Source organism: Vidua chalybeata, chromosome 1, assembly GCF_026979565.1.
Source record: "Vidua chalybeata isolate OUT-0048 chromosome 1, bVidCha1 merged haplotype, whole genome shotgun sequence".
Taxonomy (NCBI): Eukaryota; Metazoa; Chordata; class Aves; order Passeriformes; family Viduidae; genus Vidua; species Vidua chalybeata.
In genome coordinates this window covers 36,658,142-36,942,914 of record NC_071530.1, presented here as the reverse complement: position 1 = coordinate 36,942,914, position 284,773 = coordinate 36,658,142, and the positions used below count along the sequence as shown (strand labels likewise).

At 36.2% G+C, this 284,773-nt stretch overlaps 1 protein-coding gene across 1 annotated transcript; it reads right to left on the bottom strand.

The window, feature by feature from the left end:
* Positions 1 to 72,323: 72,323 nt before the first annotated feature.
* Positions 72,324 to 244,569, bottom strand: KCNH8 (potassium voltage-gated channel subfamily H member 8). Its single transcript, XM_053945924.1, has 16 exons — positions 244,494 to 244,569; positions 187,862 to 188,095; positions 173,994 to 174,125; positions 161,864 to 161,991; positions 159,719 to 159,959; positions 144,856 to 145,013; positions 139,683 to 139,890; positions 117,396 to 117,593; positions 112,534 to 112,733; positions 110,582 to 110,831; positions 105,930 to 106,144; positions 91,842 to 91,880; positions 89,799 to 90,154; positions 85,783 to 85,889; positions 84,611 to 84,687; positions 72,324 to 73,856 (listed from the first exon to the last, which is right to left on the bottom strand). Exons 1-16 carry the CDS (start codon positions 244,567 to 244,569, stop codon positions 73,146 to 73,148), a joined length of 3,330 nt encoding a protein of 1,109 aa, XP_053801899.1. The 3' UTR covers positions 72,324 to 73,145.
* Between the last annotated feature and the right edge of the window lie 40,204 nt (positions 244,570 to 284,773).

Here is a 284,773-nt window from a genome sequence, read left to right as displayed (position 1 = left end):
CTTTGTGTTTCCAACAGATGGGAGCAGGTATGATGTTTTTGGAATGACTTACACAGCCTAATTAGTTGATGTTTGCCGTTAGGATGCATTTCTTTGGACAGTAGTTATTTGCATTTGACAGTCTGTCACAGAGCACCATCTGCCTGCGTGGCTTCACCTTGGTGGATGGCCAGAGTGCTTTTCTAGCAGCTAGGTACAGGTTTAGGCATGCCAGAGAAACACTAAATACTATAATGGTTAAGTAGTTCCAATAGGGTCTTTATTTCTTTACTACTCTTTAATATCCTACTAATTTTGAAGATGTCATCATAGATTACGCAAACCTGTAGGAAAGATTTTGGAATCTTTGATCAGGACTAATTTGCAAGGGGAAAGGTGATTAAAACAGTCGCCACTGTGCTCTGATTTTCAAGACAGCAAGGTGACAGCAAGACAGGTGCTTGCTGATTTCCGCCAGATGTGTGTGGCTTCTCTGAGGCCTGGAGGATGTAGAGAACTGGGTCCACATTCTTAGTTCCAGATGGGGAAATTTATATTCCTGGGTGCACAGGTATGCACAGCTGTATTCTGAGATTATACAGAGATGAGATGTTAAATTCTGTAATAAAACTATTCTGAATTCTGCGTGTTTTCAAAACACACTGTATTCTGCATGTTTTCAAAGCTAGCTTCCCATTCCAGGGCCTAGATGTAGATGAAAATGGCAAAACTAAGACTTAATGTGAAAGAAAAGAGGACCTGGGCACCACTGACAGGTTTTAGTCATTGCTTTTGTGAAGGCTCTCTTCCTCTAGCAATAAGAGTCATATGTTCTGTATTCTAAAAAAAAAAATATACTGTGTATGGTGTATATTCACTAGATAAGGTTCTACCACACAATCAGATCAAAAGTAGACAGAGGAGCTTAAGAACATTTACTTCTAGAAACAGCTTTCCTATAAGCCTTGACATTTTCTGCAGATTCTAGGAACTGCAGGATTTTCTAGAATTCTTCTAGTTCTAGCAGACCTGGGTGAAATCTGGGGTGGAACAATGGACTGAAATAAGAGTGAAGGGTTTTCAAGTGGTACTAGTTAATCACAGGGTGGTTTGTTTTTTTTTTTGGGGGGGGGGGGGGTTAATTTTTTTTTTTATTGTTAAGTAGTTTTCAACAGATTTTAAAGACAGACATACAGAATCCCAAATGACTGCTTTACCAGTGCATGACAAAATTTAGAGCTTTTTGCTTGTGAGCAATGAATATGAGAATGTAATGCATATCTGCACAGGACAACCCAGGGGTTCTATCTAGCCCAATGTGCCAACTGACAGTGGTCAAAAACATTTTTATGGAGAAGTAGCCCATCAGGGCAAATATTTCAATGTTTGTTCCAAGCAGTCTCACAATGCTCCAACTACTTGAGCCTGAAGTGGTTGAAAGGAAGGAAGAACTTTTCTGAGAAACATTATTAACATTCAAAGATCTTAAACATGTTTCTCTTAGTGAACTTGCCCAGTGCACCCTTGAAACTTTGGGATGCTCTAGCTTCTGCAACATCTTTTGTCATGGATTTCCATAGCTTTAGAAATACAATGAACAGAAAACCCAGCTCCTTTGCTTAATTTAAACCTTCTTTCCAATGTCTTAATATGATGTAAGAAGATCATGGTATTTGAAGAAACAACAAACAAATCAATTTCCAAATGCTGTCAGTGATACAGACATTTATAAACCTTTGTCACATCCTTCCTAAGTCCAGACTGGGGACTGCTTGCTTACCTGTTGCCTGCATAGAAATTATTCCTAAGTCTTCTTTTGACAGGTTATCTTTTTCTGAGATGTTTCTGATTCTGCAGCACATTTTATGAGGTACCGTGAACATGGATTTAAAAGTGGCACACAGGAGCTTTCTCTCTGTGCTCTCAGTTGATTTCCCCCAGTAACAGTAGTAGGAATAACTACTGTATTTCAAACATGGAAGCAGGGGCAGTTTCAATGGAGTGCAATGATTTTGCGCTGAGTCAGAAGTCATTGCTGAGGGCAACAACCATGTAATATATTGTTGTATGCTTACTGCAAAGATAGTTCCCCATGACCTGCTTTTCTCTTATGTACTGAGTCAAGTAGATTTGATTCCAGGTTGCGTGCTGCTTGGAGAACAGAATTTGGTTCCCTTTATACACCTGGACAGTCTACGTGTTTTCTTTCATAAAATGCTTTGGAGGTGTAGGTTGGAAGATGAAACCTAAAATTAAATGGCTTTTCTTTAATAAATGCTCTGTTGTTGTCCAGTTGCAGCGGGAATATAGACCAGTGCTATATCTGTATTTCTTGGTCTTATTCTAGTAGATATCAATAACAAAATCACTCATACAGTGTTTTGCTCAAAGGACAGTCCAGCTGAAAGCCAAATGTAAATGAATTCCAGACTTCTGATGTTTCAATAAGAATGTCTTTTGAAGTCCTTATTTGCACCAGGTTTAGAATGGAAAGCCTTACAACAAATTTTTGAGAGAAAAAACAAGCTGGTGATTAATTACCTCATTTGAACTGGGCTTAAATTGCAGTTAAAATAGTAACATGATGAATAGGGATGTAGGATTGGAGGGTTTTTTGTTGGTTTGTTTTGGTATTTTTTTTTTAAAGTCTTCTTTTGTCCTTATTCTACAGGTGGGGAAACAAAGACTCGTATTACCATTTTTTTTGAGAAGTGCTAAATGCATTTGTAGCTGTGCAGCCATCTACTAAAGACAGTAGGCAATTGTCTCTGTGTACATGCAGGCATATAATTGTCTGTCACAGACCTGGTTTCCTTTTCTAATTTAATCACACAGGTGTCTAAGTCAAGCCTTGTTAAACCATGGTAAACCCTTATTAAACCACCATCATCAATGATTAATACATCCTTGCTTAAGAGAGCCCACAGTTCGCCTCTCAAGTTGCTTTGATGTGAAACCTAATGCCAGTAGCAGAGATAAGATTGAGACCAAAAGCTTAGATATCCTGCCAAGTATTTATCTTTTGAATAATAGCTGTTGTTCTTAAAATTGTGTTTGTTTGGGTTGGTTTTTTTGTTGTTTTGTTATTTTGTGTTGCTGGAAACAATATCAGTTGCCTGAGTATGTTGTCACAGAAAGTGCTGGTACTTTGCTACTGACTCATTTTTTGCTTCATTTCCTAACATTTATTGTGTTTGTCAGCTTTTCTGTTCAGGCAATTTATTTTGGGCTTGTGAGATTGACATAGCTGGAACACATAGCCTAATAGTGTTTGCAGGTGGTCAGAGATGTGCTAACAATGTTCCAGTGTCATGATTACTGGTCTTATTATTTGAGAACAAAAAGAACTGAGAGATTACTCAATAAAATTCTGCATAATAAACATTTGTTCGTAAAACTAGGCATGGTTCAGATGAGTGATGAGTGCTTCCCTTTCCACTGCTGCTTCATTGGAGAATTAGGGAAGCAGATTGCTATCCTGGAAAGAGCTTTGCATGAAATTAAGATTTTCTGGCCCTGGGGCTTGAAAGATGTCAAGTGTCATGTCCAATTCTCCCTCCGGTTAACAGTTAACAGAATTGGTAGGGAAAACTGACTCTGTTTGGAATGAAAGGAAAAGAAATTAATGTTTTGTATGCTGTTACACAGTTTTTCTGGGTTATTTCTTTCTTAAATGCAAAACCAAATCAACCAATCAAAAAAGAATGTAGGGGGAAAGAGTGTCTCCTTTTAAATTTTGTTCCACTGAACAAGTAGAAAAAAAACACAATAAGAAAAAAAAATAGGAGAATATTGGGAAATTGGAAATGAGTAACATATGAAAAGGCACATTTTTCTTTTTAAGAAAGGTGTGCATCAAAAGGAGTTTGCTTGGGGTTTTTTTTTTTTGTAAGAAGAACAAAATATGAAAAGACTTTTCAGTCATCTCCATCAATTTCTGCCAAAGAGCCTACGTGGAAGAAAGCTGTGATTCCCTAAAGGGAAAGTCCTGAAAGGACATTGAGCCTTGAAATATAGCAAGGGGTTTGAGAGAAAAACATATTGTAGCTGTCTGTAGAGTGGAAGTTGTTCTGCAATATTAAAGGATGTTTTGAAACATTGAGAGGAATGTTGTGTATTGGATTGTATGACAGCAGTGTGCCAGTACAGTGTGTTCCTGATTCTTTATTTTGAATCACTCTATAAATATAAAAATAAATCACCATTCTTCCCTAAGTCGTAAGTCATGCAATAGAAGTACAGTACTTTATTATTCTCTTTAATTTCCTTGGAAACAGTAGGATTATTGATAATTATCACTTTATTGAGTGACTGCTGTTGAGGTGATGTAGAAAATATACTTGCCTAAATATTTTGTAGTCTTTCATACAAGTGGGAGGATATGTTGTATTTCTTCAAATCCATTTTCCTGTCAGAATTGAGAGCTGCAACCACTGCATTTCTGACAAGCAACCCGTTTGTTTGAATTTCTAGATGTCATTCACATCTTTAATTCCAGGATTCCAAGTTAGTAATTCTGGAATGGTGAGTCACACAAAATGTTTTTACTCAGAGTTTAAGAATATATTTCATTTTAAACATAAATATTATGGTAATTGAGATATGTATTTGTGAGATAGGATTATTGGTGATATTAAGCACAGGATCCCTCTGTCTTTCTTCTTAACTGCAGACAATCTATTGAAGCTCCAACTTTCCTAAAGGTTCCTTCACATGAAACAGAAGGAAAGATGCGCAGTTTCATGGCAGTTGAATTTCTCAAATATTTTTCTCACTATTCAAAGACTAAGAGGAGATTTAGAATCTCTTTGAATTAAGCACATGAGCTTGGTGTATGTTTGGGGCTGTTCAGCTTCTCTTCTCAGAAGAGAAGGCTCCAGGGAGACCTCAGAGCAGCCTCCCAGTACTTAACAGGGGCCTACAACAGCTGGAGAGGGACTTTTTACAAGAGCATGGTATAAAAGGACAAGGGGTGGTAGCTATAAACTGAAAGAGGGCAGGTTTGGATCAGATATTGGGAGGAAATTCTTTACTCTGAGGATGTTGAGGCACTGGAACAAGTTGTTTTGCAAAGCTGTGGATTCCCCATCACTGGGAGTGTTCGAGGCCAGGCTGGTCTAGTCGATGGTGTCCCAGCCCATGGCAGGGGGGTTGGAACTGGATGGTCTTTAAGGTCTCTTCCAAGCCAAACCATGTTTCTATGATGTTTCTGGACTCAGCACTTGATTTACCTTCCTCAGTCCCTAGACGTCATTTGTGCCTTCCATTTCCATGTAGATTTTATTATCATGTGGAAGAGAGTATTTTTCCTTAAAATTATTTGTGAGTTTGATCTACGACTTTATTAAAAAAAAAAAAAAAAAAAAAAAGAAGCTTGTCTTGTAGCACGATGCTGCCTCAGCATGTGTGCTCTTAGTGACTGATGCGATTTAAATCTATTTACTTATTCTCGATGGCAGTGAAAAGAGCGGGGGGAAATCCTTGTCCTTGATGCCATTCAGCAGTTTAACTCGGTTGCGGCGGTAGCGGCTGTGCCAGCGGCAGGCGGCGCTCCAGGATTTCCAGAGCCGCGGCCGGGGAGCGCCGGACCCGCGGGGATGTGGGGCTGCTGCCCGACGAGAGGAATCGCCTAACGCTGTGTTTTCCAAAGCCAGCACCGTCAGACAGTGTTTTCCTCATTCTGTCGAAGGCCAGAGTAAATGTCGCCCCTTCCTCCGCTTTGAATTCTAAGTGGGGGAGAGTAATTTGGGGATGTTTAATGTTGCGTGTTCACTCGGGTCTGCGTAACCTTCCCTGGGAGAAATGCAATTCACTAATCCTGGAGAATTGTGATATGTAAATAAATATCTTGCCGTACTTCCTCCCCTACCATACATCTGTGTAAGTAATCATGGTGGTTTTTGTAGTATAAATATGACTGGATTTCAACATAACAGATTTATACAGGTAGAAGATTTTCAGGCAAGTTCAATAAGTATTAAACTAACACACAGATTTCCAGAATATTTTTGTCTGTTAGGTTAGCTTAGCTACTCTCTGCAGCAGACTTTGTTCATTGCTCAGAGATCCTCAGGAAACATCACATTTTGTCACTGATGCAAGCAACAAGGAAAGTTATATAAAAATCTGTAAATACATACTTTAATATCAATGAAATATATAAGTTATGTGAAAAGTTATTATTCCTTTAATGGTAAGATTTTTATTTGACAAATATAGCAGCCACAGTGAATAGAAATTAAAGTGGGAAAAAGGAAAACAGCAGAAAAGATTCCTCAAAAGCAACTGCAGGTTTTATGACAGTATTGCAATAGCAATTTACAATAGCCTAATAAATATGGAAAAAGATTCATTAGTAAGTGCATGTATTAGGGGAATACTTATGTCTTCAGTGTTAATATACAGGGTTTGATCAATCAAAAGACAAAAAAAAAGTGTTGTTTTTTTTTTGTTATTTGTTAAGCATTGATGATGTAAAATACTGCTGGACTAAAATGATGGAAAAATTTCTTTTAAAAAAAATCACTATTTCTATTTTATTAGTGATGTGACTGGTAACAAACATATTTTGAACTAAGCATTTGGCTTTGTAATGCTAAACATGGTGTTTTCAGTAGTGAATCATTCACTCTGTTGCTTGAACACACATTGATAATTTATATTTTTTATATTTAATATATTTTTTATATTTAATATTTTCTCAATGCTAAGCTTACTTCATGGTAAAATATACTTCAATTTGAACAGTAATAGGTTCACGCCAAACACCTGGCCCCAGGAACTGTTGCAGAGCATGGGATCAGAACTGGGAAATGCCACATCTCCAGCTCTTGAAATTGAACTATATTAAAACCTATCAGTCTTTCTCTGTAGAAAGCAAAATGAAACCAAAACAAATTGAGCTGAAAATCAATGAAATTGTTCCTGTATTGAACAAATCTTGAGAGAGTACAATTTTTTTTCTCTTAAATCCTCATCTCACACTCCTTTTTCCAACAAACACCCAAACTCTAAGCCAAAAGATATCTTTCTGTAAGGTTACAGAGAGATGGAGAAAGAAAACCCATCCGAGTTTAACAGGAGTTCTTTTACAAAGGGATTTTTTAAGTACTGGAGATTTAACCTGCTTTCAATTTTTTTTTTTTTTTTCTGGGACTACTTGAATTACTTTTAAGAAGTCTGGTATTTGAAATGATAGGCTACCAATGTTTTATAAAACTAAAGGCCATTAAAATCCCTTGTTACTCACAGAGTAACAAGACATGCTGTCACGCATAGGCAGGAGACACTACAAGCAAAGCAATATGTCTTAATATTACTTCATCTATAATCTTCCAGTGATTCTTACTCTAACTTTGTTAAAGGGATCCTGAATTTAAATTCTGCTTTTAAAGAAGTGAATATAAAGCAATAATAAAATTATGACACTTTTGTCTAATTACAGAGGAATTGAACCAACATTGCAATTCTCTACTTGTGTATTACATTTCCTGATTAATGTAGGGAAAAAATCAACTCCTAGTCCTGATGTTGTCAGGTTGCCTGATATTTTAATTTTTTTCCTTAAAGGTTGGTGAAAATTCTAAAATTTCAGCTGAAAGAGCAAACACAGCTGTAAGTGTATTTGGACTAAGTTTGAATCTACCCTTAGGGTTGAATGGCAATCATGCTTTGCTTGCAAAAGCATATCCTCTTCAGTGCCATCCAGCAAAGCAAAACATTGCCAGCAAAACTTTGTGGCCCTTGCAGAGAAGTCTCCATGTTAGCAGGAGCTCTTGCCGCTGGCAGTGCTGCAGAAAGTGACGATAGTGACACACAAGCTGCTGACAGGCTGACACTGTGTATTAGTCTGTGGACAAATGGTTCATGGTCACACCACGGTACAAGTCACTCCAGCCACGTTTCATCCTTTGTTCGATGTGTGAGCTTGTACATGGAAGTGATTTGATTAAGGGTTATGTACCTGCCCACTGCTTTCTTAAGGTTGCTGAAAATTCAGGTGCCCTCCTAAGTATAACTGATTAGGTTAAATGGAAACTTCTCTTGGAACTAGCAAAATGATGCCTTTTACTAATATTTGCTGTTAAGTATTTGCTGCCGAGGCTGTCATCTTTAACAGATCTTAGACTCCCAAACTGATGCTAAATTTTGGTTCTTCCCTTTTTCTGTAAACTCCTGATTCCTGACATCTATCCCAAAGCTATGGTCTCAGGATGAAGACTTGTCTTTACATGTCTTCCCTCTCAAACTACTCTTGTCCTTTCATTTTGCTTTCTCTCCTGGGAGCACAAATTTAACAACTTACTAAGGACTTTTCTTCTTGCTTCCTTAAGCCTGTCTTGCATCATAGTCCTTTATATGGCCCTTGGAAAGCATTCTAAAGCCTCTCTTCCCTACTTACTGTGGCTTTTGGACAAAACATGATGAAGATGAATAAAATATGTTGAAATTTTGGGATTAAATACTTATAATGAAGTAATTAAGTAGCTGAGCTCATGCTTTTGTAGAGATTGCTGGAGTGACCAATGCCTCTTTGTCTTGAGGGTGAACTGTAGGACATATGAGACCCTCATTTGTGAAAAATGTGTCTGCTTTGTCTAATACTTGAATGTATATTTTGTATGTGTTATGACAGACAATAGAAAGTGAATGTCAAGCATCTCTGCCCAAGAAAATGAGGGAGAAAATGATTATTTTTCAAAATAATTTGTGGTAAGTTTCGCCAAAGAAAAAAATGACAAAAACAGAAAGAAACCTCAGAAAGTCAGTGAAAGCTATTGGATTTCTTTGGTTGTTTGTTTCATCTCCATTGAAATGCTTTTAAGCAACATTTGCTATTGAGATCTCTGCATGTCACTTCCTTTAGGTATTAACTACCCAGGCACATCAAGCACCATCAACAGATGCAGTGGACTAAGATTAGTATTAATTCACAGATGTAAATATTGTAAATGTTGAGACTGATAAGAAGCTATTTCCATTTTAATTTCTTTAATACTCGTTGTGTTTTACATGTGGCTGCTACAATGCTTTTTTATTTGTTATTTTCCAATCAACTTTTTCCAATTTTTTTTTTAGAAATCCATAGTAAATAAACTTATGGGCTAGCTGCAATACTTAATGCTGTGTCCAGCCACCTCTTTTTTTATTGTATTCATCTTATTTACTTTCACTGTTCTTCAGAACAACATGCTTTTATTCAAATACAACATGTTTTTATACTTGAATTATTCATTCACCAAATCCCTAGATAAGTTTAAATTATCAGGAAGTCTGTGTTAGTATGATTTCTGTATTCTTAAAGAAAACAAAAATGTGTTCCTTATATATTTTTGTAATTTTAAATGAGAAACAAAGCTCTATTTTCAGTACTTATGCCATTGCTTTAAAGACTGAAGAAAAATAGGTTTATTGAACTACATGGCTAGGCTTGATGTGTGCCTAAGAGGTGAAAAAATCTTTAAACTAAATAGAGAAGTTTTACTACTTCAAATATACAAAGGTATCGTGGGTTCATGTTCTGGTTACTCAAATTTCATACATATGGAAGTTTAGAACAAAAATTAACAACATAGAGAAATCAGTAATTTTCAGCCTGGTTAATAGAAATTATGGCACACTTTTGCTGTTTTACACCAATCTTACTGAGTCTTCACTAAGCCCTCGTATTCCCCTGCAATCTTTTTTATTCTTTGTGCCAGGTATGTGTGCTTTAATTGCTCTGGGATGGCATTTTAGTTTGAATAGCCTACCCTCAGCCTGAAAGGGAGTATGGTAAGGTCTTTCACATGGGAAGAGTCACAGTATTAAATGGAAATAACACTCAGATGAGAAGATGACAACAAGAAAAATATTTTCTCTCCCCACAACCCCTTGTTTCTCCTCAATTAGGTGGTTGAAATCTTATTCAGCTGATGTTGCTTTTATCTCCTGGTCTTGTTCATGGAGGGGAAAGGGTGGAGAATTCCCCATTTCTGTGGCATGGCAGAGCTAGGCTCATGCTTTCCCTTGGTCCGATGATTTTGCCTTTTTGTGGTGGGATTCCAGCCAGTGCTGCAATGCTTTCATGTTAGATGGAATGAAAAGAGGTATGTGATGGTCTTTTAGTGATTTTTTGTAGTATCTGTGGGGTTTATTTGCTTTTGTTCGAGCTGCAGTCCTAGAGATAAATGAAAGTTTTACTTCTGACATTTTTTTCCTTTAAATAAAAGCATTTCAAATTCTTATAGCCTTAAAGAAAAAATTGAAAGTATTACTGCCATATGCTGTATGGATACTGTATTGCAGAGCTATTTTCCTAAGACTAATTCATGATATTTTATAAAATATGCTTTGAAATATATCAAATTCACACACAGGATCATGGAATATTCTGAGTTGGAAGGGTCTCCAAGTCAGGCAAACAACCCTTGAAATTGGGATATAGAACTGAGGCAAAGGCCTGGAACTTCAGGTTCAAGGATATGTATTTCCTTGTTTCTGCTTTTCCACTGGGACCCAAGAAGTTGTCTTAACAAATGTCAAAACAGACTTCATCAAGATTTATTTTGGTTCATTTGCCTAAGCAGTTTTGTTTGTTTACTGTCAATGTTTCTGAAACTCTCAGCTGCCTATTGTCTGCAACCTCACACCATAAGTGGCACTACAAAATGCTGCCATCTGTATTTCAAAGTACCTTCATAACTGCTGAGTTACAAATCCTCTGCACTTCAGTGCTCTCCAGGTCAAGAATTTGGTTCTGCCTCTAGCAATGCTGGTTATAAACTGGTTGTAATCTATAGGAAACTAAAGTATTTAAGGAAGTTGTCAAAAAATGAGAGCAGGGCTAATCTTTAAATCTAGCTAAAACCAAAAGCATGATAAAAGTGGTGCAAATGCTGGGTATGTCTTGATTGGTGCAAAACCAGACAGTGCTGCTGTCCTCAGTGGTGTCCTGGATGAGGAGTTCAGCTGTACAGAATGATAACAGTTTATGATTTTCAGAGTGATCCTAGGAGATAGAGGATGCATGACAACTCATTATTTATTGCCTCTGAGCTCAATGTCTGGTCCCCATATGTTTAGGAGATTTGAGCACTGGTTATTCAGTTTAAGAGAAGGGACTATAAATCTTTAACTGAATAGCTGCCCTGGCTTTTTATAAACTGCTGAAAACATTCATATCAGGAAAACAGTGAATCTGTTATGAATAAATGTAAAATGAACAGAAGGTGCTCAGACTTTTTTAGCTAGTAATGATGAGAAATCAGTAAACACATGAATAAAGTGATTGCAGAGCATGCTGTAGATGAGGTTGCAGAAATCCAGCTGACATGTTCCTGAAATGTTCCTTAATTATTTTAATTTTTTCCTGTAACACCAGATATTTCTCACCAAGGGTAAATGTTTTAGTTAATGTCACTAATGGCCTTAGCTTTTAAATCCACATTTATGTAATATTTCCCCATCTTTCTATCTAAAGGAAAAAAAGGTATGAATATTGGCCTTCTCTAGATAAGAAAATTAGAGAGGCATTATTTTTTTGTGCCTCCTTCCCTTAAAGGAGGGGAGTGGAAAGAATGAAATTGATTCCAAATACTCTGAAATGCTGCACCTGTTATTACAACAAGCTTCCTAAAATGAACTATTGTAGCTATAGCTTTTGTATATAGTTTTTCTCTCTCGGAAGAAAAGGATTAGGAGTCCTTTTATGTAATTTTGTTTTGTTTAGTTCTGTTCTCAAGGTTTTTGCTATTACTATGGGTTTTTGGATGCTTCAGAGGGAGAGTGATGTCACACTGCTCTGACAAAATGTGTGATTTGACAGTTCTTCCTTTGTGCCCCATGAGGCAGAAGAGAACAGAATGAAAGTGCTTGTTCCCATTTCATTGCACATAGGTGAACAGGAAAGGCAGGCAGCCATTGCTTCATGCAAAGCAATCTGCTGCACCTTGCCCATCCAGGAATTATTTCTGTATCCTCCTTGCAGGTTCTACTGATGTTACTTATGCACAATGGCTCCTAAACCTCCTGATTGTCTTTGGACCCAATTCAATGCCTAGGAGCTGACCCCTATGTTTCAAAAATATTTCCTGCATGAATGATAATGTGGAGAGGACACCATGACTACTTATTTTTTCCCTAGCACTTAAGTCTCTTAGAAAATTTACTCTGAGAAACCTAACCCAAGTTTACTCAATAAAAAGATAACAAAAGGCATTGCTCTTCTAAAATAGAGGAGATTGTATGGATGGGAAGCAGTGTTCATTAAGTCACTGCTTAAATAGGATTGTGAGCTGCGCTCCTTTTTTTTTTTTTGTTTTTTTGTTTTTTTTCACTAGATATGTTTTGGTTATTTCTGAACTGATATTTACTGAACTTTTAACATTTCTTGAGAAATTTAACCTGTCTTATAGCCTGGAGTCAGAGGTGCAGGTATCAGTTGTCTACATCTCTCTAGACCTTTATTCCCTTAGTGACTTGTGAGGAGTCTCACTGAATAATGGGTGATAACTTGGGGATTTCATTCTGGGATCTTCTGAACTACAGCTCAGAGTCCAGCTTGCTGAACTATTCATCTTTTTGTAGTAGGAGGGGAATACTGAGAATACAAGTATTAAAACAGTCCTAAAAATAAAGGTCAGTGTTTTAAAATTCCTACTCAAAAAAGAAAATCTACTTGATATTTCAAAGGTGGAAATGGTTGGTGTATTGGGTTTGTGTGGCCAAGCTTTTGTAGTTGGAGGGGCTACAGGGATGGCTTCTGTGGAAAGCTGCCAGAAGTTTCCTTCATGGAACAACTCTGCAGACAAAAGTCAGTGGAACAGAAGGCACAGGAGGTGCTCCAAGCACTGGAGCTGAGATTCCACTGCAGGCTGTGGTGCAGCTGTGCCCCTGCAATGCATGGAGGTCAGTGGGAGTGCAGAGATCCACCTGCAGCCCATGGAGGAGCCCATGCTAGAGCAGGTGGATGCCTGACAGGAGGCTGTGACTCCATGGGAAGGAAGCCCATGCTGGACCAGGGTCCTGGCAGGGATCTGCAGACCTGTGGAGAGACAAACCCATGCTGGAGCAGGTTTCCTGGAAGAACTGGTGACCCTATGGGGAGCCCATGCTGAAGCAGCCTAAATGTCTGTACCCCATGGAAAAGTGATCCATGTTGGAGCAGTTTGTGGGTAACTGTTGCTGATGAGATGAACTCACATTGGAGAAGTTCATAGAGAACTGTTTCCTGTGGAAGGAACCCCATGCTGAAGCAGGGGAAAAGTAACACAGAATGGATTGACCACAACCCCCATTCCCATCTCCCTGCTCTGCTGGAGAGGAGGAGGTAGAACTGGGAAGGAGCAGGGGGTGGGGGAGAAGTGTTTTTAAGGGTTTATTTTACTTCTCATTATTCTGCTCTGATGTTGTCAGTACTAAATTCAGTTAATATCCCAAACTCAAGTCTGTGTTGCCTGTGATGATATTTGGTGGATGATCTTTCCTGGTCCTTAAGTCGTGAATCTTCTGTTTTCTCTCCCATCCTGCTATGGAGAAGAGTGATAGAGAGGCCTTGGTGGGTCTGGCATCCAGCCAGGATCAGTCCACTACAGTTGGAAAAGGCCTTTAAGATCAGCAAATCCAACTGGAAGACTAATTGCTCATCCAAGCGTATAAAGATGCTAGAAATCACAAAATATTAGAGTGAGATGGGGATTGTCAGTCTCTAGTATATATTAAATTTTTCTCTTTCTTTCATGTACTGTAATCTGTCACTGAGAAATAACTTGTAAAAACAGAAACAAATGTAATTTTTGCCAGGGTTTTCAGCATCTAGCCACAAATTTTGTACAAAAGAAAAAAAGCAGCTGTAACTAAAGCATGTGCAAGCAATTTGCATTTGCTTAGTGATGCTCTTTTTAAAGGCAGAGGAATGGTGTTTGGGTTTTTGAATACACAATTCACCTGTAGTATCAATCAAACTATTTAGGTTCCTTTAAGAGTTTGGCATTTTAACTTGCCTGTTTTACTTCCTCAGGCCAATATGGGATATAGGAAAAAAAATGAAAATTACCTGACTTTTTTGTAATAATACTTTGATGGTCCACTAAAGTCAAAATACAGACTTTAAATTTTATAAAAGGAAAAAAAAAAGTGTTTCACTGACAGCATTTGCAATAGGACAAACCAAAATGAACAAAATATCCAAATCAAAACAGGCGCCAACTTACAGAACAACTTTCAGGGGGCAAATGGGGACCAAAAAGCTATTTGGCCATATGTAGCAGCTAGTGGTTTCAGAACACCATTTCTCTATTAGGCCTCTTACAAATGTCTTACAAAGTAAACATTTGTAGTAGTTGTGTTCCTCCGGCAATTCCCATGCCGTCTCCAGTGTAAAAGGAGAAACTTGTGTAATTGTGACTCCAGTGTTGCACTCAGTGTAAATGGATGTTAACTGCCTAAGACAATATGCTATGAACTGTGACAGCTGGGCTCTGGGAGCTGCTTCTGGGTTTTTGAGGTATGTTTTAACTCCTGCTATGAGGACTGCAACTGTAAGGAGTAAAATACAGAATGAAGAGCTGCAGAGAGTAACACAACAAACTATCACAACCATATTTACCAGGTTGTTGCATCTGTAATATTCATGTTTCTACTATTCAGGAGTAAGTAGACGCATGTTAATGTATATCAAACTGAGATATTCACGGGGCTGTGATGAATTTTCATTTACTATTATTAAAACTTTTCTGAATGTTCACAGAGAAATTCTATAAGATCTGCAAAAAAATTAATATTGGTTGCGATTTTCTTTATATAAAAAGTCTTGCAAGTCTGGAGAAGTTCCAGGAAATGGGAAGATCTCATCAGCACTTAAACAAAATAGACAAAATAACCTCGGCAACTGGGCTGGTTGCCTGGACACCACCACTAGACAAAATGATTGAGACTGATATGGGATGCAATCAGACATTAATGTTAGCACAGCTAATGCCAATCAGCATGGTGTATGGAAAACAGGCTGCCTGTTGTATTTTCTGTTGAGTTAGATTGGAGGTGCTAAGTGAGACAGTCTTTGCTTACATTCACATGTGAAATGGAGCTTGTATGCAATGTGAATTTATTGAAGCAACATATGTACTGACAGCAGATATGAAACAAATTAGAATTATGTCAACGTATATAAAAATAAGATGTGGAAGCATCCAGTAATGTGGATATTTTTCAAATTAGAGTATTCAAGTAAGACTTGTTCCTTTAATTTTAATGGGTATTTTGTTGTGAAAGCATAAAGTCATTGCTGGCTTAAAGGGGGCAGGGAGAAAATGACAAAAGCTGGCCCTGTGTGCTTCTGAAATGGACAGTGAAATGGACTTGAAAGCAGTGAGGTTTTGGGATGCAGTGTATTAGCAATAATAATTACTTAAGAGAGTATTTTTGGACACTAAATACATGTGCTACACTGAAATAGAAGTCTCCAGGTACACCTATAAATGCGTTTATAAAAGCACCAGTGGCAAATATTTGATCAAAGTTTCTCCTTATAAAGACATCAATATGATATTACTGCATGCAATGTGATTTTCATTTTCCCATTTGTGTGGGCATGCAAGTCACAGAACACCAGCATTATTAAGAATGCCTTTGTTCATCAGACAATAATTAGTAGGTAACTCTTAATTCACTCACACCTACTCTCTAGTACCCTTTGTGGGCTAACCCAAGCTGGATGCCCAGAGGCTGCCAGACTCTAGAGACCTTGTTTCCAGCAGGCACACAAATATCCCTGTGGCTTTATCTCCACCTGGTCTGCTTTGCACAGCTCCTTGCTGATGCTGGTGAGTGCTAGTGGCCTTGTACAGGTTGGGCTGAGCCTTGTGGTCTGATTTCTCCAGTCCTTGTCGATTCAATGGGGCCATCAGTCTCTGGAGCTTATCAGTCTTTGAGAGATGGTCTCACACTATCTTCCTGCAGAAGCCATGGAAACATGTGTTTTTTGTTATTCAGAGCCTTCAGCTGCAGCATGTGTTTTATATCTTTCTGAAAACATAACACTATTTTTCAAGACAATTTTTATTGTATTTAGAAAGACTCAAAAACAAGCAACCCTGCTGCCCAAAGCTTAACTGATACTTTTCAGAAAAAAAAAAGCGCCAACAGTTTTTTTTGTGATTTTTACTAAACAACAGAAAATAATGTTTGCTGCTGACAAATTGGAGATCTAATTTATATAGTTACATTTGTGCAAGGAAGTACAAAAGCTTTCAGATATATTGAAGCCATAGTAGAGACATTTTTCCATTTCAGAGAATGAGCAAAAATAACTATGGAGAAAGAAAAGCTGTGTGCTTTACTGAAACTATTGACTCATTCTTTAAGGGAAAACATCTCTGTTATAAGTTACCTGTTAGTCCTTCCACTCTGTGGTTTGTTGGTCTGGGGATTTTTTTTAATGTTTAAATTTTGCTTCAGATTCTCAGTCTCATCTCAAAATTGAGTTTTGAGTTGTTACTAGTTGTAGACTGCAAATTCTGATAATCCATCAAAAGCCATGTGGAAAAGGTTGGTAGTATCCTAAATGAGACAGCCTGAAACAAATCTCTTCAAATTCTACTGTAGCCGCTTCAAGTAGGAGCAGCTTCCTCAGTTCTCTGCGGACTGAGTAAACCCTCCCCAAGGGTGGTGTCATGACTACTTAAGAAGAGGTTAAACCCTTTTTTTAACAGTTTGAATTACTTTGTTCTAAATATATTGTTAAACACAGGACACTGAAACCCTGGCCAGAAAGAGACCTGTAAGGATATATATATATATATATATATATATATATATATATATACATATATATATATATATATATAGAGAGAGAGAGATAATATCACAGAGAAGCTGCACAAAACAAAATATATGGTCAAAACAAGAGCTCTAGAAATGGCCCTTGGGGGAAAAAATTCAGAATGTCATTGGCGTAAGTGCTGTCTGGAAAGGTCCTTGTAATAAGGAAAACTAAATTATAGTATGCCTCTTTTTCCTGAATCTGGAAATATTTGGACTATGGTTTGTTTTTTTTTTTTGTTTTTTTTTTTTTTTTTTTTTTTTTTTTTTTTTGTAATGAATGCAGTGAATGTAGGAAATGGCTACATAAACATCTTCTTTTTGAGAGTGCTTTGAGGGAGATAGGAATTATTTTCTGAAAACAATAGAAATAAACTTCTGTGTGGCTCTTAAATTGATCAGATATGCCTGAGCTTTTACAAAAATTGTGGAGAAAGGGTTAATGAGATTGTGTTACATATCTGAATTTACTTATTATATAATGTCCACAAACATCTTCAACTAAGCATTGACATTTTAAGCTTTCATAGGGATCAGGAAGTTTAATTATATATTTCTGAGACGTGGAGCCATGCTATAAAAGTGAGCCACAAGAGTCAGCTTAAAATATAGACAGCTTGCAAAAAAAGTGAACATCACAAGGCATGATTTAACCTAGCTTGAAAATCCTTGCTTTGTTATAGCTTTAGGACGATGACAAACTTTAAAGGTTAAAAACTGGATTTTACAGAAAACAGTTTTTTCCCAGTAAAGCTGATGTGGAAAATGCTGGTATTAATTGTGGTTGGTTGAATGCATCTTTGGTTATTTATGATTACTGTAATTATTAGCATCTCCAGAAGTATTTGCACATTATATGGTTCATAACAATAAATTGCAGACGCCAGTCTTCAGAGCAGTGTGAAACTCCTTGAACACATGTAAAGGTTACTACAGCCTGGAGAAGTCGTGGTTGAAGAAAATGGTCCCAGGGCCCTTCATTGCCTTGGGAAAGGCTGTGCTTTGCTGAGTCTGTCACCTATAAAGGAACTGTGGCCTTCAGATGGTAGCAAGAGCAGCTGCAGCATCAGTCACTGTCTCTTTCCATACCCCTTCTGGCCTACACCTGCAGTAAGGGAGAACACAACCCATCCCAGTGCCAGCTACTGCTGTGATAAAACGACAGCTGACAGTCACAAGCAGTGGGACAAATGGGAGCTGCTACTTGTGAGCAGCGGTTCTCTGAGGCAGGAGAGAAAATTGGCAGGTGGGGTGCAGCAGGAGACAGGGCTGGCCTAATAGGAAACTTCCTAGAAAATGGACTTATGTCCACTTTTTCCCTCCTTAAATGCAAACCTCTGGCTTTGTCAACTACTATAACAAGATTGATTATATTTTCTTCTGCTCTTCTTTGTAGAAAGTGCCCAGATTTAAGCCTCTGTTCTCCTTTTTCCTGAACTTAACTGTAAACATAAATGATATTTTACTTCAGACATGTGGTACTACTCTGAACAGAATTTTTCATAGAAACTGGTGAACAGGACCATATGTCTTCCTGTAGACAACTAAGTATTAGATGTTTAATTGAGAAAAATCCCCAGAATATCAACTGCATTCAGCTGCATTTCCAAAAGCAGTCTCCAAAAACCCTCAACATTTAGTATGAATGCTTTGTTTCCTTTTGTGATTTTATTCTGCCTTTTTTTTTAAATCAAAATTTTAAAAAGTGGCATAAAGAGTGGGAGATTTTGAGGAAGTGATTCATATCTAAATGACACCGAGGCAGATTAAATACCTACAGGCGTTCTTGCAGCTCAGGTTTTACACAAATAGCAGAGGTCAAACTTGTTAGAAGGATAAATGTGAGCGCTCCATGGCAATCACTTGGTTATCACATGGTTATCACTTGTAGTGTCCAGGATGGATTTAACTGTTAAGTGTATGAAGGTAAGGCTCTGTTACCCCCTGTTATCCCACACTGGGGAGCATTAGTCATTCTGGGAACAGTGAATAGCTTTTGGTTTTTGATGAAATGAGGCGGGTGAGGGGACAGCTGTGGTTTGACCATTGCACGGAAGTAGTGCACAGCATCAAGCAGGACCAGTGAGTAGGGGTGAGGGAAAGGGCCAGATCTATATTCCTCAGTAAATCCATGTCTGCATAAAAGAAATTCTCTGAAATCCTGTGGACTGGAACTGCTGCCAACAGGCAAGATCTGGTGATTAAAGAAAATAATCCTTGTCTTTTGATGGCTTGTTCAGAATTTGTGGAGAGGATGAAACAGAGCATCAAGTGCACCTAAAAGGCAAAATAGATATTTTCTGTTGGCTGACATTTATTCTTATTTTCTTTCATTAGAATGGCTTTAAGCATCCATTTGCTCAGGATTTTGTGTGACATTATGTGTGTGCTTCACATGTCTGTAAAAAGAGAGGTAACCTTTAAATCCATCACTTTTGTACAATATTAACTCAGCAATATCCTCATGGGGGCAAAGGCTCTGGAATTTGTAAACAAAAAGGTTGTTGTTGAAACTCCATATGCTCTAACTTAATTCCTTCTGCATTGGAATTACATATGTTCCTAGCTTAAACCATGCTTTTCCAGTGGCTTAGAATGGTCTAGCTGATTTTAATAACTCATTGAAGTGTTATGGGGATGTATAGCTACAAAATTAGCAGTATAATAGACTGTTCCAATTTTTCTTTCCATTGGAATGTGGCTAGTTTCTACCATATTAAATGTTGCATCTACCTCACCTGAGGTGACACATTCTGTGTTTAAAAAATTGTAGTTAGGCATTGAAAGAATCATTAATCATTTGTCATTGCTCTTATGATATTTATAACAAGGGTGATGTTGGTCTGCCTTTTGCTCTTTGTAATTTGAAGGTAGTAGTGTGGGGTTAAGGTTCTCAGACTACTGCTCCTTATAGATGTTAAGAAATTACCACTGGAGATACCCAATTCTACTAAAGAATGCTGCTTCTCTTGTATTGTGCTGTGGTTCAGATTACTGAACCTCTGCTGAGATCCAGGCCAGCCAGAAAACAAGCAGTCTCCATTATATGCTACAAGCCTTGGAGGGACATGAGAGGGATCTTTATTACCTGTCAGCTGGCTTGGTAGGGAATCCACTCAAATTAGCAGGTTGATTTTATGCACAGGAAGATGGAAAAAAATCTGGCTCTCTGTGCTGACATTTTATACCCCTCAGGTATTTGAGGGGTATTCGAGGGCTGAGTTGGCCCTACTGCATGTTTGTTCTGTTTTTCCACATGGCTTTGGGAGTGCTTGTTGTTGTTGATTTTCTTTTTTTTTTTTTTTTTTTTTTTTTTTTTTTTTTTTTCCAGACAACAGTTTTGAATAGGATTTGGCTGTCCCCACACTGTGTGAGGACAGTGTGAAGAACACTCTACTTGCCATTCGAAAGATTTTTACTCTGTTCAGAAATCTTTTCAAGCTAAACAGTTTCTCTGCAATGACAATGTGTGAAACTGAAGAAAATGGTGGGCACAAATGGTACAGGACTGTTCCTGCATCCTGTTACTGGTTATCTGAATCCTGCTGCACATCTCAGTACAAATTGCATTTCAATCTCTTTTCAGGCACTGCAACACAAGCCTCAGCTGTCTCAGTAGGAGTTCAGCCCTGAAAAGACTCTTGGTCCTAAGACCAGGGTCCTGGGGAGCCTATTTATAGTCAAAGGCTTTCTGCAACAAAGGCAGCTGATCTTTGCAAATGTGTGGTAGGATTTCCTTCCCCTGCCCCTCCTTTTGAGAATGATGATTCCCTAGGATTAAAGGTGCTGCTTTCTGGTGTTCTTCAGAGGGGTAATGTTGATTTGTTTGGTTTTGTGTTAGGTTTTTTTTGTTTGTTTTGTGGTTTTTTTTCCTTGGTTTTGTTTATAAATTCCACCTTCCCCAGCCACAGCTGTTTCCTCAGTCTGGAAAATAAAGGACTAGATGAATCATCATTTCAGCTTTCCAATCCTTATTTTGCCTGTGATTTTTATAGCTCCTAATAAGCTGTAGGACTAAACTGTAGAGATTCCTAATAGGGAGACAAGACATTGGTATGACAAAGCAAATCAGTGGCACTGTCTCTCATGGGGCAGGTTTCACTGACTCTAACTCCCAGAATAAGCATCAGTAATTTTATTGATATTGGCCATCAATAACTTAATTGGATTTAACTGCATACCAGTTAAATCCACTGCTATGTGCTTGCTGTTTTTCATAGTATGTCTTGTTCAAAACAGCGTTGTTAGCTGTACAAATTTAATTTACTTTAAATGATATTTCAGCCTTGTGGATAGTTGCCTGCAGGAAATATCTGAGCAATTTTTTCCTTCTATCTGTGAGAATGGAGTGGCAGTGTGGGTGGTAATGAATATTTAGAGTGTTTTTATTAAAAAAAAGAACAAAAGAAACAGCACCCACAACCAAACACACTTTCTAACAGCATTCATTAGAATTTAATTGGAATTTTATCAAGATGAACATGGTTAAGCACTACATTGCACTAAAGGCAAGGGGGAGCTTCCAATGGACCGTGGAACTATACCAAGAATGGATTTGGCATGTTTTCTATATATTTACTTAAGGCTGTTTGGGGCAAGGATACTCAAGAGTTAAAGGCATGAGTTTAGACAGCATTATGGAGAGAAAAGTACATCTGTCCTTGTGACACTTTATAGAATTCTTAGCTTCCATTTTGCATTTGGTTTCTGGATACACATGTAAACAAGCGAGTTCTTTTCTGGAAGCATTTTATAGGCATGGAAAACCTTACAGCAGCTGTGAAGGGACTGCCCATAACCCTGGAGCAGTCATTCTGTACCAAGAAGTGCACAGTAGAGGAAGTGGTCTCCTAAGACTCTGAATCCATGGCAAAACTCCTTTGTGCTTAACCTTTGAAACAAATAATGGCTCCCTACATAGCAATAATATGCTCAGCAAAATTTTGATTTACATTCACAACTTTTATTCTAATCTGTAAAGCCGTGGGAGCCTTGTGAGGGGTGTAAGTGACCTAATGAAAGGCTGGAACTGTTTAAACAAAGCAGATCCTGTTCTTGTCAAGCAGTATGGTCTCAAAGTAGGGCACTTGGCTGCAATGCAGAAAAGTTTGGTTTCTTGCCATACAGCAATTCTGTGATGTTTGGGAAATCTCTCCTTCCTGTAAGCTTCGTTTTTCTTTCTAAAAATTTATAATGATCTCTCTTGTATCACCATGAGCTTCACAGCTTAAAATCTAGATAAAATAGGATATAATCTTCAGAAAACTTGCTTACAGAATTTCATGGAACAAGGGACTTTATGCATGGCAGCCTGTTGCTTTGGAGACAGACAAATATGTTCTGTATCCTGCTCAATTTCTTAATTTAGAAGAGTCAAATATTCTTATGGTTAAGAATCAATACTGTACATGTTTGAACAAAACACTCCAATCTGAAGCTTGCAGGCTGTATGGTTTGTTTAAAAATTTATTTTGAATGGTTTTAGACAGTTTCTTTTTTCCTTTTCCTTTTCTGGGACTCCTCTTCTGAGAGATGCATTTTCTGACATCTCTTGAAATTTGATTCCAAATAAGAAGTTAACCTTTCATTCCAGAGCATCACAAATCCTAATGTTTAGCAAGGCCACCTTCCCTCCTGTCTACCTAACCCTTAATAGCCCTTGTTGTGTTAAGTTCTTTTAATGTTGCCTTTTAACATCCACTTATTTGAGGAGGTCCCAGGGACACCTTTTGTTTCCCTTCTCCAGCTAAGCCACCTGCTACTCTCTTTTGAAACTGTCTTGTCTTACCTCATTATCTAGAGCCTTCCTGAGCAAATGTTTAGCTAATGAGGCTCTGGCACTGCACAACAAAAAGGGTCTACTTAAGTCTTTTTAAACAAATGTTCAAATTTTTAGTAACTCCACAGAAAAGCTAGTTTTCAGTGGAAGCAAACTCGTATCTTTTTGAGGAGGAGAGAATTAAAATTTGACACTAAAACAAGTAAAAGTCCTTTATGACATTGTGGTTGGATTCCAGCATTAGAATCCTAGAAACATCTACAGTATGATTATTGATAACTTATTTTTGTGCTAGATGCTACATGTGCCAGTAAACTTGTAAGCTTTTTAATCACATAAATATTGTCTGGATTAAATCTGGAAGAAGGGTAGCCGGAGGTTGATTCTTAGAGATTGCCTTATTTCCTTAAAAGTAACAACTCATAAGGAAAAACTCTTGCAAAATTCAGGTTGTTTTAAGCTGAATTGCTCAGCTACCCTTTAATAGAATAAAGTCTCTGAGTCATGGTTGTCCTCGGGGTTGCACTCAGCAGCTGTGTGCATATGTAATAGGTTGAGGAATTCCTTCTTGAAAAGTCAAATCGCTCAATTTTCTCATGAAACAGAATTAGTTCTGTGAGTTTTAAATAAAATGCAGTGAATACACTCTTACTGCAGTGGCAGCAGTGGTGTTGAACCCTCCCTTGTAGCCAGCATTGGAGAACACTCAAGATTAAGAGCAGATCAGCTTGGTTCACAGATTTTTGTTGTCTAAGTCAGAACACAGACCAAAATGCAAGTTTATTCATATAAATGGGGACTAAAGCCCCATGTTTTCTTCCTGAATTTGACAAATATTTTATTCAAAATGAACTAGAGGGAGTTCAACACAGGAATACCATGTGTTTCATGCAGGAATATGTGCTGAGATAGAGAGAGGTTACTTAATTAATCAGTTTAATTCTGTGAGTTCTGTAAATGTTACATGAAAGGATATCAGAAGGCATCTCCACATCACTGCTTTTCTTTTCAACGAAATTATTCCCAAACTGGACTTGACAATTACTCTTGCAAAAACTCTGAATCAGCCATTTGTAGTTTTTGATGGATAAACTGTTTTCTAAAACAGGATGTCTATTCCTAGGTATCCTAATTTACAATCTAAACAGTTCTGTGCTAAGTCCTAACAATTGTATAATGTTTTATCACAGATTTGGAAGTTATATTTCGTACTGATGTGACCATGACATTGTGATTGATCAAGTTGGTGATATTATAATTTTTAAGCTTTTGTGAAGTTTGTGCTCTTTTTTCAAGCTAATCAACTTTTCTTATTTATTTGAGCTGTCAAAAACACTTGCAACCACAATTGGATCCCTTTTATGACACTAATTTTGTATTGCAGAAAACTACTACTCTTTAATAAGGTCTAAGATTTACTGAAATATAACTCTACTGTAGAATCACACAGAATCAGATATTAATACCTCCTTGTTACATATTACTTCCAAAAATATGCCACTGGAGAAAAGAGAATGCCCTACTCTCTGAAAATGAACATATTGTGGCATTGTGGCATGTTTAACACATGCCAGAAATTAAATTCCAACTAAGCCACATCTCTTTCCCCTGCTCCTTCTGGTAAGAGTGGGACCAAGGTAGAGACTACGGGTTGAGATAAAAATTTACTGAAAGCAAAACAGCAATGGGGTAAGAAACACACACTCTACCCCTTCTTTGCAACCAGGACAAGCTTGTAATACAGTTTCAGTCTTACACAGTGGCACAAAATCCCTCGAACATAAACCAACATCCTTTATGTGGTCCGAGTCACCTAAGCAAGTTTACTGTTGTCTCTGTTTTGCATATCCTCTTGTCTTCCCTGGTTTAATAATGATTAAAACTGTATGTTATAAAACTCTTCATACATCATGGATAAACTCCTGTGAGGCAAAGCTACTTGGCACATAAGATTAAAAAAAAATAAAGAAAAGAAAATAATAGGAAACACCAAGTCAAGGCTCTGGGAAATGCATGTTCAGTGGTGATATCAAAATAACTGTAAAGGGAGACTATCAGAGTAAAGTCTATTTATAGAAAGTATATGTCAGGAGCACAATGCACTGAATAGAAGAAGAAATCATTGAGTTAGCAATGTGCACAGTGGCAGTTATATATATATATTGCAGTCTTCTGTGCTCTACAGAGATTTTGTGACTTTTGAGAAAGTTGGTATAATAACATCATTAGAAATAAAATCCTTTTGCTTACCTGCAAACAGAGGAAAGTATGAAGAAATGTCATGTTCAAGCTTTCTCTGTTAGTACTTGTTAATCCCTTTTTAAAGGTGCAGTATGACAGATTAAACCTTCTGAATTTTACACAATCATTTTACAATTCTAGAATTTCAGGGTGCCCATGGAGAATGACTTTGACCCAATGCCCTTCTATTTTCTTGGCTAGTGCCCATGGCTTTGGAGGAGGAACATTTTAGAGCATTTATATTGGTGACTGAAGAGAACTTTAAATCTGAAGTTTGTAATGATGACAGTGCTGTGAAGAAAGCATCTAAACAAGCAAAAAGGCTTCAGAGGAATTGTGATGTCTATGGTTTACCAGGTGTACTCTTGCTTTTGGAGGTAGGAGAAGGCTAAAAAAAATCTAAATTTGATAATGAGTGTCTCTCCTCTTCCTTCAAAGGCCCTAATAAAGGAAAGAGACAGAGGGACAGAGGAGTCACTATGTCCTGTCTGTGAAGTAACTTGGAGGTATCCCATCCTGAAATGTTGCTGCAAAAGACTAGGTCTCAAAATATTTTGGTCCCTTGACAAAATGACTTGGAGTGATCAAATTGAGGTCTTGGAGTAGCATATGGTCTGAACACTTCTGCTGGTTTGCCATACTTCTTCCGTCCCTGTCCTGATGGCTGTCACCTGCTAGGAACTGGATTATTTCTGAAACATTGTACTATGAAAACAATTGGGTTTGGCTTCAATGAGAAAAAACCAAAACTTTTGCATTTAAAAGAAGTCACTGAGCATTTTTATTTCACAGTTCTCTCCTCTTACGTGAACTACATCTTTGCATATTGGTTTGGTTACAAAATACAATCCATATTTTTCCTCTCTCTCTTTCAGCCAGGTTAATGCTCATGTTTGTCTTTTTACTGTGTTTGCTTCTAATTACTAGAGTTGCATGAATTAGTCTTAACATTATATTTTTTACTATGCCTATTTTGATAGACTAGTACAGAGCATTGTAGGTCAGTGTTCTGCACTGCAGTAAACATTGCAGTGAGTGTGTTTAGCATCAGTAGTACATCTGTGCTCTAGAAGATGGTAGTGGAGTTGTTTTACAGCTGCAATTGCCAATGAAGTATGAGAATTACCCGTGAAAGCACCTGGATCCAGATGCTCCTTTTCTACTTTATGGATCCTTCCCTTCAAAGATGAAGTTTCAGTGTCTGAACTGACACGCTGTGTGGGAAGTTCTTGATTCAAACAACCATCTTTGTACAAATTATTAACGAAATTGGTCTTTATGAGTGTGGCAAAGTAGGGGATATTTTCTCTGTCTCTTAATTAGTCCAAATGTAGCATTAACCCAATATGTTCTTAAATTTTGTGTTCAGGATATTTATCAGCAATTGAAGGAATCAAAAGGCTGGCTCTTTGTAGCAAGTTCATTTGGAGTGTTTACATTTCCATTGAGGAAAGTTGTTCCTGCACAAGCAGAATCAAGACAATCAGGACAATTCAGACAATCGGGAAAGATTAGTAAGTAGTAGCATTAAGACAGCAGTTCAAGAAAGAGCAGGCTCTAAAAGCCAGAGAAATAATTGAGAGTAGCTGAGCAAATCACAATTTCAAGTGTATTGGTGCCCAAGTCTTTTGAGATAATGTTTGAAAGGGAGAAGATGTAGCTGAAGAGCTTTAAGTCAAGAGCTCGGGACTGTTAAGAGTCTAGGTGACTTGGGGTGCTGGGAGTGGAGCCCAGAACGAGCCACTTAAACTGACTTTCCACAAGTGCAAGGAAGGCTTGGTCTCCTTGGTTCCTCTTCTATAAACCACAAATATCTAGAATTTGAGAGGACAGTAGAGATGGGTACCTTAAAGTTGGATAATGTAATATGTATATTCTATGAATGCTGTAGTTATAAAATTTGTAACATAAACTAGAAATCTGGTAGAAATGGAACTGTAAGTCTGGCCTGGGACTGAAGTTGAATATATGGAGTAAAGGAAATCTAGGACCTCACATTAACCAAACAACAAGAGAACAAAATATTGCAATGAACATGTGTCCATCTGTTGCACAGAATAATGTGTGGAGACTGTAGGAAGAAAAGAGAACAATGTGTTTTTGCTAGACACTGGAATTCAGGATTCCTTTCGTTCTGGTGTTTCCCCAGTTCCCTTTCAGCTTCAGACTACTTCCAAACATAAGCGATTCAATTAATTTTTCTGGAATTGACATTGTTCAGTCTTCTGCTTTCAGAGGGAGTTCATTATATGAGGATAAAGGCTACACTTCAGTTGTCATAAGGGATACACAGCTTCCCAGGATTCCTTGGTTTTGCACAGTTGAGTGAATTGTGCAGTTGTTGTGGAAATATGTTTTGAAGAGAATTTGCAGCTCATCATCACAGGAGTCAACCAGGTAGTAAAACCTGATAAATGGAGCCTGAACAGGAAAAGAAATAATTTTCTAAGAATGAGAATAAAACCCATACTGCCTGGAAATAGGAGACAAATGAGCATGTAAAGGAGTTTTTGAGAAGCTGATGAAGATGAACCAAAGGAGAGAAGTATAGGAGGAGCAAGCTTTAAGTTAAGTTTATTAGATAGTCAGAGAGTGCAGGTAAAGGGATTAAGTAAGCAGGCACAAAGTTTGTCTGGCATGATCAGAGGTAACACAAAAGCAACACAAAAAAAGGTATGAAGGGGAAAACAGGTCAATTTAATCATCAGGTACTTTTTACCACTGACCAAATAGCAGAGAAATACCACTGCAGAATCCTTCACAAAGACATAATATGCTATAGTTTATAGCAATATGAAATTATATTGAGTACCACTGCTCTTGTTTGAATTGTGAAGTAAAAAACTGTAAAAATTGTTAAGCATCAGTACTGCTATAGTGTTTATGTAGTCCCCTGCCCTGTGAAGTTTTGTCTTCTACTGTGAGCCAGATGTACCCAGGGCAATCCACTTTTGCAATACACAAACTGCTCTGGCCACAGGGAGAAGAAGCAGGAAGAGAGCTGAAGGTTAATTGTGTTCACTCTCTTCTTGCTTTTTTTTCCTACTCCATCTTCTCCTTGTTTTGTATCCAGCCAGAATCCCTCTCCCTGCCACCCCAGCAAAGTGAGAGAGCAGAGAAATGCTCTGCTCAAGGGATCTGAGTCGGAGAGAGAGTGGAAAGACAGGAGCTATGTGTTTCATGGAAGGATTGGGATCCAGGTGCTGCAGAGGGCAGTGTGCCTCTGGCAAGGAAGACTTTTGGAGAACAAATTCCATCCTCTCTCTTCTCTCTTGTCCTTCCACCCACAGTATTAGGTCAGATGTCAAGCAGGGCATTTGAAGTCACAAAAGGAAAAACTTACATTTTCACCTTCTTCCAATCCTCAGTTATCCTAAACGTTAAATGGTATTACAAAAGGGTTTTTGGTATCCACGTGGCAGAAGATTTAAGTATTGGTCTTGGGCAACTGCCTTGATGAACTGAGACTCTTGGAATAAATAATTTCTTGCTCATGTTAAGTTTCCTTGTGTATCATTTGTATGAGCAATGCATCTATCTTATAAACTGGCCTCTTTCTGACTGGTGAATTTAGAGGAAATGCTGCATTGGCAGGATAGGGAACAAGTGGTGGGTAGGAGCCTTGTGCCCTGCTGGTAACAAATGTTTTCTACTATGTGTTTTTGGCTGTTGTCTGTCCTATCCTTTGTTCTTCCTTTCAGGCCAATGAAGCAGAAGTGAGAGAAAGAAATACATGTGCAGCTCAGAAAGCTGCATTAAAAATAAAGAGGTTGAAATGAAATAATGTTGAAGTTATTTCCTTTTTTATTTGCTGAACTAATAACTTTTCTTGAGAAAAGTTACTTGAATAACCAATATAAAAGATAGACATGAACACTAAATCTATACTCCCATAAAAAACTGAAGTGTTTAGTGACTGGAAAATATCTTTTGATTTACCTAGGGTATTTTACTTCCATAAAATACCTTGCCTTCTCTAGTTTCTATGGGTCCTGGATTGTTTCTCTCTTTTGTTTTTGTAGCAAACCTGACTTTTAAACTTCCATATGGAGGAAATCAAAATTAATTCAAGCTTCCAGGCCTGATACTGTCCACTTGTTCTCATACAAGCACTATAATTTATACATATTAAAGCAGTTCAGCTCATAGGTGAAAAAAATCAGATTACAGTTTCAGAGTGTTTTATCACAATATGAAAAACTCATTTTATTGCCATCCCTTTTGGTTTTTTTCTTAACATTTTTTGAAATTTAATTTCAGGTACTCTTTATTTCCTTTCCCTTGAAGAGAATGTAATAGGTATTTGTCAACTTTTGATGCTGGCATTAGAAAAGCACAGACAATTGCATGTCTATCTCAGACCTCCATCTTCATCTGAATAAGACACATTGATTACAGTAAAATATTTATCTGTGTCATGTAAAGCATGATAAACTCCCTGGGAATCTGAACTGTAGGATATGGTATGAGACATGAGGAGCTATCTGCTCCTTTGCTCTTAAACAGCTTTTCTCTTCCAGTACATTGCTAGTTTCAGATGAGAAATCTGCTTTAGGTGTTGAATGATGAAATCTCAGGTGTTCAGGTCAGTGAGGATTCATTTTTCTCGCCAGTTCACAAGGAAATGTGCATGTATACATATAGATGAGTCAAATTCGTCTCCTAAACAACTGTTGATGTAAGGTGTGTACAATCAAACCACTGTGAATTTTCTGATCCAGGTTAATATGTTTAATTCTCTTTAATTTATAATGACTTTCTATCATACAGGCAGGCAGACAGGAAACATGGTCATTTTGACTGGCAAAATCAAATGAGATTTTTCCTAACTGTGAGTTAGAAAAACTTCTAGTTGTGAATTTCAGTAGATTTTCTGTTTGAATCATATTAAATAGCATGTAGAGATAACAAGGTAAAAGAATGTTAAATGGTTTATTAGTTTGGGGATTAATTTTGATTGTTTAAAAGTGTGCTTCAATTCTCTTTTCTGGTACCTCAGAAACTACAACTACTGTGGGCTTCATACTGTGTTTGATGTGGACAGTGACAAAAAATAGATAAGGTTTGTTGGTATTTGTTTGGTTTTATGTTTTTTTTTTTAAAGTAACCAGCTAAAAAGTACTGAATTCTGAATGGAGTTGAGATCACAGCTTTCCCCATGGTGGGCCGCACATATATTGCCTTTATGGGATGGTTGCTGTTAGACAGAGATTGGATGCTCCTAGAATAAGAGCTGGATTCCAGCAGAGAATTGTAAAGTTTCCTCCGGAAGAAAATGTAGACACTGATGGTGGCCTGTGGATGTTACCAGCCCACCAGTCAGTCAGGACCAGATCTCCCTTTCTGTGACTCTTGTAGGCTTTGCAGTGAGTGGGGAAAAATGAGACGGATGGGATAGGCACAGACAGGAAAACTGTCTTCAGTGTTCTCACACAGCATGCCTGAGTCTGCTGCTGACACACCAGATCTTTGATCTCCAGAGTAAGGCTGCTTTGCTTTTCTTTCTTATTAGAGCCATACTTGAGTCTGAATATGGCTCAAATACTTCTGATCTTCCTTGGATAGAAGGGGATTAAATGGCATCCAGGCAAATGGTTTGGTTTTAGAGCCACATGTCTGTGTACTTCAGTATTTAAGCAGGTATTAGCTAAGTATTCTTCCAAAGCCCTGAGATGGTGATGTACAATTACCTAAAATGTATGCAGTTTTGGAATGTCACAATATTCTGTGTGGTCTGTTCAACTCTATACGTGCTGTGTGGGAGTGGTACAGATGGAGCTAGATAAAGATCTTGCTTTTTATTTTATGGGCTCTTCCATCTTTATTTTTTTCATCCTGTTTATGTGAATTATTAAACTACTCTTAGAAAAGTTTGTTGATTTTTGACTTACGACATGACAGATTCTGTGTGTGTGAGTGTGTATGTGTATTTTTTGTTTCTTTATTCCTTTCCTGAAATAAAAAACTGCTGTCAGAATTTTATATTCAGAAAAATAATTTTGTATTTCTTAAGAACATAAACCTTTAGCCTCTTATTTTGTGAATTGTTATGCTGAATGTATCAAACTCTTTTTGGGGTAAATCTTATATTTCAATATGCATATCAGACTTCAACACAGACTAAATAATCTGTTCTGATCTGTACTATATAAGGCTTTTGCCACTAAAAAATCTAGTTCTGTATATTTTTGGGAGGGAGTTAATGTATTTGTGTTTTGTGAAAGAGTACAACGTCTTTAAAGTTTTTGCAATTTTATTGCTAAAGTGTTTGCATAAAACTAATGCAAATGGCTCAACAGAATTTATATTTTGAAACTGCTTCTAGGGTAGACATTGTATCCTTATTATTAATATTTCAGCCTTGTTTTTAAAATGTTCTATTACATTTTTTTCCTTAAGAAGCATAAAATATTATTGTCATACTCTCAAAATACAAAAAACACCCCCCCTCAGACCCTTTCAATCTTCAGGGGTTTTTATTTTATTTTTAATGGATTTCTTTGAATGCTTCAGAGGATAAAGAATTAAGAATAGAAGTTTTCATTGCAAAGATTGTGAAGCTATCCGGCATTTTAACAAAGCAATTGTTAGTGCTTTGGAAGGGCTTTTCTTTAATCAGATATTTAATGCTGCAGCAATCAGAAATCAGGATAATAGTGAGTCTTTAGCAGCTTGGAAAATTGGGACAATGGCTATTGTAGTGTGTATCAGTGGTCCTTAACTGTCTGTCTAACACAGCTAAACATCTATTGAGAGCAAAGGAAGATGTGTTTTTCTCCCATTTTGAAGAGTTTCCATCCTCTATTACATTTTGATGTAATACATGACAAGAATTTACTTGTTATTGCAATGATGAACATCTTATCTTGCTGTGATGGCTGAAATCTTTCCTATTTAATGGGGTAAAACCTAGAAGGGCTGTGAAAATCGCCAAATCCTTTTATGACTGGGGACCATATGCCCTTTTTCTTTTAATAACTACATATTGAATGTCCTCTTCAAACTACTTAGCTATTTGAATTACAGGTTGCAGTCTGACCCTAGAATTTTCCCAGGGAAAATTTGATTAAAGTGATTTCTACGTTTTCTGGTTTACATAATATCTTCTTTGTTTGTAACTTAAGAAGTAACAGAGTACAGCCAAACTGTTTTTGCCTTCAGCAAGCACATTACAGAAGATCTTCACTGAAATCATGTACTTTTGTCTGAAGTTCTAACTTTCTATGGTTCTATGAATAGCCACAGAAATAAGATGCCTGTGGCCATGAGGGACATAGTGAATACAGGTTTCTAAGTATTTAATAATTGCATAGAAAGGAACAAATTAAAAACCTGTTGTTGAAGGAGATACACCACAGAATATCTTAGAGCCAAATCAGGACAAGAATTTCTTCTGAGAGTAGAAAATTAATTTTCAAATGCTTACTCTAAATAAAACATGAACTTTGGGGACCTAATTTAGATTTTTAACTAGTAGTAAGTAATGGAAAGATTACATTTAATGGAAAGACTACATTTAATCGATTTTTATTTCCAAATTTCCTTCAGCTTTTTTAGTTGTCTCATTTCAAAATGCAGTAAGTAAAAAGTGGTGTTAGATTCACTTTTCACTTAGGCTAACAAAAATAACCAATGAAAAATCCCAATTCTTTTTGGAACTGAAAGTGAATGGAGGAATACATTGCTTACAGGCAAGGCATTCCACTCTCTGCTACTGGGTTAAAGATCAACACAGACAAATCTTCCAGCAGTGAAAGTCTCTTTGGATCTTCTGCAAAAATTGGAAATTGCATGGCACTAGTTTGTTAAAGGGGAAGAAAACCTAATTAATGCTCTTGAATGACAGAAGATAATTCAATTTAATCTTTGCTACACTTTAAAGACCTGGACATGATCTACACATATTGTATCATGTCTCCCTTTTCAACATTGGAACAAGGAGAAACAGCAGAGAACTTCAGACCAGTAACTAAGGAGGGATTTTTTTTGCAAGTATTTGACTTGCTTTATACCTTTATTAGCACTAGGATAAATAAAAAAGGTCAGGTGCTTTGTAAATGGGAGACAAATATTATCCCAACTGTGATCTTCCCCTATGGGAATAATTGAGTCTCCTCTGTATGATGGCTGTCAGCTGTCATGTGGGATATTGGTCAGTCAGAGCAACATTCTGGTAAAACTAACTGGGTCCTGTTGGAACAAGAGTTGTAAAGATTACAACAGCAGAATTTTCATACGCTGAATTGATGAGTTTCCCTGGCTGAGAGTGGAAACTTGATTCCACTTGCCATAAAATATGCACTAGATTGGGTGGCTCTGTTAAAAAGAAGTGTGGAAAATGTCTTTATTACCTCTGGGGTGGATTAGTGACTGTTACATATGTGAAAAAATACTTATATGTAGAGTGATACTATTAGTGCATATGTGCTGTAAACCACACACAGACAATGGTGCAAAGGATCCCGTGAGTGGACAGAATGGGTGTCTAAAGTGAGCTTATCAGGTGTTCCTTCCTCAGTAAAGTACTGAGATACCTTCATAGCCAGAACATACTGTCAAACCTCTTGTTTCTCCCTTTCCTGAACCAGTTGCATGGCGTCTTGAGCAAGTTTATATGATGGTACACAAAGCATTGCAAACCTAAGAATCCACAGAAGGAAGGATATTTAGACTAATGTTTTTTAAAGGAATGTCAAGCAGAGAAAATAACTGCTTCAGTCTGGATGGGCTAAAGAAGTGATTATTGCCCTTTAATGTAAGATCTCTGAAAGTCAAGCTAGCAAACACATTGTAAGAAAACATAAGGACAGCTGGACAGCTGGGTTAGAGCATGAATAAAAAAGACTTAACCTCTAGTTTTGTGCTTAGCTAAATCTAAAGAAAGCCTTAAAAGAGAAGAAAAAAAAAAGTCAGCATTACTGTGCACATCAATTCTGTCCTTCTTTTGTGCAGGTTTGATGGGCTGTAATTGTATTCCTGGCATTCACAGTGAATCACATTAATTTTGCTTTTAACTCTTTTGAAATTCAATAGAAAAATATGCAAATTGTTCAGAAGAAAGCATGTAATTCAAAAGAAGTGTTATATGCTGGGGTTTTTTTCCCTAACTGAAAGAACAGTAGCTTCATTGTCTTTTCAGGACTCCTTTATTTATCTTGATAAATCAGGAGTTGGTTTCCTCCACAAAATTTGAAATTAATTTTTCCAGCTTTTGATTCTATTCTAGTGTTTCTAGTGTGTGTGGAAGGAAGAAGGGGTTCTTGTTACCATTATTATGTAATTGCATTCATTACTCTATGACAAAATGAGTTGTTCCCTTATGGATTTTCTTAAAAATGAAATCATCACAGTGATATTAACTGATTTAGTCGGCAACATAGAGACGAGATTAACTCTGCTCTTAGAGTCTCGTTGTGAATAAACTTGCTACTGTAACTTTGAGATGTCAGGGCTCCAGTGTGACATCAAGTGCATCTTATGGAAATAGGGTTTATGGGGAGTCACAGGCATAACAGAAAGACTATAACCCCAGAGCAGTGGGATGGTTTAACAATGCTCCCATAACTAACCATCAGATAATTTCTAGCCCTCAGATAATTTCTGACAATTTCTCTCACATATGGTCCCCCAGCAGTCCAGTAGCCTCTGCTCAAATACTGATTCCAAACCCATATGAGGACTTTTCCCCCCACCCCATTTTGAGCAGGATGGGATATGGATGAGATAAAGAATAGAAAAACACTCTACCAAACAAACCAATTCACAAAACCTTTCCCTGTGCATGAATATTACCTCTGGAGGGGTGGTATGCATCTATTCAAACTCTAATATTTAGCTTGATGTCAATGCAAATATCTATTGAAATCTATTGCTTGCTGCTGAGCAGGAACAGCAGAACAGGAGGTCAGGCCACACAGAAAGGCATTGGCCTCTCATTCTACGTGACCTTCTAGAAGGTACTCAGTACTATATGGACACATTTGCTTTGCTTTTCCAGCTTAATTCCAACAGCTGCCTTTGCCAGAATATCTTGTGAGCTGGAAAGAGAGAACAGTCTTACTGCCCCCCACTTCCTGCCAGAGAGTGTCCCCCTGGAACACTTGTGTGTTTTTCTATTATGAAATGAAGCGAGGAAGGATGGTAAAGACACAGAAGCACAGTAAATGGCTATTGATAGTCATTTTAATATCTCAGCTTTGACCTAGGAGCAAGCTATTACCCATCAGCTGTACTGCACTAAGGACAAAATAGAAACAAGAAGTTACTGTGGAGAAAACACCTTGTGCTAACCCTCCATCCTGTGGGAACTTCTGTTCTTAAAGCTTTGAGAAGAATGAAGCAATTAATGTCTGAGAGGCTAAAGTGGATATTGCTCATTAAGGTGTACTTCATGTGTATTTCTCCTGTTTGTATTTGTGACTAGCGCTGGCCCCTGGGGGCTACCTGAGGGATAGTGTTGCTGCTTTACGCACACTGCAGAGTAACGGCTGCTGTGGATGCCACAGGAAGCTGGTAATGAAGGGGAACGTAGGCACTGAGTGGGGGAAAGGAAGGAGATGAGGGATAAATTGGCAGTGTGCCTGCTGAATAGGAAGGGAAGCAAGAGACATTTCTGCTTGGCAGGTGTGTTTAGTGTACCAAATCCCCCCAGACTTCATCACCTAGAACCTTTTGTTTTAGCTCTGTTCCCACATTTTGAGTTGCTTTTACTTACGAGAAAGGTATGTCTGGTGTTTTTGTGCACTTGGGGATAGGTGTATGTTTCCGATAAAGTCTGCAAGTGAGGTGTGTGTGGGAAATACTGAAAAATTACTGATGCTTCTAAAAGGTTTTTAGCCTTAATGCTCTTTCAGTCTGTTTCTGCTCACACCTGAGGTTCTGGGTTTGGTTGTAGAAAAGGCCTAAGTGTTGCCTTTCCCACCCATTTTCTGAAGCTATACAAGAATAGCAGGAGGGGTGTAGGGGGGCATATGCAAACTGAACTGACTCAAATTTAGAAGCTATTTAAAAGTATTTTCATGCTATGAAGGGAAGAGAGGCAATATATTACTCCACTGACAAAATTGTTTCTGTTTCATTTGGGGAGTGGACAGTGAGCAGCAATACAAGGTTGACATCTCTCCAAGTTAGCATTCAAAACAAAACATTTCTGCTTAAATTTGTTCTTTATTTGTGTGAAAAGCCTTTGCTGTTTGTGCTGGAATTTTTAATTTACAGTGTATCACTACCTTCAGCCTTTCATCCTAACTACAAGTATGTTCCTTTAAGCTTACTGTTGTGTCTTCAACCATTTGTATAAATTGAAAAAATAGATTCATTGGCTTGCATCATATGGTGGGTTGTTGGTTCCTGCATGCTGCACTTATGCGCAGGTGTATTTGCAAGTACATTAGTCTGAACACTTAGATCCTACAATTTTCCATAGCTAAAATTGAAATTTAATGTTTGATACTTCAAGGGATTTTTGTTTTGTTTGGTTTCATTAAAAAAAAAAAACAACAGATAAAACCCAGTTGTATATAATAGCTACAGTGCATAAAACTCTTCGTAATGTGCAGTTATGTTCAGAGTCTTTCAGGTGGTATTTTAAGATGGAAAGGTTTCTCAGAATACATTTTCAAACGTGACCAAGAAGCACAGCAACTTCAACTTTGATATTGTAATTCAATGTGTATAAGAGTGTCATGGAAGCAAAGCCAGTTCTCTGGCATCTTCATGGCCATTTTCACACACATTTTTCTATCACAGCTATTAAAATGGAACAATAACAGTTAGGATGAATGAAAATTGCAAAATTTTATTAAATATGTCAGTCAACTTCTGCAATTGGCTACCTGGCTTGTTGCTGTCTGTGGAAAGTTTCTACACACCTGAACAGTTTATGAAGCTTTACCATGGTTGCCATTTTATGTAAGCAGTGTAAAAGCTGCAGATTAAGGTCACAGTTATTGTTTTGGTGAAGGCAAAGAAACCTTGAACGAGAGAAAGGTGATAGCTTTTACAGGGAAGTGAGGAGATGGGAAAGGAGAGAAAAACGTCACAAACTGGGCTATCATTTTCCAGAAAAACAAACATACTTGTGCATGGAATTTAAAAGCAGAGAATTCACACCTGATTTAAGTGAAAGAGCGGAGTCTTAAAATTCGGCTCCATCCTTTCTTGATACATTCTTTTTTCACTGTCTTTCTCTCTTTGCTCATTCCCATACATTCCTGTCTTCAATAGCCCATCTCAGGAAGGGATTTCCTTTGGCATTCTCCTTTATTAAAATAAAAATCTAAGTTTCTGAGTTTACATAAATTTATTGTCAACCTCCAGGCTTGTCTTGCTGAACCTGTAGTTCAAAATGATTTGCCATACACTACTAGCAGATGGAGAATACTCTTGTGTTTCATTTTTCTTTTTTTATCTGCTGCAATATAATCTGATAAAGAAACTTTATCTTTTCCATGCATAGTCATGGAAGTAAAGGAGGATTTATCCTTTCTCCTGACATGGAGAAAAGTCAGAGAGAGAAGAATGAAAGTGGAAAAACTGCTTTGGCCCCCTGCAGAAACTGAAATTTTATGTCACTCATAATTACATTCAAGCCCCTAGAAAAGGTACACTTGCTGAAGCTTTGGCATTCTGCAATATAGCAACATCCAATGCAGATTTCTCTTCACTTTTGTTCCTTCTAAGAATATCACTCACATTTGATCTCCGCTTTGTAAGCAGTGTGAGTCAAGGCCACTGTCTGGAATTCTTGGAGTTTTACTAAAAATCTCTTTATCTGATGGTGCCTTCCCTGGGAGGAACATGAGCTAGCAAATAGCAAGAAAAGTATATTCTACACCTAAAAGAATAAGTAGGATTTATGCCTCTAAACAGAAACACAGCAATGCAAATACCCCACAAGAACTAAAAGAAAAGAACCTGTCCACAGTGTCAGTCTTGTTTTTGCTGTATTTCATCTGTGGTTGTTGGTTTGACCTGTGTGTGATGAATCCAGGGTTCAGTTCCTTCTACCTTGAGTGCAGTGTTGGGTACCAGGAGGACTTGGAAAGGTCCTTTCCATTTTTCCTTCAAGGATTAAAAGTTCCAATTCTTTACATATACAAAGTCCTCAGGCTGGTATAATTTAAGCATAATTTTTGCCAACTCCCTAGTTATATGACTGGGAAAGGCCTCTGCCCATCCAGAAGATGTACCTACCAATACCAGAAGATACCCGTACCCTTTTTGTCTAGGTATTTCAGAGAAACCTATTTGCCAGTAATCTCCAGGTGAATTTCCCTGTTTACTGTTGCAGGAGGTGACCTTTTCTGATTTATAGGATGTTTTTTAAAAAAATTGGACATTTCACTGTTATTGATTTTGCTATTTCAGTCATTCACACACAAAGTACAAAATTTTGGAGACTAGAGATCATGGACTCAATGCCCCAGTGGGTTTTGTTGTGTTCTTTTTCCATTATTTTCCTCATTACAGTAGGTGGAACTATAACCTGTTGGCTGTCCACCATCCCTATTGATTCTTAGTGGGTTTTAATATATTCTGAGTTATGTTGTCCTCTGCAGGTGCTCAATACTGAATAAGTTGTTTCTGTATAAATGAAAAAAAAAAAAAACAAAACCCAAACCTTTTAATTCCCCAGCAGTAATGTAACCAGGGAGTCAGCTGAGGAAGATTCCCCTGGACCCCTTCAGGGTGATTTTTCATCTTCATTAAAGGTCATGGGTTTAATTGCTTGAAGATCTGGGTTTAGGTTTCCTGTCTAACTTTCCCCCAGCTTGGAGACACTCCCTTTTCCAATATTCTTTATTTGGCTGGATGCACAAGGGAGTATCAGGCCTGCTAAGTACAGAAAAAGGTCCTGTTTGTATATTTTACATGCATATTCATAGGTTTTTCTGAATGCATTAACACATGTTCCCTGCCCTCTGTGCATGTGTTCTTCTGTCCTGGGGGTCTCTTGGGTAGTCCCTGGTGTTTGGTGACCCCAAAGTCATACCTGATTGCCTGGTGAAGTGGTAAAAGTTGGCATAACTGGGCTGGTTGCTTTCCAGTTCTTCCTACAGAATGAGTATTGTGTGGCTTTTGTGTGGTTTTTGAAGAATAAGCATTGTATTAACCCACCAGGTGCAAATAATTTTTCATCTGGCATCAGCTGAGGAATGGAAAAAATATGCTCATGGAGGGAAACTTAAAAAGATGGGTTGGATGTCTCTTTCTGTATTAACAGTCTGAAAGCAGATTGCTCTCCCTCAGCCCTATAATATCCCATGAGTATGTTTCCTAAACCAGTCTAGTGAATTTAGATGAATTAATCTCAGTTCTTGAGCAGCTGGATTTATAATGTGATCTTGCAGAGGAATACATAGTCTAAAAATACAGAGGTGTCTAAATAGATTGCATGGCTTTTACATAATTCTGCTTTTTAGTGCAAGGAATGCAGAGTCAGATGCATTCAGGAGCACAGCACAGGTATAACAGACCTGTACACCTACACAGATCTACACCACAGGTGTGACAGCCTTCTCCTAAGATGGCTTTAAGTCTTCCTCTTGTTCATCCAGCTCTAAATGCTCTTTTGTCTCTGACGAGAAAAGAAAGTTGTTTGTACTGTGAGATTTGCTGCATCTAACTGAGCCTTGGTTTTAATTTACACACCTACATAATCCCTGCAGAGAAGGAGGTGCTCTGAATTGCTCTCCTGGGATGCTTATCTTCCTGTATTGACTGAGAGACAAGATGTCAAAGGCAATCTTCCTTTATATTTAGTTGCGAAGACATGAATATATCCCCTTCTCTCCCACTACCCATGCTGATGAATCTTTTATTCAAGCAAAATAATTCCCAGACCTGAAAAAAATATATGAGAAACCATGTGGTAATTTAAAAACCAAGAAAAAGAGAAATGTCATGGAGAACAGGCAAAATGCCATATGTGTTGGTTGCAGCAGTAAACCCTATGGAGAGAGCAGTGGGGACTAGAATTAAACAGCTTTGGAAGCCATTTCACTACTGGTGTATAAGCTACAAGGTGGAGGGAGAGCCAATTCTCTTATCTCAACAGCATGAGCCTTACAATCAAAGCTGTCTGGGTTTTTAGTTGTCACCTGGACTGTCAGCCAGTTTAGTGCTCTCACACAGAAAAGTGTTTGGATTTACCTCTGTGGTTGCATCTGGAGAAAAAGGTGCTAATGCACACCTCTGACAGCAGGCTCCTCTGCAATGCTCAGATGTGCTTCCACAGGGATCATCAGGAGTGCTTTGCACTCAAGAAACTGCTTAATTTTTGTTTAGATCCTCACCTCCCACTTTTTTAACCTCTATCAAGGCCACTGTTGATCTTTGAATCAAGGGGGATTTGTTAGTAGGACTTTTTGGTGGTATGATTGGAAAAAAAACCTGTTTGGTTCTAGAAATGGAAATCTGGCCCTGTAAATTTTCTTGAAAATTCAGATATTTCAGTTACATCAGAAGAATTAAGTCTTCAATTGCTTGATTGGTTGATATATGTGTGCTTTAGGAGAGCACATAGTATTTACCTCAACCTCCCCACTGTTACTCTGGAATTCTGTGAAAAACAAAGGAAGAAATTACTATCTCATAAAGAAACATAAATGTCTTCTCTCACTCTTTAATATTAATATTAGCCAAAAATGGCTTGAGTAAAACTTTTTGATACAGTTAATATAAAAATCAGTGCTAAGTAATCCAGAGGACAATCAAGTCCATTATAAAATCAAGTTACAAATCCCCATGAGATCATTGATATCAATGGAAGCCACTGCTGATTTAAAATTTGGATAAGTTTATTGACTTTGAGTAGCAGAGGTGATGCTTGTCAGAATAAAAGCTAGGGTTCACTGTGGTGAAGTGGTAGCATTCAGATTTCAAATAGCTTCTTTCTGTTTGAGAAGAACATGTATATTTTTTCCTCTGCTCAAGAAAGAGTTGCATGCCCTAAAATCTGGACATTTTTGTTAAAATCACTGTTGTTTATGGGTACTATTTAAAATTCCGAGAATAGTTGAGCTTAGTTCTCTTAATCTCTGTCTTCCTACAGACTTTTCTTTCATGTGCTTGTTTGGAACCATTTGAAAAGCTATTTAAAATGCAACGCGAGTAAGGTGCTACCTCCATAATACCAAGGAAACGTCTTTAATTACCTTTTATCTAAAAGCTAAAGGTCTTGATGTCATTTTTTCACAGGCACCTTATTAGCCAGTGTGACATGTGTGGGAAACTTCTGGCTTGTAACACTCTGTGTATTTGTTGAAAACAGTCATGTCAAACCAATCTAGTTTCTTCCCGTGATGAGTTAACTGGCCTTTGCATAGAAAAAAGAAACAGATGTTGAATATCTTTAGTAAAGCTGTCTTGTTGATATGCACTATATTTCCACGAGCAAACTAGATTAATACATTCAATTGTAACTAGTAAAAAAGAATTTCAGTAGTCATTGGACAAAAAGACAGACTGAATGAGTAAACAAAGTAGAATGCTTAAGGGATCCATCCTTTCAGAAATACAATTCAATGTTTTTATCCGTTGCTATGATGACAAAATTGAGGATGCTCCCTCGATTTTAACCTGAGGAACAACTGTGCAGGTAGCAGTTCACTAAAAAATCTGGGAGGTAGTGTGGATCAGAACCTGAACAGAAGCTGACAATGTCACAAATTATCAGAAAGAAAAAGGTAAATTAAACAGAAGAGTTGGAAAAAATATGAGATTCTGAACATTGGTAAAAACATAATTGGAATGTGGTGGCAAGTTTTGGTTTAGAAGAGAATTGTGGCCCACAACAATCACGTGCCCAGCATGTGACAATCATGTGGCAGTTGCACATGATGATACTTGGTGTATGATGATAACAAGAACTACTATGCTGACTTTCACTCAGCACAATGTAACATAGGGATAGTCCAGAGCAGGAATCCTAGGAATGCACTGATTTCTTATCCTTTTTTTTTACAAAACTGAGGTCACTGGTGGCTAGAACTGACATTTTTCACTCACTCTTCACAGCTGTAAAGTAAGAAAAATTACTTGAAATCACAGCAGCCTACAAAATAGTACAGTTAGGCTAAAAACCACAGTAATTCAAAATAAATAGAACAATAATTCAAAATAGTACAATCAAGAGTGTTCACTATCTAATATCCACTTAGACTTCAGCAGCTCCAGAATTCTGGATTCTGCTGTTTTACTGAACTAAATGTTCAGGATAGAGGGCGTAAGTGACTCCACAACATTTATCTCTGTTCACTATGGTCAGGTTTTAAAGTAACCTAATGATTTTAGATCCAATACCTCTTAAGTAATGAGCACTGAAGGACTTAGTTTTCCCTTTACCTGCTGTTCCTCCTTCCCTTAGGGCTACTGCTTGCCATGAAAACACCCACACTTTTAACTGTGTCACCAAAAAAATAGTGACTTGCCTTAAAAACGCAGACTTTAAACATCAGGAATTTAGCACACAGGAGAACTTGGGATATGGCAAAATAACCCAAAACAGTGGAAAATAATAAAAGTTATTTGTGGTAACAGCCACTGGGGAGTTCAGTGTTTGGGTCAGCAGAAGCCCAGCAGACAGATCTGTCTGTCACGTGATGAGGGAAATAAATGAAGTTAAACTTCCCAGTGCTCTGTGCTTGTGCCTCATCCTCATCATCCCAATAACCTGGCTAACCCTCAGAGCTGCTTCTGATGTGAAACTGGAGGATTGGGCAGTCTACCAGCTGGATCAGGGAATCACTTTCACCAGGAACTATGACTTTCATTTGTTGCCAAAGAGCAACGAAATTCTTCTTTCTTAATGAGTGCCAGCAGCACTTGAACCTGCAATGGGTAACAAGTCCACAGGAGAGGATGTGCTGGGATTTCGCCGCTGCTCAGAAAGATGTGAATGATTAAAATTTTTTTTTTTTGTTGAGCAACTTGCTTTCTTGTTTAGTAAACACCAAGCTAGCCAGGCTGTGCAGCATCACAGTTCACAGTTTAATTGCAGAGGAAACACCATGGGTGTGCTGTACCTGCACTGAGGGAAAGCAGCAACTAGCAAAGAAGAACAGTTGAGGCAGAGAAAAAAAATGCTGGTAAAACAGAATAAGGAAAAGAGATAGCAAGGGACTGGAAGAAATTAAACTCAGGAATAAGCAAGATGTACTCAATGCTTTCCACCGGGGATTCTATACCCAAGCTTTGGCTTGGCACCTTAAGTCTAGGTGCATGAAATTCTTGCTTGATGTAGATAAATTAAAGCTGCTTTGCAATTTGGAATATGTGAAATCTCTCAGCACCTTTTGATACTTCTGAGAGTGAAGATGCAGAAAAGTGAAGAACAGGCTCGAGTTCTCATCCCACCCCCTGAAGAAGAGAGCTTGGGCAGCCTTGCTCATGCTGATCTTACATGAATGCCCATCAGTGGCCTCAGTTGCTAGGCATGCAGAGCAGCATAACCTGTCTCCCCAACTGTCAAAGATGCAGGAAGCTGCACTCAGCTGTCCAGGTGCCGGGCACAGGCAATTTTATGTTAGCAGTGCCACGTGAGCTAAATTCTTTCTTTCCTTTGAGGCAGTAGCGACCACTGGGGAGAGATACCTGTTTTCATACTCTCTGAAAACATGTTTGACTTTGCTAGTTCTTTCAGCTCTCATTGCTGGAAGGTCATTATGAAGAAGGGCATTATCTCCTTCACATTAGTGTAATCCATGCTGCCATTGTGTTTACATTGTGTCAGGGCTCGAAGTATGAATTGTAAGATGGGTTTTTCAAGGTGTCAGATGTGTCTGCATCAAAAATTAGTTCCTTGCCTCTGTGTCTTTCTCTTCCTTAGCAAATTAAGAGAGAAGGTAAATAGGCAAAATATTTTACTTGTAGATACTTTATGATACGAATCTGAGTTGTTATGGGACTTGATCACAATTTTGTGTGTTTCCTTTCCACATGCACTCCCCCTTCATTTGAGTCTTTGAAGAATTGTGTCTCTGTATGCTTAAACCAGTTTTCAGCACCCGGGATCCCATTTGGTTAAATTATGTGCTGTGTTGCTGTTAAAGCTGTCACAGTGCTTTGTGGACCAAGTATAAGTTCAGTCTGTAACTTTTACAATGGTATCTGCCTTCTAGGATTTGCAAATTATAGCAATTCTTGTTAATTTTTTCCTTTACTCTTGGTGATGAGGAAAGTTTTATGAAGACAATTATTCTTCCATCTGTAGTTATATCATTCATCTTTGTTTTCTCTGTCCTGTGTTATTCCACCTACTACACTCAGCATCCCTGCTCCTGCTGGTACAAGCTGTTGTCCCAGTCTGTTCCAGACTTTTAATCTGTGAATCTTGGTGTTTATTCTAAGTCCTCCTTTGCTACAGTGTCCCTGTGAGTGAGCTCCTATTGCCGTTCCTGCCCTGCCAATCCTCCAGATTAATTCCTTTCACTTCCATATTTCTATCTTGCTGCTGCTGCAAAGTAGATTGTGTTCCTAATACTATGATTTTTGTGAGTAACTTTATGCTTTTTATCAGTGAACCTCAGCATGGTTCCTGCTGCTTGATTGGATGCCTGTGCTGACCTAGCATGCAGCAGCAATTTCTTTCTCCCTCCTCCATTGTTATTTTTGTTTCTTGCCCTCTTGATCTTTGCTAAGTTTTGGGGGTGTTTTTTTTTTTTTGGTTTTTTTTTTTTTTTTTTTTTTTTTGAATCAGCTAGTGCTCATTCATATAATTTTCTTTACCTCATCCCTGTCCAATAAACCTGCTATGTTTGATTTGCTCTGCCATTTATTTGACTCCTTTGGCTGTAAGTGTTCACATGCACCTGTTTTATGTGGACTTGTTTTCACTTTTTCTCAAATGGCTTTTGCAAATATGGCCAATTGCAGCCATACCTTAGAGAAGTAAAGCTATCCAGGAAAATTAAGCTTCTACTCTTTCTGTGAAAGCTAGAGCACTGGAATGGGTTCCCCAGGGAAGTGGTCACAGCACCAGCCTGAAAGAGTTCAAGAAGCATTTGGACAGCACTCTCTGGCACATGGTGTGATTCTTGGGAATGGTCCTCTGCAGGGAGAGGAGTTGGATTCAATGATCCTTGTGGGTCCCTTCCAGCTTAGCAAATTCTGTGATTCGTTGTGATTCTGTTACTGTAGCAGAAGGCACATTTTAAAGAAGTTTTGCTAATGTATGTCTTTCTCAGTTGCCAGTATATATGGAATTTGTGTAAAATTGCTGTGAAAAATTATTCAGGTTTAATTATACACAGCTGTTTAAAAAAAATACATTCTTTACCATATAAACAAATTATTTCTTTTTCTCTGAAGGCTTGTTCAATTGACAGACTGGTGTTTCTGTCTTTTTTGCATGTACTTGACAGCTGCTTTTGACACCCTTCTTGTTTTCTCCTTTATGGGCTACACAGGTTGCTGTTGAACAATTTCCCATACTTAAGTATTCTGTGTGACTTTTTTTTTTTTTAACTGCATTTATCATATGAATTTCTTTTTAACCCTTTTAATTTTTTCTCCTGCAAAAAATTGCTGGTTGAATGGAATCTCTTTTCTTTGGCTCCATCTTGCCAGAGGTTATTCTACTGAGACTGTCAGTGGAAATGCATAAAGCTGAAAACTCTGCAACAGTAAAGAGTAGTTGTAATCCTTTAATGTCATTCTAGAAGCAGTGAGGTCTTTCAGGGGTAAAATAAGTTCACAGTTCAAGCTATAGCTATATTATGTCTCATCCCTGGGATACATTAAAAAATGACTTCTGTTTCAGTACAGATTTCCTGGCATGGAGAATAGTGCTGGCATGGGTGACAGCATCTGTTTGGATGACTGTATTTCTGATTTCCAGAGCTCTTCAGAAAAGCTCTGTTACTCTGACAGTTTCTGCTAAAGCAATTCTTATTTTGCTTTGCTCCATCCAAAGGTAATTTTCTTGATTATCCATTAATTTCAGTAGTGATTTTCTAAACAGAAACTGTAAGGTCTGCAGTGGGGTGATTTTAATCTAATACAGTTGAATGAAATAAAACAAGAGGCATCAGGGTAAGGCTGTGCAAGGAAAAGGCTATACAATACAGGCCTTTTGCAAATGGAGGTGAGGATGGTTGGCACAGGCTATAATGTTTATGAGGGGCAAAGCTTATCTCTACTACTAGATTTTTCCATTTTCAAATGGTCTGTCACGTACATCTTCCATCTCCTTGTCTGTAACCTCAAATGTAGATACCTTTCACCCAAAATTTCCCACCTGACATTTCAGGCAAGAGTGAACAGTTCAGCATGTTACGTGTGGGGACATGCTTAACTGTCATTCCCTGCCTAAGTTCTGTCAGGTACTTTCCTCAACACTGCCTCTTTGGTGAAAAATTATCCTTCATTGCTGAAGGTCCGACTTCAGCTATCTGTTCCAGATATTGTGAAATAGCACTTAGGTATTTCCTGTTGTCTGTATTGTCATAGAATCTCAAGGATCCTTTTCATCTGATGTCACAATGCTTTCTGAAACTAGACATTCACAAAATATGTTCTTCAAAATTATCATATTGGAGAGGAATAAATTTCATTGAGTGACTTGCCTAACTAAAGTTCACTTGCCTAACTTGTCTTTGCTATCTTTTGTCAGTGACGGAAAGACTCAAAACCAAATATAACTGAAGTTAAGCTCTCTTTCTTTAGAAGAGTGAATAAATAAAAGAATGGAAATTTATAGTATCTAGCAGTGTGACTTCAGAATCTCTGAGAGGGATGTTTAAACACTTCCTTGCATGGTAATAATTTTTATCACTGCTGACTCCTATGTTTCTTAAATTACCTCTAAATATGTCTATAGCAGTGCAAAACCATGCACATGCTTACAAAGCATTTCTTACACAACCCAAAGGAGAATGGGGGAAGAGATCCAGGTCTGGGTTATCTAAGGAAGGAGGAAGAAGATTTTTTTAGTGCAATGCCCCAGAAAAGGACTACAAGAAGAATAAAATTTGATATGAGAAAGTTTTAAAGATTTACATTGAACCTAGCTACAATTTTAATATCCTGTTTTATCCAGATGAGCAGTCATATTGGCAGAGTACTGTAGAGAGAAAAGATGGGAAAAAAAAAAAAACGACTTAATAGCATGGGCGAGACTCATGTTTATGACAGCTTCCGAAAGCTCTGTTCCCGTACCCGGTCAAAATAAAATTTCCATGCTAAAATTCACGTACAATATAAATCTGAGATGAAGAGTGCCATAAACACAGTACAAGTTTGGCTTCTGTAGGAGAGAAATTCTTTAATCTGTAATGCAAATATCAAAAGCTGTATCATGAACATAAAGAGCAATATAAGAAAATCATATAACTTAAAATTGCTTTGGAGGAAATTATTTTTAGAATGGTGCAAGTAGGAACAATTTAAAATTACTGCATAGTGTAAAAGATGCTTTTCCATTAGAGTGAAAATGGTGGAATACTTACATTACAGTTTCTGAGAGGAGACTAGAAAGAAAATCTGTGTAGTGAGTCTCTGGAACAGGGACCTTCAGCCTTTCAGCAACCTTCTCGACCTCCATGGCAGAGATCTGAAGGGACTGATTATTTCAGGGGCACCCTATAACACCTAACTCAGTCTCAGACAACTAACAAGAAACAGAGCATTTTCCATTAGCAGAGTGTAAATGAATCCGTCTGTTTTATAGCATGTCCTCTAGTAGTTAGCCTGTGAAAGCTTTCTTAATATAGTGTAAGTAAAAGTAGCACTTTTTTTTTTCAGTAATCAACTATAGTGGGCTTTGTTTTTCCATACAGAATAGAAAATTTTATTTACAGCAACTTATTGCAATAATAATAATATTTCATTCAGTATTGCACATTCTGGCTACCAAGTTATAGGCTAGGATCTAACAGATACCTTGATCACAATATGTCCTTTTCACCTAAAATCATCATCTAGCTGCATCTAAGTTTTTGCTGTCACAACAGACAGCTTCCACTGCTGCTGCATTGGCATCCCCAGCAACTCATTTTGGGCATGAAGCTCCACTGCCAGTAGTGCTGGAAAGGGTAGTAACTCTGAGCCAAGCCAGCAGGCTCATAGGCCTTCCATGAGACTGAACACAAGCATGTGTTCCACCAGAGCTCCTGTCTAGCTGTACCATAAGGATGAGCTCATTTATGTTGGGAATCACAGAGGGAAGAATGCTTGGAGTATTAAGCAGCAAAAAAACTGTTGATATTTCAACAGAGGATCTGTTGAAGGAGACCAACTGTGTGCCACAAGTACTCCTGGTTTAGAGGGAATAATTTTTGTCATATGCTTTAGTAAGTAAGCTTTCGGTTTAGGTCCTGACGCAAATTTTGCTGAGAGTAAAATCAGCAGCATTGACCCAGCTGCAGATAGAATTTTTTTCTGGTTCAGTGAAAGAAAGTGAGGATGCTGAGATATGGCAAATCGTTCCCTTTCCTCCCATCGAGTGTACTAGAAGTGCTGTGAAGTGCTCAGGTATTGCCACTAGGTGTTACTCTCTCAAAAAGGAGCAGACTGACTGTGTCTTTGGTAAACCAAAGAACATGTGGGAACCTAAGTTGACAAATTATTGCTGGAAACATTCAGATTTAAAAAAAAATATTTGTAGCCTAATATGTATAATTTGAAAATAAGTAATTTTCAGGATTTTCACTGCACTGTGATTTGGGAGATAGCCAGATTGATAATTGAGGGAGAGATGCTATATAGTTGCAAGGATGAAGATAGGAAGTAGATTTGACTGAAGTGAAAAATCTCATGGGGCATGGAAGTAACCCTGCAGCATGCAGCTCTTAACCCTTTTGACCTATGATGGACAGTTTTTGTGGCTGATACAGAAGGAAGTTAAATGATCTAATGGAGTTTTTAAGTGGTAAATAAAACTCAGGTGAAATCTAAAGACTGTGACACATGAGCAAATTATGTATTTGTGGTTCAACAAAAAGTTATGAATACAGGACAACTCTTTTGGCAAATGCAAGGTGGTCTAAAGTCACAGATTTTTCTCCTTGCTCTGATGAAAAACTGGGGAAGAACAGGCTCGTGGATAACTGATTTGATGTAGCTGATATACTGCAGATATCTATAATTGCACTACATTTTTTATGATAGTGTCTAAGCCCTATCAGTCTAATTCAAATATTTTACTTGCATGTGTGACCTAAAAGAATTTTAAGCAAGTGCGTTAAATTATTTTAGGGCGTTGATATTAGTAATTTGTAATGTCTTTCCAACAGTTTTGGTTTTGACAAATTAATATTTTCTAACACTTTGCCCTCATCTGTACCAAAAATAAAAGGAACCAAGACCTAAAATATTTTGTCAAAAAGATCATGACCAAACCAATCTGACACTGTTTGTGTTCGGGAACTGATATGTATAAACAACCATTGATTCCATGTCACTGGTCTGTTTGAAAGCTGGCTCAACATCTGTTACTGTTTGGCAGAGGAGAACAGAATGTACAGATTTTTAAAGCTTTATAAAATGCTTTAATATTTATTCAATGATTGATATTTCATTGCAATTAATAACCTGATAAAATTCTTTATCAGAGGTAGGAGGATGAGAGAAGTTAACAGACAAGCACATCTGCTAGTCTTTTGGAGATCCAAAAAACTTTTAAATGAGATTCAGACTTGGAACTCCTTTCAAGTTTATTTTCACCCTGAAATCTAGAGAGGAGAGTAATGGGCTGAAAGGAAGCACACTGTATTGCCGTGAAATGCGTCCCAGAGGAGCCTTTACAATTGGTCTATCACCAGTTTCATTAGTCAAATGTTTTCACTTGAGAAATAATGAGAAGCTGGCTGTTTTCCTTGCAAGTGAATACCACCATCAATGACATTTCTATGCTTTAAAATATTCCATCTCACAAATGATAGTAATCATGTAGTCATAATGAGTGGAGAAAGACTTCTGAAAATACTGTTTAGAAATTCTGTGAGCAAGAAAGATGTTAAATATACATATATATATATATATTTCATTAAATGGCAGAAAAGTGAAATTTTGAAATGAAGAAGGATAATAGTTGATATCTTTAATGTTCAAGTGTTCCATTCAAGACATTTTTGTTTACATTTGAGGTAAATTTAAATCAGATATTCAAACTTTAATGTAATTAGATGTTATCCTCAATAAGTTCCGTAGTATCAAAATGTCCTGTAAATGATAAGTAGATATCTCCAAGCTGATGTTAAAAGAACTCAAAACAGAGTGGTACAGTCACTCCACTAGTCTCATCCAGTTTGTTGCTTAGCCTGGCAGCAGCTGGTGGAGCTGAGATTACAGCTGGAATCATTAGCAGTATTTTGCAGTGTTCCATGGATGACTGCCTGCTCTGCCTGGGGGCAGGCTGAGATCCCCTGCAAGAAACACAGAGCCGAGAGCTCCTGCACTTCCCTGTGGAGCCTGCAGTGAAGTTGCTTTGTCTTTTCCAAGGCCAACTGGCTGAACATGGCTAGATGTTGGCTAAACATCAGGTTCACGTCTGTGAATGGGGCAATTCACAGGGCTACACAGCTATGTTCTCAGGCAACTGAATTTACAAAACTAGGGATTTAAAATTAATTTCTCATTTAACTTAGCTAGAACTATAGCAGCCACTGCTGAAAAAAAAAAAAAAAAAAGTGAAGGGATAAAGGCAGCTGGCAAATCTTGAAAAGTACATGCGTAGGTAAAAAGATGTTTCTATGATCATATTTTAGGAAAAAACCCTTAACTTTGCTACAATATAATGGTATGCAATTTAAGCTGAAAATTAAGCAGTGAAAATGGGAAAAGGCCAAGATTTAGGTTGCATATGAACTCTCGTGAGTATGCATCATGGCACAATATTTGCTCTCCTTAAGTTCTCTCAGTCTCTATTACTCCCAGTATATTCTGTAGTGGTTTTTGAGCTTGAATCATTGAGCAAGCAGCAGAGAGTGAGTTGTTTTGGGTTTAATTTCTTTCACAGAACAAATCCAGGGGAAACTGTAAAAATCTGCACTAGAACAAGTCCAGTATAAAAAGAACTTACTGAGAACACATACACAACAGCCTCTGTTGATCATACATGAAGTTATTTTCCTAGAATGCTTATAGTTGTACCTGTTTAACTATTATGTGCATTGCCTCTGCTTTAAATAATAAAAGTTTTACTCAGTTGTGATAAAAAGCTTTCCAATCTGAGAAAGCCATAGAAACATGGCTTCCCAATCTTGTTCTGAACAATCACAGAACTTGTTTCATGGTATTGTCTTAAGTGAACAAATACATTTTATTTGAAACACAAACAAGGCTTTGAAAATTTTGGCACTGACACAAATTTTTATTAGATCAGTGAAGGAAAATGGGGTTGGATCCTATTACCAAATGATTGAATGGAATGTTTTCAGTAATGATATCCTCACTATTTCAACCCTTGAGTAAATTTGCTACTAGAAAACCTATTTTATCTGTCATTCCCTTCCACAATAAAATTTTTTAGTAGAAGACAAATGAATGTTTGCTAGATATTTGCAGTCCATAATGAAAGAAAAAAAAATTAAATTGGAATATTTTGATTTCAAAAGCACAAACAGTTGATGCTAAAAAGTAAAAATCATTTTCCCCAAACATGGCATACATCAATTTAATTTTAATTAAAAGTAACAGCATCAATACCATCTTGATGCTTGTCAGAATATTGAAGAGTTGCTGGCAGATGCTGGCAATACAGCAGTAAGTATGAATCTTTCCCTGTTGTATCATTTAATTTTTTAATGAAATCACACCGCTTATAGACTCTTCAGGTATGTTCAGGCCCACAGGGTATTGTTTACACACAGCACAGCATAAACCAACCTGTTTTCTTAGGTGAAATCTATGCAAGTCTAAAAATAACTCTATGAACATATGTGCTACAGTATTTTGAGGTAACCTTTGTTTTCTCACAACTTAATGTAATAAATCAAAACCGTCGAGCCAAGCACATGCTGTTTCAGCTCCTCTTGCACAGCCATACATCACTTCTCCATGCAAGAAGGAAACTTCTGATTTGTATATCACATAAAATCTGTAGAAAGTATTTCTGGTAGGGTTTTAAAAAGAAATAGTATTTGTAAAGCACTTACCTCTTTAAAAAACTCACATGTTAACAGAAGGCATGGCTGATAGGAGAGTAACTTTCTATTGAACTTTTTTACCACTTTAAGGGTTCTATACTTATAGATCACCTGCTGGGTGGTTACTAACTGTTCATTATCTTGTGGTTTGTATTAAATGAGACCAAGGTCTGTTCACCACAAGTCTGTCTCAGAGCAACTTGAATAATATATGGGCCTTTCACATTCTTGTGGGTTTTCTTCATGGTCCAGCACTTAGCGACTGGAGCTGCTTTCATCGTCTGAGGAGTAAAGCAAATGGGGATTGAAGATGAAGATACGTTGCTCTATTCTGGCAAGTCTAACTTGTACTCTCTAAGTGTACTCTTTTCAGTAGGAAAAAGTTTGTCAGGTTATCACTCATGATTATTAAATTGGCTCAAGCATTTAAAATGTGAAAGCAAATTGCTTGTGGAAAACAAACTAAGCTTGCAAGACTGAAAAAACAAACAGCTGTTGTGCTTGACAATGAAGGGCTGTGGGTGCCAAAGAGAGGCTGTTGCTGATCAGCCTGACAGACGGACTGAAGGGAAGCAAGAAGATGCAAGGAAGCTGATACTAATGTCAGCAGTACGGAGAAACATCAAGGAGGCAAAATGAAGGGCTGTGTAGGGAAGTGTAATGTGTATGCAAAGTCGACAAAGGCACCACCCATGCCCTCAAAGGCCTGCATCCACCTAATTAATGAGTATTAACAGCTCTTAGAACAATAACAATGAGTAGTGCAGGAAGAGTGCTTTCAATTTTCTGGTTTGTGTGTCTTGTATCTTGACATGGTGGAACTAAGTCAAGATGGGAGTTCAGATGTTTAGTTGTTTCAGCAGGGTTTTGCCTTTTTGTTTGGAACTGCAGTAGGCTCATGCAATGTCCTTTCTTATGACAGCATGCCTTTGTCAATTAAATATATCTAAATCTGCAATCTAATATTTGTCTGCAGGTGAATGAAAGAGCAGACATGTAATTTAGGGTTATATCTTTTAGCTGGTTTTCCTCAAACCAGCTGAATGAGCTACTACAAGTCCTCTTAAATTTCTTGAAGAAGTTCTCAATGTATTTTTTTTCAAAAAAGATATTTTAATATTACTGTTACAAATATGAACTGGTGTTAGAAGTATGCTTTATAGAGATAAAATACATGTAGCTAAAAAGGTATCAAATTCAGTTTTGGATAAAATAATTGCTAACAGTCTATAATAAATTTAAATGAAAGCATGACTTACATTCTTTATAAAATGATCTGCTTGTAAATTAAAAGTTTGGATTATGATGCATATATCAAATTAATGATATGGAGTCATTGGTAGAAGACTGATTCAGCAGCTCATTGTGTGGGACTGACATTGTGCAGATATTTTTGGCTTGTCTTCCAGTTAAGTTCTTTGTTCTTTTCAATTTTTCTCTGCATTTGGCCTTCAAATATTCCTAAAATCTGTGGAATGTGATCTTTCATATAGTAGTAGCCCCCCCTGTGTGTTGTTTTCTCTTCGTTAGGGTGGATTCTGAACTTGATGTGTTCTCTGCAGTTGGAGTTTACTGCTAGTCTGAGTGAGGAGGACAGTGCCATGAGGCCAGGCCAGAACAAAACATGCTCATTTACTTCTGGTTTAATGGGTGCACAAAAAGCAGAAATATTATTGTGTGAGGCTGACTTTTTATCTGTCTTTAACAGCAACTGAAGGGTGTCAGGAGATCAGTCTTTTGCCTCACCAAGAACTCTGACTGAAGGCTTCAGCTTCTCCAAACAAAGTAAAACACTCCACCTGGTCCTGGGACATTTTTTTTACTAAGTGCTGGTCAGCGAGTAAATATTGAAGTTCATGGTATAATAAGGAAGGGAGGAACAAGGGGATTCTTAGCTTTATTGCTCACCTTTTGGAAAAGAAGAGTTACTTGAAGGGAGATGAGAGCTAAGAACCCTTGTGTGACCTCTTGGGCAGCACTGGTGCTGGTTGCAGATGAGGAAGACAGGTCATCACTGTGGGGGGTACCAAAGTTGGCAGATTTTTTTGTCTCCTATCAGAAGGTCACAACGTAGTGGGGTGATGCATTACATACAAATGCCATATGGCACCTCCTGACTTCTGTAGTTAAAAATAACACCTGAACACCATAAGAATACTGTGGATTTCAAGAATGTGTTTTTTCTATCTATCCTATTAGCAAATTTTCCGTTGCGTTTAATCTGATTACATTCATTGAAAGGAGACAAGATATAAATTTTAAAAACATGCTTTCTAAAGTATGTCACTTGACATTCTTGAATACAGAAGGTAAATAAACAAACACATCTGTTTTAAGACAGTAGTAATCGCTTTACTGCAAATGATGTCAAGCACAAAAAGAGACAAGGTATTCCACTCAGAGTATGCAATCCCTTTCAAGATAACTTTCTTAGATTAGGCTTAAATGCAGCGTGTAAAATGTTAATGCAAGTAATTCTGCTTTGTTGCCCATGAATTATTCAGATCTGAGTATCTGCTATGTGTAGTCTGTAAGTTCACAGAAGAATCTTATCTAACTACTCTGACAATCAATCATAAGAAGCTTTAAGAAAGTATAATGTGCTCAAGTACTGTAACTCAGCTGATTGCACTAACACAGCTCAAAGAGATATATTTATACTATAAAGATTATTAAGAAAAAGGTAGTTATGTGTCATGAAGGCAGGTGTTTTCAAACCACAATTACATTCAATAAAGAACTGTCATGCAAAAGTCAGAGTTTTCTCTAAGTTATAGTTGTCTTTGCCTCTGCTGAAGCATATGCTTCCTTTGAATGTTTGGCACGTCTTGCAGCTATAAAAACAATTCATCAATAAGTGTCCCTTTAACAATTATTTCAAAATATCTAGATGCAGCACAAATTGATTAAAAAAGTGTAATGATCCAAGACTTGGCTTGGAACATGAAAAATTGGTTGAATGGAAACAGCGGTGAGGTGGAAGGGGCTGGACCTCTACTGCTCTCCTAGACAGCACTTTTCACCTTTCCTGTCTTGTCCTCTTTTTGTCTGCTTGTCATTTTCTTCATGACAGAGACAACCTACATGACCTGCATGTCTGCTGTGGTACATTACATTGCACACTGGGTCTTGTGACAGGGGAAGTGTTAAATCATGTCTCTGCAATATGGAAACATAGAGTACAATGGAGATAAGGGTCCCAGGAGGAGATGGGTGTCATCATGGTCTTCTGGCTTTTTTCTTATATCTTGTAACAGTCGTTTGTGTAATGTGATGACAGAAATAATTTGGCATGTGGAGTGCACATGGGTGGATGGGTTTCTAGGAGAAAGATGTAAAGGGGAAAGAAAACATACAGAGGGAAATGTAGGAAGTTCTAAAAAAGAGAATGGATACAAGTCTGAATTTTCCAAGGAGGGAAAAATGACTGTGATTTTTTTTTAAGGAAATTGGCTTCAAAACTTTTTCATAACTTTACTCCTTATTAAAGATGGGAGAGTTGTCAGGGAAAGCAGAAACAAGTTTGGCACAGAATTCAAAAGGCAACAAATGTTTTGATTCACTTTCATGACTAGCTTTATTTTGAATGCAGCACTGCACATGGCACATTTATGAATGAGTGTGGTCATAATGACTTTTCTCAGCATGGGGAAGAAGATTTTTGGGCAGACATCTAGAGGTCCTGTGTTCAAGGTGGCCCAGCAGTCTGGTTTGGTGCTCCCTTGATCTGACTCTGCATTCCAGCCTGCTGCAGTAAGCTCCACTATAGCAGAGTTCACCTTAATATGAAGGCCAAAATGCATTTACTTTTCAAACAAATGAAAACCTCAGTCTTTTCAAAAGGTATCAAACAATGCAAACAGCTTCATGGCCTGCAACCAAGCCTGTCTCTGGTTCTTGGAAGCATTTTCTTGTTTGCTGTATCTAAATACTGTGTTCAGCTGATTTCTATGTCTTGGGTGTAACCTTAAAAAAATCTCTTTATGTATGCAGGCCCAGGTTGTTTACCTGCTTCTGGTTTCTCTGTATCTGAATTTCTCTGAATAATTTCATAAGGCAGCAAAAGGGTAAGAGGACATCACAATTCAGTTTCTAAGCTCTTTTTTTTTTTTTTTTTTTTTTTATTCATATGCTAACCTGGATATGTTTTCTGGATGTTCCTTGTTATCACAGAATCAACTAGGTTGAGGTCAAAAAGTCCAACCTACGACCAAACACCACCCTGTCAATTATAATACGGCAGTAAGTGCCACATCCAATGGCAGTAAGTGCCACATCCAGTCTTTCCCTTAACACTTCCAAGCACAGGGACTCTACCACATCCTTGGGCAGCTCATTCCAAAGACCAGTTGCTTTTTCTGTGAAGAAAAAGCCTTGGCACATCTTCTACTGTGCCTTTATGGTTCATGTAGTGATTTTATGTGGTGTTTCTCTTGATAATTGGAATAGATTTTCAGCAGCAGATTAAAGATAAGTAAAATTGTCAGAGGCAATATGCAGTAATTGCTTTGTTCTTCAGAGAGCTTAAGAGAAGTGGCAAACATTCAAATGAGAATTTTCTTATCCAGGATTTTCTATGAAAGTGAGAGATGATAAATAGACATGTTCCTTTTGAAAACCACTCAAAAACGCTTCAGTACACAGTATTATTACAAACCACTATTACAAGTCATTTGCTAGTGATGCATGAGTGAGTTAAAAGTGGCTTTGGACATGACTTATTCCTCTTGGTAACATCTGCTATTCAAATAAATATCAGACAGCATTTAGGCATAAAAAATGTGAAGGAAGAAAAATGGAAACGTGTGAAAGAAATACTATATATATTTATATTATCATTTATATTTATAAATACTATATATAATATACTAATATTTGAATACTATAACTATATAATAAAACTGCAGTAAGGGTGTGGCAAGAGGGAGAGTACTAAAGAGAGGAAAAGTCATAGAGAAGATGGTCATTATTTTTGTTCATTTGTTGAAGTTTATGTGCCTCTCAAGGGACATGACAGAAATGTGAAACTTCTTTGAATCTCAGCATTATCCCTCTAGTACAAAAGAAGCAAGGGTTTCTTGTGAAAATGAAAGTTCAGTTGTGTAAATGAAAGTCATGTGGATGTTCAGATTGCAAATGACTCCAGTAATGCAGTGCATCACGGCCTTCAGAGAGTGGCAGTCTGGAGGCTGTGAAGAGGCACAGTGCTCACAGCATCAGCCAGGAGGAAGCAGAGGCTGGAAACTTGTGTTAGGAAGAGTAAATGCTCATCCTAAGCTATGATATGTGTGCAAATTTTCTTCTGCCATGTTAAAGAGTGCTACCTGGATTTAACACTGTGTTCATGTCAGGCTGAAAAAGAATTGTAAGTGATGGCTTTAATTAACTTGGTCTTTGCTTACAAACCCCCAGAAGGTTTGAAGTTACACTACAAATGTGATATCACCTGTTTTCACACTGCATATACTCATGTAAGTTTCTGCATATGCTTTTCATCTATGTATATCAGAACCAGATACCTTGTGAAACAGGGTCCTGTAATATTATGAATTATGTGGTATTAAAAAAAAATCTGAATATCTAGATATATATGACTCTGTTAAATACCCTTATTTTATTTCAGGCTTTCTTATCGCTCTAACATTTCTTCCTGTTATCTATATATTGATAGAGACACTCATAACATTTTTTGTCCTTCTAGGCACATGTGTATTTTGACTGTTTTTGCCTTTTAAAATTTTACCTGCTGCTTTCTGTGTGGTAGGGTTTGGGTGTTACTAGCATACAAAATTACATTCAGGAAATGTGCAAATTGCCTGGAGAGCAGTAGAGAGAGGTTGCATCCATTTCTTACTGTAATTGAGTAAGATAACGAAGCCACAGTTTTCACCTTGAGTGTCACCCGGAACTCAGGGATAGGTACAATTTTCATATGAGTAATTTAATTCTTGAGCATTTGAATGGCTTGTGCAAGCTGTCAGGGGACTGTCTTGTTGGTGTTGGTGGCCAGCCTGTTGCTAAACAAATGCAGGATGTGCACTGGTACCAAGGCGGGTTGAATGTAAGCTGGCATGTGAAATGCTTAGCAATGTCTGGGAGATGGTATGGGCTGTTTGGAAGGGGGTCTGTCCTGTGAATCCAGAGAGTTTATGCCTACTTCTGCTTTCTTTGCCAGACTGCTGGGTATCTCTCACTGGCAAGTTGCTTTTCCTGTCTGTGCTGTTGCTGCTTTAGCAGTTTATGTATCTTCTTTACTAAAAAGGAAGCTTTTGGTGGTATAGATTGTCACAGATTGTCCAGTCATGGACTATGCATTGTCACAGAGTATGCACTACGTGTTTGTGCCTTGCTGTCACAAGGCACTGCTGTGACCTGTCAAAAATCCCAGAGAATTTTCAGCTGTCAAAACCTTTTGTAATTTCTCTGGCAGAATGTTTTGCTGTGACCATTCTGTCCATTACTGTTTTGGGATTTTTGCCTGCTTCTTTCCATTCCCCACAATTACCAGCTCCACTGCCATAATTTTTTACTTATTGATTCTCATGGGGTTTTCTTTGTTCCTCTCCTCTTTGCAGTAGAAGTTCCTCCCTCCCTGGAGGTTCATGGCTGATGCTTCTTACCTACTGCTGTGACTTTGCTTTTGAAGGATTATCACAATTCACAATTCACTAAAAATCTTTTGGGTAGGAATCAAATTAAAATGGCAGCCAAAGAATGCTCAGAGTCCTTTATATCCTGGACACTGGAGTACTAAGATGAGAATGACAAGACTTGCTCTGTGGGCAAAGGAGCCATTGGGTCTGAGTTAACTTGATGGAAGCTGATCCAGTTGTTAATGGGCTTCCTTAAGAAAGCTTAATTTGGAGGCTGTTTGTTTCCTTCTTGTGAAATGGAGTGTGGAGTAAAAGTGAAATGAAGCTGAGGGAAGATAGGTAGGAAGAATAAGAAAGCAGGAAGAAATTTCAGCTCCAGCTGGGCTGCCTATTTTGATTTTGCTTTGAATTTTGTCTTCTTTTTTTTCCTAGGTTGGCTTGACTTTCCAGACACAGATTTTAGTCTAATCCTGAATTATTTGTAATTTAAATGTATTTTAGTTATCATCAGCTGCAGAAGTACATAGAAGACAAAAAATAAGAAACATGCTTTCAGTTCACTGAAAATGTAAACGCTGGGTTGGGGACTATCTCACTTTGAACAAAAACAAATTAGTTTTGAAATTTTTGCTGAACTGGAAGTTTGAAAATAGTTGACTTTTAAGTAGATGTGCAATGTTCTGCTTTCAGGCTTTCTACACTTGGTTTTAAAATGAATGGAAAGAAATGGTTGAAACACCACAAAACTTGTCTTAACAGCACAGCTATATGTTTGATACAGCACTGGAATCTTAGAAGTCCTGTTTCTCTTACTGGAAACTGTTACTTAGTGATTTTACCTGAAGTGGAGCCTACCTCAGATAATTTTAGCTTTCAGTTATAATGACATTTACTAGCTATTCAAGTAATTGCTTTCTCCATGTGATGCTTAGTGGTTCCTTAGAAAGTTCAGGGACAGAGGTGAGGGAGGTGAAGTTTTTTATTGTTGTTGTATGGATCTGGCCAGGGTGGGATCTGATTCTTTCCTTAGCTGAACAAATACTCTGCTGTGACAGTTCAGGCTTCTCAGGGAACTGCACCTGATGACAAATGTATTGTACAAATAGACAAACAGAAAACTACCTGCAGGTTGGAAATTTGTGTTCCCATCCCTACAGCACATCACTTGTTAAGTGAAAGGCGAGAAATTATCAAAGGAAAGGAAATTGTTAATAACACACGATGTATTAGAAATTTATCTAAAAACAGTTTTAGAAAATCATGTGAAAAAGCTTTTTCTGGTAGCATGCTGATTGTATACGTAGAGGAGAGAGAGATTGATTACATATTATAAAGACTTACTTGGCAGCCGTCTGAGTGAAGTATTCTCTTTGGATCTAAGGTCTGTAAAAAATGTTCCTCCCTAGACAATGGGTTAATATAATTTTTCAGGTGTCCTCAAAAAGTTGTTGCTTAAAGAGTGAGCAGTTCTGACTCCTGTAATAGATGAGAAATGCATGCTCCTGCTTGGACCAGAAGACAATAGGAAAGTGGTATCTGTGTTTTGCAGACTGGCTCTGCTTGCAGAGAGAACGCACCCGTCCCTGACCTTCACACACCCAGCTAGCTGAAAGCACTGGCAGAAAGAAAATGGTCTCTTCACTACAGATCAAGAAAAGAAGGGGTAGGGGCTTTTCAGTATTCTTTAGTATTTACTAATGGAAAAATAACAGCTCAAAATAATTTTCTGAAATGTTCAGATAGAATGAGCATAACAGAGAAGGATACTTATTTGGTGAGGTAGCATCAATAAAGTACACCTTAGCAAGATACCTGAGATGTGGTGGTCCAAAGCTGGAACTTCTGTTCAATGTGAAATATCAGCAGCTGGTGTTTTAGCTATATCTGAAGCAAACAGGAGATTTTTTAAAAAGCTTTTCAAAATATTTTCTTATGTAGTTATTTGAAATGGAATTATTTACTAGTGTGCATGTGACATAGTTTCTGAAACTTCAAAGCTGAGTTCTCAAAGTCCTTGAGATTAGAGATTATGGTTTAGGGTTCTTTAATATACATGATCTAAATTTTCAGTGCACCCACAGTTTGGTATCACACAGATGAAATCCTCTGGTGCTGTGTATAGCATGGGCTAACCTGGAAAAGCAAACTTGGAAAGCCCAAAGACTATCAGGCTTATTGTCTGGGACCTCTCTTGGTTTTGTAAAGCATCAGTGGAAACTTAGATATTTTTAGAAAGCATTTCAGGCTCAGTGATTCTAAATTTTCCAGTTAAATTTGTTTCACCTGAAAATTCCCAGTGTAGCAAGTGTATTTGACAGACTTTAATGATTTATGAGCACATACAATACATTGCTGTATGTGTATTTAAGTTATTAGTCTACAGCTTTTGGCCCACCAGTTTGAGTGGACACCTAATTCTGGTGGTTTTGAGAGTTTCATATGATTGCTGTTGAGTCACATCAAAGCCAATGCTAGTTCAGCCTTGCACCCTAAAAAGAATAAGTAGAAAGCAGAAGAAAGATATCAATTTTTCTCATTATGTGAAGCAGAGGCTATGTTAGCTTTAATATGATGGATAGGGATGTTCCATCTTTGATTAGCTGGAGAATATGCAATAATTTTTTTTTTTTATGGGCAACAACCAGCATGAAAGGGAGATATGCCCTGAAGGTACAAAAATGGAATAACCAAACATATAGAGAAAAAATAGAAAATCTCTAGAAATGCTTTTATGAAAACATAAACTAACAAACTGGACTGTAGATTAAGAACCTGTGTGTAAAAATAAAACAAGCACCCAAGATTAAGAAAACAGTGTCTAGTGGGAAAAAGTCTTTCTGAGTAGTTGCAGTCTGATGTACCCTAAACAACCAGACAACTTAAGGCAGGTCCTGGGTTTCTGTTATTGCCTTCCTTGGGTCATTAGCTGAAAACGAGGCCATCAGAATTTTTGTCTGATTCTTATTATTGACACTAACAAGAGAATACTTCAGCACTAAAAACTTAAGTCCTGAGGTTCTTCATTTATTTCAGATACCTCTTGTATCCATCCCAACTTCAGGATAATGCCACAGATTTCTGATGAACCTCACATTTATAGGCTTTTGCAATCCTCTTCCCATGTGTTGGTGATTCTTTCCCCTCCCTTGCAGATAGTCTGTCTTTGGTTGTTGTTTTACAGCTTTTTCTTGTTAAATGTTTTCCAGCTGGCAGTGAATCATTTTGTGCTACTAAATCTGCTTTCCACTGCTCTGAGGGTTTCTTTATTTATTAATAAGAACAATAGCAAACTGAAATGCATGTCCTTTTCATAGTCATTATTTGCAAAGTACATTGTTCCAGGCCACCTTGCACCTCTGTCATAAATAAAGCCTGTAACAGCCATTGAACCCACATACAATGAATATTAAAACCAGCGTTCATTTGGCACCAATGTAAAAAGAATAGATTTAGACTCTGTGTAGATCAGCAGTTTTAATATTTGGCTGAATCTGAACAGGACAATTAATTCCTTTTATCTTGCAATTAAGCCGTTTATTTTATACCAATGTTGCTCACATGACAGAGTTTACACAAGATAAAACAAAACTCAGGAGCTCTCCCTGTGGAGAGGAAAAAGGTTATTTCTAAGTCACCGCATTCTGGTTTAAACCAAACAATAGGGGGAAAGTAGGAAGTGAGAATGGATTCACATCAATATTAAGAATTAAGAGTTCACTCAGGAAAGCTCAGGCTGTATGAGAGTCATACCCTGGCTGAAGAAATACAATAAAGCTGTAGTTAAGAAAAAAAAAGATTAATTTCTACCACTGCCATTTATGACTGCAAAAACCCCTTAAATGTTCTTCCACCCTGCAGAACTCAGCTTAGAGCTGGTAAGGGACCCTAGAAACATTAGGGTCATAAAGCCATAAAGTCTCTAGGCTAGACTTGGATGTGTCTGGAAAGTTCAGTGCTGTTATTTGTGAGAGAGAAAGAGAACTGGGACCTGTTTCACTGTTGGAAACTTTCACTTCTCAAATATAGTTTGGAGAACAAATGCCACTAACAGTGGTAGGCAAAAAACATGTTGGAGAGATGACAGCTTGCAGATTTAATCACCAAATGGTCACTGAAAAAAACCAAGAGGAAGGTCCTGTACCTAGGTCTATTTTGGACTTCGAACCAGGGCATTGCAGAAGGTAACCTTGGACCAACTGACCACATGTAGAGAGTTTAAATTAAATGCAAAATAAAAGTCTGAAATGATATGCATATGACAATCTGAAGTTAGTTGAACCTAATTGCTTAAGGATATGAATACTGAGGAGGCTTTGCTTTTCTTCAAATCAAAGATACTACAAAATATCTAAACTCCCTATTCCTAGAAAAAAAAACATTTTTCTCGTGGCAGGTTCCAATCTTCATCCACACAAGAATTTGTCTCTTCATCAGCCTATTCAGCATCACCTGGCAAATTAGTTAAACATTGAATTATCCAACTGTGTTAACAATACAGAATTTGTTCAAATTTTAAATTTTAAGTTTGGCTGCAAATAACTGTAAAGGACCTAGTTGTTGCTGATATGCAGAGAGCCTGTTCCCATTCCCAAAGCTGTCAGTTTTTCCTTACCTTGTTGAATGTCTCAATGGTTATTAAGTCATACAATGACTATGCTGAGAGGCAATACTGAACGTAATTTTTTCTTTTTTTTTTCCCCCATTTGTTCAATTGTTTTAATTACAGTGTTTCCCAAGTTATAGTTTATTTGTGGTATCAGATAGGGCCTGGGGGTCTTCTGACTACTGCTTGCACAATGACTGGGGGAAAAGGTGTAGAAGAGGTGAAAGCACAGGATATAAAATGCCTCTCAAGGACTTGGCTGCCTGTGGTTGCAAGGTTGACTGTAGCAGCAGTATGGCTTGCACAGCTGTGCGTGCAGAGTCAGCAGATGTGCTGCATATTGCTGGAACACACTGTTTGCCTTCTTGCCCCTGAAAATACTTGACTGAGGCAAACTTTATCCTCATGGGTTGGTATTTTTCAGATGTGATTTTTGTGTCTGATGGCAGGTTAAGGAAAGGGGCTGCTGTGCTGCTCTTGCTAACCTGGGATTGCAGGTGCAATCTAAACCTTACACAAGGCCTTCAGAGACTTCCTTTCTTTCTACCTTGCACACACAAAGCTAATTAATTATCAAACTGGCTGGCACAATTCAAGCACCTGCTCTCAGAAACTTAAGTTTGGTTACAGAAACTGCTGTTGCTATACAGCCCTCACCACAGACAACCCTCCCATATGTCTTGTTTGTAGGTACTCTATTTTTTACAGAGCATAGTCCTGGGAATTCTTTAGCGTTTATGCTTGGAAACATAGTCTGCTCTCCCAGGGCTCTGTTTCCTGGTGCTCCTCCACTGCTGGGCAGGAGGGCAGGCAGGGAGTCCACCCCTGCCTGCTGCTTCCAGGCTGGGCAGAGGGACCCATGCTCAGGCAGCCAGCTGTTCTGTTCCTGCCTCCCTGCAAGCCATTGTGGGACCTTGGATAAATTTTTAATGCTCCTTTGTCTCTTTGTGCAACTCCTTTTTTTTTTTTAATTTTTTTTTTTTTTTTTTTTTTTTTTTTTTATTAGGTTGAAAGCTCTCTGAACTTTGTATTATCTCCATATACTGTGGTGAATACAACAGACCCCTGAACTCTTTTAGGTGCTCCAGTTTCTACCACAATGTGAATAATTGCTAAACTAAGCTCCATATGATGCCATTTATTTTCAAATACAATTTTCTTATTGAAGCAAAGGGCAACCAATGCTTCAAAAGACTCTGTGCTGTGCTATGGCTCTGGTAAGGATATTGTCAAATGTCCCCAAGAGTTTTTACAATTCTTCTGTTTCATTTTTCTGCTAGTAAGTAGCTATATAGACACCAGCTTTTCATAACAGCTGGTTGCTTGAAGACTCTGTTCTTACCAACATTTGAAAGAACACAACATTTACATATTGGTATGCATCAGGAATAGGCAGCTTATCACCTTGGATGCCCTATACTTGTTACTGACGAGAATTTGTTCCTGAAGGAGAATATTAAGGATTGCATTGGGTCTGGCTGAGGCAGAACTCCTTTTTGCCTCTCCCAGTTACCATCCTTTTCTCAAAACCCTTATGTTCCTGGGTTTCAGGCCCCAAAAGTCTAGTGGGGTGATCCTCTATGCCAAACATTCTCCAAAGCTTCTCTGTCTCTCCCCTCTGCATCTGGACAGGGGAAAGAAAATATAATGAAGGGCTCACAGATTGAGATAAGGTCTGAGATCACTCAGCAAATACTGTCAGGGCAAAAGAGACTCAATTTTTGGATATTATTTTAATTTCTTACTATGAAAATCAGAGTAGTGTAATGAGAAGTAAAATCAGACCTTAAAACATCTTCCCAGATCTACCTCCTCCCCCTCAGCAGTGCAGGGAAGCAGGGTTATGGTTAGTTCACCACATATTGCTCCTGCTGCTGCTCAGGGAAAGGAATCTTTCCCTTGCTCCAGCGTGCACTCCCTTATGGGAGACAGTTCTCCTTGAACTTCTCCAAAGTGAGTCCATCTCACAAGCAACGATTCTCCATGAACTGCTATAATGTGGGTAACATTTCCACGGAGTACGTTTCCTCAGGCACAGCTGGGTACAGCCTGGGTTCTCCACAGGGTCACAAGTCCTACCTGGAAACCTTGTCCATTGTGGGTTCCTTTGTCCTTGGGTCTGCAGGTCCCTGCCAGGAGCTTATTCCAGTGTGGGTCTCCCCCATAGCTGCAGGTGGATCTCTGCATCCTTGTTGACCTCCATGGGCTGCAGGGGTACAGCTGCTTCACCATGGTCTTCACCACAGGCTTCAGGGGAATCTCAGCTGTGGTGCCTGGAGCACCTCCACTGACTCTGCAGAGTTGTTCCTCTCACATATCCTTACCCTGCTTTTCTTTGGACACAATTCCCTCTATGCCAGAATTTTTTTATTCCTTCTTTTTTGATCTGTTATCACCGAGGTATTCCCACCATTTCTGGTTGTGGCAGCTCCATCCTGGAGCTGGTTGGCATTGGCTCAGCTGGACATGGAGGAAGCTTCTGGTAGCTTCTCACAGAAGCCACCCCTTGCTACCAAAACCTGGCAATGCAAACCTAATACATGTGTAATGTTTTACAAAAGACCAAGCAGCAATTTTATTTTTTTTTTTTTTAAACTTTTCATGTTGTTGGAAATATTGGTAATAAGGAATTTTTGCCTTCTCTGTGATTGTGGTACAAGTGCCAGTAACTATTTTTACGCTCTATATATACATTCATCAGAGATTCTCTGGCACAATCTGTAACACAAACTGGTAATTCTGTATGGGAAAAATAAGCAGGTGATTGCATGTCTTTGAACACATTTAAGCTGCTTGACAGTCATGACTCAGTAACATTTAAAAATGATGTTATGAGATAGTGTAGCATTCAGAGAATGTGTGTGTTGCTGGCATTGTTCCTGTCCATCCTGTGTCATGTCCTTTCTTCCCACAATTTCATGGCAAGCAAAGGCACAGAAGAGACTTTTGCTATTTACTTTTGGAAAATTTCAGACTATTGTGGGTGAGATGAAAAATATTTTCTATTAAGGGGTTAACATTTTCCTTTCCTATAAACAAGTATAATGCAAGAAACCCCTTCATTCATTTGCATACTACAGTCTAAAATTCTACTTAGAAGCTATTTGCATGGTTACTGAAGTAATGTTGGCATTTTTCTGGTGAGAATACCAGCTATATTTCTGTGGATCAGTGCTGTGTAGGGGTGGGGAAATGAAATCCAGCAGCACTAGATATATGTGTTAAGTTAAAAAAATAATGTAAGGAAAGGAAGTAAATGATTGACAACGCTGGCCTTTAAAAAGGTATAATTAGCTTGTAATATTACTGCCTGTTGAGGCTTGTGCTTCCAGTTTGTCTCAGGGTGCTGCTGTTTTTGTCCTGTGTCTGACTGCAGAGTCAAGAAGGGACTGGCACGTGGGATTTGATTGTTTGTACTTAGGGAGGTTAACACTGCGTGGGTTTTTAAAAATCTCCTTCTTGAAGGAAGCTTTGTTTTTTTTGAACAGGAAGCAAACTCTTTAAAGTGCCTTGTGAAGGCAAAACCCCTCCAAATATGTGGATTTTTAGCCACTACAGTTATTTTGCATTGTATTAGGGTAAGCCAAAGAAGAACATAGTCTGTTTAATTCCATGAAGAAGTCAGAGGTACACTAAAAATAAAGAATTAGAATAGCTACTATGTAGGCCAGGACAGGGTGAATACATACATATAACATTTCCCACTACATATGAAATGTGAAATTTAAGTGCAGATAAAGTGCACTTAGACATTTGGAAATTTGCATTGACTGTCCTAAAAATCCTTAGGATTTGTGGATGTTAAATGTGAAGGCCTATGAGATTTTAATTAAAAAAAAAATTCCTCAACATATTTGCACATTTCCCTGAGAAGTCTTCTATTGCTCTTTGATTTACTTAAAACTTCCACCATTGTTTTCTAAGACCCTAGGGTTCTTCTACACAAAGGTCCCTGAGGCATCATAAGAGTTACAAAGAAAATGTTTGGCAACAGGCAAAACTGCAAGTTTATGCAGCTGTTCCTACAGCTGTCATTTATGACAGGGTTAACTCTTGCACCACTTTGCATTTTGAGAGAAGTCAATGTAATAGATCAAAGGCATTTGAAAAAGAGAATGAATTCAAATAGTTGTCTGAAGTTGTAGCTCTTTTAGGGACCCTATCAGAGATCTTTGAGTATGTGAGGTTGATAACACAGCATCTAGGATAAAATAAAATTTGAAAACTGAAGAAATATTTCTCAGAGGCCTGTTGGTGGAAGCATTTATTGCATGTCATATTAATTCTGTTGGTATTTTATTCTATGGTTAAATACATACTAGCCATTTACAATTGTAATGCATAATTTGTAAAATTCAGTGTCATTGAAGATAAAGACCTTCACTATTTTCTTTTCTACCTTTCCACTTCTTGGTCATGTATAAGACCTTTGGATTTACCACAGCAAAAAAATCAGTGAGTTCCAGAAGATCTGTGAAGAGAGAACAAATTCAAGTGTTAATCTCTTGGAAATAAATGCACAGACTTAAAACACACCTCAAGGCACAAATGTAAGGATCCCTACTAAATCTTAAAATTTAAAACTATTTGAAACAGGAAGGTACTGCTTTTCCTCCTGCACAACTTTTGTGGTTCCAAGTGCTTATTGACACGAGTCTTTCAACTCTTAAACATTATTAACTTGCTTCTTTGAGAGATTTCCAAAGACTTGGAAATTCCAGTATCAAGGTACATAGATAAAATTTTCTTTTCATAATCCAGTTTCTCTAAATGAAAGGATCAGATCTGTGGCATTTCTTTGTGGTTTTGAAACCAGAAATTGCTGTTTTCTGTCATTGTTGTCGCCACTGACAGTGTATGATAGGAGAAATGAAGAGACCCTTGGAAGAGAATTTTATAAAATACACAGATCGGTGGTTGGTCTGGGAATGATGATGTGATTTTTATGCTCATCTTGAAATGAGTAAAACTGATTTTGTATGTGGCATTATCTAACAAACCTGCAGCTGTGAATTGTTTTTTACTGGTATCTAACTCTTTTGACAGTTTGCAGGTAATGAATGAGATGAGCTTAGATTTCTTGAGATAAGCTACTTGATTTTCTGAGTGAAACAAAGATTCCATGTAGACTGCTGGAATTGATGACAGCTGGGCAAATTCCTGTTACTGAGATAGGAGAGTGATCCAGAAAATCAAGCACCAGCCCTTTTCTTGTTTCTTGCTCCATTGCTGCCTAAATTATCAGCTAAAACCTCTTTCTTTTAAAGATAAGGTAAATTGTTAGAAGTGTTTTTCTAGAACATGGGAATGTGACTGTCACTTTTTGTGGTAGTCACAGCAGCAGAAAATATCTAAAGTGTGTCCCACTGAGAGGACCATGTGCTTTTAGGTTAAGGAAAGAAGATGAAGAAAATGTTGAGATCAGTTTGTTTCAACTCAAGGCTTCATTTGTGAAACACCAGGTAGTTTGTGAAGTTACCAGGTAGGTTATTGACACAGCATGCTACAAAACTGCCTCACAAAGGGGAATGTATTGAAATCTCATGTGCAGATAGCAGATGGACTGATTAGAGTAAGTTATTTGTGGTAGATAACCAACCAACAGTCAAAACAAGGTTATCACAAGAGCTGGTTATGATTTGTGAAAAAATGATAAGTGATAAGCTGTGTTTCTTAAATTGAATCTAGTAGGTGCCATGGGCACAGGACAAATACATATCTATAATGATGTATCTGAAGCAGAGGAAAAATTGCCTGCTTTTGGTATTTTGATTTGTTTTCCAGTGCATCTTTTTCATGTTTTCCATTCTTTTTCCCATTCCCAGTGAAAGCAACTACAGCATTGTGAGAATATAACAGTGCAGGAGATTTTGGTTAAAGTCCAGTGGTTTGCTGCCTGAGTCTTGACAGAGACCAAATATGGTGTCCTATTGCACAACAGAGTTCAGTAACCATTTAGTTTATTAGTGGCAGACTTAGGATGACTCTTAATAGAAAAATTACCAGGAAATGAAAGACATGGTTGAGTTTCTGGTGAAGTTAGAAAGAGATTCTAATACTGAATAAGTGAGAGAAGAAGATGGGGAAATAAATAGAGAGGGGAAAAAATTACAGTTACTCTACAGAAGAAGAAAAGGACAGTGATGGTAAATGCAAGAAAGGAAGGAAATGTAGCAAATTTAGGAAGTAAACTGATGCAGAATTAGATAAGAATCTTTAACATTTTTTTAATTATTATTTTTGTAAAGCTTAGTGTAAAAAGGAATAAATTCGCTTGTCTGAACTGGGTGGTTGGATATTAGGGTGTGGGATGCTTGTATTGATTTTCATACTGAGAGTCTTTTGAAGCTCACATGTAAATATTACAGTGGTTGTTGCTTTAATCCCAGATATCCTCAATGGCCACTCTGTGTATAGAATTATGTCCATGGTAATCTTGCTTGGATATTGTTCCATTTCAAAAGTATATGCCTTCACATTTGTCCCTATGAATTGTCATTTCACCTTCAAAAGTGACATTTTTTGCACTGGTTGCAGATACTTTCCAACAAAAGCTGCTTGGGGAATGCTTTCCCTGGGACTTTCATACTATGATGGTGTCAAGAAGTTTAAAATAGTACCACCCTTCAAGACCTTCCTCTTTACTTGATTTTGGCCAGGTGTGCTGGTCTTGACTGGGATTTTTAATTTGCTTCACATAGCTGTTCATACCAGCTCTTCACAGCAGCTGGTATGGGGCAATGGTTTGAATTTGTGCTGAAACAGGGTGATGAAAGAGTTTTTGCTACTGCTGAGCAAGGCTTACACAGAGCCAAGGCCTTTTCTATTCCTCCCCCCACCCACCAGCGAGGGGTGCTCAGGAAGTTGGAGGGGACACAGCCAGGACAGCTGACTCCAACTTATTCAAGGGACATTCCATACCATATGGTGCCATGCTGAGCATATTAAAGCTGGAGGAAGAGGAAGGCAGGGAGGGACATTTGGAGTGATGGCATTTGTCTTCCCAAGTCACAGTTACGCATGACTGAGTCCTGCTCTCCTGGAGATGGCTGAACACCTGCTGCCCACAGGAAGCAGTGAATTCATTCCTTGCTTTGCTTTGCTTGCATGCACAGCTTTTGCTTTCCCTGTTAAACTGTCTTTATCTCAGCCCATGAGTTTTCTGGCTTTTACTTTTCCAACTTTGTTGCTTATTCTGACAGGAAGGAAATGAGTGGGTGGTGGCATGGGGCTGGCTGCTGGCTGGGGTTAAACCACAACACCTGGTGATGTTCTTGCCTTCTCTTCAGTTCCTTGAGCTTTTCCCTGGAAGGCAGTGCACCCACCTGTGTGATGCCCATCTTACAGAATCTCTGCAATTCTGGTGTGTTCCTTGAAACTGTGGCCAATACAAAGATTAGAATGTTTGCCAGCTTTGTTTGGGATGTGCTTGACAGTTGCAGAAACAAGGAACAACTTAGGACAGATATCCTGGTGCTATTTCTTCATAATTACTGCACATGCTTTTTTAAAATTTTTATTTGAGAATAAAATGTACAACACTAAAGCTAAGGCTGTGTATGCAAAGAGGTTTTTTGTGTTTCCACTGACCTTTTTAAACTTTTGTACAAAACTGACACAAAAACTCCAGGAAAAAACATCTGGTTTTAATCTCACGACACCAGTGTTTATACTGGAAATAAAATTAAAAAAAAAAACCAAAAAAAACACAAAAAAAAAAAACAACAAAAAACACAAAAAAACCAAACAAAACAAACAAACAAACAAACAAAAAAACAAACCCAATGCCAAAACCTTAATGCATATACATAATGGTTTATATGTCATAAAATGAGAAAGCAAATGCTTCTCCCAGTTTATATGGGCAATGGAAATTGTTAAGTGATATTAGGAGCTAGGCATGGTGTGTTTGTGCATTCTCAGTCAATAACTGGAATACAGTAGGATGAGGAATCAGGATTTGTGGACAGCTGTGCAGCATGTATCCATGCATCCCAAGGAGCTGCACCTTGGGAGAACAGGAAAAGACAGTGGCTGTAGGGTGCTGAGGTGAGGTGGGGCTCCTGCCCTGGGAGTGGGGAGCAGGCAGCCTCCCCCAGCCTCCTGCCCAGTGCTGAAGTGGGGTGGGCGATAGCAGATGGCCAAAGGTGAACCAGGACTGTTTGCAGAAATACCACAGAACTGTACTTGCTACTGTATTTGCTACTATTATTTTATTGTTTTTTTTAAATTTCTGGGATATTCTTTATTTAATCAGTACTTCTCCATTTAACCTTAAACTAAGTAAAAACTGGAAGAGAGGGAATGTAAGAAACCCTATATAAACACTCGCATTGAGGGGTAGACACACTGGCAAAATTCAGGTAGCCCAAAATGGGAGATGACACTTCATCCCTAATTTGTACCAGTAGGAAAATGGCTGTGAAAGGATGTAGGTTGGACACAGAGTATCAGCTGGGGTTTGTATTCCCACACACAGCTAAATGTTAAAATATATTCCATCTTTGAAGTTGCCATTAAAAATCCCACCAAAACAACCTGTTAAGGAAGTTAAACCTAAATCTGCTCTCTGTAAAAATTTTAATTTGATAACCACCAGTTTGCATGAATTATTAAATATAACTTAGTTTACTTATCCATTTTAGGACATTTATTTTGGCTTGTAAGCATGTTTTTTTTAGAAAGCCTGTTAAAGGATATGTAAATTTGATGCTCACTGCACATCTTTATATATAAAAATCAAAATTCCAATGCAAATCTGTAGCCTTGGTTGCACTGTAGCAATATGTTTCTAGTACATTATATACCAGAAAAAAAAAGGATGTTGGGAGGGGCATTAAGTCAGATTCCGAGTTAAATAATTCACCAAACTTATAGTATCTCTTTTTAAAAATCTTCTGACTAAAAATCAAAGCTAGTTTTTAGAGATGAAACAAAAAGATCAATTAATAAATAACTAATCTTAACTTTTTGATTCAGACTTACTAAAATTGTAATTTTTTCCTTTAATATTCCTCAGTGTGCTCATTGGTTTTCATCCCTTTTAATGTTTTTAACCAGATATATAGCCCCTAAACAGTAATGTATTTTAAAATGTTGACTTGGTCTTGCAAATGACAATGCAATATTAAGACACAAACCAAGAGTACTTAATGTTATCAGTATAACAGCTCACTTTTTAAGTAGTGATACCTTATTAGTGATACCTTATTATATGATACAACATTCCAGCTCTTTTATTTTTTTAAATAAAATAATACCTTAATTTATTTGTATTCCACCAGAATGAGTACATTCATTGAAATTGCATGCACATAAAAGGGAAGCCATTTGTAAACTACATGATATCTTAACAATAAATAGTATTTGATCTAATACACGATGGTAGTGCATTTCTTCTTAAAACTGCAAGCTTTTACCAAAATGAATCCCAACTCTTATTCTCTTTATAAATATTTTAAGTAATTTTTAGGTACATGTTTCATACCAAGTATATAAAAATAGTATTTTTAGATAAATTAAGAAGTTTCATTTACATGACAAATAACGTGCAACATCTAAGCACTCTCTAGCAGCTCTATTTGGTTGATTGTCTAGATGACATGCAGCAAATGTCCTTTGCCTTCACAGAACTGACAAAAAGACCAGCAGGACCCACAATCACCTGAAGCAAATAGTGCCATAGATATTGTTTAGGAACAACAGTCAGACACTCAGGGAAAACCTTTGCTTTGATGAACAAAAGCCACCCATGACAGTTCTTTGTGCTAAACTTCCAGCTGCTCTGACCCTCAGGGTCTTTGGACTATCACAAAAGTCTGTCAAACAGACAAGTTATATCTGTATTCAAAATGTTTTTTCAACATGCTTCTAGAATCTAGAAATTTATTGGTTTTCCTATAGTATGAACCATTACCTTTTCTTACTTTCTATGAATCTGAATTTTCATGTTTGTAAGTCTCCATGATCGCCAAAACAGGAATCAAAAAAAGCAGTCATGCAGTACTCTCTAAATTTAAAACTGACAGCTGTGGAACATGCTTTGAGTACCACTTTCCTGTTTCTCATACATCTATGGCTTGGCAGTCTTTATCTTTAACATCCCTTGTGCTTGTCACAATGTCTGTTGGGAAATCTGGGGTCAGTGCAGTAGTTATGCCGGCTGTTCCTTCCAGGTCCCACGATCCTGGCAGGTTCTCAAGGCTTAGTGAGCTGATTGCTCCTTGGCTAAAGCTCCCTTCCTCTGATCTGCTGGGCAGCACTAGGTGTAGTGATGTCTCTGATGAAGAGCATACTGAAGGAGAAAGGGTTGCTGAAATAGACTGAAGAGGAGTCAGGGTAGTGTCTGAGTGGGGAGAGGTGCATCTCAAAAATTGCAGATTGTCTTTCTGAATTACCTGATACTGGGAAGGGGAATTTTGAAGGCCTGTTGTATAATAAAGTTCACCATCCATAGAATTTTGCAGGTTGGGTTCAGTCCTTTGGGGAGTGCTGCCTACAGAAGACAGACCTGTATTCCAAATGTCACATAGTGTGTTTCCACGACAAAGTTGTGCTTTGGTGCAAGTGAAATTCCCAGCTTGCATGTGTGAGCAAGGTTGATGTGCAGTCCAAGCCACTCGAGACTGCAGACTATCCAGTGTGGGACTTCGAGATATGCTGTGCACAGCACAGAATCCTGGAGGCTTCTGGGACGTGAGCAGGTTTTCCAGAAGATGCATCACACTCTTCATATCCTTACGTAATTGTGAGACTTCTTGACTTAAAGATGTCATCTGTTGTGAAAAGGCAAAATATCACAGTATTTATTTATGCACCATGCCTATAATATGTACATACATCCCTCTTTTCTTTCTAGCAATAGCAAATTTTATCTTTGGCACAGCGTCTCTACACTAAAGAGATGCATTTTGCTAGTGTATATGTGGGAAATAGTCCTTCCAGCTACTTTAATCCACCTGATTTCAAATTATTCTCTGTATATAAAAAATGGTCATAGGGTCAGAACTGAGATGATTTCCAGATGCAGTATGACATCAATATTTTCTTGATCAATCACTAAATGTTTTAAATCATAAAAGTTTTTTATTAAACAATGTCATGCTGATGAATTACATAAAAATGAGGTCTTGTGAAATCTTGTTTAGAAATATGTGTGAAGTGTACTGCCGTCTTCATAGCAAAATAAAAGAAAGCCATACTCTCAGTTGTTGGATGCAAATAGTAGCTATATGAAAATCCTGTGGACTACTACTAAAAACAAAAAAAAAAAGGGAGGGAAAATTGAAAACTCTGAAACCCACTTGTTACCTCTAATTATTTTAAAAATATAAAAGAATGTGAAACAGTTTGTTTCCATGCACTTTTGTGTATGCTTGAAAGGTACTACATATAACAGATGTTAATCCATTGCATAGATTTCTCTGGTGCATGTGAGAAAGGAAGAATCAGATTTTTTATTAGACCTTTTCTCTTAAATGCTGAAACTGCTGATAGTATCCATTTGGTTTCATAAAGTATGTGAAGTCTTTCCTTAACACTGCTGTTTTGGGTGGGGATCAGATTGGCAAGTTCTGAACTTGTGTTTTAAAGTTGACTGACATTTGAACATTAATGGGGACATTTTTTAGGCCTTTATAAGGATGTTCTGGGGAAAGAAATGTCTGGCTCAAACATAAAAGTAACCCACTCATCATTTCAAAGGGTAGAAAGTAAATTGATCTCCATGATTGTTATCAATCTATTTTAGGTCAAAGCACCATCATTATCATTAAAACAGAGTTTCTCATACTGGTGCTACTCTGTTGAAAAAAAAGACATGACTGCACATTCATCTTCAAGCCACGTGTCAAAAAGAAAATAGCTAATTCAGGGAACCTTTCTTTGACCTCAAGTAGAGACACCACTGCTTAGATGACTTAGACTAATTTTCATTGTTCTGTCAGGATAGTTCTGAAGAAATCTGCTGGAAACACATTTCAGTCTGAGTTTGACTGCATTATTACGGGCACAATAATAATAAAGAAATTCAGAGAAGAAAGTAGGAAGTTCCTATAGATCTATTTACTTTTCTCTGAGCTTAGAGGTCAAACCTCTGTTTAAAAATTTTGTAATGATCACACTGCCTCTGGAGATAAAATCCTTAAAGGGAGAAGAGTCTTGAGTGGCAGGTGACAGGATCTCTGTCATCTCTGCACTTCTCTTTTTTTCTGCCTTGTTGTCTAATTGAGTCACGGTAGATAGAAAATACCATGAGATCCTCTTCTGCCAGCAGAGATTAAGCCGTGAATGCCTGGTAACTTCAGTTAATGTGAGAAATTAAAATATGCTGCCAAAGTGTTCTGTGAACAGGCTTCCTGTGGGGTCAGAGCAGCCAGTGAAGGTTCTTGGTACCATCAGAGTGTGAGAAAACGCAGTGAGATTTCTGGACAAATCAGCTTCACAAGAACTCCTATGTTCTGACCCTAGGAGATGATACTGCAAAACCTTCAAAAGCGTTTTTGGGAAGGATAGGGGAAGACAGACAATCAAAGTTATGGCTATATAGATTCACTGGTCATCAGTTCTTTTTAGGATCATCACTGGCCCCTGCACCTAGTGAATACAGTAATGATTTTCTATGCCTAATTTCCTAACTTGCATCATTTTTTCAGGGCTTTCTGCAGGTGTGCAAATAGAAATATTGACACTACATTATGAGATGTACCTTACCTAAACTATGAATGCTGTGTGAAAATATCCACGATTTTAAAATGTCATTTGTTTTGATCCATGTTTTTGTTTTCCATTTCTCATCACTTATGAACTTTTTAGAAGTTTAATCATCATTTAGCATGTTTATTTTGTCAAATCATTAAGAAAATACAGCAAAAATCAATCCCATCAACAGCACTTGTGACAGCCCTGAATTTCTGTTCATTGCAACTTGCTCTAGTGCCCAGATACTCTATTTTTGATATATCAGCTAGCTTGCTCACAAACTTGCTCTTGAACCAACATAGGAATTTACCTGATAAACTCTTAAAAAGTAGGCTTTAATGGTTTCCAGTAATATGATAGTCAGAGTAGTTATGCCAAACTTAATTCACCACTACCAGTGAGTAAGATCTGTTTGGACCTATTCTGGATGTCACATACACAAAAAAAATATGTAGCTTTCAGGATTTTACAAGGATAAGATTACAAGATTAAACCTCCAGTATCTATATCACTATTAATTATCACCTGTCTCCATATTATTATAGTTCTATACATGCATAGCATATTATTAGTATTCCCACCAATATTACACTGTTTATACTATTATATTTATACCCTGCAGAGATCTCTGAGCAGATGCAAATAAAAAAGTGTAACGGGGCAAAAAATGTACTATTTTTATAATAAAGGTACTATTAACAATTTCACAGTGTTTGAGAAAGTGCAAAAGAGCAGGGATTAAAAGCCAAAGGAATTTAAGTCTATGAAAGAGAAATTGAAAGCAGTATGGTTTCTTCCTGAGGAAAAAGGACTAATTCCTGGCATGCCAGTAAGGCTGCACTCTTTTCAGGACCTCACTGATTATTGCTAGGTAAAACAGCTACTGGTACAAATGGTTCCTGCTGTGCTAGCAGACAGCTTTAAAATTATCTCTGAGATCCCAAATATACTCGAAATGCTTCCTTAACACTTCCTAGGACTTGAAAAAGATACTGCAATATTTCCGGATGTAGAAACTGGGTTTTATACAGATTTAGCTTCAAGCAGCAAGAGGTGCTTCTCAAAGTGGTTGAAAGCTGGTGCCTTTTTAGTAGACTATGTTATCAGGAAAGAATATATTCAAAATAGAGGTTAAAATAAAAATTTTAGTAGTTGTATTTTGTATTTTGAAATTACTTTGACAGTTTCAGAAGAAAGAGTGTTTTTCTTTACTACCAGTATTAATCTTTTTGCAGTGTATTTTGTTCCATGTAGTTAGGTAGGAATGCTGTGATGTAAGATGATGCTGCTGCGTGTTGCTTTATTTAAATGGCTAAACACATTTCTTTTTTTCCCCCATTATATATTCTAATATCTAATTTTTTAAAGACAAATTTTCAGCTGGAATGCCTAGCTCTCACCACTGTTCCTGGATGAATCTGAATGTCCTGGGTGACTTTAATAATGAACTCTAAATTTAAATAATGGATAAGTTTTTTTCTGATTAGAAGCTGATTAGATTCTTATTTGTACATATTTTTCTCTCCCTGTGTTTAGTTCCTTTTGAAATTCAAACTGCAGACCCAGATATCTTCCTGCTTTGACTCTTTCTGAACACCCAAAGAAGTGAAGATGAATTTTGGCTTCTTGAGAAATGGAAGCTACGTTTTGGCAAAGTGGAGGAGCTGCCTGGCTTGCACTGCACATGACACCTTCTCTATTGCTTTCTTTGGTCTTTCATTGCTTCTTCTATTCTGGTTTTTCATTAAGTCAGGGAGATTTTCAGCTAGATGAGTCTTTGAAGGCTCAGATTGACTAACTGCTTGTATTCTGTTTCTTACTGACTGCATTGTTTAATGAATGAAATGAGAATTGAGCAGAGACAGACTCTTCACTGATCATGTATCAGCCACTCTGTGGCCATTGGTATTGTGGTGACAGACATTTCTGATCTAATGGCTTTAGAAACAAAGCTAGTTGCAGAAAGAAAAAAAAAATCCAGTGCAGCTAATCTGACTTCAGATTAAATCTATAGGATTTGTGCAATGGTATGATGATTCACAGTTTCAGTGAAATAAATCCAGGAATCTGGAAGGCTGTGCAATTGGCTTTACTGAGTAAGAGTAGGAAATTTGGTCATTTGTCTGTTGAATCTCTAGCCAGCTCTTTGTTAGTTCCAGTGACCAGTTTGCAGTTTGTCTGGGTAAATTAGGACACCAAGATTATTGCTATTAAACACATAAGGATAAATGAGGGAAGTATAAAGGATTAGAGTATTTAAATATATTCATGTTAACAGGGGTCCCATTAAATTCAATCTAGAAAAGGGGTTCCCAAACTGCAGTTTTAAAAATAATTTGTGGCTCTTCACTGGGAGTGAACCTGGAGGGGAGGAGAGGGGAGACAGAGTGGTATGAGAGGAAAGTTGGTTAGGAGTACGGATTACCTGTCCTACAAGGAAAGGCTAAGAGAATTGGGATTTTTCAGCCTGGAAAGGAGAAGGCTTTGAAATAACCTTCCAGTACCTAAAGGGAGCCTACAAGAAAGATGGAGAGGGATCATTTACAAGAGGATGTAGTGACAGGACAAGGGGTAATGGCTTCAAACTGAAAGGCAGTAGGTTTAGTTTAAATATTAGGAAGAAATTCTTTACAGTGAGTATGGTGAGGCACTGGTACAGATTGCACAGGGAAGCTGTGGATGCCCCCATCTCTCGAGGCATTCAAGGTCAGACTGGATGGGGCTCTGAGCAACCTAGTCTAGTGGAAGGTGTCCCTGAACATGGCAGGGGGTTGGAACTGGATGATCTTTAAGGACCCTTCCAACCCAAACCATTTCATGATTCTATGATTTTTGGATGTGAACTCTGCCTTGAGATTGGCAAAGAATCAGGATGGTGTCAGCATAATGGTGGCAATAAGAAAGTCAGGTTTGGAAATTACTGCTTCAAGGAATTAAAAACTACCAGGGACAAACTGACTGACTAGCTAGTGATTGAGAGAAAATGGAGGATTGTGGAAATACCAGGTGGCTGGGAGAGGACAAGCTGGCAATATGTACTGGTGAAAGAAAGCCTGAGGTAGTATACATGATATTGGGCAAAAATATTAAGCAGACAATTTCTATAAGTATCTAAAGGAATAGTTAAAAGAGAACAGGCAATATTATGATTCTTAAGAATAAACCATTGCAAAACTATAATTCTCTTCTTTAACTGAAAAGCTATTTTAAAATATAAGAAGAAACTTTAAACATAATATACATCTTGTCAGAAGACTTCTATGATGTTACCATCCACCTGACATTCTTCTAGAACTACATGAAAATATGAAGGGGACATAATCACCATAAGCTAGATTTTTACATGGTTGGAATGATTTATGACCAATAGTTAGCTGTTATCCATGGACATTTTAAGGTGTTCTTTTTAGCACCCTATCCTGATCTGTTTTTATGTAATGTTTATTTTTAATGTCTAAATGGAATTCATGTTCACTTTTAAATATCAGTAATATGAAACTCAAGAAAGATAAATGTTAAACATTATATCTGAAAAGAAAATGTCAGAGGCATGAATATAATATTCTGCCTATGCAGAGTATTACAGAAAAATGTCTATGGAGATCTGCTAAATGACACTTTGTGGGCATTAATCATATTCCCAGGGTATACAAACAGCGTTTCTTCTTTAATTGAACTCTAGAAGGGGGCTTTCTTCACAAGGAATGACTAAGGTTGCTTGACATTGTGTACTTTGTCAGTGACTTCAAAGATGTAAAGACAATTCAAAAGAAAATTATACCAGTGTAGGACTTTTAGCAAATGTAATGGGCAAAGAAAGTCAAGAGGAATTTGGTTTGCTGAGATCTGCTGGAATAGCATGTTTCCAGAATAAACTGACTTTAGAAGGAGAACACCAATCAACTTTTTCTTATGATCTTCTAGGCAAAAAAGAAAAAGCAGTGAATTTATGAACTTGCCATATCCACAGGCATTGACATCTAGATGTTGGGAAAATAGATCTTATGACTACAGAAACTTTTTGAAATTCTTGTTAGATATTAACTGGACAATTGTCATAATCTATCATGGCAATAATATTTGTATTCAAATTTGAAGTCAGCTTTTGGTGTCCAGTTGATTTGTATATTGCATGGCTGCCTCTTGGTTAATTCTTTTGTCTTAGGTGCCTTTCCACCAAGAAAAAGTGCCAGGGACACACCACAGCATATGGGACTTATGCCATGTATGTGCAGTGTGTTCTGCTTAAAAAATATAATCTAAGCTTCAGAGCATCAACTATTTTTGTTACCTTCATCAGCCAATACCTATTAAACTAACATTAAAAGAAGGAAAAATTAGCTGGAACAGCTTCTCTACAGCTATCAAAGTATGACAGTAGAGAGACAAAACAACAACATTCTTTGGAAACATGAATGTCAGTGCTAAAAGAGAAGATGTATTTTTAAAAATCTCAGTAGGCAAAGTGAATTTAGTCTGCATGTATTGTTTAGAAAGCTTTTATTTCTTCATACAAATGATATTTGGTTTTATGTTTTTGCTTTAATGTGAAATTTACATGGCTAGAATCCAAAATGGATAGATTACTTTTAATAGTTTTCATCATCTATAAATGTCATTAGTTCATTTTTTGCCACATTTTTCTTGATTGAAAGATGTTTTACAAACCAAATCACTGGGATAGCCTTGCTGCAAAGTAATTTCTCTTGTGTGATGATATAGTTATGAACTTCTTAAGAAGAGCATGTATGTAATTACTCTAACTCAAGCGAGTTCATTATATGAACTCTCAAGTCACAAATTGAACTTTAACAATATATCCCCTATGTAAAACTAGAAGCCTGACTGGCTTCACCAAATTTTCTTTAGTGGCCTTGATTATCATTTGCACATATTTTTAATATTAAAAATGCATTATTTCTGTACTGAGAGGAGAATGGGATTGATTTTTGGCAGCTGGAATTGAAATACATCTTAAAATAATATATGCACAAAATTTATGATTTGGAAAACAAACATATTTGTTTAGGATTGTTCCTTTTGTTAGATGAAAGTTAAATATCCCCGTGAATATATTTTCTCTGTTCTGCATAAGTGCCAGATGCTTACTTTAAGTACTTGCGTTTAAAAACCCTAAAATTAAAAATAGCTGAATTTCCACTAAGTGCTCCAATGTGGAGCTAAATAGAAGGCAATTATCTAGCTCAAAACCTGACCCTGTTCATATTTCCTCATGTTTGTTTGTTTTTCAGTTGAATGGGAGAAATGTGAGTACTGTGTTCATTATACTGTTTTAGTCCTGTAATTGTGTGATCTACTAATGTGGTAAAACATGGAACAGCCCCCAGATTTCTGAAACTGACGGAGGCTGCGCTGAAGCTGGGTTGCATATGAGGAAACCAGGGGACAGACATAACAAAACAATCTGAATTTGTCTTCATGCACTGTATGAGATGGCCTTTTTATCTGGGCTCAAAATCATGTACCAATGTTTTTGAGTGGAGAATGTGCACATGTAATTAGGGGGAGAAATATGACTAAATATTGGGTATTTTTCTTATTTTAACTAATCTGTTTTAAATAATTCAGGTTTGGGTTTTTCAAACTGAATCAAAGTAAAAGTATTTCTTTGCTCTTTTCATACAGTGGCATTCAAATGATAGAGAGTTAAAAGCCTGATAGGATACAGGCAATGGGACAGTGATAGGCAGGTGTTTTAATCTAAATGTCTTGTCCGTCTGTATACCTCAGAAAATCTGCTTAGTGGTTTTCTATTTTTACTTTGTGGGCTCCTTATCTATGATTGCATCAGGTAAATGGTGCTTCTGAAAATATGCTAAATGTTCAGATACACTCATTTGATCAGCCTTTGCAGACAAATGCATTGGAAAGACCAGGTCACGTGTAGAGATCTCTGCAAAGGAAGGACACAGACTTGTAAGGCAGAATACTCTTCCTGAATTCTTGCTCTTCCTAGTTTGGAGCAGGTCTTTGAATCAAGCTTTTCCCAGCTCAGCAAATGTACAATGCTGGTAAATATCCAGTAACCTAATCTTGAAACTGTTGCTTAAATAACTGTGATTTTACCAGAGCAAGAACCTGAACCTTAGCTCTTGCCTGCCATATACTGAAGTTACTGAACTATAATGGATATCGTGCCTGCTTTATTCAGTGATTATTTATTCTAAGAGGAAGGGACAAACACAGTAGGAGATAAAGTCATCCTATTCCACTCTACCTTGCAATACTGAACTGGAAGGAAATTCCTGTATCAGCTTGAATGCTCAATGAGCAGTGAAGTTAGGTGAGGAAGTGAAGCAGGTGCTTAACTGGCTGAGCAGCCAAACCATGGAGCTGTACAACAGCAGTTGTGTGTGTTCAAGTTTGTTTCACATCCATTGTGCTGACTCTGGAGACTACTCTCCTTAGAGGAAGTCTGTGCATCCATTACTACTAAAGTTAACAAATCTGAGAAGTGAAACCAAGGCACTGACTTCTGTTGGTAATGTAGGTAAATGAAATGGCCTTTGGATTATGAAGTGAATGCCATATACCTAAAATATTGCCAAGAGCTCAGCTGTGTTTCTAAACTCGCTATAGCTAATTTTGTAGATTTTTCTCTGGGGTAACTTTTTGCTTTGCTAACAAGAGACTGTATTGAAAGTCTGAATGGAAAGACACATGTGTTTTCTGCCCCCCCAAGAACAGCTGAAATGTTTCTAAGCTAACTAGTGAACTGTTGTAATACAATTGCCTTTCATGAAAGCAGTTATTTTTGTATTCATTCATTGATTTTTGAACTCCACTGGAAAATGTATTAATTACAGTGTTTACTGCTGCTGGCTACTTGTGACCTGTTTTCTCATCTTTTCTTTACTAGGAGGAGACTGCATGTCTTTAAGAGAACTTTGTTTTTGACTCTGCTGGTATTTTAACTAATTAGTAGACTGCTGCAGCATCAGCGCTAAGTTCTCATTAACTGGTCATCATTGAATGATGGAATGATGAAAGCACTGGGTCTAAAAATATTCTAACAACAAAAAACTCCAAGCAGCAGCTACTGTGGATCAGCAAGGCTACCCAGAGGCTCATTTGGGTAAGCACCAACTCTGTACTATCACTTCAGAAACTCCAGCTGGGGCATGTTTGAGTACACTTAGAATATGCAATTAAGCAGCCTTTCAGTCATGCAGTTTTTCCAATGTAAATTTTGATCCATGGGAGGACTTGGAGGATACCCATCCACCCCTGGGATTTGAGCTCAGAATATTACCTATGAAATCTAAATCTAGTCCTACTGCCTGTGTTGTGTTAATGTGAACAAACAAGTTGCATAACATTTTGTTCAAATAGTATTCTTAGGGTAAAATTAAAATTATATGCGGAGAGAAATGACCTTGAACATGTGGAGGTTTTTTTTTTCTTTTTTTGATTAACATATTACCCTGCTCCAAGATTTATTTATTTATCACTTTTCACTAGAAAAGCAATGAGAAGCCCAGAACTGTTCCAGTTGAAATGTTTGTTTAATCCACAAGATGTCTGCCATGGAACATCTGTCACCGTGATCTATTTTCCAATTGCCTCTTGCGGATAGCCACATAATACATCCTCCTATTTTAAAAATTACTGTCCTCAAAAGGGATGAATCAATATGACTTATGTGTTTCAAAAGCATATATAGGAAATATAATTTTCTGTCATGATGGTGGTGTCAATGAACATCTTGAAGATTTTCTTTTGAGTTCTTTGACCAAATCCTATAAAACCCCATAGTTTTTCATAACCCATAGTCAATGGGTCATGAGACTTTTTTCTGAACTCTGCAGTTTGACATACAAATGAGATGATGCATTCATAGTATCTAACCACACATGCACTCTTAGCTTAGGATATTTAAGTTACTTAATTAACTTAAGCTGACTCAGGATGAAGGAGGTTTACAGGCCCACTTTGTAAGTGGGAAATAATAACTAGATTAAATGTACACAATAAAGAGGGAAAAATTAAAAAAAAAAAAAGACATTTTTGATAACCACAGAGCTCAGGGAAGAAGTGAACCTGTGTGGTGGAACTTATTTAAATGTTTCCTCATGTGGAAGTATAAGGAATTGTCTCTAATCTTTTCACATTGAAAGACAGAGTAGGCTGGGAGCAGATTTTGGTCTTTCAGTACAACTGTGAAGTTAGTCTGATGCTTTAATCATGTTAGCTAAAGTACTGCCAGGGCTGCGTAAATGAAACAGTTTAGCCACAGAACATCTCCTTAGTGTTGGATTGATAGTTGATTACAGGTTTGAAGTTATTGAAAGGGAGGAATAGAAAGTGCAACTGAACACTATTGGCCCTGCATTCCTCAGATCATATTGCTTGAGCAGGAAGGGATGAAGTTCTCTTTCTTCCTAAGCAGAACACACATAAAGTGATTTGAATAATTTTATGAAAATTTGAACATGAATGAATTTGCATTTCTTTCAAGGAAATTCTTTAAAAGCACAACAGGCATCAAGACAAGAAAATCTGGGAGAAGGAGCTTGGGGAAATAATGAAATGAATGAGACAAATAGAGGCATACCCAGAAGATACTAAATCCTAATAAAATCAGATACACTAACCTCACTCTGTTTTTAGCCCTAGCATGACACAAACTTTTATGTAGGTTTCCTGTAGAAAATTAATCTGAGAAGGAGTTAAAAGCCCCAAACTACCCTACATGTAGGAGCCTCATCCAGTTTTTTAAACTCATTTATAACACATTTATCATATTCCTGAGTTTTCACCAGCATTTCTTGAATCATAATATCCTTTAACCCCCACAAAATCTTGTTACCTCATTATTAAGCCTGCTGATCTGCTGTTTGGTCTCTTCTGCTTTGATAACAAGCACAGCAGCACCAATTTCAGCCTCTGAAAATAATTCAAATTCATGTAAATGAGAAGAGTATAATCACTTAGAAATGATAATACTGTTCTTGCACTTAACCAATCCTTTAAATTTAAACCTGTATTTCAGCTGGCTAGAATGAAAATTAAACCATATATTTAATGCTCATTTTTTAATGTTTGAGAGAAGTGCAATTAATGAAGTCCATACTGCTCACTTCACACTGGACCTGAAAGGAAGGAAGATGATAATGAAAGGAAGGAAGATGATAACATTGGTGCCATCCACATGACAGCTTGACACTTTTTATAAATCATAAATATGACTAAAATTTAATTATTATTTTCCTGCTTGGCTTTAAGAGAAACAATATGTGTCCCAGTTGCCCCCATGATAAAGGCACTTAGCTATGTGGGAGCTGTTTACTTCTAAAAGAGGGGATGTTGCAAACAGTCCCTCTGTCTCTTTTAAAATCTTTTTTCCCCCTATCTTGACAAGTTCCATTGCTTTGTGGTGCTACTTCACCAACCTTTTCAGGGTGTAGGCCATTTAAGGCATCCTAAAACCCCTTGTTATTCAAGGTTTTCACTCTTTTAAAAATTGCTATACTTCCATACCCTTCCACTTCTCTAAATATCTTTAAAAATGTTAAGAGTCCAGTTTACATATGGCTCTGAATGAATAGGGTGTGGGGGTTTTTTTGGTGGTGTTTTTGGTTTTGTTTTCTTCTTTTTTATGGCTTGTATTTTTTTCAGATTTGTATTAGAATGTTTTTATGTTCAATTTTGCCCGTTTGTTTAGTACCTTCCATGACCAAAAGTTTGGGAGCATGAGGCAGATTCTACAATTCTTCTGGTAAAGCATAATGCATGAAAAACCAGTTCCCTCCACAAAATGTTTTATCATGACTGTCTGTTGGTCGGAAAACAACAAATGACCTTTGGGGCCTTGTTGTATTTTTTTTTTTTTTTACAATTGTGCACTGAAATGAGACTCAGAGTACAACTATATGTTTAATCTATTTATGCCACTAGTGAGGATAAAAGAAATAAAGGGGAACAAAAAGCAGTTATGAAAACTGTTTTCTCTAAAAAGTGCTTTTCCCAGGCAACACTCACCTCCAGTTGTAGGAGATAATCTGGATTCCTGCCTGAGCTGATCAGAGCTGAAGTCAAAGGTTTGGCTTTCTTCGTTATGGTTTCCATCCTCAATGCCATCGACAATTCTGTTGAGAAAAATTGGAGTAATGGAGCAGTTTCATAAACATCATGTTCATGTTAGGTTGTAAAAATTAAACCCAAAAGGCACATTTTTAAACAATGGTAAATTTTTCACAACATTAAGTTTAGAGAAAAATAGAACCTATTATATTGGCATAACTTCTTGTGAGTCACTAAAAATTAAAATTACTGATAATGGAAGGAATGTGAGGCCAAGTATAATTAACTGATGTTTCAAAATTTTCATGATTTTTACAGTATATTCTGGGTCCAATCCAAAACTACATGGACTATAGTTTGCTTTTCATATCTACAATAATCTGTTGCCATTCTTTCTTCTGCACAACCTAAAGAGGCTTCATTATGCTCTTGTGAAGCTAAAATCTCCCTGCACATAATCAAGCTCTTATATTAGGTTTACCTAGACAGAGACTAAGCCTGAACAGAATATATTTATGAAACCATCTCTGTAAACTTCAGTCAAAAGTGTCATTTCCATGCAAATAGTTATTCTAAATTTCTTTTTAACTGGTTCAGACAGGGAAATCTTCTTGGCAAATTTCATATAGGAAGATGTGCAGACCAGTCTCCAGTGTCCCAGTTACATTAATAATGGTATTGGATCTGACTACTAGAAAAGGTATTTTTGCCAGTTATTTCTGCCTATGCATAGCAGTTATCTCTAAATTGCAGTATCAAGAAAGCCAAAGGGAAAAAAAAAAAGTGGTATTTTATACAATAATCAAGTTCTGAATTCAAAGAAAACAGATATTGGAAGAATGAATACACAGTATTAAAAATATATATAATTATGAATATTTTCTGTTTCAGATAAAATAAATTGTGATATAAAGAGAACTATATTAAAGTCAATAAAAGAGAATCATGCAACTGCCAGTTGATTGATATGAAGCATCAATTTCTTGTTTTGTCCCAGAAAAAGGTTCATATTCTGTCTTACAGCAGACATATGAGTTAAATACTAATCTGGAAGGGCTAAGATAGAAAGTTATTAGCCTCTCAGTCATTGGGGATAAATTTGTGATGATAGACATTAGAATTTTTATCTAATAAAGATGTTTTCAGGAAAGCTTCTTGACTGGAAATGCCTAGGGAAGGAAAGAACAGAGAACACAAAGATATCTGTGATGTATTGGGCTTGAAAGACCCACGTAACTGAGACCTCTGTATCCATACCATGTGTTCTCATCCTTTTTGGCTCTTTGTGTGGGTTTAGATCTCTATGTCATGTCTCTCTATGCTCATGATGCCAGTTGGATGTTACTAGACTTGACTCTAATCTTAATCAGCCTCTGGTAGAAGAGGAGACTCAAATGTGCTGCTTGAGCAGCCTTGGCCTATACTGCTATCTGCAGCTGAAAACCAGAATGATTACTTTGTTTGAAATTTGCTATAAAACCTGTTTAGTGTCATTTGGCCTCACTGCTTCAAAAGGCAAATTTTAAACACCAATATCACTTTTGTAGAAGTTTCTAATTATATAAAATGCTAACGTTTTTACTGCCTTTAAAGCACACAGGAGAAAGCTTACTCAGATGTGACTTGGAATTTATAGATGCTACATTCTTTATAGTGTTCAAAGATTCAGACTCAAAGGAAATTATATTAGCACAAATACCTAGTTGGGAGTGCCAGGCTTCTATGTGGAAAATACATAATGTGCAATATGTTTATTCATATACAGTGATCTGGCTGGGGAACTACATAACCTAGTAAATTGAAAACATGAGGGGACAAAGGTAATTGGTAAGCCTTACCCCTCTCTGAATCAGCTATTGTACAGCCCTGAATTTTCTCCTGAAGACAGAAAACTCCACTCTTAGAAGCCAAAAAAGTCAGAAAAGATTAACACGTGACCTCTTCTATCCATTTGCTTAGGGATTAGACCCTACTCCTCTGTGTGGTTCTAAGGAGATTCAATTACATCAAACCTCCTTCTAGGGCTGCCTTTATTATCACTAACATTTTCTTCCTTCTGGTGCTCTTCCACTTCATAGGCAGAACCCAAAAAGCAATTGACCAGGGCTCTATTCTAGAAACTACACTTTTAGCCTCTGTTCCTCACACTAAGAGCTCTTTAAAAACCTGACCCAGTCTCTAGGCTTTATTGCTTTCACTGTGGGGCATAATGAAAGAACCTGAAGTGTACCAGTAAAGAATTCTAGTTAATTTCCTCTCAGAAACATCCACAGCAGAAGTTTCTGAAGAAACTGTGGTTATACACCTCAGAACAGCACTGACTGGATATTTCAACCAGAGTCTTGTCTTTCCTTTGCCTTCCCTTGCCAACACCAAATGTAAATGAGAATTTTAATTAAGGTCTTATTTTATCCTTAATGCTTACAAGGAAACACTTAAGACTATTTTTTAAAGTGGTATTAACTTGTCAGTTAAAATATCCCAATAATATAAACTCCTTCTAGGAGATAACATGAAAATGTTTTGTCTGGAAAAAAAGAAGGACTGAAAAGCATACATCTTGGGCCAGTTTTCCAGCCTATTAACAGGATTAGTCTACAGTTATAAAATTATGAATGGAAACAGGAAATAATATATGTAAACATACATTTTCATATTTCCTTTTATAGCCTTGGGTGCCAATGTCTGGCTGCATACATTCAGAGCAATAATGAGCAAGACTACATTTCAGCAGAAAATATAAAAAGTAGTTTTTCCCTAAATTACCACCTATTATGTGAATGATAATGACCTTTACTCATAGCTGACTGAACCAAATGCATATGAGAGCTAGAAAACAAATGAGAAAATATCACATAGTGCTATGGTTTTGTTGGCATAGTGGTGTTTCATCAAAGGTTAGACTTGATCTTGGAGTTATTTTCCAACCTAAATGATTCTGTGATTTCTCTGATTTTATGAAAAACTAAAATTGTTTTGTATCCTGATACTATTTGAAACGTGTCCGTACTGATAAAATATGATGAGGGGGAAAGAGTTCTATATAATCTTCCATGTCCTTTTTATGATGGCATCTCTAGAGACTGGTGCTTTGACAGAGTCAAACAAATATTGTTCAAACTGTGGCTATTTCACATTTGCAATGGCAAGTTCCTGAAACTTCTACTTTGCCTCTAATGAATAAAGGAAGTGCTTTAACATGTAAACCACTTCAATTTATAGGAGATAAAACTTGAACTGGAAGATGAACTACTGCATCTCCTTGTATATATGTTTGTGATTTTTCTAAAGAACTGGTACTAAAACTAAGATTGCACTGCAGCAATTTAGCAACAGATTACATAAGTCACTTTTAAGTACTGTACAAATTAAAAAATTGAAATATTTTAAATTTTACACTAGCAATACCTCAATAAACTATCACACAATGCTTCTTTGTGTTAAAAGATACAGCAAAACAGATTTGCTAAACTCTGTGTTTAATGTCTGTCTAACTTCCATTATCAGATTTCCTGTCTCTAATGAAAAAACCCTCTAAATATTTTCCAAAATTGCTTGGCAATTGCTTTCCATTATAGTTCTATACTCCAGTAATTTTTTTGTATTTTCTTGGCTATGCTATAATTTCATTCACTTGCTTTTGAAATTTTTGTATCTCTGATGGGCTCAGAATGTTTCATAATGCTACTGGGGGAATGAATATTATAGACAAAATGATACCATAAGGCCAGACTATTTAAATAGCCATTTTTGCAGTTGCTCACTTTTTTTTACTGGCCTTTTTATGGGTAAAAATACTTTACTTTGCAATAAACCTCTAAAGCCATAACATTCTGCATCGTGTGCAATGGTTCCTACAATAATGTGAGATGAACAGAAGTATAAACTATTAAAGAATAATTCTTATAGTGTCAAAATAATGGTATTTTTAATAGGAGTCACATGATAGGAAAATGACCATTCATAGCTATTACCTTGGGCTCAGATCTGGGGGGCCGCTGGTGGTCAGCGCTGACAGGTACAATTTAAGGTTTTTCTCCTTCCTTCTGGAGTAGTAATGGAGCTCTGTTTCATGTTTGGCTCTTGAGGGATTTGAACTGCAAGCACGGATGGGGGAATGAAAGGGCACAGTTCCTGAGGCCAGCTGCTTCAAGTTTCTCCCTAGGTGGCTTTTACTGCTTGCAGTCTTCTTCTGCTGAGAGCTATTTGTGCTTCGTGTATCAACTGGCGAAAGAGTGCTGCTTTCTTCTTCTCCCTCCTCTTCTTCATCTTCATCTTCCACAATTGAAGGGAGTCTCTTCTTTATATTTCCATTTCCCTTGAGCTCTGTCTAAAATAACAAATAATACATACTAGCATAAAATTCAGAGCCTGATGTTGCAGAAAACCATTTTTTCTGCTGTTCATTCTGGAACAAAACCAGACCTAACACAGCTTTCATTTCTCATTAGAGAGAGCTGTTTTGGAACTTATCCATAGCCTCAGCTATATGTGCAGACACAAGAAAAACACAAACAAATTAAAAAAGGTCACTTGTGACATGGTCAGCAAACTCACTGCAATATGTTTTGTTACCAAGAAAGGGTACATGACTAGTTCTTACAAGCCATTTGCCATCTGTACACTTGAGAAGATTAATTTTGTTTAGCTGAGGCATTATTTCTTGAATGTTATGCTACCAGAATCCAGGTGGTCCACAGAAGAGATTTGAGGCTGGTAATTCAAATAATACCACTTTTTCACATGGAACCTTTTATAAGGTATAAATGGCATTTACACCAGTTCAGCTCAAGCCCAATGATCTCTGTGTCCTTCTAAATTTTTGTAACTGTAGTAATTGCCAGGATGGTAGACAGACTTTTCAGTTCATTCCAAGTCCCATTAGTGCACCAATGGTGTGATGGTTTTGGCTTCAGGACTGAGTCATCAGAAAGCAGAGCTATGTCTGGTTTTGAAAAAAATGCAGTTTAGATGCTTGATGTTGGAACCATGGAAATTTAGAGGCAACAGACCTGGGCTCTGTAATTTATGTACTAATTAAAGCACGGTGTAGGAGATCAATGTTATTTTTTTGTAGTAAAAAAGTATGCTGATCATGAGTGCTGACACGTGCCAACATAGACAGGATCAGACCTTAACTCAGAAATAGTTCTATTTATTCCCATGGTACAACTTACTTTATTGGTAGTAGGTGAATGGCCTAAGGCAGACTCAGGTTCCAGGTAAAATTAAAAAACCAAATGCAACTAACTTCATAGTTTCAAAGAGAGTTGTTGCTTTTTTTTTTTTTTTTTTTTTTTTACAGGCTACTTCTCTCAATCAAGCTTGATTAAAGCACTGTTAGCTTTAGATAGAAACCTCAGATGACCCTGCATAGTCAGATATCCCACATTCAGGCCAAGTCAGATTGGCCGTGTGGAAATACAGATTTGGGGAATTTATCCAAATATTCTAAGCCCCTAATAGCATCTGTCTAAATGTTCTCCAGGACAGGTTTAATTTTGTTACAACACACTTTCATTGAATGTATGCTTTCCTCTTGGTATGTGTTGACAGATTTAGTGAACTGGTATCTTTTAATTTGAGGTATATATGAAGAGGTAAAAATTCCAAGTTGTGACAGAAGGCATGTCTTTATAAAATAGGAAAGCCTTGTTGTCAACTGTAGTAGACACTCAAAAGCTGTCATGATGATTAAATTGTACAGGACCTGGCACTGATACTGCCTAAACTCTATAGAGAATGAGTGTTACCTATATTCAAAACTTTGGCTTGGGTAGCCATGTATCTAAAATGTAGTTGCTATATATATTCAAATTTAGCACCTGAGAAAAAAGATTATAAGCTGTTACTCATAAAATGGACAGTGGCAGAACTATCTGCAGGATGCAATTTGAATTCTCATTCTGAAAAAATTGAAGTCTACTTTCAAGAAGGAATGGAAGGAGTTTGTTGTGGTTATAATTATGTGCATGTTCAAAGTGAAGCTTGGCATAATTAAAATGTGATCAACATACCTGGGATAGTGTAGGCTTGTTGGATAATTTTGATATTACCTGCAAAAAACAAACCAAAGAGGTAGGAAGTATGTACATCTGCACAGTTTGGCTTCCAAAGGGGTACAAACATCTAAACCAAAACATTTATGTCAATAAAAGAAAAGACACTCATGATAAAATGGCTATATTAAATTAAATGGTGACAAAACACTGAACTAAGGATAATCCTTGCAAACAGGTGCTGTGAGAGTAAAAAAAAAATAGTTGCTTTATCTTAAATAAAAAGTGAGTTAATGAAAAAAATAATATTTTATTTTAATAAAAAAGTAGATCAAGATTCCAAACCTGTGAATAAATGTAGATGTGTGTGAAAGCATGCCCGGCAGATTTCAGTGCTTTCACATTTCAGGTTTGGTGGAAATGCAGGAACAAGTGCTCTACTTTGGCCCTGCTTAGCTTTAGCTCCTGTGCCAGCCTAGTCTGTATGTAAAGATGAGCTAAGTAGCTCCAGCATCTTTGAGAAATTTGCAAAAGCAGAGCAAGTAGGAGCAAGGTAGTCCTGAGGGAGAAGTGTTTAACTTGAATTGAAATACACAGAAAGTAAAACAAAAGAAAAGGAAAAAGAAAAAATTATGCCACTTTCAAGAGTAACTACTTCTAATAAAATCCACTGAACTGCTATGAAAATTCTGCTGTTTATTTGAATGTCCACATCTTGACCATGGGTAAGTCTCCGGCAGCTTATATACTGTATTTATATGAATATTTTAGTCTGCCAGGTAAAACTTTGAGAGATTTTTTTCAGCTTTCCTAAACCCACATATCAAGGCAAAAAGTGCTTAACCCATCAGTCAATTTATTTTTCTCCAAACATAGGTAGAAGTTAGGCATTTCTGAAAGTCATTTGAACGTCTCAGTTTGTTTGACAAACGTCTTCAGAACTGCTAAATATTTAAATTTTAGGCACAGATTTGAAAATAATAATAATTGTGTGTTGTTTTATACTTTTTTATTTTGTTCCAAGTCTTTCAGGTTAACCTAAAAACTGTTCAGTAGTGAGGGTACTAGTAGCGGTATAATATACAAATACAGAATATTTAAGTTTTTGTTAGCAGAAATCCTACTGCACAACAGCCAAGCCAGTAGCAGTTGTATCATTAAATGTAGCAATAACACTCTAATAACTACCAAACAGAGCAACTGCAATAATGACGCTATGTAAACAAAATAACTGCTCTGTACTTACTGAGTTAGATAGAGTACTAGATGATATTAGCAGAGAATGAGATGTCAAATACTGAAGTTTCATAATTGCATTGTAATCTATGCCAACTGAAAAATCAGTATCTTCAAGATTAAGGATGAGAAGAAACTTGAAATGTGCTAAGATATTAGAATTAGGAAGTACTACTGGCCTGCTTTGCACAAATGTTTAAAATATTAGTTTAAAATTGTGCCCAGAATTTTGGGACATGAGTTTGCTTGGCTTCTAGGCACAGTAGGAATGTTAAATAGCAGCCTTAATTAAAATTCCAGGCAAATCCAAAATATTAGCAACTTGACAAAAAACATCTCAGAAACTATGCATTTTCCTGCTGAAGGCTTTAGAAGTGACTTGTCACTTGTAATTCATAACATGGGTGAAGATTTCCCTCACTTTTTGTTTTAATGTTGCTGTTTTTCCCTCCTGAATACTTGTTAATCCTGACTGTACATCTTGAAAACACAAACAAAGAAATCATTATGTGGGTTTTAAACTGCAGGATCAATTGCCAGCACTGTGCCCTTGTTTCTGGACCTCCCTGCTGCTCCTCAGCACAGGAGCCACAGCCACCCATTGATCCCTCGCTGCTCTGTTTTATTATTATTATCCCTGGCTTGGTCACTGCAGCAGGGGGAAACTGGCTGCACAGCAAATGGGGTGAGTGGCAGCACTTTGTTGCCTTGGGACCTTCCCAAGAGAAGGGTAAAGGAATTTTTGAAAGCAGGTTGATTTTTGCAAGGAGGGGAGGGAGTGTTCTCAGGAGGCCATGCAGCAGAAACGAAGGGTAAGTATGAACACAGAGCACATGATGTGAGAAGCTGCTTCTCAGACTCCTCCTGTTCCCCCAGACTACCTCCTTTAATCCACTGGGGACTATTTCAGTCTGAAAATATTGATATTTTAAAATAAACTATGGACCTATAAGCTATCTTTCCTATAGAACAAAATCCACAGTAAAGAGCCTTGTAATTGCTTCTGTATAATTACACTGCAATACTCATTGTCTGTCCTGCACACACAACAGGGGGCTGGGTTTATAGCTTAGTAGTTGAAAGTTGGCAAAAGAAACTAATCTGTGCCCAGAGAGAATTCTCAAGAATTTTGCTTCTAAACTTGTTCCAGCACTTCCTCTCTGTCTCCTCCCTCCGGTCCCAAAGAGAAAAGATGAAAAAGAACTTGGACAAAGCCAGTCAAAGTGCAGTAAATTAGAAGTCCTCATTATGCACATAGCTTTATCTTTACAAAAATTTAGTATCAGAGTAAATAATTAGGAGGTGTTGCCCTAGTTTCTAGGATGCTAAAACCTTTTATTTAGGACAACACATTAGTGCAGTCTTCTTTGAAATGCTCTATTTTTTCCTTATGCAAAGAGCGTGTCAAATACCTCATATGCCTGCCTTTTAAAACAAGTACAGCTCTTAAAGTATAAGGGCTGCTGAAAGAAAAAAATACAGATGTTTAACTTACAACGCATTGAGAAAAAAACAGAAAGATTGATGCTAACATGGATTATGTGAAATACAGTCAAAGAGTCTAATTAAAGTTTTGATTTCAGCCTTGGTGTCTCTTTATGTCTTGTGAAACCAGCTATTAAATTTAATTATACAAGGCAAAAGAATAATAGATTATGTACCAAAAGCAGACTCATATAAAATTCTTACACGTATGGAATAATAAATCTACAATCTTCCATTTTTTTAATATCTTAATACACAGATAAAAAAATTCAATAATCCTTAACATTGTTTATTAGAAGCACAAAAAAGAATATTTCTCCATCTGAAAACTAGTGGTTTGCTGTTGAAAGCTGAGGATCTGAAAATTTTTTCAGTGTCAAGAGGCAGAAGTCATTTATAAACAATTTCTACGAGGAACTGGGACCAACTCAGGTAATAAGCTGTACAATAATTCAAGATGAACTCCAATGATAAAACCCTAAAAAGAAAAATGTAGAGACACAGCTAAATTGGAGGCTAATATATTATATGCCCAGTCAGTAAATTTACATGCTGGGCCTCAATAGAATGTTACCAGTGTTTGCTGGTCTGATTCTTGTAGCCTTCACAAAAAGTAGGAATAAAAATAAAAACATAATTTCACTTATTTTCGTGTAATCTTTGGTACTAAAATACATGAATAATTCTTTATATTGAGTCAAAAGGATAAAATATATTTTCAGGAAAGGATTTGAAATCAAACTGGAGTATTAATGTTCTTAGTCAGCATTTGGAAATGGGAAAAGTCCATTTAGGAACACCAGCAGTGTGGGAAAAAAAAAAAAACAACAAACCAAGAATGCATGCCAGATGTTCCATTCTTTGCAAACTTACTGTATGGTAATGGAAAAGATACAAGTACATAAGAAGTGATTATTGTACTGCTGCAGAACTTAATGCCTCACATGTACTCAGGCCTCAGTTTTCTGTAATTAGGAAATTTTTAAAGAAATATCATAAGTCTTCTAAATCACAAAAGACTCAATCACTCACAAAGAGCTTGTTAGATATAATTGTTTTATACTGAACAATTTGCCATCCCCACCCTCTGTGTTTTTTTCTTGTTTTGTTTTTCTTTTTAAGACTTTCTATTGTTCATTGGCTTGTTCCTGTATTTTCTCAGGGTTATTCTTATCTCTCTTCCTCACTTAATGGACAGATAAAGAATGAGTATTTTGTGGAGGCAGATGTTTTCAGCATTCTCTGATGCTTCTTACAATACAGAGTACATTTAAATAGCAGCAAAACTTGAACAGCAGATCTGTCACAGGTATTTTGTCCTAGGAAGACAGTAATTGTGAATTGCCAGGAGCTCTACAGTCTCCTGTTAATTTGCTGTCCTGAGTGCTTTGTTTCTTTGTAATTAACTTGGTACTAATGTTCTATAACTGGCTGCTTGTGGTTAGCTTTGGATAGTTTTTTTTTTTTTTTTTTTTTTTTTTGCAATTGAATACTTTATTGGTTGCAAAATTCTCACATAAGCTTTTATATTTGGTGTTAAAAGTTTACTTTTCATATATTTCTTTAAAACCTGAATGTTAAGCTTATTGCATTCATTTTTTTTAATTATACTTTAATTGTTTCATTAGCAATACAGGATGTATTGCATTTCTTGTTAAAAAAGATGCTACAGAAAGCAAAAACAAATATCTCTGCCACTTGTGCCATATTAAGACTAAATAACTGGGAAACGTGGATGGTATAATTAGTAATTTTTACTTCTATATGCTTACATCCCTTTTCCCCACCCCAAAGCAGGAGAAGAAATTAGGGTCTCAACTGCTCTGAAAATGCATCTTTCACAATAAATCTGTAGCACTGAAGCAGAAAGAATTTAAAAAAAAAGGGAAAAGAAAAAAAAAAGAACAGTCTATCAATAAGATGAAAAGAAAACAAAAGAAGGAATTGTTAAAACAGACAATAAACCTGGCACTGACTGTACTGTCTGGCAGGTTGTATTTTTGGAAAAGCTTTCAGATTACTGCAGAAAAAAGATATAGTGGAGAAAGCTTGTTAATACTCCTACAGTTTGATTACAGTCAAGTAAAGACTTACATAAACCAGAAACTACAAAAAAGGCTAACACCTTCCAAAGCAGTAAAACTTATGTGCTTAACTTCAAGCAGTTCTAAGGTTTTAAACAGGCTCATAAATATTTGCATGATTGGCCCTGGATTGATATTCTGTTAGACTCCTCAGTTTGAGGCTGTAGATACAGTGAAGGAGCAGTATTTGAAATGTTAGCTTTATCTTTAAATGAAACTTCATACTAGTATTTATGTAAATATGTATATCTAACTTCAGGGAGTCTCTTAAAAAGAATAGAGAGGGACAATGAAGTGGATATTGAAGAATATTCTCCAGTGAAATTTTTATCACTGCCAATTGCCTATTTGTACACATTCCCAATGTTGGCCAGGTGTTTTGTTGGCACTCACAGAAGAAATCAGTGGGATGAGTGATAGCAAGTGCCTCCCTGAGGACAGCAATTTATCCATGGAGAATTTTTAAGAAAATTACTTGAATTCTTTGAATTCTTTCATTATTACAGTCATGTTATTATTTACCACATCATTGAAAGTTTTCAGTGATGTGGTAAATAATAACATGATTATAATAATATAATGTAATATATGTCTTGAGTATCAAACCTATTTTCAGCATAACTATATTTGCACTTCTATAGGCAGGTTTTGTAGCTCTGGTTTTACTGGATGAAAGTATAGAGAATTAAAAAGAAAAATATGCATATATATTATTTTTATATCAGTAAAAAATTTTGTATTTTTACATAAATAATTTTTGGTTTTACATGCTTTCATGTCTTTGAGCAGAGTAGTGGGTCTAGATAACCTTCAGAGGTCTTTTCCAAGGTCTGCTATTCTACTGCTCTATGATGTTTAAAGAAAAGTTGCACTAAAAACATTACTAGCTCAAAACTGAGAATGCACACTTGTATCAATGTAAAATGCCAGTTTGATACACAACTTGCACAGGTTATGGACAGTTTTCTCAAAGACTACACTACATTTAGTTTTACACATTTCAGCATTATTTCCTGAGGTTATAATCACGCTGCAAGTTGTGTAGAAACTTCACCACATAAGCCACTCTGACATGAACATTGTATATTAAGGTAGTCTACGTCCACAGAACTAATGTTTTTATACAAGACATTGTGGTACTATAATTTCCTTCATTAATTAGTCCTATATTACCCAGAATAATAAAAGGACAAGTTATTGTGAAAGAGCTTCTAAATTTAAGGTCCCCAAACAATCAGTGCTTTATCAATACAAAATAAAAGGAATAATAATATAAAAAAATTTAAAAATCAATCCACTTTCCAGATTATATCATTTAAAGTTTAGCTATATTAGGATTAATTATATTTTCCATTTTTTACAGTGTAGAGACAAAGATAATATTAATATTGTAAAAGCAATATTATCATGTTCCCTAAGGCACGCTGAGACATATTGGAAAAATGTTATCCTCTAGCATGCCTGTCTAATTAAAATAGAAATATCGTTAGATTCCAAGGCAATACTCTAAAAGCCAGGAGCTTTTCCTGTCTAAAATTCTGTTTGACACACTGTTTTATACCCTCCTCATACAACAGTCTAAAAAACATCAATAAGCTGCTTTGCTAGCCTGGATTTTTTCCAACGTGCTACCCTCGGGTTAAACTTTATAATCTGATGTAGAATGTAATAATCCCAGGAAGTGAAATAAATGGGAATGGAGAGTGTTCAAAAAGACTCAAAAGCTAAAATTAGAAGTAAAATTTCATCATTTATTTAAACATGTTAATTCTAGTTACAATGAAAATTTTTTTGTATTTGTCAAGAAAGTGGTAAGGTCTACTTGTGAAAATATTTTAATAAATAATGCAAAGCTTTTAATAAATAATGTAGAACTCATAATTCCTGTCTCTTAATCCATTCACAAAAATAAGAGTTGGAATTTGGGGATGAGTCACGTATACCTTAAATCGTTCCAGACTAATGTAAATAGGTTAATTTCCTCCCCTCCTCTTTGTTCTTTTCCAGATCTTCTGTGATTCACCCTTACAGTGAATTGGCCACTTGTTTTAGGTGTAAATTGGGAAAGATTTATAGAAGTACAGAAATGAATGAAAAACAATATTAATAGAAAAGATTTCATAATTGCTCAAATAAGTTGTGGCGGGATGAATCTGCTACCTGGAAAATGACCACAAGTCAGAAGAATAAATTACTAGAGACAAAAGCAGAAAGTATAGATGTCTTCTGTATCATTATTTTCATAAATATTAGAATAACTGAAGGCTACAGAAATGAAACAGGAGATTATCAGTGAAAAAAGATTATTCAGGTAAAGATACTAGGAAAGAAAATAAAAAGGCCAACCAGCCTATCTTTTTTGTATTACGTTTCCTTGTTGCATTATTTCTCAGCAGCGTACCATATTGAAGAATATATTAGAAACAGAACAGTGAGGTGATTACCTTGAGGGGTACTGGCGGGGGAGAGATGGCTCAGAGGCACCACACATCAGGCTTACCAGTAACTGCTAGTTAAAAAGCTTTATGAGCTACCAGACTAGAAATAAAGACATCAGACCTGGCCTACACTATAGCTCTAGGTCAGCCTTGCTCTATAGTAAGTGAAGAAGTTGTCAGGCTTAGGGTCTGGAGGAAGGACTGACTGTAACCCTGCACAGGGAGGTGGCTCTTGCAGCAGATTTCCTTGTTTGAAGCTAGCATCCAACTTAATAGCCAAAGATCCACCAAAATATAAATACTGTCATGAATACAAGTAGGAAACCTGTGGAATATGTTGCAGAGAGCTACTGGACAGAGCTCATTCCCAAAATACACCTCATCCATTTAATATCAAAAATGAAGTGTAAAACAGGTGAATTAACGGCTTTGATTTTTGTTTTTGCCAGTGCTCACACCCATGTACAGCTGCATGACTTGTTCCATAGGAATAAAGAAATTGAGCTGTGTGAATGACATTGTGTGAGTGCTGCCTTGTTCAGCAATAGAGTAACTTTTTTGTGAAGAGGAAGAGACAGAGTGATGGAAAAAGGAAAAAAAAAATCCAGATCATCCCAGAAGTATAAATGAAAAATCTGAGTAGCCTGTAAAATGTAAGAGCCCTAAGTTATATTTGACAGCAACCCTAATTGGAGAGTAGTCCATGCGCAGAGGCAGGCAAGAGACCTACTCCAATGAACATATCAGGAATCAAAGTTAATTATATACTTCCAGTTTTAAAACTAGTTTTTGACAGTATGAAGAGCACCTTCATTCCTACACTATAATCACTGAGAAGTTGAGAAGTTTATAGACTCCACTTTATATCAAGAGGCATAAAGGAAAAATTAATATATGGTGTCATTTGGGCAGTAGCAGTGGCTGTTCAGCCATCTGTCACCTAGGGCTTCTACCAGAACAATTAGAGCAAAGGGAACCATGTGCACATGGAGTGCTTAAAAATTAGTTTAGTTTTTTTTTTTTTTTTTTTTTGACTAATCTTTCAGATAAAGTACTAGACTTCCATTGCTTCAGGTGATTTATTCAATTCTATGTTCTACCTGTTGTGATAATTGTATAGAAACACAAAAACTTATTTATTGGTCTCTTATTCTGCAAGTTTTATACTTACTGACAATAAACACCAGTGAGTTACACCTGGAATAATAATACATGATCCTCCACCAGACAAGCTACTGACAAAGATGGGTGTTTAATGTGCTCTAAGCATATTTAAAGATTACAAGTTTTCCTCAAATTTATCCAGCCCTACTGTTAAAGTATAATTGATTGACTTTAAGGTAAACTATTTCATTTTACATAACTGCTGGCGTGAAAAAAAATCTCCTCTATTAAAACATTGGTTGGAATTATTTGGGAAATGTTCTATGAAAATTACTTACTAAAAATATTTTGCAACCTGTGATTGTCCTACAGTGTGCAGGATGAACTGTGGTCTAGGCTGGACTAGAGGAATAGTGACTAAGTATGGTAGTGTAATAAGAACTGATTTGGAAATTAATTTTTTCAATGCATGACTTTTATTATAAACATGTAGGTAATACCCATGAAATAAGGGTTTTTTTTTTTTTTTTTTACTTTGGAGGTTAAACTCATCAATAAGTAATTATGTGACTGTTACTATCAGGTTTTCTTATCTTACAAAACTTGCCATACTTAAAAACAACTCTTAAAAAAAGCTTTTTTTCCCTTAATATTTATAGAGTAGCAAATATGATAAGTTTTTTGCTTCTTTAAAGTGAAATACTATTTGCTATGCAGACAATCAATGCATTAAAAAAATCAGAAATTTCACGCTACTTTCAATGCTGATTCATAATAGATAATCAAATATGTAATAGAAAGTGTTATTGTTATATTGGAAAGCGGCATTCAAATTCAGATGATCTATAGTAGAAATCTAGACCTAGAAAAAAGATGACTAAAAAGGGAAGAATGAATTCACGTCAAATATGTAATCTACTAGCTGAAAACCAAACAGTGCAAGGCAGGATTTAATCTGAATTTTGTACTTGCATTCAAAATATTTTTTGCTATTCATTTTATGACTACAAGGACAATGACAACAGTTAGAACAAAGAAAGATAAAAGTCTTCAAATAAGCAGTCAAAATGACATGAAGAAGAATGACTCATATGCTTTTAAAATACTTAAGGCTTAGCTCGAATGAATCAGAAAGCTCAGTATATTTTAGATTAGAATTTGTAGACATTTTTCCTCCCAAGCTGTGCCCTGTATTGTATGCTCCAGAGCTTTGAGCTACTTTCACCTTTACAAACAATTGATTTGGTCTGTTGTCAGATTTTCCAATAGAAAATGAGGAGCATTCCTTGTAATTTCTTAGGTATTGCTAATAACAACCTGAGCTTTATTATATTAAAAATTCCTCACAACTCAGTCATTAAAATTTAATAAATTCTAAACACCAGCCTCTTCAAAGGACAAGAATTAATCCCTATTTTGTCAGACAATGCCTTTCAGAGGGAAGATGTGGGCAGTTTCTTCTGTTTTATTGCTTCTTGGTTGCTAGATTGCCTTTTAAAATGTATTTGTCTATTTATTTATTTTATTATCAAGGAGCCTGGCTAAGGTGCAGTAAGACTGCATGTTCTCTACTGGAGAAGGAATCTACCACATTTTCATGAAACCTTGTCCTTACATTTCATTTACACCGCGAGGCACTGACGGACTCAACCCTTCCTTTTGTTTCACACTGAGTGTTTTCATTTTAGGGAGCAGCTTCTCTGGGGAGAGGAGAAGGAAAGCTTCTGCAGGAGCCAGAACACTACTTTTAAGTCTACAAAAGGAAAAATGGAGTCTTTTTAGTCACAAGTCCTATCTACAAACAGAGATTTTTGTCTTTTCAGGAATATAACCTCTTCTTTTTGAAAATGACTTCTATCGATAGAGCTTTAGTGAGACAAAGATTGTGCCTGCATGCGCCTTGTCTTCCTTTGGGACTTAATTATAGCTTGATGGTATAGGTGTCAAGGAGGCTTCTTGTTCTTTTTATCAGTGTGACTCTAACCAGCCTTTTTTTTTTAATCTGAAAAATGTTGTCTACACTGAAAATTCTTTTGTGCGTGTACATAAGAAATAATCAGAAACAATAAACTCTCCCAAAGCCTACAAAGATATTGTCCAAACATTTACTTATTCTGAGTTCTTCATAGGATAATTCAGAGTTATGAACAGCTGCTGCTACTCTCTAAATGCATCAAATAACACATTTTCCAAGGCTAGTGGATAACAAAATAATTTTCAGGTTCCTTCATATTAATGTATGGGTATAGATGTATCCACATATGTTTTAAGAACCTTATTCTGAGTGCTCAGTTTTATCAAATCAGATATGGGACACTCTCACTGCCTAATACATATGCAATCTGTAATTCATAGTGAAAAATTATACAGATAGGGTGAGGCACATGTCAAAATCTGTGTCAGCAAACTATTTCCTTACTATGACAACATAGTCACAGACCTAGAATAAATGGTTGAAATGCTGAATTGTTTTAATGTCAACTCCAGCTACCAGAAAAATTAGTATTTTTTAACTGTTTCTAATATTTGAATACATTTACAAATACAGTTATTGGTTTATTGATCAAAAGGGAGCAAGGAAAGCAAGGGGAAGAATATGCAAAATCAACAAAAAGTCTAATTCTCCTAGTTCATATCTTGCTGTGATGAAAATGTATAAAAAGATGGCAAAGTAGCACTGCCAGTGTGGCTGAACACACATTAATGGTTTTAATAATAAATCATTTAGTAATTCCTGGTTTAAGAGTTATCATGAGGAATTGTTCAAACTCTATCTCTCTGGTTTTGAGTCTGTTTCTCCACCTTTTACTCATTAGAGCCTGAAATAGTTGTCTGCTCCTATACTTAAAATCTGGGCTTTTCTCCCAAGATTGCTAAACAGCTCTTTCAATCAGTCTGTAACCAGACAGCTACAGTTTCTGCTTGTTACTGGGAGAGCTGTATACATCTCCTCATTTTACTGGAAAGAGACACAACTATGGAAGTCCTTGAGCCTTTTCCACAGTCATACCTTACTTGGAGTTTAATGCAGATGAACCACATCATTATATACCCTCTTAGACTTACAAATGAACCAAGAAAACAAATTTAAAATGCTTCCTTTTTGTGTTTGTGTAGGTAGGGGAGAGATGTAATCTTCCAAGTATCCGATTTTGACATTTCAAGAGAAGGACACTACAGATGACTTCCTACCCCTGTTTTGTCCATGCGCTTCTAATTCAGTTCAAAACTCTGATTCAATTTTAATCAGAACAATGAAGGTGGAAAGGGGATAACGAACAACTAGGAATAAATTCTTATTCATCTCAGCTTTTTAATGTTGGCTTAAAGTTTTAATAAAACTTCAACCTACAGTAGATTTTGTGGACTTTGACTGAAAATGCAATAACATTTTAGGTCAAGACTGAGAGAGCTCACAAGTCGTAGTGGGAAAATTCATGTTATTTCACCCTGCAGTTCACCTGACCCTAAATACTGCTGTTATTCACAATCAGCTACAGATTTACAGTCATTTAGAACAGCCAAGAAGTAGAGAGTGAGAAACAGACTTACTCAAATTAATAGATCTGCTGTTTAACTATGGAAAAGCTCTCCAAACCCAAAAATCCTATAAAACTGCAGAAGTCACAGAGACTCTCAAAAGTAAAATCTCCCTATACTAGGGAGAGGGAATCCAGATACAGTGACCTAGCTAACAAGCTCTCCCATAAAAACATTCCCAAGTGCTGTATTAAAAAAAAAAAAAAAACCAAAAAAAACACCAAAAAGAAGCAAGAAGTCATATTAACATACCCACAAACTGTACATCTGAAAACTTTCTTCTTACTTTTCTCAGAGCAACCATCAGATAATGACAATTATTTCTGTTTGCAAGTATATTCCAGCTGCAGCAAAGACAGGGCATTTTCCTGCTGAAGCAAAGTGACTGACCAGGCACACGTGTTACTGACATAGATATCTGTCCTCATTTTTCAAACCCTGCTTTTGTGGTGGTACAATTTTTGGCTACCTTATTTATGCTGTTTATCCTTATTGGTAAATAAAATGGTTGGAAAATAAATGAGATGTTCTACTGCAAGAGAAATAGTAGCAGAGGGGCTAGTTAAGCAGAGGATGTAGGCAAAAGTGACACTCATAATCTGTCTTGGATTCTGTTTATCTGTCTGTGACACTGGATGCTATTCCATATCAGGATATTTTTTCCGTTAATTTTAAGATAACATGAAAATATGGCATATATTCAAAAATGCTCAAAAATATTTTCTACTTTAAAGCAGAAGAGTTACTTGGATGTGTCCCACATTACTTTATCCCATCCTCCTCAGAGAGGCTGAGAAACACTCACCTTCAAGGCTGCTGTAGGCTTGCTCTCAGCAGAGTCTGTACAGCACCCAGCTGACTTTAATTGGGAAGAGTTGTCCCTGAATTTATAAAACCTGAATGCAGCTAAGAGGGTGATCCCCAGATTTGTCATCATACAGAAAAGCATAAAGCAACACATTATGGGGATCCATCAAGTTCCATAACAAAACTAGAGTGGGGAATGCAATCATCTTCAAACTCATGGAGTTTTGCTCCTTTTCAGATCAAACATTCCTCCCTGAGGGAAAAGTGTTATACAAACTGATCACCAGGCTCTCAGAACAGCTGTGTACTCTCAGCTGCTGTTTTCAGCAGCAGAAAGTTTGGAGACATTTCAAGAGACAAACAAATGAGAAATCCTGGTTATTTTCCTCTCCAGAAATACACACTTATATATGGACTCCTTTCTGCTGCAATGGTTTAACAGAGTGTTGCTGTGGAAACACTGGCACCAAAGTACACCTAATAGGAAGCTATGTAGAAAAATCAGCCCATATATCAAACTCATTGGGGTTTTGCAGTGAAAAGTACTTTGGTGCATTCTTCCTTGGGATTATATTTGTCCCCTGTTTTGAGAGTATCCTAGTGAAAATTCATGTTTTCCCAATATTACTTCTCTCTATGTTAGGAGAAGAACAAAACAAACACCTGAACTGTTAACCACCAACTTGAAAGTTTGGTTATAACTCTCTTTGGGCATTCACACAATAAAGTCAGAAAAATAGAGATATCATAAAAGCTTTTCACTATTAAAATCCAAATATACATATTTTCTATATAATATCAGTGAAAGTACTTTGGTGAGTCTGTACTGAAGCCTTTCAGGAGTGCTTTATTTGGAATTTCTTCTTGTTTTGTTTTTGCTTGGGGTTTTTGTTTGCTTTATTTTGTTTTCCAAAATAAAGTACTTGTTTAAGTGGAAAAGCACATTTTAATTGCAGTGTATGAGAAACAACTGCTTTTCATTTTCAGTGTGTGTGATGACATTCTTTACTAGAAGTGATAACCAATGATGTATGAAATGAATGTTCATTAGGCTGGCACATGAGCTTCTAGAAATGGTACAGTAAAACACCTTTATTTGGACACATAGCTTACATAACTATGAAATTTTTTTAGACATAAACAAAAAATATTAAAAACCAAAGAATTTTTCTCTCATGGATGATGTTTGTTATGGAAAATTAGAAGCAGAGAGGTTGTTCGATATTTATGATCTGACCCACTGATAAAAAATTCATGTAGGTAATATCTGAATTATCAAACAAATGGAATCAGCAGTTCCTTTAACATAATTTGCGTTATTTCTTTACTGCGACGAAATTATAGGAAATTACTGAGCTATGTGCAACACCTGAAAGATTACAATAACCGCAGAGACCTTTAAAGATACTTACATCACTTTCATGGCCTTCTCTTAGATTGTAAGTGAGATCATGCTGGATGTCTTCAACAAACTTGTGAGCATACTCTGGGTAAAGGTCGAGCACTTCAAAGAGACCTTTGAGTATAATACATTGGAGGTCACAGTATGTTAGAGCTTTAACATCTGCATTTGTTTTAATAACTTGATCCCTAATGGATAGGTTTGCTCCAATTAAATCTCCTTTACCTAAAAGAGAATACAAAAATAATTATCTTCAAAGCATGAATTCTTTACTTCTTTTTTGAATCATAAAGCTGTTTAATATAATTGCTATACCTGAACCTGAAATCTTATTGTTACTAATGACTTGTTTAATTAATAACATGCTAAAGGATCATAGACATTTTTTTCCCTCTTTTTGCAGGTGCAAACTTATACACAATTAATTGAAGGTACAAAAAATAATTTCCATGACAGGTAACTGGCTGATTGATTTAAAGAAGCAACAAAGTAAATAAGTATAAAATGAAGATTTACACCAGTAATTAGTAGCAGGTGCAATTATTTTTCAAAAAATACATTGTCAGGGGTTTTTGTGTGTGTCTTACAACATGCAGGTGTTAAGGTAGCACTTTAACATTTCTGTCAAGAAGAAAAAATGGCTTAAGGATCCTTGTGCTGTTTTTTTTTTTTTTTTTTTTTTTTTTTTTTTTTTATTTGTGGGCATGACTGCTTTAGAGCACTGGCTGTATTAAAAACCTCAATTAACCATTGTGCTCCATATTGAGGAGCACAAAACTTTTATAATTAAAACCTTGCATAAACATATGACCTGAGTTATAAATTCCAAAGTGTAGTCATTGAACCAGAGGTTTTCCCCAAAAGTTATAGCAGCTGGTCTTCATTAAAGACCTGGACAGTATGATGGAGTGCATTGTCAGCAAGTTCATGGGCAATACCAGACTGGGGGAACTGGTTGATTCGCTGAAGGACAAAGTTACCATTTAGGGGGACCTCAATCAAAGACAAAATAACTGCTAGGATTATCATGAAATACAACAAACCCAAATGCCAAGTCCTGTACCCCAGATAAAAACCCTCCCTACAGTAGTATGGACTGGGAACTGACCAGCTGGGCAGCAGCTCTGCAGGAAAGGCCCTGGGAGTCCTTGTGGACAAGCTGAATGTGAGCCAACAATGTGTCCTTGCAGCAAAGAAGTTCAAGGACTTCCTGTGCAGCATTAGCAAGAGTGGAGCCAGCAAGTCCCAGGAAATTACTCTTTCCCTCTATTCCCTCATTTGGAGCACTGTGTCCGCTTTTGGGCTTCCCAGTAGAAGACATAATATTGACATATTAGAGTGAGTCAAAAAGAGACTACCAAGAATCAGGGACTAAAGAATATAATTTATGAGAAAAGGCTGAAAAAATGGGCTATTGCTCCTTCTTACAAAGAAAAGGCAAAGGAAGGATATTATTACTGTTTTCAACAGCCCAGCAGAAAATTGTAGAGAAAACAGGGTTAAACTTTTCAGAGAGCACGGGGCAACAAGATGTACTGGGCACAGTGTGTAATAAATTAAATTCTCACTATAAATCAGGAAATGAAAGTCAATAAATGGCGGAACAGCCTGCCCAAAGAGGATGTGGAATTGTGAGCATCCTTGGAGATGTTCAAAACTTGCCTGGATATAGCCTCTATGACTCCAAGATAAATTTGCCCTGTTTTAAGCAGGTTTACGTTGGGTAGCTTCTGAAGGTCTGAAGATCCCTTCAATCTTACATTATTCTGTGATTAATAAATAATAAGTTAAGACTGTCATGTTGGAAAATCCACCCAGCATGTGATTCCAACTGTATATTACACAGGAAATGGTCAGCTTGAAGAGTGTCGTGGTTTGACATGGAAGTGAATAATCAGTTAAAATAATCAGTAAACCATCCCTGAACCTTCTTAAATATATAATTTTTAGTACCTTAAAATATTTTTTTTCTTATTTACTTGGAGTTTGAACAATTTTCTCAAAAGTACTTATCATAAACTCAAGGTATGGAGGGATTTTCTCTTATGCTAGGAATATACATAGATTAATGCTACTTTGTTGCCTCTTAAAAATCTCAGTTAGTATAAATGAGAATTGGTATGAGATTAGGTCAATCTGGGAAAGAGAAATTTAATAGGTAATAATAGCATCTGTCTTTGCTCAACACAACATGTATTGCTACATAATAAAATATAGCATAAAGTTAAGCAGTAATACACTTTTACATTTTACTGTAAATATCAACAATTCCTTACATTTCTTCCATTATATTAAGCAAAGGTCTGTCAGTGTTAATTTATTGCTGGCTGTCTATGTGGACAAGGGAAAGAATATTTCAAATATACCAAAACTGACCCTTAAACATCTTAATTAGAAATATTTTAGATACATGAACAGTATTAGTATCCATACTGCATAAAGATTTTGGAAAAAATGTTAGATTTTTATTAGATTGTAGTTAAAATTTTGAAGTATTTTCAGGCTTAAAATACTAAAATTGATCTGGTAGTAGTAATATATGTTTATTTTTCAAATGAAAATAATGAAACAAAGGCTGTAGGTAGTAACCTGAAGTTTCATGAAGGATTAATGAAGTGAGTAAATTATTCTACCTTGAATGTCAACATTTGTTACATAACAGGATCAATTCAGCTATTCTTAGTAGCTCTTTTCTTTTTTCTTTAATTGGATAACAAGCTTATATATACATGTTTCTCACAGACACATCTGTTTTTCAATAAATCAGGGACATGTAGTCAAAGTTATGAATGTTCTAATTATGGATATTTTTCAAATAACTTATGGCTAATATTTTCAATAAATAAATAAAGATATATGCTCAAATAGTACATAAATCATATGAAAACATATTTTACATTAAAATGTATCCTAATCATCATTATTAGAGATAAAGTAATAGTCTCTAGAGGAAGTAGATGTATTTAATGAGAGCATTTCACTGACTTGTTGCTGCACTGCTTGTTAGTAAGAATGGTTCAGTAAACAAAAACTAATCCACTAGAATTAGAATCAGGACAGAATTATACAATATTCTGGGAACTGCAAGTAACTCAGCATTGTCAGGGAAAAAAAAAACCTGCTGTCTTGAATTTACATGACATCAGCAACACAGTTTCTCACAGAGACCTACATGTTTGATGCATTCACCTTCTGCTGGTGTTAATTAGGTTTAAATGATGAAGCTCCCATTCACTGTAACGAAATATTATTTCACTGTTTGTTTATGTTTTTTGCATTATGATTTCATTAACTTCTCTCAGAAACCCACTAATCTCTTTCTTATTGTTTTTTGACTGTCACCATTACACAATGATGCTTTAATTAGACCTTTCAGAAGTGCCTGAAGATGGAATCATTAATGAAATCATAGTTCCAATAGAACTACCTCTTGAACTTTTGCTGGCTTTTAGCTTATGTTTTATTATAAGTAATATTGTATATCTTTGATCAATGTGATCCAATGAAATCAAGAGATTCTTAAACTTCCTAGAAACAAACAAGAGCTGGAGTGATCTGGACTGTCAATCTAATAGAATTAAAGAGTTCTGAAACAAATAGGACCTGTATCACATTTATATTCTAAAAAAGACCAATTAAATGCATTCTAGTAAAATAAAGGAAATTCAATTACAGAAGACTAGAAGCTTCCATTATCAACAGTCTAGTGTAATCCCACAAAACAGGAAGGAAAACAAAAAAGGAAATGTTCTTTTAAATTCTGTTTTATAAGAATATTAAAACTTATTAGAAACACATTTAAGTCTAAACAGATATTAAAATCATAATAAAATAAATCTATACTTTTAGAGTAAAATTTATATTTTATTTTGCTAAAAAACTTCATAAACATTAACTGAGACAGGTCTAATAATCCTTTAGCTGAAGATAAAGAGTTCCTTTTGTAGGACTTAGATTGAGGCAAAACACAGAAATTTATAGATAGAGATGCTTAAACCTCAGTGAGTAAAAACAGTCTTCTTGAAAAAAACAACTAAAAATTTATTAGAAGAGAATTTCTGGCCTTTCTCAGTTCCAATATACTCAGATAACTTCAGACAGCATCAGTTAGCATGAAGTAGCTTGGGGAGCAGAGCCAACAATTCATGTTTTTCACCACATGGCCTTTTTTGCAAGGGGTGTTCATATGCAAGTCCCAAAGAATGAAAAAGTAGGCTCTTACTGCTTTCTTTCATTTGGGAGCATTAGTGGGAGCATTGCCCGACCACTAATTTTCATGAAAGATTTAGGAACTGATGACCAGTGTTCTTTGAGTTGTCAGTACCACCACCAAATATAGCAGAAAGCAGCAAGTTGTGTCAAAAGTTTACAAGACCTGTCTACATGAAAAGAAGAGAGAATAAGTATAAGGAAACCAGAAATGAAATATTGCACAGCTAATGATCTGTCAATTGAAAGATCCTTACATCAAAATATAAGGAAGTTCAAATTTAAAACAAACAAACAAACAAAACACAAACAAACAAACAAACAAACAAACAAACCAGGAGTGTACATGGAATAGGTATTGCAGATTAAAACTAAACAGATTCTTTCTCATCAGACAATTAGGACACACTGGGGGACAATTCTTCCTCTTTGAGTCTATGATTGTGAACATACCAAGGATTGCCAGCACAGTGCTGTCCTTCAGGACTTCCATGGAACCTGAGCATACAAAGTAGATCGCTTGCAGGGCATCTCCCTGCCGGAGGAGGTATTCCCCAGGAGCACAGAAGGAGGTTTTGATGTGCAGAGACAGAGACCTGAGGCAACCACGACTGGCACACTCAAAAAGGGAAAGCTGCAAAATCTCCTTGTTCAAGTGCATGGTGATGTCTGAACGCAGCTCATCTGGGAAGTCTTTTAAAAGCTGTCCGAAAGAAGGAAAAAAAATAATGAAAAAGAGAAAATTTGTAAAATTATTTGTTTCCACTTTTGCAGAAGTGGCCTGATTTAGTGGAGCTGCACATTACTTTTGGAAATAATTCCCTTTGATTTTTCTTATCCCCTTGATGAGATGTGCTATTTTAACAAATTTTAACACCAATAAATTCCAGGAAAAACATGAATAAATATATGCCTTTTTACTACCAAAAAAAATCTCAGAAAGCCTCACCAAAAAAATAAAAAACCCAGGAAAAAAGGTCAACAATGCTGTTTGTATGAATTCCCTCTAATGCACAATTTAATTTTGTCCAAGTTCTTCTCTGTGATAGAACACAGTAGGCTGCTTAGGTATATCATTGTATACAGTGGCATATGCAATGAAAACAGACAATTCTATAAAATTCACCACTATGTAATATTACTTCTTCTATAGTAAAACTGCTGCAAGAGGGATAACTAAAAATTTTCATGTTATTTTCATTTTTTAATAATGTAACTGGACACTGAAGGAGGGGTGGGAAAGGAATGGAGACAAGGTGCATGTTCAATGGAAGAACCTATGGAAACTAAAAGACCATGAGGTCTCACTTTTTCCTTCCAAGCTGCAAGCCCACAAATATAGTTTTGTTTGTAGTTTGAGGGGATGTGGCATCTGAACAGTGCAATCAGCCAATGCTTGACCAGGGGGGCTCAGACAAGTTGCTTTGTCCATAGGAGGGGAATAATGAAAGACTGATGGTCTCTCCAGGAGCTGTCATTGTAGTACAGCAGTCACTCACTTTCGGTGTGACTAAAGGTACAGAAGGTACAAAAGCTGAAGGTGATCATTAACCACATCTAGGAAAGCTTTGACATCTAAGTAATTTTTGTACCTTTGTAAATCTTACTAAGCTCCTTCTGTTGCTAAGATGCTGTTGAAAATCCCATTCTTTGTGCTGTGCACAACACAAAAAGAATTTATCAGGAAAAGAATGTTCCAAACCCTGAATCTTTCTGCTAATTTCCACATTATCTTTAGAGACCACTGAGTTTTATAACACAGATAACAAGAAACCTAAAGGGAGTGCTCCATTCAAGTAACACTCCAGCAGAGAGAAGCCATTATTTTTCCTGCAGTACTGTAACACATAACCTGGATAAGTAATTTAAAACAAGCAAGCTCAGACACCACCAGAAATATGTCTTTTGATTTCACTCTCAAGTTACACTGTGAAATATTTAAAAATGAAGTGATATAAATAACATAAAAAATCAGCCTAAATAATTTGTTTACAGTATTGCAATGAATAAGATGAAGGAGGAAAGAAAGGGCATCATAGTCCCTCCTGAAATCCTAAAAAAGGACCTAAAATCCCCATGTAGATATTTAGTTTAGTGAAAGACAGAAATATTCATTATAGCATTTCTGCTGGCATCATCTAAAAGGTTTCTGGTGAATGCCTCTTCAGCATTTAAGAATCACAGACGACTGAATTTTACTATATTATTTGATGTTTTAAACCTGCTTTTTCAATTGTGTACCCTCTTCCTGGGATAATCCAGGTTTATTTTTAGGCATGGTTTTCTTTGCTATGTAACTTCACACAAAACACAGCACAACAAAAGAAAAATTACCCCCCTCCTTGACTCATAGTCATAGTTCATAGTCAAAACAATCAAACACAAATCCCCCCTCATTTGGTTACCTCATTGGAATCAATTCCATTATTGACAGACCACGTGGTTTGGAAATATTCAAGCATCCTTTGCTTTAGCTGCTGTGGCAGGTGATGGACCCGTATAAAGTCCTTCAAATCCTTGGTTCTTGTGTGATAAAGGGACCATCTGGAGTACATCCTCTGAATTATGGCAGTCACATTGCCAAACACCAAGGCGTGCATCAGAGCTAGGAAGCATAGAAAGTACATACAATGTGGAGTGATTTGTTGATCAACAAAATTTAACACAGAAAATAAACAGCATCTTCACAGAGCAAAAATTTCCTGTTTGAGAGATATAAGAAAGCTTTTGAATATAAAACTCCTTGAGTAATGGTATATTAATACTGTGGTATTAATATGATTATTAATTTCTGGTGTTTGAGACACTACGAATCACCGTCATGGGACAGGGTAGAACAACAACCTATTCTATCTAGTCAGGGTACCTAACAAAAGAATTAAGTCAAACAAAGTTCATAGTCTAAGAGAAAAGGAAAACAGAACACAGAATCCTAGAATCAAAAATGGTTTGGGTTGGGAAGAACCTTCAAGATCATCTAGTTCCAATCACCCTGCCAAGGGCAGGGATGCCTTTCACTAGACCAGGTTGCTCAAAGCCTCACCCAACCTGGCCTTGGACACAGCCAGGGATGGGGCATCCACAACTTCCCTGAGCAACATCTTCCTGAGCCTCAGCACCCTCATAGTAAAGAATTTCTCCCAATATCTAATCTAAACCTACTCTCAGTTTGAACCATTCCCATTTGTGCTGTCACTACAGTTCTTTGCAAAAAGCACAGGAAGGAACACATGAAGGCAGGTATGCTCAGAAAATAATGAGATACTAATAATCAGTATGGAAACTAGACTCAAATGGGCAGTTGGAAACTACACAGAATGTAATAGATTTCAGAGAACTCATATAAATAAAAGCAATTACTAATGGGGACCATGTGTAGCAGAATGAGGTTGTAAATAACATTTAAAAATGTATCATATTCTGGGGGAGATATTTTTAAAAAGTCAGAAAAAAGCCCTGTTGTAAAGCAGAAATTCAGGGTAAAAGAAATATTCAAAGAGACAATCTGATTTTTTTTATGTTGCTTGACAGGGTTAGTTATTGTTAAAATCATTCTGACATCCTGGAGTTTGTCTGCAATTAGTGATTGGCTTGGGAATAAAAAGGCCGGAAGCAAAGTTGAAGAAATATTTACAGATATAGGTCATCTGGGTTCGTCTGTGCAGAAATGTGTTTGCTCATTTGAGTTGGAAGAATTACTGCTAAATTGTCTTCATGTGATATTGATCTGATGTATAAAACGTACACATCTATAAATTGTTTATTAAAAAAATTACTGAAATCTTGATTGTTTCTCTAAAGGAACATCTGTCTTTATGGTGCTTGAAAGAAAGCAGATGGACTTCTCAGAGTGACAAAGGAAGTGGTTTATAAACAAGACAAACAAGTTGTTGACCTTGTATGTCACTTTACAGAAGTCAAATGTGAGTGAGAAGAGACAAGGGGTAACAGGAGGAGAAAATTATGCACTTTTAAATGGTAGCAATAGAAAATTCTGTAGTTTGGAGCGTTAGAAAACTTTTACAGGCTGAGAAAAATGCAAAGGAGCTAGTAACAATACCTATGTCCTTATTGTGAAGGGAGTGCAGAAAAATAGATAAAGAACTGCAGTGTAGAAATAGCAGGAAAAAAAAAAGGATTATGGATGTAGTAAAAATAGTAAGCCTAAGTGGAAATTTATTTCTAAAAATAATCAGCTATTTCAACTAGGTGCTGCTCATGATGGTGCAGTGAATTGCTAAGTCATTAATGTCAGAAGCTACAGCAACAAAATGTGAGGGACTGGTGTAATACTAGATATAGGATATTATATTAGAAATATGACAGCTAGGCCTGAAACAATTCAGCCAGACACAGATAAATAGGTTAAAGAAATAGTGTAACCTCTTTAAGGATGCAATAATCAGTTTAAAAAGCGGGTGGAATAAAGCGTTAAGTGGTGTATGAATACAAATATAAGACTCACATGTGATGCAAGTCCCTCATCAGACTCCAAGGTTAGGAGCTGGACAGTGTAGAGATCTCAGTGACGTTATGACAGGCACAAATATCATCTAGAATTTTATTATTGTGGTAGAATCTGTCTTTGCCTATATACATTGGAAGGCAACTGCCTCTCATAATGACAAGCTCTTCTTGGCTGTGACAGGCACTAGAATTCTTTATCAAATAATCATACACTTACCCTACTTTCTGTAAGAAACTGATTACGCCTCTGTCTAAACTCAAGTAGGACAAGTTCAAAACTTCTAGGAACTGTATTTCATGCAGTGGCCTTTATTTTAATAGATACTTTAAATCACATTTTGCTTAGGGAACAGAGGAACACCTCTGATCCCATATAAGACTGGAGCTACTAGAGTGGGCCTCCAATCTCTTAAATACAAAAATACACATTATTTGCTGAAAGAACATGGAGAGTATAAGAGAGAATATGGTATAATCACCTGCTAGAGGGCAGATCTGATCAATATTTTAGAGATGCTGGGTGTCCTCGGGATTCTGGTTACATTTTAATAAGTAATTTTTCTCTCAAACTTTAAGAAGACTTACTGTATTGAACAAGATCTTTTATCTTCAGAATACGACTTGTTAAAAATTTAAATTTCAAATTTATGCAAAAGAAAAATTAATGTGAAGAGGCCAGTAAATATGAAAAAGGTATTCTATATATAATTTATTTGTTAAGTTTACACTTTATTTTTTCTGTCTTTAACTTTTTCAAGGTTTAAGTAAATTTACTTCATTTTTTTTCAGTTTGTAGTGTCGTACATTAAAGAGATACAGAAAAAACTGCCATTAAACTAAGTCACCCTATCCATTACACCTGAAATTTCATTAACTAATGGCTTGATCAAAAAGTCTGAAAAACTTACATCAGTTTTTCTCAGAACATCACTTTCAATAGAAAGGAAATTCAAAAATTAAATATCAGCCAAAAAGATACACTAAAATAGGTTTTAAGAAGTGATGAGGCATAATGTCCCTAAGCATACAGATTGGCACTTTATTCCTAACTGAGTTTTCTAAGGCATGCTCACCAATCTTCACAGTATCATTCTACTCTTTCATGTTTCCTTGATTTTCCTCAATAGTATCTAAAATATAATTCCTCAAGAAAATAGCTGCAAATTGGCAGATCTGCTCTGCTTTTTTTTAACTTGACATATCTTGTTCACTGGACCCTCAGAGATATAAATCCATTCTCCTACCTGCTTGCCTTTAAGCAACTTCACCTTTCAGTCATCAGTTCCTTCTTACTCCACTCACCTGACTAGTTCTTCACAATTTATTCAATGTACAAGCATATTACAAGAAATACATGTGAAATTGTTATAACTCGACTAAATAAATGTATAAGATACTTCTACATTCTACTCTATTATATTTATGAAAGCTCTGCCATATTAAAGTGAATTAAATATTCATCACTGCCTTATACAAGAGATCTCTTGATTTCTTGATAGAAATGAAAACTTCTTGAAATCCCCAAAGAACAGAGACCACAGTGTATTTTAAAACTATAATTTTATGCAACCACCAAAAGAAATTAATGAGCTGCTTATGGTTTTGTGACATTGCAAAAACTAAAATTATTTCATTCTTGGATGGTTTGTTATATTATTGCCTCTCATTTTCAGGACTGAGGAAAGTGAAAATGATTCATTGAAAAATTATTTTACCACTTGATGCTGCAAATATACAGCTTACAGGTAATTCATCATGTTCCCTGACTTTCAAGTGTCAAATTTCCAATTTATTGTTGCCAGGAGAATTTATTGTGCAAAGCTGACATGCAGGGCTTTACTGACTAGCCCTGGAGAAACACCTACTAGTATTTCCAGAACAACTAAGCCAGCAGAAAGAAAAAGGGAAGACAGAGTACTCTAGCAGTGATTTGCTTTTACCCTTCATGGCCAGTGTGACATCTTTGAGATGTGTTATATACACATCATGAAATAGCACATCCGATTTTTTATGGGAAGAAGATGAACAAAAAGACAGAGCTTCTGGTACTTTCTCTAAAGAACTTGGCTCACAAATCTCTGCTTATTGTACCCAGGTGCCTCAGCAGAAGGAAGGGGATCATGAATGAGCGCATAGCTAACTCCAACAGTACAACTAGGTAATCAGCATAAATAAAAATGTTACTAAGAGCTCCAAATATGACAAAAAATTGCATTCTGATTCAATTCTGAATCAAGGTTTTATCAATGATAATTGAATGACCTTTTTTTAATGCTAAGGCTCACCAGTTTCCTGGCTCTGTCTTGTCCCTCTCTCTGGTCTGGTGCTTCAGATGAGGATACACACCAGCTCACAGACACTTTGTCTTGTGGGCTGCCCACCTCCCCTCATGACCATTCCCAGGGCTGCTGTGGGGATGGAGCTGCAGCTGGTGTACTCATCATACCTGGCTGTCTGGAAAAGTGTTTGCCACAAGTGACTGAAATCCCCAACACATGGCTGGGCCACTTCCACTGTTAATAATGTGAACTTGCATTTCAGTGGGCAACACTGTCTTTCATCACCATAAGTGAACAAAAGGTTAGAAATATATCTGCTTGAGAGAGTTTATCTAGTGTAAACCAAACAAAGTTTTTTCCTTCTTTTGCCATTTTAAATTAAATTTATTAAGCTTTCCACTGTGTTTGTTTGCTTTTTGTTTGTTTTAAGTTTCTTTAAAGAAACTTAGCAAAATTTCAGCTTTTATTTGACTTTTTCCTACTCCTTGAAAAGGTTTTAAATGACACTTAATTGTACCTACCCCCAATCAACATTGTGCAAATGGAGAAGATCTTTTCAGCATCGGTATTGGCTGAAACATTTCCAAAGCCAACACTGGTGAGGCTGCTGAGAGTGAAATATAGGGCAGCTATATAGGCACTTCTGATTGATGGGCCTCCAAGTGTATTATTCTCATAATAAGGAGATTCAATTCGTTTTCCTAGCTCATGAAGCCAACCTGCAAAAGAAAGCATAAAAAGAGTTACTTTTTAGTAATACTGACAACACCGTGAAAAATTTACATTATACTAAAAAAACAGTTCTAGAAACCCCCACAAATCTACTTAAAAACACTATATTCTCCACACAATTCCATGAGAACATTAAACTGTGGGAATTTATGCAGCACATTAAGTATTGTGTCTCTGGGATATTTATTTTTATGTGCAATTTTTTATGATAAAAATTGCATTTCTGCATTGAAATCAAGTGGTTTTGAATTGCATATTACAAGTCTAATGATATAATTTATAACCTCCATTAAGTCACTAAAAAGAAAAAAATCTTCACCTAATAGCACTGCAGTAACAATGCAACATCTTTTGATTCTTTCCATTAACTAATGCTTGGAAAGCTTTTTGACATTCTAAGACTAAATCATTATAATAGTAATTACATATTCAGAGCTTTTCACATGTTTTTTTTTACAGTAGAAAAGATTCAAAGAACTAAACATAACTTACAAACCAGAATTAATTTTCAAAACATGCTTCAGTAAGTATTTTCTAAATTGTTCATTAAATTTTTCCTTTCATTTTGATAAATGGGTCTATGTGTGCCAGAGAAAGCAGAATTAGCTACTGCCTTAGATATTTGAAAAAAACAACAAAACAACCCCAAAGCAATAATGCAGGAAAAGATATCCAGCTGGAAAACACAACCTGAATGAATTAGATAAATACAATGCTTCACAAAAATCAAGATTGGAGAAAAAAGAAGGATAAAAATCTATTTGTGTGCCCAGTTTTGCCTGTTAAACAGCTTGCTTGGGAGATTTGAAATCTTTCTTGGGTATACAGGGAGAAATGCCAAAAGAAAATAATGCTGACAGAGTTTTATTTTTATAAAAATTCTTTTGGGGCTCCCCCTTTTGTAAGCTGGGACCTGACAGATTGAATCACCTCCTGAAGATTATTCTCTCTCCACTTCAGTCAGCATCCATTTGGATGAATCCAAATACAAACTGGGGGAAATCTCATTGCACAGAATGTCTGCAAAAGTACGGGGTAGATTTAGAGTACCTGTCCCAGCACTTCCAATCAAGTTGGGAAAAAAGTCTGTAGGAATTTAGCATCTAGAGTAGACCTGCTGAACCATGGTTGCTCCAGTGCTCAGTTCCGTGCTTTCTGGCATGCTGTTCTCCAGAGAAAGCTCTGGAGAAGGGCTGGCTAATGGCACAGCAAGGTCTAGCCAATGGCCCTACTGATCCAGTCTGTGCAGGACAGGGAATTTGATCAAAAGCATAAATGAAAGCAATCTGCATTGTCATACAATGACAGTCCTGAGTAGGATGTTTTACCTTGCCAACAGACAGGAAAGCATATGAAAATTCACTTGGTTTTGCCTGGATAGATAGTATTAATCAAGTGGGGCTATTCTATATTTGTGGCTCCCAATTATTTAAAATGAAAGTAGAGCAAAATGGGGAAAAAAAAGAAAAAGAAAAAGAAAGAAGCCTAGCTGAGTCAATACCAGCACTCTGTGCACTACTCTTTTTCTGAGATTACACTACATTTCCCCAACAGTAGCATGGTCCTTTGTATGGCAGATTTAATTCCTATATTTTTATAGTAGGGAATGTAATCACAAACATTAAAGAACATAGAATAAAAACCTAAGAAAATCTCTGGCAGAGAGGAAACAAAGTTAAAAAAGGTCTATCTAAACCTAGTGTAAAGCAATACAATCATAAATTTCAAGATCAGCTCAAGATTGTTTCAGTTGCAAAACTGAAACAAATAAGTTATTTTAAAGAACTGTAGCTGATATTCCTTTTAGGAGAAAATCTCCTGCCTCTGAGTGTTCTAAAATCCACTGATTCTCAGCCTATTTCCATTTTTCACACTTTTCATGCATTTCCAGTGCTATCCAGGAAAGGTGGATGACTGCATTCTTTAACTGAGAGATATATGTGAATTGGTTTCTCCTTTTACAACTCACTTTATGTTCAAGGTTTTCATCCAACCCTACTGAAACATTATTGCTCTTAAAGGATTCAGACTCCTAGTAAAATAAGGTACAAAAATATGCAAAAATATTTTGTCAATCAGTAGAAGTCTCTATAATATTTCTACAAATATTCTACTACCAAAATACCAATATAATAATTTTACAATTTCTAGCAAACACTTCTGGCCAAGATACCAGTATTTGAGATGAGTTTAGTATTCAGTGTCTAGTTCTGTGGTATAACTGAAGGTCACACAATTCATCCCCTCAGTAGGATATATGGCTTATCACTGAGCTAAAACAGTAGCAGCTAGCAATGATTAGCAATTCTTAATGATTGCTAAAATAATGTCCACAATGTAAAGAAAAGCTGTGAAGTAAATTTATTTAGAGATTTAGACTTGGAAGAGAAAATGTATGTCTGAAAGGAAAAACCCCCAAAATGTATTTCTCTGACTTGTAGATAAGACCATGTTTGCACCTTCTCATTTCTATTTTGGCTGGCAGAGATTATCCTAATCAGGAACTTCTGAAAAAATTATATAAAGTGATGTTTCAGCCAGAGTATATAGAATGCTGCAATATCTTCCAGATCAACTGTACTTCCCATATTTGCTGATAGCACTGCATTATTTTTTTTTATTTTCAGTTTCAGGGTGGAGGCAAGGTAGGGTTGGGTGTAAATACTTCCATCAGCCAATGGAAATATTCATGAGGTAGCATCACTGACTAGTGCCTTTTCAGTTCCTGTAGGTAACAGCTCTCAGCAGATTCTCTGGCAAGCTTGAGTAATTAATTTCTGCCCTCAGGGAAGAAGAGAAAAGTAAATATACCTTGTAGTCAGAGGGAGCTTCCTAGAATTTAGCATTATGAATCTTGTCTGGTCCAGAATTAGCATTGTCTAGGCACAGCTCTCTGACTTTGAAAACATTTTAAAGCACCAATTAGCATAATTAAGAGGAAGGCCTTTCAAAGGGAAAAAGAGCACTTAAGTAATCAAGTCCCATTGGAAAAGTCAATAGGAATTGGATATCTAGCTCCATTAGGCTTCTTTGAAAATTGCTGTAAGAATCTGTATTGAGTTTCATTTACTTATATCTGGGAAGTGCTCAAGTATCAGCACAAGCCTAAAAAAGCATTTAAACCTCCATAGATGACATACTTTTAAACTGGATGTAAATAACATTATTTCATTTACTAGACATCCAGAAAATCAGTCCTTCCCCTGGCTTGGTGCTTTCTCTGCATTGAGTATGTACAATACTCCCTATAATTTATAGCTTCATTCTATGCTACTACTTAGATTTTCCTTTTATGCCAGACACTTAACCTACCAAAATATACTGTCTGGTACTTCAAAAACTTAGAAATTAATTGCATTTTCTAATGCATTAACTAACTATAGCACTTTAAAAATAAGAGAAACATTTTCTTTTCCAGTTAAAAAAAGGCCCAAAGTCTTTAGTTTATCCTACACTACAGTGTCAGGAAGAATAAAGAGGTACCTCATAAGGAGTACCTCTGAGAGCATCCCTGAATGTCTGAAAGCAATAGCAGCGATGATGCTAAAAAAAAAAGTATGAGACAAAGGCTGAGCTTCTCTCAGTATGATTCCATACCAAATTTAGGGACTTCAAGTATTCCTAGGGGAAATACGAAGGTATAAAAGCCTATCTGCTCTCACATAACCACTTTTTTGGATGTTTAAACAGCATTTCAACCTCATTCAGGGCCAGACCATACCTGGCCCTTTCATGTTAGTGAAGAGAGAGAGTAAGCAATACTAAGTTGATAGTAGAAAAAGAGAATATGTAGTGAGAAATGCTGGAGTTAACAAAAGGACACTGTGGATTGTATTTAGTGAGGATTATATTTAAGGAGTATGTCTGAGGCCGAGTTTTGTTTTTTCTGACTCAACTGAAAAGAAATAATAATAGAAAAATGTCTTGAACTGGAGCACATGCAGCCTTCTGATATAAACAGATTGTAAGTTTCAACACAGAAGTCACTGTCCTGTGACTACTAATGTGTGTTGCAGTTAAGTGTCATTAAGGAGAAGATAAAAACTATACAAGAAAAATTAGATCCTTCATCACTGGAATGCATTTTTAAATTAAAATCACTGTGTAGCCTGAGAGCTGTGCTGGTTCCCACTGCAGTAGTCCCTGATAATTGCTGATGGCTCCTAATTTCAGATCTAGAGCCAGGCAGCCAGGAGCTGTAGGTTTGCACAGCAAAGCATACCTCCTTTTCATCACATACCAGCACCCTCTGATCTGCAAATAAACATCTCATATTTCCATTTTAAATGGGGGAAAAATAGTCCAAGTTTCTATTGATCTCAATGAACCAAGATTCTCAGCTGTATCCATCTGTATGTTTCTTTGTATTAACCTCCACAAAATAAACCTTAAGGCAGAACAGTTGCTAAGAGAGAGTAAGTAGGTGAATTTCCTTCTTTTTAGGTAAAAGCACCTGTGATTACAGTTTCTGTGATTTTAGATGTCCAAATCACTTCCCTCAACTGTCTCTGTGGCTTCTTCAGAATGTAACATAGCTAAAGTTCATTTGAAGAGGGAGGCCAGAGCTAATATTGTATTTGAGATGAGATTTTTTTACAACAGCAAAATGAATACATTTTACCATATCAAACCCTAATTATTATTCATTAGACATTAAAACAGTAGCTTCATTTTTAAGATTGCTTCCAAAGAATTTTGCACAATTAGTCTCTAGATGTTGCTGACTGATATAATACATTCAGAATCTAAAGGTGTATAAGAAGATGAAATCATTTTACTTCTTCTTGTGTGTATGACTGCATTATTGAATAATCATTGCCTCTGTTCTCATGGTGATTACTCAGGTTCTTCACAAGAGCTTCAAAGCCTTTTTTATCCCTGTCTAGCCAAAATGTTTTTGACATCTGCAACTTCTCCCTGCTAAAACATTTGTAGTTTTCCCCCAGACTATTAATACACCAAACAGCATCATTCCTACTATTTCACCTTGTGGAATATTGCTGTTACTCTTTCATTGTCACAAAACCTGATCATTTGTTTACAGGTTTGATTTATGGTGGAGCTTCGCCTGTCATGTTAGGGGAGGCTCCCAGGTACCAGAGCAGATGGTTTTAGGATTAAAGAACCCCAGAGATGACAAGAGCAATCATACCACTGCTTCTGAAGGACAGTAAATGTGCCAGATCTTATTGAACTGGGTCAATAAGCAAAATAGGAATCAGGCTTTTCTTTCACAAAAATTAGGAAAAAAAAAAAGGTACTAACCACACCCCCCACCAAACCTTTCCCTCCCCATCCAAAACAAACCGAAAAAAAGAAAGACCAAAACACAGTCCTGAACACATGACACAGTTGCATGTTGTGAGAGTGTGAAAACAAAGCTCCAGCACATGTGCTTAAATGACAGAATTGCACACTAGTAAAATACAGGACACAAATTTATGCTTTTTTCAAAATGAAGACAATAAATAAGCATGTAAGAGGAAACCAGAGGTGTATCTATATGATATGTCAACAAGTACAGGGTACAAAGGGACAGCTCTGGCCAAGAGGATTATATTTGAAGAAAATTAGCTGGTATTCAAGATAAGTAAAAGTAAATTAGCAATGCATGAAATTTAAACTAGAGTGATTTCAATATTAGTACAACAGACATAACCATAATGGCTGCAGGACAATTAGGAACAATTAGCATTAATCTATTTCCCTTGATCTTTATTCTGCTAACACACTTTCCTGCAAAGAATGGACACCTAAAATGAGAAAGAAAACTAATATGCTAAAGAAAATAATATATTTCTCAAGTACTGAGACTGCTTAAAAATGTTAAAATAAGTTTCAAAATAATTTATTCTAAATACCTCTTATTTTAGCTTTGAATTAGCTTATCAGAGTATATTCTTTACTATGATGAATTTAATGATTTTTTTTCCCTTAAACTAGAAAGACATAACATGGATATGAATGAGACTGGTAGTGTTACAGAAGTAAAGGAACACTACTGCAGTATTCAAATTTTATGGAGGGAAATTTTTGCCATGACGTAGAAAAGAAACAGGTTTAACTTGGCCTATATAAAACATAATTTTATCTCAACTGCCTGTGAATGAAGTGCTTGTGGTAGAGACACTCTCAAGGCTGCCCTGTGTGACCCTGGGAGCAGAGCCCAGCTGTGCTGACTTGTTGGAACTGCCATGCGTGCAGGAAGGATGGGGATTAGTGCTTTGGATCGATGCATGGCAGGGGAATCTGCCCTCCACACTTCATAGCATTGCCTTTCTCTTTCCTTTGAAACCCATTATCTGTATACTTTTAAATCTAATTTATGTCTATTTTAGTATTGTCCCCCATTTTTCTATGTTAAGGTCATAATCCCTGGCAACTTTCTGGTGCATTGTTACAACAGCTAACCCAGGTAACGAAAGGCTATGTTAAATTTGTACAAGCAGATTATACTTGACTTCTGGTTGCTAGGTTTTCAAGTGCCAAAATGTGAGACATGTGGATATTACTTTGATGGAAACTACACAAGACTTTCTACAGACATATATGGAAGTTTATATACATTTACTTGCTGAATGTGCACATTACAGACAATATGTAAGAAAAAAAGCGAATACCTCAAAATCCCCTTGAATATGTAATCAAAGAGGAGAAAGATAACCCCTTTTGCATCAAGTACTCTATGCCTCTTTCTATTCATCAGATAAAATCTTCAGAGATGAGAGGACAAATTTTATAAGACTTCATACTTCAAATCTCAGATGTTCACCTCTTGAAAGTCTAATCCATAAACAAAAATTCTATCCCTTCATGTAGGTGCTATATATATATGTATGTCATTTAAAGATCCCTGTGAAAATATTAACAGCATATTTTTGGGGAGCTTGCAAACACTGGAAATTACAAAATGGAATATTTTAAAATTACAAGTAAAATAGCTGAGAATTTCAGAGCTACATCATTCTCAGAAATGAACCATGATGAGATATCTCACTAAAATTATAGCTCCACCAGTAGCAACTTTGATGATCATTGTCATATTAGAATTCAGGTGAACATTAGGAATGGATAGATTCAATAAATATGCCATTTGATTTCCATTGCAGAGAAACTGGATGGAATTTTTATTTTATCTCTTCCCAAATTAGCACATGAAGTGAGGAATGGTCATGAGCCAAAATCAAAGGCACAAACACACTCCTAATAAAGCTGACAATTCAGACCCTTGCAACTATTTTTCTTTTTTTTTATGGATCAGATTAAAAAAACAAATTTTGAACATCTATCAGATGAAATTGTAATCTTCTACCAAACTTTGGGAATTTTGCCACTGATTTTTGAGCATCTGCAACATCATCCAGGGAAAATTTGAACTTGGACATAATTCAGTCAGAAGAGAAAAACAAAGTTAAAAACTAAAGGTTTGTGTGCTGCTCATTGCTCTTGGACATTCAAGATGTACAAACCTCTGCAGTCAAAGGCAGGTAGGTGGCATTAATACCTTAATATCTGTTTCCTTTTGAATGTCTGCCTTACCCTTTGCAGGTACAATAATCTGGAGGAAACTCTATCATCCCCAAGATCCTTAGGGAAAGCTTTTGACTATCTAGAGACATATGTTGAGACAGATGTTTTTAAAATACTTTCAAAACCCATAGAACTTTCCAAACTAAATGTGTACTCCTTGTTGTGTTAGAGCATTTTTAGATACAAGCCTAAACTCTGTCAGATCTATAAAAAGTTAATTTGAGTTGAAAGGTGAATTCTTTTATAAGGCTAAAAAATACTTTTTGTAAATAAACTGGCTGTTGTATTTCTACTTGAATGTATACTTGGAAGGCAGCATAAAAAACCCCCAACATTTTGCAGAGCTTTAACTCATCTAATTTGACAAAGTCATAACAAGATATTGACCCATTGTTTTCAATGAAAATTAAACTTTCATGGTGAAATAAATACTCCATGAACGAATCAGTTTCAGTAGGAAGAGGAGCTCAATCAAGGAATTAAAAAAGGAAAAAAAAATCTAACATCTAATTGCAATGTTCCTTATAACAAGAAAAACACAGCTGAGCCCACAGAAGTGCTGAAAACCTGAAAATTAGGCCTTAATTATCTGATAAGACTCAAGTCTAAATTGCAAGTATCTCTACTTAGAATAAAAAAGTAGCATTTCTCTTTTCTCATGGTAAAATTGCTGCCACCTTCGAGATATAGACAAAACTTCCTTGCAGGAAGTAATTTCTTGTCATTACCAAGGCGTGGTCTGTTAAATAATTTACATTTTCATTTTGGGAAGCCTTAAATGCAAGGAGAGGTACCTCTTATGAGAAGCTTGCAATCCACTCCAGTAAAGGCACCCTAAGAATTATAATGCAAAAAGCCTCTGATCAAGGCTCCTGGGCATGTTCATGGCTTAAAAATAGTAGAGCAAAAGTCCTGATATTAAATATTTGCAATTATAGCATTTTATAAGAAAACAATGTTGGAAAGCTATATTTTAAAATATTTAGTTAGCAACAAGTTAGAACAGTGTGGAGTTTGGCATATCTTCCACCTAATGCAAAATGCTACATAAACACTCTACAAAACACAGTGTACATGAATTACCAACAGCTTCACGCATTTCAAGTCCTGCACATTTCTAGCCAGAATCTAACTACAGTTGATGCATTAAATCTTAAAATTTCTAGATTATGTCCTATCTTTTTTTGTCTGCAAAATAAAATTTTGCATTTTTACTTTTTCTTCTACTTGAGAAATCCCTGAGGAAGAGCCCAGATAAGGTTTCACAGTCAGAGCCCTGGATGCTTCTTAACGCTGGTAGATAACTCAGGTGAATTAGCTATTTACATTTCTTCTCCACCATTTGGCAAAATATTGTCTTTCAAGAGAAGTTACTTCATGCCTATAAGTCAGGTTTATTCTGATGACAGAAGAAAGAAAGGAGTGGTACTAGGGGGAGATATCCCTTTGGGCAGAGCTCCAAGACAGTCTCCAAAAAGCCAGCTAATGCTCTGCAGGAACACAGAGGTTATCACCTCCATAAGGCTCCGGGTGAGTTGTCCCCCTCACCCCTGCACTGCCTTGCTGCCTCATAATGCTGCAGATTGCTTCTCTGGAACATGCAGCTGGTATTCTGTGGATGGCTAAACAAATCAGACAGATCTGCTCCTCATATTTATGAGGAAGACGCCAATACACCTCTGTACCAGTCTCACAGTATAATGTAATAAAGATTCCCCTTACAGTGGAGATACATTTATTCCAAGGTAGAGACCTGTCTATATTACATATAAGAGCTATGTATAAGGATTTTAAGAGCTGACTCAGCAGACCTGAAAGGAACACATTCCTCTTGATATTTTATGAGAGTTCTCTAAACATCTAGACTTATTGTTGCAAAGAAGCTCCAGCATACATGGTCAGTGCACCTGCATTCCTGCAGAACTAGGTCATAACTTCCTTCAGCCTCATTTATCAGAGTCAGTGCATTTAGAAAAGGAATGTTCTTGAAACTCTTCTCTGTGATAAGCTAATACAGCTCTTCTCAATAGTAATTTGTTAGATGGCAGTGTTTGAATATGTGGGAGATTTAAATCCCTCTTGCTTTTGCAAGTCAGCAGTTTACTCTGCTTCCTCACATCATTGAATCACTGAATCACAGAATCAAATAGGTTGGAAAAGACCTTCGAGATCATGAGGTCAAAAGAAATTTTCAATATCAACTTTCTGCAATAGTAGAATGCAATACATACAAAGCACTTAATATAGCTAACTATTTTTATTAATTTTTTTATTTTTACTAGGAATAGTTTACAAACAGCTCTAATGCTCATATTTGGAGTAAAGAAAAACACTTTTTCATTTTTTTAAAATTATCTTGCTTTGTTCTACCCACTATATTTTCCTAGAGTTTTTACACTAAAAAAAAAAATTAGTAGCATAAGTAAATTAACTACTTTTTTGGTAATATAGTATAATGTTAATTTAATTTTTAGATTATAGGTAAACAATACAAATCTAAACATATAGGTAATTTAAGAACTAAAATTGTAAGGCCATAATCAAAAGCACTTAAATCATGTAAATACCATCTTCTTTAAGGAAATGCTCATGGTGTCACTGCAGAAAGAGTTTCAGTATTTAATATTACTGCTCCTTAGGCATTCTGGCTGTTACTGTCTTTTTCCAGGCTATTAAATGCCTTGCAGCTAAGTTTGGAATTAGACACATTTGTGCTGTCGTCCATTCAGTGCAAAGAGCAGGTCCATCTATGCCCTCTTTGCTTCCCTGTGCTCCATCAGTCTATACCCATCTGTTGGAGCTTTTCTGATCTTATATTTAGACTGTAACATCCTCTTGGGCAAGAGCAGCCTTTTTATCCTGTGTTAATTCAGCAATGGAGACAAGAGGGCCTTGACCCATAAGTAGTACCCCAGGTGTTCCTGCAATAATATTTATGGTAATAAGGAGTTTTTTTATGGTGTCAGCTAAAACCTGTTTTGCAGCTTTATGTAATTGGAGTTCAAATCATGCCAAAAAGCTTTTGAGCTACTACAGGCAGGCTATTCATAACTTTTTAAAGAAATAAGTACTCTCCTCCATAAGCAATAGAAATGACTTTAAAATGAAATCTTTATTATCAAAATATGCCAAAATCTCCCACACAACACAGCCTTGCAGAATGTAAGTTTTAAAGTTGCTAGCAAAACTTTGAGCCTAAATGTGCGCAGCATGGCATAGTTAGTAAATTAATCTCACCTCTGCCATGCTGTTCTCACCTGCTCAGGTCTCACCATCAGAGAAATACAAAATAAAGTCTTTCAGTTCTTATGACTCTTTCTCAGTCCTAAGAGTTAATATATTAAAGTTCTGACTCAGACTCTGCAAATAAATTCTCATGAAGGCAGCGACAGTGGTAATCAATATCTTAAAACCTTTTTAAAAAAAAAGTATTGTTTATTTGCAAGAGCAAGATATCAAGAGGACTATATTTTTTAGAAAAGCGGTGTAATTTACTACACATATTTTATATTTTCATTCTGTCTAATAAGCAGCAGCCTGCAAGAGTAGAATGGTTTACTTCCAGACTCCACTTTTTAAATCTGAGTAAAGCAAGAAGTGGTCCCTGACAGGTGGTACCTTCCCCTCTCCTGCCATCTTCCTCACTCCAGAAATTGAGCCAACTCTCAGCACCTACTACCTGCTCAAATACAGTCTCTCAGTTTTGCAAAATAGGGGCAGAAGCCTTAAAGCAGGGGCAGAAGCCTCAGCACAGAAACTGTTTCCTTTTGTAGGTCTAACTGGATATGAAAGGTTAATTGCAGAATTGCAATAAAACCATGCTAATTTCCATCTGAATGGCTTGCATGATCACACAGGAGATGGTAATGACAGTATTGAGTTCAGTTTGGGTCAGCATAGACTGCTGCAGCCTACATGACATCAATTTCTCCTTGTCTTCTTTATTGCTGACATCCATGCTGGTTAGATAACAGCTAAGTGTGCTAACCCTTGCTACAATCCTCTCCTTGCTTGCTCCATAGATTTTACAGCATTGTCTAAACATTCTCCTCTGTATTCTTAGCTAAGGAGCCACTGTGTTCTACAGGGACCTGCCTCTGACAGGCAGCCCTATGATAAATGGTATTAGCACTTTATGTGCCTTTGGTTTGTCTTAGCGTTTTTATTTCTTGATTCTACAACATAAGTAACATTTTTCAATTATTTTTCTTTATTATGTGCCACTTGAATCAAGGAAGCTTAGATTCAAACATATTTGGCTTTTGTGAGGGAGAGATCAGCAACAGAAGATCTATTATTCTGGATTATATCTAAGGAAAATAAAAAAACCCCAAGAATTTGCAGTGTAATAAGGGCTTGATGTAAAGAAAGAGTAAAAAGTAAGGAAGAAAGTGGTGTCTTAATGGAAAAGTACACTACATTTTTAAAGCTGATGCAGTTCTGAAATAATACATCTGTGTCTGCAGAAGTGACAGGTCTTTTTGAAGTGGGTGACATAAGGGAATCCTAAGCATTAGCATTTTTATCTCCAGCTCTCTTAAACCTGACAATGAAAAACAATTTAAAATAATTAGGTATAATTACTTTTACAGAATGTGTCTTGTGAAAAATTTTACATGCTGCAGAATTCATTGACATACTCTCACAGCTTCACATTGGCTTTTTTGACTGAAAGTAAGTACTAGGTAACTTTAGGCACTGTCACCTGAAAGAACAAAATGAACAGAAACATTTTTTTGGGGTATAGGAAAATGGAAGAGAGACTGGAAAGAAAAGACTCTTGAATAATTTCTTCATTTCTGTACAGAAATGATTTCCTATTCTGGCAGCAGAGAACCCTTCTTTTATCAAGCACCTGCCCTGGTAAAGGGCAGGGAAAAAAGGATAAATAAATAGAAAATAGGAATATATGCAAAGGACATTTCTACATTAAAAATGTAAGGCATTCTTGTGCTACAAAAGAAAAGAAAAGCTATTTTAGTCATTATGGGATGTCTTTGGAATGCAACATGGCATTCTAGCACCCTAGGATCTCTACGTATGTGATGGGGCTGAGAGGCAGTCCAATCACCTATTGAAGCAGCTGCTGGAAAGATTTCAAAATACATAGTAAAGGCTTTGTGGGTTTAAACTGGATTGAAAAGTTATAGTTTGAACAGCCAAGCCACAAGCTTTAAAACAGAAATAGAAATTTCCAAGTCCTAACAGAACTTCCTAATACACCAATGTGTAATAGACACTAATGTTTTAGCAAAGCTCTCACAGGAGGGTAGTGTAACCCTAGTACAAGCTACCCAGCCAAGGTTTTCAGGACTTGGATGGAGCAAGCTGTGTTTGACCCAATTTAGTGCATGCGATAGTCCTGGTTCAACTATCTGACTGGTTTAAATAAACCCCAGAGGCTCTCTGCAGCCAAGAGATCTACAGTTCCAAGCACAGTTAAGGGTTAAAGACTCGGATGTAACTTCAGATTGATTGACCAGAGCTTCTATGCACAATATTTTCAACTTGCAATTAATTATACTCTGTTGTTCCCGTTACAGAAGCCATGTGGAAAGATGCTGGTGTTATTTTACCTCCTGGGACCATCCCCTCCTCTGGGGTGTTTACGAGGCAGATTTTTCCCCTACGTGTGGCACTGAGAATTTCTATCATGCAGAAATTGGTCCAGATACATATTTTTTCTACTGAGATAAAAACTGCTTTGTAGAGTTAATAAATGATACCCAGGTAATCTGTGGTTCAACACAGAAGGACGCTTTGTCAAATCTCAAGGGCTTTGTCCCCACGCCAGATTTTTACCTTTGACTTAAAAACAGTCCAAAATTTCTTTTAGTAGTTACAAAATCTTGGAAGTGTACTAATAATGATGTAAAAAATTCACACTCCATTTAATAAGCTACTTTCATGACTGCTTTTTTTCTGGGCTACAAATACAATAGGGTATCTCAGTCCTGGGGTATTTGGTGATTGATTAAAATGGTTCAATCAGAAGGCAAAGTACAATGTGTAAAGGAAAATACAGTTTAATCAAGGAACTAAGCTTATAGGAAAGAACAGCAGGGAAAACTTACTAAGGCCCAGAACAGCTAAAATACAAATTGATGTTAATCTAAATGCAAAGGGAATGCTTCAGTTCAGCTCAATAAATGATATTTTAGTTTCATACACCTGCACCTCAAAAACACTGGTTTGGGTTTACAAATAGAATATTAATCATTTCCACAAACTTAATTTCTATGAATATTTTAAATCCTGGTAAGGTCTAGTATACACTGGTCTGAAAAGAGGGATTTTAATAAAGAAAACCTGTTGTAGAAAGTATATTGATATATGGTGTATATCTGTTTATATAATATGTATTTAATACATAAAATGCAAAGAAGCAGGGCCAGGGTTTTGATATGCCCTTCCAAGACCTTAATTTATAAGTGTAGGTCTTTACCATGGGCAGATGGGTTTCCACACATACTTCCCACACTTTGTCTGGTGATTACAGCTTTGCTCATGAATCTCCCTTGCAGCAGTTACACTTCTCTGTGTCCAATCTAACCAACTGACAGACACAGAAAATACTATGTGCCTCTGCTTTTGTTGTACTAAAAATAATTAATAGCTATGTTTATCTGCAATTAGGATTTCTTCAAAAGCTAGATGAACTTTCTCTCATTTCTACCTTATTCAAAAGTATAACCCAATTAGAGAAAAAAAAAATTCTTTCATTAATATTTCAGACCAAAAGCTTCTCCAAACTTGGCCTCATATATAGTATTTTGCATAAAAAATTATTTTCACCATTCAGGTAAGATATCCAGCAGACTTTAAATAAAGATTTTTCGGTTGTTTTGAAATACATAGTACATTAATTCTAATTTCTTCATGATTTTAGTGATTTTATCTATATTTGTTCTAACAAGGCTAGATATCCTGAGGACTTTCACAGAGGACTAAAACTCATAAGGATTAAAAACTTCAATAAAATTATTTAAAAGTATTCCAATGTTAGATATTCTCCTGGGATTAAAATTTTCTGTTTGAATTGCTTTAGAGTGTTTCATTACTATGTAATGCTTAAGAATTTTGGTATATCCTTGTCTTTTTCAAAGTATGTGCAATATAATAAGTACAGTTTGTAGTCATTCATAAGATGAGTACTTTGAAAACTTTCATAGCTTCAAAGTGATCATCTTGTTTTGGTTGTCTACTTTATTCTTATTTATTATTTCTGTATGACACTCCAGGGGCTAATTATTTTCTATAATACTGCAAGAAACCACCCAAACTAGTTGGCTGAGTCTCTCAGATATTGATACCCCTTCTTGCTTCACAAGAATGGTAACCATCAACCATTTCCTTCAAATATTAATTAAAAGTAGTTTTTCAGCCCTGCTTCCTACAACAAAAAAACACCAAACAACTAGACAGTTGAGTATACAGGTATTTCTATTTCACATAACAATGGGCCTTCAATACAGGTACCCAAGGTCAAGAGAGCATTAAAATTGATTTTACTAAATTGAAGATACCAGCACTCATGCATGACATAAGTATATTTTTAAAACACTTTTTCTTAAAGATGCATGCTCAAAACCAGAAAGGACCAGAGTTCCAGAGGAACAGGTTCTGTTATTACTAATGACTAAAAATGAAGAAAACTAATAATTGAGAACATAATGAAGCAGACTGGAAAAGAAATTAAAATCAAACATTCAGGTAGAGAGATGACAGACTGAAGTGAGCAATTGATCACCGCTAGCGAATGAGCTAGCACTGTAATATTTTATACACTATAATATCTGTGCAGTGCCGTGCAGTGTAGTCAGCATGATGTTCTTTCTTGTTCTGCACAAGGATTCATAAATCTACACGTGTCAGTTCTAACCTGATGGATGTGTGTTTGGAGCAGTGAAACCAGACCAATATTTTACAGTAGAACACAGTTCTCTTGGCTGAGATCCTTGGAAATTTACAAGTACCCTTTCTGGCAGTGAGGAGAATTCACTTAGTTCTTACAGTGCCACAAAACAAACCGAACTGATGTTCCCACTAAAGCAGACCAGGGCGTGCTGGGCACCTGTGCCGAGCCTTGCCATCTGCCAGACAGCACCAGAGCAGGTGCCAGCTGCAGCCTTTCCCAAGACTCCAGTTGTAGCTCATTAGAACTAGCTCTTCATAAGCTGAACATTTGTTGAAATTACTGCAAGCTGTTTTGATGTAGGTCCAGGCTCAAACTCCAGAAGGTAGGTCTGGAATACAGAAGTAGGTACATGTACCTGCATGCACCAAACATTTCCATCATCTGGGTCTTCTGTTAGCTGATTTTCCTGACAGCCCCACTACCCCACTACCTGGAGATTTGTGATCACACAAAATCTGTTGGTTTTTTTTTTGTTTGTTTGTTTGTTTTTTTTTTTTTTTTGAAACTAAGCTCCTGGTTGCCATGTTGCTAAGAATATGTTGTGAATATCAGTCTCAGAGGGTTCAAAAGCAGACTGATATTAACACATTTTAAAAATATCATTATTTTTCATATTTTTAAAATGTTTTTTGAATGCTTAGATTTAGTAAAAAGTGCTCATGTCACATTCAAACCCAAGTTTTTAATCCTTTAGCAGAAGCAAATGTTTTACAGGGGCAAAGCTGGAATGACCTAAGATAATTAATAGTGAAGATAATTTATATATAAAAAAAGAAAAATAAACACCAAGCCTCTATCTTAACTTTCATACCAAGGCTTCTGTCATGTCTATCCATTTAAGTAATTTTTCTTTGCAAAAATACATTCATATTTACCTGCTTGTACAGTACATTCTGAGACTTACTATAATATGAAAACACTAGGATTCAAAAGTTAATTATTGCCTTGACAAATTATGTATTGTATTGATCAAGAATGGAAGTAATGGCACTGATTTTTCTGATAAAATTTCTACTGTTATTTACCTAATGGTTATGCTGGGTCTAAGAATACCAGAAATTTGTTAGTTCATTTACATGCAATATTTATGGAAGAACTAGCAGATGCATACATACCTAAAAATAGTCTTTCTTCTGAAAAGAGGATAGCCTGAGTTTTAACCTGAATAAATATACCAGTGCCACAAGTATCTATTGTCAAGGATATGCTTAAATCCGTACCTTCAGAATTCCTGGCAAAATTGCTCAGGAACTTGTGAAAACTAAAACCAGCTGCCTCTGGTTTCTTAGCATAAACTAGGAAAAAGCTTTCTGGCACTAAAACTTCCCAGGCTGTTGAAACTCAAGAGAATTTCAGGTAAATGTCCCTCTTAATGGGTATTCCAGCATGATGCTGACTTACAAAACCCTGACAAGAGTGAAGCTACCTGGGGACCACAAAGGACTTAGGCAGAATTTAGAAACCTGAACTCAAGATTTTAACCTAAAGTTTGCATCTAAGATGTAGGACACCTGCACTTTGGAAAACCCATTTCAGCCAACTTCTGCATCGGGCCAGAAGCACCACAATCTTTACATTATTAAGAACTTCTTATTCCCTCCTATCTGCACCAGGTGGGGATCTTTCAGTCATCTTGTCTCTGCATCTAAATTTACTGAAGAATTCAGTGGGGAAGATAGTTTTTTGAATTCAGGCTGTTCACTTCAGTCCAACATGGGACATATAACACCTGAGTGAAAGGCACAGTCTTATTTTCAGCATTTTCTACTGGCACCATTCAGGTGCTGAGCACCTCTTTCTGTACCCTGCCACTGACAGCTAATTGTGGGTGTTCACTGGGAGTCAGCATCCAAGTCCTTTTAAAGGCTCTGACTGCAAGAGTGTGATAAACAAAATGTTTATGGTAAGTTTTATATTGCAGAGTATGTGGTTCAATCACAATTGAGTTCTTGTTTTCAAAAGTGCTTTACATTAAAAAACTAATAGAAAAGGAGTAAAAACCTGAGATGGAACTTGAGGTATTCACCTGAAATAAAAATTTAAATAGCTGAAGAACAATGCCCTTTACAGGTCTGATTTTGAAGCTTATTCCAAAGAAAACATTTATTAACTATAAAAAACACAGGTTCTTTTTTAACTGTATTTTGCATTGATAACAACTCCTTCATAGCCAGAATGTTGTGCTACTATAGGAATAACAAAAAGTTGCAGCTAAATTTCTGGTGGACAGGAAGGAATTTTTTTTGAGACAGTGGCACAAATTATACCTGACAGTTTTTACTATCTAAGGTAGCCAGCATCCTGACTCTCGGCCCTCTCCTAATCTCCTAGCTACACTCAAGACAGCTGGGTTTCAACAACTCACATAGTTCTCACAGAATGAATGCCTTCAGCAACAGGAAATGCTTTCAATATTACTTGTTTCTTGTAGAGACAGGTAGAAAAATCGTTTTCTCATGTTTAATAAGATCTTTAAAGGGTATAGTATATAGCTCAGTATATATTAATACAAAACAGCAAACTGCAAATAAAAAGCCCATGCCTAAATCTGACGCCAGTTGAACTATAGAAATGGGAGCCAGTGGAACTGGACTGTTAAGATCAGCCAGGAACTTAAACACAGTCTAGCCTCTACTCCATGTCAGTTAACAGAAAAATAACCTTATTTTTACAGGTTGGTGAAGATCATGCCCTATCTCAGGGAAACATTTTTTTCACCAATAAAAACAAATGAGAGGAAAAGGTGAAATCTAACAGAGAGGTACCTGAAAATGCTAGAAGGGAAAAGCAGGATAAGAACTGTACAACCGTCTCCAGTGGGCGGGAATGATATGTCCAGGGGTCACGGTTTTATCACACATTAGAGTCAAAATGCTGCACATGGAACAACTCTTTCCAAAGATGGGAGAACTTGCTGATGTAAAGGTTTCCAGCATCTAAAACCAATGCCCATGCTGTGTATCTTCCAAATCATGTAATCAGTTAAATCTAGTAATACTAGAGCTAAGCAAGAGATCCAGTTTTTAACATTATGTCCCAATGCCCCCACATCATAACAGTTCATCAATAATAGACCCAGACACTTCACCTTTCTCACTGTGCAACCAACGTGGCTAAATTTGTGAATGTAACCATGCTTTAAAATTATTTGCTATGGGAATGTTGCCTGAATAAAGACAAAAAGTGAAATAAAGGCTTACAATTAGGTCCAGTAAGAACAAAGCAAATGCCATTTTCTGTTCTGGGTATTTTCATAGGAACAATGTTATCACTCCCATTGCCCCAATTCAAATGCAAATTAAGCACCACATTTGTTTAAATTAGCTAAAGAAATAGATACACAGAAGCAAATGCTGCTAGATCTGGGCCATGGTGCATATCTGATGGCACAGCAAGGTTCAAAGTATTATGTTAACAGTACTGCAGCTTTAAAATGTTTGCTTTAAGTGTTAGCAAACCTCAGGGTTGAAATCTGTGCTACAGGCTTTCTGAGGAAGCACTAAATGGGGTAAGTAAAAGCTAATAGCCTTTTTCTCCCTCTGCCTCTACCCCCAAAAATAGCAGCAAACACAAAAAGCAAATTAATCTTCTTTTCATTCCAGAGATAATTTTCCTTTCTTAGAACAAACTCATTCCTATATATCAGCTATTCCATACATTGCAGCATCCATACTCAAGGTGCCATACTGTTTTCAAGTGGACATCACCTGAGACATTCCAGTGAAGAATAAAAAGTAGAATTTCCAAGGAAGAGATAAATTTCCTTTAATTAAAAAGTATAGGAATTATAATTTTTTGCATGGTATGTTTTTAATGTTTTCTGCTAGAAAGCCTCTCAATGGCTGGAATAAACTCTGTGTATGATGCAACTTGAGTCTCCAGTTCTGGTATTAATATATCAAAATTAAAAGTTAAAAAATTAAAATCTGTAAGTATAAGAGTAAGGATCATATTCTATTGCTTTGCCTGGAGTAATAAACCTCTTTTACATACTCTCCAAAACAGCACATATTTTTCAGTTGAGGTCTTCCTTTAGGAGAACAGAATATACTCAGTGCCTTACAGTAATATTACCTTAATTATACTCCAAGCAAGATTTCTCCTGTGTGCATTATTTGCTTATGATTTATTATGCTTTCCAGACCTTTTTTTTTACTTTGCTTAATCACTAATACTCTAAATTATACCTACTATTCTCCCCTCAAAATATCCCCATGTGTGGATGCTATGAGGTGTAGTGAACTTGTCATTTGAAGTTTTCTTAAATGACAAAGAAAGGCTGGCTACATATAATCACCTGAATAGCAAAAGATACACAGAGGACTAAGACTTAATTTCATTGTGTTTCATCAGCAAGTAGTTTGCATGTGGAGAGCAATAGGATTTGTACTGATTGAAAAAATTGCATAATCTAAATTTTTGTGCTCATATGTGTGACACATAAGCTTAACCAGAAATTTTGTCAGTGCTGGACTGGTCCTTGCAAAACAACAGCTTCATGACAGATATCTGGAATTTTCAGAGCTCTTTTCTTTCAACCGGTATCTAATACTTTAACTTTTTAAAACTTTAACATTTTAAAACAATTTCACTTAAAAAAAATTCAAACAAAACAATCCAAACAAATCCCCAAAGCTATAAATTATTTAACTTAGTTCTAGAACTAATATCTGTAGGAGCACTACAGGAGTCATTGCACTATATTTTTATTATAAATTTATAGCATCTAAATATTTTAGAGACTATCCACTAAGGTGGTGGAACAGCCTTCTAGGCAAAAATGCAGACTCACACCTTTAAGAAAGAAAATCCCCCAAAAATGCCTGTCTGTAAGCCCAATAGAAAAGCCCTTTTTCCATGTAGAAAGTGAAAGTCTGAGATCACACACTACTAAGTGCTTTGGCCCATCCAACATGGAAAAGCACTACCTACAGCTGTCCAGGGAATGGCCCTAATTGTCACAAGTTAAGGAAAGTTGGTGGTGAGTGGCTGTTAAGGAACAGTTCTGGCCTGGGAAGCCCACTGGAAGATGATCAGTTTGTGATAACCCAGATCCAACCCCCTGCACTGAGATACAAATTGGACTTCTGGGGTATGTCTCCATTCCAGTTAAACTGGGATTGGTTCTTTGAGGTTGTTGGAACATTTGGTTATTACTTCTGTTGTCCAAGAAAGGATAAAACTGGTGGGTAAAGGTTAATGTTTTCATAGTAATAAATGTCAAGAGCCACAGGGTATATGAGAAGAGCTTTCTGAATGTGTCCTTGCCTCAGGGAAAAGGGAGCACGGGGAGCATGGCCAACAGCCCTACCCGGGGACCGAGGCTGCAGCCCACCATCATCATTTGGACTGCAATACATGCTTGGAAAGCAGCTATTGTTTGTGGCCTACATAAGCTGACAAAGTGCCTTCTGAGCTGTTCCCACCAGAGAGCCATTATTATCATTATTATTATTATCTGGATTTGTTTCTCTGTTAGTGGTATTTGACCAATTTTTGCACAGTGGGCTTTCTTTGTATATTCTCCCCTAGAGCTGCAGTCTTTTCTGTCAGAAGTTTGCTCTCTATAAAGAGTCCAGCAGCAGGTCACAGACCTGGTTTGCAAAAGAAAAGACAAATCAACAATCAACTTAGAAGAATAAGAAGACTCCACAAATCTTTAAGTAACCTATTGAAAAACTAGAAACACATTTTTCTTGAACTTTCTTCTTTTTTCTTTTTCTCTTCCTGACCCAGCATCCTCACTTCTCTGAGGTCAAGTATACCTTTATAAGATTGCCATTTTTCCCTTAGATTTCTCATAATTGGAAAATATTTAAACAGATGATAACAGGGATAAGAGAAAACAAAGAAATCAAAGGAGATAAGAATAGGGCAATCTGCAGTTTGAATGCAGATCACTGAGCCTTTGGTCACAGGTGTTTACATTATTTCCCCCACACCAAACATTTTTTCCTCTTGGGGAACTATCTGATCTTTAGATAAACTTTGTTTATGGAAGATGTTTAATTACAAAAGATAAAAAGCTTGAACTCTGAAGAGTTAATGAAGAACACTCAGATCAGAATGAGGACTGGGGTAGAAACTAAAGACTGGACCAAAACTGAGCATTCCCTTGATAAACACCTCATCTGCTCTGCAAAAATCTAAGCCTGCAGATCCTCTAAACAATAATTTCAAAGGGACTTTTTAAATTGAAGACATTTCAGGGCCTATCTGTTTCAATGCATAGGAAGAAATAATCTGCACACTTGAGGGAATGTTTTGGTTGATTAATTTTCCTAATTTGCAAAACCAGGATGAGCTGTCTAATCTATTCTTCTGCGCAGTCTGTCTAGTCTTTTCCTATACAGATCCTGAATTTTCCAAACTTTGAATCACTCTTAAAAATCTAAAATTATTTTGTATTTTTTCCAACTGATTTTTATTTTAACCCTCTTCTTCAGATTGATTGGGAATTCAGAGTGCCAGTCTCTTCCTTTTCTCTACAAACAGCACTAAATAATGGTATAAGATTGAATAAAACCTGACCTTTTGAGCAACTTATACATGCACTTTTATATATTTACATACATTTATGGATATATACACGTGTGTGTATATGTCCATGTGGGAAGGAAGAACTTACCTATGTCCCAAGTAAGGGGGTTATTCTGCTCCATCTCCCTTTTCCCTATGACATACCAGATGCAGGCCATCCAGTGAGCAAGCAAGGCAAACATGGACATGAGAAGTGTGAGAACGATTGTGCTGTGCTGGGAGTAGCGATCCAGCTTCTGCAGGAGACGCAAGAGGCGCAGGAGCCGCACGGTTTTCAGAAGGTGGACAAGGGAAACCTGGGAAAACACGGAGAGAAAATCACTGGTCAGCACCTAAACAGCTTGGCAGCAGGTTACTTCTATCATACAGTTCTCTTGTTTCAAGAAAGGAAATTCTAAAGCTCTATGAAATATTGGCCACTCTTCATTCAGCTGCACAGCTGACTAGACTAAATCTTAAGACAGCATAGAACAGCAAAGAAGATGCTTTTAAAAAAAAGTGTGAAATTTTGATGTGTAAATACACAATTACTATTTCTGATCTAAACCAAACAAACATGAAATACTAGGCGATCTTTCATGTTATCTTTTTTTTTATGCAGTCTTCTTTCAGATTTAGCTTAAAAATTTGTGTTTGTGAGAAATTGATTCTTTTCAGCTCTAGAAGAGAAACACAATTGTCAAACTGACCAAAGATCATTTGACTGCAATATGAAACCACAAAATAAGTATCTCCAAGCACATAATGATTTTTCAGTTTCAACTAACAGCAGACCTAATTTAACTATGTATGAGATGAAACCAGCCTATAATTTAGCCTTAACTAAAATATTATTGCCTTTCAAGTTTCTGTGGCAAAAGCAGCGCCTAATCTGCTCAGCACCCTAAGTATACATCAGTTTATGAAGTATATGGCTCTGGCTTTAGAGGAGTTCCAGCATAAAATGAACAGATGACCCAAACCCTCCCAGAGCATCCTGCAGCCTACATCCATACCATATTTATTGTGCACAGCTTACATTTTTTCAGGGAATATGCTTGGCTTGTGCTTCAGCTGTTGAGTAGAGTTAGCAAACAATATACAGATTAGGATCCAAGCAGTTTTATTGTATTTGTCTAAGGTTAAATAGCCATATTTTTTATTAACAGTAAGCTTTTTTTTTTTTTTCTTCTTTCATTAATGAGACAGTAGGATTAAGGCCTGGTTGATACAGGATACCCACATCAGCTGGAAAAGTAACATCAGACTTGATGTGTCTTGCCACAGCACTCCCAGAGCACAGTAAAGAGCTCTCTCAAAAGCAAGTCTAAAAACACAGCTCAATAAATATCCTTTTGCTTTTGTTAATCCAGAATATCCTGAAGCTCAGTTTTTCTGTTACCAAAGCTAATAATCTGAAATATAAATTTTATTGGTGTGCCTTCACCAACAGCTAGATCTGAGGTGACTGATATATTCTATAACATCAGGTGGTTTTGATTTGTTCAAAGACTTAACAACTCATTGATTATATTCCACTCTCAGGAACTGAGTATGTGAGAAACCTGTAAAGAAGAAAATAAGAAATCTTCAACCATTATTTTTTTTTGTCACTACAGTTTTGGTAGTGCCTAAGTAATTCTCCCATGAGCCTCTTCAAAGGGCAATATTTGCAGCCCATTATTTAGTGTGGGTTTTTTTTTTCTCAAGAACCTTTACATTTTTTTTCACGTACATAGAAAGGAAGAAAAGAAAATCAACAAAAATATGGCATTTTTGAAAATACATTGCTAAAATAAGATCTGACATTTGAGCACACAAACATTTACAAGGTTGTTTCTTGCATTTCATTTCTATGTCATTCTCCATCTACAGAGCCAGAGAATTAGTTATGTCTGTGGCCTTAAGCCCAAGAATATCTGCAAATCTAGGGCAGAAGGCTGCAAAATATTTGAAGTAATTGCCATGTTTATATTGCTATAATAATTTAACTTTAATTTATATTTATTCTTTAATTGCCATGAAATTGTACCAACTGTCTCTGTTTCTGTGGTAATTCATTTCACAAAGTCTCCTTTCCTTCTCTCTCATCAGCTTGTTTGAACCAGACATGGTTCTGTTGCATTCATAACATAAATGGGTTCCTATTCATGACTGACTCTTCAAGGTGTAGCAGTAACATACAAACATTTGTATAATGATTTTGTATATAATGATTGTATATGTGCTATGGCCTACACATTGGAGCCTTCATCTTCCCATGGGAGCCTATGTTCTAAAACATCACAATTAAATAATGATAGCTTTGGTGAAACAATTTTTAAAATATTCCTACAAACAAGAAATTGCAAAAGGACTGTTATAATTCTCTGTGTGCCCTGCCAGTCTAGCCTAAATTCTGACCATTTTTGTTAAGCTACAGATGTAAAGACAGTGAATCACATATTATAAATATTCTTTTTAATATGGAAGCAAGTTTCATTTTAAGGCTGAAGGACTGCCCCATTTCAAAATCATTTCTTCATAAAATTGAACACAGATGTAGTTAATCATGTATTATTGCACTGAATTTTCTCATTAGTCATGCCAAATGCTCTTCTGGTATTGTGCCCAACATGTCATTGGAAGATCTAAAATGCCATCAGGCAGCTACTTTTTCTATGTCACAAATTTAGAAAGACAAAATAAGGTGTCAGCACTCATACTTGTGCCTGCATAGATTTTTCCTTGCCCACAGATATAAAATCATCAAAATTTTCCATTTTGTTAATTGTTTTAGACTAGCTGGGTTAACCTTTTTCTGTCAAAAGGACAGGGACAGAATTTTAACTGAGACTAACACAAACTCAGTCAGCATAGTTCTAAGAAGTACTGACAAAAATAAAGTTGCTGCAAACCAGTGATGAAATTCTCTGCTTGTAAGAATCATCTACATAAAAAATGAATTAATGAAAAAACAGGATACATTTTAAGAAATGACTAATGGGAGAGATTTTTAATCATTTTTCTTCCACCTGGCAGTTTGCTTTTCCTGAAATGATGATACTCGTGCTCTACAACCATCGATAGCTACTCAAAAAGAAGCAATTCAATCATTATAGCTAGTGCTTAATGGCCTGGTTTTTATGGCAACTTTTGAAAACATATTTCCCCAAATTAAGGGAACTTTTATGTCAGATGAACACAAGTATGGAAGGAGCTGGGGTCTCAGCATGCACTGAGGATAAGCAGGAATGCCTGTGGTCTCAGATCTCCAAAGAGTCCCTGATTTTAACGGTAGGGCAGAATCCAGGTAAACTGTAAAGGCAGTAGAGCCAACTCATACAGTTTAACTTTTGTTTCTTTCAAAATATATACAAAACCAGCAAACGACTCCACAGCATTTACATGCACTCTGTCTCCACCAATCTCCAGCTGGGGTATGACATACATGTGCCATACATACCTGTGTACGTATGGCACTATACCTATGGCTTGCAGAATTTAGAGCGTCCCTAAAGATTTGGCCTTTGTGCCGGGGCCTGAGCAGCAAAGGGGTGAGATGCTCCCTGATGCCCCTTCTCACCGTTCTGTTGAAGCAACATCTGAAAGTCGATGAAGTAAAAATCTGAGAACAGACATGAGGAAATGGCTCATTAAATCATGAAGTCTGAAAACAGTGTAGTGTGATTAACACCTCCCCCCGTTCTTGAGAGAGTTGATACGTCATTGTTATCTTGAGGTTTATATTAACAGTTGCCAAGTCTTGTCACCACAGGACATATGATACAGTAAGGCACTGTTTTCCCATCAAGGAATCATACAGAGGTCTTATTGAGGGAAGAAGTTTAAAAGTATGACAGGAGATGTGTATTAATCATATTACGGCAGCATTTTTAATAATGTGACATTTTACCTGTAAAAATAATAATTGAATAATACTTTCTTTTCCAGAACTAAGTACAGAAATCTTATCAGTCCTTCCAGTGGGGACAAAAATTTGTTTTCAGGTTTTTAAATTTTTTTCTTTGACAGAAAAAATAAACATGGTTAATTTAATTAAAATTATCAATAGAAAATAAACCAACAGCGCTATGCTGTTTGGTTTGAGTGTAAGGGATAAACTGAGATAGTAATGTATTTAAATAGATTACCCAGCTCTTATAAAGAAACAGTGAACAATGTGAAACCAACAATCAGATTCTCAAAAGCATTTGCACTAGCATTAGATAGTTCTTTATGAAATGAATGGCATGAAAAGGGTGTTCATTGAAGGAAATAGAACTAAATGACAAAATCAAACATGATACCTTATATGAAACCCTTCCTGACTAGTGTTTTCCTATGGGGTTTTTTTTCTGATATGTGTTTATCCTATCATTTCTTTACTTGTCTGTGACTCACTTTCAATGAAATTGAGATTGAGTGCACCTGTTTATGAAAGATCAAAATTCTGGGAATTAGTGGATAGCTGAAAACCTTAGTCTTTTATGGCAAAAATCCACAAAATTAAGAAACCTCTGCTGACATTTTTTTCAAAAACTAAACTTTTTGATTCAGAGGGGTAGGAGCTGTTTGCATTTTGAGCGGGGGGGGGGATTGTTTACTTGGCTTCTTATTGCAATTTTGCTTTGTAGATCCTTACTCTACAAAATCCAATAGGTCTAGCAGAATAAAAACCTTTGTCTTAGCATAAGTAAGCCAATGTAAATGTAATCCATCATGACTGTGACATCACCTAATTTTAGAACAAACATTTTCAAAGCAGATTAAGCTTTTTATCATTACATTCCTAAAAAAAAAAAAAAAAAAAGATGAGTTGAAACCAAAGTCACAGTAAGTAACAATTGTAAGAAATACATGTTAGAACATACAAGAAATTAGTAGTCAGGCTGTAATTTTTGCATGAAAATTCCCACAAGAAAAGAGAAAGAGGATTCCTGGCTAAATAAAACATGCTGACCATAACAATGATTTACTTTACCACAGTAAAAACGTATGAGTCTTGAAAAATTAAGGACTGAATTTATGCACCATAAGAGAGCAAAAGTCATAGCAAAGTGTATTTGAGTAAAGTAAGTAAACATGAAGCTAACACAGGTGCAATCGTTTACAAAGCAAAGATAATTCAGTTAAAAAATTGGTACATCCAGGGTGAAAATACACCACAAAGTTGTAAAAGACACCTAGTATTTTAGTTAATTCAGTTTTACTCTCCAGATCTGGGGAAAAAAAAAACCCACATCAACAAACCCCTCCTGAAAAAAAAAGGAGAACAATTAAGAAGAGAGGTTAGCACTTACCACAGTGACGTTGAAAGCATAAAGAAGATCAAAAGGAAGTGCAGCAATTAAGTCAATGATAAACCATGTAGTCACATAGTGGATACAAATAGATCTTGCTTCAAATATCACTTGTCCAGACTTGCTGACATATGTTGTTCGGAAATTTAAAATAATATCTGCTTGACAAAGAATGAACAGAATCAGAGACAGTGATTTCTTAATTCCTGGGCACAACACCAGGAATCCAGAACAATGCTGATTGGTTTTCTTCTGCATCATAAATACCAGGTGAATAATCTAATACAGAAACAAAAAAACCATAGTAGTAAGAGATGCACATACACAGAGCTAATCCAATGGATGCATTATTCTTTTCAAGAAGTAAACAAAATGTCTAAAACATTTATCACTCACTGATTAAAAGAGGGTTTGAACTAAAAAACAACATCCACACACATTGATCTTTAAACTGTACAAATGTTGGTATTTTTCTAAATGAAAAAAATAAGGAAATTATTTTTGTCCATAAAATTTAGTTACATTATTTTGAAATAAAAAAATCATTTATTATTTTATTTAAAAGATGTGATTTAAGCTCTTTTAGTGATAACTACTTAGCACAGATGACAAATGTCATCCTAAAGGATAACCAGTTTTTTATCAACTGAAAAATGCTGAACACGCTTGAACAAAAGGTTTTTTGGGCTATGGTGGAGATCAGAAAAGTCATATGAATTGCTTGGTGACTTGTGTATTTTGTATCCTCCCATCTAACATTCCAGGATTAGTGTCTTTCAGTATGAGATGCAATTTTGACGTGTCTTGCCAAAACACATTAGCACTCGAAGAAAAACTCAGGTCTTGACAATAAAGTCTCAATTATTTTCATGTCCTACAAGACAAAGGCCATAATCTGTCCTCAAGCTATGCACCCTGTTTCTACTAAGATTAGTGAGAACTAGTGCAACTTTTACAGTGTCAAAAAAGAATGCAGCCAACCATTAAGGCTGGTGTTTTACAGCAAGATAGCTTTAGGGGGAAAAAAAGAGATGGATTTGCATTTCTCCCTAGAAATTCTTTAGGTAGGCTAAACTAAGACTGCATAAAGCATGATCTTTTCTTCAAGCCTGCTAACCACAATATGTAAGAAGACAGGAAACAATCTTTTTGCTCCCCACTGGGGGCAAGGAGGAGAGGCTCAGCACTCAGAGAAAATCATCCTGGAACCCCATTCTTTTGGGGTATCAGAAAAGATTCATTTAGGATAAATTTTGCAAGTCCTAATGTTCTGGGTCTGAAAAATAATAATTTGCCAGGTTTCATTAGCAGAAAATTTTTATGTTGTCTTCTGCAGCTGGAAGCAAGACAGCCTGCTATGAACATTTGTCATACTGGTTAACCTGTACTTTGCTAGTAATAAACCTATGACATTTCTAACAGTTTGACCTTGGTCACTCCCACCCTTTGACCCAGTACAGTCAAGCCTCTCAAACTAATGAAATCTTTGGGGAATTTCTCCATTTTTTGGCACAGTGTTGATTCTGCAATTTTTTCAGGATTTAGTGCAAAACCATAAGACAAAGTGACCTAGACACATATGGGCAGGTATCTGGTTCATGGACTGAGGTCTTGCAGGTTATAATTGGATCACGGTTTATGAACTAATGCTTTCCTTCAACCAGCTCCTCAAGCTGAATAGAACATATAAGGAAAATCAGGGATATAATAATTTCAGATTACCTCATGAAGTAGTGTCAGGTGTCCCTACATTCTTAAAGCCACAAAAATGTTTTGAAAGTTTCAATAATACAAATAAGATGGGAATATAGCATAATTTCACACAGTTCATAATGAGCAAGGCAGTGAGTTTAACTCCACAGGTGCTTTGTAGAGACAGTTGGTTACTAGCCACATTTCTGGATCAGTATGGCAGCATCAGTCACATACAGAACACCTTCACGAAGATTTGTTTCATAGAGATAAGAAAGATAAAGATATTTGCATCACTAGTATGTTGAAACTGCTCATTGTCATTTGTGTCACAAACTCCAAAGTGTAGTTATCAAAGTCAGAAAAAGTATTTGCTTATTTATTGCCTATTAGCATCTGTGAAACAACTAAAGCTTTAACAGAAAAGGAGATAAATTCTTGCTTTAAATGTAAGTACATCCAGTACACCAAAGGCTTATCAATGTGCGTATGCAATTCACTGTTCAAGATTGAAGAGATTAGAGGTTTTTCTGCACTGCATTCTTTTCTGCCATCCTATCAAAGCAATTTAAGGCTACAGCCCCAGATAATAGCTATATACAAAAAAAAAAAAAAAAAAAAAAAAAAAAAAAAAGCTAAGTGCTTCTTCCTGCATCCAGCTTATTAGATAAAAGTCCAGAGGGTAGGAAGTAAGTGTGATCCATCTTGTATTTCTTAACAACTTTCTGAGCTATACTTGGGTGTAAACAGTTTCTTCATCTGGGCAATCTTATTTACAGCTTAACTGCTGTGCTAAAGTACTTATTGAGAAACCTGTAAGGGAAAACACAAGAAAAAGACTCCTGAGGCAAAAAACTTCTAAGAGCACAATAAAATCTTTAACACAAGTTTAGAAATGACCATTTCTTCTGAGAGATTGTATTATTTCTAGGAATTATATCTTCCACAGTTTTTGGGGATTTCTGTTAAAAAAGTGAAGATTTACTTCTTCCTTTTTTAATAAATGTTTTCTTATCTCTAATAGTATCTTCACCAATGCAAAAATAGAAAATATGAATGCATTATTTAATATTTTAAAAATTAAATGTTAATCTTATTGTTCAGTAGCTTCTACAAACTGATGACAATTAAAAGAACAATCTGAAATTCAACACAAGCATCAATAATGTAATGCTTTGGAGATTCCAGATAACTCAAGAGCTTCAAAATGAATGGTTTTCTCTAGTGCTGAGTTTGTTCTAAATGATCTGAGATGAGGTGAGCTTTAATAATTTCCTACAACATGAAGGGCAACAATTGTGAATTTACATCTATAAACCAGGCAAGAAGGATGTTTAATCTCTCAGTTGATTCTTAAATCATATATTAAGTGACCCCAATATATTTGGGTAATTAGTGGATTAAAATTTTTCTACAAGAGATACATTTGAATATACTATCTTTAAGTATGGTCTAACAAAAACTTCAGCCTGTGTGAACTTCATATTTAAAGCTGTGTTTGATTGTTTCAGGCTGGGACAAAGACTGCAATCTCCATTCTGCTTTAGCACCTCTCAGCAAACATTATAAACAAAGATTATTACTAAAGAAAAGAAATCTGAATTTATTTTATTGAATTTTTTTAAAAATGTGAGATAGGAAAGGATCACTTTAACTGGTCTTGTGAGCCACACATGTCATGGGCTCAGGAAAGAAGAATAGAGCATTTAAATAATGTCTCTGACATGAGAAATATCATTACAAAGTTGCCTAAAACTAAAGCACGAGGAACAGCAGAAAATTTCAAACTGCTTAACTCATTACACCTGTCTTGAAGCACAGCACATGCATATCTAAAGTACCATATTTTTCTTGATATAGAAAGGGAAAGAAGTGTGAAATGTCTTCATTTGGAAAAATTTGAATTCTTATTTTGTTACATAATTCAATTCCAGTTCAAATTAGACAGAAAAAAGGTCAGGATTCAAGCAAATTAAAGCTCAATATAAAATCTAGACTTTCCTATTGAGTTTAAGAAAGGTCCTTAAATAACATTTAACTACATGGCCTTTTCCACAAGACTTATACTGTGTTTAACACAGACACATGTTGTGTTAAAAACCACCAATGTGTCTTAAACCAGCCATGATCTCCTCCTTCCCCACTCATTTCTGCACACACTGCTGTGTGTGAACCTTGAGCAGTGTCAGCCTTCCAAGCAGTGAGGGGTTCTATTTGTCTGTTGAACACAAAAGTAAACTTGACCTGAAAGCACCCAACAGGGAGAACCCAAGATCTCCAATTTCAAGAGGCTTGGAACTAAGAAACATGTCACCCTTGCACACCATGTAGGAAAATGGGCTTCTGCTCCACACAGCCTCTGTTCACAGTTCCCTGCTGATGCAATTACTTTCTGCTTTTTGAGTCCTGTTCCTCTGAGACCTCCTTCTCTCTACTCTGCAGACTGATCACCTTTCCCTACCAAGCCAACCCAACACAGACCAGAAGCCCCTTTAGGCACTATGTCCTTAAGATGCATGCAGAGATAATAAACAGCGAATTTGTGAAACCATGACTGTGATTTTTCTCCTGGTGCTCCATCTGCATGGATTCTCTCAGTCTGTTATTTCCCCTACTGGTGGACACACATCCCTTAAAAAAAAAAAAATCTTGTAATAAGTATGATATCGCTAAAACTCATGCAAAGATACACTGAAAGATTATAGAAAATGCATTTTCATAAAATAAACCTCAGCTTTTTCAGCCATGAAATGAATTTAAAATTGAAATCTATATACAGTTGCAGCTCCTAATTTATTTATATATTTTACTCCCATTAAGCTCTTACCCAGTATTTACAGGAATAAACACCAGAACACAGGGACCATTATTAACTGAATGTCTTCCATGTTTATAATTATCATGTCTACATGGGTCTGTGATATTTTCATTCCAAATACCTCTAGCCAATAACAAGATATAACTGGAAAGTTCTAAACAATTACTTTCCTTATATGAGTGCTCTAATGGCTTTTACTCACCTATTGGTGACTATTTTTTTTTTTTCACAAGATTCCAGTGTGAAATCCATGCCCTAGCAATGCTTAATTTCTAAGAAAGGGCAACTTATTTCATAGCTGGGCATAAAAGAGCTGGGAAATCTAAGCAAGCTCATAAGGTTTTGAAACTGGTGACCTCTCTTGGATTAAAGCTCTGTATGACATGCTACATCCTTGACCAAGTTGCCTCTTCCTAGATTTCTACTATGTGGCACATTCACACACACACACATCCCCACAGTGAATAGCATGAAAACACCAATTCAGATGGGTGTTCAAAAAAGGGAAAAAAAATTATGTTAAAAGAATGGATGTTCTACTTAGGGCATAATGCAGATTGGTCTCCCAAATGATATAAAAGGAACAAAAGCCACAAACTGGTAGCCATCAAACTAACCTATTAATCATTAAGATGTTTTCCCCTTGTAAAATTTTAAAAGTGCAGTATGTGTTTTGTGTAATCTCAATTTCTAATCCCTGTAAAAAGAATCACTACCTGGAGGCCAGCTGACCTACTTTACTCATAAACAGGATTATTTTACCTGAAGCAGCTTATTTCCCTGTGACAACATTTTTTTCCCTCTCTTTAGGCTTGATTGTTTAAAAAATAAATCCTGCTGGGATTAAACATATGATCAAGTTATAGCAGAATAACATTTCAGGATTAGGCAGATGATTCAATAACTGCCCATGACATAGTCTTAAATTTCGGAAAATGCAATGCAATATACCTCAGTTTAACTGTCTTTCACTGGGAACTAAATGAAATTGAAAAACCCTGTGCCTTTAGGACAAGTAGCATACATATAAGCAATGATGTTTTATTAGACTGCAGTCATTCAAACCTATGCTTGAGAACTAGATGATTTAGGTATGTTAAGGCCACTGATATTCAGAGAAGACAGTTTTCTACATTATCTCCCTCTTCTTGATGGTATGACTGACTCATCTTTAATTTCTTGCATTTTTTTCACTTTCCTTTATGTGATTTTACATTGATTGTCCTTAGCTAGTAGTATTTTCCCCAAAGTCCAGGCTCTTTCATCTACCTGAGTGATTTAGCAAATTTTATTTAATGATACAAGGATAATGATATTAGAATCTGGCCAGAGAGCTTTTAGGAAAGTTTCCAGGAAATATTAGTGCCATATTGTTTGAAGAACAATTTATCTGTCCCTATATAAACTCTTATTTTTTATTCTACTCCTGAGATAAACACAGAGATTCCCAGTAAATTGCCTAGGAAGATTTTATTCAAATGGAAGTGTGATTTTTCAATTCAGCATCTTCCTTCCAGACATTAATTACCACAATTAGCTTGATGATTTTCTTTCAGAGGCTGACATGATCAGGTGAGGGAGATAGAATTGGGTTCATGTAGGAAAAGAAAGTAATGCACATCTTATACCATTGTGTATACCATTGTGGATCATACTTGAGTCATTATGAAATCAAATAAAGTTTACAACAACAACAAAAAAAAGCACAGCAGAGGTCAAGTACCAATAAACTAAGTATTAAAATGTAGGAATTTTATGTAAAAAATATATTAAATATAATAAAATACATACTATATAAATAATATAGTCAAAATTGTGTCTTAATAAAAGCTTATTGCAGCTGGTGGAGGAACAATATTTTTTTCTTCTTTTTAGAAAGTTATATCAAACGATGAACAGATATTAAGTAACAACTGATATAAACTATAGAAAAATTCTAATGAAAATCTAGACCTGTTTGAGAAAAAGAAAGAAATCACTAGTGCCCATGATGAAGGAAAATGACAGTTTTAGGAAAGAAACAGAAATAGGAAACTTGAGTTCCTTTGTAAATAATAAAGATAATGATAAATAGTTTCATGTAATCACAAGAGAAGCTAATAATAATCTTGCAGGAAATCCAGATGTATTCAATACATATTTCTTGTCTAATTTTGGAATGAAGCAGCAAAGCAAGGTTGTGTCACATCAGATGTCAAATTACAATCCAGTGTGCCCAAAATAAGAGTCAGGAAGTAGCAACATTTTAAAAGCCAAACACTTAAAGAGATATCATTTCTGCAGGTTGATGAAAAAAAACTCCAGAAATAGAAATATGTGGTTTACAAGCCACAAGTAAATAGAGTTATGGATTCTTTAAGGTCTTTGAAGAAGAGTTGAGGTCCTTCAGGAAAACATGCTTTATCCGAATACAGTGTCTTTAATACACAGGTTAAATATGACATCTTCTATTTAAGACTCAACTAGATGGTAAAAATTTCTAGTTCTTGTCAGAATCTTTGAGAACTGAAAGATCATACAAAACTACATATAACTGAAGTCTCAGGTATATTGTGTTGATGTAGGAAACAATGAGAAGGAAGAAGATGGACCAAATTGTCATTATCATTCATGAAAATTATGGAAAAGGATTAGAATTAGCCCTTAAGCAACTGTACATTTAAAAACATAAAATATGGCTATCAAGTATACCTCTCCCTCCTATTTTCCTTTTGGTGCAACCACAAATACCATTTTCTCCTGGTCACTAGCAATTCAGAATATTGTGCAAATAACTGCATTTAGTTTGTGCAGGCAGTCACAGAGTCTGGAAATCTCTGTAATTTTAGAGCCACATTACACCTCCATTGAAAGAAGCTCTTTTTTAGAAGTCTTGTGGCTTTAGCTGAATGACTAGAGTTCAGATGAACAGCAGGAACATGGTTAAAAGCTACAAATTCTTAAAATCTTTACCACAATTCACATGATATTATGTAACATGATGGACTTCTGAATAAGAGATTTCTGCTAGCATGGAATAACTATAATTCAGAGATTTTGCTGTTAAAGTCACGTTTGAATACACTGAGCTGTTTTACCAGGCAAACTTCTCCAGTGAGAAGAGTTTATTTACCATTTGACACCAAGTTGCTTATCACTGCACAGTACATGAGGAGTGGCACAGTCCCTGTCCTAAGGCAGTGCTTTGATGTATGTTTTCAGCCTTGATTCATTCAAGTTTGTCAAATAAACAACATTTTCAGTGATTTTAATGGAAGAAAATCCATTTTTTTGGTGTGATGGATCATAGCAGAACTGACTCCCAAAATCCATCTGTAACTGACAGTCTGATTTGCTCTTCCTTACTATTTGTTCTTACAGTGGAAAGTAATGTAATATTGAAGTTACATCCAAGTGAAAATACTGTTTTTTCTTGGGTAAATTACCCATTAGTATATATAAAAAAAAGAAATCTGAAGGCATCTTCTGAGTGGGTATTTTTATTAATGAAAGTCACTCCCTCCAGAAGGACATGGTCAGCGATAATGCACTAACATGATATGTTCTATCAAACTCCATCCTTTGGCTGCTGTAGACATGAATGACCATCACCCCAAAGGCAAGACAGGGGGTTTATTTCTTTTACCTGCTTCTTTGATTTTTAGCCTTTGAGGTTTCCCCTTTTTAGTTGCTTTCTTTGGCTATGAGGGTGCCTAACTGTGATTAGTTAATCTTGGTCCCATAGTAGCTGAAACACCAGAAAAGCATCACATATCATGACCATTATAATAACACACTAAACTGGAAAGACTTTTTTCTTATAAACTATGCTGTATCGTTTGAAAACAGACTCAATTGCCGAACATATTGAATAGCTAAAATATGTTTTATTGACTTTTCTACGATGAAAGACTTTGGAGTCTTGAAAGAAAAGCAAAGAACTTGAAATATTTCTGAAAAATGAATTGTTAGCTCTGCTTTGAAAAGAAGCTAGTAGGTGTGACTGCAGAAGTGTGAAAATTTCTACATGGGCAATTTTCTTAATAGAACCTGCAGAAATATGGCAGAAGGAAGTAATTCCAAAGAGTAGAGAAACATCAATCATATGATGTAGCTTTTCACTAAATTCAACCTATGTGAAGAAGACATAGGTGTTGAGTATTTCATGAACAGATTTTTGTTCACACAAATGTTGCAGGAAACAAAGCAAAGATCAAATCAGTAAAATATTCAGTGAGCAGTGGCATAGCTTCATTCATTTCCAATTTTTGACCAGTTCCAAGGGGAAAACCTAGACTATTTTTCTCAGAACTGACCCCATTCAGTTTTACAGCAATTCACATGGATAATAGCCATAAATCATCCAAAACAAAAGGAAAAAAGACCACATGCTAATTCACAAAAAGTGTGGTAAACTACTAAGCATCAATAATTTCCATGGAAATTACCTGGATTAGATTAGCTAGAAAAGATTTGAAGACTTTAATCTTATTGAAAATACAATACTGCATTATCACTGTACTATTATAGGATAGTAAATGAAAAATACAACTTTTATCTGATTTTAGTTCTAATAAAGAGGAGTTAGTAGAGGCAATACAAGTAAAATTTTCAGGATGCCTCCATTACCATAACACTTATCTGCATCTACCTGAAGATACAGAAATACTTCCATGAAATAATCACTTGTGGCTTACACTTGTCTCCTTTAGGTTGAGGTTGATGTTTTTGTGCTTGGAAACAGCATCGTGTGTGCAGACAAGCATCTCTTCTCCTTACAAGTATCCAAGGACGGTTATTGGAATATTTTTTAACATTATAGTGGTCTTGCCCAGCTGAGTTTGATATTTTGAGAATCTTTAGGAAACTCTCTACTGCTTTTCAGCATAAATATTTTGCACTGTTTTTTCACATTACTAGGTAATCCATAGAGCACGAACATTTTCTTATGACCTCCTCTTTCAAACATTAGGTGTATCAACAATGTAACTCTATCTGTGTACATGCTCTGTTCATATGCATTCACAGATGAGACCATTTGTTGCTTAGAAATAAATTCCCAGAGATAATTTCAAACCACTCCCTTGGTCCTTTCCTGAATTTTAGACTATTACAACCTGAAATATTTCAAGGCACTGCCATTTCGTTTCAAAATGCAGTTTTCTTAGATATGAGGTCCCGCAGACACAGAAATTGTTTTAAATTACCTTCTATGCACTTGCAAAGATAGAAAATGATAATCATTATAATAATGAATAAGAAGATGAAAGAAAAGAGAAAATAAGCCTTCCATTTTAAGTCAATCTAATAAAATTTATAGCATTTAATACTTCCCCATCTTATTCCAATGAATTTCATTCAACATATGTCATTTTCAGTACAATATGTATACTTGAATTACTGTGAAGGACATGAATGATTATATTAATTTGTACAAGGTTTACACTATATTTTAAGTCTCTACATATTAAACGTGTGAGATTCAAGGACTTCATATGATTTAAAACAGTTTTTGAAAGATTTTGGGTCATTTACCTTTGTGATAGATAGCAATGGCCACACAAGTCCCCTTAGTCTAAAGCGTCATGCCACACAAATCAGAGCTTTAGCACTGTTAAACATACTGCTTTAAAACATATAAATTGCTGATAAAACACGTTGTTAAATAATATTTAATGGGAGAGAGAGAAATATACATACAAAGAGAGGAAATCTTAGTGTAAATTGAGATCAATTTTTTCTCAAAAGTGTAAACCATAGATCAAATCTTCAGATGCCAGTGTGTATGTGGAGAGTGGAGGAAGGGATGGGTATGGGTTTTTCCCCCCACAGGTGGCAAAGTAGTATACTGCAGGAAATCACTTAAAATAACTCTGTCTGTTAATAAAAAGTATAATTTTATAGCCATAATTAGTATCCAGTGTTTGTCTTCCACTAAAAACAAAATGATCCATAAATAGAAAATTGAGCTCTTCTCTCTATAGTTGTTCCTGGCCACCTTAGATACAAAATACTCAGACCCTTCTGATCTCATTCAGCAAATAATGCATTACCATTACCTAGAAAGCCTGAGCATATTTTCACCAAACCATTGCACTGATCTCAACTTCTGTTGAAGGCCTCCTATTCAAATAGTCTTGTGAGCAGACAATAACGTACTGATAATTTTTCAGATATTATTGCTTTTGTCAATCAAGATGTTCAATAATTTAAAAAAAAACCAAAATGGAAAAAGAAAGGCAATATCTGTAAACTGGAATGAAACTGTTGCAGAAATAAAAACACTGCACTGGATAGTTATGGAAGAGTAAAATTAAGCAATTGGAAAGTTATTACTAATTAAATTGAATGAACTTGGTGAGAGGTTCTCCTGCCTTTTTTCCTCCGGAAGACAGAAAACTTTAAAAATATTATTGAAAAGTAACCAAGATCCATTATGCTTCTTAGAAGTATTTTCAGGCTCCCAGACATACCTATCCAGAAATGAAGGACCCAGTTACTATCTATGCAAATACAGGAGCATAAACTTTGAAGCAAATAGTGCATTAAAGCAGATAATAGTCCTCACCAGATAAAACACTTAGGATAATTTTAATGAATTTTTAAAATACATTAAGGATAACAAGTTTTTCTGCACCTCTTCATGGTTTTTGAATACATATATCAATAAAAAAATCTAAAACTAAACTAACTCTATCTTTGGTGAGAGGAAGCAAAAAATTTATTTACAGGGGGATATTAGAGAAGGTTTGCACACATAACAGAGAAATAGATAATGGAAATACATTCAAATACAAAATCACACAAATTATCACAGGAAATATCAAGTGAAAAATTTAGTTTCATATGAGAAGACCTAATTACATTCTCCTTTCATCCTCTTCCCTGAAGATGTCACAAAATGGGCTGTTATTGTTTATCTCCTGTCTGTGTTTTAGAGAACTTTAAAGGCTAAAGCAGTTAAACCTCTAGCTAGATGCTTTTCTCATATATAATTTAATTCATAGCAATGCTCTTACTTGTAAGCACCCCAAGTCAGAAGAACAATTCCATATGTATTTTTATCATGCTTAAGTATAGGTTGACACACATCACTGAATCACAGATTAAGCTGAATTGTAATGGACCTGCAAGGATCACCAGGTCCACTTCCTGGCCATCCACAGAACCATCCCTAAGAGTCACACCATATGCCTGAGAATATAGTCAGTCTTGGAAAACACAGCTAAAAACAAAGACCTTGTCAAGTCTAAATGACTGTTTATGCAAATCATGTTCATAAGAGGAATACTGTTCCATGTTCTCAGAAATATGAATAAAATCAAAGTAGATAGACTCTATTTCTTCAATCCATGACTACAAATCTGTAATACAACTGAAGATCCTATATCAGACAGATCTCCCCACTGCATTTCTGAGGCAGTGGCATCATAAGAAGAATTTCTTTCAACATTTCTCATTGACTTTTCTCAGAGCACATAGATCATCCATCAAAGATATGCTTGTCAGAGCCATAGTGCAACAAATGCCCGGAAACTTATGCTTAAATTTAAGTATGTTGTCAATCTTACTACTTTCAATATAGTTATACATGTTCTGAGACACATTAATTCAACATTTTAACAGACAAGGGACCCTGGAGAGATGATCATAAACACACTATTTTCTTTAAATTCACTGCAGGGATTTAAGTGCAGTATGACAATGTCCTGAAAATACTTCATAAACCTTTCTTCAGAGATGGAGATTTAAATCAGATAATAACTCTAGAAAAAAAAAATTCTGGGGAAAATTGAACTATTATTCAAACTCTGTGGGAGGAATATCGGTATTCTACAGTACAGTGTTTGTGGTTACCAGTAGCATGATTAGTCAAACTCTCTTCTAGTGCTCCATGCACATTTCATTGGATGCATTTAGTTACAACCATAGTGTAATTTCCTGGACTACAGACCTAAAAATCTAGAAAATATGAAATAAAATTTACAGAAAATCTTCTTTGCATTATTTTTCTTACTCAGCCATTCCATTGATCATAGCGATGTCTTTGCTTTTGACTTACTGATATAAAGACTCCATACTTCCAGCAAATATATAACTAGAAAAGTAACACTGAACAGTTCACCATCTTTCTTGTTTCAAATTAATACTACAGAAGATAAATCAGTTAGATACAAATTATACTCTCTTGTGCTTATATTCAAATAAACACATTTATAACACAAACCAGTTATTTACACCATTATCAAAACACTGTAACCTTGAGTCTACTCTTTTTACAAAGTCACCCAGGTACATCAAGTGGGTTTATTTGTTTTAGTATTCTTAATCTAACAGTAACTTATGACTGACTAGAGTCATAACCTCACTCTTTTTACGCAAGACACAAGATGATCCTTGATGATCTGCATTGCAGAATGCAAGTTTCTTAATGCCCTGCTTGAGAATCTTTGAATGTGAATTGTTTGCATTGATGTGAAAGAGTCCACCAAGGTAATATAGTGAGCATAAAATGGAAATTTAGACCTTAAGTCTAATGACAAAACAATGACAAAAGGAACATACAAATTGTTCATAACATCTGATTCTTCCATCAGCCATATCACCTACCAGTCTTACTGTCTACAATAAAGCTGACAGAGAAAAGGAATAAACTTTTCAAAATTTTTATAAGAAAATCTTCTGAGTTATTTATAAGTGTTTATGATGTTTCAATTTTCTTCAGTTCTCCTAGAGAAGATTGTAATGTTGCTTTTAATGTTTGAGCTAAGCTGTATTTTTTAATGAAAAAATAAGGAAGATTGAAGTGAAAAGAAGTTTCAAAACCTGAAAATGATTTTATTGGTTTTTTTTGTTCTCTTTCTGTCTTAGGTTGCAAATGCAAGATGTGGCCAGGGGTTTGTATTCTATTGCCATCTGTTAGAACCAGGTGAGGCAGTTTTTTTTTAATCTCTTCCACAACCAATCCTCCCTCCTGGGAGATATCTTCTGTTAATGGGTCATTGAATCTCACTGCACAACTGATAAAACTACATCATCCTGTTGTAAGAAGCTCTGCCCAGAGGGAGGAGCCAAGCATTCATACCTGGATATAATCTGAGATTTGGAACACCAGAGCAGCCTTTTCCACTGGATTCCCAGAGGAAGACCATCTACACCACCACTGAACCTTCAGAGGAAAACTACACCCTTCTAGAAGATCACTGCTTCAACAGAACCACACCTGTCACTCCAGTAGGACTGCAGCCACCATTTAATGGGACTGCTACCAACACCCTGACCAAGAGGGTGTCAGGTCATATTCTAACTCTGTCAGTGTTGTTTTGCATTACTGCATTTTTATTCTTATTTTTCATTTTATTTTTCCTAATAAAGAACTGTAATTCCCACTCTCATATCTTTATCTGAGAGCCCCTTCATTTTAAAATTATAATCTGGAGGGAGGGAGTTTACGTTTTCCATTTCAAGAGAGGCTCCTGCCTTCCTTAGCAGACACCTGTCTTTTCAAACCAATACACTTTCTCAGAACCCGTCCAAACCCTTTTCATGCTCAAAGACTACTCAACTTGGCTTATTTCTTAAAAACAATAGCTTCTCCACCTGCAAGTAGCAACAGATCTGAGAGTGCTATAATGCCACTCAGTGTGACAGCACTGAGTGGTATTAGAGCAGTAAAATCTTGGGGAAAAATCTGTCTGACTCTATTCAGGGATTGTTTTCAAACTTCAGAAATAAATTGAAAAAGATACTCGTACTACCAAAAAAAATTAGAAATTTTGGTACAAAGCCATTATTAGATATGACCTTGTCTCCTTTTTGATTCTTAAGACATATAAGAATTAAATGGATCACAGAAATAAAAAGTTTGGAGAATGGATCAGATGACAAACTCGAACCTCTCAAATTCTATCCTAGTTGTCAATATAGCATATTGACATTGTACATGTGTGCTATTGAAGTATGAGTTTAAATCTTATATTGATATTTAAAAAAATCTATTCAGTTTGTGGTCCATGACTCTTCTAAGTGTGAAATACAAAAATAACCCCATAGATTGTGAAAAAAACTGTAGCACATCCCCGTACTGGGAAGGTTTGAGGCATCCCCAGAGTGAAACAATGGGTTTCAATCTTCCGTGAAAACAAAAGTCCCTTTAGAATAACAGCAGAAATACCCAAATCAATTAAAAAAAAAAAAAAAAAAAAAGTGAAAAAGTGATCTAAAGTTCAGATAAAATATCATGCCATACAGCTAAAATTGATTTTCTTAAAGTCATGAAAGGGATGATTATATCCTTCTCTAAAATATTATTCATTCTCTGAAAATCCTAAATGTCAGAAAAGAGATCCCAAACAATCCCCAAACAAATCTTACCAATGATAAAGAGAATTTCCACTGCAATGTCACTGACAGTTGTGCTTCGAGTTGTAGACAGCTCATCATGGCCAATAAAGGAAACATTGTAAGGTACAGTCACAGCAACATAAAACGTTGCCAGTAAAATAAGCCAGTCCCAGCCAGCTTTAAAAGTGCTAAAATGCAGCAATATGAATTTGGATTTTTTTGCATCTGAAACTTTGTATTCTGGAAATGCTGGTTTATCTACGAAAACATTCTGAAAAAGAAAGAAAAAAATAAGACAAAAAAATAATTTGGTTACACAGAAGCATTTCTTGCAACACAGCCCTTAGGTGGTTGGTGTTTTTGTAAAAAAAAACACATAATAACATATGCAGGCAAGAATAAATGTTACTTTTTTTTCTAGCCTAGACCTCACATTCATTTATACAGATGTTCATGGAATGAATTTTGTGAATATTGAGGCAGGAAGAAGACTAATAAGTTACAGATTAAATGGAGTGAGAGGGGACTGCATCTGGCAAATTATTTCTTCCTCTGTTGAACTAATTCTCACTGCAGAGCAATATTATTCTAGTAGACAGATAGGTGAGATCTTTGTATACACAAAGACATAGTACTGTAAATAGAAACATATGGAAAGAAGCAACTGGTATTGAAGAAAAACATCCTATACACAGAGCTGTGAGGAGGTTCTTTCAGACTATCTCTAGCCTGGTCCTATGGACTGAACAGCTCCAGTACTTGCAGCACCTCTCCTGATTTATTTCATCTGCAGGAATCCAGTTCATGTGAATGAAAGCACAATTAGTAGGAATAACTTTTTGTTTTTCTTTAAAATTGCACTCCTGATCTAAATCAAAATACTAATCTACCATAATATGGCTCCAGAACTGACTACCTTTCTCACTAGACTAGCTTTGTCTTGAGTCTGTGTCTTACCACTGTTTTATGCAACCAAGATTTTAGTGTCAAGCTGTAGAAATTCTTAGTTTTCACCTTTCATAGCTTTAACAAAAAATACCTACCCTCCCCAAAATCAGCATGTGGGACATGACCTGTCTTGCATTATTTGCTAACAAAATTCTTGCTCACTGTTACTGTGGTCCTGGTTAATGCTGTTCCAGTAACAAAGAGCCTCCCAAAACAATATTGTGCATTCAGCAAGCTAAGATTATTTCTGATCTTGAAGTTATTCACTATGAAATTAAAAGGACAAAACCTGCATAACCATAGACTTAACTACATTTGCCTTGTCTGTCACAGCCTTTCTCTTTGTGCTTTCTTTGAAATGCTGATGTCATTGCCTTCTCTATTCTTGGTTCTTATTTATGAATTAAGCAGCTGAATTCTCACTGTTCTTAGAGTCAGCCCATTTTTTAATCATGGAAAAGAAAGCATTCCTCATATTATTTCTAACCCATAGCTCCAAAAATACATGTACTAAAGCTAGTAAATTGGTTTCAGTATAAATGTTTTACCACGGTAAAATAACATCTGTGCTAGCATTTTGACAGTACAAGTAAGGCATCAAACACTATTTAAGAGTCATGCTCCTAAAAATATTATCATATTACTATTCAATGAAAATATCCCTGGAAGACCCATATTTTGCAGGGTTTTTAAAATATTATTACGCTTCTTCAACATGAAACACTTGTAAGTTTTTAAAAAATTTAATCATTTTTCAACATTTAATATTTAAATTCAATGGAAGTAGTTGTATGCCCTATGACAGATATGCCAGTTGTGTATTTTCATGCCCTTAATATATAGCAAGTCTTTTTCACTTTTAATTTGTACTGCAAAGCAGGAGAGTTATTTTTTCTCATTAACATTTCATTAGAAGTCATTCTGTTGCTATATTGTTGGTTTGTCTATGGTTTGATTTAGTGTTAGCAACATTCACAGCATGTTTTGTGAACTTACTCATTATTTATAGTTACTGGGGGAATACAGAATTAATTTGAAGACAGAAACATTACTACTTCAATTAGAAAATTAAAAGATTAATATCACAGCATAAAGTTGGAGAAATTTACATGAAAACATGCCTAAATCTAACAGGATTAAGAGTTTCAGCTAGAGGAAGTCCTTTTTTTTTTTTTTTTTTTTTTTTTTCCTGGGGTGGGTATAGGGGAAGAAAAGAATTTCACCTACATTATTAATTTTTAATTTGTTCTTTTCTCTTCTTTGTAGATGTCCAGAGATATGATAAAGGACAGCTCTACTCCGTCTGCGTGCCGACTCAAAATGCGATCCTGCCCTTCCTCTTCCTTTCCATTTTTCTGCAGAACAGAAGTGAGAGTGCATTAAAGATCAGGAAATAACACTTTAACCTTTGGGACCTGAACTACTGACATTTCACACATTGGTAGAAATGTAAATATTATGCACACCTTTTCTTTTGCTTAATCTTTTGCAGCAAAGAAACAAAACCCCCCTCTCCTGAAGGGCAAATAAAAACCACTGTAAAGTTTTAATTGTCAAATACCTTCACACAATTCAGAAGCAAGTAATTGCAACATTTGATTTCACAGATAAGATAAATGTACTCTCTACTGTTTCAGACCAGAGGAAAGAATGTCTAGAAGTAACCACTGAAAATATCCTTGAGGTGATCCTACTCTCACTTCACATAATGAAAAAATTCCCTTGTAGTTTCGAAAAACACATAGTCTGACTTGTACTAGGCTTCCATTATGTCAGAATATGCCAATTTGTAAGCCTGCTCATTAGTAATAAGCAGTTCTTGCATTCATGTGTTTAGATTCTTTTTCCCACCACATGGCCACTGGCAAGACCGCGTGACATATTCCTTGGTGACATGAAACCCATTAAGAGTAAAGACTGAACATTATTTTGGAAAGGTTTGTGCTTTTTACCTCCATTCAGATGTCTGTAATTGTCAATCATGGGAACAAATTTTGTTCTAGCTTATAATGCAGTAAATTCAAAGTAATTCCAGTCACTCTGGGGAATTACAGTGAATTGATGCCAGAGTAAATGAAAGCAGACTTTTTGTGATGTGTCAGGATTAAGAAAAAAGAAATTATGGGACTAAAGGAAGAAGCCGTCTGTCAAGGAGGTTTAATTAAAGTCAATTGAATGCATACAAATTAAGAGGAAAAAAAATTAACAAAACACAAAACTAATTAGCAGAGCCACAATTTAGAAGCAAGGAAAATAGCTACATTTTGAAACCTGCCTAGAAAAGCAAGAAAGATTTGTATTATACGAGACTGATGTATTTTTGGCTTAACAGCACAAAACCATACATAACAAAATGTGTAGGAGGAAAAATTTTCCAAACTTTCCAGTAAAGAAGTTTTCATGCAATTCATGCAAAAGTACTCTCTAGTTGAGGATTTTTTTTTAACTTGTCAGTAAGGAGAAGGGGGAAAAAGAAAAGTAAAAAAACAGGAAGGGAAAATCTTTGTACTGCAAAGCCAAATAGCTACTCAAAAGTTGAAGGGGGCAGATGGGGAAGCCTCATACTTTCCCATCTCCAACACATATTGGCATCAGCCATAATTAAGAGAGATAGAACAAAAAGTATTATTTCATAAAAGACCCAACTAAATTAATGTTTTTTTAAAAAAATCTCTCAATCATCAAACCGTTTAAAATCAAACTAAATTTTACGTCTTCTTAAATTCTGGGTACGAATAAAATGCTTATCTCTTTCTCTGAGGAAAAATGAATTTAAGTCAATTGAATTGGGTCTCCACTGTAGAATTGTTCAGCTATAGTGGCCTGGTTTTGTCATATGACTGAAATTCTCTTTAAAAGTATTTACAGACCTCTCTTTTTTCCCTTTTTCAACCTAAATTGCCATGTTGTGTGAGGCCACTCGTTCACTCTACTGCATCCAAAATAAGTCAATAAAAGAGGCTTCAGATCTGCTAGGAGGCAGGCTGGGAAAGCACTTTTCTTGAGCTTCTGGCCAGCAATGCTTTTGAGATGCTTTAGGTAAAGGCTTCATCCTCATGCTATAAATATCTAAAACCTGTCCTTGTCCTTAGCCTATAGAGCCCGAGGTAGTCCATCCTGGCAGATGGCAGATAAAACTGCCATGGTGACGTGATCTGTTGTGAGACCCACACTGAGCTGTGTTCAGAAGGCAGGCCTGGTACCTTCAAGTGGACTTTCCTTAAGTTCTTTCAGCATCCCCAGCAATACGAGGCCTTCCAGCGTGGAAATGGATCTCCTTACCTCTGGTCAACCTTGGAAGTCTTCTCTTTACCTTGGCTAGATCACTATGCCATTTAAAATATATTCTTTAAGTGTATCCTTTCAGTAGCTATTTGCAGAACATGCAGCTTTCAAGCTATGCATACACCATTGCCTGGTACAATGGTGTAATACTGCCTTCAGGTTTTTTCTTTATAACTCCTAGCCTCAGATGCTGAGCACTGAGCTGAAAGCTGTCCACAATTCCATCTCTTTCCAGAATGCCATGAGACTATGGAAACAGTCAATGTACACAAATTCAGCTATTGTTTCCTTTTTTCCCCATATATTTACTGACACAGTTTCACTTTCTATCCACTTTTAAATGAGGACAGGTTCCTTGTAAGGTTTTACATTTTATATGCCAGCAGCCTGATAATTTTTCACTTTACACAGATTCCATCTCTTCTACCTAGGTTCAGAGTTTCAGTCATTATGGATGTTGTACTCACTAACCTGCAGGCTGTGGGACTTGATATGGCACTTAGAATCACACCAATTGCATATTTTCACAGCAAGTGACTTCCATCACATGCTGATTACACTATTTGCAAAGGATTAATGCTACCTCTGTGTTAATATTTGGAGTCACTCAACTCCTAAAGACAGAAAAGCATGCATCAATAAGGAAAGCATTACATTAATTATGAAGTAGTAATTTTCTTACTAACCAGAAATGGCAAAAAAGTCTTTATGGTTGTTATTAGAAGTGAAAAACAATTAATTTATTGTAAAGATAAGATGCCATCAGAGTACATCAGTAGCTTATAAATAAGTGAATGACATTTGTGAATTCTCCTGCTTCCTGGTCTGCCAAAGCCTTCAGGAAAGGAATCAATCCTGAGCTTTAGCAAACTACATTGTTCAGGTGTGCATCTACATGTGTGTGATTATTTTATGTAACTTTCCTCTTTTCTTCTGTCATACTCAGTTCACAGCTCATTATTCTGAAGAGACAGCTCATTTTTTATAAACTCCCATCTGTTTCTCTCTGGTTCTTCAAAAATTTAGGTACCTGACAGACTCAATTTTTAATTTTTTTTCCATGGCTGATCTTAGGAAAAAAGATCCAATAATAAAATCAAGAATAAGCAGAAAGTCACTTTAATACAACTAGCTTATTTTTGCCCCATGCTTAAAATCAAAAGGATTTGTCATCTCCCCAAATACAGTGAGAAATCTTGTTCTAGAAAAATCCCAGATTTTGGAGTCTATTTCCTGGTGCTTCTACACACCCCTCCCTGTGTAATGATAAACACCTCCCCAAGATAACTCTTAAAAAGGATGTTTGCAATTTAGTCTTATCTCCCCTTTATCAGAAAATTGATAATACATTTTTTTAATTCTTACTGCTTACCTTCCAGTTGTTCTTCTTTCAAATGAAGATAGTTATAGTACCACAACCATCAGACATGACAATTACAAAATATTTTCTAAGAAAATAAAATAATGCAACACCTCTTTGCTAAGCTTAACATTAGCCTCCTAACAGCTTAAGACTTCTTGTGAGGGAAGATTGCAGAAAAAGAAAGCACATGCAGACACAAATGTCTTTATAACTCTTGTCTTTTCTTGTTTTTTTATAAGAACATGAGGCTTCAATCATCCATTTAAGGTTAATAGAAAGGGGAGGCGTAACTCTTTTCTTGTCCCTTTGGTAAAACACAAAAGATCCACTTCTTAGGTATAAATCAGAAATATAAACCCTGACAACTTTTGACAAGCTTTCATAGGTATATGCTGCTCTAGCAATGCAGAAGAACTGGAAAGTCAGCTTTACTGACTAAATTGACACCAAATGTATGTTTGCTTTCCTTCTAAGAGTTCATTGAATCCTAGAATAATTTAGGTTAGAAAGACCCTTAGGATCACCAATTCGCAATCACTAATTTGTGAACTCCACCACTAAACCATGTCCCCAAGTGCCACTCTGATGCATCTTTCAAATATTTTCAGATGTGGTGACTCAACTGCTTCCTAGGCAGCCTGTTCCAAGCTTGATAACACTTTTGGTGAAGAATTATTTCCTAAAATCAGAATAGTCAGACCATAGCATTAGATAGAGTCCAGAATTCTTTATAATTCATAATGATCTCATTCTCCAGGTAAAGTCTGACATATTTATAGAATCATAGAATCATGGAATGGTTTGGGTTGGAAGAGACCTTTAAGATCATCTAGTTCCAACCTTTCTGCCATGGGCAGGGACACCTTCTGCTAGACCTGGTTGCTCAAAGCCCCATCAAACCTGGCCTTGGACACTTCCAGGGATGGAACATTCACCACTTCTCTGTGTGGTGCCTCTTCCAGTGCCAGCTCTTCAAGTGCCTCCCCACTCACTTAGTGAAGACTGAGTAACCCTGATATGACCCAGAAGCACTACGCTCACTCCATAGCAGACAACCTGTGGCATGAGAGAGACCATGAAATGCATTTTTTTTCCAAATACCAAAATTAACTAACCTGCTCTAGTCAGAAAGTTTGCACTTTATTTACAAAAAAAGTCTCAGCCTTGGTAGTTTTTTGCCATTCTTCATAGCATTCATTTGTATCCCTTCAAAAGAACTGCTTTCACTTTTCTCATTCATGCATTAATTAAAACTTCTGCCTACAGTTCCCTCTGGTGTGATACATACCCAACATACTCTTGTATGGAAACATCTCCCAGTCTGATCATGGATCATTACCTATGATTTTGTATTGAAAATTTTCAATACAAGTGTGCATGGACACAAAACAGAAAATTAAGATAGATCATTTCATTCATATGACACAGGAAAATCCAAGAGATTTGCCTGTATTTACTTAAAACATAGATAATGAATAAAAGCAACCTGCACCTGTCAAATTTAACCCAGAACTCAATATACTGGCAGTATGTGAATGAAATAGAGAGGGATGATGTAAAGTAGCCTGGGAGCTTAGCTATGGAAACACATGCACAATTGAGTAACTTTATTCAGAGATAGTAGTTCTACCAATAGCCAGTGTGACGGAGTTATCATAAAGGCTGTGAGGCTGCAGACCTGGATCTCTAAGCAAGTGTCACTATCTCTTCCTCTGAAAGTGTGTAGTATTTAAGGACATCATGTCACGGAACATGAGTGTTTTCTTTTTTCCTTTAGTTCCATAAAATTTAACAATGTATTTTATCTATTGGTATTTTTTCTACTTTTTTATATTCAGAAAAAGATTACCATAATTTCAAAGTCATTCATTGCAAAAATAATTTTAAAAAATTTGCACAGTTGATGATGTTAGAGTACATCTTGCTTATTCAAGTGAAAATAGTAATACATGTACCTGAAAAAATCCTATCTTGTAATGAAAGTGTGTCTTTTGAGAATGAAGACTTGTGTTCTTAATAGATTTATGTACAATATAGAACCAGATAAGTCACCCATTAAAATATTTTATGGTCAATGTCAAAACAGCAGAGGGAGGGGGGGATATTTTAAAATATCCCCAATAGATATTTTAGAAAATAGCTTTTAAACTTAAGAAATATATAAGTTCAAAATCCTGTGATGTCTGTGTATATTTTTCATGTAGTCTTTTAAAGACCCAGCAAGTATCTCTGATTATCCCTCAAGGAATGAGATTCTCAGACTCTGAGAGTGACTGGCCCTAAGCCCAACCTGTTTTAATTGATTAAGTACGCAATTTAGGACAGATAGTTGTAAACCCATCTGTTCTACAGCTATGCAAAACTCACTTGTAATAGATCTTACCTGCTGTGTCTTTACAGGACCTAAGAATTGCTCTGAGGAGCTACAGCATGAACTACATGCCCTATAACTGTAATTACAGTTAAATTTTGCAAATGGCCCAAGGCCTTCTAAATCTGTTTCTGAACACAAAGTACACATGAAATATGCATTCTAGTTCTCATGGTCTCTTAATAAAATGTAAGATACCAGACTGTGTCAAAGCCAGTAAAAGTCTTTAAAGATATTTCTCCCTTTTAAGATTTTTTTCCCACAGAAATAAGAAAGCTTGTAAATTGTATAGGAAGGTTGTAAATTGTCTGACTTGTTAAAAAAAACACGTACCACACACACACAACTCTGAGAAGTTCTTCAGCAACAAATGCACTGAAGATATTCTCTGTTTCTTCCACACTTTTCTTGTCTGTCTTACCTGGCTGAGTTTTCAAACTTTAAAAGTAATGTCTGAAGATACTTTTCAAGAATCTGCCAGCAAAATGAAAAACAAAACAAAACAGAATCCGAAACAAACAACTTCTCCCTTCTCCCTGCATCTTGATAACCTTGTTTTCTAAGGAAAATCTGGAAGCAATTGCATAAATTTATCTAGGAACTGGTTTTGGTTGCAAATGTATATATGCTCTCAACCTTCCAGAATATCCCAGAATAGTCTGCTGTTCTGCATTTGCTCAAGAATCAGACTTTGCTTGTCTTTTTTCTCATTTTCATTCTGTATCTCTCACAAAGGACACTTTTCCCTCAGCTCCAGAACATGCCCTGTGCCTCTCTGAGAGCTGTTGGAATGGAACTGCCACTTGCATTTAACACTTGGTGCAAGGCTAAAGCAAGATCTACAAAGATAGATTGATGTGTCTCTAAAGATTCAGGGCTCAAATAAAACTTATTTGCTTGGATAAGAAGGTGAAAAGGTGAGAGGGAGAGCATCTACGTGCTCACAAATGCAAAAAGGAGCAGGAAGAGAAAGGCAGCTCTATTTTTGTCCTCTAATTATTTAAACTATAGTCCACAGACCAGGAGGAAAGGAGTTTTAATGATGGCAGAAGAGTATCAGACCCTTCTCACTTAGATGGTGAATGAGGGGCAAAGTCATCCTAGGGGGGATGTAACTGAGCAGAATAAAGGCTTCCTCAATATGTTCTTCCTTTGGGCAGCAGGAATATTGGGGTAAAACTCTGCTTCTGTCCCACCTCCTCCATTTATAGAACTGCATGATGCCTGTGCATCCTGAAAACAATTTCAACTGCTTTGGTTATTGTAGGTCTGGGTGACTGTATGGTTATGTTCGCCATCCCAACATACTGCCTCCTGACAGGTATAAGAAGCTTTAAAATGAAAAATTGTCTCCTGAATATTCACTGCAGTAGCTTGAGCAATCATGAAGTAGCTGAGACATTAATTTAGCAGAATAAATCAAAGTGCACATTGCAGAATTTCTTACAAGAGACTAGTGCTGCTCCAAATAGACATTTTCAACATTAAAAATCTGGAATGTAAAATGTTTGGCACATGGTATTTCACTTCTGGCACACTGAAAAGAACAACTCCTTCCTCCAACAACAATTTATAATCAAAATAAATCTGTCTCCTCAGAAATTCATATGGACCTAAGGATTGCTTAGACGCCAGAAAAAGCCAGACAGTTGAACCATAACATGCATCTTAGTTGAATCTGTTGTGGCAGAAGGTGTAGTCCAACTTTTAATTCACATTATTTTGAGAGTGAAGGCATCTTTGCCAATAGGAAGACCAATCTAAACCATGAAATTCTGTTTAAGAAAACCTTTTTTCTTGCTTTATGAGGAGTCAAACACTGGAAAAGACTGCCCAGGTAAGTTGTGGAGTCTCCATCCTTCATGCTATTGAGCACATATCTGCATGTGTTCCTGGGCAATTCATTCAATCTGACCCTGCTTTGAGAAGGGGACATTGGACCAGATAATCTCCAGAGATCCCACCTCAAATATTGTGGGATTCTGTGTTTACTATATATTGCACACATTTTTATAATTCTGGAATGAAGTTGAGAAAATCTGTCCTAAAATAACTGCTTTCAAACAAAGAGTTCAAAATTTTCACAATAAAAAACCAAACCAAAACAAAATCAAATAGATTACCAATAACTTTGTGAAATGAGTCAAATTAATCAGGGGAATTTTAGCAGTGACTATTGCAGTGGAACTCTACATTGACGTAATCTACGTTATTCCATTTTAGCACACAGAACAGAGGGCCAAAAGTAGTCACAGAATAATTTAATTGCTTATTTTCTTACCTGGATTCCTGTATTTCCACTAAATTCCTGCATATGGTCTAGTGTCATATGCAGAAGTGAAAAAGCACTGACCCAGCCATGCCACATTGGAGTCCATATTTGGAGAGTAGAATTTTCAGTTTAATCACTTTTCCTCCAAAAGGACAATGGAACTTCAAACTAGTTTACCAAAAAGTAGCTCATTGTAAGTTAGGATGCTAAAATAAAACTCCCATAAATCTACTTAAGAAACAGTTTAGAAAAAAGCAAACAAACATTTTCCTGTATATTGAAAAGACAATCAGTTTGCTTAAAGTGTACAGTTTTAGGAAGAAATGGTGGTGAGTTGCTTTGCACAACAGCAAAATTATTATAGATATTATTAAGCAGATGGAAAGCAGAGCATATTTCTACAGTAAACTAACAGGTAGAGCAAACATGTATTGTTGAAGGCAAATTAGCAACACTGAAAATCTGAATCCTTTAAGAATATTGTCAAATTGACTTAAAAACTCAATCCAACCCAAACCAAAGTAGTGTGAAAGTTGCTGACAGTCACAGCACTTCTTAAAGACTGTCAAACTTCTCAGGCATGTGTTTTCCCATTTTTCTTATGTGAAAGTCTTAGAACAAAGTCTACTTCTCTCATTGGTTGATAGGGCTCTTTTCACTGGAAACTTTTATAGGGAGAAGAAAAGCAGGAAAAAACCCTGTTAAATTTGTATTTAGAATGACACATTCAAAAGAAAAGGTCACAGACGACATCTGACATTTGGGTTGGGTAAAGGAAAATAGGGTAAAAAAGTGGACTTTTGCAAAGTACATTGGCACAAAGAACCAACTGAAGTTGTGTGAAAAGATAATATAAAATTGATAAGAAAATGTCTGCAGAAAATCAGACAGTACTGGCTCCTGAGATTTGCAAAAGTAAATACACAATGCACAAGAAGAAAGAGGCTGTAAAATCAGAAGATAAAGTTCAGGAAGATGTCATTGTAAAAGTAGAAGGAGAACAAGATTTTACAGAAGAAACAGGTGATTTCAAAAGTAGGAAGGACCTGAGGAATTAGGAGTCTGGAGAAGGTTTTTGGAGGCAGAACCAGCGACAGTGTGCTACCATAAAGTGCTGGTGGGATGTCAAAGGGGCAGACTTAGGAGAAGAGGAAGATGAAAGAAGTTTGTTAGATAAGTTTTCTAAGGAGTTTAGAAATTATAATGAGATGAAATATAACTATTAAAGACCCATACAAATTATAAAACTCAGTTCTGGGCAGAAAACAGAAGAGAGAGACTGAAAGAAAAACATTGGTAAGGGACCTTGCATGGGCAGAATAGTTTCACACTGAGAATGTTTGTATCCAAGTTCTCCTTCCATACACAGTCTAAGCTCAAGAGATATGCTAAAAAGGCAATAGAAGACTGTGCATAATGGCAATTACCTTGTAGCAATAGCTCAGTTTCAGTTACAAGTTTAAAAATTATTTGATTTTTGAAAGGAAAAATTCAGTAATCCTTGAAAAAGGAAATCAGTCTCTGAACATTAAAAAGGTTTTTTCACACATCCAAACAAAACACCAATTCAAGTTTTTGTTAACTCAAGGTACATGGTACATTTCTGATAATAGCTGTGGTCTAAGTAAAGAAGCTTTTTTTTAAACCAATTACATCTAGAAGTTAAACATTCTGAAATTTCAGATACTGAATGAGTTGCACAGATTGTACTGGGAATTATTTTCTGAACATAATGAGATGATATTCACCACTGGAGGATTAGTAAATCACTCTGCAGAGGAAGAAATTTAATGTTATTTAAAAAAAGCTAGTATACCCCTATATTTATTTTTATATAGTCAGGTGGATGTACACAAAATTAAAATGCTGAATTTAACAGAAAAAAAAAGGATAAATAGTTAAATCCTGTTTATCTCACTCTATTTAATAAAACACTAAAATTGGTAAAGCCCCACACTTTCTGCTTTCTGTTTTCTGCTTCCATGATGCTCATAACATAAAAAGATTGTCATGGTTTTAAAATTAGGATGAAGGGACAGAACAACCAAGTTTCAGGATGGTGCTCAAAAAAATACATCATGGAAGAAAGCCAAGCGTCGATATTCATTCTTGCGGCAATTGAATGGGCATTTGCCGGTGTAGTGTAGTCCTGCACAAATGCATTCCTGTGTCAGCACACAGCAGAATCATATTAATTTGTAAATGTGCTACAGGAAACAGGAGTTAAAATCTGCTTAGATTTATAATTTGACATTAAACCACGTCAAAAGACCATCTTAATCCATCCTAAAATAAACACGCAGCTACAAAATTTTTATCAGATAAACTATAGCTGTCATTTTGCAAGTAATCAGCAGCATACCTATTTCAAGTCATCACTGGCATACTTAATGTGATTTCTCACTGAGTCTATCCTGAAAATTTGCATCACTTGTAAGTAAATCATCAGCCTTTAGAGCACAGATGTTCTGCTATTCTCTCTCCTACATGGTTCTACATATCAGGTTTTAATAAATTACTTTCCTAAAACTTTTATAAGAGTAAGGTTTTCTGAGGCTTAAAGAGCAAAAAGGTAAAATATTTTTCATACTTTTAATTTTTTACTTCAAGAGGTAGCAATTAGTTGAAATTGAGTGTAAGGAAAAGCAGTAAAAGGTACTTGTGTACTACTTCAAAACCATTTTTCAGTCTTCCAGTTTTGAAATTTTCAAATATATTCAGTGCAAAAAGTGAAGAATGCAAAATTCCCCCCTCCAAAACCTTCTAATGTTCAGAGATTGAAAAGTAAAGTAAAAGGTGAAATTATTTTTTCAAATGAACACAAGAGGCAGACATCATAAGCATAAATGTTAATTTATAAGTATTAATCAGCACAAGAGGGCATAATATTTTACCATTTAAAGTACTAAAATTTCATAAAAGAATACTGAATTACACACCTCTGTAACTGAAATATAACTTTTTTTTTGATAAATGAACATTTAAAACCCGAAAAAGTTGAATATTAATTGTTCCCCTACTTTAGAAATCCATGAGGAGTAAATGTGTTCTAAAGGCCATAACTATGTAGTTTTTGAGCTATGCAGAGATCAATGGCTATCATGGGATGAAAAATTTAAATAGATCCCAGAGTAGTACCAGGTTGGTAAATTCAACATCAATGGCGTTTTAAAGATTTCTGAGACCCACTCTTGGTGTCTACAGATAAACTCTTTCTAAGCAGTTCCTTAGAGACTGAAAAATTACAAAACTAAAGTGTTGGTTCATTACACCTTTACAAAATGCAAATTTGGAATAAATTCACTGCCTCTGATGCACAACTCAATGCTCACTGCATAGCCTTCATTCCCCTGCACTGACTTTGTTTTGTGTTAGCAAAATTTAGCAAACCTTAATTACACTATACAGTCAAAATTATTTTATGGCAGTTGTGAGCCATTACCATAAGACAATTTTCCAAATTCATGGAACAGAATCTTTGCAGTGTTTCCTTTCAGAAGCAAATAAAAGTCAGAAATTATTTCTTATACTATTGGATAATTCTGATGACATAATAAGTCTTATAACTTAAAGTGTAATGAAAATGAGATGACACAAGAAAATATATGCTTGTCAATAGGCAAAATAATTTATAAAGCTGTTTTAAATTCTGCTTATTGGAAAACATTAAAAAACACATTCATTTATTCTCAGCCATACTGAAATCAGATTCATAGATGGAACTTTTGAAAAGGTCCAAAGCTTCTCCAAAATACCAAAATATATTTCTGTAAATCCAGAAAGTAAATACATTAAATCATGGTACATGAAAACAATTTTAATTTTTAGGACAAAATACTCTGTCTCCTAAATTCCATGTTTACAGAACCTGCAGCAGTATGTAAATAATAAAAAAACCCAAACACATTATTTATCATTCTATCTCATATATTAATTTCTTTTTTGGAAAAAAACTAGGAGGTCTCTATATTGAATAGTGTATGTGTGAGAGAATGCTCATGCAGGTGCAATTCTTAAAAGCATATAAATGTTGGTTCTTTTCAAGTTTTTTGCAATTCTCACAAACCTTCCTTTTTGTCTTCTGCGGCAATCTTCGCTTTTGTGTCTGTTATATCTTTGAAAGAGGCCAGAAAGAGTACTACATCTCCTTTTTCATTCTTTATAGGAACAATATCCAGTAAGCACCAGAATGAAGACCCTGCAAGGATAAAGAATGAATTTAATTCAAACAGCTGTCTTTTAGCGGGGTGGGTGGGGTGGGGGGGGAAATGAACTACTGATTTAGGAGGTCAGTGGTCAGGGAATCACAGATGTTCAGCTCATGTAAATCACTTTGCATCATTGGTTGAAGCTCTATAATACTGCTTTCTTCAGGCACAAGACATTAATTTAAATGCAAAATTTATCTACAGGGATCATTAATAGAGTTTAATGAAGCTGCTTACTCCTCTGAAACCATGCTTTCCTTTGAACTCTCAACTGATGTTATTTCCTGGAATAGCTTTCACATTGTTAACTTGGCATCTGAAGCATTCATGTCTGCTATAGAACCATTCTGCCTTAATCATCTGAGTTGATACTCATTATAACCTCTTGACAGAAGACCTCATAGTCAGAGCATCATTTCAATAATTCAAAGATATTTAAATTAATTAGATATCAGACTTAGAATAGAAACAAACTCATTGCACAGACAGTGAGATATATATAATACCACACATCAGCTCTAAAATTAATATTAGTTATCTTCTTAGCTTTCATAATGTTCACTTTTTTAAGACTGAAGTTGGACAATACTGAGTTTGACAATATTTTTAATTCCTGTCAGCTTTCCTCTGTCCACACCTGCTTCATAATGATGCAATTTTTAATAAATTCTCACTGTTTACATCGCACGTCCTGTTTGCGAGATATGTTGTTCAATTCCAATGATAAAATTCATAAGTTTCTTATCAACACCACTTGGAAGAAGAAAATATTTAATGCCTAGATGCAAGCATCCTAGATCTCACTCCCATCCATTCTGGGGTAACTCAGCCCAGTACCAGACTTTTGTCTCTTTCAGGTTTTAGGTATCAAGGCTAACTACTTCCATCCACCATCAGCCCACAAATATTATTTAAAAGAGATATAAGTACTGATAGAGGGTTTAAAATTTATTTTTGTACATCTTTACACTTCCACAATCTGCTGCTTCACAACATATTATTTTTAGCATTCATTTACAAACAAAAGTCTGTTTAAATTCATAGAAAGAAACAGGACTGGTTCCCTGGACCACTGCTGCCCCAGCTGACTACTGCCAAATGATCAGCTGAGCTTTGGAGGGCTCCTTGGGAACAGCAAGAAGACTAGCCACTTCCTGCTGTGCTGTCTTCTAAAGTTTCCAGTTTTGAAAAAGAACTGGGCACAGGAAGATCACAGTGAAGTTTATAATTTAGATTTTCAAGTGGAAGTTCCTTGGCTGCCTTTTGAACACTGTAGATGAGCATGATAGGTGAAAGAGCAGCTTTTCTTTTCAAGGACCATGGCAGTTAAAGGTAAAAAAAATTGCTTCAAAGGAAACTCATCTGGCCCTCTGTGCTCCAATCAAACTTTCCAAGAGTCATACAGGCGCCTTTGAGACTAACATTACAAGTTCAGCAATCTAGCAGTACTTCCACTTAGGGTATTTAAAGAAGGGACATGGAGAAATTGGAACAAAAGAAAAGAAAACTTGAGGACAGAAAAACCTGTGGAAAGAAGCAGACTGGATTTGTATTGGGTTTAAATATTCTTATTTTGAAGACAAAGCAAGAAAAGATTTCCTTTTAAAAGAAGGTAAAACACGTCAGAATCAGAAGCCAAGTATTTATATTGTTCTTTCTCCCACTTTAATTTTCCATTCTCTTTTTTTTTTTTTTTTTTTTTTTTTTTTACAGATTTGACTCTGTTAAAAATTCTGGGGAAAACTGCTCAGTGGCATTACTGTCAAAAATGTTTTAGAGAGTCACACTCTCCCAATGTGAAATGGTCCGTTCAAGGAGAAGAAGCATTAAGAAATTTTGCAGCTTAAAAATAGAAACATAAGTCTTTACAAAATACCATCATAACTTCTAAACTGGCCAAACTCCTACTGGCAAAATTCCTTTATATCCAGCTGCATTCTAGCAGTAGTTTCAGTGGCAAGAAGTCTCTTTCAACTCCTTCTTCTAAAAACCACCAAGAGGGCCAATGGTCTTTTAAGAAGATGTTTCTATCTCCTCCAGAAGTGGAACAATATCTTTCTCTTTTTAATTGTTAAATGTCTTTCCTACACACACACACACACACACACACACACACACACACACATATTAGCTATTAAGGTCTGAAAGAAAGTTGCAGACAGTAGGCATTTCGAACAAACCTAACTCAGTTACAGTAATATTGTCAGAAATGGTAATTTGTAGGTTTAAGGGAGTTATTACAACATGGTTAATCATCAGAGACAAATCAATTTAATATTTAATGGTTTAATGCATTGGCTCTTTTGTATAATCAAAATGCATTTAAATTCTTTAGAGGTTTGTGACTGAAATTGTTCCACATCCTGTCATCATTTCGTTTCTCTCAATCATATTTTCTTTTGTTTTCTTTTCTCATTCTCCTTCTCTGTAAATATATCTGAAAATATTTTGACTAAGCAAAGCAAACATATGTAAAATATGGTGTGTGCTACTAAAGAAAAACACACATCCAGTTCATGCACAGGCAACTTCTCTCCTGAAGAGTTCCAGGCTAATACCCTGTGTGGTGGGCTGTCAGTTCTGGCTGTATTTATACACTGAATCTTTGGAAGTTCTGAAACAGAGCTGGTTGATTTGGTGGGGTTTTTCTGTGTTTTAATTTTATTTGGTTTTCCTGCCTTTTCGCTGAAAGGAGCAAATGAATATTAAGTTTTTAGACTGGGTGAGATGTTTTAGGTCAGGACTAGGTCAATATAAGGTTGCATTCTGTCAAGAACAGAAGAGCTCTCTCTCTTTCACTATTGAGGAGCATCCTCGGAAAAATAAACTGCAATGCAAACTGTTACATAGCTTTTACTGAAAGCCAACATCACATAATTCTATAAACCAAAAGCAGAACTTTCTCCTCATCAAAAAAAGTACTGCCCTATTTTGTTACGCTTCTGTTGAATGCACTCGTCTGTGAGACGGAAATTCCTTCCCTGCTTCAGATGGTGCATACAAAGGTTTTCTGTATTTTCAAGAGTCGCCTATCAAAGAAATTTCTTTTGGAGGTTTATTTATACACAGACTATTTTTATTGCTTCAAGCCACCACTCTTGGAGAAAGAGTCTAATCTTTCTCTTGCATTATGAAGGGTCAAAATATATTTTAATATCCTCAAGGCTTATATAAGCACATCAGAGGGAAGGAGAAAAGAAACCAAATGAAGCATAATCTTATCACAAAGCAATTTGGCTATAGTCCACCTTTTATATATATAAAAAAAAGACAGTGCTTTATGGTCACTCTCTCAACCACCCTTTCTACCTTTCCTCGTTTTGACAGCTAGAAGTCTGTCCTCAGACTGAAATCAAAACAAGGGTCAACAGACCAGGGCATTTAAAAGGGAGATTTTATACAAAACCCTGTCATTAGGATGCCAGTAGCCTTCAAAATCAAACACTCTTTTCACTAGAAAATAAAGCTTGCTTGAACCACGGGACAGACTGAGACCATTAGCTCTGTTGATGAGCTCTGTGCACTCACCATATGATAATAGATAATCTGTAGTCATGCCCACCCCAGACAGAGCCCAATGAAATACTCAGAACAGAAATATCTTTGGTGGATATTTGGGTATTGCAGAGGTTTCATAATAGAGATATGATGTGGGATGATGGTCTGCAAAGTTTATTTAATTCTTTAATAAATAAATAAATAAATTCTACACCCATCTTGTTAAAATTTTACCTCATCCTTTTTTAGCAATACAAACATCTAAGAAATACTTGGAGTGAGTGCTTCTCATCCCAGGCTATGGCTTCCTTTTGCTCTTGACAATCTGGGAGTAATTTTGTCCAGGAAGAAAAGCTTAAGGCTTCCTTTTAGTTTTTGATTGGTGTGGTTATATCCACTTCCAGACCCTCAATTCCTCAGGACTTTTCTTGCCACACTGCTTTCCAGAGGGACGCTGAGACATTTTATGCAGTCCCTTCCATCATTCAGAGGTCAGAAATAAGAAACACACAATTTTCTGTGATCTATCTCCACTTTTCTGTGGCACAAGGAAGAGGGATCAAGCTCTTTTGAAAAGCACTGAATCTGCATATAATACATCAAATTAACTAAATGCAAGGGTTCCTAAACTAAGAGTCCAAATATCTGAAGAAAGAAAAAAGTTTAAATGGTTTGCATACTAGATATAAAAACAATATAAAAAAAATAGCTCTTCAAGGAATAATTATACATATGCATAAGAGGGCAGAATTAGGCTTCACAAGACATCATAAATCTGGAATATTTCTTTTTGTTTAAGTAGATGATTTAGTAAACTAAATGCTCTTGTAGGGAGATGCAAATCAAGCCTTAAAGAAAAAGATTAAAACACATCACCCTATTTCCAGGGATTTATGTAGAAGACAAACATAAAGATATTTTCATGTAGACGGCTGTAATAAGTTGTCAACAAGATTGATGCTAAATCCTCAGCATTACAACAGTAGCTCATTGATGGTTACTAATTGTTAACAAAATAAACATGCATCATAACACCAGGGATATTTGAGCCTGATCATTTCCACCTTTCCATCACAGAAAGTGTGCACTTCAAGACCGGCAGACTAGGATGCCAAAGACTATGTCTGAGGGAACCAAACTCTCTCTTTCATCAGCTTACCCAAAAATTCCCAGCCTCACTGATAACACATAATTTTGAAAGTCAAGTGGCTTTGACAAGTTGTCAACATTTTGTTGAGGAGAGCAAAGTGCAAAGAAAGCAATGCTTAAAAAAATTGCAATTGGACTGAACAGGAAAGGAAACGAGCTGCAAGAAATCTATAGCTATACATTCAAGTACTTTCTCTTTTATAAATATCATAACCTTAACAATGATCAATTAATACAGCTAATGCAAAGTTCTGCTACTTTAAGCAAATGATCACCTCATTCTTCATTATCTCTGCAAAAATCAAATTTATAAGTTAACAAAATCTATAACTTATTTTTCTCGAATTCTGCTATTGCAGGTGCCAGCTTATCTGCTACACCTAGTGACATTCTTTGGTCAGAGAAAATTGCAAAATTAAGAGCTCATGTGGCTATGATGAAGCTGACTTATATGGGAACAGGTGGTTGTGTTAACATTGTCATACGAGTGGTAAAGAAGACTCAAGAACTTGTTTCCCCTACTTCTGTGTGACCACAAGATCACACTTGTATCCTGGAAGTAAGTCTCCTTGCAAGTTTTAATAGTCAATGTAGGTCTATTCCAAAATATATTTGTAATCCATTAATGCATCCAAATGGATCCATTCCAAAATTTATTTCTCAAAGCAGAATACAGTTGTGTCTCAAGAATTTGGTAGATGAAAGATGATAGTAAGATTCTGTAATAACAAAGCAAAAATTGTATTTCAGTATGATTAAGTAGGGAATTAATAATCCTGTGGAGTTGTTTTAAAACTTGTTAAAAATAGCTCCCCAGTCCTCTATATACCCTATGGAGTACCATGTGCAATTGTTCAAATCTATTACATCTCATCAGAGATACACAAATCCATCCCTCCATGTCTTCCCAGCCTTTTCTGTGCCCAGCTTCAACTCATGCTCTGTCCCTTCTGCTCCCAGGTAATCCAGTGCCTCATATGTCATATGTCTTATATTGTGCAGCATGTCCAACTTTCTCTGCCATTGCTGCCATGATGGAGAGATGAAAAGAGGAAAAGGATGCCCTAAGAGAAGACCCTTTTCAACACAGCAATCTCCTATCCTTGCCTCTCCTGCAAACTGACAATGTTAAGCAGAGAGAAGCTTAATTCACAGCCCCAAAATTTCTGTTTGACACTTTTTGGACACAGACTGTCAGTGTTATGGCAGCTCCTAGTTTGAGTGTATGTCTTTTCCAGCCTTAATGGAACAGTCTCTGCATGCAACAGTTAGTACAGTCTACAGTGATTGTTTTATACAAATGTTTTATACAAATGATTTATGAGCTCCAGCACATCTACATTTCAGCTTTGTTTACTCAGCTTTCTGGTCTTTCCTTGTACAGCTCCACTATCTTCCCTAATTAATAAAACCATTTCAAAATCCTCTAGTTACACTGAGTTTCCTTGAACAAAAGCAGAGAACTAAGCAATGCTCTTTAATGCCATGTGAGATACATTATCCTTAAGCGTACCACTTTCTTTTTGTCTGCCCTAATTTCCTTTTCCTATCTCCACCCAGATTAGAAAATAAAATGACATTTAGGGACATAAGTACTTCCCTGATGTAATACATTTACTGGGTTATGACAATTAGCAAAACACACAGGATTATCTAAAAACTAAGTTAAGTCAGTGAGATGCATTCTGTTTAAATAAAAGCTTCAGGGCAGACTCATAAACATTATCACTCTGCGGCTTACTTTCCCTCTCCCTCCAATGATAATTACTTTGTCACAGTTATATTAGTACAGGGCATTCAGCATTTGTCAACTAACTCCTGGGAAAATACTAATTGAGACAATATTCTTATATAAACAAATATACAATATCTATGGCTAAAATGAAAAATAACCCAACCAAACAAAAGCAACAGAAAACAAAACAAAACACAGTTTCTTCAATATCTTTATACAGACTGCTTCAGAAATAGTCAGGCTTGATCCTTCCTGATCAGTTTAATCTTCATTGCTTTCACTCAAGCAATTTCCAAATAAGCCAAATTTTCTTTCCATTGATTACTGTATTTTTGAAATCTATTGTTAAAACTGGGCTTATTCCTTTTGGACTTTCAGAGTCAACATGTAGATATAAAAACAGCAGTAAATATGATTTCTCAGCCTACTGAGGGATGCACTTCTGAAAGAAGGCAAGAATTTTTTTTAAAACAGGATGATCCCTCATATACATTATGTATGTCTGGATATATATTTGCATATATATATTCATATATATATATATATATATATATATACGTATTTATTATTCTGAAATTTCTTCTTATATTTTCACATCTGAAGGAGTTAAAGCACACATTCACCTAAACATAGCCATGTTTCCAAATTACATTCTTTTGCTTTTAAGCCCATTATTTTATAGTCTGAAAAGAGAGACTTCAAAGATGATGTGACATTACTGCAATCAAAAAACCCAGCAATCTCCAAACAGACCATTACACCTATGAAAAAAAAAATTCACATTTTCAGTTTTAAAAAAAAAGTGATAATTATTTAAACTAAAATATCTGCAAAATATTTTTGTGATTCTCACTTTAGTGCCTCTGGCAGTGGCAGCCCCTAGAAACAGAAGTCTGGAGTCTGCAGAATGGGAGATCTCCCAGCACTGGAAGAGGTGCTAGCTGCAATCTCATGCTTATTCATAAAGTTTTCTAAAGGCATGACATGGAGAAAAAGGGGATTCTGCTGGTTACTCATCCACTTACACTGAAAGACTACATTTTAGAAACTGATCGATTTATTTTACACTGCTTTTCCCACAGGGTTAGGTCAGAGAATATTTTGCTTTATAATCCTTGTCTATAATCCTTGTCTTATCTGTTAATATTATTCAGAAGTTTTCATCAAGTTTAGAGATTTTCTGTTGAGGCTGTGATTCAAGAAATTGAACCTGTACTTCATATGCAGTCTGTGGGCACCTTTCTGGAAAGAGGGAGCTAAAGCTGGGACTTGAGATGGAGCTGAGTCATGGATATGAACTGATAATTCCATTTTGTCAGGTTTGAGGTTTTTATACAGAAGGGTTTTGAAACACACACTGAGCAATTATGTAACATGGTAGAGAGGATTAATCTTCCCAATTCACCACTTCAGTCCCTGTGAGCACCTGCTGTAAACAGTCTCTGAGCCTGTCCAATGAAACAAATTATAGTAACCCCACCAGCTGGAAAGCAGCAGGTTTTAACCTTCTAGTTATTTAACTGCTCTATGAACTCAAGCGGCTTTTGCAATTCCCTACCCAAATCAGTGAGAGGGTTCAATAGACAGTGAGCTCCCATTACCTTCCAAAAAATTATGGAGCTAAAGCAAGAACCCATCATAGTGGTCAGCCCAGGAGGTGGCAAATAGTCTGCATCATAATCCAGAACGTGGATTTAGGGATCAGGGACAAAATAAGGAAATGTCAGCAGAAGAGAGGTATAGGGCCATCTGGAGAAATGACATCTTGAACTTTCTTTATCCAAAGAACAGCCTTAACTCATGGTGGAGCACAGGCACCCAAGTCAGCTTTTAGCCAAAGCTTGATTTAAATCTCATAAAAAAATAAAAGGCAGCAGACTCAGTGTGGCCATAAAATTGTGAGAAAAATTCGAAGAGAAAGCTGACTAGTCTGATGTCTTATGAACATCCTACTCCAAAATTACTACTATCATCTCTTACTAAAAATGGAGGTATAAAAAGTAGCACAATGAATGTCTTTTAAAAACTAAAAAAAAAAAAAAAAAAAAAAAAAGCATCCAGCAGTACCAACAGCCATTCATATCAGGTGCAGCTGGAAGCCCAGGGTGTCTGTGTGGAAACACTAATTGCATCTGTTAGCAGTGAAGGGCATCAAGTTGTAGCAAAATAACAAGGAACAGGAAAATTTCACACAGATTTATTTACATATCAATGTGGTTCTAGAAGAACAAGTCTTTTCACAATGAATTATGCTTTTAATACATCATGTTGCTGCTGAAAGAAGCTATTAGCCAATATCACCGTGAATGCATCAGAACGAAGTATCAGCACTGTCAGTGAGCTGCAGTCTTGCTGATGTCTCATTAGATTCTAGAAAAAGATCTCAGATGGTTTAGATCACATTGGACATGGTATTTTGCTGCCTTTCTTTTTTACTTGTAACTGAAATTCATCCCCTTGTTTTGTCTTCTTTCAGGCTTTTGCTGACCACTTCACCCAGGCCTCTGTAAAGTCTTAGCCAGGGCACTAAAGAGGAGGACAAGCCTGCTCTGTCTTCCTCTTCTGCTGCAGAAGCTGGGTCTGTCTCTAAAACATCAAAACATTTCAGAGGTACACATTGCCTCTCATCAGAAGCCATGGGTCAAGCAAACAAAGGGTTTGGAGAGAAGAGGAGAAAAATATTCCCTATTCAGTGAAACAGAGGAAAATAAGGACATGTCTTCTGTCTATATACTGTACTGCTTTTTAAAGAGGAAGACTTCCCAAAAAGCGGTGACATTTCCTAATGATTAATGAGTTATATGAAAGGGGGAAATGAAAAAGAACAAGAAAACAGAAAAAGAAAAAATGAAAAAAGAAAGAGAAGAGAAAAGAAAAGAAGAAAGAAAAGAGAAAAAGAAAGAAGAAAAAAAACCATATTCTTTTATAAAGTTAAAAATTATTTTTTATGGGTCAGGTAATTGCAATTAGATATTACCTTCAGATTAATCTTTCAGTTGCTTGCTTTTTTTTATTTCCCTCCTCCTGTATTTCGTACTATAATTTAGTGAATGTGAGCAAGCCAACCACAAAAGCTTTTTAGCTTTCTTATTTTTAGATGAGATTTTCAAGGCAGAGAAGCAGTGAAGTAGCAGTGAGACCACATTGCTACAAACTGCTCTATCAAGCGACTTGTCAAGGGGCTTTCTCTACATTAGTAACTAGAAAAGTCACTAAAATAGTAGAAAGTAGTCACAAAATAATTGAGGTGCCTGTGCAGATTTTTTTTTTTTTACAGTCAGATAATTCTAATAAATGCCTCTTTTCTTACTGCTGGGCTTAACTTCCAAAAGACATGGTGTATTTCAGGAGTTTGTTAGAGAAGGTAGATACTTTCTGTAGAGAAGCTTGAGGAAAATTTTTTTTCCTTTTAAAAGAAATTAATTTCTCTTCAATTTCTTCATAATTATACAATTTTATATAACATTGAACTCTTTTTCTAAAAAAAAAAACCCTTTTTCTGTTTTCCTAACACATGGAGTGTATTAAATATAAATGATGTTGTGTAGCCTTTGCTATTCTCTAGCCACGTTATTCAACCACAAACATGGCAGAGGCAATGGATGATGTCTCATGGCCTGAGCCTTATTTCATTTACCTGTGTCTGTCTTTGCTGTTCATGTGAGAACACCCAGACTTCAAACAGCCTTTTGCCTGATGAATCCAGGAGCTCAGTAAGAGGGTCTGACTTTCACCCTTTCTCTCTTCATATTCTGCCTATGTGAAATACCTTAATCCCAACCTTCCAGATATGGAGACAGCCTTATCAAAACAGATATTCTCATGCAGTGATGAGAAGAGATAAAATACTTTGATTTAATCTTACTGGCTTGTAATAAATGAAGAAATAAATACAGAAATTGAATACATCATATCTTCCTGACCTTATAATTTACTTACCAAACCTTTAGGGACCAAGAACATGCCTAATACATAACCCAGAAGGTGTTTAAATCAGTGTTCACACAGAAGCTGACAAAATGCCCCTTGAGTCCTGGTTAACTGTTACAGACAAAGCAAACTCTGCTTGCACCAAAGTCCTAAGGCACCTTGTAAAGATAGTCCCAGCAACACCCACTTGCTCCAGTCCTCTTACAGTAGGGATTTTTAACTGTGCACAAAGGCTTGTGCAAACAGCCTTTTTTCTGGGGTGCACAGATATGATGGTCACCACAGTGGAGTCTCTCAAATGCCCATAAATCACAAGTGACCCCTGATGATTACACTGTGTTTCACACAGCTTAAGACATACACAGAAAGAGGCCAATTTCCTTTCAGTGAAGGACGGCTGTGGAACTACTGCATGTTTTAAAGGGTAGTGTGTAAGTACAGATCTCTTTTCAAATACTACAAACCTAATTTTGAGACAAAGGAAATAAATCTGTTGGGGTCATAGGGGACCCAAGCTGTGACCTTCTCAGCAACTGAAGGTGGAGAGCTTAGACTAGACTAAGTCACTGATTATAGGGCTTATTGTAGCATTATCTTAGGCTGTAACAGAAAAGGAAAAATTCCACACAGCTACTTAATTGTACTTCAGTTTGAGGGAATGCGAAGACCTCATTTAACTACCTGTACTTGCTATTGACAAATTTCAGAAGAGGTCTGACAGGGAGAAAAAGAGGGTTTATTTAAATATAAATCCTCAGCATAGTGTCCAACTGCTTTTTAGATTGTTCTAAACAGGAGATCTAGGAGTGAGCATTTTTCTCACAACTCACTTGAATTCCAAAAGGTGAATTTGCATTTCTATTATCATAATTGACAGCTTAATTTGTTGCAGATGTTTTAAAGAAAATGTAGAAATAGTAACAAAAAAAAAAAGTTAAAAAATCAGCTCCTAAGCAATATAATTTTAAAACTTTCTGAAGAAGGCAACAATCATAAAATTCCTTGTCTTTTAATAGTCTTCTTTTCTGATTGTCTTCAAGAAACTAATATAGCTCTGTCAAAGAAAAAGCAAGAACCTTTCTGAGGAACCAAAATAAATACTGAAACTATGATGAAAAGTATATTTTGAGTTGAATTTTCAAAAGACATCCCTCTCTGTAGCTGCTGTATCTGCTACCATGGTTCTAATATTGCTCTGTTGCTAGCATGGCAGAAAATGTTCAGGATGAGGAGTTACAACCAGTTTATCCTATCTTAAGAATTCATTAAAATTCCCAAATGAGAACACACATACAAAAAAGTTCTTATCCACTTCTTGTGGTCTCAGAAGCATTGGTCAGAGCACAACTGCTTAAGATCATTCTTCTCTTGAAATCCAAACCCGAATGACAAAGACAAGGAAATACTGTGGTTCATCCAGCACAGACAGACTTCACTCAGATTCCCATCCAACTCCTTGCACACCACTCTTGCTGCAGAATCAGCTCAGAGCAGTCTTGAATTTCCATGAAATTGCATGTGGACTGCTGGGGTTGCTTTAGTTATAGCAATCATTCCTTTAATTAACAATTACTGAGCAAAGGTGCTGTGTGAATTCTTTAACGATGGTTAAATAACTGTGAAAGGTCCATAGTCAAGTGTAATAAATTCAGATCAAAGCTGCTTGTTTAGAATGAACAGTCTAATTTAATGATAAAAACTGAATCAGCTTTGAAATAAGTTTAATTCAAATTTAAAATATTGGAAAATGTGACACTTCAGGAATAGATGCATGTTCAGTTTTGTAACCTTGAACGTCTGCCCCCAAAAACAGGACACATATGATATACATTTTAGACCAAATCCAGAAGAACAACCAAGAACAAATTATTGTATTCATACACCCATGTCCCACATAGTAATTTTTTATCATAATGTTTTACTAACTCTTAAGATTTCAAGAAGAATTCCATGAGCTCAGAATTACCCCTGAGGCTTGGAAGTGCTCGTTTGGTCTTGTAGTTAGGCCTACAAAGCAAGGCTGTGCTAAATAGCAGACTAATGGCAGATGTGGGTTCCCCTCTGACACCCTAAAGCCTTAGCAGGACATTGAAATATGGCCCTGTGATAACTAGGCATTGTTAGCTACTTGTCTCCCACTGACCTGTGTTCCTGGCATTATACCAGCCCAAAAATCAGTGATTTTCCATATTGGATATACTGGAATGTATCCATACGATCTTTTCAGGGATATTATTCCCAGAGTTCTTATGTCTTAAAATATTTTTAAAACGTTTTTTTCTGGACAAAAACAAAGTTGAATAAGCTTAACAGCTTCAGAAGTTTTCCTCTGAAAAAAAAACCAAACCCAACCCAAAAGACATTTAGCTAAAATGGCTGATTTGCCAAATTTGGAGCCTGCACTTTGCAGCTCTGTTGAAAAACCAAGATTATTTCTTAGTATAAATTTAGCTTTTATACAAGAAACTCTCATGTTATTTTAATACCTATTCATTTCTGTTTCCCAGTGGTACAGAAACACGTGGAAATGAAAAATATAATGGACAGTTGGGGAAATTTATTCCTATTCAGAAAATGTATTGGGGAAGCATCCAGTCAAATTATACAGAGGGATGCATGTGCAATATATAGTGGGAATTCTTTAGCCTCAACAATTTCTCTTTATCTATTTATTTGTGATTCAGCTACTTCTCTAATAATTGACCTGCAATCTCTTTCTGCCTGTGTTAATCATACCTATTACAGATTTGAAGCACCCCTTCCAAATGTAAAGAATCACAATTTATCATTCAGGACAAAGGCAATGAAATGAATGTCTTAGCTTTACTTCTTTAATTTAAATACCTTGAAATATCTTCTTATCATACCCAGTTATCACTATAGAATACTGGAAAGAAGCAGCTCTTATCCTTCCAAGTTAAAACAATTTTCCCCCTATATTCAGACATGTTTTACAACTTGGAACTACTTTATTTGAATAACCTTCCTGAGTACATTTCAAGAAATTGTGTGAGTCTCTTCTGTATGCCCAAAACCAAAACCAAACACACTCAGACACTCCCAAGCCTCCCCAAAAAGTCAAGACAAGGAAGCATTTAGCAGGAGCTTCCAGATTAAATTCAAACTTTCATACTATGAGGAGCAGCAATCATGAACACAAGCCAACTAAGGAACATTCTTCCTTTTCTTTGCTAGTGAAACTGAAGCTGCCTTCTCCTAACACGCCAAATCACTTTGTTGTCATTATGCAGTTATCACTTTTAGAAAATGTGTACCCTACTATCATCATTCAAATCTACTATTATAAGCTTTATTATAAGCTAAATTATTACTTAGAAATTATCATTATATATTATGTGCATTTATGCTAAGTTTCATTCTTTATGACTAACAGAACAGGAAAGACAGACTTACCATTCTTCTTATAGAACATGATTTCTCCTTTAAATTCTATCTTTTCCTCCAACGATTTCTCAATTTGAAGAATCATCTGCTCATTTGTTTCAGCACCAAGTAAGAATTTACAGCTGCAGCTTTTCTGCATGACTTCAGTCCGTGCAAATCCAGCAAGCTCACAGAAGCCATCAGAGCAGTAAACAATGGGGAATCCCTTAGCCACCTGAGCATTTGCAAGGATGAAGTTACTATCTGCAGAAGAACACAAAAGTAAAATATGAATTAAAGTCTAAGTTCTACACTGCTTGACACAGTACTGTCTTTAGCATCATAAGAAGGCACACCTGGACAGATATTAATAAGCAAAGTCCCAGCTGCCTGAAAACCAGGATCTAACTTCTGATTTCAGACTAGTATTCTGAAATTAAGTCAAAGATCTAGTCCACAGATCATAATCAATAGTTCTTCATGGCTTTGTACAGTTTGCCTCATTGTCTCCTCAAGGAATGCTTTATGATAGTTGCCTCCGAGATACATGCCAACACACTAAAACAACCACTTGACCAAAGACTGGTGACAAATATCAAAATTTTGGAGAAACTTCAAATGTTATGCTGCCACTCAGACTACTCTGCAGTCTGAACAGACACAGCTACATCATAAAAACTCAAAAATCTCCATAGTCTCAATAAGATAATGTTGACCTATGTCAGCAAATTCATTTATTCTATATAATTTTGCAAGAGAATCTTTAGAACACAGTTGAGTGACACACCAGGCTACGTGGAATTAGGGACATTGTAAACTACAAGGAATCATTTGTCCTTTATGGGAGGTGGAGCTGATTTTGTTTGGGGTTTTTTTTTGGTTTTTTTTTTTGGTTGGTTAGTTTGTTTTGTGGTGGTTTTTTGTTCATTTGTTTGGTTTTTGTTTTCTATGGACTTGAGGAAAAAAGATTTCATTCAAAATCAGTCACCTGCCTTTTGAAGCCCCACCAGACTTCTCCCATTCTCCCATATGAAACAGGGATTCACCATTCTGTTATGCCTAATGCTCTTTATGTTTTTTTCAGTCTGTTTAAGTTGCACCTATCAGGTATGATACCTTCAAGAGAAGCATATTGACATGGACATCGATCAATTAAATGTGCTGTCCTAATTTTATTTCAAATGTTTGGCAAATCTAACAGTTTAACCTACTGGTAGCCTAATAGCTCATTCCCATCTCTCTCTGAAATGTTTTTGAAGGCTCTGTACCTCAGAACTTCATCTTCAACCCATGTCAACAGCTCTGACCCTTTACAGTATTTTTCAGTTTTCAGAGACACCCTTTCCAGATAACATATGAACTTCTCATACAGGTGTTTTGCCTGTGTTTCCTTATTTTGAAGTGAAAAAAAAAAAAAAAAAAAACAAAACAAAAAACAAAAAACAAACACACAAACAAAAAACCCAAACAAACAAACAAAAAACAGCAACAACAAAAAAAGAAAACACAAACCAAACCAAACAAAAAAAAAAAAAGCAAAAACCCTCCCCCCAAAAAACCCAAAACAAAAACCCAAAACCTTTTATGGGCAGAAACTGTCTACATTTCACATTGAGGGAAGAAAAACTATTTTTTTTGTCCATTGCTTGTTAAGGAATGTTTACCTTACAGCTTGCTAGCAGGAGCTCAGGAGAAGTCTAGTCCCAAGACAGACACCTCTCATTTTTCAGACTTATGTGCAAGTGAATTCATGTGTATGTATTAAGGGGAAATACTATTAACTAACCCATAATCCCTTGATAAATATTCATAAATTTAAAGAGAAATAAATGAATTATTTTAATGGAAAACTCAGGTTGCTATACCTAATCCCCATACAGGGATATATTATTTATGATTGGGAAGGGAGAGACAGAATCCATACACTAAAATAGAGGAAAAATAAGTCTGTTTTTCAGTCTGAACTGTCACAGAGTTCTACATCTGTGAAACCCCCAAAACCAGCTATGTTACTCTAATTACCCAAGGGATAAAATACTATGTCTTATACTGCTTTCAGTATTTTAAAGACCATGGAGGTTTATTAAGTGATCAGTTTTCTCTCAAGACTTTCGTTACCCACATTTTGTACCAATTTAATTAAATTCTTTCAATAAATGATTTTATATCAAAACAGTCTTTTCCAATTTACCAAATAATGTGTTTCTAAAATGCATTCTGGTTCAGTGCAGTGCTTGACTTAGCCTGTCATTTTTATTTGCCTAACTGGGGAATAAGTATCATTACCATTCATGCACTAACATGCTGCTCCCCCTGTCAACAAAAAACTAAATCCCCACACTGCCAAAAGAATTAAAATCATATGCTTGCAGTGCATAATGGAAGTGTGAAGGTGCAAGACCAGCAAATCATTCATACCAAATATATTTGTAGCTAGCAAATTAATTTACTTCTCTGATTCTTGTTGCTTATGATACAATTATGTGATGCAAAGACTGCTGTGGGGTTTTGTTTTTCTTTATAATTCTAATTGTTGAGAGTTGTATGAAGCAGAATATGGAACACCAAAAGGACACAAAAGGTGGAGAAGATGTGCAGTGGTGAATGAATGTCATTATGAACAGGAACACACTGGAACTTACTAAGCATGGTTTTATGAAAAATATAAGGTGGCCAAATTCAATTGTCAGTTACACCAAAATGAACCCAGAATAATTGTGGTTGCTTCAGCATTCATGGAATAAACCAATTTACTTATAAATGTCAATCCAGTACTAGATAGAATAACATACAATCTTTCTCTTAATATCACAATGTGTCTGATAAGACTTGTAAACCTAATTTAACTGAACTTTTTGAGTACAACAGCAAAGAAACAGGAAAATACAATCAGAATTATATTTGCTGCTCTTCTTGCACTTGAATTTCAAATAAAATAATGAGAGATGCACCTATAATCCCAAGATAAGGGACATCTCTAAATAATTTGTTGAAAAAATTCTTGTCATACTAAAAAGGACCTAGAAACATTATGCCCAGTAATTCCATGTATCATCCAATTCTTCAGTAACATTTATAAAGTAATTAATATTTACCTATTACATAAAGCAAATTAAAAAAAAAAAAAAAGCCCAACAAACCCATACCTTAAAATATTCTGGTTAAAAGTTTGTTTAGTTCTGTAATTTATTTTTATATCTTCAAATCTTTAATAACCCTTGCTTTTAATCATGTATGTAAAATGCTATAAAATATTTCAAAAAGTAAGATAAATAACATTTTCTTGAGAATAATTTATTAGAAACCTATGGACTGGAAGACAACACATTTTCTTATTTTTGAACTTGCAATAGGAAAGTTGCAGTGAGTGATACAAACCTGTTGGTTTGTATATTTTGGTATATGTTTGTGTGTAGATTGCAACACTTCCATAATAAAGAAGTTGTTGAATTCCACATTATGCTTTCAGCACATTGGCTTGAATATTAAGTTATTTTATTGATCAGGTTGGTTGATCAGCAGACAATATTAGATTACTGGTGAATGTTTCTTTTTAATTTTATTTTTAGATAAGAAAATATATCCAAGCAAAATACTTGACCTATTGAGAAAGATGTAGAGCTGCTGAAAATCTGTGTAAGAAAGAACAGATTTGGAGCATCGAGTAATAAATCTGCTGCAGGTAGCTCAGTTTGCCAACTGCACACTGAGATGCAGATTGAGCTCTGGGTGAGAGCTCGAGACAAGAGACTGTGAGCTGCCAACCCTTTGGTTAGCAAGGGAGCAAAGAAGGGTGGTGCCAGCTGGGTGGATGGACTCTGGGGGACACAGCAGGAGCAGAGGACACAGGAGAGACTTGTGTGAGGAGAGACTGTGATGGTATAAAATCCTTGGGTTTCCTTTGCTGAGGGTCTTTCCCAGAGGCACCAGCTGGGGCTGTTTCTGTGCTGCTGTGCCATGGGTAAATGGCTTTATGGAAAGAGTCATTTGAGCTCTGCTCTGGGAAAGCTGGGGTGGATGTGGGAGGGAAACCTGGTCTGACTGTGTGAATGTGGGGTGTGCAGGGAGTCAAGTAGGCACCTGTCAGGTCACTGGAGCTACCCACAGGGAAGGGGCCTCGGTGCCAGCAGTGAAATTCTCTGAGCTGGGACTGAGACTGACAGAGATTCCAGAGAATGGGCAGATTGGATTTTTTTTAGCCACTCAACCCTAGGTTTCAGCTCAGAAATTAAGCGGTGTAAGTCTCTGCAAAATAAATTTTTAAAAATTCAAATTGGATATTTGTATATTAGCTTTGGCTAAAAATTCTTGATTGTTTGTCCAAGCCTGTGAGAGCTGTGTGAAGGATAATTTAAAAGTGCTTCTGCTAAGATGGTAAAAGAAGCCTAAACACAAAATATCCAACATTCATGAGGTTTTCCTTTAGCAGCAAGTCAGCAGAGATGGAGGAATATGAGAGAGTCCCTGGCTTGCCAATGCAATTTAAAAGCAGATTTCTTTCAATTGTGATTATTTTACTTTAAGCTCATTTTCCATGAAGATCAAGCTACTTTTTCACATGAAAGTTTGAAGGAAGACTATAAGGAGCTTGCATGCCTGCCTGCATTTCAGAAATAGAACATATTGGAGAGGATAGGACATTGGACAATGGAAGACTCGTGTGGTTTTCAGAAACCTCTGCCAAAAACACAGCATAAAGCCAGAGACAATCAAATAAGACAAACCTGAACGATGAAAACTATACCTTCAATCACAGGCTTAGACAATGTTGCCCTGTTTCAGTGATGTGATACCCAAAAATCATAACTGGAGCAACAGAGATTTAAATCTCATGCCATTTGATACAGAGAATCTTATTCAGCAAACATCCTATGATAGAGTTTTAGAATTGAGATAATTAAAGAAAAATGCTTTATGCAATACTCTTCCACCTAATTAATGCCCACAATTTATCTGACTGTTTGTAATGACACTGTGTTACATTTGTACTCTGCACTCCCTTCATGAATCCTACTGTCACATCCAGCAAAAAATGACAAAAGGATTTTTGCTTCAATACTGCGCCTATGTCTGCTGTAAATCTCATCATTGTGCTTGCCCAGCTCTTTTCACAGTTCTTTTCAATCAAAGTTCAGAAGTTTTCATGAAGAGAACACCTGACTTCTTTTGCAACTGAGAAAAGCCAGCAACCATTCTAATTTTAAATGTTAAATTATTTAAGAATTAAAGAGGAAGAAAAAAATCCTACAAAAGAAAAAATCTTTAGCAATCAAAGAAGCTGCATTAAATAAGCAAGTGACTCACACAGTTACTCTACATATTGTAGAACAGTCCACAATTCTTCTAGATGAAAGGATGTACTACACTTAGATTTGATTCCACCAACTGTACACAGTCAACTTAACAAGAGAAATCTCATTCCAGGTTCATGCCAATTACCGTGATGGAGAACATGACCACATTAACAGTTAAGATTACTGACTAATTGAACAATTAAAGTGCATGAAAACATTTGGCTTTATGTCAGCACATTTAGATGCAAGTGAATTTAATTACAGCTGAAAATCATTTGCCAGCTAGTGTCCTTTGAATCTGATCAAGACCAAGATGATTTTTAAATTGCATACCCTTCCAGACATTAAAATTCCTCTTGAAAAATCTCAGTACAGTTGACTGGGTCACTAATATGAGGTGAAGATTTATCTAGATCTAAGTCAGAAAAAAAGCTGATTATACTGATATTTTCTCCCACTTTTCTCTGAAAATGAATTCATATTCCAATGAATTTATAGTAGTACAGTGAGAGGAAAAACTATTGCACTATAAAGTACAAGTATGAACTGATGAACAAAAGACCTACCACTGTAACTCATTGTAATCTTTATAATTGATTGAATTGTCCTACTAATTTCATTACAAGGATTCATAAAATTGGGTAACAGCTACAAATTTAGAGTTAAGAATCAGGACTCAGCTAAAGGGGTGAGCTTCCATAGTTCCCACTTGACTTGAACTGACAGGAATAATTTACAGTAAGTAGAAAAGTTCTGAATTCAGCAGCTAAGAAATAAACCTTTCACTTTATATTTACAAAATAATATTTAGTCTGACAGTGATGCTTTACTGTATACCATATTTATAACTACAAGAGTTAATCTGCAATGCAGTTCAGCATGGAGATATCTAAGCGAACTTTGGGCATCTGGTTGCTAAATGATTTCCCAGTCTTATTGATAAACACAAGATCATAAGCCACTTAAGAGACTCAGTGTTTAACGATCTCCAACCCAGCTTCCATTGCCATTAGTGCATCAGGTCAATACTGGAATAATGACTGCAGATTTCTGCATGACCTGTAAAATTACCTACTCCTATAAGAAAGCAGACCAAAAAGGCAGACTGTATCAGAGAGAAACAAAGTGAAAAACAAAAGCAGTAGTGAACCTCATGGTGAAATGGTTTTCTGTCATCTTAGCAAGGAAAAAAAGTAATTTGTTCCTCCATTAGAAATTTTTGTGCATGCTCCTATTGCTTTTCCAATTTCAGTATCATTTGAATCTACCTAAACTTTAAAATATAAGAATGAGAAGGACTTTGTTGAAATAGTAGTGCTGCTGTGGCTGCTCATTTATCATCACAGAGTACCTTTCAAATGAACAATTAGTGCAATTGTGAAGGGTGGACTATAGTAAGGGAGAAAAACTTTTAGTAGAGATGACTTTCAAATGCCTCAAAATTAAGCTCCACTAGCAGAAGCAAATAGCTACATCTTTTCCTCAGAAGGAAATATTAATTAGTCTAAAATAAATCTTTGCTTTTGATTTTGTATTTACCTGGAATTGCAAACTTACACATGTCAGCTGAATCAAGGTTGCAACAAAATCTTTTCCCACCCTTAAGCTTTTTGGATATTAACAAAATTTTATTTTTCAGTAAAAAAAAACTATTACATTATATTTGATGAACTTTATTTGTGTTATTGATTGTGCAATGACTGCCAGTGCAGAGTACAGATGTAACTTAAAAAGTTATATTGCAGCTGTCAAATATTTACATGCCAGTTTTATGGACATTGACATGTTGCAAGTAAAACAGCACATGGCACTGGGGAAAAAAATCAGAAATATGAAGACATTAGTAATCAAGAGACACTGCAACTCATGTGTCACCAGCATGTTTTGACAATGTGCCGTGTCATCCAGAAGTTACTCGCTGGGTGCTTGTTTTTCTGACAGAACTGAACCCTATATCCCTCATGAGGGAGTTCAGCTTCTGTTCAGTGCATTCTGTGAGTGCCCACTGCACAGCAGGGTGCACAGGTTCACATTTCCAAGGGAAACATGTTTTGTAATTTCTCCAATAAAATACATGGAAATTTTAAGTTCATCCACCAGGCACAAGAACCATTTGTTTAACCCAGCTATATTTGATTTGCTGTTTGGTTTTTTTCCCAACTGTTCCACTGATTTAAGATTTACCTGTAGTTTAGAAATGGAATTGCTATAAATCAAATTAACACATAGGGTTCTCATAAGCTCAAATCATATAGCCCAATGATTTAAGAGCCTGGGACCGTGAGTTGCTTTCAAGTGTTCAACCGAGAAAAAGGTTTGCAGACAACACTCTTCCTGAATAGAAATATTTTCAAAGACAAGGGCCACATCATCAAGAAATATTTATTAATGTGATCATGTCCGTACCTTCCTTTGTCACTTGTCTGAAGTAGAAATGAAATAAGGAGTTGAAAGCTGTTTTGTTTACAGCTGTACTAAGCTCTGTGTCACCTACTCACAACTGGCGCTCGGTTTACGGGCATACTAAATTTTCACCATTTCAAAATATTTTGTGGGTTTAGTATTCTACGCTTGCCTTTACTACACACATGCCTGATGAACCTATTTATAATGCAATTGCAGTGGGTAACCCTTTGAATATGTGCACTCAATATATGCACAGCTACTGATCGTGCAATATATGAGCAGCCATATGTTACAGATTCTGCTAAGAGCTAGTGGAAGAATACAGGGAAAAAGATTTACCAGACATTATTCTTGCACAACTGAGAGGAAGGACATAAGCTAGACATTTTGAAGCCAGTGTGAAATGGCTTTGAAAGATCATGTTCCTGGCTCTTTGAAATCTAATGCTTCTTTCTTCTTATGAGACTGTGTTAATTATGGAGTGGTAGCTCAGGGACTTGGAAAATATCTTGATACCATCTATACTAGAAACAAGAAACTAAATTTCTTTATAATATGATGATGTGGAGTTCAAGGACTATTTACCTGTCATTGGGAAAGTTTCATCTTATCATTTGAAGTGTATATGGTCTGGAAGACTCAAAGTGTCCAGAACATTTTGCAGTAAAGAATCACATATATGAATACACAGCAAAATTGCCAGGGTTTTGAAATTAGTTTTGAGATTTCATGGAAATTTTTTTCCCCTTTAAAGTGACTATGTTAAAAAAAAGTGTGGCTTCTATAAATCCTATATAAAAGAATGTTATCAGTAAGTACATAAAGCAAATATTTTCAACACAAAAATATAAAAAGATATTAGTACAAAGAGAGTGGAAAATCTTTATGGTCCTTCCACTTGCTTCTACCGTGCATGTCCAGAAGGTAGTTAATGTCCATATGTGGTAGCACATTCATATGCTGAGCTAAGAGAACTTTCAGCCACCATTCCCAAGAATGAAGGAGGAGAAATTCCACTTGTAGCATTGGAACTGACCATAGAAGAAAGAGACCAAGCTATCCCCTGTGGAGATACTCCAGTGAGTCACAAATCATAAACATACTAATTCTTCTCTGGTAACAGTGGGGCATTTTTTACCAAGGTTCCTCACCTGAACAAAATTATGTATCCTCAGAACAAAACCTGACCCACATCTGGGTTTTAAATTGAAGGCAGAAAGGACAGTGTCATCCTTCCTCAGCACCATCTGCCTAATGCATCAATGGGGCTCCAACAGAGGATGATGCAGGATCCTCAATTTTGCATATGACTTTCATTTTCACAGGTGAGATACCCAAATTAAAATGTCAAAACCACTATCTGTTCAGATAACACACGTCGCTATTATATTCTCTGAAAAAGAAACTTTTTTCCATTTTATACAAGTGCTACACTAACCTGAAGTTGTTACTCAAAGAGGCTCAAAGCTGATTTGGATGTATACTAGCCCTTATACATAAGTTCTGGCCTTTTCACTGTCACTTTTATAATCCCCTATGACTCCCATGACAATTTCATGACAGCTAGTGGTGAGTTTTACTTATTGATTTTCCCTTATAAATATTGTACTTCAATATTAAGGTGTCAGAACTCTTAAGAGTAACCGTTTTGAACCTTTGTAGTTTATATGCTCACCTCTCAATCCCTGAAATTAAAGGATAATCTTGATTTAATTTTAATGAGGAGAAATAGCAGACTCCTTTGTGCCTATTCCAGTGAAATGAGTTCTCTGTAAACAGCAAGGATTTCTGCACACAGTTTTCTTAGAGTAGGAACACTAATCTGAAATAATGCCGTAGAAAGGAAAGCCCATTCCAAGAATGTTATTCTGAAAAACGGACACAAATCATATTAAAAATAGTACATAAAATAATGAACAGTGTCCAGGAAATGCCATTTCCAGAAGGGAGAGTTGTATACTGCACTATCTGCCATAATAAAGAATTACAAAGTATATCCCAAACTCACGCTTTCTGAATAAAAATGTCCTAAGAATTTCAGTGTAGGGATCACTGGCATTGTCTTGAGCAAGATCTGTAAAAAACCAATATTTTTGAGGGTGGAAAATGATGAGAGGGAGGTTACAGGTAAGAATGTAATTAAGTTACCATATTCAAAGGAAAACTAATCATCTTCTAGTGGATTTCTCAACCAAAAATGATCTCATAAAAAATCCAGAGGAAAAATGCTAAAAATATGTGTAAGGATGAGTTTTGCTGTAGAATCAACAAGTAGAATAACCTTAATGGAAAAGCAGATGTGGTAAGTAGACATGGGCTATTATTCCTCATAATAAAGTTTTGATGGACCTCCTGAAGGACTTAGTTTGCATCAGTTGGCATAGTTTGCATCAAACTTAGTTGGCATAGTTTGCATCAGGAGTACCTGAGCTTGGACCTCCTGATTTATGCAAGATATACAAATAACTACAGAAGAAGCTGCTTGGGGAACCAGAAAGGCTTGATGTGAACACTGCCATAAGATGGTCTTCTGGAAAAAAATCCAGATTTTGGCTGAAGAAATGAATATGATCTGAAGATATGAAACATCTGGAACTTCTTTGCAACAAAGGAGTACATATATAAATACACTGTGGAATTGTCAGGATTTTGATTACCTTTGAAGAAGAAAAAAACAACTTTGGACTAAGTATTGTCTCAATGAAAGAAATCAGATATAGGAAGAGATTGCTATAAAAAAACCCCGCTGAACTGAACCTCTAAGGGTTTAAAGAGTCCAGATAAGAGAAGAAATACACCAAAATAATGACAGAACTGAAGCTAGTTACCCAAATTTAGACCTTTTTGTGCCTTCTTGCTTTGTTCTATTTCTGGTTCTTTTTTACAGGATATAAAGAGACTAAGTATCACAGAACCACCTTTGGCATTTCTAAAGCAAAAGTTTTATTCTGCCATGGAACAAAACCAATACCCTTTCCCACCTCTTTTCCCCAAAGCACTACCTAAACATAAAAAACCCCAAACCTTACTTCAGAAAGAGACTCTCAGGAGAACAATAGGCCAGTGCTCAATAATTAATGCAAGTCTCAAACCTCCAGAATCCCAGGAAAATGTTACCTATTAACTGTACTGCAGTAAATCAGTATCATTAGGGAACCAGGTAATATTTCTGAGAATTCTGTCAGTCAAAACATACAAATTCCACTAGAGTTTTTAATTAAATTCTGCTAACTGGTTCAAAATATTTTAAAGTAAAAAAAAAAAAAAAAACAAAACACAAAAAACCCAAAAAAACCCCAAAAAAACCCAAAAAACAAAAAACAAAAAAACCAAAACAAAAAATCAAAACAAACAAACAAACAAACAAACAAACAAAAAACAAAAAAAAAACCACAAAAAAACCCAGTTGCTGGAACTATACTTGCTAGATAAAGGCAACACAACATTTTTGTTCTACAGGAATAAGGTATAAGAATGCTGCAGTCTAATTCCAGTGTTGTTATGGGAGGTAGTTTGAAGTCTTGCTTAGTTTTTCTGGAGCCCAATCTGAAGAAAGTGATGAAAAGTATCTTTTCAAATGGCAGCAGATGCTTGTATCTGGTTGCAAAGTTTTCATACTAGAGAGAATAATCTTTTTCATTCTGAGAGTTTGGCAATAATTTGTAGAAAGACAGATATTTATATCTTTATCTCATCAAGTAAAAGTGGCACTGAGCAAACAGAGAAAAATACGAAAAATACGGAAATAAGGTTCCATAAATTACACTTACTGAAAACACCAAAAGCAGAAGAAAGCTATAAATTACAACATGATTATACTGCCACATTTCCTATGCAATCTGATGCTATAAATGTAGAAATTCATTGCTGCTCTAAATACTGTTTTGAAAGTAAAAAAATATTTCAGAGACTAAAAATCAGTTGGAGAATTTAACCAACAGCATCATATACATCAGCAAAAATACTATTTGCAAAACAGGTGGCCAAACCATCTAAGCAGTGTAAAACCTCTCCTTTAACTTCAGTATTGGGGTCAGGAGATTCAATTCCACTGGAATGGTAGGAAGTGACATCTTCAAGGCATTACTCAACTTAAGGACTTATGTTTATCATATATGGAGGGTGTGATGCCCAAAATCCTTCAAGTGTGGCATCATCGTAAAGCACAGGAAGTGGGTAACATCAACATCAAGCCAGGACAGAAATCAGAACACTTCTGTACTACATTTACACAGCCAGGCTCTAAATGTTGAGTAAATGCACCTGACTGTGCCCATGTCTTTCCTTCTTGAAAATAAAGGTCAAAGAACATATGTAGATTCATCTGTAGGTGAGATACTGTAGAACTAATTTCTTAATTTGAAATTACTCTGAGGAAAGATAAAAAAGGTACATAATTTTGTTGCTGGTTTTGGTGATTTTCTTTTTATACTAATTGAATAAGGTGCATGAAGTAGGAGTCTGAACTTGTGGATTGTACTGTGATGTAGGAAAATTATTCCCTTTCAGACCACTCCATATTTGTAAATATAAGTAAATAGGGTAATTATACAGACTGTAAAAAGCAGCATAAATTAACTTTCTCAAGTTACAATAGCAATAATGAAAACTCTGGGCAAAACTTCACAAAATCTAGAAGTCTTGGTCAAAAATAATAAACAAAAGGTATGAAGCATGACCTTTAAAGTCAAATAACCTTAACACAAGCATAGAAAACATGACACTGTGGATTTGCATCAGAAATAAGAACAAATGTTTTGTGGTATCTTAGGTACCATAGTTGTAGCCTTGGCAATAACCATGGCTTTGTAACCTCTACCTGCATTATTGAGGCATTTTTCAGCCTCTGTAGTATTATTTTAACTTTATTCTCCACATACTGAAATTCTTATATCACACTTCTCCCAGCCTGCAAGGATGAATAGTGATGGCCTCTCACAGTAAGCACCTAACAGTGGTTTAAGAACTACCCCTCCATTCCCACTACCTCCTTATCTCACTTTGTAAGATATCAGTTTATTAGGCATAAATGAAACTCTGTGTACATGCAAGTAATTCATACTGATCTATGTACCAATAAATGTTAACCTGCAAAATGTGCATGCACAAACTTAAGAAGTAATAAATACACATCACTGCTGGCTAATTCATCAATCAGCACTAATGCCATCACTTAATGAAAACCACTAGTGGTGAACAAAGGGAGGGTTAAAAAGGTTCTGATAAAAGTGAATAGCAATAGAGAAAAAAGAGGTGAAAAATCTACCTAACTGCCAACCACTGCACTAGAGAACTGCCCAGAGCTCTTCAATAAATCCTGTCACTGCTTTCCAAAGTGACTGCTTTGTCAGTGTTACTTACTACTTGCACTTTGTTAGATGCTTATGTTCTATGGTGCTTTATGAGCATATCTACACAAAAATTAAAAAAGTCCTCTAAGCAGCTTTAATCACGAACCAAAATTTTAATTAAGAGACACTAAAGAAGGGAACAGAGAGGGAAAACAATTAGAAATATGGGGGAAAATTGATTAAAAAATGAGGGTGAAATCAGGAAAGTTGTTAGTGACATAATTGGCTTGCCAATTCCAGACGATATTCTGGGATACAGATGTCTGCACAGGTCAGATTGTTAACCTCTTGGCCTCACTTCCTCACTCCACTTCATTAAAGATATTCCAAAGAGAAAAGTGCAAAAACAGTGAGTTTTAGATATAATTAAGATATTCTTATTATTGAAGCCATCATAAGAGGTATTTTTTTACAATAATACCTTGAAGTTTATTTTTCACTATATAAAAATATATGATTGATTAGAATCCTTCAAAATTAATTGGAATACTGTTGTAGGATTAAATTTTGGGCCTGTCCCAGAGCAGTGTTTCCCATGTTTCTAGCCCACCAACTATCTGACTATATTTCAAAGGGTTCTTCAGAAGCAGGAAGCGTATTATGTATTTTTCTGGAAGTACTACTAACAAGATTTTAATTAACATTTAAATTTACTTTTAAAAATACCTTGTCCATATAATCTCTACATTGCAAGAGCATGACTTCAAAAATTATTCAAATGCATCCATGTATTTTAAACTAAGACTAAAATGAAATTAAAATTTAATCAAAGTTTCAAGTAAATGAATTTTTATTATGAAAAATGGCTCTATGAAAAAAAAAGAAAAAGAAGAAACCAAAGGTAATAAGGATAAGCTCTTTTTTCACCATTTCATGCACCATGGTAATGAAAATATAAAACAGCACACGGGGAAAAAATCAATTAAGAAAAGAAATAAAGAAAACCATTTCCCAAAGCTTTTGTTCTTCTCAGGATATAGCCTCAATAATGCATTAACCAACATTTTTGCAGCATGCAAGAAAAGCAAATATGCTTGGAGTTCTGGAAAGTAGTACACTGGTAATATTTCAGTAAAGGATTTTCAGTTTGGCTTTTTATGCCCACTTATTAATGAATGAGCAAATTGGCAATGCATGAATGTCTTTTAGAGGACCAAATTCAATGCCATGGACATTCAATTTCATTCTTCAGAGACCCTCAACAGTTTCTTTCCATTGTAGAGGTCGTCCAGGCCCTCTGCTTTAAACAATGGTCAAACTTGTTTCTCATCTCTTTACCCACCTATTCTGGCCTCCACTACCACTGCAATTCCCAGAACTATCATTATTTCTTTGGGTGGTCTGAATCCCTAGGAAAGGGGCTTTATGTTGATTATTATGGTATCTGTCTCTGACTGGATTTAGGAGACAGGAAATAACGAGAGTGGAACAGAAATAGCATTTGCCTCAAACTTGAATTTAGCAAGAATCTGAGAATCATACGTTCTTGATCTTCAATCTATGGTACTAAAAGGTTATAACACAAAGGTTAGTCAGGTGGACCTTTGCCTTTGCAGTATTTAGCAACTAATGTTCTTCCTGAGCAGTTTTCCCTTCCATTTTGGTTTTCCTAGAGAAGAATGAATAGCCTCATTCAGAGTTTGAGTCCCTTGATCTTATCCCAGCCCTCAAGAGATACAACTAAACCAGATTATTCTGTCAGCTACATACCCACAGTAGAAAAGTGAGTAACCTAACAATCTTTTGTAAATATTTCAGCTTCCACAAGAAGTGAAGGAAACTATAAAACTTTCATTCAACATCTTCCTTTGTAAAACCAGGCAATGTTAAGGATTTCACTTTACAAGTATATACCATGTTACGACATTTTCAATTAAATCCAGTGACATTCACATTTTTCAATATATTTTTATGCAATTATTTGAATATTCAATTTCTGATTATTAATTTCTCCATTTCTTACTGACATGCCAGACATTTTCAGGTATTGGTCTTAATTATGCTGAAGAAGAGGGAGCTGATGGTAATTAACTCAGTCCTATTCAGCTGCTGAAACTAAAGAGTAAGTTTTCACTTTCTGTAACTCAAACCAAACTAGAAGAGACAAATGGCCCATTTATTTTATTTCACTTCCAAACCGGCTATGAGTTGTTTCTAAAAAAAACTTAGAGAAAAATTAAAATCCATATCTAGCCAAACACTTCTGTTGCTATGTGGACATGTAAGCAAGATTTGTATTGATCATGACATCCTATTTTTGTAACTGAGGTGTTTCATTTCCGAAAGGACTTTTTTCTCTGCAAAGTCAAAAATAAACAGAGACCACATTCATAACAAGATTAATATGCAATCTATAAAACTTTTCAGGAACATGATAATTCACAAGAAGCCTGTTTCTCAGCTGTGAGACAGATGTGCCCCATTGATGTTCCACTGCATTCAGCATCCCATCTCACAACACAGAATTACTGATGGTTGACTGGCACCATCAGTGATGCTTTCACCCAAACAATGTTTGTTTTAAAAGGAAAATGAGGTACATGCAAGCTTTCTGCTTTGCACTTGTGTTTCCTGGAGTTGATTTCAAATTTCAGGAATATTTGCAAGGGAAAAAAAAAATCCTAAGGAGGCCTTTCATAATAGAGTTATAGCACGTGAGTTATAGACATTCCTTAATTATTAGCTGTGAAACAAAATTTTGGGTTTCTTTAATGGGATGTATAATAATAAAATCATAGAATTGTATAGATTGGAAAAGACCCCAGGATCATTAGGTATATGGATACACAGCTCCTACCCACAGACTTTGCAACTGCAGTACACTATCAAAAGAGCATCTTCCAAATTCTTTTCGTTATGCCATGGTACTTAAATCCTCTTCTTTCTCTGTTGCAGTCTTCCTTACATGCTCCCCTCATGATTCCCCCAGTTCCTCCCTGTCTTCTTGAGGTCCCTATCTCAAGGTTGAGCCAAGTTGAACTTCTCAGGTGCTGAGAGCCAAACAAATGGCTCGGAATATTTTTTGTGGTTTCTAATTGCTTCTTCTGTAGGCCAGTCGCACAAACTTAATATTTTTAATTCATCCAGCAAGTTCCCAAGATTACTTCCTGGGGAAAAAGAACTGACAGAGAATAATACAGTACACATCTGGTTTTCTTGGAATCAAGGCAAAGAGAAGTGTTTGCATTATGATTTTAATTTTAAAATTCAGAATTGTAAGATGATAAAATGGTATTGCATAATGAAAATTATGAAAGTGAAAATCTCTAAATAACATTGTTTTCTTGATATAGATTTAGGTCAATTCAGATTCAGCAAAGTAATTGATAAAGAGTATGCTTACTTTTGTTTGGAATTGTTAAAATACACTAGTTTTGCTCATCCAGAGGTGTTAGCTTGATCACTGCTGTACCATGTTTTGCACAATATAATGGTCCAGTGTATATACTTCTGTAATTTTTCTGGGCAGAAGAGTCCAAATCAAATGTGACTCTCCTATTTCAGTCACTGGGCTTTTTAGCCAGTGACTTTTTAGCTAAAAAAAAAAACCCTGCTTTTTTTGTAGGTTTGGTTTTGTGGTTTTTGTCCTTTGTTTGTTTTGGGGTGGTTTTTCTTGTTTGTTTGTTGACGCTGTTGAGCCAGGGATAGGCAAAATGACTTGTACGATTTCAGAAGGCAAATAAGCATTTATTCAAAAGCACTTCTCTCTTTTATAGAGAACACTGTGAACATTAATTCCATTGGTCTTAAAGTAAAAACATTTTACCTGATTGGTACACTGGGCTTAGGTCAGTGTAGTAGAATGTATCTATAAACACTATGAACGGAAAGCAAGATAATAGATTGTTTACATTCCTCTCTGACTTTTTCCCAGACTTAACCTGGCAGAAATCTTTCTCTTTTACTCTCTGACTGAACTGAGAATATCCACAGTTCATTTTGGTTTTGTTTTTTTTATTTTTTAATTATGAAGTTCTGAACCTAATTCTTCCTTTGGGTGGTTAATCTGTTCAAAATTAAATACCACTGGTCATAGTTCCAAGACACCATATCCATAACTAAAAAGTAGTAGCTAGAATAGAAACTCTCAAGCTTGCTATTGACTGGATATGTAAATTGTAGTTACAGTCCTTCATAAGATTCCTACAGGAGCTGTGAGAGCACTGAGGTCCTGTTTATTTCCCATTATCATTATTTCTCCCTCATTTTTTTCTTTTTCTTTACTTTGATTCCAAATGTATACAAAAGCTGTCTCATATAATCTTGTTTTTCTGTCACAATATACATTAAAAAAGGTTGCTCTTGTGAATGTGATATTAGCAACTCAAGGTTAAAGTCTATACTTTTGCTTCCCACAGTTACTCTCCATTTAATAGATTCTGAATCTGTCTGAAAATACTCAGCTGAATGGATCCCGATAAAACCTTGTTCAAGTGCAACATCTCTGGTTTTCCATGATGTCTCTTTGGAGTCATGAGTGTGCAGACCAAAATCATATTATCAAAAAAAGAATAAAACAAATTTGCTGATGACATCACGCTGTGGACTTGGCATACCTGAAGAGTGGGATGCCATCCAGAGAGAGGTGGACTGACTCAAGAAATGGGCCCCTGGGAATCACAAGAGATTTGACAGGACCAAGAGCCAGGCACTGCACCTGGGTCAGGACGTCACTTGGTACCAACACAGGCTGGGGCATGGACAGATTGAGAGCAGCTCTGTCCAGAAGGACTTGGGGTGCTGCTGGATGAGAGGACATGACCCAGGAGGGTGCATTTACAGCCCAGAAAGCCAATTGTCTCCTGGGCCAGCAGGGTTAGGCAGGTGATTCTCTCCCTCTGCTCTGGTGACACCCCACCTGGAGCACTGCTCTAGGGTCTCCAGCACAGGAAGGACATCAACCTGTTGAGGAGGGCTACCAAGATGATTAGAAGGATGGAACACTCTCCTATAAATAAAGGCTGAAAGAATTGGGATTGTTCAACCTGGAAAATGAAGGATCAAAAGTGACCTAATTGTGGCCTTCCAGTAACTGTAGGGAGCCCACAGAAAGATGAAGAGAGACTTTTTACATGGGCATGTAGTGACAGGACAAGTGGGACTGGCTCCAAACTGAAAGAATATAAGTTTCCATTAGATATTAGAAAGAAATTCTTTCCTAGGGCGGTGGTGAGATACTGGAACAGGTTTCCAAGAGAAATTGTAGATGCCTTGTTCCTGGATGTGCTTCAAGACCAGGTTGGATGGGACTCTGAGAACCTGGTCTAATGAAAGGTGGCAGAGGGGTTAGAACTAAATCAACTTTCCATTTGAAGTCCCATCCAACCTAAGCCATTCTGTGATCCTGTGATTCCATGGTTCTGTGTACTACTTGAAAAGTACTTTACTACTTAATATAAAGGTAAGAAGCAAGGTGGGAGGGGACAACCAAATAAAAACCCTTTCCTGATAATGACCATAATTTCCTCTCCTTGATTCCCTAAAAACCAGTTCATAATGAGAAGGAATTAATGTCATTTTAATCAATATATATTTTTTCCAATTTCAAATCTTCATCTTTAGAGAGATATATATTTAAAATCACATTCTCTATGCTCTCAGTTACCCTGGTACATCTCCAGGGCAACTCATTTAACAGTAATAAATTTATTTTATTGTAGAAGAGATGGAAATCTGGAAACTTGGATTAAGTTTTAGTACTTTTGAAAGACATTTCATTTGAATCCAGCACTTTTACCCTGGCAGCTGGCAAATTAGATTCTGATTTCAATAATATTCATTTGCATTTTGTACAAAATATTTTCTCTGCATACTAAAGGAGAGACAATGATTTTAGGATCACAATCTAGCAATTAACCAATTTTACTGAATTGCAATATTGTAATAAAAGAGAATCAGTGAAACAGCAACTAAGGCAATAATCATGTTAGGTTACTGTTTTACTGTCAATAAATAGAATTTGTTTCTAAACTTCCACATTCTCTCTTTTATAAACTGTTTTGTTCCACTTTACAACAGATGTTACATTATTTATTCTCCTGCCATTTTTAGTTTGATGTTGTTTCATTTTTAAAATTCTTTCTCCCTGCAAAACAAGGGTGCCAAACAACATTCAGCTGTCAATATGAAAATATGTGACAAGATTGGAACATGTATTGATAGGTTTTTCATCTTTATCTGTTAAAGAGAGAAATCACAATAGTATCAAAAGGACTAATTGCTTAATAAGTTAATAGGATTAGAATATTTATAAACTATAGAAGAAAAGCAATGTCAATGACATCTCTCTAAAAGTGCATTAATAGATAGTGCAAAAGATTTTTCATAGAAAAGATATTCCAAAGACATTAAAAGTGTTCTGCAAATTTTGAAATTTAATTTATAACATGATTTTTCCAGTCATGAGTGCACAGAGCATTATGTAAAGTTTAAAATGCAGTTTTTGTGTCTTCTGAGGTCTCCCCTGCAATTGCATACTGAGTATCTACTCCCTTGATTCAATCCCTTAAAAATCCCCATTTTTTTCTCTATAAGAACTGTAACAAAATCAATGTTTTCCCTGACACCAGATCAGAAGTTAATTCAAGATTCATTCATGTCAAAGGTCTGCAGTATTGCATCTGTCTGAAAATCACTAATAGAAATATGATGAGACTTCAGAGAACAAAACAATACCTTCATTACTACTTTTAAAAGAAAAAATGGATTTGTTATGCCTCTGCATGAAACTGCTGTCTGAGCTGATCCTGCTTCAGCATACAGGGCCTGCTGGAAGAAACTGCTGTTTAATACTCATTACACAAGTCTGGTTATTAAAGATTATTTTGCAATTTTAGCATCTCACCTTTCACCAGAAGTTAAGTAAAACAAAGCTGAAAAACATGAAATTCAAAATTGATCAAAACACAGAAACTATTATCATAGATTTTTTTATAAGAATCAGTGCCCAGACTGAATTATATAAAAACGGATTTCAGTCTTCCCCAAAAACACTCCACTGGATTCATATGAATTATTATACTGGGGACAGGGATAGTTCTGGGTTTTTGTCACGTGTCTTATACTTCCTCTTTCCCTCTCATGTTTATTTTACTTCTCTGATTTCTCATATCTGCCCTTTCTCCTCTCTATTTTTTCTCATTTATGTTTTTCTGACTAATTTCTCTAGCTTAGTACAAGTCATTTCTAGTCTCACATTCCCAGTCAGAAGATTACTGGAAAAGGATGCAAAGGTGCTGCCTGCAACTAAGATGAAAGGTTGAAGATGGGAGTTAGTTTTTGTGTATTATTTTTGAGCTTGGAAATTAGTTGTTTGTAACCTGTTCATGCAGCCAGTTATAATGTGCAATATAACAATTTCAGAGAGCAAAGGGTAGGTAACCTTCCTGACAGCCAACTTTATAATCCACTAATATATCTCAATGGATCTGTGGTATAGACAAAGGACATGTGGCAGCTTTCCTTGCCAATACTAACCTCCTCCTCTGACTTGCAAAAAGATTGTCATCTTGAAGAGATTCACCAAGACTGGGAAAAGCTGACTGAAGTTTATAACTTATCTTAAGCTGAGACATTGTGCTCAGCCTCAAGATTAAAAACACACTATCTAGAATAAATGAAGTTGGCTTAAACTGAAAATGTGTACTTATATTTCTTCAAGCACATAGACAGAAATAAATATTAATTAAGCAGTCATTATGTCACTTGCAACAACTACTTACCAATTATTTAACAATATTTTCCAAGTCAGTTAATAAAAGCTTAGAATCATAGAACTGTTTCGGTTGGAAATGAGCTCTAAAATTTAGTTCAACCATTAACCCATTACTGCCAAATCTACCACAAACCAAGTCCCTGAGTACCACATCTACACGTCTTTTAAATACCTCCATGGATAGTTACTCCACCACCTCCCTGTGCAGCCCATTTAACTGCTTGTCAATCCTTTCTGTGAAGAAATTTTTCCTGACAACCAATCTAAACCTCCCTTGTTGTAACTTGAGTCCATTTCTGGTTGTTCTGTCGCTTGTTATCCGGGAGAAGAGGCTGACCTCCATCTGGCTACAACCTCCTTTCAGGCAGTTGCAGAGAGTGATGAGGTCCCTCCACAGCCTCCTTTTCTCCAGGCTAAACAATCTTAGCTCCCTCTCTCCAGATCCTTCACTAGTGCTCCAGACCCTTCCCTAGCTTTATTGGCCTTCCTTGGATATACTCTAGACATATGTAGGAATGCAACAATAATCTGAAGTAAAACAAGGGATATAAGCAGAAATATCAATAAACTGAGTCTGACATGGCAGCATATTTCTAAATGAGCAGAATTCCCATTATGGATAAAGAGCTGTAGCAGACAAACAGGACTTCCCTACTCTAAAACTGACACTTATTTGTTCTGGATTTCATTCTATGAGTGAATGAAATCAGAGTATTTCCATCAACTAAGCATACATTTGTTATGTGTTCTACTCTGCCAGTCCCAATTTAAAAGCAATGTTTATGGAGGGGCTGTGTTTATTAAGCATGCTTTGAAAGTGGTCCCTAGATACAGTGATTCAAGTTTATTACACTTAGGAGTATAAACTTGAGTGGCAACATGAGGCATACATAGAAGAGTCACAGCAGTATTTGTCAATTATAACTTCAGCAAGCTTGCAACAAGATTTAAACTTTAAACTCATAGCCCCATGGAACTGAGTACCCTGAGAACAGAGAACCAATTTCATCAGAAATGCTGTAGTCTAGAAATACAGATTTTGTTCAACATAAGGTGCCTCATCTTCCTAGTAGAAAAGGAGATTTGCATGCATCTTTGTCTTTGTTGCCTTCCTTCTTTTTAGCAGTAATCAGAAATTAAGAAGACTGGACACTTATCCAGCATGCAGGATTTGATCCCAAATGGATTGAATCTGTAAACACCTGGATTATTGAATTATATATTCAATTTCTGTCTCTCAGTCCTTTCTACCCCACATGAAAGATAACATTCACTGAGTCAGAGAGTGACTGAGCTGGCCACAGTCACCAATATCCCAGGATTTTACACATTTTGGGTTTTCGTCACCCCTAACTCTTTCTCCAGAATTTTTTTTCTAATGCTAATAGACTGACTGAATTTCTTAAAGAGTACATGAGAAAAAGCTGCCTTCTTTGTAAGAAGACGGACACCACCATAGTTTCAAATGTACTATTAATTTGAACAAAGGAAAATTGTAGCCATCCTTCTTTTAAATTACCTCCTTCTGTGACGTGGCTGCCACTATAGACTCCTATTTTTCCTTCACAGGTCTGACATCATAAAATCTATTGCAAGATCTAAGATAGAAACAGCAAATACTTAAGAGTTTATTAGTTTTGATATTAATTTTTTGCAATTCTTGTATTATGAAATAAGTATTATAAACAGAGACTTCAGGATTCCATGTCCTCGCCACCCACATGACAGTATGTTCTGACATATTTGTGTAGCAGAGTCTTTGAAGCTATTTTTTCCCCTGAGATACCTAGACAACAGATCACATACAGGAAAGAAACAACATCCACATACAAGAAAGAAAAGGTAGCCTGTATATATTCACTGTACTTTCAAAAAAAGTCCATTCCTTAAACCTTGGTGAAGTCTCACCTGACAAGATATACTTCAAATCTGAACTAGACATCTAGTCTGGTAAAGACCTCTAGAGGGATGATGGGTGTTTCCTGGTCACCATTCATCTGTTTTAATGTAGAGGTCGCAGAGAGATCAAATGAATCATGCCCCGAAGTTGTTTATTTCTATCCACTAATTATAAAGGAAGAAGATGGCTTTGACTTAAGGTGGATATTTAGATAAGAGGAGCAACATATTTAATACAGTTCAAAAAGTAATGGAAATGCAAAGGTCACCTCCCTTTTATTATTCCACTCTACTACTCTTTTAGAAGGTAAGCCATGGTCTATGAAAATCTGGATAAGAAATTTTAGAAAGTGAAATGGTTTAAAAACTGTTGAAACTGAAAAACAATTTAAGTTCAATCCTTTGAAAGGTTAAGCTCCATTTTGTGCCTGCTTTTGTTTACAGAAGACACCTGCACAAACATTTCAGGATTCCTCTACTCCACTATAAACACAAAAATGGTTCAAACATCCTCTGACTTGAGGTCATCTGTGTCTTTGTCCTCGAACAAGCCTTCAATGCAGTCTATAGGGAAGCACCAGTTAATATGCATGGTCAAGCTTTCTGGTTCATAGTAATTTCCTGATATTTTGGAAGGAAAATGCCTGTCTGGCCTGGATACCTGATTTCTCTTGTCCAGCAGACTCCACACTGGCATAGCACACAGCTTCACATTGCCAAGGGAGCACATAAATAATCTACAAGTTAGGTTTTTTCCTTGAGCGAGAACCAGCAGCCTAATCTTACCCAGTACAGTCCCACACTTCTACATGCAGTTATTCTCATGAGTCATTTTGTATGATTCAGGTTGTTTATAAATAGGGTCAGAAATTCTGAATATGCCCTTTTGTAAAACTGTTTGTAGAACAGGTCCTATATTAAATGTTTTGTTATAGGCAGTATGAGGCCGAAAATGTAATGGACTCAATTTTAGCTATATATGGCCTTGTTTGCTATGTACTGTGATTTATCTTGACCAAGCTCTGTGAAAAGAATTTAATTTAAAAGATTGACTTTAAAGAACCTAGAGCTTTGGTACATAAACCAGCTAGATATGGCAAAAAGAAGACAGGGGAACAAAGAAAATATGCCTTAAATTTGTTTAGCATCACACATTCCACTAGTAACACAAGATCAGGTTTGTGCCTTGGCTTCCCACGGTCACCTACAGCATGCAATAAACTTCAGGTTGTGCTCACTGACAATATCTTAGCTTTCCCAACAGTCTAGAGAGTATATTTGCTATTGAGAATACACTTGAAACATGTTTCCTTTTCTGTTCTCAAATATTTTTAACATATAAGGCTATTTGTGAGATACACCAGCATCCTGAATTGAGACCTGTCTTCTCTGGCAGAAAATCTCTACACCTAAAAGCCAAAGTGGAAGGAGAGCTTGGATGAATCATGCTCTGCAAACAGTTAGCTCAGGATATATACCATCCTCTGAAACCTCTCACTTTTCACTAATGACTAAACATAACACCTTTCAGGAATTTTAGTGAAATAAACTATATCTTAAAATACTAATGAGGAATAAAACTTGCAGTCTGACTAAAATATAGGCAGGTTTTCTTGATGGTGTTTTTGGTTGTTTGTTTTGGGTTTGGTTTTGTTGGATTTATTTAATCTAGAACAAAAAAAATTAAAATAAATCAAGAACAAAAAAAACCCAGTGAATTAATGATTCACACACATTTTCTTAGAGACAATACTTTACATCCATGAAATTAATATTGGAAAATTTCAAGGCAGTTCTAGTAGCTTGTGATATACTGAAAGATTGCAATGAAATAAAAATCTAAAATCTTACTTATTAGAAGTTGCTCTTCTTTTAATGTCATCATGAGTCCAGATTTATAGGGAGGAAATTAAATCCACACTTGCTGACAATTATTTTTTCAATGTAAGAGTACAATAACAATAAGGATTTCAGAGAAAGACTATAAAGAATCCTCTAAAATGAAATGAAATGCCAGTGTAAGTTATATTACTGTTCAAAGATGAAAAGGAAATTAAAGCAAATAAAAGCCATGTAAAGCTTATTATTAGGATTTACAGACATATCTGCATATATGTTCCATTCCTTTTTTCCTGGTTATATATCACAAAGCATAAGTTTACCATCAACCTAAGGAATATACATACACAAACTGAACAGAAAGCTTCTACCTCAGCCCTCTGACTGTGGGCTGCACCCTTTCACAGGTGTGCTTTAGCCTGTGTTGTTTAACAATGTCATTTTTAAGATCAACTGGATTAGAAAGACTTCAGTGTTAAAAGAAAGTCACTGAGAAGGCATTTCCTGGTTTATGACTGAGCCTAAGTGCAAACAGCTTTCAAAAATTAATTTCTCAACTAAAACATTTATGGAAGATCATCACCTATTCATATTTGAATGAGATTCTCTTCCTGTTTACTTAACATGCAGCCTACAACAAGGTACCAGATTTTGGCTGCTGATGGCCAGGCAAGTTTTCCTCTCTTGACTCTCAAGCAAATATTAACAGGGTCAGTAACGACAGGCTACAGGTTTCAACCCTGGACAGAAAGGTGTTTGAAGGGAGCATAAAATGGAAGATTGCAGCTATGTGATGTTAATTTTCAGCAGGTGTTGAAAAGTTCACATAAACATCCTTTAAACTGCTTTAGTTTACATCAAGACCACAACAACAGCACTTTTAGAATTAGAAGGTTGCATATGGCTTATAAATTGTGATTGCTCCATCTTCAGAATTAAACCACTCCCAGTGAAACAGACAAAAAAAGTGATAATTTATCTTCCTTTATTATCTGCAAAAGGTTCTATAACTGAATATGTCTGATATTTTCAGCTGTTTCTGGTTTATGTTAACTTTGAGTATGTTCTTACACCATTGTAGTAATTTCATATAATTTCTGTTGACATGAAAGGTCAATGCACTACTTATATGAAAAAGGCATTGCTATCCCTTTTCCCCCACAAATACATCAAAAATAGAGACATTCTAGGAAATAGTCTAAGAGGCTCAATGCCCCTGATGAACTTGATCAAGAGTAACCCAACAGAAGTTGAAGTGGACCACAGTAGCAACAGAGGAAGAGACAGCAGGTACCTCAGCATCCTGTAACATTCTGACTCATTAATGGGTCACACCTGCCTTGAGCTCCTGCCCTCTGTCTGGATGCAATGGAATGACTGCCTACTTTTTTCCTCTGACAGGTCTGGGATAGTTCTGCATTTGCAGACTCACATAATTTTCTTAGCACATATTGTTTCAAAATAAGGAAGACCCACTATAAATAACACACTGAAAATTAATTGTAACAATGTAAATGATCTTGGAAAGTCAGCAGCATCTCATAAAATTCTCCAGTCCATAGCAATTATGATATGCATATGGAGAACATGCATTTCACATAAAAAATGAAACATCACTAGAAAAAAGACAAGAAAGTTTAAGGTATTTTTTAATACCACTTGATTTTTTTTTCCAGTTCTTTGCCTGGTAAGTAAACTCAAAGTGTATTTGAGATGATGCTGTATTGAATGTGTCCAGTGGGAATTCAGCCATAAGCTTCAATGGGACAATACTATATGCTATCCTTCTAAATTAAGACATTTACCGTGAGCTTGATTATGAGAAAAGTCAACATGTAGCTTTCCTGAAACCATCTCTTTGGTCCTCAGCTCAGATGGTAGCCACAAGACCTAAGCAAAGTTCAGAAAAGTAGCAGCACCTATGTGGCAGCACAGAGCAACGCCTAAAGGAATGGGGACTTGATCTTGAAAAGAAAAATGTCAAAAAAATATAATGAAAAGGTAACTTAGAAAAAACTCTAATGCATTCAAATGAATATGCTCAGATATTTTACTTCTTGCCCTTATGTTTCAAGAAAATTCAGATTTAAATGAGTGAAAAAATTTATTCAGCCTTATATTTTCCTGCAAAACACTACAAGATAATCAGGAAAACAGTAAGTGCACATAAAGGGACAAATAAAAAACAAAATAATCCTATTTTCTTCAACTCAGTGAAGTCATGATATAATTAATGTAAAAGCAGATGTAGATAAGATTCTGTAAACAAGTACCTACAGACCTGTGTTCCAGTTCCTTGGCAGAAAATGGTCTGGAAACAAGAGCAGCAACATTAAAATCTAATGCTGAAAACTGAACATGGAACTTGTCAGGTGCTAAGAACTCAGAAGCATCCTGCAGAATTTTTCACTCTATGGTACATGAAGTATGAAGGAGAGGTAGAAGTGTGCTCATTTCATATAAATACAGAATTCTTAACAGCAAATGTTATACCACTTACATGAAATACCTAATGCAGAATAACATTGAAGAGAATTTCTATTTATTTTTAAAGGTTATTTATACTGTTCCTGAATTATTTTTAGTGAATTTTTGGTGAATACAGCCAAACTGGCAAACCAAGACATGAAGACCCTCCACTGCTCCATTCTGATAATTATGACCAAATATTTTTTGAGATGACAAACATAGGTGATTTCAACTTATTATAATACCATTTCTTTTTCCTTCCAATTGCTTAAACTACAAGTTTCACAGGGGCATGCCAGTCTCATTTAAATATGCTTGGATTATATTTACCACAACGGATCTTTCCCATTTTATTGTGCTGCATTACTGAAATATATGGCTGGTATTTCTGTCCTGGAGACTCATTTGAAGATATAGCTGTGTCATAGATTCCTGAGTCTCCTATTTCAGAATACCAGTGTTATTTTATTTCTCTTAAGAGTTGGGAAAAAAACTCTAACAATAATTATACTTGTGGAAATGCCTCTATAGTCACAAATTACCTCTTCATAAGAGTAGTTACTTACAAGCATATAAAATAAATACTTCATTGAAATATATTATAATTTCATATTTATGAATTGACTTGCTTGCTTAGCTACTACTTATGTTAAAATAGATCAATTTTATGTAATGTTCTTCATGTATGACAAATTCTTACTTGCTACTAAGGACACATGAGCAGGAAAATTCATTATACTTATGATACTTTAAAAAAATTTAAATACTTTGAAGAGGAGTTTGATACATGACGGAAGATGAAAATTCCAAACTCTCATTCACAGTATCCTAATGAAATACAATTTTTTTTGAAGACAAAGAATTAGAAAAATCTTAACTATCTAGAAAGTAATTTAGCAAATGTATAAATCATAGTTTATACCAAGAGTCACAGTGAGTATTTTAACTTAGTGATTCCAAACTCAATATTTTTCCAGAGCTACTTTTTGGCTCATAGTAAGACGCATTAATATCTCATATGTATAGACAGAAGGGATTTTGTCTCTACTTTAAACAAAAGTTTTGCTTCTAATATTTGTATTCATTAAATCTGACATTGACTTTCATACTTATATTTTCATTTTCACCCTCTTGACAAAAAGACAGACCCATTTCTATACTGACTTGCATAAACCCTCCTTATTCCTCTTTCTTAAAGGGAAGGATTCTCTCTATCCCTGTGGCTCCTAAATTGATATTATCCAACATGACACAGAAGCTCATCTTACATACATGTACAGTCACAAGTCAATACTCAGCTGTTACACCACAGTGCCCTACCTTATTCTTTGTTGCCTGATCATTATCATCAAAAGCTAAAGTTGAAAGAAGAAAAAAAACAAGTCCTTTAGCTGTGCAGTTTATTAATATATTTATTTCCTTTGCAAGTTATTTTACTTAAAACAATCACAAAAGATACCTTACACTTTGTCTATTTAATCTTGCACATTCTATAAAGAAGCAGCTAGTAACAGAGGAAGAAATGTGGAAGTTTGACAGACACCAGTAGATTAAACTGAATGTTTTCCTTAGTGAATTTTTGCTTATGAAAGAGGTGTGGATTCAGAAGCAATCTCATTTTATACCTTCAAGGAAAGAACCTCAAAGACATGACTTGAGATTTCTGTTGTAAATCTTTTGCCTAAACCCAGACCAAATTCTATTGCATATGGTCAAAAAATCCATTAGTAATAAGTGAAGCACAGTGAAAGGTTTGCCTGGAATGAACAAATTAATGAAAGATCTAATTAGGCAGCAATTTCCTGCAGATTTCTTCCCTCATGAGTTAGAACATTTTTCTGACTGGAACATTCAATTAGCATGATCCAATTCTGTTCTCCATGTGTATTAAACACATACATTGGATTGTGCTCATGTTTCTCTCCCATATATATTTACTCAAATACACAGAGGAATAAAGAAAAAATGCTTATAGCAAGTTGCATATTCAATCAGCTGAGCTGGTGGAGTATTGCCCTTGGTTCACAGCCTAATCTTATCTGTTTTTAGTGGTTTGTTACAGGCTGAATCACCAGCCACAGGACTTTTCAGAAGCAGTGTAATCTTGGACAGTCAAGCTATTAATTTTTCTTTTAGGAAGTCAGCACCTCTTTTCCAAATAGGTCTGCTATCCTAATAGAAGGACATTAGGGAAAGGACTGACACTTAAAATGTGATGTAGATTTGTTGCTGTTGGGCTTTGTGTCTTTCTATTCAAACCTCTCCAAAAGCATTCGCATTTGCTTAATCACAGTTTTCCATAGCAGTTCAGAGTTTCCATGCCTTTACGTAAAATGCATCTTTTCCTGATCAACACCTAAAATTGATCAGTCTGTCAACACTTAAACTTTCTTAAAAAATTTCATTGGAACAAAGCCCCCACTTCTAAATATTTCACTGGACAATACTTTACTACATGTGTCACTAAATTACATGTAGATAAGAGGCAGAAACTGTTGCTTTCTAAACATTTCTCCTCCTTATAATGGTGAAAACCTTCCATCATCTCCAATCCATGTAATATTTTCTTTCTTCTGCATGACATAATCTGTCAAAGTCACTCACAATTTTTTTTAAAAGAAAAGCATACTCTCCAAGTCAAACCCAAGACATTTTTATATAATATGAAAATATTTCAAGAGATTTTTCCTCCTTTTCAATATACTAAATCTTTCAAGACACTAGTTAATAAGAAAGGTTATAGTTATGGGATTTCTCAAAGGGTTAACTAGAATTCAAAGATATTTTTAAAAATGGATATACGAAGAGGGAGCAGTAAGGATAAAATCTCACAAATACACCTTTTAAAGACAGGTAGCAAAACTTATGTTTGCAAGACTCCTCATTCTTTGTATGGTTATTGTTTTGTCTCTTGTTTGTATAGCATTTTGTTATGTTAAATTAACTAGTCAACGCCAAAAAATAATAAAAAAAAAGGCAAAAAAAGACATGGCATAAGAGCTGTAATGGAGTGATTATTAATGCATTCAGAACTGGAAAGGCAATGCTTGAGTCTACAGAACCACTGAAAAGACCTCTATAAACAAAACCCAGGTCGGCGTTGCCCATTGCTCTGTTCGGAACACAAGATCTCCTAGTGACACCATGACAAATTATCTGACACTATGATACAAAGTTCATCAAAAATAACATTCAGCATGTCTATTCACTGTCTCTCGTATCTCATCTGCTAAGAAAGACTATCCCCAAGAGCAAACATTAATCAATTTTAATTCTTTCTCTCCACCTGGTTCTAATAGCATGGTAGGAGATGTAGTAACTCAAATCTATGTGTTCAGTGTTCCTTGTGCCAGCACAACAGATTTTTTATACTAAGCTAAGTAATGTTTTTATGCCTCAGAAGCAGCTGTGCAAGAATCGGCTGATGATGCTGTTGGTTGAAGATATGTGAATTTAGCAATTTCTGCTAAATAAAATCTGCCAAAATCCTTTGTACACAATTCAGTTGTCTAGTAAAACTTCCTAAAATTCAGCTAAAATATAAAGCTTGTAGTTTTTATAAAATCTCAACATAACACCTTAGAAAGTCTTTAAATCTAGTGCCCTATCTCAAAATCTCAAGGCACCATGCTGGTATTACCTTAGGCACCTCATGATGCTGTTTGGTGCTTTTACCAAGGCAGTTTCCAGTAGCTCTTTCCTCTCCTTGCCAGCAGGTGTATGACCATTTCAGTTGCTGCTCATCTCCCCTACTTATGGCAGGAGCACATGGTTTAACATTTGAAGAGAAGCAGAGACTGATAACACTGCCAACAAGAAATTAAATGAAATCTGAACAGGCTAAATCCTGCTGGTAACAGCAGACAGATTTCTCATTTTCTTCAATGGAACAGTGAATATCTGTGCTTTGTCTAGTACTTGCATTCATTATACTTGTAACCATAGCTGCATATGCTGTAATCCTACAAATATGTGTAGAGATGTTTACTTAAAGACACAAAATCTCGTTTGCGTGAACATCTTACATGCCAGCTTGCAGATTTAAGCACTTTACTCAGTACTCACAGAGACTTTTAAAATAAATTTTATTCTAATACTGTGTAAACAAGTTCCACTGAAAAATAATTAAGTTGTACCAAAATAAAACCGACATAAAAGAGTCACCAAAGCATGTAATTCATAATGTATTTTTCCATTGTTCTTCCTTCATCTTTTGCATCTACATCATTGCTGACAGTCTGCTGTTCAGCATAATAGATATGTCAGTCCTTATTCCTACCTTTTTTGATTCAATAATTTTAGGACAGGTATAGAAGAATCTGTGCCTTAAATTTAGATTGTGTACTTCTCTGAAAAAAATCTGGGATGAAATAGAGAAGGAGCTAAAGGAGGTAATAAAGGCAATGGAAAGAAACATAGTTAGTTTCTGCATCAGAATGTCTACATTATGTAAAATAATTCTTTTCCCTTTTTACATAGCATTTTAGTCAGCTGAAAATGACACAACTAGCTTTGTTTTGCCCAATAGAATAATTTTCAGCAATCCTATTTGAATGCTGAGCATGTCTTCAAGTTACAAAAGCAAGCAAAAAAAAAGTGCTAAGTTTTTTAAATACCATGTGGAATCTAAATAGGAAGAGTTCAGATAACTATATCATTCTACAGCTAGATTCTTCTCTGTGATGATACATCCAAACACTTGGAGGGAAAATGAGTAATTCCCTTATTTAGCCTTTTAAAATGTATGTGTAACCAATATGTCTTTCATTTCACATTTTCAGCTTTCTTTAAAGAAAACTCTTACAAGATTAGCTCACTATTCTAGGACTATTTTCCTCAGAAACTCTTTCTTAACTACAGTCTTCAGTTATTAGTGATCATAATGACAGGTCACAGATTCATAACCTTTCTGCTCAAAACTGAAAAAGACAGAAGGAAATATTTTATGTACTTTCCTGTGACTTACAAGCATGATATGGAAAAGTAGTATCAAGTTCATAGATTAATATTTACCCATACATCACTCCAGGGACCACAACACTTCAGTTTTAGGCAACATATTATAGTAAGAAAATTAATACTGTATTCCATCTATTTTATGATCACTTTACATAGATCTTGTCAGATAATCAGGATGATTATTTTAATTTACACTGAATATGCAAAAAGATCTGGCAACAACTACATTTGAAGTGTTCTGTGTTGTAATTAAACTAGGGTGAAAACTACAACAAATTTACTTTAATTATTTCCCCAAATTTAAAAATCAGTGGGCCATATTCTGCATTTTTCCTTCTACACCAAATAAGTCAGAGAACTTAGTAAGTGCTCCTTCCAGTATATAAAACCTGGTTTCTATCCCCTCTTCTCTTTGGGATTTAGAAAAGGAAATGGAGGATAGGAAAGAAAGAGGAGTCAAACCCTTTGTTCCCCGCCCCCCCCGCCTCAGCTACAGTTGACAATGTATGACAGAGAATGCAGCTCTCAAGGCTTCAGCTGCTCCTTACTATTTTTCTCCAACTACTTGCCTGCCTCTGCTGAAGAAGAGCAGCACCAGAGAAACAGCTGCTATTCTTCCTTCAGGATTCTACTGGGAATAATGGAAGAGATCACAATGGGTAGAAACTGAGTCCCACATTGATAATTGACTACCATTGTCCATCCTTATAATTTCTGTCTTAGCATATATCTGCCTTGAAAATGGCTGCACTGAAATTAAAGGAGTTCTTAGTGGCATAAGGTAGTAAACAGAGTCATTACAAGATGATCAGTACTGAGTTTCTGCCTTCCTCTTTGAATCTGTCTTCACCTGGTGAAACCACGATCCCTGGCCTCAGTTGCCATATATTTCTCCTGAGTATTCCTCACCACCTCTCTACAAAGTAGGCAGAAATTATATTAATCTATGTTGGCTGATTTTTGCACAAAAACATATCAAGAGCACTAATAATATCCATTACACTGGCTGCACTGTGAAGATACTAATCACCCCCGAGAGAGTACAAACATTGTAAATCAACATGGCTGTTTGTGAAATAATCATTAGACCGTGGCTGAAGGGAATAATTGCAAACTCTGGCCCTGTTGTTATTATTAGTGAAACTGGAATTAATTTAAAACCATTCTCCAGCAGAGTTAGCTCACTGGGATTGTACATGAAATGCAGACTTGACCTGAAGAGTAGGTTTTGTTCTTTTCTATAGAAATGCCATGCATGCTTCAAGCTGAAACTGAAATTACAACCAGCAGTGTGCTGAGATAGCCCCTTTTACCACATATTGACAGGGAAAGTTCTGCGAAGAAGCTTTAAAGAGCTAGCTTGCATGCTGAAGTAAATGACTTGCAGTGGCTAGTATACAACTCAAAAATCAGAACTGTATGGAAAGGGAATGAAAGAAAAAAAAATTTAAATAATTTAAAGGAAATTTTGTTCCAAAAAGAGAAAATTTCATATATTCAGACAAAAAAGAAAATTGAAGTAAAATTATAGACAGAGTAGAAAAGAAAATATTAATCCTTATCAGCATTTAGAACCTTCTTAAAGATACAAATTTATGACCACTATTCATGATTATATTTTAAAGTCTGTTTTCACAGACTTTTCACCTCCTTCTAAAGTTTACATACAAAATTAGAATATTTGTGACAGATTAGTGTCTATTAAATATGGGGTTTTAAGTAGATTTATAAAAATATAATCTAATCCAAGTTATATATTCATAAGTACACATGTTCATTTTCTCGACAAATCTTTGTATCTGCATCTAAATGAAACAAATAATCATACATCATGGACTAAATCAAATAATAATATTTTTTCCTGTTTGAGGAGTCTTTTGTCATTTAGGACTCTTTAGTTTCATATCTATTTAACACATCTGAAGCAGAAAATTACCATCATGTTATTGATTTATCTCCATTTTGACAGAGTTTCTTAAACTTTCTATAATTATTTGCATTTATTATGATCTGTCTACCATCTACGTAGCTCCCACAGAAATGCTAAAACATCATGCTGGGCTGCTGTGTTGATGGCAGGCTGCCTCCAATTTCCACCTGTTACACTGTATTAAAACAGATAAGAGAGTATGAAATACAGCGGCAACACTACTTAGTGTAATTGCTGTGGGGATGTTATTCCATCATTACTGAGACACACCACAGTGCAGAAGATAACCCTAGGACACAGCAAGTGCCAGGAAACTGGTTCTGACATGTTCTGTAACTGAAACCAATCTGAACAGGAACTAAACTACAAACAAGAATGTAAGTTAAGTAACAAGTGCCCCCTGAACCATGTTTTCGTAAGTTTGAGATATCACCACTTATTGGTTGAATTTTGTTGTTGGTTTCATCCCAGAGACTGTGACTGAAAAGGGAAAAATTGTTCAAAATATTGTGAAAGCATAGCTATAGTTCTGAAGGTCTTTCACAAAAGCCCCAAAATTCCTTTTTTGTTTCGTTTTATTAGGCTCCCCAAATTTAAAAATCTATTATTTACATAGGTTCATTTCTAGTGTTTCATATAAATTCCTTTATACAAAATGAAGTTAAGAAATGTACATATATGCTTATACATACACAAGAAATAGCCTCAAATTGTGATCGTGGTCAAAGCAATACAAACACTGACTAACTGAGAAACACCCAAGGTTATTAAGTTCAATAATATGGAAAAGTTAAAAAAAGAAAAATCAGGCACTTATCTATTTTTCAGGACCATCTATTTTGTGGGGTACAAAATAGAGACCTAATGGCCGCAAAAGTAATATCTATCATTTTCTTGATTAAATGAAGGGATGCATTACCTATATTCTGAAGTTCCACATTTCAAAAAAACAAATGTAAAATGCTGAGTGGACATAATCTAGTAAACCAAAAGCTTGAGTCACAATCAGAAGCAAAAAGCCTATCACTTAATGTAATGTTCTTCTTTTTCCACTCAAGGAGAAATTAAAGAAAACAAAGAGAAAAAAAAAATAAAGACTCTAGATTAGGATTATTTCCTCTCAAGTTTCTGCTTCAGTCCTTTCTTAAATCAGGGTTTTGGTAAGCAATTTAAACAAAAGGAATGTGATTTATCGTCCCAAAGATGTCCCCTTTCCCTTGGGATCTAATATATATACAGAAACCTATTCTTAATCTCCCTACAGACAGAAGACTGGAAGATACCTTGTGTGATGATAAAGCATAAAGAACAAAAAGAAAAACAACTTTGTGAAAAAAGTCAGTGTGATAACAAGGCCACTTATCAAAGGGACCAAATCACTGAGCAGAATTTAAAACCAGCCACTGGGACACAGAACATAAGCAAAGAATTTTTTCTCTGACAAAATAATCAGAGCCCCACTTTTTTTTTTCCCCTAAAAATGCAGGATTTCACTGTGCTTTTCAGTTCAATCAATCCCAGATGAGTGTTCCCCCCAGCCCTGATTTTCCTCGCATAGCACTGTCTGGTAGAGAAATACTGTTTTATATTCAGGAGCCACATGTACATCTGGGTAACTTTTTCCTGCAACTTTTAGAAACACCTAGAAGGGTAATTTCACTTTTTGCTGGTTGTTGTTACTCTGTTCAGCATTTAAAAACTATTAATAAACAGAATATCTTTGTATTGCTTTTTTTACACTATAATTAATCTAAATGGATAATCTGACTGTACAGGAAAGTAGAAGGTGACTAGCGCTGTTTCACTTTTCAAAAGCACATCTGACCTACCACTTCTAAATCACATGTGAAAAGGGAAGAGGAATGATCCAGCAGTGATAAACAATTGGAGCATTTGGAGCCATGCATGCCATTAAAGTATGTCATGATCATAGTCTTCCTCAGTATTATACCAGTTAGACATGTTATACAAGTTAGACATGACATCATTTGCTAGTAACTGCAACTGATTAAATAAAAGTGTAACACATGCCTACTTAACGACATGCATAATGCAAGATATTTAAACATTTCTTGTTCTCTACTAAAACCAGTTACCTCCATGTCATTTAATGGAGCTGAAAGACCCTAAGACATAATCATATGTGATGTTTAGGAAAACGTAACTTACAACTCTGTTTATAATAAATTTCCCTCATATTTTTGCCTCTAGTTTTAAATTGTGTATTTTTTCAAAGCAAAAAAAATGCAAACATGAAGATATACTATTAAAATTTTCAAAGGGTTTTCTGGGAGAAAGTGCTACAGTCTGCAAAATTTCACAACTGAATGGAACATATCATCACTGGAAGAGATAACAGGGAAAGGAATGGTTTTCATCAAGAAATTCTACATATAAAATATGCTTAAGAAATCAAAGTAGTTAATTACAAAGAAGTACTCAGGTCACACACACAAAGAAGAAAATTATTTTCTGTGATAAATAAATAACAGTAGGGAAAAAATGAAGCTGCATTTTTAATCAATAGTTGAGCAGATTTTTTTTTATTATACCTTTGCATTTTGATATGTTTATCATCTGATGATAATATACCCAAAAAAGTTTTCACAGACTTGTGCACAGAGCACCATTACTTAAGATGATGATTTTCGGAAGTGGGTATATATCAGCTTTTTTCCTTAGTTGATTTACTAATAGTGTAGTAATCTCACCTAGCACTGCAATGGCTTAAAAGAAAATTATAATCTGAATTCACAACTAACAGTGTCTGCAAATACTCTTTTTTTCTGTGTATTAACCATTCACTTCATCTCTTTACTACATCATTGTGTAGCTGTTACAATTTGAGAATAAATTTTACAAATTTTTGTTGCATATATTTATCAGTGTTTCAAAAGGTTGCCTTAGAAGTTATGCTTGCTCATTCTTGTCACAGCCATACATTATTTATGAAATGTCTGTATAATGATAGATTATTTATACTCTGATATTTATGGCACATCCTGATCTGAAAGTCTGTATCAAATTGTTCAAGAAACAGCACAAACTCTAGCACATAATATGAAAGCCTATTATTAAAAATGGATGGCAAACAAGACCTATAATGTATTTTTTAAAAAAAATGTATTTTCTACTATCCTCTTGAAAATAAAAATCTGCTTTAAGGTTCACCATCTATCATATATATTTTTTGAGTGCACAGAGACATAGGAGTTTTTTAAATATTTCAGTCTGAACAGTAAGCTACTGCTGAGTTATAGTGTCCTGTAGATACTTTTCCTTCCTCTGAGGTTTTAAAGGTTAAGATTTAAATAAATGTGAACTTCTGGAATTTATCCCCATGAAATAATTATTTACTTTACAATTCAGAAGATATTTTTCTTGATAAGATTACGTAAGTCCTTGTTTTTATATGTTTCAAAGACTATTTTTGGTGAAATCTTAAAGAATGTATTAAGATCAAGTGCCACCACTCCTGTGATTTATACACAAACAGTTAAAGAGTGGGCCTGAAAAAGCTCATAGAGCACAAAAAAGGAGAAAGACTAAGCTCTGGCCCATGATAAGTCAGGAGTCAGCAGGGTTGAGTACACTTCTTTATGAGACAGTAGACAATTAAGTTCTTCCTAAACAAGAGTAGTGGATGTGATAACTGAACAACAGCTGGAGTGACAGCCAGCTGTGCAGCTGGAAAGGGTGAAGGCCACAGAGGAGGGCATTTGTGATCATGCTCTCCACTGCCCATGTACACCCAGTCTCTATGGGAAAGCAATAAAGGCATAATAAGAGTGTAAAAACAAACTGAATAGTATGAAATAGATGTTAAATATATGTTAAAAAAAACAAAACAAAACAAACAAACAAAAAAAACCAACAAAAACAAAAAACAGAAAACAAACCCAAAACAAACCAAAAGAAGAGACTTTCAGAAGTCAAGGAAAGGAAGAAAATGGAAATTCCAAGAACAGGCATTCTAATAGGTCCATGATAGTCGGATTTCTCTACAATGAATCTCGGAAAGAGTAATATATATGCATTTTTGGCTTAAGACTCAGCAGTCTTTAGCAAATAGAATCTCTGGTCTTCCAGCTATTAAGTTCTCTGATTTGTCCCATCTATGTGTCACTCTGACTCCTAGAAAGTGGGTGTGGAGTATTCACACACAGAAAGGAAGAAAATGTAAGCACTGTAACTTTAAAATCACAATGAGGTATCTAGAAGAAGAAAAAAAAAGAAAAAGAAAAAGAAGAATCCTTTATAATTAATTTCTTATTGTGATGTTTTCAAAAAAATTACAGCACATTAAGAAAGATTGGATAACCCCAACTGAAAAAAATGTACAAGAAAACAGAGTATTTGAGGTACAAAATGATAAGGAGCAATAGCAACATTATATATTAACTTTGAAAAGAACATGGAAATAAACCTTTTTCTGCAACATGTTTCTAATGTTTCTGTTTCAATTAATTTGCAATGATATCTGGAGAACATGAAACTGCACAGATATCATAAATCTTCTCAAAACAAAACTGGCATCATAACTGAGAAAGCCAAAGTTTTGGCTAAGCTGGAGTTAAACAAACAATATTATAGAGGCAGTATTGCTTGGTGAGCGACACCACAGCAGCAGCTGGAACTTCGCACAACCTTATTGCTCTGCCAAACAGGGATGAGACCTCCATGGAATTGGCCACTCACCCCAAAGGATGTTTAGGTTGGACCAGAATAAAAATAATTTTCTTTTCTAAGTTTAATTGATATCTTTTTTTTAAAAAAAATATTCATTCAGAGCAGTAATCAAAGATAAAATAATATTTGTAGATCATTGCACATCTCCAAGATGTTTTAAAAGCATTAAATATTCTTCAGAGCTTGCTTGCAAGTTAAGTGTACATGAAGTCTTATTTCAAGGATGGAAGAAAATTGATTTAAGGAATTTTGTTATTTACTCATCCTTGTAACTGTCTAAAGAGTCAGAATGAAGGTATAACTTAAATCATCCAAAATTTTACCTTTCTACTGAACTCTAGAACTATCAGATATCTTAATTTCCCCTCAGATTTATCCTCATACCACACTCAGTCTTCCTACTTGGAAATAATTTAATTTCCTATATTTTTGTGCAGTACATTCCCATGGACTTCTGAAGGAGCAAGATAGAAAGAAAGCATGACTGTGGGACATCCAGAAATAATGGGCAAAGCCTTTACTGAGGGACAGACCACCAAAGCAACATGTGGATGATCATCACCTTCAGAAAACTGCAGAAATGCAGTCTACTGTGCATATTACTGTGGTCTCACTGGATCTGGCATGTTGCTACAGGACATCATCGCACAGTGTCAGCGATGCTTCCTGCTATTCCAGACCAGGAATGAACCAGGTCTTCATGCCCACTCTACCTGTCTCACAGACTGTATGGAATTAGCAGGGCACTGTGGTTGGTGCAATGCATCCAGCAAATGTGAAACACGCTGCAGATACCATACAGGGATCACATATACAGGTTTTATCTAAATTAAAGGACAAATAGGAGACCTATTCTTAGAATCATATAATGATTAGGGTTCAAAAGGACCTTGAAGTTCCAGCCCCACTCTTATGAGCTATTTGGACCACACCTCATTTTTAATGTAAACTCATTAACAAGAGACAATGGTGTATGTTTGAGTTAAAGTAATAATGTTACAAAGCAGAATCAAGTACTTCCTATGAACCTACTGCTTGTGTGTTTTCCTATTATGCAATGAAACACCTTGCATAGCTGCAAGCAATATCAAGAGAGATGGGAATAACATTCCCATGGAAAATATTCTATCTGTGAATGATCTGATCTGTGGAGTGACATTTTCAGCCCTCTTTCCTTTTAGAAGTCTGGGCTTGCAAGTTCCTGAGGAACAGTGAAGGAGAGCATACAGTGGGCAGCAGCCAGTGTTTCCAGCTTGAGAGGGCTTACTTTGAAAAGGCTTATGGTTTGGTGGGTGCACAGAGCTCCTTCCGTTTACTGGGAAACAGGTTTTTCCTGATTATTACCATGTGATGCATTGTTACAGGACTGCTATGTTCCACAGTAATCACCCAAAGGCCCTACAGGATTATGAACAAACATGAGGTAAGTAGCAAACAACCCAGTCGCTCCTGACTCACCTGTGTCCTTTTAACCTACAGCAGGCAGCTTCTCATGGTCATGCTTCTACATCTACTCTATTTACCTCAGCATTGAAAGCCAAGAGTTATACAGGGTTTTAATTTGCAATTTAGCTTCATTAAAAACAGAATTAAGTTCAGACCTAGAGTAAAATCAGAGCAACCCTGTGAAATATCATTCCCAGTTTTAATTTGGCACACGGTTTTCAATACATTGCTCTGCAGATGTAACCTACTACTGATGATAAATATAGCCAGTAGACTTAAGTTCAAATATCAATACTAACTTGGTTTCACTGCAGCAATAAGGACTTGCTGTAATATATATATATATATATATATATACAAACATATTTTAAATTAATTTATTTAAAATAATCAATATTCTTTAATTATTGAACTTCATTAACTATGGCCATTATGGCCACTTAAACACAGTGGAACGAGACCACTAGTGGTCCCTTTTGTCTTGTCCAATTTCAGGCATATATTCTCTACTTCTGTATTATAATCAGTGGAGAAAAGGATACTTTTTAGATGGTGAAAACACCATCTGGACTTGCCTGTCCCCTTCCTATGTCTGGCAATCCATTTAGTAAGTGTGTTCCTAATAAAGACACTAAAACATTTGGTCCTCCAGAAGTTTCAAATTCTAGTTTAAAATTGACTTCATTCATTAGACTTATCTGAAAATTATATTTCCAAGAATGAAGTCACTTATAAAGAATAATGCACTGCAAGTTATATATAACATGTTGACTCATCAGACATGAATGATTATGTACAAAATAATTTTGTATCTGTATTTTGAGATCTGTCAGGGGGACTTGTTCCTTATTACCCAATTTCTACTCATGGAAATATGAATGCAGGCCAAGGCAACCCAACTGGAGAGTTATTTTTCATTGTTAATGATAAAGCTCTGGGCTTTTACAATCATTGATTCTGAAGGAATATTTAAAAGTATTTCTGTTCTGCTGATTTTTGTACTATAAATGCATAACTCATGACTCTTCTCTACCAGTGGATAAAATTATTTTGAAATACTTAATGGCATAAAATGTTATAAATCAATGGCTCTGATATAATCTTTACCATTGCATAGAACAACAGAAAACGTAGTAAGTACATGATGTTCAGAGACTGCATTCCAGATAATGCTGTTATTTTAGGGAGAAATTGTTTTCATGGGGAAAACCACAAAAGACTGCGTGAAAGATTTGGAGTATTATGCAATGTGTGATTCATTTGCAATTACATTAGTGATTATTTCAGTATATTAAAAAAACCCAAGCAAACAGTAACCAGACTTTGCTGGTTCAGACTTTGATTCTAATAGCAAAACCAGCTAAGTTCATACTCCTCAAGTACATTTTTAGGCAAAACCAAAACTCTATTCAGCAATATTAGAGATATTAAAGAACTAAATATATACTCAAATACTGGTTTAATTATCAGAAAATACATTATGTGCTTATTAAGACTGCTACCGATATTGCATATATCTAAAAAATATTCATCATACCCATATGGGTTAAATTTATGGCCAAAAACTTGGGTCTTTTCTCAAGTGTCAGAACTATCTCCAGCTGCTTCATTTGTGTACTAATATATGATTTAGCTGAAACAGTGTAAAAATGAATGTTGTTAGAAAACTCATTTAAGTGTCATTTATTTCTAAATTGTTTCAAGCAAATAAATTATTCCACTTAGGCAGTAATTTGTATAGATGAAATTAGTTCAAGTCCATCTGCATGGAAAAAAATGCAAGACAAGAAACTAGGTAGCTCTGCTTTTGACCACTCTTTCACTTTCTGCATCAATTCTCTTAAGAGATGTGCTTCTCAGGGTGTTATGCAAGATCCTTCCATAAAAGCAAAAAAAGGCAACTCTCAAACATAATTGGTTTCACTATTTCCAGATATGAGAGATTTGAGAGGAGCTATTACGAGATTCTTATAAGTTTTATGCAGTTATGAAGGGGAGTTATACAGTCTATTTTAGACCTCTAATTAGACTGCATCCAAGAAGCACTAAAGATTAGGAATGCAAGATTCCCTCTGCAGACAAAAGAAAGAAAAGCACTTTCCTGTACTCCATTCTGCAAATAAATTGAACCAGTTCAGCAAAGAAAAATAGTGCCATGTTCACCATACCTTTCGGAGGTATTCAGTGCTAAAAAAACGTCCTGTCTAAAATAGTAAGAAGGACAAATAGCATATATGGCTATCTTCTGAGCATTTCAACTGATTTATTTTCTCTCTCACTGCAATAGACTCAGAATTAATGCATCACATTTATTTCAGGTTCCTGAAACCAAAAAAGCCTTAGACTGGAAAGCTTCAATACAGAATCAGTTAGGTGTCTGTTTCAGAGTATTCTAAAGGATGATATTTGAGCTGCTACAGATTGCCCATGCTTGCTGAATCTCTCAAGGATGTTTAAACGTACTGCTGCTTTTTGTAATAAAGCAAACAGGACTTAAGTGACTGTGTTTCCCATACAGCTCAGATTCTTCTCCCCATCTCCTCTCTTCTCAGCACTAAATCCCCTACCTATTTTCAGCAATATTTATCAGGGAAGAAGAGATACAATAAGCTTTATAAAACAGCCAGGAGAAAAATTACTTGTGCCCTAATTTCACAAAATTTCAGCGTCAGCTTGACAGTATTGGATTAAAGAATATTCATATAGCAGCTCAACTGCAAGGGTAAACAAGGATTCTTTGACACATAGAATCATTTTTTACCCATTTCATATATTTGCAAGAGCTGAAGAGATTTTTTTTTCTCTGATACTTTAGCAAATATTAAATGTTAGAATTTCAGCACTTTGTGAAAATAGGAAACAAAAATTATTAATTAAAAACAAAAAGAAAAGGACTATCCAAAGAAATTTTCTAGATGTCCATTTGAATTGGTACCACGTTCACTGCATACTAAAGGTGACCAGTCCAGGGCTAGGGTCTAAAGGTTTTCATTTCTCATCACTGATTTTATATTTCAGTTATGGAGAAAAACTTGGGTTTGTGCTGTTGTTCTCATAAAACAGTTTGGAACCTGTGAATTATTTATGGAAATAAAACCTCACAGAACTTTTACAGTTAGCCTGATGAATGAGGGAGCAACTGAATGCCCCCACACTTCAAGGACAACTCTCTCTCACTTGGCAAAAAGAAATTTTCCAACTGATCTGAGCTGGGTCAAGAACTGTCTTGGGAGAAAGGTTGGGTCATTGGTGTCCAGTTGGAATGGAAGGAATCAGGAAAGATACTACACTGAAGAAACAGCACGTGCCAGAAGGTTCTGGTCTTGGTGATTTAGAAAGCAGGAAAACACACCGTGACACCTTAGAGTATTCAAGTAGTTCTATTTTTACTTTAAGTAGACTTAAAATAAACTCAGCTGTCCCTCAGAAAATGCAGTTAATACCAGTAAAAGCCACTCTGTTCATGATGCTTCCCAAAATGTGGTAGAACTCAATATTGCAATCCTGAAGTTCTGCAACAAAAATATATCAGTGTGATAAAATACATAAATTAATTTTTGCCACATTTTCACCGATGTAAGTTTGTTTGGGTTCCTCTTTTAGTTTTAGGCGTTTTTTTCTTTTTAAACATTTATGCAATTTGCTTCCTGATTTTGGTCTGAAAGCTATGTGAAAGATGTGTCATTAGAACAACTTTTTGGAAAGTAGAGTACATTTTTAGAGGAACATTTTTTTTCTTCCTAGACATTTAAAACCACATTTATATGAAAAGTTTTTGTCTTGCTGACTAAATATTAATGTTCTGAAAGATATGCATTGCAAGTAAAGATAGAATTGCCCTTTATAGACATGCTGTTTCATCATAGTGTAGGTTGTTACAAATCTCGTGTGGTGAAAAATCCTCTTCATTTCTTCAAAATCTGTGATCGAGACCATTACAAGATTAGAAAAAGCGAGATATTTTCTGTTTCTAATGCAAGATTAGTTTCTGTGGCCTAGACTATCTAGTTCCATGCTTTGTTCCTTCCTGTTTGTTATCAATATAGTTTCAGCCAAGTTTAACATTTCCAGCTAGTCTGGTCTTGTTAGGATATCATTTTATAAGAGTAATTTTGGAAACACAGGGTAAGGATGGAAATATGCTTCTCGTCTGCAACAATCCATTCATATAAAGGAACTATGCTGGAAGGATTAAGGGTGTGAAACATGTCCCTTTCATGGCAAGAATAAGATGGATAAGGTACAAGGGTGGTTTTTAGTGATGGAAGTCTTGTATCTGTAACTCTCATAGTAATTTGCACTTCTGAAAATAAGATACAGCCTTCACTTTCTTTACTTCTCCATTTCTCTTCTGCTGTAGCTATTATGTTCTGCAACACTATATTTTAACATATAATACCTAGATGCTACAAGACATCTTGAAATTATTTTGGTCATCATGACATTTCTTGAGTAATAAAATGTAAAAGGCTACTGAAAATTACTTCTAAAGCTTAAAACTTGATAAAATTTCAGAATTGATCCAAAGTTTCAGATATTAAAAACTTAAGAGAAATTTTTTTGCTTCATAAATATGTTTTAGTTTATTTTCTATAATTACACCACGCATTTGATTTTAAGTGCAAGTATAAATTCATGTGGGCACTATTGAGGATTTAACAAATGTACAAACACATCCCTTAATGTGGAGCAGCAGTTCTGCCAGAAAGAATTTAAAATTTTGTAGAAAATTTTATTTATTTCTGGGGACTATTTTACTTTCTTGATAATACAGAGAACAGCTCTTGACTCTTGCCTCATAATCCTAGCACACAGGCCTGTGACGATCAGAGAGTGCTGTAATTTAGACCCTTTCCTGTCAGGGGTCCACATTATTCATGTAGATGCCAGCTCTGATACTTGATTTGTTATTCAAGGACTTATCTGGAAAAGAGGTTCCCAGAACAAGAGAAGTATTGGTGCTTCCCTGCAGCACAACAGTAAGCCCTACAGTTGGACGGAGCCTGGCTGGAAGACATATCCAAATTTTCATCACCACCCCCAGAGATATTCTGCGTCATGCGGCCCAAGATGGCATTGTATTATGTGCCAAAGAAAACGCTGGTCTGTCAAAAAGGAAGGATTCCCTTTTTTTGCATAGCCAAACTATCAGAACACTCACTGTGTTGTTTTGGTGCCACAAACTTTGCTTGCTAAGCCTGAGAAACCTATCAGGAAGCACCTGCTTTCAAGAGCAAACTATTCTGTTATTACATTTAGTTTATTGTGCCATTCACAGATTCTCCCTGGAAGCCATGAATTAGCCATGATAAATGAGCACCAAACATTCAAGTGCTGTGCAAACTGCTACAATACTCTAAGCATTAAAGCAGATGAAATAAAATCACTGTTCTCAGCACAGCAATATGTCAAAATTTAATAGCTAGAAAAACAGCTACTATCAAACTAAGAAACACTATAACAAGGATTCTTTCTCATTAACTTCACTTTAGAAAAACAGTTCATTGAATAAATAGTTATGTATATCTTAATTAAATACAAACAATCAATTTTATAGACTTCTGAGCATCAAAAAGGTCAGAAGCCAATGCCTTCATTCTATGAATATAAAAAACTTCCTCCTTCTTCATTCTTGCTTCTCTCAGAAAATGATACCATAAAACAGAATATGTAAAGGTGGCAGAAGATGTCTCATAACCTTTAATAGAGCACCTGGAAACATTATTTTCAATGACAGTTCATATAAACTGACATATCATCCATATCAGGCTGGGGAAAAACCTAATAATATTCTCCCAATTAATTCTAACCTCTTAGCTTTACTTGCAATTATTTCACTCAGCTCCTAAAACTCAGCTTATTAAGATCCATCCATCATGGTGTGGGTCACTGTCAATTTCTACTGTTGGGCTTTCTGGCCTTTGTCTTCCTTGTGAGAGGAAGTGAAAGGACCTTGCCTACACTAAACTCATAAGAGGGAAACTTGCTTTAAAATGAAGAATAAAGCTAAAGTGCAAAATAATTACTATAATTCCAAATTATTTATTTATTTCGATGACTTTTACTTCCCTGAACTTAGTCTGCTGCTTCCCTGGAAGAGAGAGACACTCCTCATGCTCATCACTTGTGAGAGTGCCAGCTGAACTATTTACCTGTACTGCATGTCTGACTTATTGATGCATAAAGTGGCTGGTTTTATTTCCACCTTTTTCTTTGAGTGATCATATCTATATATATAAAGTTATTGCTTCAGTAATTTGATATATTCCAGGTGAGATTGATACAATATCAGGTTGTGATTATTTATGTTTAAAAAGCATACACACAAAAAACCTAGCAGAAATTGGTAACATTAACATAATTCACTACAAAAGACATAAACAGAAGGTTCTGTAGCTCCCCTGACAGTTCAAGCAATCATTCCCAGGAGACACATATCAGCAGAAAAATTAATAAATGAACTTTTTATCCTATCTTAAGCATGATTTTTTCTGCAATTAAAGCAGGTTATTGCCTGCCTATATGTTTCTCTACTTATAAAATTATTTGAAATACAAAGTGTTGCAATGTCCAGATAGATAATTGCTTTTCTGAAGATACTGTTGGTGTCAAAAGGAAGCATATTTTTGATACATAACTGTCTTATTTAATCAGAACAAAAGCAGGAGGAAAAAACTGCAATTCAGATAGCTCCAACTAGATGCAGGCAGCAAAGTCTCTGCATTTCTCCAAGAGTTACTGCTCTCACTATCTAATTTGATGATTAGCACTGAGTTGTAATTGGAACCAAAATCCCAAATCTCCATCTGGATCCTGCTCACAGCAGTATAAACACAGTTCAACACCTGCCTGTCTTATTTATATAAGAATCATGACTGATGTGTTTAAATGTCTGCAGTAATTTCCACCTGTCCATCCTGACTCTTGTTGATCACTGCCTCTGCTGCAGGGATCGATCAGCAGAGTGGGGAAGCATTTGGTTCATTCCAGAGCAATACCTGCTGCTCACTCAGAAACCCCATCAGTCAATCCATCTCTGCTTCTTCACAGCTGCTCCCTCCTCTTTCCATTCTTGGCCAAACATCACTTGTGCACCACCCAGGACTATCCTTTACCTCTAAAAATCAATCACCTCTGCAGTTTGTTCTGTAAGTAAACTTTAAAAAAAATAATCAATTTCGTGTTTAAGGTTTCTTATAATCTGGGTTTTTTAAAGGTTCTTAAAGCATAAGAGATTGCTTTATAAAATTCAGACATCACGTATGGCTACTGTCTACAGGTACCAAAATTTATTAATTAATAATTAACTGTAATTGCAGATGAATTTAAAGAAAACAAAAATCACTGATGCAGAAGGGAAAATGGCAAGCTTTTACAGGGAATTGAAAAATGGTTGGATGCAAACCTCCACCCTATCAAAATTAAAACTGGAAGTATGCTTTAATCTGTAAGCATGTAAAGGATGAATCCTGTCTGTGGTCCCACACTGCACTGCAGAGAGTTCACACAACTGATGTGGGCAGCCAAGCCTCCCACCCCTTTCCTTAGGGAAAGTTCTCAGTGCAGTACAATGGAAGAGCATCACCTGCCTAATTCCAGGCAAGAAGTTGTTGGCAACAGACCCATGGACCATGCCTTGCCCTAACCCCTCCCAGGTGCGGGCTCTGCAAGGATTGTCGGCAGAGCCACTCTCCTCGTGAAATCTAAACATCTCATATGTGTCAACTAAAAACACCCCAAACAAACCAGCAGAATTGGGTAAATATTCCTGTAAATGTACAAAGAGGTAGCAAAGACAGTCAGGATTTCTAATGCATCCTGGTTTCTGTTTCCAGTGCAGAAGCAACTCTTGAGCATGACTAAGATAACTTAGTCATAGTTCAGCTTCAAAGAGGGCCATTAAAACCATGGCATTAAAATCCCAAACACTAATTTACAGTAAGACCTTGAAAGGCCCCCCAAAATGCAGTGCATAACCACACTATTCTCTCACCTTTTTCCTCCCATGCTGTCACCCAATTATTACAGCACTGAAGCAGACACAACTTACAGCTATATATATATTCCTCTGTAAATCAGTGATTCTGTTCATTTTCCTTAATCTTGGCAAATGTGTAGCTCAATACCTTTCATTAATATTTATTAACTATTCTTTGCTACATTGAACTTTTAATTATTTAAATCACTAACATATAATTCCATAACTACAGGTTTTATTAAGTGCATTCTTCTTACCACTGTTCTAGAAGTGAAAAAAACAAAATGTTAAGTCCAAATTCCAAACCTCAAGATCTTTCAATACAATAAAGAAACAATCCAGTTTAATAAATGTAGTGAATGTCTTATAATCTCACAAACATAATTCATACAGTAAAAAGAAATATGTAGATAAAAATACCGTGTATTTTGATTTCAACCATTAAAAAACACACAAAAAAAGTAGAGAGAACAGCTTGTAACTGATACACTGTGATTATTATTGACTTTTGAGGGTTTTTTACTCACCAAGAGTCCTTTTGATCGTCCACAAAGATTATTTTTTCTGAAAAAATATTTCCTTCTAAAACATTATCTTTTCCCTATTCTTTTTCATATCACTATAAATTCCTAAACTAAATTGTGAGAAATTCCTAACTAAAATGTGAGAAAAGGCAGAACTTTTGCAAAAACACTTGTCCAGTAGTTATCTGACATTTAGGGGGAAAAAATCAAGTTATTTGTCCAAGGAGAATTTTCTCATTCTAAACGTCAAATAAATGACAAAAGGACCAGCTCAGAATTCTCTTTCATACCTTTGGAATAAGATTCCTAGTCATATATCATAACTAGCTATTGAGTGAGATGGAAGGCAAAAAGAAAATGCCACCAAAAAAAAAGCTGTAACAATGAATTTCAGGTCTATTCGGCTCAGATGAATCCTTCTGTATTTCTATAGGTTTAAAAAAGAGAAAAAAGCAAAATAATCATAGACTCCTAGTCATCAGAAGTAAGGCCTGAGGAGAAAGTGAATTGAGTGCTGGCACACTGGAAGCTGTTTCCTCTTCAAAAGATCAACAGGGAAGACAACATATTTCTCCATAACACAATTGTCTTCAGCTGTCCCTGAAATGATTGACAGCCAGCATTAAGCTTTAGGGATGCTCAGACGATATTTAATGTCAAGTTCAACATTGAATGCACTTGTATTTTAAGAACAACACCTGTTCCAAAGTCTTTGAATACTACTATCAGTCCCAGAAAACAGAAGGAGCCAGAAACTCTTGGCAAGATAAAGCCCAAAAGAAGCCTTTTTTTTTTTACTGTTTAGAAAGTCTCTCTGCTCTCTGGGATTCGAGAATGTTGTGTTTGTTTCTTTATTTCACTGTGCCTCCCCTTCCTCCACTCCTTTCTCTTGCCACCCTTTCTTTTTTCCTTATTTCTTATTTATTTATTTTTAGATTGAGTGGGCAAGAAACAAAATTACTCTGTGAGCAGGTTGTTCCTTACCTGCTTTTTTCTTTTAGTCACTTTAACATGAGGTAAGATGAGCTTGCTTGTGATAATGCAAAACTGCTGTAGAAACTGCCTTTGCTAACCTTCTCCAGGCTACAGCATATGTAATATATGTACTGTGTTTTCCCTTTAAAAATTCATTTTCTCAGACTAGTACTAGGAGCAGCGAATGCTCTGTAAACCCATATCTTGCCTGATTTATTTTAATATATTCATGTACATCTATTTGCTTACACTTCTACATGTGCTTGAGTCAGTGTTTTTGTTGTATTTCTATTCTTTATTGCCCCGAAAAATACTCCAAGCATCTTTCCTTTACATCCAAAAAGGCTGGGAATGCGTATAAAATTGCTACCTGCACAAATAAAATAAAAATTGATAAAATAGAAGTTGAATGTACAAATGTAGTGATAACAATAAAAGAAATTTGTTTTCAGGATAAACCTATTTACTCATTGAAATGCGTAGGCAGAGAAAAACATAATATATATTTGGGGAAAGGAATAAAGGGACATTTACAGAAACTCCCAGTGGGAGTCCACATAATCATCCATGGTTTAGAAATACTAAAAAATTTCTTCCACTCACACAAAGTACATGCTCATTCAAATATATGTAACTTCAAATATACAGACTTGATTTGATCACTGTACTGTGTATCAGGTTTCTACCCAAAAACAATACAGAAGATATTCTTTTGTTTCTCAGGAAAAAAAAGTCCCTTATTTAATGAATATTTTCACTCTTAAATCTCAAATGCTTGCCTTGAATACAGAGTTTATTTCTCAAGTAATGATGTGTGCTATTAGTCCAACTTTATATTTATAATACTAATCTAAGACTAGTGTGATTACTGATTTATATAGCCTCTGAATGGAAGAACTACAGAATTATCATCCTGTCATATTTTGTCTAGCAAAAAATAAGAGAACACCACCCAAAAATTTGAATACATCAGTATTTTCTCTAACAATAACATGGACTCTGAATAAAACATACAGTAATGACTATTTTTCATTATTTTAAAGTGATTGCACATTAAAAATAATGCCTGAATACATTTTTGTTTGCTTGAATCAAATCCTTAGACTAGAACTCAAAAAATTAAGCAAAACATAGTCTTAAGATGCCTCAAAACCCTTCCAATTCCATCTTTCAGGTCCAATTTCAGCTTAAGTTAGAATCAGAAGTTACTCTAACTGCTGAAAGTGAAGAAAACCAGATGAAATGACCTTAAATTATAAAGTTCTACACCCCCAAAACTTGTGCCAAAAGAAGAGGAAAAGATTTTCCAGTTATCTGCCTAATCTAGCCATTTGGTTGCTTCCAGCAAAGAGCAACAATACAACATAGGTTCCAACATCCAATCCCTGGTTTATATTAAAACCCATATTTGCCTTTTTTAATAATGGAGCTACAGCAAGGTGTAGTGCTGGTCACATCTTACGAAGAAAAGTAGAGAGAGGCAAGGTCTGCTTTTCTGAGGCTCTGAGTTGAGAACAGACAATATTCTTTCCAGTGTTGACTGTATATTTTTCCAGTGACAAATGATTAATTCACAGCACTCTATTATTTACTTGTTCAAGGATGTGAGTAAAAGCACTAAACAATTCTGCATTAACATAGGAGCAACAATAGAAGCATCTTTGGAAATTTCCCTCTGGCCAACTCACCCCATCTCTACAACAAAGAACTTGACCAGCTTCCCTGCTCTTATTCCTTCAGAGGGACAGTTTGACAGACCACCTGATTTTCCACTGTCACTGCTTTGAAATCTCATTGACTTTGATTAATGCTTATCATAGTTTGAGTCACCCTTCCTTGGTCACAGGATTTTACAGAATCTCAGAATCAACTCAGTTGGAAAAAACCTCTGAGACCATCAAGTGCAACCTATGACTGAGTACCACCATGTTCACACCAAGGGCCATATCCAGTCTTTCCTTACACGCCTCCAGGGACAGTGAAGAATTTCTTTCTAACGTCCAACCTAAGCTTCCCCTAGGACAGCTTGAGACTGTGTCCTCTCATCCTGTCACTGGTTGCCTGGAAGAAGAGACCAATCCCCACCTGGCTACACCCTCCTTTCAGGCAGTTGTAGATGTGATAAGGTCTCCCCTGAGCCTCCTTTTCTCCAGGCTAAATGACCCCAGCTGCCTCAGCTGCTCCTCATAGGACATTCTCTCCCGAATCTTCACCAGCTTCATTGTCCTGCTCTGTACCCACTCCAGCACCTCAATGCCCTTCCTCATTTGGGGGGCCCAGAACTGGACACTGTATTTAAGGTGCAGCCTCACCAGTGCCATGTATGAGGCTATGATCACTACCCTGGTCCTATTGGCCTCACAATTCCTAATACAGGCCAGGATGCCAGTGGCCTTCTTGGCCACCTGGGCACACACTGGCTTATGTTCAGCCAGCTGTCACCCAGCACCCCAAAGGACTTTTCTGCTGGGCAGCTTTCCAGTCACTCTGCTCCCGGTCTGTAATTGGTGCATATTTTGTCTTTGTCAAGTGGACCATTCTGATCCTGGAGTATGATGAAAAGCTTCCTCCCCCCAGAAACTCAGTTGTTGCTTCCCTACATCTGACACCACTGCAATTCCTTGAGCCTGTTTGAGGGATAACCCCCAGGCAGCCAAGAAGCACTTTTCTGCTTTCGAAGTTTCTGTGATACTATTAAGCAGCACATTGACTGGGGTAGAGAGGATAGGATTCACCCTGAATGAGACAGAATTTGACAACAAAGTTGCAGAAAGTGTTAGTTCATTGGCTCAACTTAGCAGACATCACCAGTTTGTTTGTGAGACAGAAAAGCAAGTGCTGAGGGTAGCTGGGAAAGAGTGGGGGAGGAATCTGACCCTGCAATCTGGAAAGATCACTGCATACAAAGGCTTTCAGTCTGTACCAACTGACAATGATGCAAAAGAGACAACCTGGTTCTACCCACAGTGCCAGCAGAAGTATGCTGACATCACATTTGGTATGCTTAAATCTGTATGTTCTCATCAGGTACTTTTCAATCACACCTCAAGGGTAACTAAAACAATCAGAAACTGATTCCATTTTATCAGGAAGGAAAAAAACACCAGTTATGAAAATTGATGCTTAGGTGCAAAGATCCTTTTGATAGTACTTGAGCACGATTTTAATTGGAAAATATATTTGAATGTAGAAGTTGTTCAGTAAATAGAGAATTAACAAATTATCACCATTGACACTGAGCAAGAAGGAATTTACTTAGCTTGATTTTCAGGTTAGATGGATAGTGTAAAATTGTCAATAAGAATGTGAAGTACATGCTTAATTTGGAATCTGATCACATATGACAGACAGGAGATAATTATAGAACTTCAGCTGTCATTTCATAGTATAACCATACACAAAATTGTTGTTCTTTTTTAAATACAAATTAATAAGGCTATTTGCTGAATCTTTGTTAACTTTACTCCCTGAGAAAGTCTCACAAATTTTCAGAAACCACCACCATAGTGTATATTTAATCTATTTAAATAAATAAATAGTTCATGCAGATTATTTATGTACGTGTGTATATACATATATATGAAAACAATAGAACATAATTTCCTACCATGCAACCATTTCTGAATGCTTTGCCTAATCCAAATAGGGTTAAGAAGCAACAATATGCAAAATTTCCATTCACAAGCTTGAAGTGAAATAACTCACTTCAGACATTCAGTTTCATAATATTTGGTGGTGGAGTTAATTATAGGTTTATATTTGAAATATTTTCACACTTGAAAATGCTATTTTGTCTCGAAAATATAAAAAGAAAAACAAAACTAAACCAAGCAAAACCCTTAAACCACACACCACTCACTTGAAAATGCTTCTGTTTGTTGTCCATGTATACAATAAACACATTGTTAGCAGAGGGGACAAAAAGTCTTTGGATGACTTGGTGTTTAAATTTTGCATGGAGAGGAAACATTGTGAGAAACCATTAACTTATATTAAGATGTCAGGAACACAAAAGATATTTTTGAGTTGGAAAAAGGTATCGGTATAAAAGCACATAGGCAGAGCCAAGAGCTCTGCCTTGGAAATCCAGAGAAGCAAACCCTTAATGCTCCTCTTCCACATGTGCAACACAGGTAGTGGAAAATTTTCAGGAGACTTCTGCAATCTCCTGCACAGATTATATACAATAGTAACCCCCAAACTAATCTAATTGCTTTCTTTAGCACATGTTATTGGTTTTATATGTAAAGAATACTTATGTGTAACATACTGCAAAAAAAAAAAAAAAAAATACTACTGGGAGAATTTTGAGCAGCTGAAGCACCTGCCAAGAACTTGTTTTATATGTTTTTTGAGAAATGTAGTATTTCATAGTGTAATTTATAACTGCTAATTAGACGTAAATCACTGCAATAGTATAGTTTAAAAAGTTCTGTCAATGAAATTTTGACGGAATTTTGAAATTCCGTGCAAAGCAAAGCATATTTTCTAATATTATCTGGAATCCCTTCTTGCACTTTTGCCCGGAATTAGAATTATCCCTCTTCTGGATTAAAGATGCATTGGTGGATTAGTCTATCACTGATGACAACATAATATATCCTTCCCAGAGGCTTAAACTGAAAAGAGGTCTGTTAACTACAGACTGTATTAAAACAACAGGAAAGAAAAAGAAGGAAAAAAAGGACATTGGATATGAGACCGTGTTTTAACATTTAAATATCATCATGTGGGAAGTCAAAGTTAGTGAAACATAACCTCAGGTTCAGTGCCATGGATCAATCCTACTCTTTCTACAGGCTGTATCACCTGTAAAACTAGTACAGCATGGGACTTATTCCTGCAAGGCTTAGCCATGCCTACTACTTCTAGATTTATCCACCTGAGCAAGCTCAGGAATACCAGCCACACAGGGAATTTAAATGAAAAATAAATTGGTTTTAACTTTTCTACTTGAGGGTCAGATATGTACACACATTTTGAAAAATTGTGCTTTTGGCCAGTTAAAGAAGTATTAATTTTATATTTAAATTTAGCATTTCCAAAGCAACAAAGCAGATGAGCTGTTTCTGAACTACTTTCTATTTCTGAAACTTTGTTTCAGATGACATGAAGTTGATTCACCACTTTAACACTCTAAAGGAGATGTTACGTTATTCTGTATTTTAAGAGACATGCCAGCAGTTTTCCATAGAATGGTATCTTCCTGCAATGTTTTTTTTTTTAGGTATAAAATCACATAGTACATAAAGCATCTTTCTGTGTGAACATCCTGGAATATTTCACATGCCAATAATTGTACAATGACAACTTCTAGAATACACCTGTTTAATATTTAAGCCAGATTTTGGAAAGCTAACTAAAAAGAAATATTTCAATGACTCTAATAAATAGATAATGTGCTGTACTTTCTGGTGAACTTAAACACCTAATTACATTCTTTTTCAATTATATCCCAGGAAAAAGTAGATGAGTTGCTAGCATTAAATTTCAATGTAAGACACTGGGGTCTGTTTTTTGTTTAAGAAAAGGTCAGTCCTTCACTTCATGAAAGTCAGTAAAATCATTGGCTTAAAAAGGTTGTTCAATATGGGTGTAGAATCCAGCTAAGAAATAAGCTTTCTACCACACTCGCCTGTTGGTGTCACTGAGAAGATGGGAATTAGACATTTTTCTGGTGTTTTATTTAATAAGACACCTGGATGTCATCACTAATATTGCTTGCTAAATTGAATCTTTGAAGAACAGTATAGAATATGTGATGTGTTTGTGTGTACAGCTCACAGACTGTGTGCTACATCCTTTGAAAGGAAACCATTGTGAAAGGGGAGGGTCCTCAGCACAAAGAAGGGAATAATTGCTTTTCTGGCAAATGGCAGTATCAGCAACAAAACTCTAATAAGAGCCACATGCTTCAATACACAGTAAATAATACTCATACACTGTAGAAATAAAAGGTTGGAGGATGGGGGGAAAGGACTTTGAGTTCTGTAGTCAAAGGAATTTAAAGGTACATCTAAGTAGTCTTATGAGAGATTGCTTTATAGTGAAGTATCAGTTACACACAACCCTGGATCATAATTTTCCTCAGACTAGCAGAGCAGTTATAATGCAGTTCTGTGCTTCTCTGCAATTGATCTCTGTGACTGCATCGTTTTCTTGACGTTTTACAACTTGCTGATTCAGTAATCACAGTTCAGCTGTCTTAATCACACAGTAATTGAACCATAGAGAGAATGCCAATAAACAAGAAGATACCAAATCAATTAGATAGCAATGTTTTCAGTCAAGAAACAGCTAACAGCAACTCAAATCTGAGTTTATTCTCCACTATCTATGTCTAGATTTCTTAGAAGGGAATTAAAGGGAAGGCAGTCCATTTTGGCCCAAATCCGCTATCTCCCTGCTCCTTTAATTATGCGCGAGCCCCGCTGAAGAAGAAACAAAAGTCAAGAAACAGGCGGGTCCTCCCGCACGGCCGGAGGGGGAGCACGCCAGCCGTGCCGGGAAGGCAGCGCGGGGCCGGGGGAGCTGCCCGGCGGGGCCGAGCGGGAAGAGCCGTGCGCGGCGGGAGCGGAGCGGAGCCCGGGCCGGGACCCGCCCAGGCCGGGACCTGTCCGTGGTCCTGCAGCCGGGCAGCCAGCGCTGCCAGAGCCACTGCCCAGGGGTCCTTGGTCCCTTCCCGGCTGCCTGCCTCCGCCAACGCCCTGCAACAGCTGCTGTCACTGCTGAGCCCGATTTACAGAAATTCAGCTTTTGGGGATATTTCGAACCCCCTCAAGGCTGGGGGTACTTAACAAAAATAAATTCCCCAAACCTCCTACCAAAGCCCTGCCCAGGCTCTGAGGGTGCCTTTCCCTGGCGGTCTCTCGGCTGCCCAGGGCGCGGGGGAAGCCCCAGTCCAGCATGCAACTTTCCTGCAGGGAGCCGGGCTTCTGCCCCCTCGGAGCCCCCGCGAAGTGGATCAAAAGACGGAGGGGACCTGGCGCCGTCCTCGCCTGCAAAGCTATGGAGAAGCCAGGCAGGAGAGCGGGAGAGGTTGGGAGCTCCCTCGCCTCGACTTCCTCATTGCCGGCTTCTGGTAGCAGGGAAACCCCGGGGGGCGCAGGGAAGAGGAAGCTCCCACCGTACGCGCAGTGCCCCCCGTGCATCCCCTTCTCCGTCAGTCCGGAGCCCCAGCCCGACTCACGTGTGCCGTCAAACCGGGTGGCGATGGTGTCGAGGAAGGTGTTCTGGGGTGCCAGTAATCCCTTCATAACCGGCATTTTTCCAGCGCGGTGCGAGGTTCCCCATCAAAGTTTGTCTACGAGGGTGGCTCGAGAAGAAAGTGCAGAGGGCGCCCGGGGGAAGGAGGGAGGGAGGAGGCGGAGGGATAAGGAGGAGAAGGAGGATGGGGATGCCGCCGCGCCGCCTCCGGCGCTGGGAGCCCCCCGCTCGTCAGCCGGGCCCCGCACAGCGCTCCCGCCCCGGGGAGCCGCGCACAGGTGCGGAGCCGCGCCCCGGCCGGCAGCGCCAGCTCCCCCTCCCCGCACCCCTCCAAAGGCAAGGGGGAAGGGGGCTCCTGTTGGAGAGCCGCCGTGAGGAAGGACGGGCGGGAGGAGAGCAGGGAGCTGGGGAAGAGCCACCTTTATCCACCTGTAGCCGAGCCGGGTGGGGCGGGGCAGCGCAGGGACCGGCGGCCCCGGGGGCGACGGAGCCTCCTCCGCCCCCGGCAGACCCAGACACGTTTCGGCTCTAGCACCTGAGAAGGGTCCCAGGCATCTCAGCTCACAGGGACCCTGTTATATGAGTAATGATATCGCAGGGTAAAGGACGGGCTTACTTTGCTTCAAGGAGAAGAAACACCCGTGGTAGATAGCAAATGCCTCTGGAGGTGCTCACTGGAGAGTGAGACTGGGACATGGATAATTCTCCACCAGTTGTGTGGCCTCAGACATTATTTGCATGGTTAGGCTATTTCATTTATTTAAGGAATAGGCATTTTTCTGTGACTGTTAGTACATCCTATAGCATTCTTTCAACATTCTTCCCTGAAAAATTCCTGAAATATTTTTTTTTCTGCCAGCCAAAGAGAGAATGAATACATATCCTAGCCCAGAAGGTCTAATATATAAATTCCAATAAGTAAATATGTAACAATAGTAATAAAGAAGTGGCATTCCATATTCAGATGAGTAACCTGCTCATAGTGATACCATGGTTCTGTAAATGCTGCCAGATAACTCTCCATTAGTGCAGTCATTTCACTTACTGTAGCAGCAATGGCAAAACTTCCCCATGTTCTTTCAGGATTAAAAGTCCTTAGAGAAGAGAAGTAGTAGTACACTCCCTAACCTACAAAGTCACTGTGCAGAGGAAGACTTTTGGGTTCTTGATATTTTACAGTACTGCTATTTGTATATTTTGCTATACCTATTTATTTAGGATTCTCTCTTTCTCCAGATGGTTAGAAGACTTTGATTTCCACTTTTTAGCGTAAGCAGCACAGAGAGGTTAAAAAGGGAAAAAATGGTCTTTGTTTACAATAGATAATGAAACCTAAAACCTCCCAAGAACCTCAGAAAATGCTGATGCAGAGGGTTTCTAGTACAATATAAAGCCTACCCATGGTAACCTCACCTTGGCTCTGGAGAATGTAGCAGTATTTTGCTGAGATCATGAATCTGTCCCGTTGCCCTTGTACTAGAAGCCTTTCACAAACTAGTTGATATAGCACTGCCAGAACAGTTTTCAGAAGGAGCACATGAACTGAGAGACTGCCTGTACAGTACTTTGGAAGTCCTCAAGGTCTCAAAGTACTATCAGCTTCTTGCAACCTGATAATCTTCAAATTCATGTTAGCCTTGTCCTGAAAGTATATAAGCAGCAGCCTTGTCCTTAAAATATACCATTTTTAATACCAGCAATTTTACATTTTCATTATTATTCTCATATCTTCCAGTCTGATATAAGCAGAGTCATAAAATTAATTTCTACTGATAGTTTTCCATTTATCCTGTCTGGCTAGTTGGGTTTGATGGTACATGTACTCATTAGTGAAATAAAGAAAATCCTGTTTCAATACCTGGAAAACCCTGAAAAGCATGATCAGGTTTTCACTTCTGCCAAAGTGCTCAGCAACAGAGGTTGTTAAGATAAATCCAAACCTTTGAAACCTGACAAAAGAGTTGCCTATGTTGTAGGCTGTGGTGCTGCAATTGTGTTTCAGTTTGCATTTTTTTCCAGGGCCTGCCCAAATACCATTTAAGTAGGGATGCAGTGAAAGAGAAAGGAATGCATTCTCAGTCCTAGTACAGGCAGTCAGGAGAAGCAAACCCATATATACATTTAAACATATAAGTGTATTTCTCAATTTTGGTCATCACAAAAGGGAAAAGAGACAATTTTCCAGGGGAGTCAAGTTGTTGCCTGATAAGTCTGCAAGCCCATAAATGGCCACACCAAGTCTGAGCTGTAATCATAGTGTTTTAAGGGCTGTATGACATAACAGCTTCAGTAAGTTTAGGGTTTTATTAGGAGCTCATGGAAATTTCTTAATCATGAGACAAAAAACATGTTTTAATAAAGCCTTAGGACTTAACTTGGACAAAGAATGCCAAACAGTTGTGCAAACACACAGCTCAGAAAGGATGGATAAGTGCCAGAGTAGTTACATGGCATATTCCATGATGATGGGGTGAACACAAATTAGTTATTGAAATTCACCACTAGCCAGGGGGATGTGATAGCAACGGCAGTGAAAGCTTTACCAACAGGGAAATTCTGGTGATGCACAAGAGGGAAGTATACCAAATGCTGCTGAAAGCATCTTCATCTCTGAGAACTTCAGGAAAGAGGAAGAAAGTTTGCTGTTCTTCAGAAGTACCCACAATCATGCCATATGTTATAAATTGCTTATGGAAATGGCTACATACCATGAACAATTAGGAACAATTAAGGTCCTAAAAATTGTGTTTGTGCTCTATGTATCACAAAGCAACCACCCAAATGCCTCTGAAGTAGAATAAAATATATTACCAAAATAATGTACATAAAAGGGCTCAAACTACAAAAGATGATAAATTGAAGTGCAGTATTCTATTTTGCACTTGTATTTAGCATATTCTAGAGACTTTTACTCATAAGAGTAAAATCCTCCTTAATCCAAACTGGTACTTCAGAGAGTTTACTGCAAAACACAGAAGCTTAAAGTTGCTCAAAGCAAACAAATTTAACAGGCTAAAATTTCAGTGAGCAAAGAAGAAATAGTTAAGAAAAGCAGACAAGAGCTGAGTACATGTAAAAGAGAGGTAAAGGGAGCAGCTGAAAGTGTGCAGTCAAGTCCTAGAAAATGATTTTTCACCTTTAAACAAAAAGCAAGCTAGGGACTCTGAATAGTCACAGACACAGACATATATATATATAAAATGTTTAAGGAAAATTAAACTAAAAACCCAGGTGATTTTTATCTTGTTTCAAGAAACCAGCTTTCAATTTTGCTGTATTAATTTCTAATATCTGGAATATCTGGACATAGTGCCTAATATAATACTTATTTTTGCTGGCAAGGACACGTAAGCAAGAGTTGGAATCTAACTTTGATTTTTTGAATATAAATCTATATACAATTTATGTAAATAGCCCACTCCCCATATTCCTTTCTTTTTGACTGTCGAGCATTTGGCTGAATTCAAAAGCATAAATATATGTAAGAATATATGCATAAGAGTTACAGATAAACAGTACCAAAGCTGAGAAATTAAGTACTGATAGCACTGCTGCTACTCTTCAGGAACCCATTAGCACTGAGAGATTGCAAATGAAGTTTTCTCAGGGGCTTGGAGTTTAGACCAGAAGGACTATCTAAGAAAATAAGGTTTGCCACTTCAAATTACTCAACAGTATATAAATAAAATCTCAGCCATACATTTCCCCCTACTTATCCACAGCTACTTGGGCACTCAACATAGCACATTACATTGTGAGGCATGGCATAAACTATATTATTGCTTGTTACCCAGAAATGTGGGCAGGGGCAGAGTTTTGAATAAAATATAAGCAAGGAGCACCATGTTGTAGCATTTTTGCTCATAACTTTTCTTCATTTACGATTTAGCCAACAGAACTTTTCCCAAATTTTGTTATTAATATTCCACAGTATCATGAAGCAAGAAGTCAGGAGTTGCTTCCCTGGCATAACCATTTGACCTCAACTTACCTGCTACAATTATGCAAATAAAAGCAGATAGTGAAAATCAAATTAACAAGGACTGCCTGCAGCTTACTTTTGTGCTTGAAATTGCCACCCACTTATTTGTTTGTTAACCCTGGCATCCAGTGGAAAAAAAAGGAATTATGAAAAAGCCTGAAAATACTAGGAAATGGCAAAGAATGGCAACCTGCTGTTCATCTGCAATGAACAGATTAGGTTAGTCTGAAATAGTGTGTGTTACAAATATTATCCTGATAAATGATTGTTGTGCTTCAAGAAATGCTGGCCCCCGCCTTTTGTTGTGCATAAGCCAACAAGAGAACTTTTCAAGAATAGAGCTGCATAATTAAAACTCTGACAAACAAGGGACGGTTTGGGTTGAAGTTTAAATGCAAAGCCAGTACATCTGGCTCAGGAGGAGACTAAGTTCCTACAAACCAGAAGTCGCAAGCAAACAGAAGAATCCATACATGGTGGTACTTTGAATGAAGTTAAAGATTCAAACCTCACTTTTCCTCTGCTCTTGGCAGACATCCATTAAACATTTTGGCAAAAGCCTAATTTCTCTTTAGTACTGGTGTTAAAGGATGCAAACCTAATGTTCAGAGACATGCCATTTACTAATATACTGATAAAGCACTGTGGTAGATGCACAAGGTTCTAATTACACTGATATCACAATCATATTAGGCTGCAATTTATGCATTTGTTTTATTTTGACATATATAGGTAATCATGGATAAGGTTTAATTCCATTATACATCTTGCTCAATTAAGTAGATTAAAGACGTATACAAAATTGATTTGTGTTCTGTATGGTTAGAAAGCTCTTCATACATTCACAGACCCAGGTTTCATGTGTCCATTGGATTTACAAGGAGAGAAGATGCTGTCTCTTGTTTTTTACAAAGTAGAAAATTAATTAAGATCTAAAGGTATCTCTGTTGTCAAATAAAAAAAAAAATGGTTCAATAGACTAGACTATCAGACCTCAAAATCAATAACATTATAAAATTTCTGTTTTCCACTTTCCTTTCTATAAAAGCAGAATCATAATTTCACCTCCAAGGATAGTGTGGATATGGTTAATGTTCACAAAACAAGAACATTTCACAAAAACCTCTGATAAAGCTTGAAACAAAATAGCAGTTGTTATTGAAGAGATTGGATAGCATTCAGAAATTATTGAACCATATTTCAAACAAGAAGAAATTAAGAAGACACTCAATTGCTCTAACATTAATTGAGCACCATCATGTGGGGAAAAAAACATTGTTTATTGGAAAAAAGTACTGCATAAAGGAGAAATGTACCTCTATGCACAAAATTAGCATCCAAAGCTGAATAAACAATATCTGTTTTGAGTGGAGTTTGGTTTTCATTAAAAAACAAAACCAAACCCCCCAGCAAACTAAAACAAAAGCCCTCCAAAATAATACTACTATTATTAAATAAAAAGTAAAATTAAATCACTACACTACAGTTCTGGTAACAAACCTTATAGTTAACGAAATAGGAACAGAATTTTCTCCTTAAAACTGTTGCAATAAAATAAAGATAAAAAGAAAGTTGAATTCAGAAGAGACTGAGGCATTGTAATTGCTTATTTTGTATTTACTGGGTATGAAAGACATCATAAGTCTTTCACCCTCACTGTGGCATTAGAGGCAATGTTGATGTTAAAGGATGTTGTAGATTATTCCACATCTCAAAAAAGTGGCCAATTCAGTTCAGATTATTTCACATGTCAAAAAAGTGGCCAGTTCAGTTAATTTTGTTCCAAATTCTTTCTTTTGGAAAGGAATTAATTCACTTAGTGAATATCAAATTGCTGTTGACAATATTCTTTGTAGTAATATCAGAACTTCTCTTTTTTATGACCTAGAGTTTAAAATACTTTCATTATAAAATGTAATCCATTACCATTTATTTGCTTGAATTCAAAGAGTACAATACCAGAATGATTTGCAAGGCAAGACTGTGCTCAGAGAAAACCAAGGAGAACTCAGTCCAAAAGTTTAAGGGGTGATACTGATTGGATAAGAGACATGGAAGGATGCTTTGAATACAGAATAATCACAAGCACAGCTCTAGATATGGGATTTTCTCTTAAGCCTTAAACATCATCTTCCTACATGGAGGTGAAAAAAGTGATTCCTCCCACAGATCCCTCCAAGTTAATTAGAATTTGTGCTACCATACTTCTACACAGATATCCCCTGAACACTGGGAAATAGCTATCTAAATTTCATGATCACATTCTAAATACCATTATTGAAAAGCAGCTCCAAAGACAGAAAAAATCCCTTCATAAGTACACCTATTTTAAAATCTTTAAACCAGATCAGTCTAAAATAATTTCTTCTGTTCCTTACCCGATATTTTTTGAGCACAATTTATATTGTGTTTAAGCATCTTCAACATCTCCAAAATAACTTGCATGACTCAGCCATATTTTTCCTGATTTGCACCAGTGCAATAAAGGGCAAGATGAGACACACCAGCTGGTTTGACTTTATTAATTTTTCTGACCTGCAAAGCACTGTGGATAATGCTGAAAGAATTAAGCAGTACAGCTATGCTGGTCCCTAGCACTGTTGTAGTGCTGATGTGAATTAAGATTTTGGTGACCACCCATGAAGTGACAAGAGAGCAGGAAGTGAGAGCAACAGTGTTTGTTATAAATCACTGCAAGTCACGAAAGACTACCAAGACACAGAATACTCAAAAGGAAATAGAATAGTACTTCACTAGATGTCATCTTCAGATTTATCAGTGCAATTGCCTTGACAGAGAATTCATTAATAAAAAGCCTGGGTGGCATTATTAGGTCTTCTTCCTTCTTTTCTCTTAGATTTTACTGCATTTTAAAAAGTGAAAATCTAATATTAAAATATAAGATTAATGTTTAAAACAAGTTAAAAGCATTGGAAAATTCCAAGCTCATAATGTACAAGTATTTTAATCACTTCATATCATAAAGACACAGAAATTAGTGCTGCGATGTATGTACTTTTAATAGACCTTTATATTAATATATATATTAGACCTGACATCTAATTTATCTACCAAAAACATCCTCCTAGAGAGACATAGAGGAAAATTCTCTTATATTTAAGGGTTTTGATGGTAAATATGAATACCTCTCAATTACATGGCTTGTTTGGGTGTTAAGAGTAATAGCACATTTTCTCTAAGGTGCAATTGGCAAGCTTTGCAGAAGTCAGCAATAACTTGAAGTCAGATATTAATTTTTGCTTTTGAAAGCTCCCAACAGAGAAAACTGAAGTTCTCCCCATTATGTAACTATAATCAGCATATTTTTTTAGTACCTTTCATAATATCTGAGCAATAACTGGATGATGTGAACTTAATTCTTTTAGCATTGTTTTACACTGAAATAATTCAGGATCAATACTTATGGCAGGTCAAATGTACCTTCTGCTTCAATACATATAGTAAGTGACTTTAATTGACATGTACTTTAAGGTACCTTGAGGTGTTTAATCTTTGCCATAAAAGACTGTAAATACAACGATCACAGAGACAGAAAAGTATATTTGATGTATCATTAAAATGTCATGAGCAGTAGCTTAAGAAAATTCCCAAATTGTTAGAGAAAAATGTGTTTAACTCAAAGAGCTATTACTATAGTTCCAAAATACCTGTCTATAAAGTGTAAATGCACTTTAAAAACTCCAAGATGATTTATTAGTATAAGTACAGACTCACCAAGATCAAATGCTTTGCCAAGAGTTAGTAGAAGAAATAATGAATTTGTCAGACCAGTGAATGTAATACCTGTTCCTAATTGAAGAAAGAGTGAAAGAGATGAGGGAAAAAAAGAAGTACTGATTTAAAAAATATTTAAAGTGGGTTAGAGTTTTTTCAAGAATCCTTGCATCAAGTAGACTAAGTAAAATTGGTAACAATACTGCAATACATACATTCTTTCAGAAATAGAAGAAAAGTGCCATTTTCCACAGATTTTAGATAAAACCTTTGTTAACTACAGTTCAGGTTACATGACTTTTCGATTATAACAGTGATAACTGAATTTTCTTCTACTTAAGTCAATTGCATGACTGTTTAAAAATAAATTGACAATCCCTACAACATAAGAAATCCTCTACTACCTTTTGTTTTGCAGTAAATCTTACTTCTACATAACAAGTTCTTCAGAAGACAGCAGTTAAACAGCAAGTAATTAAGGAAAAAGAGTCTAACTTGATCCATCAAGGCTGTAACAGATCAGCCTTAATACTGATTGATTTGCTTTTTAATCTTCTCCAACTCATCAACTTCTTTTCCATCTTAATAAGAGTTTCATTAATTGTTCTTCTCATGAGGCCATTTAAACAGAAGAACCAGTAGATACTTCAGTAGTCAGAAGAAATGTTTCTCTATCTGGAAGATAAGACAAGTCTCCAAAAATAAGTCATACAAACTACCCTGTTTTCACCCTTATTAGAAAAACATATATCTTACTCCCTTATTTTGGAGAGATTTTCATCAATGTGTCTTCCCTGAATGTGTACTTTGAGTTAGACATTTGCAAAGAGGAACACTGCAAAAGGATAGAGGTAGACAAAGAAGACTGCAGGAAAGAAGTTTCACTGTTCAGAGAAAAAGAATCTCAATGACTAAGGCAAAGAATTGGAAAAGAAGTCCTGTGGAATTAGACAGTTAAGGAAACATCTAACAGGCGAAAGTTACTATGTTTGGCACAGGACTGAGGTTTGGACTAAATCTGTTGTGCAGCACTCATGACAACAGGCAAAACAGGGTTTAAGTAGGAGGAGATGAAATCAAGGCAGAGGAAAGTGGGAAGCACACCAGGTCTAAGAATGAAGAGGAAGATTCAAGCAATGCTTAATCGTGCAGAGGCCAGGAAAAAAAAGAAGGAAAAAATAAAAATACAGCTTTTTTGTCTGTAACTGAAACAGTTGCGAGAACGTGGAAATCAGGATTAAGGGGAGTTTTATGCTGCAATCACATCCATCTAGTGTTTGTGTGCTCAGCAAACCCCCAACAGGGCAGAAACAGGTTCTTTTTGGACTTTGTCTGAAGAAATGAATCTTGAACTCCAGTCAGCTCCAAAATACACTGCAAAATAGTCTGCGTGACACTTGAAACCTGAAGAATTCTTGGTTCTATTTCGATTTTGATCTGTTCCAATTTTTTTCAATATTTCAAAGAATTTGGGATTTCAGATGTGTCTGTCCTCTATTAGCTTACCTTCTACATAAAATCTTCCTTATACTTTATATATTCCATCTATAAGCAGTGCTCTGATGCTACAATGGATCCAAGCAAGTAAAGCCTCAGGTATGCACAGGAAAATTAGTATGGCATAATAGGTAGGTGTAAGGATTAGACTGATGATCATATTATAGGATTAGGACACATATACATGCAATGGATTTTGTAGGAAATTACCAGCCTTGCAGTAGATGCAGCCTCAGAGTCCTATTTATAGTATAATCTACTCCCTAGTCAGGTTGAATTAATATCCTTATCCTTTTTGCATAGACAAGTTGGTATATTCCTGGTACAATTTTGAGGACTAATCTTTTATCTAGGATGGCATTTGCTGTTACAGTGCAGTTTAAAGCTCAGTACAGAATTTGTGTCAGCACTTTTTGTCCCATGAAGAGCTGAAATTAAAACATTAAAGTAGATATTGTAGCCATGGTCCAGAAAAAAGCTCACAGCTTCTTCCAGGCTCATAATAACTGAACAATATAAAATCCATGGGTACTATATAAGTATTGTTTTGAGATTTCATGGCCATGGAAAAGGTTTCCCAGGTGTTCTTCTGAAACACATTTATTTTCCAAGGAATAATATTTTATTATGCTGCTTGTATTAAAAAACATCTTTATATTAAGGTTTAAATTAATTTGTTCCATACTAAGGAACAGAAACCTGTGATCAGGTTCAAGTATTTGATCTAGTGTCAAACAGCGGAGGTGAGAATTATTATATCTAGTGATTTAGTGGGATCAAATAATGTGGAATCAAATTCAAGGTGAGCTGAAACATTCAGGATTTGGACAGAATTCATTTTCCTACCTTTTGGTACTTAAGTTTTTCTACCAGGTTATCCAAAGGAAACAACAACCAAAAGCCTCACAAAAATAAGCATCACAAACTTCCTCAAGTGAACTAAGAAATATATAAACATTATGATCCGGCCTTTATGTATATCTCCACTATCTGATCATCTGTCAGAAGACTGAACGTGGAAAATTAAGGGAACCTCTACCATACAATTTGTTTGAAGCTATATATACACAGGTAAACATGCAGTTTATGGTGTTATCTCATTGGTATTAGCTTACAATTTTGCTAAGTAAATTTAATATTACTAAAATATACACTTCTAGGCTCCTGCAATCTAAACAGCTGTTTTTTTCATTAGAAATTTAGATATTTATTAGACAGGTTAAGAAACAGATATTATCTATGCTCTGTAAATGGTTGGAAAGATAAATTTACAGCTGGAACATTCTAGAGTTCACTGCTGTGGGCAGAGAATTATCTTTTATTAACTGCTCAGAGTAGTTTTAGTTTCTTATAATGTTTTAGCAGTTGAGATAAGCACTTTGCTCTTTCCTCCCTAATTTTCAAAACATATAGTTTTTGTTTATATTTTATGATATGTGCAGACTAAACACTTGAATAACTTGTAAAGAACTGAAACGTGATCATAACTATTGCAGAAACCAGGGTTTAGGAGCTTTGTCTCAGTTACAAGACAAAAGGAATTACTGTAATAAATAAGTGAAGAGTACATGAAAATACCTGCTGAAAAATCCAAGGTTTGTAGTGATATAACTGATATAACATATGGCAAACCAAGCATTTGGCAATCAACAGGCCATAGCAGGCTATTAGAAAAGTAAAAGGAGAGTCCTATTGCCTTATTCTATCATTTTCATTTAGTATTTTTCTTGTACAGAACTGAAAAAAACAGAATACAATGTCTAAGCTGTCACCTAATAACTGCCAACCTGCCTTTGGAATTAATTCTCTCCTCTTTGACAAGACACACAAAGTTTATGAATTTATATTGTGGTTCTCAGATTTATTGTAATAACTTTTGACTAATCCTGTTGTTCTTCACAAACATTTAATTTCAAAACTCTGAACACGTCTTCCAAATTTGGAATATTTGCATATTTGAGTACACTTCCAGACACTGGAATGAATATTCTGCATTTGTCAAAGCTGCTAAATATTGATGTCCTTCTCTTAAAAATTCATCTCATTCAATTTCACATAGTAACAAGCTTATTCTAACACCTCTGATATTTGGGCCTCTTATCCTACCTAAAATAGCACAAAATGTAAGACTGCATTTGGATTTTCACATTCTTTAAAGCAAAACATGGACAAGCATTGCAATTCACATTAATTATTACCATATTTTCTTCCTCTGAAGAAGACATTAAATAATTTTTGCAATTTACTTTTTGTTTATCTTTGGGATATTTTTATCTTTACTAAAGCATTTTGTGACTAATAGGTGAGAATTACAAGAATTACAGTAGAGAATCTTGCCATATCAGAATTGAGATTGCAATATCATATTGAGTAAAATAAAGCGCAAGGATCAGCTTCAGCCTATTCAAACTTCAATTAGGGTCAGGTAAAGCACTAAGTTCAAGGTACTAACAACTAAAGATCAAATTTTTAAAGGTTTTTAGGTGATTAAAGAAGAAGGTGGGAAAGGTACAGGATTTACAAAAATGTTTATTTGCTTTGTGTAATTTTGCCTCCTGAGGACCACGTGTTTTTTTCTGTAAGTCCCAATGGAGGCATGAGAAGTTGTTCTCACTTTCTCCTCCACTGTGCATGAAGCAAATTATTTGATTCAGGACCATATAGCCATCAGGACTCCAATTCTCCTTCTCCCCAGTCTTAATATTTCCCTGTAATCATTCCCTCACCTTTGCTTATGCAGCCCATTTTGATAAATATGAGTGAGGCAGGCTGCTCCAAGGACCACCATTCCAGGCAGTGCTGGACAAGTCAGCAGAGAGCAGAGATGAGTGATTAGGGGCAGGAACCTCTTCAGCCATCCAGCAGCAGCAGCTGAAGGAGGATGCAGTCAGACCCTGAACACTTTGGAAGTCTGGCCTTTGCATCATGCGTGATCTGGGCCCTTACCCTCCAGTGTAGTTACACCACTAAAAGAACAGCCTAACCACAAGGAACATGAAGCAATTTTAATGAGAATATAAGAAGCACATGAAAGATTCTGGAAAAAAATAACTTAGAAAAAAAGTTTTGAAATATTAATTTGGACCAGCTGCTTCCTCAGGTGAAAATACACGGTAACGACCTGCTGATTGATAACCAGTTCCATCATTCATGTGGTTTTGGGTTATAGAAGTGTGGTAGAAGAAATTGGATATTATTTTCACAGCTAGATGTGCCTCCATTTTCTTAGTTTAATTGGGCAATATGCTACTCTGAATATTATAACCAGCAGAAATTTGTTCAAATTAGTATTTTTACCGAATACAGGTTGAATTACAGGAAAGGAGCTTGTATGAGCATATTTTGGCACACTTCAATTCAGTAATATACACAACTGTTGCAAATATTTTGAATACAACTTGTACTCAAGTAAGTACATGCTTTTTTTCTAAATTTACTTTTCTGAAAAAGAACTTGGAATCGATGCTCTAGTACTGTAAGCAAAAGCTTAATGTTCTTCAGAGCTAATCCAGCAAAGCACTTAAAACATATACTAATATAGGACGGGTAATATGCTTAACATTAAGCTCTATTTAGTGAAATACCTTTAGCACTTGCTGCAGTGTATTTTGTAAGATAAGCATTCTCAAGCATTAAACTCTCAACATGCATTTTTCCAGTACTGTGGTCAATGTTTGCCTCCAGCCACAGCATGACCTGATTACTTATATGTTTTAAAGCCTGAATAGACAAAAAGCCAAGGTCTCTGCTGGTGTAATTATACTGATGGCACTGGAGATACAACACAGCTTCCAGTCCTTGGCTCTAAACATTATACAACATACACATTTTGTGAGTTCCCACAGGATCTATTGCTTTCACTGCAGGTGTCATGGACCTAGATAAGATGAACACTTTAAAAAAAACCCTAAAAATTGAAATAATGCTACCCAGACATGATTAGCTAATTCACTTGGCTGTATTTGATGTGGCTTTAAAAATGAAGTTTTAGATGTACACAGAATTACCTTTATCAAATAAGGATCTTTTTTAGCAGCTTTATTTAGATGTTGTTAAGTCAGTAATCCATTCTCTTTCCTTAAAAACCTTAAGAAAGTGTTTCAACAACTGTTATGTAACATTTGAAATTGAAAAAAGATAAATATAATATCTCTAGCTATGGTCTAAACATAAAATTGATACTAAAATTGGGTGGGTTTTCTCCCTTATATGTTTTGCACATGTGTTGTCTCACAGCAACTCATTCTATATTTCCTTCTTTAGTATTCTCACTTTTTAAACAGCCTACACAAACTGAAACCCCATGTCCCATTTCTAACTGTATTTGCCTATTTTGTAATTAGATTATAGATGGTAAATTAGTAAGAGCTAAAGAGGAAGATATTATTTTATTTGAGGAGTACCATTCCCATTCACCAAACACTGTTTTTAACATTAGCAAGGCTTCATCTACAATATAGAACCACACATGACTCAGTTTTATTGTTTATTATTAAATGTGCAAGTGATATATTTCAAAAATACATCAGTAATGAAGCAGGCTCTAGAGACAGCAATACCCAAGGTGCATTGGCCCAAGACCTATCATGTTACTGTAACATTTTCCTTTCAGAAATATAAATACTGAGATGAAAGTGTGTGCCATAAAAATTCTTTCATAAACCTGTCTCTCACAGCCCACATTCAGGTGGTTACATAAGCACATGAATGATGTTAAGCAAATGAGTTATTATAATGAAGTTAAAGACACAATTCATATCAAACTAACGTTTAAACACCTTTTATGTCTCTGTACATTTTCATGGAACATTTAACAAAGCTTAAATCTTTTACCACTTATTAAAACAGAGCTGCTCTCTTATGCAAAATCTAAGTGATCAGCTTAAAGAGAAAAGATTAGACAATAAATGAAATATTTTTGTGTTGAGCACCCATGTGATTTTAAATATTACAAAAGCTGCTTATTTGCATCACAAGGGCCAGATAGACAAAAACATTTAAGCACTGAATATTCTTCCTTTTCAGCATGATACAATTATCATATTAGAAAGAGAATGAGCAGCTGTTAGGTAAATCTGTCCTGGCCAAAATCCACACAAATACATGTATACTAAAATAAAAGAGGTACCTCATCCAGTTTAGGACACTGAGTCTCAAATGTTACCTACTCCTGGTAGTTTCTATTCAAACTTGAGGACTGGTACTTCAAAGAATGCTCTCAGGGATACCTCAGCAATCTATACTTAAATTGTACTGAAAGTGTATTTCTGTACACAAAATCCTCAGGGTGGGGGAGGGGGATGGGGAGGAAGGAAAAGGAAGTTAGGAACCTTTTTGGATGCTGCTAAAACAGTTCTGACGATCTTTTTTGAGTCTGAAAAGAGAATAGCTAATCCAAGTCACAGGGATTCTGGTGAAGCATATTAAGATCCCACAAAACCAGCTTCACTTACTGATTGATTTCCCTGTCATCCACCTCCCAAGACTCTTACCATTCCCAATTTCCTTCTGCATTATCACTTAGAGCCATCACTAACTCTTTTCCTTTCAAAACTTTGTTTTAGATTTTTTCCATTAAACACATCTGAGTTATATTTTTTCACTAGCTTCTACCTAAGCACATAATCTGACACTTTGTGATATTGAGTGAGATGACTTAAGGAGAGTGTATCAATACTAGCAATTAATTTCCTTCCTTTTATTGCTTTGAACAGCCGTTCAATCTAATTTTCAGGATTAATTATTTTCACTTCCCACTGGTACTGCAGACAGAACACAATGAGCATCTGAGAAAGCTGAAACCAATCCAGCTTCTCATAAAAGCCTTTAATAATTTGATTTTGCTCATCTCTCCCGATTTAAAAAGGTCTCCTTCGAGTTTTGCAAAACAAATTCCAAATTCAATTTCAACTAGGACTTTCACTGCATGGTACTAGCAAGCTTCCACTATATAGTACTCACATCAGAACTCATACACATTCCTGTTTACTTTAAGCCAAAAAAAGTATTTCCTTTGTAATACCGTACATGAGTACAAATAGAAAAGAAATTCTAAGAACTTTCTAGACTGAGTGACAACACATGCTAGGAAGTCTACAGTTCACTCTAATCCTAAAGTAGGATGCCACCTACTGCTAAATAGCCTGAATTAAATATAAGAGAAACTAGTTTCCTAATGACATAAAGTAACCTGGAAGCAATCATGACTAATGTTTCATGATTCTGATGCAAAAGTCCAGTTCTCAAAAAAGAGCTTCACAAACAGCTTATCATATAAAAATTGGTGCTCTACTGCTGGAGGAGCAGAGTTCTTTACAGTTAATTGAAAGAGCACATGCACTCCAAAGTTAAGGTTATACCTACGGAAAGTAGCATAAACTTTGCCACATAAATTTTGTTTTTGCTTGCCAAGTTTGTTCTCCAGTTCACTGAAGTTAGCAGAGGAACTCTTTGGCTCAAAAGCTCTGGATTGGTTGCTCAGTGGGCAACTCGGTGATTCTTGCTTTGATATCTAAGTTTGTTACAATTTGGGGGGAAAAAAAGGAAAAGGATATAAGTCTACACAGTGTAGGCAGTTTACTTTAAGCTTCAAACCTGGCTAGAAACATATCCAGAAATGTACATAAATGCTTCCAATGTTCCTACCTGCAGACCATTCTGTAAGTCTTTGCCTTCTCCCATATAATCTAAGAAAAAAATTTCATCACCACTACAACCAACAAACAAACAGAAAAGCAGCCTAAAGCAAACAAAACCAGCTTAACAAATTCCTTCCTTGGTGCTCCTAACTTCCCTGGAGGAGTTTCCACCTCCTTACTTTTGGCAGTGGAATTTGTTTAATAGCTGCTCAATGAATCAAATCAGCAAATTCTTCTGGATTCAGAGTTACCTTCAAGAATCAGATTCCTTTTCCAGCCTCTATATTTCCTCTGATTCAGGTTATATTGTAGCCCTGCCAAAATCTGTGTCAGCACAATGTGTGGGACAAGGTTCCCTAGCACAAGGTCTGCTACAAGAAACAGCTCACAGTGCAGTTTCTTAAAGTTGTCCTTTGCACACAAATTGAAATAAAACAGACATTTCTATCACATTTTAACTACAGGCAACCAATTCAAGAAAGAGCCTCGGTAATTGGACAAATGCTTTACATTTTTCACACAAGAGAGAAGTATTGAACAGAGAACACAAATAACGCAGGCACCCTGCACTTCCATTTGTGGTTCTGCATGCAACTCCTCAGTGCAGCATTTGCATTTTCCAGATGTGATGGTTTATAATGGAAAAATATACTGATTTAGAGGATAGAGAATGAAATGATGATTTTCCTAGGGCGTTGAGACCATTTTGAGTTTCCTGCACACCTTAAGGCCAGCAGGAAAGTACTTTGTCACTACCCTCAACTAGTTTTAAACTAGGTTTGTGCTACTTTTGTAAAAAAATCAGACAACTTCTTTTATTTGAATTAAAATACAACAGTCAACAAATAATGGATCTTGAATGAATGTCTTTAATCCATCTAAAAGTCCTATCATTCACTGTAAAAGCTAACTTATGAGATACAACAGGATGAAGTTTTATTAACATACCATATATTAACATAATCATCTTGTTTTGTGTGATTGATCAAGACCTTAAAAGAAGAATGTAAAGCCTCTTTTGGGGGAAGAAAGGCACCCAATTACAGCCTGGCTGTAATGCCAAGTACTTCCTAGCCATCCAACAGCTTGGTTCAGAAGATCCAAACAATGTCTCATCTCCTACATTATACATAAGCAGTGCATTAAGCATATGTCATAATCTTCCAACTATTCCATACATTAATCACCAGGCAATCACACAAGTTTCAAAAGCACGCAGACAATTGTGTGAGGATCAAGCTGAACTGCAATGTCTAAGCAGTAGCATTTCACAACTTGAAAATGCAACAACAAACACAGTCATTCACTTTGCAATTACCAGCTCTCTAAGGAACGAAGACATGACCATGATTAGTCTAGCATCTAATCATCTACCCACCAAACCCCTAGTCCCCCAGGTCATTTAGAGAACTTTTTGTTTCAGGAGTGTAATTGCAATAATTAAACTTCATATTTCTGGATCTTTACAGAATTACTTTAACCTACAGTGGTTTCCTTCAGAGATAAAGCAGGAACATTTGCATTATTCCATCTCTTACTGAGACACAACCTGCTCACTTTTGTGTTGGATGGGGCTGGCCATACGTGTTTCCTCAGAATCTACTCAAAAATGTGACTACTGATGATATTATCAAGAACACACCGTTATAAGCACATGCATAAAGGGACCAGAAGTGACCTACAGGAAAGCACTGTACAAAACCGTTCAGTGAAACAACTTTACCACTCTGATGTGTGACAGCTAGAGTTGGCCCAAAAGGCACAATTCTGTGAATGTGAGAGTTCAAAAACTCAGCACAGGCCTCCTGTGCTTCAGCCACTTTTATGGGCAGTTATGTGTATTGGTTTTGCAAGGCCTGATTTTTGGCAGTGGGGAGGCTACAGGGTGGCTCCTGTGAGAAGCTGCTAGAAGCTTCTTCCATGTACAGCGGAGGCAATTGCTGGTGGCTCCAAAGATGGACAGGCTGCTGGCCAAGGCTGGACCAATTAGAAATGGTGGCAATGCCTCTGTGATAAAAGATTTGAGAAGAAATCAAAATAAAAGTTGTGGTGCAGTTTCAATTGTGTCTAAAGAAGAGCGGAGTGAGAACAACTCTGCAGACACCAAGGTCAGTGGAGAAGGAGGGGCAGGAGGTACTATAGGGGTGGGAGGTAAAGGTATTTTTTATGGCTTTTCCACTTCTCTGATTATCTTATCTTGCTCTGATTTTTTAAATAATAAAAAAATTTAATTTCATATCTCTAAGTTGAGCCTGATTTGCTTGTGATGGTATTTGATGAGTGACCACTCCTGGTTCTTATCTCAACTCCCGAACCCTTTGTTAAATTTTGTCTCTGTGCAGCTGCAGAGGGAAGTGAGTGAATGAATGGCTTTCCTGGGTCCATAGCATTTGGCCAGCATCAAACCATGACATTATGTTAGCCCAAAGAGTGAACTTTCTGAGATTACAAGTGGAATATTCACTTGTCAATATTCTGAATATTGACTGTCAGATTGAAGATCTAGACCTAGAAAGAAGCTTAATTTCACAATCCTAATTACTGAAATTAACAGCAATTATGACAATGAATTGATGCATTTACTTCCAATGGACATTATAAGCTATTTTCAGGAAAGCCTCTGAAATCTGGTTTTCTGTGGAAAAAATCCAAAGCTTTAATACTTTGCCTCATAACCTCAAAACCAATTTTGTTTCGTAAAACCTATTGTTTCAAATGTGAAAATTATATCTTTATCTAGTGTTAGATGTTTTTCCTTGCAAAATTAGGTATTCTGAACACTGAAATACTCCATAACAAAATTTTCTAAGGCTTTAAAGAATATTTTCAACATTATTGCTCTTCAGAGACAGAATATTTCACTAATATTTATACTTTGAATCCTTCATTCATAACCTCATTTGAAGGAGAGCTCAGAGGATTTTTTTAGATGGCTGTTTAATAATCGCTTCACTGTATTGTTTTCTTTCACATCCACCCACCTTATCTTTCACTTAGCACGGCCTTTCACATATCCTACAAACAAAAAGAATGAGCCCAAACCAGAAATTCATATTTGGACTTAACTTCTAGATACAGCATTCCAGCACTTAAAAAAATATTTTGACCCACTTCAGGCATAGGGTTAACTCTCTTTAGAGGTACAGTAGTGTTGATTTTAAATCAAAGGAGCAAGTGTTTTGGTTGGTTCTGTTGTATCATTCTTTTCACAAGCCTTATTTATTAATCAAGAACTGACAAACTTTATTTTCCACTGTAAGGACTAACCAAGACAATAACAGAAACAGGCTGTTCAGCAGAGAACCAGCAAGCTTAACACATATTCATGTATCCCACTCAGAAATCCTGGGTTACAAATTGCACCTCACAACTAAAAAATTCCTATTGCACGCACCGAAAATATTTTCTCAGATAATTTGTTGCAACACTTCTGGTTTAAGCAGGGTTAATGAGGTCCAGGAAAAAAACAACCACACGCGGATTCTTATTATAACACTTCTGTAGGTGTTCTTCCAGCACTTTTTCCCCTCTCGGCTCCTTCCGAGTAGCCCCAGGGAGCGATCCATGCCGGATTCGCGCGGATTGTTCCCGCGGCTGTGACTGGCGGGGCACGGCCGCCCCCTCGCGTCCCCTCGCCCGCACTGCGCTCCAGCACAGCCGGGACCCCGCGGCCGCTCATTTGTGACAGAGCAAGGGAGGCAGATGACGATTCCGCGTCATCTGGCCTTTTAAACATCATTCCTACTAGCTTCATCTAGCACCAGAAGTTTAGATAGAGGGCTGTCTTCCTCCTCCTCTTTGCTATGTGGAGGATGAGGGAGTCATACAAAAAGAAAAGGCTTGACTTTAAGGGGGGAGTAATGGGAATGGTGACAAGACAATGATAGCAAAAACTGACCCTGTGCCTTGCTGTTACACCTCCTACCAGTTACTAACGACAGAGGCCGAATTATACAGATGTATTAATTGGTGAAGTCTGATAGCTCAGAAAGGTCTGTTGTTCATCTCTCTGTGCACAGCAGCTGCATGTAGTACAAGTGTTTAAGTGAAGCAGGATGGAGCAGGGCTTGCTTTTGATCTTTACAGGATACCCTGTAAAATTGGGGTTGCGTGTTTCAGAAAGCTGAGAATGAGAAAAGAAACGGACAGAATCAGATTTTTTTAGGGGGCTTAGAAACTTATGGAAAAATAAAGCAGTTTAAACTGTGAATGATTACATATCAGATAACTGTGTGACTATCAGAAACTGGAGCTTGAACTCTCGGGAACAAGCCAAATCTTTGGATTAGCATTGAAGTCTCATTAGAGCCCTGTCCCTAGAATACCTAAACATTCTAAACATTTACCCTCAAAACAAGACATAATTAATTGAGGTCCCTCTGCCAGCCTCCCACAGGCAGTATGGGTGGTATCTGCCATATTTCTCTGTCATTTCCTACTGTCCAGTGAAGCCAAATACACTGCATTAACCTTTAGTTACTGATTCTACTTCTATTTTGTCTTTACCCAAAATATTCCCTTACAAGCCTTTCTCCTCTGCAACCCACATTTTTTTCCTGTCTCACAATATTTCTTGTACTATGTAAGCATACTGGCACACATTTTCTACTCCACTAATGGTATTGGTCTTGAATGCTCCAATTCCAGCTTCTCCAACATTTCCAAATTTTAATTCTGTATTTATTCACTATTGTAAAATACTTTCCAAGTTGACAACAAAACTATTCACTTGAAAACTGACCCATTTAATCATCATGACAAAGGCAGGTCCAACATTAAAGCCCAGGAAACTGCAATTGGCATGTTTGCGCAGCAGTTGGAAATAACAGATTTTATTTATCACTTAGTATCTGACAACTTCTGGATGAAGCAAAAATATCATAGGAAAGCAGCAGGATCCCATTTATGTTATCTATAATCTCCTTTTTGTTCCTCTTAATTACTTGTGCTTTGTTCCATATTAGACTATGTTTTCCTTGGAACAAGAGTATTACTCATATAAGTACTTATGAAATACTTGGACATTCAGATTATAATTTTTTCTGCGCATAGAAAAACAGCAGATGATAATGAAAACAAAAGGTAACAGGTTACTGACTCATGGCAATCTCAAATTTGTGGCCCATGTTTTCAATTTAGATTAATGAATACCATAAAGAATTATATAAGCTTTATAATTAGTGTGGGGTTTTTTTGGCAGACTGATAGATGTATTTTTGTTTTTTTTAAGTCCTGATACTTCATTCATTGTGGACTTTTGCCTCCTGTAAAATTAATTATTAGTCTTTGAGTGTAGAGACTCTATTCTTGGAAAAGGTTACATCAAGATGCATACATACAAATCCTACCAATTAAGGAAACATACTGCAAACAGTGTTCACATTTTTGGGGCACAAAGTAGCTCTTACAAACTCAGCCTACTAGTGCAGTGCACAGGAACAATGGTACTTTCTCACTCCACATCTCCCATGCCATCTCCAAAAGTATCCATACATCATTGAGGTAGGAGAAACAGGCCCAGAAATAATGCACTGTTGAGGTGGCAAAGACAAAGTTGCTCTGCCTTCTCAATAGAAGCACGTGCCATCAGGTCTTCACAAAATGTCACTCCACAATTCTCATGCTACCAAGACCTGGCCACCTGTGGGTGCAGTCCCAGAGCAAGCCACACTTCCGCCATTTGTGTGCCTGTGCTTTGGCAAATGGTCATAATGGTTTACCAAAATGGAGTTGTTCAATATGTGCCTAAAAAGGAGGGGAATTACCAAAGACAGATTTCTGGAAAGTGTACAATATAAAACCACGAGATTGTGAAGTATTAAAAATACATTTAAAACCAAGAAAAGTTTATGAAATATATAAAGAAGAAGCGCTTACCCTGGCAGCAGTGGTTAATTAGGCTCAATAGGAATTAGTGAGGGTAGAAGCAAGAAGAAAAACCACACTTGTGGTGGAGCACATTGAAAACTGTAAAATAGACCTTTGTAGGTCTAAAGAACAAACAGCAAACTCTGCTGTTGTTTACTTCTGTTAAAGGCTTATCAGCCTTCAACTCTCTCTTTGCTGCTAAAGACATGCAGCACAGCTTTGGCACACCTAAAATACCATGCATATGTGTGTTTGTCATTCTAGGGAGATAAAATATCAGTAGTGGCATGTGGCCTGATAGGAATCATATTGTTCATGACTGGAAGGTGTTCAGAAACAGGTGCAATGTGAAAATAAATATTTTATTTCTTCATTTCATAGCTAAGGTGAAAAAGTTAACTTCACTGTTATTTTGAAAATACTGGATTTTTTTTTTAACTTCAGCAGCCAAACAAAATGGTGAGTTTTTTTTTTCCTCCACCCTGACCCTGTCAAGCTTAGAGTTTAATTCAAATGAGAGAAATCCAACTGAAAACTTGCTACCTGGAATCTCTTTGAATCATGCACTGTAAAGCAACAGGGAGAAAATAATCTCTATAGCTACTACAGTAAAACATTGATCTTCCTAGATGCTATCCTTCTGTACCTCAGTGGTAGAGCAGTTTTCTCAGTGGTTGTTTTCATCCCTATCCACCCCTTAAGCACACAGCACATATGTACCTAAATATTTAGTTCTTACTTTGATGACATCTACATAGATATTTTAAAAAAGAAATCTTACTGCATTCTTAAACTGAAATGTTAGTTCCCAGGATAAGAATAACAAATATTCATCCTGTAGTAAGAGTCCCTGCAAAAGTTGTGAATGATTTATAGTTAAGCTGTGCCAGTGCACTGTATCACCTTCTTCTCCCCAACAGCTACCTGGAGGAATTTGGAAGAACTGTCTTGAAAATAAGAACTTTTTTGACACAAAACTACAGTAATAGCACCAAAGGAATCAATATAAATTGCACCAACAACAGTTAGTTTTCAATCCAAATCCAACAGTTCCTACAAAATGTTTCAATCTAGCTTCTAGTAGCGCATACAGACAAAAATTTCCTTGTGCTGCATTATAACAATCAAATCAAGCATTTATCGCTGTAGCCTGATAAACTGACAAAAGTTGTCCTCACCTTTATTTGCCTTCATGATGTTAAAATATTTAAAGCTGCTGCCTGCCTCCATGATGATCCCTGCACACTCCCACACAGATCTGCAGCTAATGGAAGTCAATCCAGATGCACCAAGGCAAATGGAGCCATACTGACAGACTCCACTGGGAAGCCATCCTCTCTGTTACATGGTAACCACAAACAAAAAACATGTGCAAGCACATTCTCAGGCCTATCTTGGACTCAAAAGACTTCAGTTCCCAAAGGTCAGTCAGATAATGGAAGTGGTGGTGCTGCTTTGCCTGAAATGAAGTTTTCTGAAAAACAGATTTCTGCTACTTCATACCTTCTCAAAACTGAGTTTCACTTCATTCTTAAGATCTTTCTAAAGGCTGACATAACCACGATATGTAGAGTGAAAAAGCATAAAATATTGTAAACATAAATGAAATATCATTAACAAGCATAATTTCTGAGCAAAATTCCATCTAGGAGCACATTGAGCTTTTAAGTAGTATTTAGTATTACTTAACACATTTTTAAACATCTCAACACAAACTGTAAATGCAGTCTGAATGTTTTCCATAGAGAAGAGATTTGCTACTGCATGATAGCAAATTTAAGTGTGTGTCTGTGGGTTTTTTTCCTTTCATTAAGTGGCAATTCAGCTCTCATCTTTTCCGATTTTCTTTACTCACTTTCAAGCAATTACTGCTGGGGGCTCTGATGTTAATGAGTTATACACAGCATATTTAGAAATGAAATACGCTTTTAGAGTATGAAGTTAAGTTAATGGAAGCATCAACCTGAATAGATATAAAAGCCAGACATCTTTGATATCAGTGCTTGATTGATTTTATAAGTCAGGTGTTCACATGAATAAGTAACCCTTACTTAGCTCAAGGAGCATTTTGACAAGAAATTTGCACTGATGAGCTATAAAGGCAGCCTTTTTTCTAAGACTCTACTTTGCATTGTCCCTCATATTTTTGATCTTGCTTGCTTTCTCTCTTTAGTAATTTAAATCCTTATCAACATTGCAGATCTCTATATTATCATAAAAGCTGTCACACAGCTACTTATAAAAATCCCTACAAATTAAGAAACATGAAACTACTGATGTGAAAAGCACAGCCCTGCTTCTGCAAATATTATATTTTTTTTGAATGAAGGGCTCTTTATTGTACTCTCTTAACTTTTGCAATGGAATAGAGCTTGCAAGCATTGACCAAGTTTCTTTTTCCATGGAGTTCAAAACAGTTGACATTTAAAGTCATGTAATTTTTAAATACTCTTCCATCTACTGTTTGTTCATGTTGACTGAAAACTTTAGAAAATTTCAATAATAAAATCCAAGAGGCATTTTAAGAGCATAGAAACTTAATCTGTCTTACTAACCACAGAAGTTGTCAGACTTTTAACCACATAAAGACAAAGTTAACAAGATTTTGTAACTTATTCCCTTGTTTTTGAGCTTCATTTTCTTTTGCATAAACTAAATCCATAATCTGAATGCAATTGATTATATTAGTCTAATGATACACAGTTGATCTACTAGGAATTGCTACTTTGCTCCTAGTGAATATTCATGCATCACATGAAAGAGATGCCTAGATCTGCTTCAAATGTCAAATGTACAGCCACAGAGACCAAATGTGAACAGGGAAACCCCCCAAATTACATTTTATTATTAAATCCTTTCTTCTATTGCAAGTAGTAGGAGTTCTAGTCTTCACTGAAAACATCTAGCAAGTTCTCCTTCTCTACAACCCCACCACCTCTTCACCCAAGGACTTTTAGAAGAAGCATTATTTGAATAACTCACATGATCATATCTATGCTCCAGAATTTTTAGCCAAAACTAGAAAATTTGTGGAAAGAGAAAATAAACCAAGAAGATATATTCATTTGTTAATCACAAAGTTATATAAATTACAGAACTTACCCATGGAAGCTGCAGACTTTCTACACCTTAGTAGCTTTAATCTAACAAAATCACAACAAACAATATAGAAAAGCAGAGACTAGAATAGTTACCAGGATCATTAACCACCCTAGGACAAAGGCACATTAATTCAATGTATATCCTTTTACAGAATCACTTTAACATGTTGAAGGATTCACTGTGTTTCCAAGTGATGAATGGCATTATTTCACTAGGGTTATGCTAGACCAGAATCACCTGAGGAAATTATGAGACCTGTGCTAATTTCCAGGTGGCTCACATTAATAGAATCCTTCTGGCTTGAAAATCTGTTAATCTATCACAATGTACATTACAAAGACAATCTTCTATGCAGCCATCAGGTGTCACTCTGTGCAATCTAACACTAAAAATGAAGATTAAATCTCTGCCTCTTAGGTTTCAGCTTATAGTTGCTCTTTTAAAAATAAATAAATAAATAAATAAATAAGAAATTAGAGCCTAGATCTTGTGAAGGGCAAATGAAGGTTTTTTATATATTACCATGAACACTTGAATTCTGCCTGACTTCTGGTAATGGTGAGTTATACAGCCAAGACTGGCTGTTCATTGTCAGAGGCAGCAAAGTGGGGCTGAATTTCTAGATTATGGCTTTGCCTTTGAGCTTATTTATTCTAATTTACCTTATGTAATACAGTAAATCAGGTTTCAGAGCATTACAAAGTAGAGTAGAAACATCACAGCCACAAGAAGACCAAAATTAGAATATGCTTTTCATATTGATATTTGTCCAAAACACTGTGGAAGTATGTCTTCCAGGGAGGCATCATCCCTAGAGTAGGTATCACCAACCTACAGTATTCCACTGTTATGCTAAATGTGATTTTTTTTTCTCCCTCACAACCAATATCAACATTCATTTATGTATGCTGGACAATTTAACCCTAACTTTGGTTACTTTGGTGTATACTGTGAAGTAATCCCTCACTTCACAGACCCAAATCTGTTACGACACAACTGCAGCTGTAAAGTGTGTATAGATCCTGGGTAAGGCAAAGTGAAAAGCAATATTTGATCTAATTCAATGGCAGAACATCCAAGAATTTGCAGATAACCAACTAGGATTTCTGCAGCTGTGTCATAAAGACCAGAAAATTACTTCAAGTGCTCATGCCATTTCAACTCCATTTCATGAAACAAAGAAAGGTTTGTCTGCAAAATGCAAATTAAAAATACTTCAAGTATTATTTTGGCAATAATCTTATCTAGTTATTGAGGTATAATGCTCAGTTCCAAGGTGTTTCATTTTCTGGTTTTGCATCAACCAGTAAATCCTACCCGAAAGTTTCAGATAAGCAGTGTTCACACATTGGCTCTGGTATGGAAACCATCACAACCAGCAGTCCAGCTCTCCTGTGTTTTCAACAGTTCTGGACCAAAAAGCACAGTTAGTGGCAGACCCTATCAACTCTTCACCTGTCAACAGCCCCATTGCACCTCTGTCCTTCTGCAGCTTCAGATGATCAATAATCTGAGACTTTTCTTGGCAGAAAGAAAAGGATAAAAGGCAAATAAGGATAAATTTTCAGAGTATGGGTACAGGGAAATCTGAATTCAAACATATCCTCTGATGAAGAATGTCTATGCAGTATCTGCTGTGCAACCCCTACATGGGAGAACAAAAGGGCAGCTGAGCATTACAAAGAGGGATTGTTCTCCATCTGCACTGCCTAGCAGCAGCAGCACCTGATACAGTCTCTAGTGCAGCATCTTTGCCACAATTCACCACTGCAAACCAGGGTGAGATACTGGCACATCTGGGTCTAGTGGAGCTCTGACTTCAGCAAGACCAGAATTCAGCCCAGGTTCTTGCTGCCTCGAGAGACAGGAAAGTGTGCTCACAGATATGAAGTAGAGACATTTATACTACCACAAGCTGTAGTTTGTATTTTTATTTTCAAGGCAGAGTCTTATGGAGACCTATTGGATGCTCATGCATTATTAATTTTCTTCAGCTATAAAAATATAAAATGGAGCATACAATAACATGTTGTTTATTGCTTATGCCGGTATGAGGCTCAGAAGCTCGGATCTCCTGCCAGACACTTACAAGCAGAACTGTTCCACTTCATGCTGATGACACTGCTCCATCAAACAGCACTAACCAAATTGCCCAGGGCCTTCCAAACAAACTGTTAGACTGCATTATCAAAAAATAGTCCAATAATACTGCCCATCTTAGTCTTCTATTGAAAGTGTGTCTTGGAAAGCCTCCAAATATGTTACAAAAATATAATAGGTTCTGCAGATTTGGTTCTGAAATTCCAGCCATTTTACATCACTGTCCTTAAATGAATGACAGCTGATAGCTATCACAATATTTAGAGGTTTATAAAGAAAAATGTTCCACTTTAAAGGTAGCAATGTGTTTGCATCAAATTTTAACATGCTTAATGACAAAGATTCCTGTTTATCTGGAAAAGTTGCTAATACCGGTCTGCTGGTTTCTTTAAACATTTCACAATAATTAAAAACATTATTTCATTCCAAAGAAAAAATGCATTCTGGTTTTCTCAGTTCTGTACCACAGAAAAACTAGATTTTGTACTATCAGAAGGTCACCTTCATACCATTAATTTCTGAGCATATTTGATTTTCTTTCAAGCAAGCACTTCAGTCAACACCACTGAATTAGTAAAGTAAAGCTACCCTTATGTAACTGTTTTTCTCAGTGATGAAAATAGTGAGGGACCTTCTTTTAGTTAATTGAGCATCTTCCTCTAGGTAGTTGTCAATCTTGTCCATGTCTTCTGCTTCTTCTTACAACTTTACAGTGTTTCAAACATGAAGGAGGAGCAGCTTGTAGGACCATGTCATCAGAAGCAGGCAGCTTTCAGACTGGGGAAAGGATCCAGAAGCATCATGAGTTGTATGTTCTCCTAGAAACTGGGAGATGTTCAATGTTGTCCACGTTGTCTTCTCAAGGATCACCGATCCCCTGGGAAAACATCAGAAGGTTAAGAGCCTTTCTATAATATGAATTTCCCACTTGGAGTGGCAAGCTTTTGTGCTCATGACATTCTTCTTTCCCGCAATCTGTGTATCCAGTTGCTAGCAGATCCTCTGAGGTATATAGTTGGCCAAGTCTGTATTGCCAAATTGTGTTATATATCAGGAACAGATTTCTGAAACAAAACTGTAGCTGCTGAACATCTGACATGAACACTGTTGGTGATTCTTCCAATACGCATTGGGGAGTGCAGCTTCCACTTCCGTTCCATCACCATCTCCAAGTTTGAACCACTTCAAAATGCATACATCATGGCAATGGGGATTACTGGGTGATTCACTGCAAAAGAAAGTGATCTCCTGATCTCAACAAAAATGCCTTTGAAAGCTTCTTCATGTTTTAGCATCCCAAATTCTGTAAGCTCTTAAGAGACAAACTGATGTCTCAAAAATTGAAACAAACGGTTTCTTTCAAATTCACCAATATCAGAAGACTTCCCGGGCCTGAACTTACTTGTCTCTATCAAACACTCAATTGAGGGTTTTTTTGAGTGTGGTCAGCAAAGTAAATAAAACCAGAAATATTTGGATGGTAGTGGTGGCTTATGTGATGTAAAATACTGGAAGGTACATCTGTATTTTTTGCCTTTTTACTTTAACATATTTTCCTTGGTGAATTTGATGAATACAATAGGAGAAGCAGCAACAGAGAGATCTAGATAGGTCCTAACACACTGTGAGCACTGTGAGCAAGCTTCTGCAGGTAGTTTTGCCAATGTTTCTTGATGCTTCAGTTCTCCTGGGGCAGGACACCTCTGTGCAGAGGCTGCCATCTAAGCTGTTGTGGTATCACCATGTGGGTATATGAGAAGGGCTGGGAATCATGTCCTGGTAGCAGATAGTGATATACAGACCATCAGCTTTAACACAGGAAAATTAGACCTTTATTCATTTATTTATTTGTTTGTTTATTTAGGCTTGCAGGAAATACCTATAATTATATAAAAAAAAAAAGAAAGAAAATTTAAAAAAATAACCAAACACCCCCCCCCCCCAAAAAAAAAAAAACCAAAAAAAAAAAAAAAAAAAAAAAAACCAAAAAAAAAAACCAAAGCCAAGGATAGCAGAATGATAAACCACTGATAGTTATTTGCCTTCTGAGTCATGGGCACCTGGGCTAAGTTATAACTTGGAACTCCACTAACATATCTCTAGTACCTCAGACATTTTTAATGAAGCACATGTAGTAATTATCTTCATTACAATTGCAGATAGATTTTTAAAAATTATCTCTGCCTTTAGAGATCTTTTTATCTGAAAATAAAAACAACAAGCTGAATAAATAAGAGGTTAAATAGAAAACTTGGCACTTCCTTCATTACCAGTGTATCAGCAGTTCAGCAGAATTATTAGGAAATGGAGAAGAAAAAAATATTAATTGCAGTATATTTTAAAACACATCTTATGTAGAATTAATTCCCTGGGTCACATCTAGATTTGTTTTGAGTATTCTAAAAATGTCACATGTTTTCTATTTACAGGCCAGTATGATCAGATTCCCACAGAATGCAATGAGGTTTCACTAATTTTCAATGTCCAACGCGGAGATTCTCTTTCTATCATTAGACGTGAAGTACAAAAGCAAATAATACAATGTGCTTTCCTATAGTGACAAATAATTTCCCCTTCCAAGGAAATGTGTCCAAAAGACATTGAAAATGGAACTGTTTCCTCTTCTCATTCCATAGACATAGATATAGGTAAGAGCTAATTAAGAATGTCCTACATTACAATTCCATGAAGCTCCTCAGTTTCCCACATACATACACTATCTCATAGCCTAGATGCAAAGACCTGCCACTGCAATCATACATTTCTCTGGACCAACTCAATCCAGCAATATGCACAGAATTACAATACTGTTACAAAGGTACATATTTATGGTGAAATTTTATTTTCCTTCTGTTATTATTTTTTCTCATTCCTCAATCTTGCATAACAAGAAATCTCATACCTTTTCTTTAGCAACTGTACCATTCTAGGATGTGATTTAGCTGATATTAGAAAAGTCATATAATCAGAAAAAAATGCACCAAGAAAATCTAAGATACTCACAAATTTGTTTTCTATTTGTAAATGCTTTAAATACTTATATACAGATACATATGCATATCAGGATATACTTGTAAACAATTAAGAAGCAGAAGAAAAGTTGACTTTGCAATTTTTTTGTAATTGTAAGTAATATGATTAATCATCCAGCTCAATAGCATAAATAACAATATATAACAGGCATTGTTTCAGAACAGTCAAACAAAAATAATCCAAACAAGCCCCCTGTATTTATAGGGACAATTATTTTATGACAACATCACAGGAAAAGGTTGTGATTAATGCAAAAATAAAGCAGAAAATCTATTAGCATAATCTGAATAATATCCTTCCACTGTTAAATGCAGACACTAAGTGCTAATATAATACTTTATTAATTAACAAAGTATGTATCCATTGGGAAATGAGGATAAAAGACCGTACACTTTGTCAGACTGCAGAAAAATGTGTTAGCTCTTCATAAGAAATGCATAAAACTCAAACAAAAGAATTATTATTTCTTTAAGCCAATTACATTTAATCTCAGAAGAAAGAATTAATAAATCTGCTCCTTCATGTTACTGTGATAAACCACCAAAATTATGGAGATCTGAGGTCTTATAAATTTCAAGGCTAGTATCTAGCTATGCTCTTGAACTGTTAAAAGTATTAGTACATGGAATTTTAAGTTATAGGATTTTTTAGGAGGAGGAATAGTTTTATAAATGCAATACTTCATTAAATGGAGCTAGTTTTTAGGTAAATGAAAGATGTGGTTCTTTCTAAATGAACAGTCTTTGCCACACAGCACAGTCATTCTGACCAGACACCTTTATACAGTATATCATTACGCTTGTCATGTGCTCTAGAATTCTTACTTTTCCTTCATTTAAATTTTGCAACTGTTATGTTTTTGGATAATCATACTTCAACTAATTATAAAAAACTTTTTACCCGTTTCCTGTTAAAAACAAGGAAACCACCAAGAACAGTACAGGCCTTCCAAATGAAAAATAATTTACCGATCAAAACAAACACAAAGGAACATCCTACTCAGAAGAGAAAATATTTTGCATTTAGCAAGGGAAATTAGAATAGTAAGGATAGAAGAGTATCTCTCAGTGGAAGACAATGCTCATTGAAACCTAGTAAGTATGTGGGATAAATTGGTCTAAAATTACCAGCGTATGACTAAAATTTTCTAACTTGACTACTTACCAATGCAACTGATTTTCAAGAATTTTGAAAAGTTTTGATTCCCATAAGACATAACCATTATATTTTCTGCTATTGATTCTGAACCTGAACATTAAGATGCTTCCTAGTGACTTTAAATATAAATTTCCATCCTTGAATTCACGGGAGAACTTCGGAGACTCTCAAATACAGAATTCTCAAAAAACTGAGTCACTTCCTATACACTTTTGTCTAAGGTCTTGCATTATCCCAGGAATAAGGAAGGGAGAATACTGAAATCTGTTTCTATGCAGATAGCCACTGCATCATTTCAGTCTTCCTGAAGCCTTTTATTCACACCATGTTATCTTGCATTTATACATATCACATTATTTTAGTAACAAATGTAAGTCAATTACCACCAGATTATCCTCTGATTTTTTTTTTTTAAAGAGGGTTGTAAAACTAATTTTAAAAATTCTGTTCTAGTGTAAAAAACATCAAATGGTTATTTGAAGCGTATATTAATATTTTCTGTTAGGAGTTCTAGTTATGATCCTTTGCCCTTCTAGGATTTTGTGGACTTGAGTCTCAGAGAGACTGCATCTCCCTCACTGAAATGAAATATAATAGGATTGTATTGTAAAATGCAAAGTCTGCTCATATAACAGCATAAATACTTCAGAGCATAAGTCCATCATCAATTTATGAACTTTGAAGTGTTAAAAAAGTCATGATGTAGACACCATTCCATCCTGAGTGTGTAATGTGAGAAAATCTTATTCCTCCCTTCAAGGCAGCTCTTTCTACCTGGTGGGGTGTTATGGATACCACTTACTGTGATAAGATGCAAAGCATTCATAATCAATAAGGGAGAACTAATTTATTTACTATTCATGGGTATGCATTGACTTCAGATTACTATCATTTCCCCTTTATTGAATAGCATTCTAAAAACAAAAGGATGAAAATAAAACACATTCAGATAGGAAAGATAAAACTTTTGTTGTAATGAGTAAATGCTTTTTTATGCATCAATATTCCAGTAAACTAATCAAAACTTACTTTTGCATGGCCTTGTTGTAAAACTAATATATAAAGCAGTGAATAACTCAAGTTTCTAAAACGGAATAAATTTCTGTGAAATTCAAGATTGTCTGAAATTTCCTCTCATTTGTATTCATAAAGAATGCACATATTCAAAATTACTGATCTAGTAGAGAACTTGATTTTTTCTGCTTATTGTTCATCTCTTATTATTACTATTGCTCCATTTCACAGATTAAGAAATAGAAACTTTAACAAAGTTGAAGAATGTCTTGCTCAGAACCAGAATTAAAAGTCAGAAGTTCCTAGCTGGTCTCTGCACTTCACATACAAATAATTCTGTAGGAGCATTAATAAATTTAAAAATATATTCTTGGAGGCTCAGATCATTATGGAATTACTTCCTTTACTTGAAGCCTTAATACAGAACAAAAAGTTCTGCCTATCAATGCTTGTTTTGTGTGGCAAAGTAATGTAGCATGTGTTCCTGTCTTTCTCCAAATGTCTTTGCATTTTCAGTATTCTTCTGATACACTCTTGTTACATATTTAATGTTTTTACAGGTGCAAAATTGTAATTTCAATCTTGAATGCTGTTGCACATGTGCCTCAAAAACACTGAAGGCCAAAACTCTACGCTGCTAACACAGATTGTGGGTCAACAACATTTTCCTTTGCTTGCTAATGCTTTATTGTCTCTTAGTATACATTGAAATAATAATGGTAATTTATGCAGATATTTTGTATGCATAGCAAATAATGAGAAACACCTGCAGAAATTTCCCTCCTTCTCTGAGTTCAGCAACTAATTATATTTTTAAATAATGGCTACCATTGAACACAATTATCCAAATCACTTTAAGTAATGGAATCTTTTAAAGGTGTTTTTGAAAATTTTCACACAGTTTTTAAACAGTCTTTTTATATAGCAGATAGGAGACAAAGAACATGGTAAGCAGCTTAGTAACCCAAAAATGTTTTGGCAGCTACAAATCACACTGTGCTTTTTCTTCTGCATCTAATACTTTGTTGATTTAAAGAAAGGCTAGGATTTCCCCAATACCTTCCCATCCTGATTAACAATCATGTGTGCTATAAAGAAAAAAACTACAGGGAAAAGTCAAATATTCAGCCACCCCAGTTAAAATTACTGACTCAGCAAACCTCGCCTTTCCAAAGCTGAGATTTGAAAGCATAAGCGGGGATGGAAAATGGCAACCTTATGAATAAGGAATGAGAGTCTAATTTAAGGAAAAGTGTAGATCCAAGGTCTCTGAAGACTGAAGTAACATCCACTCATTTGAGAGATACTCATATCTTCGTACCTTGCAGATTGAGCATTCCTTCCAAACCCCTAACTAAATAGGACAGAGGTGCCATTCTCCTGCTATATTCCGCATTGAAAGTAAATAAGTGAAAAAGTGTCAAAGAAAATCACAAGACAACTACAGCAATCAGTTCATCACATGGTTTTTATTCTTTATATCTGCTTTTAAAGGAGAGAAATGGGTCAGTTTTATTTCAGCATCTCTTTCTCCTGTTTCTACTTCCAAGCTTTCCTGAACGATATAACAAAGTACAAAACTGTTTTAAGTACATATGAAACTAAAACATATAAATACCCCAAAGCAATAAATGAAAGCAAAAGATTACCTGAAATCTCTATAGCATTTCCTGCCTTATATTCAAATGTTTAACTTAAAGTTTCCTGCATTTCCCTGCACCTGGATAAGTATGTAACTGTAATTGTCATATTATTCACACCAGACCCTCCACCAGGCATCTCAGCAGTGAGTTAAAACCAATTTTTGCAATCCCAAAGATGAGAGATCAATATTACCTCAAAGTCAGGATGCTCAGCTATGGAAAAATAAACACACAGATGAAGGCTGATGTGGTCCAAACAGGACAGGGAGAGAGCCCTGTGCTAAGTTGCAGATTCACTCTTTCTATGGGGTAGAGGAGATTACTATTGAAAAGTCAACCCTACAGCCACAGGTCATAATCTAATCCACTGTAGAAACACAAGAGCAGCTCAGTTGTCTAGGGTACTACTGCTCCTGTTGGGGATCTGTGACCTGGGTCTACTTTGCTTTGAGGCTTGGTAGCTAGTCCCTGACTGTACAGGTCACACTTGGCTGCTATAGTCGTTTGACTCCAGAATTGATGGATTTATGTTTTGTGTTGCAAAATGAGTTTACCTGTCAACAACATTGCATTGCACATGAGAAATCTCACCTGAAAAAACACGCAGATTCCTGGCATGTAACATACAAAAGTTGAGGAAATCACAGCAACATCCTAAATTTGAAATATATCAGGCAAGTGGTGAATTTTAGAACTCATTGGGGTCACTCCAGCTCGGTCACTTGGACAAGATCATGCCTACACAAAGCATGGCTGCATCAGATTTGCAATTCATCTTTTTCATTTTCTGTTGCTAGTGGAAACAGACATCTTCTGTTGCTCCTTGAAGTGGACAGGGATGACAAAAATTACCACTACAGCCTCAAAGAAGCCTATTTATCTCTAGCATTACAGGTGCATAGCACAGTGAAATGGGGCAATTAGAGTTAAAAAGGAGAGAAATTAGGATTCAGTTATATGTATGATACTTCTGTGTGAAATGAGCTGTTATTCTAACTCATCTCCCTGAAGCCAGGCATCCACATCATATAAATGTGTGAACTGATACTTAGAGCTCACCTTCTGAAAAGAAGCCAAGAATTAACTTCTAATTTTGAGTTAATCAGAACAAGAATAAAGCAGTTTGGAAAAGCATTGACACATCTTTTTACATGTTTTATAGACAAAAAATAGAAATTGTTCCTCAAGCCTTTGTATCAATATCTTCTGCCTGCACACAGCCCTGTGATATGACTTTCAGAATCATGTCTTTTTCACTATTATTTTCTCATTTTGTACATGCAATATATTTTTACAAACATTACATAGATTCAGTAATGACATTATATTACAAATGTCAAAAGCATTTGAGTGACTGATTTTAAAATTGTGTTTATTACTTCCATTTTGAAATTCACTTTAAATGAACTTCTTTTCCCTGCGAATTTCCTACACTTTGGAAAATTAACAAAAATATTTTCACACATGCCACAATAGAATGCCCCCTTACAAACGTTTTGACAGCTGTGTTGGATTTTTAAAAAAATTTCCAAAACATTTTAAGATGCTGAAATAAATCAGTAGATAAATACTTTCTGTTTCCATCTTAATTCTAAAAATTTCATTAGGTCTTTTGCAATTCTGGAATTAAGAGTAATTTTTGAGTAATTTTTTTGAACTTAAGAGTAATTTTTGTTAACATCTGAAAGAATGTCTTGTACTAAGATAAAATTGGAATCTAAGGAGTAGTATATCCTGGTTGTCTTGATATAGGTCAAATACTGAAAATTGTATCCAGGAAAAATGTCACTTGTCATCTGTCCTCAGCATTTATATATGTATTTGCTAAACTGGTTGATCAAACTATGCTTCTGAAAGAGAGATAACTCAGAGATTTTGAAACACATCTCTGCAAGAGTGCAGTTCCAAGCTGGTCTTGATTTCCAAAATAAAGTAGGAGAATGTTAACATTCAAAGCCCAAATAGATCTGCAGAGGATTAAAGGGCATTTCATTACGACATATAAATACAGAAAATAAATTGGTAAATTCTCTTCTGCTTTCTGTGTGATGTCTGGTGTGGTACTTAACTGGAAAGGGAAAAAGTAACTTAATGTTACAGAAGCAGGCAGCACAGGAATTAAATAACACCAATTAAGGAAAAGTAGATAACTTTTTCCTGAAATATTGCAGTGGGCATTCAAGGGAGGGGGAAGGTGCTGGGGGAAGAGAATTCTCACATCCATGAAGATTACAGGGATTACTTTACATTTCCAATTTCCAAAAGGAGACCAAGGCTTTACTATCTTGCAGGATCAAACCCAATCTCAAGATGTCAAAGAATGATCTTAGGTATAACTACAAAATACATGATCCATTATAATCTCATTTGACAAAGTTATTTACATGAACTTGTACTTTATTGAGATAAAATGCCAAGTTTTTCTGTTATGGTGAGGACTGAATAAACAATACATAGTATTATTATAAACTTCCTGGTAAGTATTCTCCCAGTTAAAAAGTGTAAAAAAGACCTTGCATTCCCAACTGCCTTTGCCACAGACTAGGGTAATGGTGAGTGTTGTAGGGACCATTTCTCCTCCCTTCTGTAAGCAAATATCTTGTGTTTGGTACATGGAAGAAGTAAAATGTAATGTTTTTTTAAAAAATGCTGCTACTTTCCAGCCACGTTTTGCAAACTGTGGTAGCTCCCAATGTCCATGAGAGGGAACTATTGTTTAACAGTTGAAGATTCATAATCCCCACTTCAGTTTCTTCAGTGCAATTTCCCTCTGCTTATCTGAACCCTGCCAAATGGGATGTTCAGAACGTAAAAGTACAATCCCGATCCTCATTAGAATGCTATTTTTGAAAGCTAGACTGTTTTAACTTTTAACAAGAAGGGTACTAAAGATGGTGCTACTAATGGGATTTGGTGTGCTATGTAGATGGAACCAAGTGACAGGCACCTGACACCAGAAACCAGAGACATGATAGCAATAGACATCACAGCAAGAACATATTTGCTACATTCAGTGCTTTCTAGAGAAAAAGAAAACTTTTCCTAGGGATATATTAATTTTAAAAGGTGTCATGGTAAAACAAAAAGAATAGCTCGGTATTCATCAGATTCCTGCTTGACAAGTAAAAATAATGATCTGTAACTGGTACAATGTAAACATATGCTATGAAGTACTCATTTTTACAATCTCCCAGGCCATTTCAACTGGCAAAATCCAGACTACTGCACCAGAAGATACATAAAGTGGACTCTTGGAGATTACACAGTCTTCTCCTATTCTGCTTAGCCGCTACAGTGGCAGAACTACAAAACAAATTAGAAAATACATGCTTCTTTAGGGTTTGGTGGTTTTGTGTAGGTTTTTTAAAACTTTTTTGGAGCAAAGGAGAAGACAAATGTGTTCATTCATCTTGAAAGTCTCCTGATTTATTAGAGCATTGACATCCATTCTCTTTGTACAATTTGGCAAATGATCAATAGAATTATTCTTTGTGCAGGCAGTCTCAGATTGACTGCGGCAGCAGGTACAAAAGGCATCATACCAGATTAGGCTTTGGGATGAATTGACAGCATAAAGGGACTTCAGTTTTATAGACTAGGTTGAGAAGCAGTAAGTGAGTTGATCATGTGGCTGAAATTTATTGAAGCAAAACCTTTCTGTGAAATTCGTACTGTTAATTGTTTTTTGTTAAATAAATTTGACAGAGACATGTAAAATGTATTTTTATTTTCAAATAAGGATTTGAGAACTGCTAAGCCAAAAAGAGCAAACACTGTTATTGACTCTCCCTTTTCCTACCTTCCTAACTTTGTATAAGTGACTTTGTCCAGCTGAACTTAATGGGGGGAACTTGGATTATTTTGTCTCTAAAGTTAAGACAAGCTTTGCAGGTTTAAGTATGATATTTTTGTGCATTTTGATTACATAACTATTTTTTCTGGTGTATAAAATGATTCTGAAACAAACAGAATACCTCCAGAATTATTTAAATATATGTTAATTTAAAGTGTTACACATTTCCTGGCCTTAATTTTGCCCCTTGTTTGAAACTAATAGTCATCAAAATTGTAGTGGCTTAACCGCTGTCTTTAAACAAGAAAACATTCCACATTTGATTAACAGAGATATCTCCTCATCAAGACTTTTTTTAATATTCTATTTTTTATTCCTTCATTAAAAAAATGCAACGAAATAAGATGTCTTATAAGTAAAAAAACCATCACAATTAAGCCCATTCTCAAATTAATTAAATAGCAATGTCCTCCAAACATTTTGTTCAAAAATGTAAAATCCCTCAACTTAAAATGCTCTGAATTAACATTTATATTTTCTATTAAAAAGACTCAGCTTCTCTCTGTGCTTCAAAACTGACATATTGTGCAATAAACAGCAATCAGCCTAAAGATGCTATATTAAACAAACCAAGTTTTGTTTTGCTAAACTAAGCAAAATTAGTTGAATGCCCTAAGTAATAGTTGCTGGTATTTTTTTGTAAATTATTTCTCCACTTGTTTTTGTGTCTATGCATAAATTAAAAATCTGCTGAAATTTATTATTCATCTGAGATGTAATTAATATGCAAAAATATGCAAATTAAGATGCAATTAGGCTTCAATTCTCTAGTGGAATTTTCCATTATAATTTAATACAAAGTAATAGAGTAATTGGTGTCACGTGTAATTACGGTTACTCACGTGTACTTGCAGACGTGAAAATGGTGTGGTATATGTTAGTTATCCTATGCAAATGTACCGTACTGGCTCTTAACACTTGGGAACTAGGTAAACAAAGATTGTTTTAAAAAAGAAGTGAGCAATAGTGACCCTTCTTGCTTATCATTTTCAAGATGTACTGTCATTTTCAAGAACATGAATAATTGTAATTAATTTTTTGCTGCATTTATTCCTTAGAATTTATAAATAGGTGGCATGATGCAATACTAGGCTATCTGGTTTTAATGCCTTCTCTAGGAAATCATGTTTGGCAAAATAAAAAATAGTCATCAAAAAGACAAGGACCTTGAGGATCAGTAATATGCATAACACCAACTTGTCAAGTTTTTAACACAAAATATATTTTCTGTCTCAATGTGATATATAATCAGTTTCAATTGTTTTATAATTTGCTACTTCTTACTGTATAGCTTTGCACTACAACCTAAAATGCAAAATCAGATTCATCTTTTTTGGCTGGAGGGAGAACCCCCAAACAGTCATGTACTGGGTGAGCAAATCACACTGAATTCAAGTTTTCTGAAGTGTTAACATCTGCAGGATCAGCCTCTGAGTTTATATGAACTTTCAATATAAGTGGCTATCTGTGATACTGCAAAATAATTCACAAGATTTTTTTAAGTCTCTTTCCTGTTGTGAAGTATAATTCTTGCTTTGCACTTACAGAATTTTGGATATAGCAATAAATTGTTCAAATCACCCAAGCAGTCAAAATTTCATAATTTGGCTGATAGCCATATATTCAGTTGGATCAAAGGGACAGATTGCCATGCACTTGAATTCACAAAAATAATAAAGAAAAAAAAGATGGGAAAAAAAAACCCAAGCAAAACCAGAGAAATGCTTTCCAAATTTTATTGTAACAAAATATGAAAACTGAAGAAATATAATTTTGTTCTTAGCTCTGACTCCAAAGTCACCATTCCTGCACAGCATCATACACCTCTCATTTTTAACACCCCAACAGCAACACACATAAACCAGTAGCATGTGTGAAAAAGAATGATTCCATTCCAGACTGGTTATTTTTGGGGGTCTATTGGCTGTTTTTTTAAGAGTTCTAAGGTATATTGTACAACCAAGCTTTTGCTTTAACACTATCACATTCTCAAAACCTTTTTCCCCATGCAGGCTGGAACTTGTTACAAGTTTAACATGGATGAATCAATGTCTAGGTAGGTGGGGTGAAGAGAGGGAAATTGGAATGATTTAATGTAATGAGTATAGAGCTTCAATGTGCCAAACTAGTCTCCTTCTCTTTCTCTTCATTTACTTCTACTGCCGCTAGCTAATTATTGAAAGGAAAAGCCATCTATGTGAGAAAATAAAATCTACCATTAGTCTCTTGTGCTGCGCCCTTCCCTGGCCCCACCCATTCATCCATATGTAGCTTTTCCATTCACTCCCATAATACCACCAATTACTATGCAGTCAGGACCATTCATATTCATATTCACATCTCACTGTGGACATTTAAGCTACACTCCGAGCAACACTCATACCTTAAAGTACACCTATTATACAGCTGTTGTACAATTACTGTAAATGAAGTATACAATATGGGGCTCAGCTTGTATAATAATTTGTAATCAGTGATAGGGGAAGAGGGTTTTATCTACTTCTGCCCTGCGTACCTTTTGGTCTCCTTCTTTCCATCATTCTTCTCTCCCTTTCTCCCCTTGGGTTTGGTTCAATAAAGGCTTATTCTGAGACACACAATAAAGAGATTCTCATCTAGGGTAAAATAACTTAGCCCTCC

Coding starts and splice junctions, on each gene's coding strand:
- KCNH8 (XM_053945924.1), bottom strand. CDS start 244,569: ATGCCGGTTATGAAGGGATTACTGGCACCCCAGAACACCTTCCTCGAC. Junction 174,126..187,861: donor CATGTTCTATAAGAAGAATG/GTAAGTCTGTCT, acceptor TTATCCTTGCAG/GGTCTTCATTCTGGTGCTTA. Junction 159,960..161,863: donor ACAAATTAAAAATTAATAAT/GTAGGTGAAATT, acceptor TTTCTTTTTCAG/AATGTTTTCGTAGATAAACC.